The 238,036-nt window shown below is 38.7% G+C and overlaps 2 protein-coding genes, 3 long non-coding RNA genes and 3 pseudogenes across 17 annotated transcripts, besides 8 other annotated features; 7 read left to right on the top strand and 1 right to left on the bottom strand.

Moving 5' to 3' along the window:
- Positions 1 to 14,931: 14,931 nt before the first annotated feature.
- On the bottom strand, positions 14,932 to 187,521 carry CCDC146 (coiled-coil domain containing 146). 9 transcript variants are annotated; one of them, XM_047420662.1, is made up of 20 exons: positions 187,404 to 187,521; positions 145,156 to 145,284; positions 142,312 to 142,478; positions 73,107 to 73,189; positions 68,236 to 68,445; positions 55,573 to 55,630; positions 53,627 to 53,803; positions 51,068 to 51,141; positions 49,900 to 50,127; positions 47,829 to 48,015; positions 36,347 to 36,442; positions 35,484 to 35,654; positions 31,296 to 31,384; positions 31,035 to 31,199; positions 29,483 to 29,707; positions 27,351 to 27,579; positions 23,210 to 23,338; positions 22,559 to 22,696; positions 16,936 to 17,184; positions 14,932 to 15,473 (listed from the first exon to the last, which is right to left on the bottom strand). In XM_047420662.1, exons 3-20 carry the CDS (start codon positions 142,465 to 142,467, stop codon positions 15,270 to 15,272), a joined length of 2,868 nt encoding a protein of 955 aa, XP_047276618.1. In that variant the 5' UTR covers positions 142,468 to 142,478; positions 145,156 to 145,284; positions 187,404 to 187,521; the 3' UTR covers positions 14,932 to 15,269. The 9 variants fall into 9 exon arrangements, with proteins under 9 accessions (XP_047276618.1, NP_065930.2, XP_047276619.1 ...); NM_020879.3 differs by lacking the exon at positions 145,156 to 145,284; XM_047420663.1 differs by lacking the exons at positions 142,312 to 142,478; positions 145,156 to 145,284; positions 187,404 to 187,521 and adding exons at positions 111,819 to 111,901; positions 116,810 to 116,932.
- On the top strand, positions 31,784 to 57,333 carry LOC102723791 (uncharacterized). 4 transcript variants are annotated; one of them, XR_927688.3, is made up of 6 exons: positions 31,784 to 31,992; positions 32,561 to 32,622; positions 44,673 to 44,780; positions 52,881 to 52,935; positions 54,661 to 54,738; positions 57,259 to 57,333. It is a non-coding gene; the product is annotated as an uncharacterized LOC102723791 (long non-coding RNA). The 4 variants fall into 4 exon arrangements; XR_001744950.2 differs by lacking the exons at positions 44,673 to 44,780; positions 52,881 to 52,935; positions 54,661 to 54,738; positions 57,259 to 57,333 and adding an exon at positions 39,088 to 42,395; XR_428214.4 differs by lacking the exons at positions 44,673 to 44,780; positions 52,881 to 52,935; positions 54,661 to 54,738; positions 57,259 to 57,333 and adding an exon at positions 35,769 to 35,913 and having other exon boundaries at positions 31,784 to 31,938.
- Positions 38,360 to 38,542: a silencer, noted in NCBI's record as "fragment chr7:76900911-76901093 (GRCh37/hg19 assembly coordinates)". NCBI's record gives its function as "represses an EF-1alpha promoter that drives an FKBP-Casp9 reporter gene in an ReSE screen in phorbol 12-myristate 13-acetate-treated (for megakaryocytic differentiation) K562 erythroleukemia cells {active_cell/tissue: K562(+PMA)}" and the evidence as "EXISTENCE:reporter gene assay evidence [ECO:0000049][PMID:32094911]".
- CCDC146-AS1 (CCDC146 antisense RNA 1) lies at positions 61,428 to 88,826 on the top strand. Its single transcript, XR_007060387.1, has 2 exons — positions 61,428 to 64,810; positions 86,982 to 88,826. It is a non-coding gene; the product is annotated as a CCDC146 antisense RNA 1 (long non-coding RNA).
- Positions 62,781 to 62,830: a silencer, noted in NCBI's record as "silent region_18319". NCBI's record gives its function as "represses an Ori minimal core promoter by ATAC-STARR-seq in GM12878 lymphoblastoid cells {active_cell/tissue: GM12878}" and the evidence as "EXISTENCE:reporter gene assay evidence [ECO:0000049][PMID:35858748]".
- Positions 107,178 to 107,227: an enhancer, noted in NCBI's record as "active region_26204". NCBI's record gives its function as "activates an Ori minimal core promoter by ATAC-STARR-seq in GM12878 lymphoblastoid cells {active_cell/tissue: GM12878}" and the evidence as "EXISTENCE:reporter gene assay evidence [ECO:0000049][PMID:35858748]".
- FGL2 (fibrinogen like 2) lies at positions 110,317 to 116,767 on the top strand. The gene is made up of 2 exons (NM_006682.3): positions 110,317 to 110,955; positions 113,151 to 116,767. The coding sequence occupies exons 1-2, from the start codon at positions 110,343 to 110,345 to the stop codon at positions 113,855 to 113,857; spliced, it is 1,320 nt and encodes a 439-aa protein (NP_006673.1). The 5' UTR covers positions 110,317 to 110,342; the 3' UTR covers positions 113,858 to 116,767.
- Positions 110,617 to 110,726: a silencer, noted in NCBI's record as "silent region_18318". NCBI's record gives its function as "represses an Ori minimal core promoter by ATAC-STARR-seq in GM12878 lymphoblastoid cells {active_cell/tissue: GM12878}" and the evidence as "EXISTENCE:reporter gene assay evidence [ECO:0000049][PMID:35858748]".
- On the top strand, positions 143,590 to 183,630 carry LOC124901678 (uncharacterized). Its single transcript, XR_007060391.1, has 3 exons — positions 143,590 to 144,435; positions 181,410 to 181,630; positions 183,364 to 183,630. It is a non-coding gene; the product is annotated as an uncharacterized LOC124901678 (long non-coding RNA).
- Positions 181,326 to 181,445: an enhancer, noted in NCBI's record as "active region_26203". NCBI's record gives its function as "activates an Ori minimal core promoter by ATAC-STARR-seq in GM12878 lymphoblastoid cells {active_cell/tissue: GM12878}" and the evidence as "EXISTENCE:reporter gene assay evidence [ECO:0000049][PMID:35858748]".
- Positions 187,731 to 188,230: an enhancer, noted in NCBI's record as "H3K27ac hESC enhancer chr7:76751223-76751722 (GRCh37/hg19 assembly coordinates)". NCBI's record gives its function as "activates a minimal SCP1, AML or CMV promoter by ChIP-STARR-seq in naive H9 embryonic stem cells {active_cell/tissue: H9 hESC(naive)}" and the evidence as "EXISTENCE:reporter gene assay evidence [ECO:0000049][PMID:30033119]".
- Positions 187,736 to 187,835: a silencer, noted in NCBI's record as "silent region_18317". NCBI's record gives its function as "represses an Ori minimal core promoter by ATAC-STARR-seq in GM12878 lymphoblastoid cells {active_cell/tissue: GM12878}" and the evidence as "EXISTENCE:reporter gene assay evidence [ECO:0000049][PMID:35858748]".
- FAM185BP (family with sequence similarity 185 member B, pseudogene) lies at positions 187,847 to 228,481 on the top strand (annotated as a pseudogene). Its single transcript, NR_146190.1, has 7 exons — positions 187,847 to 188,470; positions 190,510 to 190,619; positions 196,653 to 196,745; positions 200,060 to 200,198; positions 211,185 to 211,226; positions 216,039 to 216,134; positions 226,115 to 228,481. The product of NR_146190.1 is annotated as a family with sequence similarity 185 member B, pseudogene (transcript).
- Positions 188,231 to 188,732: an enhancer, noted in NCBI's record as "H3K27ac hESC enhancer chr7:76750721-76751222 (GRCh37/hg19 assembly coordinates)". NCBI's record gives its function as "activates a minimal SCP1, AML or CMV promoter by ChIP-STARR-seq in naive H9 embryonic stem cells {active_cell/tissue: H9 hESC(naive)}" and the evidence as "EXISTENCE:reporter gene assay evidence [ECO:0000049][PMID:30033119]".
- On the top strand, positions 193,928 to 194,787 carry RPL7AP43 (ribosomal protein L7a pseudogene 43; annotated as a pseudogene).
- LOC100422695 (SNF2 related chromatin remodeling ATPase 5 pseudogene) overlaps positions 237,645 to 238,036 on the top strand; it is a 764-nt pseudogene continuing 372 nt past the window's right edge.

Below are 238,036 nucleotides of genomic sequence, written 5' to 3'. Positions count from 1 at the left end.
TTGTATAATAGGAACATTTTCTTCCAGCCAGGTCAGTTCACTGGGCCTTGAACACAATTCTTGTCTTAGTTCCAAGCCTTTCTTTAGGTTATTATTTCCCACACCTGGATTCCCTCGTCTGTTAAAATCTTATTCATGCTTAAGGGTCAGATAAACAGTTCTGTGATCCAGGTCATTCTAGCACCTGGTGGCATCTTCCTTCTGAGTCAGTACCATGCATTGTAATATTTAACTAAACTATCCTTCCCTTTGTGATGTTAGTTTTCCATTCTTAGGTTGCTCAAACTTCCTTTGTGGGTATTTTTGAATCCCTAATGAGGTTACTAATTCCTACAATACAGGAACTATGTTTAAATATGCAGTATTTCTTATTTTCAAAGGCACTCCCAAGTAATTGCTTTATGACTCACCAAGCAGGTAAGATTTAGGCTGGGAGACATTAAATTTCTTTTAAATCTGGCAGGATTAGGACCTTGTACAGATGAATTTAGTAAAATAAAGGGATGGAATATTTCTCACTCCCAGAGTTGCAAAATAAAATTCATAACAGCTACCAGTATGAAATAAAGATACTTTCACCCCCTTCCCTCCAGAAACACCACTGGGCCAGCTAAACAGTCATGCAGCCATATCATGGGCTTGAGAAACAGCCCTGGGCCCACCCCTGGCAGACATACCCCCAAGCCAGCTGAGCAGCTCTGTGCCCACGAACTGGACCTGAGAAATGGCCCCATGGGCTACCCCTAACAGACATGATCCCAGGCCAGCTGAGCAGCCTTGCACCCACATACTGGGCTTGAGAAGCAGCTCCATGGGCTGCTCCCAGGCTGGCTGAGCAGCTATATGCCTGTGTCCTGAGCCAGAGAAACAGTCCCGTGGACCACCCTCAGCAGACACATACCCAGGCCAGCTGAGATGCTGTATGACCATGTCCCAGGTCTGAGAAACAGCCCTGTGAGGTGTCCCTACCAAACATGCCTCCAGGCCAGCTGAGGAGCTGTGTGTCTGCATACCAGGCCTGAAAAACAGCCCCATGGGCCACTCCTCATAAGCACATGTCCTGGCCTGCCAAGCAGACTTGCACCTGTGCCCTAGGCCTGATGATAAACAGCCCCGTAGGCCACTCTAAGCAAATGTGCCCCTAGGCCAGCCATGCAGCATTGTGCCTGCATTCAGGGTGTGAGAAACAGCCTGAAACAGTTGGCTGCCCCTGGCAGAAACGTCCCTAGGCTGACTGAGCAACCACATGCCCGTGTTCCCTAGCCAAAGTAAAAGCTCCGTGGCTCCAACTTCAGCAAGCCAGACTCCAAGTTGGCTGATCCACCATGTGCATGCATCTGCCCTCAACTTGAAAAATAGCCTGGTGAGCCCACCGCAGTTGCCACAAACTCTCTCAACCTAGGCCACTGAGAAACATCACTAGTGTGGATTGCAGCTGAAGAAACTTTAAAGATAGCACACTACTCCTTCCAGCTAGAATGAAGGCCAATGCACTCCATTGAACCGACACTCCACAACTCATTTATACAAATAAGTCTTTCCCTATGAAACCTCCATAAAATTGGAAGAGCTGACTTTTCCACCAGATGCATAGAAATCAATGTAAGGACATATCAAACATGAAAAAGTAAGGAAACATGACACCTTCAAAGGAAAACAATTCTCCAGTAGCAGACCCCAATTATAACAAAATATAGGAAATGCCAAAAAAAATCAAAATAATAATCCTAAGGAAACTCAGATTCAAGACAATACAGATACATAATTCAACAAAATCAGGAAAACAATTCATGATTTGAATGAAAATCCAACAAAGAACCAAACAAATCCTACAGCTGAAGGATTCAATGAATGAAAAACACAATTGAAGACCGCAACAACAGACTAAACCAAGCAGAAGAAAGAATTTCTAAACTTCAAGTATTCTGAAATAATACAGGCAGACAAAGAAAAAAGAATAAAAAATAATGAAGAAAGCCTATAGGATTTATGGAAAACTATTAAGTGAACAAATAATCATATTATGGGCATTCCAAAAGGAGAAGAGAAGGGAAAAGGTGAGGGAAACATGTAATGAATAGAAGATTTCACAAGTCATGAGAGAGAGGTGGACATCCAGGTCCAGGAAGCGAAAAGAACCACAAATAGATTCAACCCAAACAGGTAATCTCCAAGGCACATTGTAGTCAAATTGTCAAAAGGCAACAATAAAGAGTGCTAAAAGCAGCAAGAGAAAACTGTCAAGTCACATGTAAGGGAAACCCCATTAGATTAATAGCAGATTTCTCAGCATAAAACTTACAGGCTAGGAGAGAATAGGTTGATATCTTCAAAGTACTGAAAGGAAAAAAAAAAGCCAACAATATTATATCCAGAAAAGCTATCCTTCAGAAATGAAGGAGAAATAAAATATTTCACAGACAAACTAAAACTAAGGACATCTATCACCACTAGACTGGCCTTACATGAAATCCCATAAGAAATATTCAAGGGAATCTTACATCCGGAAGTGAAAAGACAATCGCCATCGTCATGAAAATATGTGAAACTGGCTGGGCATGGTTGCTCACACGTGTAATCTTAGCACTTTGAAAGCCTGAGGTGGGGAGATCACTTGAAGCCACAAGTTCAAGGCCAGCCTGCACAACATAGTGAGACCCTGTCTCTACAGAAAAAAAAAAAAAATTTTTAAACTTGCAAAACTGGCAAACTCATCAGTAGAGCCAATACACAAAAAGAAAGGAATCAAACCTTATTACTACAGAAAACCATCTACCCACAAAAGTAAATAAGAGGAAGGGACAAAGAATAAATAACCAGAAAACAATCAATAAAATGACAGGAGTAAGTCCTCACCTGTCAATAATAACCTAAAACATAAATGGATTAAATCCCCCATTTAAAATATGTAGACTCGGTGGATCATGGCAGACAGGATACAGAACTAGATTGCAGCTCTGCAAGAGCAGCATGCAGAGGCTTGCATTATGAATTTTAGCTCCAGATCAACTACAAGAACAGACCAGCAATGCTGAGAGGACCCACAGACCCTCTGAAGGAAGCAGACTGCTCCTGCAGGACCTGGGAGACACCCCAAATACTGTGAGTGCCCCAACCGCGGAAGTGGGAAACGGAGACCCTCCTCTCCTGGACACACACCCCCACTGGAGAAGCTGAAGGTCTGTTTGTGGGAGAAGTTCCCGACCTTACCTGGAGCTGAGCCAAGTTAGAGACTCGAGCTGAGCGAAATACAGGGGTAGAGGAAGTAGCAGAAAGGCACTGGGAGCTCACTGGATCCCCAAGCAGCCCATTCCTGCCTGGCACCACAGGGATCCATCAGGACGGCGGCCAGAGGAGCAGGAGGTAAGACCCTACAGGGAGAAGGACTTCTCTAGCTGAACTTTGTAACAATTTGAACGGGGAAGAAGCCTCCTAGCCAGAACTCGGGGGAGGGCATGAAACCAGCTTGCAGACTTCACAGGCGGGGAAAGAACTAAAGCCCTTTTCTTTTGCAGCTGGGAGGTGGAAAGCCTTGGGCAGGTTTTCAAGCCCGACTTGCCCTCCGCCTGGAAACAAGACTTGGGGCTATAGTGGGTGGCACGGTGGGAGTGAGACTGGTCTTTCGGTTTGTATGGGAGCTGGATGAGGCCTGTGACTGCCAGCTTTCCCTCACTTCCCTGACAACCTGCATGACTCAGCAGAGGCAGCCATAATCCTCCTGGGTACACAAATCCAGTGACCTGGGAATCTCACCCCACTCCACCACAGCAGCTGCAGCCAGACCTGCCCAAGGAGAGTCTGAGCTCAGACACAACTAGCCCTGCCCCCATCTGATAGTCCTTCCCTACCCACCCTGGTAGCGGAAGACAAAGGACATATAGTCTTGGGAGTTCTAGGGCCACGGCCACCTCTGGTTCCTCTCCACACTACTATAGCTAATGCTTTCTGGTGGGAGGCCAACCAGCACAAAAATAGAGCATTAAACCACCAAAGCTAAGGACCCCCACCAGAGTCCACTGCACCCTCTGCCACCTCCACTGGAACAGGCACTGGTAACCAGGGCTGAGAGACCCATAGATGGTTCACATCACAGGACTCTGTGCAGACGACCCCCAGTACCAGACTGGAGCCAAGCAGATTCGCTGGGTGGCCCAAAAGAGAGACAACAATCACTGCAGTTTGGCTCACAGGAAGCCACATCCACAGGAAAAGGAGGACAGTACTACATCAAGGGAACACCTGGGACAAAAAAAATTTGAACGATAGCCTTCAGCCTTAGACCTTCCCTCTGACAGAGCCTACCCAAATGAGAAGGAACCAGAAAACCAATCCTGGTAATATGACAAAACAAGGCTGCTGAACACCCCCCAAAAATCACGTTAGTTCATCAGCAATGGATCCAAACCAAGAAGAAACCCCTGATTTCCCTGAAAAAGAATTCAGGAGGTTAGTTATTAAGCTAATCAGGGAGGGACCAGAGAAAGGTGAAGCCCAATGCAAGGAAATCCAAAAAATGATACAAGACGTGAAGGGAGAAATATTCAAAGAAATAGATAGCTTAAAGAAAAAACAAAAAATTCAGGAAACTTTGGACACACTTTTAGAAATGCAAAATGCTCTGGAAAGTCTCAGCAACAGAACTGAACAAGTAGAAGAAAGAAATTCAGAGCTCGAAGACAAGGTTTTCAAATTAACCCAATCCAATGAAGACAAAAAAATAAAATACAAACAAGGCCTCCAAGAAGTTTGGAATTATGATAAATGACCAAACTTAAGCATAATCAGTGTTCCTGAGAAAGAAGACAATTCTAAAAGCTTGGAAAACGTATTTAGGGGAACAATCGAGGAAAACTTCCCTGGCCTTGCTAGAGACCTAGACATGCAAATACAAGAAGCACAACGAACACCTGGGAAATTCGTCGCAAAAAGATCTTTGCCTAGGCACATTGTCATCAGGTTATCCAAAGTTAAGACAAAGGAAAGAATCTTAAGAGCTGTGATGAGGGAAGAGAGAGACCCTCTCATATTGTTTTATATTGTTTTATACTCAGTACCTGTTTTAAGAAAAAACAACAAGGGAGTAAAACCAAAGACAGGCAGTCCGGCGCCAGGCCCAAAACCAGGCCCGGGCCTGCCTGGCCTAAACCCAGTAGTTAAAAATCAACTCATAACTTAGAAACCGATGTTATTCATAGATTCCAGACATTGTATAGAAGAACACTGTGAAACTCCCTGCCCTGTTCTGTTTCTCTCTGACCACCGGTGCATGCAGCCCCTGTCACGTACCATCTGCTTGCTCAAATCAATCACGACCCTTTCATGTGAAATCTTTAGTGTTGTGAGCCCTTAAAAGGGACAGAAATTGTGCATTCAGGGAGCTCGGATTTTAAGGCAGTAGCTTGCCGATGCTCCCAGCTGAATAAAGCCCTTCTTTCTACAACTTGGTGTCTGAGAGGTTTTGTCTATGGCTCGTCATGCTACAGTGAGAGAGAAGCACCAGGTAACCTAGAAAGGAAAACCTATCAGATTTAACAGCAGACTTCTCAGCAGAAACCCCACAGGCTAGAAGGGATTGGGGGTCTTTATCTTCAACCTCCTCAAGCAAAACAAGTATCAGCCAAGAATTTGGTATCCAGCAAACCTAAGCATCATATATGAAGGAAAGACATTTTCTGACAAACAAATGCTGATCAAATTCGCCATTACCAAGCCACCACTACAAGAACTGCTAAAAGGAGCTCTAAATCTTGAAACAAATCCTGGAAACACATCAGAACAGAATCTCATTAAAGCATAAATCACACAAGACCTATAAAACAAAAATACGAGTTAAAAAACAAAACAAAAAAGTCCCAAAAGTACACAGGCAACAAAGAGCATGATGAATGCAATGGTACCTCACATTTCAATACTAACATTGAATGTAAATGGCCTAAATGCTCCACTTCCTAAACATATATGCACCTAATACTGGAGCTCCCAAATTTATAAAACAATTACTAATAGGCCTAAGAAATGAGATAGACAAAAACACTGTAATAGTGGGGGACTTTGAGTACTCCACTGACAGCACTTATGTCATCAAGACAGAAAGTCAACAAAGAAACAAAGGATTTTAACTATACCCTGGAACAAATGGACTTAACAGATATATACAGAACATTTCATCTAACAGCCACAGAATACACATTCTATTCAATAGTGCCTGGAACTTTCTCCAAGACAGACCATATGATAGGCCATAAAACGAGGCTCAATAAATGTAAGAAAATTGAAGTTATATCAAGCATTCTCTTAGACCACAGTGGAATAAAACTGGAAATCAATTCCAAAAGGATCCTTCAAAACCATGCAAATACATGGAAATTAAATAACCTGCTCCTGAATGAGCATTGGGTCAAAAACGAAATCAAGATGGAAAATAAAAAATTCTTCGAACTGAATGACAATAAATGACACAACCTATCAAAGCCTCTGGGATACACTTAACATGTAGTAAGAGGAAAGTTCATGGCCCTAAATGCCTACATCAAAAAGTCCGAAAGAGCACAGACAATCTAAGTTCACACCTCAAAGATCTAGAGAAACAAGAACAAGCCAAACCCAAACCCAGCAGAAGAAAGGAAATAACAAAGATCAGAGCAGAACTAAATAAAATTGAAACAAACAAAAATACAAAAGATAAATGAAACAAAAAGCTGTTTCTTTGAAAAGGTAAATAAAATTGATAGGCCATTAGCAAGATTAACCAAGAAAAGAAGAGAGAAAATCCAAATAACCTCACACAGAGAAACGAAACAGGAGATATTACAACTGACGCCACTGAAATACAAAAGATCATTCAAGGCTAATAAGAACACCTTTACGCACATAAACTAGAAAACATAGAAGAGATGGATAAACTCTTGGAAAAATACAACCTTCTTAGCTTAAATCAGGAAGAATTAGACACCCTGAACAGACCAATAACAACCAGCGAGATGGAAACGGTAATTAAAAAATTACCAACAAAAGGCCGGGCATGGTGGCTCATGCCTGTAAACCCAGCGCTTTGGGAGGCCGAGGCGGGTGGATCACTTGAGGTCAGGAGTTCGAGACCAGCCTGGCCAATGTGGCAAAACCCTGTCTCTACTAAATATACAAAAATTAACAGAGTGTGGTGGCACATGCCTGTAGTCCCAGCTACTCTGGAAGCTCAGGCAGGAGAGCTGCTTGAACCCAGGAGGCGGAAGTTGCAGTGAGCTGAGATCACGCCACTGCACTCCAGCCTGGGCAACAGAGTGAAACTCTGTCAAAAAAAAAATTACCCACACAAAAAAGTCCAGTACCAGATGGATTCACAGCAGAATTCTACCAGACATTCAGAGAAGAATTGGTACCAATCCTTTTGACACTATTCCATAGGATAGAGAAAGAAAGAACTCTCCCTAATTCATTCTATGAAGCCAGCATCACCCTAATACCAAAACCAGGAAAGGACACAACCAAAAAAAAAAAAAAAAAACTACAGACCGATATCCTTGATGAACGTAGATGCTAAAATCCTTAACAAAATACTGGCTAACCAAATCCACAAGATATCAAAAAGAAAATCCACCATAATCAAGTAGGTTTCATACGAGGGTTGCAGGGATGGTTTAACATATGCAAGCCAGGAAATGTGATATACCACATAAACAGAATTAAAAAAAATATTACACGATCATCTCAACAGGTGCAGAAAAGCATTTGACAAAATCCAGCATCGCTTTATGATTAAAATCCTTAGCAAAATCGGCATACAAGGGACGTACCTTAATGTAATAAAAGCCATCTATGACAAACCCACAGCCAACATAATACTGAATGGGGAAAAGTTGAAAGCATTCCCTCTGAGAACTGGAACAAGACAAGAATGCCCACTCTCACCACTCCTCTTCAACATAGTACTGGAAGTCCTAGCCAGAGCAATCAGACAAAAGAAATAAAGGGTATCCAAATTGGTAAAGAGGAAGTCATACTGTCAGTGTTTGCTAACAATATGATTGTTTACCTTGAAAACCCTAAAGACTCCTCCAGAAATCTCCTAGAACTGATAAAATAATTCAGCAAAGTTTCCAGATACAAGATTAATGTCCACAAATCAGTAGCTCTTCTATACACCAACAGCAACCAAGCTGAGAATCAAATTGAGAACTCAATCCCTTTTATAATAGCTGCAAAAAAAAAAAAAACTTAGGAATATACCTAACAAAGGAGTTGAAAGACCTCTACAAGGAAAACTACAAAGCACTGCTGAAAGAAATCATAGACAATACAAATGGAAACAAATCCCATGCTCATGGATGGGTAGAATCAATATTGTGAAAATGACCATACTGCCAAAAGCAATCCACAAATTCAATGCAATCCCCATCAAAAAACCACCATCATTCTTCACAGAGTTAGAAAAAACAATTCTAAAATTCACATGGAACCAAAAAAGAGCCCGCATAGCCAAAGCAAGACTAAGCAAAAAGTGCAAATCTGAAGGCATCATATAACCTGATTTCAAACTATACTCTAAGGCCATAGTCACCAAAACACCATGGTACTGGCATAAAAATAGGCACATAGACCAATAGAACAGAACAGAGAACACAGAAATAAACCCAAATACTTACAGCCAACTGATCTTTGACAAAGCAAACAAAAACATAAAGTGAGGAAAGGGCACCCTTTTCAACAAATGGTGCTGGGATAATTGGCTAGCCACATGTAGGAGAATAAAAGTGGATCCTCATTTCTCACCTTTTACAAAAATCAACTCAAGGTGGGTTAAGGACTTAAACCTAAGACCTGAAACTATAAAAATTCTAAAACATAACATTGGAAAAACCCTTCTAGACATTGGCTTAGGCAAGGATTTCATGACCAAAACCCCAAAAGAAAAATGCAATAAAAACAAAGATAAATAGCTGGGACCTAATTAAACTAAAGAGCTTTTGCATGCAAAAGGAACAGTCAGCAGAGTAAACAGACAACCCACAGAGTGGGAGAAAATCTTCACAATCTATACATCTGACAAAGGACTAATAACCAGAATCTACAACAAAATCAAAAAAATCAGTAAGAAAAAAACAATCCCATCAAAAAGCGGGCTAAGGCCACAAACAGACAATTCTCAAAAGAAGATATACAAATGGCCAACAAACATATGAAAAAATGCTCAGCATCACTAATGATCAGGGAAATCCAAATCAAAACCACAATGTGATACCACCTTACTCCTGAAAGAATGGCCATAATCAAAAAAATAAAAAAGCAGTAGATGCTGGCATGGATTTGGCGATCAGGGAATCCCACCTACACTGCTGGTGGGAATGTAAACTAGTACAACCACTATGGAAAACAGTGTGGAGATTCCTTAAAGAACTAAAAGTAGAACTACCATTTGATCCAACAATCCCACTTCTGGGTATCTACGTAGAGGAAACAAAGTCATTATTCGAAAAAGATACTTGCACATGCATGTTTATAGCAGCATAATTCACAATGGCAAAATAATGGAACTAACCCAAATGCCCATCAATCAATGAGTGGATAAAGAAACTGTGATCTATATCTATATATCTATCTATACACACACACACACACACATACACACACACACAAATGGAATACTACTCAGCCATAAAAGGGAATGAATTAATAGCATTTGCAATGACCTAGATGAGACTGGAGACTATTATTCTAAGTAAAGTAACTCAGGAATGGAAACCCAAACATCATATGTTCTCAATGATGTGTGGGAACTAAGCTATGAGGACGCAAAGGCATAAGAATGATACAATGGACTTAGGTGACTTGGGGGGAAGAGTGGGAGGGGGCGAGGGATAAAAGAAAACATATATGGTGCAGTGTATACTGCTTGGATGATGGGTGCACCAGGATCTCACAAATCACCACTAAAGAACTTATTCCTGTAACCAAATACCATTTGTACCCCAATAACTTACGGAAAAATTAAATAAACTTATAATTAAAAAAATAAAATATATCAAGTGGCTAATTGGATTAAAGCAAACCAACACCTAACTATATGCTGCCTACAAGAAACTCACCTCACTTGTAAAGACACACATAGACTGAAAGTGAAGGGATAGAAAAAGATATTTCAAGCACATGAAAACCAAAAGTGAGCAGGAGTAGCTATACTTATATGAGACAAGACAAACTTCAAGTCAAAAGCTGTAAAAAGAGACAGAGAAGACCATTATATACTAATAAAGGGATCAATTCAGCAATAGAACAATTATAAATATATATGCACCCACCACCAGAGCACTCAGATATATAAAGAAAATATTAAGAGCTAAAAGGAGTGATAGACCCCAATACAATAATAGTTGGAGATTTCAACACCTCATTCTCAGTGCTGAACAGATAATCTATATAGAAAATCAACAAAGAAAAACTGGATTTAAACCATATCATGGACCAAATGGACCTAACAGACATTTACAGAACATTTCACCCAACAGGTGAAATACAGGATACACATTCTTTTCATCAGCACATGAAACATTCTTCAGGACTGACCATAGGTTAGAAATAAAACAAGTCTCAAAAAGAGACTTTTTTTGAGATGAAGACACTTTTTTGAGATGGAGTCTCACTCTGTTGCCCAGGCTGAAGTGCAACGGTGCGATCTTGGCTCACTGCAACCTCTGTCACCTGGGTTCAAGCCATTCTCCTGCCTCAACCTCCCAAGTAGCTGAAACTACAGGCATGCGCCACCATGGCCAGCTAATTTTCATATTTTTAGTAGAGACCGGGTTTCACCATGTTGGCCAGGCTTGTCTCAAACTCCTGACCTCAAGTGATCCGCCTGCCTCGGCCTCCCAAAGTGCTGGGATTATAGGTGTGAGCCACCTTGCCTGGCATCCAAATTTATTTTTTAAATCAAAATCATATCAAATATCTGACCATAATGGAATAAAACTAGACATAAATAATGAGAACATTTGAAACTATACAAATACATGGAAATTAAACAACATGCTCCTGAATGACCAAAATGAAGAAGAAAGAAATTAAGGAAGAAATTTAAAAATTCTTTGGAACAAACGAAAATGGAAACACAACATGCCAAAACGTATGGGACACAGCAAAAGCAGTAGTGAGAAGCAAGTTTATAGCAACAAATACTTAACATGAAAAAACTAGAAAGATTTCAAATAACCTAATGATATACCTCAAGCAACTAGAAAATCAAGAACAAATCAAAGTCAAAATTGTAGGAAGAGAGAAATAATAAAGATTAGAGCAGAAATAAATGAAATTGAGAGTAAAAAAATACAAAAGATCAACAAAACAAAAAGTTGGTTTTCTGAAAGAATAAACACATTCAACAAACCATTAGCTAGACTAAGGAAAAAAGAGAGAAGACCCAAATAAATGAAATCAGAAGCAAAAAAGGGTATGTCACAACAGATACAAAAAATAATTCCAGGGTGCTTTGTACTATATGTCAAGTTAGAAAACCTAGAGGAAGTGAATAAACTCCTTGACATATACAATCTACCAAGGTTGAATTGGGAAGAAATAGAAAACCTGAACAGATCAATACCAAGCAATTAGATTAAATGAGTAATAAAACGTCTTCCACACCTGTAATCCCAGCACCTTGGGAGGCCAAGGCAGGTGGATCACTCAGGGCCAGGAGTTTGAGACCAGCCTGGCAAAACCCCATCTCTACTAAAAATTCCAAAAATTAGCCAGGCATGGTAGTGCATGCTTATAATCCCAGCTACTTGGGAGGCTGAGGCAGGAGAATCACTTGAACCTGGGAGGCAGAGGTTACAGTAAGCCAAGATTTGGCCACTGCACTACAGTCTGGGTGACAGAGCGAGACTCTGTCTCAAAACAATAAATTAATAAAATAAAATATATAAAATAAAATAGTCTTCCAACAAAGAAAAATCCAGATGGCATCATTGCTGAATTCTACTGAACCTTTAAAGAAGATTTTTTCTTACATGGGTAAATCATGTAATGCTGAAGTTTGAGGTACAAATGATCCCATCATCCAGGTAGTGGGCATAGTACCCAACAGATAGTTTTTCAACTCTCCCCCCACCTTCTCCCCAATAGTCTGTCGTTTCCATCTTTATATCCATGTGTACTCATTGTTTAGCTCCCCCATTTAAGTGAGAACATGTAGTATTTGGTTTTCTGCTTCAGACTTGCTTAGGTCAGTGGCCTCCAACTGCATCCATGTTGCTGCAAAGAATGTGATTTTGTTCCTTTTTATGGCTGTATTCCATGGTGTATATGTATCACATTTTCTTTATCCAGTCCAGTGTTAATGGGCATCTAGGTTGATTCCATGTCTTTGCTATTGTGAATAGTGCTTTGATGAATGTACAAGTGCACATGTCCTTTTGGTAGAACAATTTATTTTCCTTGGGTATATACCCAGTAATGGGATTGCTGGGTTAAATGGTAGTTCTGTTTTTAGTTCTTTCCAAAGTGGTTGAACTAATTTTACATTCCCACCAGCAGTGTTAAGCATTCCCTTTTTCCTGCAACCTTACCAACATCTTTATTGTGTGTGTGACTTTTTAATAATAGCCATTCTGGCTGGATGTGGTGGCTCATACTTATAATCCTAGCACTTTTTGGAGGCTGAGGCAGGAGGATTGCGTGAGGCCAGGAGTTTGAGAGCAGCCTAGGTCACCTAGTGAGACTCCATCTCTACAAAAAATAAAAATATTAGCTGGGTGTGGTGGTGTGTACCTGTAGTCCCAGCTACTCAGGAGGCTGAGGTGGGAGGATCACTTGAGCCCTGGAGGTGGAGGCTGCAGTGAGCTGAGATCATGTCACTGCACTCCAGCCTGGGTGATAGAGTGAGACTCTGTCTCCCAAAATAAATAAAATAAAATAAAATAAAATAGATAAAACAAAACAAAATGACAATACTACCCAAAGCAATCAACAGATTGATTGTAGTCACTATCAAAATACTAATGGCATTCTTCAGAAAAATAGGAAAAAACAATCTTAAAATTTGTATGTAACCACAAAAGACCCCAAATAGCCAAAGCAATCCTGAACAAAATGAACAAAGCTGGAGGTATCACACTACCACATCTTAAATATACTACAAAGCTCTAGTAACCAAAACAGCATGACACTGGGATAAAAACAGATACATAGACCAATGGAACAAAATAGAGAATCAAGAAATTCATCCATATATCTATAGACAACTGATTTTTGACAAAGGTTCCAAGAATACTTATTGGGAAAAGGACAGTCTCTACAATAAATGGTGTTGGGGAAACTGGAGGTCCATATGCAGAAGAATGAAACTAGTTCCCTACTACTCACCCTATTTAAAAATCAACTCAAAATGATCAAAGACCTAAATATAGCACCCCAAACCATAAAACTACTGGAAGAAAACATAGGAGAAATGCTTCAGGACATTGGCCTGAGAAAATATTTTATGAATAAGACCTCAAAACACAGGCAACAAAAGCAAAAATAAACAAATGAGATTACATCAAACTAAAAACCTTCTGCACAGCAAAGGAAACAACAGAGTGAAGACAACCTACAGAATCAAAGAAAATAGTTGCACACTACTCATCCAATAGGGGATTCATATTCAGAATAAATAAGGGACTCAAATATCTTAACATCAAAAAACACTACAAAAACAACAATCTGACTTAAAAATGGGCAAATGATCTGAACAGACATTTCTCAAAAGACATACAAATGGCCAACAGGTATATGAAGAAATGCTCAACATCACTAATCATCAGGGAAATAGCAATTAAAAAAACATGATGAGGTATCATCCCACCCCAATTACAATAGCTATTACCAAAAAGTTAAAAAATAACAAATGCTGGTAAGGATGCAGAGAAAAGGGAGCTCTTATATACACTGTTGGTGAGAATGTAAACTAGTGCAGTCACTATGAAGAATGATATGGAAGTTCCTCAGAAAACTACAAATAGAACGAACATATGATCCAACAATCTCCCTACTGGAAATTTATCCAGAGGAAAGGAAATCAGAATATTGAAGAGACATCTGCACCCCCATGTTTACTGCAGTGCTATTCACAATAGGCAAGACATGAAATCAGCCTAGGTGTCTGTCCAACAACAGATAAGTGGATAAAGAAAATGGGAGCTACACACACACACACACATATGCACATACATATGCACATACACAACGGAATATTATTTAGCCACAAAAAAGAACAAAATCCTGTCATTTGTGGCAACATGAAAGGAACTGGAGGATGTTATGTTCATTGAAATAAGCCAGGTACAGAAAGTTAAACACCACATGTTCTCACTCATGTGTGGAAGCTAAAAATTGTTCTCACTCATGTGGAAGCTAAAAGTAGAACAGCGGATATAAGAGGCTGGGAAGGTTAAGGGAAAGGATGAGGAAAGGAAGGAATGGGGTAGATTTGTTAATAGACACAAAATTACAGTGAAATAGGTGGAATAAGTCCTATGTCCTATACCACTGTAGGATGACTATAGGTAACAATATACAGTTTCAAATAGCTAGGAGGATATTGAATATTCCCAACACAATGAAATGATAAAGTTTGAATGTATATGCTAATTACCCTGATCTGATCACTATACATTATATGTATTGAAACTTCAGTATGTACCCCATGAGTAGGTACAATTATTATTTGTCAAAAAAATAAAATGAAAAAAATGCAAAAAGCCATGACAAGCTTCACTACTTTATGTAATTTAGATTTACCAAGATTAAGTGCTACTTCTTATTCAACAAAGTGAGTTATGCCTTTGCAATACTTGAGGTATTTTCCTTTTCAAATAGCCATTCTTTCTTTTTAAAGTGTGTATATTGAACAGTATTTGTTTTTTCTTTAATAAACAAAGACCACTGTGTCCATTTCCGTACTTCATTGAGAACAGATTTATTTTTAGTGCATTTTTATAGCACCTTGCCTACTACAAATTTCTGGAATGTACTCAATATAAAGAGTGAAAAAGAAAATATAAGCGATTCAAATATATACTTTGACATAAATGTAGGACAGTTCTATGTCCCATTCAACGTCATGAAAGGTATAGTAGTTGGTGGGTAAATAGAAACCCTGTTGTACTCTGTTGCTGACTAATTGTGGTTACCTTACTTATCAATAATATTAGAAGTATTATGCTCACATTTTTCACCTGTGGGTACAAGGAAGCCTGGTTGAAGTCTTTTCCTTGAGAGGCCTGGATTTGTTCACATATTCAGATTTCAACTGGCTTTATAACAGGTTTCCTTATGTGCCTCATATTGGCTCCAGGTTCACTGGGTTTAAAAGGAGCCAAAGCACCATAAGGTTTTGGCAAAGGAAGAGTGGCATCTGCTTCTGGGATGTAGGCATTCGGACGCTGCTCTGCAGTTGTGTAAACACCATTGGGCAGCTGGCGATTATCTGCTTCCAAGAACTCCTGCAAAGAATGATTTTTCCTTTTCAGTTCTCTGAAAACTCTGGTGAAGTCACTTTATCCTTAGGTCCCAAAAGACACAGCTGGTCTGGACAGTCTTTGACCGTGCTAGCTGATACTCCCCAAAGGGATGGGAGGGGTAGGAGGGTAGAATCACACCACACACACACACACACACACACACACACACACACACACACACCTACCTCTCATTGGCATGGGCTGTATTGCTTCAGCATCACATTATTCCTGGGGTTTAGGGTAGGAGGGTGGAATCACACCACACACACACACCCCCACACCTCATTGGAATGGGCTGTATTGCTTAAGCATCACATTAATCCTGGAGTTTAGTGTTTTTCAAAGACTGCTTTGTGGGTCTTAACTATGTTTCCACCTCAATATCTGTCATCAAGCACTAATTATTTCCCTGTTTTTGACAAAGGCAGAGCAACATATTTCCTTTGGTAAGTCATTGGTGAGCAAAAGTTACAATGGAAGAGGTAGAGGAGTAAAGTGGAACCAGAGGAGGAAAATGGTCACCAGCTTTGCCCTGAGCCTCAACGTTTTCAAGATTTTGTCTGTGCCTCTGGAAAATAGAGTAATCACTTACTGCACTGAAAAGCCCTCTAATAAATGGCAGTGGGACACCACAGGTAAAATCTGAATGCCCTGAAAGGAACAGTCCCAGGTGGTGTGGAAATTATAAATCACGTAATTTACACTTGTGCTCAGGTATTCCTAGTGTGTTCTGAATGCAGTTTTGTCTTGAGTTCAGGAGCAAATAGGGACCCTTTCGGTGATACCCACTTGGCAATCTGAGTGAGTTGTACATCTGGAGGATGTAGACTCCTTGGAAAGAGATGCCTAATTCCAGTCTAAGAATACTGACAGGTCATGGGGGTAGACAGAAGATCTGCTATCTAACTTGCAGGGGGAGTCAGCAATAGACCTAGTCTTAGGCCAGAGGCCTAAGGTGGGAAAAGAAAGGGGTGGCGCTGGGGCCTATGATGTACATCAAGCATCTGCAGAAGGCATGGCACCTAAAATGTGGGTGGAGGCCTCACTGTATGCTGTGGAGGCCACAGGAGATGAACATGGAACAGTCAGATGTGGTCTGAGCAGAGGTGCCAAGACAGAGATTGGAGACTTATGGACAAGGCCAGTGCCAGCCTGGTCATTGCTATGCTGGTGGAAGGCCATGATGTTCAGCCTCAGCAGCCCAGGATGTAAGGCTATGGGGTGGGCCCTGTGCTTGCTAAGTGTTCTTCAGTGAGTATTGTAGCACTCTGGATTACTGCACTTTGACTTATCATAGAATATCTTAAATACACTTCTAACGACTGTTGGGACTGTGTGTGGTAGAGTGGGGAAATTTTTCTTATACTGTGGGATAACTGTGGGTTGCCTGAATGCAACCCCTGCTGGCACCCTTTAGAAATGCAATACAGGAGCCAAAGCCTACCTGAGACTTTTCAGCGATGGCCAAGGCGTGCATTTCTTCATCTCGAAGGACTTTCAACCATTCTTTCTCAATTTCCTTATTGAGTGGCAGACCTTTTTCTATCCTGGAATTGCAAGTGAAGATGAAGTCTTCTTTCTCCCTGACTTCCTTTTGGAGTTCAATGGTTAGGGCTTGTTTCATGGACAGCTCAGCAACAAGAGCCATCATTTTCTCAGTTGCATTTTTGATCCTTCTTTGATAGCCATTCATCTAGAATTAAAGAGCCCAAAGCTTAGTCTATGTATACAGTCCACAAAGACTTAAAATGGCAGGCTGCTGGCTGTCTATAATGGCGGGGTGCATTTTTGTCTGAAGGAAGGAGGGTCTAACTTGGAATTCACAGAAATTAAGAACTGGAAGAGACTGCAGATATTGAGCCGAACACCCTGGCTGTGTAAGTAAGGACAAGGAGAGAACAAGAAAAGGATTTGTTTATCTAGTTACTGGATTTCAAGGTGAATAACATTGAGGAGAACAGTTTAGTGCCCATTTTTAAGAGGTAAGAAGGAGAGGTGAAGGGATGTTCTTTTTTTTTTTTTTTTTTTGAGACTGAGTCTCGCTCTGTCGCCCTGGCTGGAGTGCAGTAGCGCAATCTCAGCTCATTGCAAGCTCCGCCTCCCAGGTTCACGCCATTCTCCTGCCTCAGCCTCCCGAGTAGCTGGGACTACAAGTGCCCAACACCATACCCGGCTAATTTTTTTTGTATTTTTATTAGCGCTGGGGTTTCACCGTGTTAGCCAGGATGGTCTTGATCTCCTGACCTCGTGATCCGCCTGCCTCAGCCTCCCTAAGTGCTGGGATTACAGGCGTGAGCCACCGCGCCTGGCCAGGGATGTTCTTTAAAAAAAAAAAAAAAAAAATTAAAATAAAGACAAGGTCTTGTTCTGTTGCTCACACTGGTATATAGTAGTGTGATCATAGCTTACTGCAGCCTGGAACTCCGGGGCTCAAGCAATTCTCCTGCCTCAGCCTCCTAAGTAGATAGGACTATAGCCATGCACCACCATAGTTGGCTAATTTATTATTTTTGTAGCGATGGGGACTTGCTGTGTTGACAAGGCTAGTTTTGAACTCCTGGGCTCAAGCAGTCTTCCTGCCTCGGCCTCCCAAAGTGCTGGGATTACAGGCATGATCCACTGTGCCCAGCCAAGAGTGTTCTTGATGCCTAAATTCTAGTTTAATTTGACGTTATTAGTTTGTCACTTATCCAGGGGAAAAAATCTGGTAGAATTAACGTTACTCTTTGCTTATATAAGATAATCAGCAGAAGTTCTGCATCTGAAATGACTTTTTAAATGAAAACCATCACATTGACATGTTGGCATTATTGATCATAATTCCTGGTGTGCATCATTACTAGGTCAGAAACATGCATGAGCTGAGCTGGGGAATATTTAGTCAATAATTTAGAATGAGAGCTGTTCCTGGAGTGTTTTGTTTTGTTCGTTTGTTTTGAGACAGGGTCTCACTCTGTCACTCAGGCTGGAGCACAGTGGTGTGATCTCAGCTCACTGCAACCTCTGCCCCTGAGGCTCAAGTGATCCTCCCACCTCAGCCTCCCAAGTAGCTGGGACCACAGGTGTGCACCATCACACCCGGCTATTTGTTTTTGTATTTTTTGTAGAGATGGAGTCTCACCATGTTGCCTAGGCAGGTCTTGAACTCCTGAGCTCACGCAATCTACCCGCCATGGCCTCCCAAAGTGCTGGGATTACAGGCATGAGCCACTGCGACCAGACTTTTTTTTTTTTTAACCTATTAATATCAGCTATTTAGCATTAACACAGTTAAAAGATAAGACTAACTGGAAAAAAAAGATCTCAAGAGTCAGGAAAGAAGTAAAACTGGAATTAGGGGTTCCTGTAAGCTGTCTTATAAATGGTAGACTCTTTTAGTCTGATAGCCATAGTGGAGCAGTTCAGTGGTGATACCTTCTACCTGGCAACACTCATTAGTTCCTCTTACCTTGCCTTATTTTTTGTTCACATCATGTCTCACTGCTGATATTATATATGTATTTCACTATTTTTGTCATCCCATAAGAATGTACTCTTCATGAGGACAAGGACTTTTTGTTTTATTCATCATCATAGTCCCAGTGCTCAGGACAGTGCTTGGAATATAAGAGGCACCCCCCCAAATTAAAGTTCAATATTTTCTGAATGAAGGAATGAATGAACTCTTAGTTTGTTTCATTCTTTGTTCTTGGACCAGGATAAATTGGGACATGCAAATGAGCTTCCAAATACTACACTAATGCTGAATACCTTCCTCTCCTAACAGAGCATATCTGGTCACATCTGTACCTCTGTTTAGAAAAATGTTGCTGCTAGTGATTTACCTGCCTCTGAAAATGTAATAACTGATTATTATACACAAATTTTGCCTCCTTAATGGTAGGTAATATACATTTTTATGACTCTTCTATACTGAACTAATTTTTAAGCAGCATGTATCAAATAAAAATGACTACCACTAAAAACTTCAGTGAGTCATAAGTTTTGCCATTTTTATTTGACTTCTAGGCTTCTGCTTTGACAACTTCCACTAACAGACTGAACAGTCCAGCAGCATTGGTGCAATTCACAACTTTTAACTCATAAAATAAGAAATGCTAAGACTTAGATAAGCTAATGCACTTTGAGTAAATTAGCATGTCTTATGTTTCTTTAAATGTTGCTGCCTTTCCTTTTTTAAATGAATTTCCTTATCTTTGGGGGGAGTCATTTTCCACTCAACCACGGCACACTTTTTTTTTCTTCTTTTTTCTCATCTGTTTTTTAAAATTATACTTTAAGTTCTAGGGTACATGTGCACAACGTGCAGATTTGTTACATATGTATACATGTGCCATGTTGGTGTGCTGCACCCATTAACTCATCATTTACATTAGGTATATCTCCTAATGCTATCCCTCCCCCCACCCCATGACAGGCCCCGGTGTTCCCCTTCATGTGTCCATGTGTTCTCATTGTTCAGTTCCCATCTATGAGTGAGAACATGCAGTGTTTGGTTTTTTGTCCTTGTGATAGTTTGCTGAGAATGATGGTTTCCAGCTTCATCCATGTCCCTACAAAGGACATGAACTCATCCTTTTTTTGGCTGCATAGTATTCCATGGTGTATATGTACCACATTTGCTTAATCCAGTCTATCATTGATGGACATTTGGGTTGGTTCCAAGTCTTTGCTATTGTGAATAGTGTGGCAATAAACATACGTGTGCATGTGTCTTTATAGCAGCATGATTTATAATCCTTTGGGTATATACCCAGTAATGGGATGGCAACCACTACACACTCGAGTGTGTGTGTCCATCTGTGTAACTGGCCAACTTCCCTTCTCTTCCATAAATTAGAAAACAAAGTTTCATATTATCCTGGGTTGCTCCAAGTCTTAACTGAGATTTCCCACTTTCTGCTCCCATTTCTGTTGGGAAATTTGCAGGAGGCGCCATAAGCTATCTAGGAGAAGTGAGACACTTGAGGAGATGTGCAATCTTTTTGAATGTGGCTAGGTCACTTACGTGTTCGACTATGTAATACTTGCAACAACTTTGGCTATCACACCCATTACACAGATGAGCAAACTGAGTTTTAAGATCATTTATCCATCTTTCTCAAGGTCATTTTCTACTTTTGATAAATCATAGATCTGGAATCTGAATGTCTTTCTACTTTCCAGTTCTGCCTACTATGAGATTATCATTTTAAATGGAGTGGGGACAGTGAAAGCTGGGGAGGAGGAAGAAGCCAATGGAGAGCATGGAAGGTAGGGAAAGGAAAGGGGAGAATAATTGTTAGACTAGGACTCGGCTGTGCTGGAGCTTTCCTGGCTATGGGAAGCGGCCGCTATGTACATTTCTTTAGCATTACTGTTGCCTTCCAGGCGACTCTGCCATCAGCTTTGATAAGTCAGGCCTCAGTGAAAAATGACTTCCCCCAAAGAAAGGGAAATTCATTTTGCAAAAGGAAGGAAGGCAACGTTTATTTAAAGAAATATCAGACATGCTAATTCAGGCAAAGTGCATGAGCTTAACTGAGCCTTCGCATCAGTCCAGTGGCAGACGTGTGACTCACAACTTTGTACCTTAGTTTGGGAGGCCAAGTTGTGATTTGCACACCTGCCACTGGCCTGATCAGTCTAGTCATGGAAGTCATCAGAGCAGAAGCATAATAGTCAAATAAAAATGGCAAAGATAGTCTAATATTTACAATCATTTCTTGTTTAGTGTTCCACATGTGCTTCTAGAACAGAACTGATGATTACTCATCCTTGAAGTGTTTTTCTAGAGTCTGGCACATGCTAGGCATTGGAGAAATTAAGAACGAGGAACAGCTGCTGCCCTCAGGAGCCCACAGTCTCTGGTGTGGGTATTACCATTATCTGTTTTCATCTGTCTCCCCCTACTAGACCCTATGAGCTTCCTATGGTGTAAACAATGTGTCCCTTCCTCTTTGTTTCTGAACTCATGCCTAGCATGAGAGTAGCACATAGCAGGTGTTCAGTAATTACTGTTGACTGGCTGAACTCTCTGCATTGACGGGATGCTCCAGGGAACCCAGAGGCCAGGTGAGTGGCCAGTCCTCTGATGGCTCTATGGTATGCATGAAAGGCCTCGCATGAATGGTCTTGTGTAGGGGTAGACTGAGGAAGGAGTGAGTCCCGTGCCTGCACGGACATGACCCAGAAATGGGTGTACAGGCTGATGGGGCAATTCCCCAAATGAACCTTTGTTGGAAGCAGGAGTCAGAGCCACAGGAAGCCTGGCAAGACCTGCAGGCACCATGCTTCCTGCACAGCCTGCAGAACCATGAGCCAAAATAAACCTCTTTTCTTTATCAGTTACCCAGCCTCAGGTATTCCTTTACAGCAATGCAAACGAACTAATAGACAGCCTTCACCTCTTCATTGCAGGTTGTTACAGAGACCAGGGTAACTAGCATGCAACATGCTGGGAGTCCAGGGGGACTTCTAGGGGCTCTGCTGGCTGCTCCTTTCAGTGCAGCTTCTAGCAGTCCCACCCTGACCCTGAGGCTCTGGATCTGCTGTCCTGGTCTCTTACGCTTATTAAATTAGGGGGTTCTGTATTCCTGGCCTTTCCTCACTAGTGGTGCCTGGTGGGCACCTCCATGGTGCAGTTGGTCTGGGTGTTGTGTGACTGCATTTCTCTTTATCAGTCCCTTTCAATTTCTGGGTTCTGGCTGAGTTCTGGATTGGAGCAGTCCCTACTAAGATCACTGGATAAGTGAGGCGCTCCACTTAAAAGGAACTAAAAAGGATTTAACTTTGTGCATGAAATACAAAGATAATAACTGTCATATTTGGGTAGTTGCCTTGGTAAGTGAAACTTGTATAGTGTCATTTAAAAGCCTAGGTTTTGCCACCGTGAAGTGAATTAATTCAGGGAATAAGATTGAAACATTTTGGACAATTCTCTGAGTCATCCTTTCGTTTTTCTAAGTTCCCCTAGTCATAAAGCCTAATCTCTCCAGTGCTTCTCTCAATAAATCTGTCGGTCTGTGGAAAATAAAAGGTAATAAAGGAGCAGGGGCAGAAGGGAAAAGGCAGGGTCTCAGGCCTACCTTCTTGGCTAAGAGCAGTGTGTCCTGCTTGCAGCCCTGAGTTTTGCTGCAGAGCCTGTCTGTGAGCCTGGAGACCTGCTCATAGATGAAATCCTTCTCCAGCAGCTTCTCCTCCTTCTTGGCCAGTTGTAGTTCCAGCTATGTTTGAAAATTGGTTCAAGAGGAATAAAAAAAAAGTCATCTAAGACAAAATCTTATTTCCTAATTAGAGCAGTATCTCCCCCTACCCCCCACAAAATACCTCTGGAAAGTGTTTAGAGCTGGGTTAAGACTTTCCCTGCCCCAGCCCCTGCAGATACCTCTGGGAGTTCGAGTATGGCCCCCTCAGCTCTATCTAACATCCACATCACCATTCTTCTGATGTGCTCCCATCAGGAAGACAAATTAATCCATTTAAGATGCCAAAATTACTCCTTTGGGTCATGAGAGAAATGTGCCTTTGGAATCTCGAAACCACTGGATTGGAACTTCTTTTGGCAAGTGTCTAAATCAAGCTTAGAATGTATGACTAGATTACAACAAAAGGACTATATTAGTGACTAGAATAATGAAGGATAGGTCTGTCAGCATAACATGAAACAGTACCATAGGTATCTGTGAAACTACATCAACGAGGAGCTAACAGATGCAATTTTAAGCAATAATGTTTACCTTGTCTAATTTTTGGATCATTTCTTTTTCGGTCAGATCTTTCCCTGGAAGGAAGCGAGCTCTATTCTCACCATCAGGCTTTACGAACTGTTTCTCCAGGTCTTTAATTCTGTCTGTACACTGTGAAAACTATTAAGAAAAAAACATTAACTTTAAAATGAACGCTCTAGCTCAGTTAATCTGAAAATCACATTGCCTAGGGTCTTGAGAGTTTTTTAGTAGGACCAACCCAGACAAGGGTAGAAGAGAACTCTGTTTTCTTAACACCCCATCAGCTGGGACCTGGTTAAGTGACGTTTCTGCTCATTTATGGTACTGCGACGATGATGTCTATAATTCGATCATATGAGGTGAGGCAGTGCCTTCTGGGTCATAGAAAAAGCTGGTTTCACAAGCGGCCCTTGATTGCTTCCCATTTTGGGTCATGTTCATGGGATGCTGTGTGGTTGCAGGGCTCCAAGTATACAGCCTGATATGGTTTCGATGTGTCCCCCTCCAAATCTCATGTTGAATGAATATAATCCCCAACGTTGGTGGTGGGGCTGGGTGAGAGGTGTTTGGGTCATGGGGGCAGGATGGGGCCTTCATGAATGGCTTGGTACTGTCCTTGCAATAATGAGTGAGTTCTCAATCTATGAATTCAAGTGACATCTGGTTGTTTAAAAACAGCCTGGCTCCTCTGCTTCTTTCTCTTGCTTCCTCTCTCGCCATGCAATGTGCCTGCGCCCCCTTTGCTTTCCACCATGATTGGAAGCCTCCTGAGGCCCTCACCAGATGCAGATGCTGGCACATGCTTCCTACACAGCCTGCAGAACCATGAGCTAAAATAAACCTCTTTTCTTTATGTTATCCAGCCTCAGGTATTCCTTTACAGCAATGCAAATGAACTAACACACAGCCTTCACCTCTTCATTGCAGGTTGTTACAGAGACCAGGGTAACTCACATACAACACACTGGACTTCATTTCAAAACACTTGGCTGGCAATAGGTTTAATGGCTTCCCAAAGAAAGAGAAAAACATTCTTAATTATTGAATCTACCTAATGTACACTCTGTGAGGAACAGCTTGGGCTATTTGTATTTTTTCTGCTAAATCCCTAATATAGTGTCATATGTATCAACTCTATTTGTTGAATCAATGAGATTTTGGTGGTGAATGAAGAAACATGGCTACTCCTAAATAGGAATGGTAGCCACACTTAGTTTTTGTTTTATAGGGAGAGAGATACGGAGCATGGTGACAACCAACAAGCATTATTTTCAGTTTTCCTACTGAATACCTGTGTAATCTCAGGTAAATCATTTATCTTCTCTAAACCTTAGTTTCCTCACTTGTCAAATGGGAAGAAAAGGCTCAGTGCCATGGGGTTGATCCATCATATGAGATAATATATTGATGGTATTTTACAACATGTCTAAGACTGATACAGGTAGCATTTTTAAAATTTAATTTATGCTCCTCCTCCCTACAAAAATAATTACAAATGCTGACAAATAATTTAACATTTTTCTTTTTCCTGTATCTACATCCCTTAAATGTCCTTAATATAGAATTGAAGTGTACATACATATGTAATCAAGCATTTGTTGTATTTATTATTAACAATACTTAATGTTCCCTTTTCTTAATTAGGAAACTAAATAAGAAACAAAAATATAGTGCTTGCTTATAAAGGGATGTCTCAATTTTAGTTTTCCCTTGGCATTTGAGGAAAAACTGTTTACTCTGTCTATGTAAAATAGTGTCCTTGTGTCCCAAAATAGTTCATATAACTTCCTAAAATTGAGCTATCATTATAGGAACCAGGAGAACAGACTCATGATAATCCTTGGATTAGATTGTTGGACAATTAAAAACTGTTATGGACGACCGAAAAAAATGCAAACCTTAAGAGAATTCTGAAAATGATGCAAAAAAGGGAGAAGACTTAAAAAAAAAACAAACCCCAAGACACTGTGGCTGTAAAAAATGACAGGATATGACCGGGATCTGACACTGCAGAACAGGGCACAGAAATGGCTTGCCTGAAGCTAGAAATTTCACATCATATCCTTCAAGGGTACACATGATTGATGCTGAGCAGATAATCAGAATTCACTCCGGTAGAGCAGATAACTGATAACACAGTCTGCATGTCTCAGTTCATGTGCAATCAAAATGATCAAAATTCACCATCAGGCAGGGAGTGTAGTGTTATGAAATGCATAATATTTCCTTCTTGGGTAAAAGTGAATTTACATTTCATACTAGATAATAGGTTTTATATAATAAAATGACAATTTTTTTTCTAAGAACAATTTTATCCACTGAATGGAAGTATTGATTTGCAGTGAACACAAAGAATATGCTTATACAATAGAGAGGAAATTATTCTGTTGCAGATTTTATTGAATTTAAAGATCTTTTGTGTTGCTCTGCATCTTGATAGTTTAGGATGGGCAAAGATGGACCTAAATCTTCATTTTGGGAAAAAGCTGGAGAGAGACAAATTCTTCTGTAAAATGGAGTGGGGGCAAGCATGGAGTTCCTGGGGGCAATCTGGGATGAGGAGGCTGTGGAGGGAGAGGGGAGGTGAAAGAGAAGCCAGTGAAATCGAGCTAGGCAAGGGTGTGGTACAAGGTATTAGTGCTCAGGGAAGCGTCTCCAGTGCCCCCAAGAAGAGTATGGATATCTGATATCAAATTGAAGTGCTTTGCATTTCTGTAATGTAACCCCACATACCATTGCCCCACATCTTTAATAAAGTCTGTCCACAGAGGCCTCGCTTGAATGGTCTTGTGTAGGTGTAGCCTGAGGAAGGGGTGAGTTCCGTGCCTTTGCAGACATGGCACAGAAGTGGCACAGGCACTGTGTGTGCAGGCTGATGGGTGATCCCTCAAATGAACCTTGTTGGAAGCAGGAGTCAGAGCCACAGGAAGCCTGGGGAGGCCTGTGGGAGTTTAGGGGGACTTTCTAGCCAATCGATCTCAATCTGACTACACTTACTGAAGAAATGAGTGGAAGAACTCAAGGCTAAATTAAAAAAACAAACAAACTTGGAATCAGAACATTGGCATATTTGTGCAAACTGAAAGAGGCTATTATCTATACAGCATATACACATTCAAATGGCATAAAATATGAAAGCAGATCTATCATCTAGTCCCATGAAATCCTATGAATCCCCTTCACATGATTAAAAAAAAGGGGGATCTAAAACTGTCTAGGGCATGAGCTAATGAAAAACATTTACTTGTATACCTAGAAAATAAATGACAAGATGTCTCCCAGATTTTTGATAATTTTAATAGCAATTATATCTTGGGAGTAGAATTTTATTTTCTTCTTTATAATTTTTATACTTTTACAAAATTTCATTCACCAAATGTCTTAACTTTTTATCAGGAAAAAAAATCCAAACGCAAACCTGACATTTAAAAAAAAATATTATAGGTTAGAATTTGTTCCTGCTACATTGGTCAATGGGAACAAGTTTAGGCTACACAGTTTTTATTTTAATTTTTAAAAAAATTCTATGAAGAATAAACCCCAAGTAACACATGTGAAGAAAGTAACTTTATATTCACATTTTATTTATTTTGTTATTTCATGTTTTAGTTTTTTGGATCTATTCCACTTTAAAAAAGGCCATGTCAAAGGCCAGGTTACTAAGCTATCATAGAACTACAGTGGTTAATAAAGAATCAAGTTATATGTAACTGACAACTACTAATAAGCAACAATCTCCAGACAATCTCTTGCTCTGGGGGCCAGAGTATCAAAAGTAAGAGTGCTGGCTCATCCTCAAGATCTGTCCAGCAAGCAGCAACGACATAATTATGCTGAGGGTAGTGAGAGTCTAGATCACTAAATTTTGAGCTATGAGGAAGCTGAGCTAGAGATAAGTCCTGGGAGTCTTCAAATTCCAAGAAAAGCAGAAAATGCTTCATAAGAAAAAAAGACAATGTGTAGCCTGGATGCCTGAAGCACAGATTCCATCCTAGAGTAGCATTCAAATGTATTTTTAAACAAGATGGATGGATTCTTATAGGTCCCAGAAATAGTATGGCTTGGTTTACATGCAAGAACTCACCCACAAACTAATAAAGGCAGAAAAAAATAAATGGTCTGAGGAAGTGTCCCGTGATCACTCACCCACCTGAATTTGGAGCACAGCTAGGTCGGCATCCAGGGACCTCTTGGCTGGCAGTAATTTCTGGGTCACACAAATTTGTCTTTGCTTCTCAGCAATCTTCATTTTCAGGAATTGGATCTTTTCTTCCAGTAGATGTATTTCAATTTCTCCATTTAGTTTCATCTTCTCTTGGATATTTATTTTTTCATAAAAAATGCATATTTCTTCTTCCCGCTCTATCAGCTGAACGCCACTATGGTCAAATTCAGAGGCAGAGGCTAAGTGGGCATTGAGACCACCGTTTTACTAGTCATTGTGGTTCCCTCTGGCTTTGGATGCAAGATATACACAACATAGCATACTTCCAGAGGATCACAGATAGTCACCAATGGCTTTCTAGTTAAATTACATCCACACTTTGGAATTCTCTAGGGATAGGAGGGTTACTGAGCCTCTCAACTTTGAGGCTGACCATGTGGTTGGCTAGCCACAATGTCTCTGAAAGTCCCAAAGGTTTTCCTGGGGTGGGAAAGAATGTCATTCCCAATGCACAAACAAAGTGATCCCATAGTCTGATTTTCTGCAGATCCTTTTCTCGGGTCAGACTTGCCAACCAAGGCCTGGCCAGAAGCACACAGGCAGGGGGCCAGGGAATGTAGTTCTGGTGTGAGTCTGCTCTATATTAAGTTGCTAGGCCCATTAGTTTCTTCTCAAGTTGAATATTTCTGGTTGTGATTTCCCCATAAACAGGCAAAAATCTATCCTTTGTAATCATGCCAGGAGAAAGACCCCTCCTTGAATGGAGAATATGGGGAGGAAACAAAGTAAGAATGTTCTAACCCCAGCAGCTCTGGTCTGCATGACCGATCATGCACCACTGATCTGAGTGGCACCTGGGTGCACACTGTTTGTCCAAACGCTTTGGTTTGTGCCAGGAGCTGAATAGCATTTTTTTTCTCCCCTGGAGAAAAACCTACCAGCCCTTTGAAAATGTGCTGTTCTTCAAAGGACCCTAAAGGTCTTCCCACACATTATGCATATACATTATTTCAGAGTTCCTCCTTTAATTGCTTCTATCTATGACTCCCCTTCCTCAAAACATGCATGCATGTGGTTGTACTCAGCTAATCCCAGCTCTATATTTTGTCTGTTTTCCTTTCAAAGGCTCAAGATCAAGTTCTCTTGACAACAGAAGCCAGGAACAATGTTTTACCACTTTTTTGTACTCTCAAGGTCTAGCACTCTAATGCCTTATACAGAATAGCACACAATCAAAGTTTGCTTAAAAAAAATCTGATACCAGATGTCATTATCACAGGGCTCTGCAAATTTCACATTCCAATTTCTCAGAGCACAAGTAACTTGGGAGAAACTGCTGAAGTAAACATTGATTAATGATATAACTGCAACCTGGAAGAAATAATGCTACTCCTAAAGGTCTTACTAACTTGCTGAGCAAATGAACTAGGAGAATGGCTAAATATAATAAGACCAAACTTACCACAACATTGGGTACAAGTTCCACACTTATTTATGTCAATTATGCTGAAAGAATCTGATGTTATAAGAGGCAACCCGAATGACCACTTAGGAAAGGACATTGATCTTCAAAAGCAAGCAACTTTCCCAAACCCCTCCTCTTTGCCTGTTTATGACATAGGACGGTATTTCTTTCTTTCTCTCTTTTTTTTTTTTTGTTTGTTTTTGGAGACGGAGTCTTGCTCTGTTGCCCAGGCTATAGTGCAGTGGCACGATCTCAGCTCACTGCAACCTCTGCCTCCCGGGTTCAAGCGATTCTCGTGCTGCAGCTTCCCAAGTAGCTGGGATTACAGGCCCCCACCACCACACCTGGCTAATTTCTTGTATTTTTAGTAGGGATGGGGTTTCACCCTATTGCCCAGGCTGGTCTCGAACTCCTGAGCTCAAGTGATCCACCCACCTTGGCCTCCCAAAGTGCTGGGATCATGCCACTGTGCCCAGCGTGAGGACAGTGTTTCTTATTTTCCAGGGAAGCAACACACAGTCCCTTCTCTCCAAAGGCTAATGCAACCTGAATATCACATTTCCCTCACTATTCACTGTCAAGTCTAGATAGAAAAAGAGGTGACATTCCTCAGTTGGATCCCTGGTGCTCTGTTCTCACACCTGGTTTTTACCTTTCATTTCGATGCTGAACAGCTTTTTCGTATCTTTTGCGAAGCTGCACCATCTCCTCTTCGATCATTGTGATCGTGTTGGCAAGTCTGTCAATGTTATTTAACTGGGCTTCCTTCTTTTCTTTCATTTCCTGAAGTTTTGATACAATTTTGCGCACATCGTTTTGCATGCTCTCTCTGATGGTAACATTGTTGGCGTGTTTCAGCATGGAATTTTGTAGCTTTCTTTTAAAGTAATAAGACAATGGGTAAGATTATAATTTTCTTTAGTTTATTTAAAAGGAATGAAGGCTTCTGAAACACAAGCACTATCAAAGCAGACCTTGCTTTAGTGTAGCCCTTGAAATGATACTAGTAATAATGATATTCATCTTATGATACTCTTCAGGAATTTTCATAATCCTTCCAGGTCTCAGATTTTCTCTGCTCCAGATTAGAACATCTTTCCTTTTCCCCCCAATGTTCTGCTGACCCCCTTTATCAAAGCGAGAGACTGCAGTCATTCATTTATTGTCATTCTCAGGAGACTGCTGTCTTGAGGACAGAGATGGTTATATCCAATAATGTCCACTGGACATAAGGTGGTGCCTGACTCAGCCTGTGGCCACAATAAATGCTGAATGAATGCATGGCCTCTATAAATGTATTTTATTTTCAAGTTGGATGAGAACCTGATTAGGAAATCATATTTTTCTTTTCATCCACCCCCGACCCCTGAAATGAGGCCACTTTATAATTGCTTTGTTGAAGGAAACTGGGCAATAATGGCCATCAGAAAATTAGATTATACCCTGATCGTGTACTGTTTACTAACATAGGTGAAAGAGTCCAGAAGATCTTGGCACATGGTAAATAATAAATGAAGAAAACAACCATTTGCCAGACGCTTTTCTGAGTGTTTTTATATGAATTAGCTCATTTCACAGTAAAATGTCGCATGAAATATGGTATGGATAAGGAAAGTGAGCTCAGAGAGACAAAGCAGCTTGTCCAAGGTTACAGAGGTAATAAGTGGGAGGGGTGGTATTTGAGTCTGGACACCACCTCTTTCACCAATCTGCTATAACGTATTGCCTCCCACAACACATGAGATGCTTTACATCTACAATCAGGGGATGTTGGTTAACAAACGATTTGATTGTTTTCTAACTTCCCAATCCCAATTATTAGATTTGTGCTTTTCTTTCTAATTGGGCAGGTGAAAATCATCATAGTAAGCATAGTTATATGTTATGGTTTTTCATTCATTAAAAAAATGACTCCCAAAGAGTAGAAGCATGGTAGATTATCATCTATAAAACAAGATGTTTGAACAAGGGCTTTTTCTGGATTTCTAATTCTGGCTTTCTAAAATACTATTCTTTTTATTTTTTATTTTTATTATTTTTTTGAGACAGGGTCTCATTCTGTCACCCAGGCTGGAGGGCAGTGGCACCATCTTGGCTCATTGCAGCCTCTGCCTCTTTCCTATCTTCTTATCCCCAGGATTTTTAGAGTTCAAATGAATCAGAAAACAAGCCTTTGAAAGGCCAATAGTTATTATAACACTTACCTTTCTTGACTAACGGCACTATTTCTCAGAATTTCAAGTTCATTTAATGACATTTTATGCCTTTCTTTTATTTCATTTACTTTCTGATGAGCTTTGTGGAGTAAGTTAACAAATTTGTTTCTTTCATTTCGAATGGTGTCATACAGTTTAGCAAACTCTCTCAGTCTGTAAAAATACAAAGTGTTTACTGAAACTTATGAAATGAACATCAGGTTTTTTTCCCCTCACCTACGTAGATAAAACACCACATAATTACTTTACCTCCGATAAATTTCACATTTTTTCTTCTTGTGTATCCTGATTTCAAGATCCTTTGCTTTCATTTCTTTAACAATGTTGGTGTATTTTTGCTGAAATGTACAAAAAAATGTGAAATAAATAACAACATATGAACACTCCCAGATTTATCCCACATCATTCCCTTCCATTAAAGACAATTCTCCAGCCTAGGCAACATAGTGAGACCTCATCTCTACAAAAATAAAAAAATTATCTGGGTATGGTGGTGTGCACCTGTAGTCCCAGCTACTCAGGAGGCTGAGGTGGGAGGATCGCTCGAGCCCAAGAATTCGAGGCTGCAGTGAGCCATGATTGCATCACTCCGCTCCAGCCTGGGCGACAAAGTAAGATCCTGTCTCTCCAAAAAAAAAAAAAAAAAAAAAAAAATTATTTCTTGGCTTGCTGGGTTGTACAGATCAGGGTGAAGGGTAAAAGAGATCTGAAAATTCCCTGGCTAGCTGAACTGATTCACATTGGCTAAGACAAACTGTTAACTGTTACCTAAAGAAGAGAACAAACGAGAGAAGAGAAAACGCAAAGAGCCTGCATGGCTTGGGTTTGAGGAAAAGTTTGGACAACTTTTGAGAGAGAGGAAGAGTGATTTTGAACCACACAGCTGGACTGGGTGAGTGTAGTTTATGGAAAATAGATGAGAGAAGAGGATTCCTAGTAAGTTTTGGTGAGTGTTATAAACTGAACCCTCTGTGGTGTTTTGTCAGAGACTGAAGCAATGATTTTAAAGTGCTTTCCATTCTTTTGTATGTGGGGTGTTTTCCTACATAATAAGGCATCATATTGAGATCAGCTGTAAGGAGGTGTTACACATAAATATTTTAAAAGAAAGCAGTTATATTTCTAGAGTTCTAAAAAATATATCAAGTGCTAAATACACTAGTTATGTTCTTCAAATCAAAAGATACTGGTTCTTGCATCTGGGATAAGAAACATATTCAAAAATGAAGGATTTGCTGGTAGTAAACCAGAGGAAAGAGTTTGTCAGCCTTCTCTCAAGGACTGAGAGCAAAGCCCTTTTGGTATGAGTGATTTGAAAGAAACTAGCCATAGAGCCAAGATTGATGTGTAGCATTTTTCTAATGCTGTTCTCCATGAGAATAGGGGTCAGGAAGAAACGAATATTTAAGTAACTGTACACATGAATAATAAAACAGATGGGAAAATGTAGTGTCATCTATTCTGTCTTAGGGGTGATAGTGACATTGTTTTTTTTTCTTCACCTTTGTCTTTAGGGATGTGGATGCAATGTGAACATAAAAGATTGCCTTCTTATGGAAACTGCAGCTAAGTACAGGTAATGTTTAACACACTAATTCCTAATGCTAAAAATACTCAAGGGATAAACATTTGTCCTTTATCAATTTCTGTATCTCAAGAAGAATTGTCTATTTTGGTTTAATACAAATTAGCTCATTTAATAATGAGGTTTGCTTTACATAGATTAGTCACACATAGATATACATGTATATCAGTTTTTGAAATTAATTGAAAATTATCTAATTCATAAAACGGATCAGTGTTTCTTATAACAAATAAGTATACCTCTGGTGTTTCTGTAATTTCTAAAGAGAAAAGGGAGGAAGTTTCTAACTAGGAAAGACTCACTTGAGTGGGATCTTCCCAGCCAACACCAAGTTGTCCCAGACCCTGACTTGGTGAAGATGGCTTTCTTCTTCCTTCTTTTCCTTCCTTCCCTCCCTCCCTTCCTTCCTTCTTATTCTTTATTTTTCGTTTTTGAGACAGAGTCTCGCTCTGTCACCCAGGCTGGAGTGCAGTGGCGCAATCTCAGCTCACTGCAACCTCCGCCTCCTGGGTTCAAGCGATTCTCATGCCTCTGCCTCCTGAGTAGCCGGGATTACAGGTGCCCACCACCACGCCAGGCTAATTTTTTGTACTTTTAGTAGAGATGGGCTTTCACCATGTTGGGCAGGCTGGTCTTGAACTCCTGACCTCAGGTGATCCACCCGCCTTGGCCTCCCAACGTGTTGGGATTACAGGCGTGAGAGACCGCTCCTGGCCCAAGATGATCTTCCCACATCTCTCCTCTCTCCTCTCCTTGTCCTGCTCCTGCATCTTACCCGCTTAGCCACCCTGTGCTTTGAAGCTGCCTTTCTTTCATCCAGTCCTCCCTGACCACTTCTTTACCTAGTGAAACCCAACTACTCCATGAACTTCACTCTTGCTGCAGCCTTCATTATGGAGTCTAAATTGTTTAACATGGATTAAGTGACTTTCATCATCTGACTTGTCCCGCTCTCTGGTCTCACTATTTGACATCCTTTCTCCCCATCTTCCCATGTGCCAGCCATCCTGAACTTCTTTTAGTTTCTTAAATATTAAAGTAGAAAAATAAACAGTGAAAGGGGGATGTGAAGTGCCTGCAGTGGGTTGTGCAATGTAGATCTTCTCTTTTTTGCAAAAATCTACTTCATACCTCATTGCTCACTAATGCTTTGGCGTGAGTGAGCTCTTTCTGCAGAATGAGAAGAAATACCATTCTATGTAAATCCTTACTTAGACTGAGAACAAGGGATGTGCTTAGAAACAGACCAAACAGACCACATCTGGGTCATGAGATAAATTCTTTTTTTTTTTTATTTTTGAGAGGAAGTCTCGCTCTGTCACCCAGGCTGGAATGCAGTGGTGCGATTTTGGCTCACTACAACCTCCACCTCCTAGGTTCAAACGATTCTCCTGCCTCAGTCTCCCAAGTAGCTGGGATTACAGGCACCTGCCACCATGCCTGGCTAATTTTTGTATTTCAGTAGAGATGGGGTTTCACCATGTTGGTCAGGCTGGTCTCAAACTCCTGACCTCAAGTTATCCACCCGCCTCAGCCTCCCAAAGTGCTGAGATTACAGGCATGAGTCACCATGCCTGGCCTGATAAATTCTTCTATTTTAGTAATATGTAATATCCTGTTTATTTTTAACAGGGAGCTTCTGGGCATGATCTGGACATAATCCTTATATGGAATAAACAATTCTAATGGTAGAATTTTAGCTTGCATGACAGGAGTGCTGCCTTACCATTTGTTTTATTGTTGATTTTAGGGGGGAATGTTGCACTGGCACTTTGTAGGAGGCCCAGGAAAATCATGGTGTGATGAAGCAACTAAGGGTATCTGGCATTCGATTAAATGATGCTGTCTTGATGAAGTTGGGAGGGACAGTTACCTAATGCTACCACTCTTGAGTTGTTCCTGGACAAATCACAGTGGAGTCTGAGATGGGAGTGAAAACTAAATGATATCTGCAGCCTATGCAGCTGCCAGCCCTGTCCACTGGAGGCACCCACTTTATTCTTACTGAAATTGCCATCTGTTCAAATCCTCCGATCATTATCAATGATCTCCTTTCCCATCTAAATTGTTGATTACTGTTAATTGAATCTTGGGACTATCTTTCAGTGCATGATTGAATCTCATTTAGGGAAGATTTATAGTCACTGGTACTTGAAGGAGAGGCACAGTTATAGTGGTTCCTTGGTATACATAGGGAACTGGTTCCAGGACCCTTTGAGAATACAAAAATCCAAGCATATTCAAGCAGTCCCAAAGTTGGCCCTGTGGAACTCACCTGTAAGAAAAGTGGGCCTTCCATATTTGCAGGTTTTGTATTCTGTGAGTACTCTACTTTTGATCTGCATTTGGTTGAAAAAAATCTGTGTATAAATGGACCCATGCAGTTCAAATCCATGTTGTTCAAGGGTCAATTGTATAGCTTTTCTTTTTTTTTTTGAGTTTCCTTCCAGTTCTTTTTTTAATATTTATATATTTTTATTATACTTTAAGTTCTAGGATACATGTGCACAATGTGCAAGTTAGTTACGTATGTATACATGTGCCATGTTGGTGTGCTGCACCCATTAACTCATCATTTACATTAGGTATATCTCCTAATGCTATCCCTCCCCGCTCCCCTCACCCCACAACAGGCCCCGGTGTGTGATGTTCCCCTTCCTGTGTCCAAGTGTTCTCATTGTTCAATTCCCATCTATGAGTGAGAACATGCAATGTTTGGTTTTTTGTCCTTGCGATAGTTTGCTGACAATGATGGTTTCTAGCTTCATCCATGTCCTAATGCACGTGGCATTATAATGAGGCTACCCTGAACTCTTGTAGTTATCAATGAATGGTTAAAAAAATGCAGTTACCTGAGCTTTCAGGAAATCCTTGGACTTTTGTTCCTTTTCATCAATTTTGATTTGAGTCATGCGGAGAAGGTTGACTACTAGCTCTTTCATGTTTTCTTGCTCCTTTAAAAGCTTGTTTTCTTCTGCAAGTTGTTGTTCTACTAACTTAGACTCCATTTCTGATATAATTTTCTTTTGAAAAAAAACACAGATAATATTATAAGTTATTTGTTTGAAGTAATACAGTAAAGCTAGTATCTTAGACTACCTTTTTACTTCCTATACAAAATGTATTTTTTTAAACAGGCCAGGTGTGGTGGCTCACGCCTGTAATTCAAGCCTTTGGGAGGCTGAGGCAGGATGATGACTTGAGGCCAGCAGTTCAAGACCAGCCTGAGCAACATAGCAAGATCCCTCTCTATAAAAAAAATAAAAATTAAAAATAAAGTAATGGTGTTTTAGCTTCATTGTTTTCATTTTGTAAAATAATGTGAAAATCGATGGGTTAACATGATAGAACCTCTTTGTATTTAGACTGTATTTTCAAGTGACTAAGAAAAAGAAGACACATAAAAACAAACGAAAATTTGAAATTAGACATTGGTGAAATAAAACATCTGTGGTTTACTTTTAATGTAATCAACAGCCCATAATTTAAAAATCTCATTCCTTTGAATACTTTTTGCGGTTCAAACATATTCTTTTTTCTCAAATTTAGTGTAGGATTGGAGTGGACTTTGAGATGAAGAAATATGCCCACATGAAGCAGGATCATACTCTCTTTGATGACTCTCTTATTGATAAGGTTTTGTGGAGCACAGTTAAAAGCACAACTTTGTATGAACGCTTCTTAGATAGAAGCTTAAATGAGCATTGATATTAACCTGTTGGGCCAAATTCCTCTTAGCTACTTCAACTTCCTTGTGAAGCTCTCGCCTTCTCTCAGATAATGTAGAATCATCTTTGGGGATAGCTTCCATCTGGAAATCAAAATTTAAAAACATGCATTTATGTAAGAAATAAATCTTTGGGAGGCTGAGGCAGAGAATTGCTTGAACCCGGGAGGCAGAAGTTGCAGTGAGCTGAGATCGTGCCACTGCACTCCAGCCTGGGTGACAGAGTGAGACTCTGTCTGAAAATAAATAAATAAATAAATAAATAAATAAAATTCACTGCTGTGTAGTCAACCTCATCACACACTTTTTGAAAATGCTGAGCAAATCACGAATCTCAATCTTATAAGAACTTCCCTTTATGCCAAATATTCTTTATAAGCCATGGCAAATTAAAATATGAAGACCTGCCAAAAATCTATAATTTGCCAGCTGCAAATGTTTATTATTTAGAAATAAATCTTACTAATAGCTAACATTTATTGAACATAAACCAAGTGTCCAGCAAGGTTCTAAATGCCTGTGTATACGATCTTATTTCATCATTACAATACCCCTCATGAGGTGGGGAATATTTTCTCCAATTGTACAGATGAAGAGAATGAGGCACAAACACATTTAAGCAACTTGCCTCAATGGTGCAGGTGTAAACCCAGGGAGGTAGACTTGGAACCCATGATCTGCCTAACTCATCTAACTCATGACCCAGCACTTTGGAGACATGAATATACTATGACTATTCAAATTATAGTTATTATAAAATGTGAGTACATTTATGAAATTGTATAGGATAAAGAAAAATATGTAATTTATTAATAATAGTGGGGATAGTTTGCTACTTATATATAGTCATTTGATTAGTAGCTGGAAATTTCTTACACAAAAGAAAAGCCTCAACTTTTTGGTTGATACCTAAAATTTCACCATTACATTTCTGTTGTAACGGCTTGCACTTTTCTCCTGTGTTGACGTACTTTAGGGAAAAGGCAAATCTCACTCTTTAAGTCTTTGTTGCCCTATTAGGAATGAGCTTGTCAGATTCTTTGTGATGAAGACGAGAGTAGAGAGGAGGACATGTGGCAGCTGATGGGGAAAGGGTACCATTCAAGGCTACAGGGAGGGTCATCTTGGGGTGCTTCCAGCCTACTTGACTTAGAGCAAGTTTAGAGTTGGCTATTTACACCAAAAGCTCATGACTCCAATCTGATGTGGTTCAGTTCCTACTGTGACAGCACACACTTGTAGGCCCTAAGGTTGAATAATGGCCAAAATTTAGACCCAAGAAAGGAATATCACACTGTCTAGTGATTTGAAGGTTACTTAACAGGATCTTTTTGAGGATCATGCTGCTATGTTAAAGTCACTAAAGTGTGTCTTTGGATGCCCCATCATCCATGAATCAGGGTATCTTCAGTAGCACCTTCTGTACCCTCAGGTGTCCATGTCCTGCTTTTCCATTGGGTCTCCTACCCTGGAGCACTAGCTCTTGAGATGCACACACTGGACTTAGGAAAACGAGATGTGGTCTTGTGAAACATGTCTGACAATATACAGAATGTTGTGGGCTTAACAAACATAAAATTGCTATAGCAGATCAGAAAAGGGAGAACTCAGTATAGAATTGAATAATTGGGAAAGCCTTCCTGGAAGATGTGAATATTCATCAAGGAAGTGTTGATTTCTCCTTTAGGAAAGTCAAGTTAAGACCTCCTGGATAGAGGAACTCCAGCAAACATCCTGGGTCCCTGTCTGATTCTCTGCTACAGGTGTGCCTGGAGTGGGCTGTCCTCATGCTCAGCTCCCGGGTGTCGGCAGATGTAAACGTGAATAACAGGGCCCAGGAACCCTTATGAGGTTTCGACAGAAAATATGATGAGAACACACTCACTAGCTACTATGTCAACTAAAGGCTCTCGACAGATTTTTCTGGCTTGAGGTCTAGACACTTTGGTTATTTCCAATATTTTGAAACACAAACAATACTTCAATAAATTGTATTCATTTTTGAACTCTGGCTACTGCTTCTCTGATACCATTTTAAATTCTCTGTAAAGCCCAGCTCTCTAGTTTCAGGCAGGAATTAGGTAGGCTTGGCTTGTGGAAGAGGTGACATGATAAGCCATTGGTAGCAGAGCCTCCTGGTTGCCTAGCCAATAGCTACCCTCCACCTTGATCTTAGCAACTCTATTAGTCAGGGTTCTTTGTATCTCCATATATATATATATATATATATATATATATATATATATATATATATATATATATATCTCCTATTAGTGTGTGTGTATATATATATATATAAAATAAAAAGGGGAGTTTATTAAGTATTAACTCACAGGATCACAGGGTCCCACAATAGGCCATCTGCAAGCTGAGGAGGAAGGAAAGCCAGTCTGAGTCCCAAAACTGAAGAAACTTGGAGTCCGATGTTCGAGGGCAGGAAGGGTCCAGCACGGGAGAAAGATGTAGGCTGGGAGGCTAGGCCGGTCTCTCATTCACATTTTTCTGCCTGTTTATAGTCTAGCCACACCGGCAGCTGATTAGATTGTGCCCACCCAGATTAAGGGTGGGTCTGCTTTCCCCAGCCCACTGACTCAAAGGTTCATCTCCTTTGGCAACACCTTCACAGACACACCCAGGATCAATACTTTGTATCCTTCAAGCCAATCAAATTGACATTTAGTATTAACCACGACAGCAACAGAATGCTGTTTTTTTTTTTTTTTTTCCAGAGCTGCAATGTATCCAGGAGTCCTCACACTTCTTTGCAGCTGGGGGTGCCCATATGAGCTAAGACAAGCCAATGAAATGTAAGTGGAAGTCTGTGAGGAGGGGTCCTGGGAAAGTGGCTGTTTTCCTGTTAAAAGGAGCTGGCCAAGCCAGCAATCATTTATGTCTTTTGCTCGTTGCCCTTCCTCCTCCTTTTGCCAGTTTATGCTTAAGGTGGAATAGCCATTTTCTGACCATGGAGAAACAATGTACACACTAAGGTTGACTGAAAGGGGAGCTAAAAGGATCCTAGACTTTTCATTATGTGAAATAACCGGTTGTGCCTACCTGTGCTCTTTTTATTAAGTGAGTAAAACAACTCCCTATTTAGCAAAATCATTATAGTTGAGTTTCTATTACTCATTGAGGCCAAATTGCAAACCTAACCTAATAGGTGTTTCTCTTGAAAGGAAACCTTCCCAAGGTAATCTGGAAAATAGGCTGGAGTTAGACTGAAGTCTCCATTAATGTGGGAGGAAAATAACTATCAAGTATCAAAGTTCTAACTACATGGTCTGGAGTTACTTGAGATATTTTCCATTTCTTTTGAGCCCCAAACTGCATATATCAGGTTTTGTAAGCTTATGATAGTTCTTTTAGTTTTTATAGTGTAGCATTTCACATTTAAAAATGTATTTATTGTGATTGTGACCAAACAACAGAAATGTGTAAAGTAAAAAAAAAAAAAAAATCTGCTTCCTACCTCTGCTGCTTCAAGTACTACTCCCCAGGAGTCACTATTAATAGTTTTGGTGTCTGTTCTTCCAGGCATTTTCAATGCATGAATAATCATCGGTAACTTTCATAAAAGTTAAGAAATTAGACATTACTTGTTGCTGTAAATATCCCAATTATTTGATATCAGTGAACCTCAGCTTAACACTTTGATATTTTTCTAAAGCATTCCAACCTTTCATGAGGCTTGTACCTTGAGTTTCTGGGAGAGTCTCTATGTACAAGTCAAACGCCATAGGAGAATCAAACAACTGTCTCTGGGGGGAAATACATTCTGAAGAATAGCTAGAGCTCTTCATGTTTACCTTTTATCTCTTTTAGTTTTGGATTGCATGCAAGTCTGAAAAAATGTTCACTTGGGCTGGGAGTGCCTGGCCTGACCCACTCCTGTTTTCAAGTACTGCCAGCTGTGGGCAGTGGCTGGGCTAATTATAAATCACAGGGTCAAAGAGGAAGTTAGTCTCTCACTGAAACTGTACTAGAACAAAACCAGATTTTTCTTAAAATCAACAAAGGAAAAGGATTCTAATACACTTTAATTTCTGTTAGTTTTATATTCTATGGGTGCTTAGTTTTATATTCAATGGGTGCTATTTTGTGGACTTAATAGCTAGTAGTGTCATAATATAAATAGCTTTTATAATATTTGTTAAAATCTGAACAACTTGTGCGCATTCCACTGCAAACTCCTCTTCGGTCAAAGGCCATGCCTCACATATTTTGTGTCCAGTCAGATCAAACTACAGTGACAAGCCTCACCATCACAGACAGCTTCCAATTAGATTTATAGCAGCCCATGCTTAAATATAAGCAGATAGCCAAGAATTACCATATATTGGAGGAAAGTTTCTAAAAAGAAAGAGACAAAAACAAAAAAAGAAAAATACAGAAAAAACACGGAGAAAAAGTCTTATTTAGGAAAAGAAGAAGAAAAAGAAACCATCATTAATAGCCTCAATGAGATAAGAGATTAAAGATACTATGAAAAAGAAACATCCAGAGAACAAAGAGAGCACAAGGAAATATAAAGTATGATAGCATAATGAAAGAGTAGAAGGGTTGAAAGGAAAACTTGAGGAAATTTCTCTTTTAGCAAGTCAAATGACAAAAAAGAAAGGAAAATAAAAGAAAAAAGAAAATTAGAGGACTGTTTTAGAAGGTCCAACATCTGCGTAAAAGGAATCCAAGACAGAATAGAGAAAATCAAATGGACAAAATTAAATAATCCAAGACAAAGTATCAGAACTTTGGAAGGACATATACTTCCATAGACAGAGAACCCATTCAGTGCCCCACACGATGGATACAATGGGAACATCATTGTAAAATGTAAAAATTCTGGAGGCAAGTAAGAGATCCTACAAATTTCCCAGCATGGAAAAAAAAATGGCTTCAAATAAAGGATCAATATTTAGAATGACATCAAATCTTCTTCATAGTGAAGCTAGAAGGCAGTTAATCTAATGCCTTTTTCCTGAGGGAAAATGATTTCCAACCTAAAATTCCATATCCAATTAAAGCACTAATTGTCTGTATGGCTAGTGTGAGGGTAAAATATTTTTTAGCATGCAAGGTCTTCTGACATACAATTTCCAACACACAAAGTCTTAAACAATTACTTTTTCACTAACATTTTTCTCATGAAGCTACTGGAAGGCATGTCCCCTCCTCCAAAAGGGGGTAAGCTAAGAGAATAAAATAGATGAGACCCATGAAATAGAGTCGGAAGAGAGGTGAAGGGCATCAGCAAGATGATGGAGTAAGGCTCCTAGAATGAGAGCAGTGCAGTAAGCACATACAGAAATGGACTACTTTGGAACAAGTCAGAAGGCTGAGAAAGAAAAAGGCAGCCCCTGGTATCCAGGAGCAGAACTGGTACTCATAGGTAGGCCTTGGTATTCCCCTGTTGAACATAAACAATTGCCCAGAACATCAACTTCAGACAAAGCCCCTCTGTAATCATGATGGATCAGGACAAAAACAAGGCCACTCCATAACTGTATTTGAACATAGACAAAAACATGAACATTGTCCAAGCCACAAAATACCATAAATTCCCCTTGTATAGCTTTGTTTAACAATCACAGTTTTGGTCTCCATCTAATCTTTTCTTTTTCTAGGTAAAATTTAAGATACTCTACCACAGAATTACTCTCATTTCCTGAGAACATCCTAATTCAGGGCAAAGTCCCATTTCTTTAAACCGTTCCTCAAGTCACATGACACATATCCTGTAAGTCCTTTCTAATACCCTCTATTGAGACTCCCTACAATTCTCCATGGCGTGTGTTCTCCCTTGCTGCAATATGTAATAAACTCAGCGCATTCAACTGCTGATGTATTCCTGTTAGTCTTTGGCTAGAGGTCATTGATGAGGCTTAGAAGAGATTTCTTCAAGAAGAGTAAATGAATAGGCCATCAAATGTGTTTTAATATACTGAGAGGAGATTTATATAATTGGAGAAGAATTTGGGATTGAACTGATAAGCACACCGAAAACTATAAAAGTGTAAAAACAGGATGTTTATAAATTCCTGGGAACACAAAATTTTGTAAGGGTAATTATATAATATCACATGGCTCAGGCACGAATAGCCTTTATATGTTCATAATAATAACAAATTCTGAACTAATCAAAATTATGACATGAGAATACCGTGTATACAGAGGGACAAGAAATGTATTTGTGATGAACAGGGGTCTAAAGAGGGCTGAATCCTCATCTTTTATAGTGATTAAAAAAAAAAAAAAGATCAAGTCTACAACTGAAAACTCAAGTAGCAGCATCATAAGCATGTTACTTGGGGTATGAAGATATACCAAAAGAACTGGCTGAAGAAACAGCGCTTGATTAGGAAGATGACTTGATTAGGAATGGGAAATACATGGACAAACTTTCTATGCCTGGGGCAGACATCACCAATCAACTACAGAGCTTCTATCTGACAAGTCAGCACTGGGCCTCAGAATCCTTTGCAATATTGGGCCAGGCGCGATGGCTCACACCTGTAATCCCAGCACTTTGGGAGGCCGAGGCAGGTGGATCACCTGAGGTCAGGAGTTTGAGACTAGCCTGGGCAACATGGTGAAACCCCATCTCTACTAAAAATATAAAAACTAGCTGGGCTTGGTGGTGGGTGCATGTAATCCCAGCTACTCAGGAGGCTGAGGGCAAGAGAATTGCTTGAACCGAGGAGACAGAGGTTGCAGTGAACCGACACGGTGCCACTGTACTCCAGCCTCAGCAACAGACTGAGACTCTGTCTCAAAAAAAAAAAAAAAAAATTCCTTTGCATTATCATCACTACAGGGAGCTACCCCCAAATGGAGGGAGCTGGCATTTGAGATGAAACCTGTTTGCTTTTAGAGTATGATCTTTAAGATTCCTCTTGGTTCCTTCATTCTGTGATTATGTGAATTAAGGATCCATTGAATGTCTTGAGCAGGTGAGTGACACATGAATGTGTCACTTAAGAATATAAATTTGTGCTTTGGGCTAAGATGGAGGAAAAATTGGACATGAAAGGAGCTGGACCTATGGAGAACAGCTGGTGTAGAGCTGCAGTCATTTAGGTAATGCAGAGTGGGTACTGAGAGGCATTTCCGGGGTTTATCAGTAGGGCCTGATGATGTCATCTTCTCCATATGAATAAAATAGCCATATTCACAGTGTCATTCTGACTATACCATTTACTTTATAGCCTTTCAAAGAGTTCATATGTATAAAGGAAGGAAGGCAATATTTACTGAGTATCTTCTCGGTACCACACACTTTCCCATTTGCAGTCACTCATTTTTTGCAATAATCCCAATTCAAAGGTTTGGAAACAAGTAACATAGGTAGGAATTCAATGGATCTAGAATCTGAACCTGACTGTGCCTGACTCAAAGGTGAAGCTCTTCTCAGTATAGTATGTTGTTATCATTGCCTTCAACACTGAAATGAGTCATGAAGAGAGAAAAATGCAGAACCACTTTTAAATCAGAGCAAAGGGAGATGAAATTGCTAGAAAACTATAATTAAAGAAAAATTACAGTATATAGAAAGTGTCATATTCACTTGGTAAGAGGATTTTGTCATTGTCACAATCTTGGACATGATCTTATGTTTAGAAAGCGAATAACTTCACAGACTCATGATATTCTAACCCCTACAACATGATGGTGTCAGAGCAAAATCCTAGGAATCATGGTTTTCTTTCTTTTCAGTGCCACGTGGAAGTCAATAAGAGCCATGTTTAAATGCAGAGGTATACCGTCATGTGTGATATTACATGACAGTATGATGTCTTTGGTTAAGTAATTCATTCCACTTTGTCATGCCAACACACATGGTCATTAAAAGCTCTGATGGTTTTGACTAACCCCAGCAAAGTCTTTCTGCCTATGGCAGGCAAATCTTCCACCTGCCCAAGTCTCGACTTGGCAAATGTCTCAGGGAGGCAAAAGGCCACCTGTTTCTGCTCACCAGGAAGTGATGATGCCTTTGTGGAATTTACTTCCTACTTGCATATGTCTCTTAAAAATATGTGATTTTTAGTTTATTGATTTCTTTCTGGCTGGTATAGCAGAAACGATGGTCCATCACAATGTTTTCTATTTTAACTAGAAGTGGAAGTAGTAGGATTACATTGTGTATTAGGTTTATGTGTCCCTTCTATGGTACTTAATCTAGATTTTCTGGTAGAAGTGAACCTAAGTCTGTTTTTTTGTGTGTAGTCTTTTAGAACCAATCTTGTGATTTTTACCAATGTATAACCCTTCTTGAGCTAAGAAGTATTAATTTATGAGACAAATTATTGCTTCTATTTAGGTTACCTTACTCTTCAATATTAAGAATGCTTTGATGATTCAGCATTAGAAGCATATTGAATGGATTAACTTTACTTACTACCATAACTACCAAAATTGGTTATTAAAGGTAATTATACATTTTATCCCATTGTTTAAAGAAATCTTACTGAACAGTTATTTGATCAATAAACAGGAATTGTTTTATTAGTACAAGCAACACTTGCTGGTTTTAAGAGTCTTACTCATTACACTGAGGTTTCCGTCAGTACTTTGAATGGACATTATAACTGCGGTCTACTATAAATCTTACTATGACTGAGGAGGGGTGGCCACAGGGTCTGTGTTTGCCCAAAGTTCCAATTTAACATCCTAACGTGCTGTGCTTCGGGCTAAGATGGAGTAGCTTATAGTAAACCAATGCTTCCAACAAGAATAACTTGGAAAGTTGGAGTGAAAATATGTTTGAGGGCATAAGAGTTGCAAAGGTTAGTAAAGTTAAAATCATCAAAGGTATTAGCACTGTCTTGGAAGTAGTAAAAATACAAATAACTTATATTTGACTCTAGTAAGTCAAAGATGACTGTTGTAATCTTCAGGGTAACCACCCAAAGAATAGAAATAGAATGTAAAACTAACTGATGCATATCTAAAACAAGGATAGCAGAACTATATGAAACGTTGATTAATCCCAAGGAAGGAAATGTGGGAGAGAAAATGGAACATGAAGCGGATGGGATACAGAGAAAGCAAAAGTAATATCACAGAATAAGGACAAATATATCCACAATTACATTAAGTATTAATTTTTAGACTAAATACAAGAATTTAAAAAGGCAGAACTTATCAGACTAGATTTTGAAAAGTATGTGCTGTGTATATGAGACACACCAAAATGAGGACACAGAAAGAGTGACGGTAAATAGGGCTGGGTGCGGTGGCTCGCACCTGTAATCCCAGCACTTTGGGGAGGCCGAGGCAGATGGATCACTTGAGGTCAGGAGTTTGAGACCAGCCTGGCGAACATAGTGAAAGCCTGTCTCTACTAAAAATACAAAAATTAGCTGTGTATTGGTGGCACATGCCTGTAATCCCAGCTTCTTGGGAGGCTGAAGTACGAGAATTGCTTAAACCCGGGAGGTGGAGATTGCAGTGAGCTGAGATGGTGCCTGCACTTCAGCCTGGGCAGCAAAGCAAGACTGTCTCCAAAAAGAAAAAGAAAAAAAAATCAAAGTAAATAATACCATGCAGAATCTAACACGCCAAAAGATAGTGTAACTGATGTTATTATTCTAAAATCAGACAAAATAATATTTTAAGGCAAAAAGTACTACTAGAGTTAAAGAGATTTCAGAGTGATACAAATAAATCTACCTGTTGGAATTGCAATAAAATGATTAAATAAGAAGTATATATATCATAAATATACTATATATAACAGTTATATAAAAGTTATTTGTGAAAACACATATATAGTAGAACATACATGTTTTATTGGTTTTGCAAAAGACTATAAAAGTACATTTTGCCTCACTGAGATAGAAAACTTCCTTTTTTTGTTTGAGATGGAGTCTGGCTCTGTTGCCCAGGCTGGAGTGCAGTGGCACAACCTCAGCTCACTGCAACCTCCGCCTCCCGGGTTCAAGCGATTCTCCTGCCTCAGCCTCCCAAGTAGCTGGGATCATGGGTGTGCACCAGCACACCCGACCAATTTTTGTATTTTTAGTAGAGACAGGGTTTCACCATGTTGGCCAGGCTGGTCTTGAACTTCTGACCTCAGGTGATCTGCCGACCTCGGCCTCCCAAAGTGCTGGGATTACAGGCAGCAGCCACTGTGCCCAACCAGAGAACTTCTTGAAAAGATTATAAGTGCCATCTGACAGCAAGACGAAGTCCAAGTCCTAGTTGTTCGTAACACTCATAACCCTAACCGATTTTTTCACACATGTTGCTTAAGGTTGGTCTTTCAGTCAGGACAGGCTAAGTTATGCTACAGAAATAAACGACCTCCAAATATCATGGCTTCGAACTACCAAAGCTGTTTCCTACAAAGCCGGTGGGCAATCAAGAGGACTCTGAGACCACTGTTGGCTCAGCATTCCCGGCTGCTCCCATTTTACAGCACCTCCATGGTGTCATGCACTTCCACAATTACCACAGGAGAGGGAAAAACAGCTAGAGGGTCTCACATTGGCAATTAGATGTTATAGGCTGGAAGTGACACGTGTCACTTTTGTCTACAATCCTCTGGCCAGAATGAGTTATATGACTCTGCTCAACTGCAAAGGGTGCAAGGAAGTATAAACTTTCTATGTGCCCAGGAGGAGAGGAGAACTAGGCATAGGTTAGGATCAGAGGTGTCTACCACAGCTGGAAACTCCTGTTCAAATTTCTTAGGTCATGACCCTCCATAAGGTTCTGGAGCATGACAGTCCTGAAGAGAACGGGGAAGGTTTCTATACACCTAGCTGCTTCATCTCAGAGGCTGACCCCTTTTTCGCTCAAGGAAGGCTCTAGCACAAGGCTGAAGCCCTCTCAAGGATCCTCTGCCCTTTCAGTGGCGCTTGGTCATTTACCACAGGGAGTGCCCTCTGAGAGAAAAGAGAGCCAGGGGCAACCAGACCCCTCACTTGGGAACACAGAGGCAGGTAACAGTTGTCTTGAGCATCTTCTGACTGGAGTACACCTCTGACCCTGCACAGAATTAGCCAGGCAGCCTGATATTGGGTTCTGGATTGCCCTTGGCTAGTCGGAAGTGCAGGCTGCTGATCATTTATGTCTATGTAATTTGATCTAGTCCTTCACTGTTATAGTCTGCCATGACACCATGCCGGATCTGACTCCTTCAACTGGTGAAAATAATGATCCACTTGGCCCCATTCTGCAGTGAACCCTCTAGCTCTTCTAGAACTGGATAGTCCAGTCATTTCCCCAGGTCAGGCTGAAGGATGACTGATCCAAACAAGACATTTCTCTAATCTTGGGTTAGAAAAATGAGATTACGAAACATTATAGGACTATAGATTTCATAATAGGCTTGACGCATTTGAAAATTACCTTTTCTCTGTTACTTGTATTTTCTTCTTCTCTACTGGCAGCAAAAACAACTTCCTAAAATATTTTTACTTCAAAAGTTAGCACCGAGCTTAAAAATCAGATGGTAGTTTACAGCCCTCACCTCTAATAGAAGCCTTTGATGCAGTGCTTGAGTTTGCCTAAGTGCATCCCAGGACACTTTCAAGAGCAGTTCCATCTTTCTTAAATTTCGAAAATCTCGTTCTTTCTCTCTTTGCTTACGAGAAAGTTCATCATGGTAGTTCTGCTTGTCAATGAGACTGTTGCGTAAATTGAGATCCAAGATCCCTCTGTTCCAGGTAAAGGAAGAAGAAGAAAATGATTTTGTTATCAGCTGTCCTAAATGTTTTTCAAAACTTATCAAGACAGCATGCTGAATATTGGCTCCCAATCTCTTCTGGCAAAGACCTAAAAACAGAACTACCGTTTGACCCAGCAATCCTATTACTGGGTATATACTCAAAGGAATATAAACTGTTATATCCTAAAGACACATGCACACATTTGCTCATCACAGTGCTATTCACAATAGCAAAGACATAGAACCAACCTAAATGCCCATCAATGGTAGACCAGATAAAGAAAATGTGGTACATATGCCACAGACTATTATGCAGCCATAAAAAAGAATGAGGGCTGGGCGCGGTGGCTCACGCCTGTAATCCCAGCACTTTGGGAGGCCGAGGTGGGTGGATCATGAGGTCAGGAGATCGAGACCATCCTGGCTAACACGGTGAAACCCCGTCTCTACTAAAAATACAAAAAATTAGCCGGGCGCGGTGGCGGGCGCCTGTAGTCCCAGCTACTCGGGAGGCTGAGGCAGGAGAATGGCGTGAACCCGGGAAGCGGAGCTTGCAGTGAGCCGAGATTGCGCCACTGCAGTCCGCAGTCCGGCCTGGGCGACAGAGCGAGACTCCGTCTCAAAAAATAAAAAATAAAAAATAAAATAAAAAGAATGAGATCATATCCTTTGCAGGAACGTGGGTGGAGCTGGAGGTCATTATCCTTAGCAAACCAATGCAGGGACAGAAAACCAAATATCACATGTTCTCACTTATAAGTGGGAGCAAAATGATGAGGATACATGGACACATAGAGAAGAACAACACACACTGGAGCCTTTTGGAGGGTAGAGGATGGGAGGAGGGAGAGAATCAGGAAAAATAATAGGTACTAGGCTTAATACTTGGATAACAAAATAATCTGTACAACAACCCCCCATGACACAAGTTTACCTATAACAAACCTGTATGTGTAACCTTGAACTTAAAAGTTTAATAAAAGACAGCATGCTCAGTATATACACACATGACTATTCTCATGTTGGAATCATAAATTGTAAATAATGCCAAAGGCAACTAGGTTTGTGAGTTGGTATCATTTAGAACTGCAGTCTTATAACCCCCACCCCCCAAAAAAATAACAGACTGGCAGAGATAGAAGCCTCCAGTTTCCTTGAAATTTTACTTAAAAGCAGGACATAGGCTGGGCGCGGTGGCTCATGCCTGTAATCCCAGCACTTTGGGAGGCCAAAGCGGGTGGATCACGAGGTCAAGAGATCGAGACCACCTGGCCAACATGGTGATACCCTGTCTCTAATGAGAAGAAAAAAAAAAATTAGCCGGGCGTGGTGGTGCGCACATGTAGTCCCAACTACTCGGGAGGCTGAGGCAGGAGAATCACTTGAACCCGGGAGGCAGAGGTTGCAGTGAGCCAAGATCGTGCCACTGCACTCCAGCCTGGCGACAGAGCAAGACTCCATCTCAAAAAACAAACAAAAAAGCAGGACATAAAACTCTCCTAGGGAATTACACCACGAAATTGCTTCTGTTAGAAAAAAGTCAAGATGGCCTAAGAAGTATCATTCATTTGTTGGCAAAATCCCTGAACATAACATACTCCAGTGATAAATTTTCCAAAGGCACATTCAGAAACTTACAACATACAACAGATTATATCCTGAAAATCTGGTAACAGAAAATTGAGAAAATTTGAGTAAAGTATCAAAAAATACTTCAAAGTGCTTTATTTGATAATATATTAAGGGTAAAAGTTGATTTAAAATTATTTTTAAATATTTATTAACTCAACACCAAAGTGAGATTTTGAATTCTCAAATATAAATTGAAGAAAAATTTAGATGACAGAACATAACATACATAAATATAACTAACCTTTCAGTTAATGAAGTTGCTTCATTCTCTCTGGCTAATTCCAATAGCTTGACCAATTGGTTATGTTCTCGTTCTTTGATTTCAAGTAAGGCTCGTTTGCCTTCAACTTCCTTTATTACATTTTCCTTCTCATCCACTATAGCACTAACCTTGTTTTCAACTTTCTTTAGGGAGTCATTTAGCGTTTTGACTTCTTGTTCCAAGACAATTTTTTTCTTTTCCATTTCTCTGTAGGGGATACACACACACACACACACACACACACACACACACACACACACACACACACACACACACTTGCCTTATTTTGAGGCCATGCTGGCTTTACCTATTCTTGCTTTCTAACCATGCAGCAGAAGAGATAGTCATAAATTCAATGATCTCAGCAGTGGGTAAAGACCACAGATGGGTGGGACTTGGAGGGTATCTCCACTGAGTGCCACGGAAGGCAGGAATTTGCCCAGCCTCCCTACTTTCTGTGCAGATCCCAATTTGCTACCATCTCCTGTGATTCAACCCTCGTCCTGACCAGCCTCCTGAAACTGACCTGAGTTTCTCAACTTTGATGTTGGTGAGCTTAGTTTTTAGAACAGTTACTAGTGCCTGCCTAATTTTTCCCCTTAAGATTAGTCACCAGAGTAATTATATTATTTTTCCAGAATTTTTGTATCTTCACTTAAAATCTTTATCTTTTTTGGTTCCTTAAACACTGAGAATTTCCTCAATGACCTCTGCCTCCCAATCTACTCTGAATATCTGAGGAGTGTTATACACATGAATGGGTGGCAAAGTGGGGAGTTACTATTATTTGGGCTTTGGGCTGCTGCCTGGCTGATATACTTCTAGACTATGAAATTCTAACCAGTTCGCATAATTTATCCCATGCACCGCTCTGTTAAAGTCAATTGAACTTCTCCATAAAAATATGATTTATAAATTGGCAACAGAATCTTGACCCATAATTAAGCCATAAATACTATGAATGATAGAAATTTGGTGCATTACTTTCTTTTAAAGAACTTGATATAAACAACCTAGACAGGGCCCAAAGCAGAAATTTCTAAAATTATCATAGTAATTTAATGTGTCCAATGGTTAGTACTCTTGTTCTAGTGTGCACACATAACTTGGACTGGCAGGGATTCAAAGTAAAAATATTAAATCATACACTTTTTTGCGTGTTATTTTTTCTATCTCTTTTCCAATTTGTACTGGAATGGTTTGATGGTGGGCCACTTCATCCTAGTAAAGAAACGAAATCATGTTAAATTATGCGGTCTTCGGCTAGAAGCAATTAAGACAAGAAAATTAAATATGAGAGAGAAAGGAACTACAATATGTAGATACTTACCATCTGCCCTGTGTGCTTTAATTATCCCATTTAATACTCACGGTGACCTTGTAAGAGAGCTATATTTGTTATCATTTTGAAGAGGAGGTAACTGAGTGTAGCAAATACTGTTGGTCCTCTGCCCAGATTCCCTTTATGGAGGTACAGATGCTCCTCCACATACAATGGAGTGACGTCCCAATAAACCCGTTGTAAGTTGAAACTACCTTAAGTTGAAAATGCATTTAATACACCTAACCTACTGAAATCATAGCTTAGCCTAGCCTACATTCTCAGGACACTTTTATTAGTCTACAGTTCACCTAATACAAAGCTTATTATATAATAAAGTGTTGAGTGCCACACAGTAAATAAACATAACATATTGAATACTGTACAATAAATGTAATTTATTCAATACTGAAAATGAAAAACGGAATGGTTGCATGGGTACTTGAAGCGTGGTGTCTACTAAATGCATACTGCTTTCACACCACTGTAAAGTAGAAAAATCATAAGCTGAACCATCATAAGCCAGGGCCCGTCTGCCCACCCATCCCTCAAATGCTGCAGGGGTGACTGCTAATGGATCATGCTTAATCTCCTCTCCATCAGATTGTCACTGGCTGAGCAGAGCTGCCTTGTCAGGGAATGGGAGCCAGGGGGTGGAGGGAGGAGGGGAGCAAGCTGAGACCAATGACTAACTGATGTGGTGATCTAACAGACACCCCCCACCCCCACCTCTGGGTGCAACAGCCTCTGTGATGCAACTCATGACTTCTTGAGTTCTCCATGGGATCAGGCTGAGACTAGAGTTCTGAAGCAGCTGTATTCTGGCCCAGCTTCTTCCCCAGCTCTATCCTGCTTCCCTCCATCTCCTATAGGATTCTCCTTAGAGTTCTCCCTCCATTAGTAGTTGTCTTAGGGTCTGTTTCTGGGGAGCCCTGCCTAAGACTCATGCTACAAGAAGTTAAATAAGTTTCCCGAAGTCACACAGCTAGTAAGTGGCAAGGCCAAGCTCGGAAGCTAAGTTTGTCTAACACCGCACCTCCCACTATGCTCTGTGGATTCATGGGAGGTTCAGCTGAAGTCTCAAGAGTCTTACGTACTCAGCAAGGGTTATAGAAAAGCCCCTTCCTGCCCGAGGTTGTCATTGGACTTTGGAGCCAGGGGTAACACACATGCAGGGAGGTTGAATCCGTCACTGCAGTGTGGTGGGCGAGACATTTCTCTGTGGGATCTTGCTCAGTCCTGGGGCAGATCAAATTTTGTGGGGCTGAAACTTGTACAATCTTGGGGGCCCTCGTTAACAGAAAGAGTAAACAATTACAAATGCTAACTTAGGTGCAGCATCTTGGAAGAGGTTCATGCAAGTGAGGGGCCTGAAGCTTAAGCTTCACTGGGTTCCTGTTAAATCCATCTCTGCTAGGGTCCTATGTTCTGGACAGTAGCTGGGCACATCTTGGCTGTCTGCTCTAGGACTGTTATAGAAAAACAGGTCAAAGTGTATCACCATTATCCCCTAAGCCAATGAGTTTCAGATGTTGTTTTTAAAACAACTCTAGGTTATTAAAACTGTTTTGAGAGTCATTTATACATTTTTCAAAGTAAAATGAATTTTAATTCATTATCTCCTAAAACATAAATACAGGCCTCTCATCCCTTTTCTACTGAGAGGAAGTGGAATGCACTCCGACAAGGATAAGGTAATACAAATATATGTGAGAGGTTAGGACATTTGGTTGTTTTGGTATGTGTGTAGGTGTGTGTGTGTGTGCGTTTTGTTGTTGTTGTTGTTTTTGAGAGGGAGTCTCACTCTGTCACCCAGGCTAGAGTGCAGTGGCGCGATCTCAGCTCACTGCAATCTCCACCTCCCGGGTTCAAGCAATTCTCCTGCCTCAGCCTCCCAAGTAGCTGGGATTAGAGGCATCCACCATCACACACCCGGCTAATTTTTGTATTTTTAGTAGAGACAGGGTTTCACCATGTTGGCCAGGCTGGTCTCGAACTCCTAACCTCAGGTGATCCACCGCCTTGGCCTCACAAAGTGCTGGGATTACAGGTGTGAGCCACTGTGCCTGGCCATGGTTGTTCTTCAAGGAAACAATTGTGTTTGTGACACTTGTTTCTAATGTCCAGAAATGTTTGGTGAGGTCAGGAGAGACCTTTTCCGCAGGGTGAGGGCTCCGAATTATCGAGTGATACTCCCAAACACCCTAAGGTCTTTTGTGCATTCCCAGAGCCTAGATTTAGTTTGATAGGATCAATCGCAATGCAGATATTTCAGTTTGTGAGACAATACCCCTCTTTATCCAACCTGCTGGTTACTCTTGATACCCACACACTTTTATATCCATGCAAGGCACAATGTTTAAATATCAACGGTAAGTAGCACACCTTTAGGACGACCTGATGTCCCAACAATTCTTCTAGTTCCTTCTGCTCTTTTAATAATTGCTTTTGTTTAGATGCCAAATCTTCTCGTAAATTTTTAATTTCTAATTTCTTCTGCATTATTTCTTTACGTAATTCTTCAGTGCTTTCTCTCAATATTTTCATCTTCTTCTCCATTTCCTTTAAAAGTCGTGAAGATGATTAGGTTATATAGTCTGAGCAAACATTTATCTACCTAAAAACTGAACTAAAACTAATTTCACCCACCATTTTGATTATATTTGTTTTGAAGTTCATGAATGATTTCTCACAAGGTTAAATGATTTCTCATAAAGCTAAATGCAACTTATGATTTCTGACATCTTTAACAAAGGCATGATAATGATACTGCATGTATAATTAAACACAACATTATATTTGAATTATTTTATTAGTGCTCTTTTCTATCCTCCTACATTTAAAAACGTTTCATTTTATGTGTCAATTTTTATTTCATACCAAGAAGCATGAAAAAAAATGTACAGTCTGTTTTCTAGTAGCTTTGTGATCTGACAAAATCAGATGCCAATAATCTTTGAATATCTGACTTATGGTTAACCTGAGTCACATGGGAACTAAAGACAAAGGTGTTCATATTTGGATACCCAACACTTTGCACTCCTTAATCCCCCACTTTCTTATTGATATTACTTCTCTAGCTCATGCACATCCTCCCCAAATACCATCTACCCCAGAATCATCAAAGATCTTTGTCTCATGTCTGATTACCTGGGGAGGGTTTGACTTATGGGAGAGAAGGCTTCTTACACTCAGAAGGTCTACACGTTACTCTTACTAATGACGAAGTGCTGGGTCTATTTAGCCTGCCCTGGGCTTTCTGCATAGCTCCCTCCTCCCACCACTGCTGGGTGAGAGCATCATTGGTGATCCTAGGATCTGAATGAAAATTCAAAATGTTTCTCCCATAAAATCTGTATTGTAAATGATGGTTTGGCATACTTATTTGAATTAATAGTATTTTACTCTATGCTAAACAGGTTTTATTGTGAGCTGGCCTTGGAATTAAACCACCACCAACACACTTTTGGATTATCAGAAGGTGGAAGGAGTGCAAAGTATGGTGACCATTCTATTTACGTTCTATAATAGATTGTAAAAAGTGGCCACGAATTCCTCCTATCTGCAGGGTATGCATGTCCCTTTGCATTGTCTTGATCCTTCTTCCCATTAAGAGGTAGGGCCAACTTGATTCTAGACTTGCCCATGTTATAATACTTGCATTGGCCAATGGGGTATTACCAAAAATGATTTTAGCAGAGGCCCAAAAAGGTCTTACATATTGGAGTTTGCTCTTTATTGAGTCTGGAAACCCTTCCACCATCATGTGACCAACTAGTGACATGTGACCTTAGACCAAGTAGCCTACCAAATGGCTGGTATATGAATGGAGCTATCCTAGATTACCCAGCCCCAATTCGGCCAGCTCAGACCAGAATATTCGGAACTGTGAAAAAATGAAATGGTTGTTGTTTTAAGCCACTAAGTTCTGGGATGATTTGTTAGGCAGGAATAGATAAGTGATACATTTTCTTTGTAAAAATTTGTTGTAATAACTTGAGATGTTCAGAGAGCTATGAGGGTGATAGCTATAGCAAAATAATATTTTTAGTGTCAACCACAGAATCTTTTTTTTCTTCTGAAAACAAAGCAGATATTGTCCAACTAAATACAGCCTAAATTAGATGCCAAGTTGCTAAAGTCTATAATAGGCATCACTTATATTTACTCCAGAAGTTATGTAGCTAGTCTTTTCAGCATCATTCACAGTTAAGACTTTAGAGTCTTTAAAATGTTTCAGGCTATGGTGGTTGTGATAAACATTAATATTTATAAAAAGGGATGATTGAATCCAGCTGTATTTAAGAAACTCTATATCATCTAAGACTTACTCCTGGCTTTGTTATCTTCTCAAATTCTTTTACTATGATGATTTTTTCTTCCTTTAAGCTGCAAAAAAAAAAAATCAAGTTTGAAAAAGTACAAAGAAATAAGCTCTTTCTGTAATAACAACTTTCTATCTTCTCATCCCAGAATGTCATTCCCATGCTTGTCGGCCAGGCAACCTGGTGTCCATTCTTTATGACACCTTTCCTGAATCACAGGTGCATTGGGGTGCTTCCTCCTCCCCAGGACTCCCACCCAACTTTGTGAACACAACCCACTTAGAGGAGTTATCTCAGCACATTATAAATGTTGGGGACCACGGGCCTCGGGACACAGGGTCCTTCCCAGCAGGCTCTGGGCTTTTTCTCCTTTATGTTACTTGGAATGGGCGGGTGCCTGCCTGGATTCCTGCTACAGCCTCCCAATCGATCTCCTACTTTGCCTGCATCCACCTTTGCCCATTAAAGTCAATTCTCCACCCATACCACAGTGATTTTTTAACATGTAAATAAGATCACTTCACTTCCCTGCTTGATAAATTCCCATCACACCTGGACCAAAATTTGAACTCCTTTCCCAAACCTACATGGCCCTGCCTCATCAGCCTCTCTAGTCTCACAGCCTGCCACTCTCTGTCACCAGTCACACTGGCTTTCTTGCCAAGCTTGATTCTACCTCAGGGCCTTTGCCCTATCTGATCCCTCCAGCTGGTATGCTCTCGCCACAGATCTTTGCATAGCTCACTTCTTGCTTCATGCAGACCTGTACCGATATCATCTTCTCATAGAGGTGCCTGGCCATCTATCTAAAACAGTACCAATAGTCCTCAAAACTCTTTCCTTGTTTTGCTTTACTTTTCTATACAGTATTCATCATGACCTGACATTATATTACACATCTCCCCACTAGAAAACCTAGCTCCCAGTTTACCACTGCATCATCATTGTCTTAAAAAGTACCTGCGTATAGTTGCCATCCAGTAAAAATTAATATGAATAAATGGAACTAGAATTAGTTTTGTCCCCATCTTCATTATTTAAAATAATGTATGTGCTGAATGAGATACGGGCATGCATATGGAAATAGATCGTCACTCAGAATGACCTATTGCACCACATTCTTCTACATCCAGATTGCAGAAAACCCTCACAGAAATCACAGAAGAGTCCACAGTTGTTCAAAGGTGTGAAGAAGGGTTATTTGAAGAGCTCAGTTTCAGTTTTGTGTGACAATTGCATTCCTGAGGTATAACGAATGCTAGAGCCAGAGGAAACTTGACAGAGATCCAGATGTGATAGGGACATGGATACATAAGAGACTGAATGGATATTTCAGGTGAAGGGCAGATTTAGACCAGGAGCCAAGTCTAAGTGGTTATTAGGTATGGGTATTTGAGGACAATTATTTTCACTTTTGTTTCCACTACAAGCTATTAAAATTGTGGCATGAACTCATAAGCAGTCCAGGTGGGCACACCTTGTCTACACTTCTATCCTGTCATTGGCTAAGTTTATAAGGATCTGCCTTTGGCCCTTGTGACAGACACATTGGCATTGTTTGCTGCACCATTTTCCCTTCCTGGACACACAGGGGGACTATATTTCACAGTCTCCCTTGCATTTGGATTGGAGCCATTGGACTAATTTGCCCAAGGAAGGTGAGTGGAAGTAAGTAACAAATGTCTTCCCCAGCCATGTTGAACTTGGAAGGCACGTGCTCCCGCTGGCAAAGCTAAGGACAGACGTGGCTGCATGACTTGCACTGGACTGTGCTATGAGTGAGAAACAAAATTCCATTGAGTTCTTCTGCTGAGATTTTAAGATTTGTTCTTATTGCATAGTCTAGCTGAAGCCTAACTTCTCCTTTTCTTATTCTGTATACCGTTTCCACAGTGCCAGTTACAGTGATGCGTTAAACATCCTTATTTCCAGTTCAGAATTTCCCTGGAGCTCCAAATTTTTATGTTTAATTTCTTACTGGGCAATTCCAGTTGTGTATATCAAAGGCCCATCAAATTAAAACTCATTATCTTCCCATCTGAAACCTACTGTTTTTCTATTCCTTCTTTTGGTAATGGCATTTCAATTCACTTAATTTTCAAAATTATAAACATGAGCGTCATTCTTGAAGCCCGTTTCTTGCTTCTTTCAAGATTTTTTCTTCATTTTTAATTTTCAAGTTTTACTGTGATGCATTTGGAACATATTTCTTTGAGTTTACCCTGTTTGGGGCTCATTGAGCTTTTTGAATCTGTGGACTTTTCTTTCACCAAACATGGGGAGTTTTCAGCCATTACTTCTTCCAATTTTTTTCATAATCATATACCTTCTCTTCTCTTACTGCAACTCCAGTGACATAAATTAGATATTTTGTTATTGTCTCATGGATGCCTATAGATCTGTTTTTGTTTGTTTGTTTTTGAGATGGAGTCTCGCTCTGTTCCCTAGGCTGGAGTGCAGTGGCATGATCTCGGCTCACTGCAACCTCTACCTTGTGGGTTCCAGCAATTCTCCTGCCTCAGCCTCCTGGATAGCTGGGACCATAGGCACGTGCCACCACGTCCAGCTAATATTTGTATTTTCAGTAAAGACGGGGTTTCACCATGTTAGCCAGCCTCGTTTTGAACTCCTGACCTCAGGTGATCTGCCTGCCTCGGCCTCCCAAAGTGCTGGGATTACAGGCGTGAGCCACTGCGCCCGGCCATGGATCTGTTCATTTTTATTCAAAATTTTTTTCTCTCTGTTCAGATTGGACAATTTTTATCTTCAAATTTACTGACATCTGTGTGAGAGAAAGAGCACAAGAGCGAGCGAGCAAAAGAGACTTTTTAATTCTCTTGAGAATCACAGCTCCAAAGGTTCCCTTCCCCCAGAATTTTGGCTCCTGTGGGCTCCCATTACATATGACCTCTGCTACTGAGACCTAATCACAACACTGTAGAATGCTCCCCTCCCTCCACACCTTACCACCATGTTCCTGAAGTCCTATTTAAAGCAATTCCTTTTACCCAGTACATCGTGTCTGGCTATCAAGAAAAAAACTGCAAGGCACACTGAAAGGCAAAAAACACAATCTGAAGAGACAGAGCAACCATCAGAACCAGATATGGCAGGGATGTGTGAATTATCAGGAATTTAAAACAACTATGACTAATAGGCTAAGAACGCTAACAGATAAACTCAATCCCGAAATGGGCAGTTTAAGTAGAGAGAAGGAAATTCTAAGAAATAATAAAAAAGAAATACTCAGCCAGGCATGGTGGTTCATGCCTGTAATCCCAGCACTTTGGGAGGCTGAGGCGGGCAGATAACTTGAGGTCAGGAGTTCAAGACCAGCCTGGCCAATATGGTGAAATCCCATCTCTACAAAAAATACAAAAATTAGCTGGGCGTATTGGCGGCCACTTGTAATCCCAGCTACTCAGGAAGCTGAGGCAGGAGATTATCTTGAACCTGGGAGGCAGAGGTTGCAGTGAGCCGAGATTGTGCCACTGTACTCCAGCCTGGACAGAGTGAGACTATGTCTCAAAAACAAACAACCAAACACACACACACACACACACACACACACACACACACACACACACACACACACAAATACCAGAGATCAAAATCACTGTATCAGAAATGAAGAATGCCTCTAATAGGCTTACTAACAGAACGAACTTGGCTGAGGAAGGAATCTCTGAGCTTGAGGATATCTTACTAGACACTACCCAAACTGGAAAAAAAAAAAAAAAAGACTAGGAAAATACCAGAATATCCAAGAACTCTGGGACAACTACAAAAGGCATAAATACTCATAAGAGGAATACCAGGAGAAGAAAGAAAGGAACACGAGAAATTCCTGAAGCAATAATGTCTGAGAATTTCCTTCAAATTAATGCAGGAAAATAAACTACAGATCGAGGAAGCTCAAAGAACACTTAGACATATCATATGTAAATTACAGAAAGTCAAAGATAATGAAAATTCCTGAGAGAAGTTACAGGAAAAACACACTTACCTATGGAGGAACAAAGAATTACATCCGATTTCTCCTCAGAAGCCATACATGCAAGAAGAGAGTAGAGTGAAATATTTAAAGTGTTGAGAGAAAAAACCACCAAACTAAAGCTCTGTACCTTGTGAAATTATTCTCCAAAGTAAAGGAGAAATAAAGCCTTTCTCAGATAAAAATTGAGGACATTTGTTTGTCAATAGACCTGCTTTGCAAGAAATGTTAAAGGAAGCTCTTTAGAGGGAAGGAAAATTATATAGGTCAGAAACTCAGTTCTACACAAATGAAGAGCATTAGCTATGGAATCAGTGAAGGTAAAAGAAAAGCTTTTGTCTTATTCTTGAGATACTCGATAACACTGTTCAAATTTATAACAGCAGCAATGTATTCAATTACATATGCATATATATTTATGTATGCCCATGTGTAAGTGAAATGAATGACAGCAATGATACAAGGGATAGGAAGGAGGAATAGGACTATTTTGTTACTTAAAAAGTACTTGAAGTGGTATAGTGTTATTTGAAAATGGTCTTAAATTAGTTGTAAATGTATATTGCAAACTCCATGGCAACCACTTAAAGTAAAAAAAGATGTACAACTGATATACTAAGAAAGGAGAGAAAATGGAATTATATTAAATGCTTAGTTAAAACCACAAAAGGCATAAAAAGAGAGAACAAAAACAGGAATGAAGAACAAGCACAACAAATAGAGAACAGTGAAAATATGGCAGAAGATATTAACCCAACTACAACAGTAATCATTTTAAATGTCAGTTAAAAGATTGTCACAATGGATCCAAAAAGAAAAACAAACAAACAAAAACAAGACTCAAATTATATGCTGTGTTTGCCAATAATCCAGTTTAAATATAAAGACACATATATATTAAAAGTAAATGGATAGAGAAAGATATGCCATGCTAACATTAAAAAAAGATGAGTCACTAAATTAATTTCAGACAGAACGAACTTCAGAGCAAGAAAAAGTTATCAGAGACAAAGAGGGGCATTATATAATGATAAAAGAGTCAATCCTCTGAGAAGACCTAATGAATTCTTTTTTTTTTTTTTTTTTTTTGAGACAGAGTCTCAATCTGTCGCCAGGCTGGAGTGCAGTGGTGCGATCTCGGCTCACTGCAACCTCCGCCTCCTGGGTTCAAGAGAATCTCCTGCCTCAGCCTCCCGAGTAGCTGGGACTACAGGTGTGCACCACCACGCCCAGCTAATTTTTGTATTTTTAGTAGAGACAGGGTTTCACCATGTTGGCCAGGATGGTCTTGATCTCGACTTCGTGATCTGACTGCCTCAGCCTTTCAAAGTGCTGGGATTACAGGTGACAGCCACAGCGCCCGGCCAGTGGATTCTTAATATATTTGCACCTAACAACAGAACATCAAAATACATGAGGCAAAACTGATAGAAGTGCAAGGAGAAGTAGATGAATCCACTCTCACAGCTGGAGACTTCAACATCCCTCTATCAAAAGTGCACAGATCCAGAAGTCAGAAGATCAGTTAAGGACATAGTCAAACTCAATAATCCCATCAATCAATTGGATATACTTGGCATCTATAGAAAGAAATGTCAGTTTTTCTAAAAGCCAGTCATCATTGTAAATTGAGATTAACAAACAAAAGAAATAAAAACATTAGAAAGTACAGACAGTGAATGGGAACATATGGTTTTGTTCACTTATTCATGAGAAAATACAAAAAAAGTTTATATTTTTATTTTAACTAATAAGATGAGAGGACACGATGCTAGAATGACATTTTGGAAATTGCTTCAAATAGCTTGAATGTTCTAAACAAAATGAGTTCGATATAATTGCGTGTTTCTTCCAATAACCGTATTTTGAACTGTTTTATTGACCAGATTTCCTGAAGAAATCTAGAGAAATATTTTTCATTTTTCTTGCTATTCTTTATTTAATGACTAACTATTAAGTGCCAAAGAAGTCATATGATTTCCCGATATGGAAAGATTTTAAAGTTTGTATTGATCACACTTGGAAAATCATATGAAATAAATGAATACACAGACAATTATGTCCACTGGTTATAACAAATAACCAGATCCCACTAGTCCATAGATCTAGGAACATGAGCTAAAAGCACATGCACACCAGGTTTTCTCATTTGTATACATTTAAGGGATACAAGTGCAGTTTTGTTACATGGATATATTGCAGTGTGGTGACGTCAGGGCTTTTGGTACAACCATCACTCAAATTATATACATGTATACCCATTAAGTCATTTCTCATCCTTCACCCTCCTTCTGTCCTCCCACCCTTCTAAGTCTCCAGTATCTACTAGTCCACACTCTACGTCCACGTGTACACATTACTTAGCTCCCACTTATGAGAACATGTGGTATTTGGCTTTCTGTTTGTGAGTTTTTTTCACTTAAGATAACGGCCTTCAGTTCCATCCATATTACTGCAAAATACATGATTTCATTTTATGACTGAATAGTATTCCATTGTATATATATGTCACATTTTCTTTATCCAATCTCTTGACAGACACTTAGGTTGATGCCTTATCTTTGCTATTGTGAATAGTGTTGCAATAAACATATGAGCGCAGGTATCTTTTGGATATGATTTCTTTTTCTTGGGTATATAGCCAATAGTAGGATTGCCAGATGGATTAGTAGTTCTATTTTTAGTTCTTTGAGAAATATCCATGCTGTTTTCCATAGAGCTTGTACCAATCACATTCCTAGCAACAATGTATAAGTGTTCCCTTTACTCAGCACTCCGCCAACATCTTATTTTTTATCTTTTTAATAATAGCTATTCTGACTGGTATAAAATGATATATCATTGTGGTTTTAATTTGCATTTCTCTGATTAGTGATGAACTTTTTTCATTTGATTCTTAGCCATTTGTCTGCTTTTGAAAAATGTCTATTTATGTCCTTTGCCTACTTTTTAATGGGATTATGTTATTTTTGACATTTTATTTGCAATAATGTAGATGAATTTTGTAATACATGTGTCACATTGAATTTAATATAGATTAGTTGTCTAGACCACAAATTGAAGCTGAGTTTAGATCTTTAAATAGTTATGCCTTTGCTTTTAGAGCTTGCATATACATTAGTGGTATTTTACTTCCCAGGTATTGATCCTACACCTCGGGCATGCTGCCACCAGGGGGTAGTAGTGTGCTACTATCTTTCGGTTGTAAAGGCAACCTGAGTATTTCTGAGTTTCAAAATGGTGACAGCAAGCTCTTTCACAAGATGTGACTTATGGTCTTTCCTTTAAGTATATTTTTATGTTTAAACAAACATAAAATGACTAATTCTTTAGGACATTTAAAACTTACATTTCTATGATACATTTTTCTTTTTTTATTAGGAAATACTGACTTATTTCCTCTAAAAGGAATGTATTTTTCTATTTTTAAAGATTATAATCCTACTCCATCACACATGGTTGATCATTTTTATTTTCCCTGTTATCTTTTAATAAACTTATTTTAAATGTATATGTGTGGTTGAATCCATTTTTACCTAACATTTAATTAAAATATTTTCCTAAGTTGCTAAACAGACTTTATAATAATAGCTATTTACAAGGTTTTCTACTGGGTAGATATACCATAATAAAATAATCTTAAGTATTATTTATCATATACTGAACATACTGTGTGCCAGGTGCTTTAAATTTATCATATCTAAAATTCACAACCTTGCTAAGTAGGAATTGTGATTTTTGTTGTACAAATGAAGAAACTGAGGAGTTAAGCAACTTTTCCAAAGTCACACAGTCAAAGCTAAACTGACACACAAATACCGCTCTGACTACAGAGGTTCAGTAACAAGGTATTTCTGGAATGCATTATTTAAATATTCCACATTTTTTGAGAATTCAGATTGCTTCCAATTTTTCACTTTCATAAATATCAATATCTTTATGCATTATATCTTTTTCTCTCCTTTTGGGTTATCACTTTTGCATGGGATTACTGGGGCAAAAACATGTTTCTGTTTCTATGCCTCCTGGTATGTATTAACTCCTAACCTTTCAAACTTGCATTAAAACTTAAATCTGACATTTTTCAGCTTTCCTGACTAAGGGGTGCTTCAACATCAAAGCTCCTTAGGATTTACTTCCTTTCTAAAGCAACGTCAAAAGGCTTTTGGTTTTAAGGATCTATGGGTGAAGAGATAATGCAGGAAGCCCGATATGCTGACATGTGTGAGAGGCATCATTCACCACAGAAGTAGAAACAGCATGGATGGGTGAAAGTTGCAAGAAGGTAGGTTTATAAACAAATCCAACAACCATTTAAGTGTAGGAGCATTTCCAAAGTTGGCGTGAGCCTCTGTGGGAGGCTGAGAGCTTCCTGTCACTGGAAGTGTTTATGCATAGACTGAATGATCACTGAGAGGAGACTCTGGTGACTGACCAGTCAGGGCTGAGAACCACCTTTGGAACCCACGGTCCTCTAACTATAATGTGAGTCAGAGTCACATAAGCAAATGTCACTTTGGGTGGGGGCGGTGGGCTGGGGCAAAAATCATAATCATTACTTTTTGGATGGGATCTTCCTTTCAAACAAGTGTCTCAGGTGCTTCTTTTTGAGTAATGAGAAACACATTCAGAGAAACCTGTTCTAACTAAGTTAGTTCTTTTAAGATATTTGTTGCCACAGAAGAGCAAACTTTTTTTTTTTTTTAAGTTAAGGTAAAATCTGTTCTAGCTATGAGTTTTTCCTTGTGACTACTCCTGAGTACCTACATGCCTCTTCTGTCACATTCTAATTTTCTGGAATTCCAGATGTGTTGCTAAGATCATTCCTCCTTTCCTTTGTTACCAGATCTGTTGTTTCTTGGTTCCAACTTTGCTATCAGCACTGGACCAAGAATGGAAAACAACTAATAAACCCTGAATGTGCAACAAGGACCACAGGAACCAGCCACGGGAGAGTAGACAGTCACCAAGGTCAGGGTCACGTCAGGACAGCCCTGCACGTGTGCGGCCTGAGTGTTCCCACTCTCCGGGTTCACAGTGCAACAGACAGTGCCAGCTCACCACAGCCTTGTTTCCCCCAACTGACCAAGACTGGTCAGAATGTGTCAGATTTTGCATGAAAGACGCAACGTATTTGCTGTAAAATTTTAGGAATTACTAGAAAACAGGGAAGCCCCAAAAGGTAACACAATCAAGGCAAGGCAAAGGTTGAAGAGAGTACTGAAAAATCTTTTCAAACTGTTTAGAGAGGTAAGTACTCCTGTTTTGTTTCAAAAAGTAAGCTCAACTGTATTTAATTACTTTATTATGGATTTACAATGTATTAATTTAACTTTAAATAGATTACATATTATTTCCTGAACTGCATACTTATCAAGTCATAAATATTAATCCAGAAACAGAAACTACTGCAACATAGATTTAATTACTAACCAACCAACCAACCAGATAATTAGATTTATTAACATTAAAAGATTTATGTTATGTGAACATACACAAAAAAATTGACAAAATTACACAGTAAAATCCTTTCTCTAGAGTATTTGAAAAATAAGTTGTTCTTAGTAGTTGCCAATGATTCAGAAGTTCCTGAAGATATTGGGGTGGAGGAGTGCTAGTTATTTGGGCTTCTATTATCTAGAAACTCAATAAGAGTTTGTTGTGCTGGTCTGACAAATATCATCTGTATATGTGGATGAATAGTTTTCTCTCATTAGCTTCATCTCTTTATTTTTATGTGGGGATGGAAATATCTACTTTTTCCAGGGGAAGGAGGTCAGTGGGAGGGTGTGGAGGGAATTGGTTTCTGTGTCATGTGCAGTCATGTGCTGCTTAACAATGGGAATATATTCTGAGAGACGCGTCGTTAGGCAACTTCATCATTGTGTGAACATCACGGAGTGCACTTACACAAACCTATGTGGTGTAGCCTACTACACATCTAGGCTATGTGGTAAAGCCTACTGCACCTAGGCTATAGACCTGCATAGCAGGTTACCGGACTGAGTACTGTAGGCAATTGTAACACAATAAGTGTTTGTGTATCTAAACAAAGAATACACACAGTAAAAATATGGCATAAAAGATAAAAAATGGTACACCTGTCTAGGGCACTTACCATGAACGGAGGTTGCAGGACTGGAAGTTGCTCAGGGTGAGTCAGTGGGTGAGTGAGTGAGTGGTGAGTGAATGTGAAGACCTAGGACATTACTTACACTACTGTAGACCTTATAAACACTGTACACTTAGGCTACATTTATAAAAAATATTTTTCTTTGATAATAAATTTACTGTAACTTTTTTACTTTACAAAATTTACTTTTTTCAGCTTTTGACTCATAACACAGCTTAAAATACAAACACATTGTAGAGCTGTGTAAAAATATTTTCTTCCTTTGTATTCTTATTATGTAAGGTTTTTAATTAAATTTCTTTTTACTTTTACATTTTTGTTAAAAACAAAGACATACAGGAGTTCAAGACCACCCTGGCCAAGATGGTGAAATCCCGTCTCTACTAAAAATACAAAAATTAGCTGGGCATGGTGGTGGGCATCTGTAATCCCAGCTACTCAGGAGGCTGAGGCAGAGAATTGCTTGAACCCAGCAAGTGGAGGTTGCAGTGAGCCAAAATTGCACTACTGCACTCCAGCCTGGGCGACAGAGCACGACTCTGTCTCAAAACAAACAACAACAATAAAAATAACAAAAACAGACATAAACACACACATTAGCCTAGGCCTACACAGGGTCAGCATCAAAGTCATTATTTTCTGCCTCCACATCTTGTCCCACTGGCAGGTATTTAGGAGCTGTTATCTCCTATAACAATGCCTTTTTCTGGAATACCTCCTGAAGGACCTGCCTGAGGCTGTTTTACAGTTAATATTTTTTTCATAAGTAGAAAGAGTACACTCCAAAATAAAAATAAAATGTATCGAATAGTAAATACTAGGCAAAAGTAAATTTTCAGCTTCATTATAATGTTACGGGACCACCACCATATAGACAGTCCATTGTTGACTGAAACACCATTATGTGGTGCATGACTGTGATACTAAATATGTTAAGCCAATGAAATGCATAGCCCTTCATTCTTTACTGGTATTTCTTTTGGCATCACCATTACTTTTATGAAAATAAGCTTGTTCTTGAGCTGTTAATATTTGAGAATGCAAGGGAATCTTCTCAAGCTTAAGAATGATACATTATAAATTCAAAAAGAATACACACTAAACATTTCTGCAAATGTGCATTTTGAATGTTCTTATTCACCGCAGGTCAGTATGCATTGTCTCCTTCCCATCTCAGTGAATAATGTGCCTGTCTATACCTAAAGGGCAACCGTTCTGGTTTTTGTTTTTGTTTTTTTCTCTTGGCAGGAACAGTTGGAAATTTTAAACAATTTAAATATCAACTGACTTATGTTCTTCTTACTCTTTCATGGAAATGTCAAGCATTCATATTTTCAATGCTAATGAACAACCACCAATTGTTTTAATTTCATTATTTTCTCAACTGAAAGAGCACTTACAGAGCACAGAAATAACTGGGCTTTCTTTTTATATAGATCTCACTGGTAAGCCTGAAACAAGTTTAGATTGAAAGACAAAAAAACCTCCAATTTTCCCCCCTGAATAGGATCTCTTGATTAAACTGACCTTCTTTATTCACACCCCACCCCCACCCACCGCCAGTGAAAAAATAGGCCCCAAAGAGAGGATTTTAAACCCAGGGCTTACAAGGTCTTTGAGAGGTTGCTCAAGTCACTTGCTTATCTCTAGGAAGGACTGAATTATATTTGCACTGTCAGAAGTCCACCTACTCTTAAAAATAGCCAGAGAAAGTTCTGCCACCTTAAATGGTAACAAACTCTAGGAGAAACGGTTTTGCTTTCTCTCCTGTACCCAGGCACAGCACACAGCACACCACAGCAGAAAACTTGAATTGCAATCATTTTCAAATTCAATCTAAATAGTATGACTTGCTGAACAAACTCCTCCAGTGACTTGCTACTCCATGGGGGGAATGTTAGAAGAGATTTTGAAGATAACATTTCCCCTTTTAGCACTTAATGTCTGCTTTAGTTCACTAAATGACGTCCTCTAAATTTGGATAAGTAAATGTGTCTTCCAAAAGGATATACCTTTTCTCCTTGATCCTGAGGAACAATCTAGTAGTAGGAGATGAAGTTTGCATATGTGGTCCTGTTGCTGCTCTCTTAGAAGAATAGAGTGAGCCAGATGACATGTGACCCTCAGCTCATGGAGGCTTGTTTGGAAAATGCATGTGGGGAGAAGTGCTCACCATGCAGATGCGTGCTCTGGTACTGCTATAGTCATGGGATGAGGGGGCCACTGCCAGGGCAGGGGAAGGGCAAGGGAATGCTAATAACTGGTTTGGTGGAGTGTGTTCTCTGACTGCAGCTCTCAATGAGATGGCTTTCCTGACATGAAAAACACAGCAGGCATCTCTGTCACCTGAGCTTTTATTCGAGAAGTGTAACTTTCTTGTTCAGGGAATTCCCATTCCATTCTAAGGAATCAAGAGAACTAGGTTTGCAATCATCATCGTACTGCTATCTCCTACTCCTTCAATTACCTCCAACTTAATCTGATTTTTTTCTATTTATGAGGAAAAGACTTTTCAGTGTGCCGGAGAGAACTGTGCACTTACCTATTTAATCTGTACTGATTATGGAACTCTCTTTCCTTCACTGCATTATATTCATTTTGATACTTGAGAAGTTGTTCTCTCATTTTGGAGACCTCCGTGGAGAATGCTTCTGGAAAATTATCAGCTTGCTGCAGGTGAAACTGCTGCTGTTGTATTTGCTCAGTGAAACGTTTGGCATTCTGTAGCAGTTGGACCTCTGACTCTTGTGTGCTGGGTTACATGAAAAACAGAGACTCACATAATGAGACATGTACATCCTCGGTGGCTCCTGTGGGGGTCTAGTGAGGATAGCTGCTCCCCACTCCTCAGATCAACTCAACTCTGGGACATTTTTGTGCCAAGTCAGTTGACCCTTCATGTCCGTGAGTCCACATCTGTGGATTCAACCAACCACGAGGGAAAATTTTTGTTAAAAAATTGAGTCTGCTTCACCTTTGTGGTATTCTCCTCCAAAACACCTAACTCTGGCCTAAATATGAGAAAAATTCCAAACTGAGAAATGCTCTATAGAATACCTGACTGGCACTCTTAAAACTGTCAACGTGGCCGGGCGCGATGGCTCATGCCTGTAATCCCAGCACTTTGGGAGGCCGAGGCAGGCGGATCACAAGGTCAGGAGATCGAAACCGTTCTGGCTAACACAGTGAAACCCCGTCTCTACTAAAAATACAAAAAATTAGCTGGGCATGGTGGCGGGCGCCTGTAGTCCCAGCTACTCGGGAGGCTGAGGCAGGAGAATGGCGTGAACCCAGGAGGCGGAGCTTGCAGTGAGCCGAGATTGAGCCACTGCACTCCCGCCTGGGCGACAGAGTGAGACTCCATCTCAGCCGAGATTGAGCCACTGCACTCCCGCCTGGGCGACAGAGTGAGACTCCATCTCAAAAAAAAAAAACCCAAAAAAACAAACAAACAAACAAACAAAAAAAAACAAAAAATGTCAACGTGATTTAAAAAAAACAAGGAAAGACTGAGAAATTGTCACAGAGATCAAGGAGAGATGAGGGCTAAATATAGTGGGGTATACTGCATTGGGTCCTGGAACAAAAAAAAGAGCATTAGTGGAAAAACTGTTGAAAATCTGAAGTTTAATTAATAGTAATATACGAATGTTAACTTCCTAGTTTTGATGGACCATGGTTATGTAAGATGCTCCCATTAGAGGAAAATGGGTGAAGGATAGACGGGAACTTCGTATATTATTTTTGCAACTTTTCTATGAATCTAAAATTATTCCAAAATAAAATGTTTACTTAAAAATTGTTTATTTACTGAACATGTACAGACTTTTCTTGTCATGATTGCCTAAACAATACAGCATAACAACCATTTACATAGCATTTATATTGTATTAGGTATCACAAGTAATCTAGAAATGATTTAAAGTATACAGGAGGATGTGATTAAGTTACATGCAAATACTATACCATTTTATATCAGGGACTGGAGTATCCATGGATTTTGGTATCTGCAGGAGGTCCTGGAATCAATCCCCCAAGGATACCAAGAGATGACTGTACTATGCTAGGTGCAAGAGGTGAATAAGGCTTAGCTCCTAGCTTCAAGAATCTTACAATCTGGCAGATGCGGAGGAATACCAGATGACAAGTACTACCGCTGGTGTCCAGATCAAGACAGCAGGAGACAACAGAGAAAGGATCACTCAATGGGAATGTGACATTTGAACTTGACTTTGAAGAATGATTATGACTTACTAGAAGGGGATAAATGATACGGAAAGAGGAGGTTTTCCCTTGAACTCCCCAAACAACCCTAGCTCTCTTGAATTCTTGTAACATAATTGTAGGAAAATCTCTCCCCACTTAGTGAACTATGAAAAAACAGAAACTTTTCTAATGGCACTTTATTAGGAAACTAGGAAGAGAAATTCCCATACGCAATTATGAATATAAATAAATTTACAGATTTCTGATTCTAAATTGGACACTGGTTAGAGCTGGATGGACTTGAAGGTCACGGTAGAGGGAGATTCCTACAACCCCAGTTATATTCTATGACCTTGGCCCTATGTAGGGAAAAGGACTAAACATCTGTCAGAGGATGTAGAAAAAGGACATGGCGGAATCTCCAGTATCTTATAGAACTCCTCTATGCTGCAAGCTAGCATCAGCAAGCATCGGCTCCAACCTTACCAGTAGATATGATTCCTCTTTCCCAGAAACCCTTATATTAGCTACCTCTCCTATTTGAAGTAAGCCCTCACCACTTCCTGTTTTAGAGCCAGAGCTCTCTTTTGATGTATGCTCCCCACCAACTGTCCTCACCAAGATAAATCTTCAAGTTCCAGCTCATTTGCAGAGACGCCCAATGACTTGATCAAGCCAATCTCAACTGAAGTTACCTTGTGTCTGCCTCACCTTTGTGATATTCTCAATTCAGTACAGATACATCCATTTTCCCAGGTTTTATAATGTCATTTGCTCAATAGCATCTAGCAAAACATTTACTGGGACATAACACGTTCCAGGCATGATGTTAGGTACCAAATAGCAACAACAATAGCTACAGTGATACCTCAAATAATTTTCATTAATGAAAGCTGGAATTATTCTCCTATAATTCAATTTTCATGTATGCTAATAAACTTTGTAAATCTAAAGTTATCTGGTCTCCTTAATAGGTCAGGCTTCAGCTATTGAAATTGTAAGCTGTTGGACCAGGCTACAGTGCCTGTTTTTGCATAGAAAGGACAGGGTGGTAGGGTTCCAGCCAGAACACAAATCGCAACTTACCCACATGTATTTAAAACATGATACCAGTAGAAGAGACTTTAACAACTCTTATAACATGGTTTCTATGGAAGACTCATTCAGTTTCAGTTCAATATTTCCAGGCTATATCTGCCCAGCTGTAGTCCTAGCAGCACGAATGAAGAGTCTACTTCATGTTTTTCCCACCCATCAGGCATTGGGAGTAGGAGAGAATGGTGAGTATTTGCAATGGCATTAGAGGGAACTAAGTGGTCAAGATGTAAAATGTGGGTAGCAGAAGGGAAGTTAACTGTTTTGCAACACAACCTGGAAGAGGAAGAAATAGTGCCATAGCTGAGGTCCTGCATTGCTACTTGTCATTAGGGGCCAGGGAACTGAGTTGTGGGCCAGGGGAGGAGGAAGTTAAGTCAAAGCACCCTGCAAATCTCCACTGGGCTCTAGATAAGAGCTATCCAGGCTGGGCACGGTGGCTCACGCCTGTAATCCCAGCACTTTGGGAGGCCGAGGCGTGAGGATCACAAGGTCAGGAGATTGAGACCATCCTGGCTAACCCAGTGAAACCCCATCTCTACTAAAAATACAAAAAAATTAGCTGGGTGTGGTGGCGGGCTCCTGTAGTCCTAGCTACTCAAGAGTCTGAGGCAGGAGAATGGCGTGAACCTGGGAGGCGGAGCTTGCAGTGAGCCAAGACCAGGCCACTGCACTCCAGCCTGGGTGACAGAGGGAGACTCTGTCTAAAAAAAAAGAAGAGCTATCCAGAGGGCAGGAAACACTGATATTCCTTGTATCTGCAAAGAGGATTGGAGGGATGCCCAGAGAACTGCATGGCATTTCCTCTCAGTTAAGCAGTGTGAAGTATGTTGTAAAAGATTACTCCAGACTTTCCACTTAAAGTCTCAAAATTCCTGAGCCTTGAGAACTCTGAGAACACACTGGCAGGCGTGACCAGCTACGGGGGAATGGAACCTCCATTAGGTGTGGGGGTGAGGACTTGGCTTGGGCTTGAGGATGAGGAACCAAGGCTGGGGGCTTTGGAGGGGTGTGAGGAACCTGGGTGCACTTGAAGTTTGCATAGGAATGCAGCTCTGCTCTTTTCCAAGTTGTTCACTCTTCCCTCATGCTTTTACCCTCAAAGTAGCCAAATATCTCTGGGCAAGATAAGAAGGAGGGGAAGTGATTGGGAATTGCGGGGAGAGGATGGCTGGGGAGTGGCAGCATGGAGTTTCTATCTGTTGCTGTTGCTCCTTGGCTTTTGATGAAGATACAATGCAAGGCCCTGAGACAAGAGGTGGGGGAAGGAAAGAAAGAGGCTTGGGAGTGGTAAAGAATCACAGCACATTAGGGTTTTCCCTCTTTCTTCACTCCCCTGCCCTCTTAATTCCCAGTGGCTAATAGCCAGTGCTCAGGCAGGCTTGCTGGACTCTTCTATGATAGCCTGTTCTTCTGACCTGTTGGTGATTGGGACTTGCAAGGTGTAAGTAGCTTGTGATATGGGGAGGAGGTGAGAAGTACAGACAGGGTCTCAGCAGACTCAAGCTGGGGTTGTTGGAGAATCTACACCTCTGAGTGATGAACAGACACGGGAGAAGAGTCCTGCAGGTGTGTCCTATGCAGAGACTGTCAGTGTCCCACCAGAATCCTTTTGCCCACCTGCAGCTTTAGTGGACAGTTACCATATGTATCAGCAGCACCTGTGTCCCTCCGCCTGAGAGCTGTCTCTGGCCATCAAAGTTTGCTTGGTTTGTCAAAGCGCAAGCTGGAAGTGCCAAGAGCTAATCTCCCTGGAAGTAATTTGTAATAAATGAGTGGTGGAAACTGGTGGGCAAATATTCCAGTTTCCTCACTCTTCAGTGGGAGAGTGCTGAGGTGAGCCACTCAGAGGCTCCTCTGTGAGGCTGAGCCCCAGTAGCCCATCATATAAACTCGCAGATGTACACGGCCTGATCAAGGCTAGATTCCTTCCTTCCCAGTCGCACTTCCCCACTCTCTCACGATGCTTTCTCGTACCACTTCTCAAACTCCCTGAACGCAAATCCTTGCCTCAGGGTCTGCTTATGGGGGAATGCAAATGAAGACAGGTCTCATCACCAGTAAGAAATTTAAAGGTGATTAATCATGTCTCCATATTGGTAAATTGCATACCTCATCACGGCGTCATGCAGCAAGGTATACTTGGCTTTTAACGCTGCCATTCTGGTTCCAGGAAGTTTTCCCATAGCATGTAACTAGCAAAGAGAACATAAGGTCACTGTTAATCACCATTCTCTTTAGGCTTAAGCAGGGGATGGAATGGATATATGGTTATCTTATAAAATCCTCCATTAAACATTAGAGGATACACGAGGCAATGTAGTGTACTGGAAACATGCCAGGTGTTTGGAGAAAATAGTGCTAGTTCTATTCTGCCCCCAGTACATTCTGTGTCCTCAGGCAAGTCTTTTCAACTCCCTAGGCTGTTATTTCTTTGTCTGGAAATTGAGAGGATTGAGTTAAATTCTTCTAACTCTAAAAAAAATTTCAAGGTTTAACAAACAATCTGAATAGTGTAGATTATAGGTTGGCTATTTGTAAGTTGAGAAAATGAATGGTTATTGAACAGCTATTAGAGTATGTGTTGCCCATCAGTTATTTCATTCTTAAAAATGTTGTGAAATAAAGATTATCATCTCCATTTGAAACTAAAGTTTAGAAAAATGATTTGTTCAAGGTTATAGAGCTAGTTAAAGGCAGGGTGAGAATTTAAACCCAAGTGGTTCAGCTCCAAAAACCCACGATCACTCCCCTGTACCGTGATGCCTTTGCCTCTGCTGTCAAAGAAGCATGGAAAGTTTTCCAATGCATAAAGAGGTACTATTTATTCCCATTTTATTTCTAGTTAAAATGACTTTTGATCTGTTTTCTGAGTTAGGTGATAATTAGTTAACAGACATCATAAAACATCGTCAAACACTAAAGTTTTACCATCCTAAAATCATAATGCAATGAGCATTTGTATTAGGTTTGACTTCAACTGCTAGTGACAGTATCAAAATAGAACTAAAGAGAATATTTGTGTTTTTCAGCCCTGTTGTTCTTACATTTATTTATTTATTTATTTATTTATGACGGAGTCTCACTCTGTCGTCCAGGCTGGAATGCAGTGGTGCAATCTCGGCTCACTGCAACCTCTGCCTCCCGGGTTTAAGTGATTCTCGTACCTCAGCCTCCCAAGTAGCTGGGACCACAGGGGCACACCACCACGCCCAGCTAATTTTTTGTATTTTTAGTAGGGATGGGGGTTCACCATGTTAGCCAGGCTGGTCTTGAACTCCTGACCTCAGGTGATCCACCCACCTTGGCCTCGCAAAGTGCTGAAATTACAGGCGTGAAAGCCTGGCCCTTACCTCTAAAGTGCTTATTGAATTCATCCACTTTCCTCTTCCTTCCCTGATCCCACTGGCCCAAGTCTCATCATCTCTCAATTGGACCACTACTAAACCTCCTAACTGCCCTTCTGCCAGGGAGATCTTTTTAAAAATCAGACAAGGTTATGTTATGCTGGGTGATCAAAACACTTCAAGTGGAATAAAATTCAAGACCCTTGGTATTCAAGACCTTGAGGTCCTGCCTGACCCCAACACCCCCACAGCCTCCTTTCACAACACACTCTTTAAGCTCCCAGTGCTTCATTGCTTCTGCCACACTGGCTGCCTTTGATTTCCACAGATGTATGAGTCTCTCTTTTTCTCCAGGGCCTCTGATTAGTCATTCCTTACTCCCCCTACTTCACTCCAAGTCTTTCTTCATGTCTCAGCTTAAATATGAATTCATAAGAAGGCCTTTTCTGACTTCCAAATCTAAAGAAGATAACCACGTGTACTTGCTCCTACCTCTAAAGAACGCTGAGCTTCATAACATTACAATCTGCAAGAATAAATTTACTTACATTATTAAAAACATTTTTATACTTCCCCAGCTAGTATATAAGACCTATGAGGAAAGGGCCCAGATTACCTTGTCCTTCACTGTATCCTCAGCCAAAGTATTACTAGAATCCCAGGCACAGTATAATCCCAGGCACAGTATACCCAGGTGCTAGGTAAATTGCTTATATTTGTTAGCAAATGAATGAATGCAGCTATCAAAATGCAAAAGTCTGAGTCTATACAGTGGGGTTTCGTGGTCTTTCTACCCGCATCAGGGTAGAAAAATGTTAAATGCATTATGAAACCATTTCTTCTTTGTGAAAGTGTTGGGGATCTTTCATGAGGGCCATACTATCTGGTGCCAGGCCTGGCTTCCAATCCCTACAACCCTCATTATTTTTTTAATCTATGGGTGAAATATGGTGAACAAGATCTTTAAGACCTTTGAGGATACTCTACCTGTATCAAATATCTTAAAATCTATTCATATGCCACCTTAAATATAATTTATTTATAACTTTTTTTTTCCCCAGAGATGGATTGTCGCTCTGTTGCCCAGGCTGGAGTACAGTGGCGCTATCTTGGCTCACTGCAACCTCTACCTCCCGGGTTCTAGCAATTCTCCTGCCTCAGCCTCCCAATTAGGTGGGACTACAGGCGCATGCCACCACACCTGGCTAATTTTTTGTATTTTAGTAGAGATGGGGTTTCACCATGTTGCCCAGGCTGGTCTTGAACTCCTGAGCTCAGGCAACCCACCCGCCTTGGCCTCCCAAAGTGTTAGGATTACAGGCGTGAGCCACTGCGCCCGGTCTATTTGTAACTTTTTAACTGTTGAGTTGCTGTTGGTAAGTCGACTTAATGTTACATTTTACAGATATTTATTTTGGTTCTGCAGTATTTTTTAGCCAATATATAATTTATTTCATGTTTCAAACATTTTCATTGGTTTCCCAAAGTATACAGACCATAGTTACTATGGCTTTAAAATCTAATAAGTTAAAAAAAAAAAAAGCCTTTACAAATGGACACACTTAAAGGAGAAAAGTTGCTGGGAAAAGATTATGAAAAGGTAAATATGTGAGTGTGTGTTTGTATGTATATGGGTACAATGAAGACCAACTAGGGGCTAGCCCAGTAACTAGCTAACCAGCCATTTTCTGAAGGTAAACTACTGGGTAAGGTAATTGTGGACTCAAATATTCAAAAAAACAGATAGTATTTAGTTTTGTTCTTAAGCTAAAAAGACCATTACTTCCTACTTAATGCTCCCTGCATAAAAAAAACAGAAATGAATATAACATAGGCTCTGCCTTAAGGTAGGCCAAAGTTTGAAGAGATAGATACAAAAAAAAAAAATGATAGAATACTGAAACTACATTCTGCAGTTTTATTTTAAGTAAATGATTGTATTTGGCATTTTGCAATGTTTTAATATTGCAAGTTAAAGCAGGAGTTCCCAGCCCCTGGGCTTTAGGAACTGGGCTGCACAGCAGGAGATGAGCAGCGGGCAAGTGAGCATTACCACCTGAGCTCTGCCTCCTGACAGATCAGCAGTGGCATTAGATTCTCATAGGAGCATAAACCCCATTGTGAAATGCGCATGTGAGGGATCTAGGTTGTGCACTCCTTAGGAGAATGTAATGCCTGATGATCTACGGTGGAACAGTTTCATCCCAAAAGCATTCCTTCTGCCCCACGGAAAAATTGTCTTCCACGAAACTGGTCCCTGGTGTCAAAAAGGTTGGGGGGCTGCTGATTTAAAGCAAATAAGTAAAATTATAAATTACAGACCAATCCAGGGGGTGGGTGGGACTTCCAAAATGGTGGGATGAAGAGTTTGATGAATTCTCTCCTTCAAAGAAACATTGATTTGGCCGGGCACTGTGGCTCACGTCTGTAATCCCAGCACTTTAGGAGGCTGAGGCGGGCAGATCACCTGAGGTCGGGAGTTTGAGACCAGCCTGGCCAACATGATGAAACCCCATCTCTACTAAAAATACAAAAAAAATTAGCTGGGCATGGTGGCGCATGCCTGTAGTCCCAGCTACTTGGGAGGCTGAGGCAGGAGAATCGCTTGAACCCCAGAGGCAGAGGTTGCAGTGAGCTGAGATCACGCCACTGCACTCCAGCCTGGGTGACAGAGTGAGATTCCGTCTAAAAAAAAAAAAACAAACAAAAGAAACAAAAGAAGCATTGATTTAACTGGTCAAAATAATCTGAGACAACCATTTAAAGTCTCTGGAAATTGACCTAAGGTTATATAATAAATTGAGAAACACTTATTCAATAAAATCTACTGAAGCTCAGCAAGAAACTGTGGCATTTGAACCATGGGCTGCATCCATCCCTCTAGCTTCAGGTTTCAGAACTATTCTGGGCAGGCTTGCAGCCAGTGAGGTGCCCATGTCCCCCACTTTCCTATTGCTGAGGATCAAGATCTATCCCAGGTGAAGATCTAAGAAACGGTAGCACTCAGCACTCATCCTCCCCTTCTTCCCCATGGGCAGCTGTAGCTGTTCGGTAGTGCCAGTACTCACTCCCTAATGTCCTGCTCTACAGGGAGACCCTGGGCAGGGCAAACAAAACAGATCAGAGTTCCCCATATCCCCAGCTCCTGCTCAGTAACACAGAGGCTCTAACCAGGTTGGGGGCTGAGCAAGCTGTGAGGACTTGCAGCTCTGCAGCCCTGCCTTTGACTTTATTTGGAACAGAGTGTAGGATATTCATGTCCCAGAGCAATGTAAAAAATAACAGACATAGAAAAACAGATATCATAAGGGCTAACAGAGTAGGCTAATAGTTTTGTGATGCTAATAGATGCAGACCAGCAGAAGTTTAACAGAGAAATTGGGACGAGGGACAGTAAAAAAATTCACACTTGATACTGGTGGTCCAGGAGACTGTGGAAAAGCCCACGGCTGTGACCACCCAAGATCAACCAGACAGGGTACTTCCAAGTCAGTCCCTGAGTTAAAAGTGGCAGATATATAAACTCCTCGAACTCCAAAAGTTGTTCCCAAGCCACACACAGACCCAGTGGAAAAGGATGAAAACCTTACTGGCTCAGTGAGCTTAAGCGTGACCTCTGACCAATCAGTGACTGACCGAGGGCAACACCCAGGAATTCAAGTTTAAAAACAAAAAAACAAGGAACAACTATCTAAGCAGAGACATTAGAGGCTGCCTACTGCGGGGGAAAAATATACTTCACAGTATTAGTCCAGCCAAGTCACTAAACAAATAAATAGATGAACAACAATAACAAGAACAAAACAGCATCAATAAGCCTGGGAAGGATCAGAATCCAGAGTTGTTACAATATATGACCTAAAATGTCCAATTTACAATGAAAAATTATGAGACTTGCAAGGAAACAAGAAAATATGACCCCCATCCCATATAGTGAGATCCCCAGTTCCTTTCTGCAGAGGAAAAAAAAAAAAAACAACAACAACAGGCAGAAACTTTCTTAGGGAGGATGCAGACGTTAGATTTAACAAAGACTTCAAAGAAAATATTATAAATATGTTTGAAGAATGAAAGAAACCATGTTTTAAAAATTAAAGGAGAGTATGATGACAATGCATCAAATAGAGATTGTCAGTAAGAAGAAATTTTTAAGGAGCTACACTGAAATTCCTAAGTAGAAAATCATAATTGAAAAATTCACTGGAGGAGTTCAACAGTAGATTTGAGCAAGCAGAAGAATCAATCGGTAAACTTGTAGATCAGTAGAGAAGGCAGTAGTGCCCACTTATTCATGGGGGATGTGCTCCAAGACCCCAGGAGGATCCCTGAATGGATAGTACCAAACCCATTTATGCTAGGCACAAATTTATTTTCCCTTCTTCACAATTCACAGATAAGATTTGTTCTTACTGTAGATCTTAGCAATCTCAGCAAACTTTTTTTTCTTTCCTTATTAAATTGAGAACTTTCACTTTTTCACTTAAAGAAAGCACTTTATGGCTTCTCTTTGGCGTATCCAAATTGCCACTATCACTGATCTTGTGCTTTGGGGCCATTATTAAGTAAAATAAGGGTAACTTGAAGACAAGCACAGCAATCCTGCAACAGTGGACCTGGTAACTAAGACAGCCACTAAGTGATTAATGGGTGGGTAGCATACACAGTGTGTACATGCTGGACAAAGGGATGATTCACATTTCAGGTGGGATGGTGTGGGAACATGAGAGATTTTATCACACTACTCAGAATAGCATGCAATTTAAACTTATGGATTGTTTACTTCTGGAATTTTCCACTTAATATTTTTGGACCATAGTTGACCACGGATACCTGAAATCGCAGAACATAAAATTGCAGATGGTGGGGGGGACTACTGTATATAATTTGAATAACAGAGAGAAAAAGCATGAAGACACACAAACAGATTGTCACAGAAATGGAGGACATTAATCCCACTAAATTACAAGTAATGGGAGAACTAGAGAAAAAGAGAACAGAAAACAAACTTAAAGAAATAAAAAACTTTGCAAATGGGATGAAAACATATTCAGGAGCTCAAAGAATCCCAAGTAGAATCAACAAAAAGATATTCACATTCAGATACATCACAAACTGCTGAAAGCCAAAGATAAAGATAAATCTCCAAAGCAGCAAAAAGCAAAACAAAAAACCCCAGCTTATTATGTACAAGGGAATCACATAAGAGTAACTTCTCATCTAAAATAATGGAAGGGAGAAGGCAGTGGCTGACACATTTAAAGTGAAGAAAAAACAGACACACACACACACACACACACACATACCTGTCAACCAAGAATCCTATATCCATCAAAAATATCTTTCAAATAGGAAGAGGAAATAAAGACATTCCAATATAAACCAAAATAGAGAAAATCATTGCTGGCACACCTGCCTTATAAGAAATAATAAAGTAAGCTCTTCATGCTGGAAAGAAGGAACAATAACTCAAATCCACGTGAAAAAGCAAAGAGTGTACTCAATTAAATTGAAGATATATGCTCATATAAAAGCTTGGACACAAATATGGCAGCGTCATTCATAATAGTAAAAAAAAAGAGAAACAACCTACAAGTCCATCAATTGACAAATGGACAAACAAAAAATATATATCCATAGGATGGAATATTCAGCCATAAAAAGGAATGGAGTCTTGATACCTGCTGTAACATGGATGAACTTTGAAATCTATACACTAAGTGAAAGAGGCAAGACACCAAAGGCCACATATTATGTTATTCATTTATATGAAATATCCAGAGTGGGCAGATCTTTGGAGACAGAAAGTTGATTTAGTGGTTTCCTACACATAAGACAACTAGTGTGAGGGGAATGACTTTTAATGGGCACAAGGTTTCTTTGGTGTCACGGAAATATTCTACAATTATGCCATGATTATACAACTCTGTATATATACTAAAAGCCATTAAAAACACTTTAAAAGAGTGATTTTTATGGTAAACTCAAGAAAACTTTAATGTCAATTACATTAGAAATCAATTTTCTGTGTAAAAGAGATACAATTGTAAAATCAAATTAGTGAAAACACTACAAAGTTAAAATTGAATTGCAAATACAAGTATGAACTAACTCATGCTTAAAATTTTTTTCCCTAGCTTTGTCCATTAAATAGCCTAGACCGCACACCTACAACTATCTGATCTTTGACAAACCTGACAAAAACAAGCAATGGGGAAAAGACTCCCTATTCAGTAAATGGTGCTGGAGTAACCGGATAGCCATATGCAGAAGATTGAAACTGGACCCTTTCCTTACACCGTACATAAAAATTAACTCAAGATGGATTAAAGACTTAAATGTAAAACCTAAAATTATAATAACCCTGGAAGACAGCCTAGGCAATACCATTCAGGACATAGACACAGGCAAAGATTTACTGATGAGGACACCAAAAGCAACTGCAACAAAAACAAAAATTGGCAAACGGGATCTAATTAAACTAAAGAGTTTCTGCACAGCAAAAGAAACTATCAACAGATTAAATGACCTACAGGATGGGAAAAATTTTTGCAAACTATGCATCCGACAAAGGTCTAATATCCAGCATCTATAAGGAATGTAAATTTACAAGAAAAAGCCAAATAACCCTACTAAAAAGTGAGCAAAGGAAATGAACACTTTTCAAAAGAAGACATACATGTGGCCAATGCCAACAATTTTATGGAAAAAAGCTCAACATCACTGACCATTAGAGAAATGCAAATCAAAACCACAATGAGACACCATCTCACACCAGTCAGAATGGCTACTGTTAGTTGGGGGAGGGAGAGCATTAGGAAAAATAGCTAATGCATGCTGGGCTTAATACCTAGGTGATGGGCTGATTGACAGGTGCAGCAAACCACCATGGCACACATTTACCTATGTAATAAACCTGCACATCCTGCATATGTACCCCAGAACTAAAGATAACAATTTTTAAAAAGTCAAAAAATAACAGATGTTGCTGAGGTTGTGGAGAAAAAGGAATGCTTATACACTGTTGGTGGGAGTGTAAGTATTTCAGCCATTGTAGAAGACAGTGGTGATTCCTCAAAGATCTAAAGACAGAAATACCATTTGATCCAGCAATCCCATTAATGGGTATATACCCAAAGGAATATAAATTATTCTATTATAAAGACACATCCATGTGTATGTTCATTGCAGCACTATTCACAATAGCAAAGACATGGAATCAACCTAAATGTCCATCAGTGATAGACTGGATGAAGAAAATGGGGTACACATACACCATGGAACACTATGCAGCCATAAAAAAGAATGAGATCATGTCCTTTGCAGGGTCATGGATGGAGCTGGAGGCCATTATCCTTAGCAAACTAACACAGGGGCAGAGAACCAAATACCACATGTTCTCACTTATAAGTGGGAGCTAAATGATGAAAACACATGGACACATAGAGGGAAACAACACACACTGGGGCCTGTCAGAGGGTGGAAGGGAGGAGAAGGGAGAGGATCAGGAAAAACTACTAATAGGTACTAGGCTTAATACCTGGGTGATGAAATAATCTGTACAACAAACCTCCATGATACAAGTTTACCTACGTAACAAACCTGCACTTGTATCACTAAACTTAAAGGTTAAAAAATATATAATGGTCTAGAAATAATGCCACATTAACAACAATGAGCACTCCTAATACATTTTGGTCTTTAATCTTATTTCCCACTAAAAGGAAGCAGCAAGTGTTAGAAATGGTTGATTTCAGGTCTGGTACAGGGAAGACACAAAGTGAAGCTGAGACATCTTGTTAAGCCAGAAAGCAAGAACTGTCCGTAGAAGATGATCTTATTTTACATATGAGTATGTGAATATATAGAGATCCAGAAGGATAAGAACTAAGATGTTAAAATGATGTGCTCTGGGTAGTAAGAATGTGCTGCTTTTATGTTTTTATTTTTGCTTGCCTGTGTTTTCTAATTTTTCCAATATGTATTACTTTTAATAACAAAAGGCTATTAAAAATGTGCTTGCAGACTATCACTGTAAACAAGAGGGAATTAGAGCAGAATTTAGAGAGAATTAGAATTTAGAGAGTACTGTGATCAGGTCCTAGTGGCAGATATAGGCAGATTCTAGCTCTGACTTACTGAATGCTCAACTGTATTTCCCCTAAGTTGAGTCCCATCTTTAACAGCAATGGTGGCCAGGCGCCGTGGCTCACGCCTGTAATGCCAGCACTTTGGGAGGCTGAGGCAGGCGGATCACGAGGTCAGGAGATCGAGACCATGCTGGCTAACACGGTGAAACCCCGTCTCTATTAAAAATACAAAAAATTAGCCGGGCGTGGTGGCAGGCACCTGTAGTCCCAGCTACTCGGGAGGCTGAGGCAGGAGAATGGCATGAACCCAGGAAGTGGAGCTTGCAGTGAGCCGAGATTGCACCACTGCACTCCAGCCTAGGCGACAGAGCAAGACTCCGTCTCAGAAAACAAACAAAAAAACAGCAATGGTTTGAAGCCTAATTGTAGGTGGGCCAAGGATACATGTTGGCTAGTTTTATGGCCACAGAAAAGCAGGAAAACTACAGAGGTTTCCTTTCCTGTTTTCTGTCTCTATCATTCTGCTGGCCTTTGGTGCCTTACAAACCTGCAAAGAAAGCTGACAGGGTAAAACACCTGAATATGTTCTTGCAGTTTCTACATAAATTGGAAAAGGTAAAGTCATAGATGTTCAGAATGTTAGTTGATAAACTTTGTTATTTCAGTCTCCTCTAAAAAAACAAATCTCTCTTAAAAAAACTAAACTGTGGAGAATAGATTTTAGCTGCCTTAAACATAAAAAATCATAATCTAGACGTCAACATTCATCAAAAAGTGACTTTTCTGTGAAATTATAAACTGTCTCTTTAAGCAGGTCGATCCCTGGTTAGAAACTTCACACTAAGTTCTAGCAGATAAAAATGCTTCACTCATAAACAATATCATACATGGAAAATGGTTGCATTTTCACATTGCATGATACAAGTGGGTGCAGAACTCAAGTTTGTCATGTTTCAAAAATGCAGAATCTAAGAAATATAGCACAAAGTTCAATCTTAAATTGTCAAAGAGCATACACAATGAAAGGTTAGATATAATGTCATAAGTTCATAAATATGATTTCACAATAGATTCTGTGTTATTGAATTGCCCTGCTGGCAATTATGTGACTGGAAGGAAACATTTACTCTAGAGATAAAGTTTAAAAAGAGTTCATGATTCATGGATGACATGTAACAATATGGAAAAAATTTCAAAAATGGAAATTCTAGGACATTTCAAGGAAGTAATAGCTCAGTAAGAGCTTTCACCAAGTGAGTTTATCTGGAAGGGGGTCAGCATGAGGAAAGAATTAGGTGTTTGCGTGGGTGTGTGCAGGGAACCTGGATTTGTCCAAGGTGGTCACAGCTATTTGCCTACCCTGTTCTTGTGACTTCTTTGACATTACCTAGTGGGTTGGCTTCATTCTGGGGAATGGCTGGCATGCTTTGGAAGGTAATATAAATGTGAAAGCATAAGTGGTTACCACTCTCATCTCCCTTTCGCCTGCTCCCCTCTCACTGCTGGAAATAAACAATACGGCCATTTCAAGTAGTTTCCAAATGCATTGAGCTCTCAAAACTGCTTCCTTTGACTTTTCCCATAGGTTATCTCAAGCTTTAGCTTTCTCACACACCTAACTCATTCACAGAAAATATTAGGCCACATATTCCTTTCCTCCTCCACCTGTGCTTTCAAATATATGCTCTCCTACCTTTTCCTAGGCATTGAGTCATCAGTAATAGCTTCTCTCCTTTTAATCTCTACTCCTTCCTTTTTTTTTTTGAGATGAAGTTTCGCTCTTGTTGCCTAGGCTGGAGTGCAATGGCGCAATCTCAGCTCACTGCAACCTCCGCCTCCAGGGTTCAAGCGATTCTCCTGCCTCAGCCTCCTGAGTAGCTGGGATTACAGGTGCCCGCCACCATGCCAAGCTAATTTTTGTATATTTAGTAGAGACGGGGTTTCACCATGCTGACCAGGCTGGTCTTGAACTTCTGACATCAGGTGATCCACCCACCTCGGCCTCCCAAAGTGTTGGGATTACAGGTGTGAGCCACCACGCACGGCCCTACTTCTTCTTTTTTACTGGCTAGCATAGTCTAGTAGTCAAGTATATCACAAGTCAAGTGGATTTTGTTTTGAATTATAGCTCTGCTAGTTTTTGTTTTTTTTTTTAAGGCAAAGTCTTGCTCTGTTGCCCAGGCTGGGGTACAGTGGTGTAATCATAACTCACTGCAGCCTCGAACTCCTGTGGCTCAAGCGATACTCCTGCCTCAGCCTCCCAAGTAGTTAGGACTACAGGTGTGCATCACCATGCCCCGCTAGGTTTTCTTAAAATGTTTTGTAGAGATGGAATCTCACTACGTTGCCCAGGCTGGTCTCGAACTTCTGGTCTCAGGCAATCCTTCTGCTTTGGTCTCCCCAAAAGTGATGGGATTACAGGTGTGAGCCACCATGCCTGGCCAGCTTTGCTATTTTTTAAAACTATGTAACTTGAAGTGATATTTAACTAGTCCTTGCCTCAGTCTCTTCAGTTGTAAGAGAGAAAAAATGAATCAATGTACATATGTAGTATAATATCTTAGTGTACAAATAAAGTCTTAATCAGTGTTAGCTATTTTATTATAATCATTATCATTATCTTCAACCTATAAATTTGCTCATCTCTCTCATTTCAAAAACAAACAAGACAAAATCCATCTTGGGCATAGTGCTCCCATTTAATTACCTTCTTTCTCTCCTTGACTTTTCATTTCAATTCTTCTCAAAAGAGTAGTCTCTGCTCTGTCCCTTCATTCCCTCCCCTTTCATCACTCAGCAACCTGTAGTAACCAGACTGCCAGTACACTATAAATTAGTAAACTGACTGAGGACTTCCTTACTTGTCTTCCTTGAGTCTGTCCTGCATGCTGCCAGCAGAATGCTCCATCGAAACACAATTCTCACCTTGCTTTAGACCCTTCAAAGGACCTCATCACCTTCAGAATTAAGTCTAGGCTCCTCAACATGGTGTACAAGGGTCTTCATTATCTGGTAGCTGCCGCCTTCTCCAAACCTGTCTCCTCCCTCTATCTCCCATGATGCTTTTGGTTCTGTAATAGCAACTACAATTCCTGTGGTAGGTAGAATAATCTCCCGCATCCCCCAGGATGTGCATGTCCTAATCCCTGGAACCTGTGGATGGCTTTCTTCACATGACAAAAGAGACTTTGCAAATGTGATTAAGAATGGCCCCTTGAGATGGGGAGATTATTGTGGATTAACCAGGTGAGCCCAATCCAATCATGTGAGTACTTCAAAGCAGAGAATTGTTCCTGGCTAGATTTGAGACATGAAATGAAAGGAGAAGGAGGAAAGATCTGAAATATGAGAAGGACTTGACCTACTGTTGCTGACTATGGAGGAAGGCGGTCATGAGTCAAGGAACGTAGGTGGCTTCCAGAAGCTGGAAAAGGCAAGCAACTAAATGCTCCCCTGGAGCCTCCAGAAAGGAATGTAGCCATGATTACACCTTGATTTTAGCCAACTGAGGCTCAGGTTGGACTTCTGACCTACAGAATTATTAGATGATAAATTTGTGTTTAAGCCACTAAGTTTGTGGTAATTTGTTATGGCAGCAACAGAAAACTAATACAGTTCCTAAACCATACCATGTTTTTACATGTTATTTCTACCTATCTGCAATTTCTTTTCTCTCTTCTTATCTACTTGGAACACTCCTATTACTCCTATTCTTCCTTTAAAGCATCTCAGTGGCCACCACCTGTGGCTCCTTCAAGTGACACCTCCAGGTAGAATCAATTAGTTCTCCCTACTGCTGCTGTATTTTCAGATGCCTCTATTATTTCACACGTTGTACACTGTGGTCAACATGTTTAAACATTTACCCCCCCATTAGACTGTGCATTCCTTGATGACAGGAACCCTGCTCTATTCATCTTTGAGTCCTCACACATAATTTGACATCCTATAAGTGTTTAATAATTTCCATTAACTGTTGTTGATCTAAGCTTATCTTAAAACCAATGATGCAGTTAAAAGAATTCATGTTTATTCACTCACTTCCACTGCAATTTATCTGTCACACAAGGCAAATGTAAGAGATGGAGCAGAGCAAGGTAATTTGGCCTGTCCATAGGCCTGGAAGAGCAAAGTGTGCCTTACAAAACTAGCTGCCTTGCTCACAGCTCTTCTGCCTTCTGTGTGGTTGGCAAGGTTCACAGGATGAGCAGAGAACTCTGGGACTGTTCTCTCACAGCTGTTTGTTCCTTCTTTGGTGGCCACAACAGGAATGTGAGGGGGAGGTCAAAGGGGGCAAACGGGGCCTCCCAAGAGTTAAGAGAGCAAATGCGATGGGCAAGGTGGGTGAGTAATGCAGGTGCTTAGCCACATGTATGACTTCAAAGTTGCAATAATTTTAAGATAAATAAATAAAAATCATGCCTAAACACATCCATGCCAATAAGTGTCATTCCCTTTAAGTCACCCACATTTGTCCTAGTGAAACTGCAGTTGCTTAGACCTTTAACAATCATTTAACCCATGTTTAAAATTATTTCCTCTCTACCTCCAAGGATCCTGGGGGGAGATGGTAGCAGGTTGGAGTGGCTGTGAGCCCGAGAGGCAGGAAATAAGCCAGACTGAAACCCATATGCCTCTGTCAGAACTTCAAAGACTGAACCAATGGTAAGAGCAAAGAACCTAACAGGGCCAAAGCTGTGAAGCGTATTCACATAAGGATCAGAACACAGTCGGAGTCAGGAAACAGAGCCAGGATAAAACCACTAGAATAAAGTCACAAAACATTAACCAGAAGAGGCAGGGAGTGGCCTGGGTACCAGAAGGAATTCTGTTGCAGGATGTGACGGACTAATCAGTGTTTAATCCTTCCTAGGCAGAGGCTCCACCACCGGTGCATCTGTAAAGGCCTGGAGTGGGCTCAGGCAGTGAGAAACTGGAAATGGAGCCTGGGCCCTTAGAGACCAGAGCATCTCTCATACAAGGGCTACACATGTATGAAGAAGATGTACATAGCTGGTCATTTGTTACCTCACTTTGTTGATCACAGACAAAAGCCACTTCCCTGACCTTGTCCTAAGGGATTGTCATTGTAAATGTGGGTGAGCCCAGAGAACAGTGGGCTGGATCCCTGGGTTTGGCTGCTTTCTATGCTGCCAAGTAGTGGACACCCACCTTTCAGGCCCCCTTTTATGTGCTGAGATCACCTCCCTTCTTAGCTGTCTGTCAGTATACCCCAGCTCTAGGCTGCAAGACTTCAGTGTGGGGACAGAGGTGCTCCCCACAACAAAGTCTGGGACCTCTGGTGCCCCACCTTCATGTTTTGAAGATGCTGTTTCACCCAGCGTTCTTTCCAGTATTCATCAGTAATAGTGCATTTAGCATGGAGGCATCCCCGAGTGCCCTTCACTTCCCCTTCTGCCAGGCAGATTGTGATGAACAGTGAAGCCTTTCACGGCTACTCACAGAAGTAGTCTTTAAAAAAGAACAAGAACTCAAAATTGCAACTTGAACTTCCCCACTGATACCATAAAATGGAACTTGGGAGCAGAATATAAGGATGTTTGAGTTCCACTCTTGCTAATTCACTGGTAAGGGGGCTTGAAATCCTGGCCGCATGTTTAGACAAGTCTACTCTGTTAAATTATTTCCCAAGTACTTTATTCTTTTTGATTCTGTTGCAAATGAAATCTTCCCCTCAATTTCATTTTTTGGCTCATTTTATTGCTAGTGTATAGAAGCCATTCAGTTTTGTTCGCTGAAATTCTCATTTGTCATGTAAATACAGGGCAAACCTCAGAACTCAGGTATGAGCCCTTTTATGTTTTCTGCAAGTGTTTCGTTTTGGGTGAATATCTTTGGCTCTTTTGTTCACTTGATAGATCCTGAGCATCTAGAACACTGCCTGACACTCAGGTTCTCAAAAATGTTGAATGAATCAGGCCACCATCTCTCATGCATTTCTCCATGAGAGCACTTATTTTTATGTGTTGAAATCATGCTCATATGTCTGTCCATCAGATGGGAAGTGCGCTGAAGCCAGGGATCATTCTAGTGTCCTAAGAACCCTGCACGGTACATGTCACACACCAGGTGCTCAGCACATGCCTGAAGACTCTATGGCTATGTATCAGGGTGGGGGTGCAGCATGAAGGGTTGAGCATATCACCAAAGGAAATCTCAATGTGTGGTGTTCCCTTTCCACATCCACATGTGATTTGGGCCACTCATAGAACTAACACCAGCAGATTAAACAGTGTGTATATGTGCATGCCTGTGTATGAAGGAAAAAGAACATAAATTTGATATTTATCATGGGTCATATGGACTGGTTGACTGTATGTAGAATACACACTTGCTATACAGTTTGGAATGGATATTAAAAGCCTTTGAATTGAAAACTTGTCAAACATTTCCTCCTGACACTGCTATCCAGGCAAAGTCAATGATGTGGTCTGGATCTGTGTCCCTGTCAAAAATCTCATGTTGAATTGTAATACCCAGTGTTGGAGGTGGAGTCTGATGGGAGGTGACTGGATCATGGGGGTGGATCCTTTATGAATGGTATAGCACTATCCCCTTGGTGCTGTCTCGTGATAGAGTTCTCATGAGATCTGGTTGGTTTAAACTGTGTAGCACCTCCCTCTCCTCTCTCTTGCTTGTGTTCCTGCCTGGTAAGATGCCTGCTCCTGCTTTGCCTTCCGCCATGAGTAAAAGCTCCCTGAGGTCTTCCCAGAAGCAGATGCCTCCATGCTTCCTGTACAGCCTGTGGAACCATGAGCCAATTAAACCTCTTTTCTTTGTAAGTTACCCAGTCTCAGGTATTTCCTTACAGCAATGGAAACTGGACTAATACATTCTGCAACTCAATGTGATCCGCCTCCAACAACACACAACTCAGCCTATAGTTACTCAACAGAAATCACTTCAGTAGATTGGTGGGCCAAATTTAAGTATCAAAGAGATTCAAATCCCTGAGTAAAGCAGAAAATTCAACACCTGAGTATTTGAATCCTAACAAACACTTTTTGGTGAGCAAAAGAATAGAAGTTTAAAAATAACTAAATGGGTATTATAAAGTGTTGCAGGAAGTCAGGGACCCCTAACAGAGGGACTGGCTGAAGCCACAGCAGAAGAATATAAATTGTGAAGATGTCATGGACATTTATCAATTCCCCAATCAATACTCTTATAATTTCCTATGCCTGTCTTTACTTTAATCTCTTAATCCCGTCATCTTCGTAAGCTGAGGATGTATGTCACCTCAGGACCCTGTGATGATTGCATTATCTGTACAAATTGTTTGTAAAACATGTGTGTTTGAACAATACGAAATCTGGGCATCCTAAAAGAATAGGATAACAGTGATTTTCAGGGAACAAGGAAGACAACCATAAGGCCTGACTGCCTGCGGGGCCAGGCAGAAGAGTCATATTTCTCTTCTTGCAAAAGCGAATAGGAGAATTATCACTGAATTCTTTTTCTCAGCGAGGAACAGCCCTGGGAAAATAAATGCATTCCCGGGGGAAGCCTCTAAAATGGCTGCTCTGGGAGTGTCTGTCTTATGCAGTTGTAGATACGGGATGAAATAGGCCCTGGTCTCCTGCAGCGCCCCAGGCTTGCTAGGGTTAGGAAATTCCAGCCTGGTGAATTCTAGTCAGACCAGTTGTCTGCTCTTGAACCCTGTTTCCTGTTAAGATGTTTATCAATGACAATGTGTGCCCAGCAGGACATGGACCTTCATCAGTAATTCTAGTTTCGCCCTGGACTTGTGATCTCTCTCTGCCTCTCTGCCCTTGTGATCTCAATCTGCCTCTCTGCCCTTTGATATTTTATTACCTTTGAAGCATGTGATCTCTGTGACCCACACCCTATTCATACACTCCCTCCTCTTTTTGCTGGTTTTGCGGCTCAGGGGGCATCACAGAACTTGCCGACATGTGATGTCACCCCCGGAGACCCAACTGTAAAATTTCTTTCTTTTGTACTCTTTCTGTTTATTTCTCAGACCAGCTGACACTTAGGGAAAATAGAAAAGAACCTACATTGAAATACTGGGGGCTGGTTCCCCCGATAATAAAGTGTTACATTTAAAAGTTCTAAAGTTAGAGCCTCAGAATCTTTTAGTTTATGTACTAATGTGAACCAGTTAGCAACCTTATAAATCTCTGTAAATGCTATAATTGACTTGTAACAGAAATAGCTATTACCCATCATAATTTCATAACAGATTATCCCGGAATTTCCTTGGAAAAGGGTGGGAATATTCAGAAATTAACAGTTTTCCAAGAAAACTGTTTTGTATGATATTTAGAGACACAGTTCTTCAGCTTATCTTGGTTTTTTAAAAAGCAGATAGAACCATACATAACAAAGTATAATTTTAAATTTTTCATTTGATACCAAACTTTGATACCTAAGCAAAGTAGAAGGAAAACTTTTTTAAGTTTAAAAAATAGATTCTAACAAACAGTTCACCAAACACAGCTGTTTCTAGTTCACAAAATTGACCATTACAAAATATTTTAATGTGTTTTCTGGCAAACATAAATTGCCTCATTTCATGGAAATGTCACATTTCCAGTTGTTACTGATAGTTTATAACAGTTTAAGGATATATAAACAATTTCTATAGATTTCTACATCAGAAAAAGAAGGTAAGATAGTACTTAAATCTCTTAAAATATGTAAGATAGACCTTATTCATGTTGTAGTAGTATATTTCATGCCACAGATTGCAAATTAACAATCAACAGTATAAATACACTCTGCAGGTGCTTTTAGTGTGCACAAGTTTTTTTAAAAAATAGAGAATTCATTGGCAACACTCAAAAATTGGGGCCAGGCATGGTGGCTCATGTCTATAATCCCAGCTCATTGGGAGGCTGAGGAGGCAGGATCACTTGAGCCCAGGAGTTAGGGACCAGCCTAGGCAACATAGTGAGACCCCCATCTCTACAAAAAATAAAAAAAAATGGCAGTTATTTAGAAGGCTGACATAGGAGGATCACTTGAGCCTGGGAGATGGAGGCTGCAGTGAGTTGTGATTGTGCCACCTGGGTGACAGAGTGAGACCCTGCCAAAAAAAAAAAAAAGAGAATTGGTAGATTTTACCATAAAAATCTGAGTTTTCCACTTTTCTTCAAAAATTATTATGCTTGATGACACTGGATTCATATTCCACTGGATTCACTGTTGCAAATGCAGCATGACTTTCAGAGCTACCATAAGAGTACCCTTTTAAAAAGGGGCACAGTCTGCCCCATTCGTTCAATGTGTGCACACATACCAAGACAACTATTTGACTCACTCATGATATATTTATGGGCCTTGTGGGCATTTGAGATTGGGACCTTGCTTTATAATTTATATATACATACATATGTATCTATTGCATATAATATTTAATATATAAAATTTATATATAAATTATAACCTTATAAATTACAAAGGTTATAATTCATATATAGGTATATAAATATACACACATACCTACATACAGTCATGTGCTGCAAAATGACATTTCAGTCAATGATGGACCACATATGCAATGATGGTTCCATAAGATTATAATGGAGCTGAAAAATTCCTATTGCTTACTGACAGTGTAGTTGTCCTGACATTGTAGCACAACACATTGGTCATGTGGTTGTAGCGATGTTGGTGTAAACAAACTTATTATACTGACAGTTGCATAAAACTATAGCACAGTACAGTAATGTCCTAGGCCTTCACATTCACTCACCACTCACTGACTCACTCTGAGCAACTTCCAGTCCTGCAAGCTCCATTCACAGTAAGTGCCCTATATAGGTATGTCTTTTTCTTTTCTATTATATTTTTACTGTACCTTTTCTATGTTTAGATACATTTAGATACTTAAATACTTGCCATTGTATCACAATTGCATATAATATCAGCACAGTAACATGCTGTACAGACTTGTAGCCTAGGAGCTATAGGCTACACCATATAGCCTAAGTGTATAGTAGGCTATACCATCTAGGTTTGTGTAAGTACACTCTATGATGTTTGCGCAATGATTAAATAGTCTAACAATGTTTTTCTCAGAACATATCCTTCTTAAGTGACACATGACTACACCCATATAGAACTATATATTTATATAACTCTCTCTCTCTCTCTCTATATATATATATGTATATATAGTTAACAGGGATATATATGTAGAAAATATTTTGAAGTTGTAGTTGACTGACATTTTCCACATATATGTATATATTTTCACATATATTTATAATGTCATGGCTCTATTTCTAAAACATAAATATGTAGCTGAATTTCTATTTTATATATATGTATACATATGTGCATATACATACACACATATATATACATATGTGTGTGTGTGTGTGTGTGTAGAAAATGTCATTCACCTGGTTGAAAGAATGGCTCCCTGGTTCTAAAACTGTTGCACAAGCTTTTTGGAATGTCTTATTCCTTGGGATTGTGTCTGTCTCTCTTGCCCATCTCTGTACCTACCTGAGCATAACGTTATATGACTGTATCATTTGAGGTTTAGAACTTAATACTTTAAAATTCTAGAGATTTTCTTACTCTGTTTCCATATTAACCTTTGATAATTTAATGAAAAGATCATATAAACATGAATCTGATCCTTTGTTCACTAATCAAAATATTTTAAAATTATAGTAAAATATTTTGCTACTTGGATATTAATATGTACTTTCAATACAATAAAACACACACTGTAGAACAAAAAAAAGTTAAAAAGATTATGAAGACACTGTGAGAAAATGTGTTGGTCAGCTAAATGTTGTTAGGGCTGCAAAACAGGAAACATTCAGTTAACATGAAAACCTTTCTCTTATCTGCATATGTTATCCTTGGAGTTAATGATCCCTTTGGCACTGTACTTTATGAGCTTTGACAAAAAAGCAAATTATAATTTGTAAGGGAAATGCAGACAAATTCTGAACAACTTTTCCCAGCAATTATTTTAGCAAAGGTTTGAGCCAAATAGGAAGTAAACATCCAGTAATGTAGACAAATGAGAAAATTATTTCCAGGCAAGTTAAGCACCAGCAGACTAGGGATTCTAAGAGAGGAGTTATCCAGACAAAAATAAACTTGAGAAATTGCATAATTCTTCCTTCTGGTGAGATGGAAGACTGACAATTCCATTAAGAGGGGTCCATTTCCATCTTTTTTTCACCACTATATTCCCAAACTCAAGATGGTTGAGAAACTTGAGCAAGGTCACAAAGCTGGCCTGAGGCTTTGTAGGGACTTGATTCTGTTAGTGAATCAGTAACTATTTTTTATAAATGAATAACATAATCTTGCTGATGGCATAGAGGCAGTGTGAAGCGCATTTAGAAAACTTTAGGTAGTCCAGGTTGGCAGGAATAAAACACCATCTGGGGGCGGACAGTATCCAAAGAAGAATACTATGTCGAATTAATGCTGTGAGGAATGGAGGGGGAAGAAGCTAATTTCACTATAACTTACTGTATAAAACTAAGAGATAATGGTCAAAATTACAAAAAAGAGGGGACAAAGGCATTATATAATGGTATGAATATAAAAATCACCATTATAACAAAAGCACAAATCTTCCTAAATTACAGAAGCTATACTATGAATTGAAAAAAGACTATTTATAAATATAAAGAAAGGATAAACCTTAAAATGAGTTGTTACAGGAAAAGGGAGGAAACAAGGTGGGGGGGTTAGGGATACAAGCTAGAATTCTTTAAATATACTTTAACAATGTAGTACTTTATTAAATTAAGAAGCAATTATTAGAATTTGAAAAAAATAAACCAATTGAATATAACTATGTATCAAAATATAATTTCATGGGAAGGAACCATTCCAATTTGAATAGGAATCCTAAGTAGATTTTGCCCTAAGGACAAAAAGACCTGCAACTATTTTTTTTATAATCACATTGTTGGTAGTAGTGTTATTCTGAAACAGTTATGTGTAAACTGTGGGATAAAGTCAATGAATAATTACATAATGTCATTGAAAATCAGGATTTTGATGTGGAGAAAAGAGACATCTATAAGACTGAAGAGGTTAAATAAATTCCCTGTGTAATTATTGACTTTGAATTGGCAATATTATGATGTATTTTATATATACATAATCTATCTTTCCTAGTTCTGTCCATTAAAAAGGCATAGAAACAAAGATTAACCTAGCAGCAATGAGTACCTCTTACTCCAAGATTCTAGTCTCTAAATACCATTTCCCACTTAAAGAAAAAGGGGAGGCTCCTTTGGAGAAATGACTGATTCCAAGTTTTGAGCATGGAAACAAATGAGCCTCCAATGCTTCTGTCATATCAGAAAAGCAAAAAATCTACCCAAGACTACTAGAATCATGTCAAAGGGATTTGGAGTCATGTCAAAAGGCTCCCACTACCCAAAAAATGGGCCAGGAGGACTGGCAATGAGCTAACAACTATAAAGGATGGGAATAACTATGTTTAAGTAAATGAGTTCACAGTAATACTTCAAAAAAAAAAAAACACCAAAAAAATAAAAACACCCCACAACACCTCTCACCTTTGAAGGATACTGGGGAATCAATTAATCATTTTGAAAACCTGAAAATCAAGTATTTATCATGCCTCTACAGCAGGGTAACCAAATAACTGAGTGGAAGCTTCTCTTTTTAGAAGGATTCTAATAAATAAGTGAAGAGAAAATAATAGTATTATAATATTGTCATTTAAAATTCCTAATGAATTAATAGACCCAGGCAAGTATTATTAATAGCAGGTAACATCACTAAAAGGGAGACAACCAATATCATGTGCCTCCTGATGAAAGTTCATGCAACCAAGAGGCATCCCATTTTGTGAATTCAAACTATACTACAAGGCTGTAGTAACCAAAATAGCACGGTACTGGTGCAAAAATAGACACACAGATCGATGGAACAGAACAGAGAACTCAGAAATAAAGCCATATACTACAACCAACTGATCTCCAACAAAGCTGACAAAAAGAAACAATTGGGAAAGGACGTCCTACTCAAAAAAATGGTACTGGAAAAAGTGGCTAGCTATATTCAGAAGAATGAAACGGTACCCCTGGCTCTCACCACATATAAAAATTAACTCAAGAGGGATTAAAGACTTGAATGTAAGACCTCAAACTATATAAATCCTAAAAGAAAACTTTTAAACATTAGACTAGAAAAAGAATTTATGACTAAGACCTCAAAAGCAAATGCAACAACAACAAAAATTGACAAATGAAATTTAATTAAAGAGATTCAGCACAGCAAAGAAACAATCAATGGAGCAAACAGACAATCTACAGAATGGGAGAAAATATTTGCTAACTATCAGGCTGACAAAGGACAAATATCCAGAATCTATAAGGAACTTAAATCAACAAGCAAAAAACAAATAACCTCATTAAAAGGTGGGCAAAGGACATGAACAGACACTTCCCAAAAGAAGACATATGAGTAAACAATCATATGAAAAAATGCTTGTCATCATCAGATAAATGCAAATGAAAACCACAATGGGATACCATCTCACACCAATCAGAATGGCTATTATTAAAAAGTCAAAATATAATATGTTGGCAAGGATGTGGAAAAAAAGGAATCCTTATACGCTGCTGGTTGGAATGTAAATTAGTTCAGCCCCTGTGGAAAACAGCATGGAAATTTTTCAAAGAACTAAAAATAGAACCACCATTTGACCCAGCACTCCCACTGCTGGGATTCTCAAAGGAAAAGAAATCATTCTATCAAAAAGACACCTGCACTCTTATATTTATTGCAGCACTATTCACCATAGCAGTCATGGAATCAACCTAAGTGTCCATCCATTAGGATTAGATAAAGAAAATGTGATACATATACACCATGGAATACTATGCAGTCATAAAAAAGAATGAAATCATGTCCTTTGCAGCAACATGAATACAGCTGGAGGCCATTATCCTAGGTGAATGAATGCAGAAACAAAATCAAAGTATTCATTTTCTAACTTATAAGTGGGAGCTAAACAATAGGTACACATGGACATAAAGATGGAAACAATAGACACTGGGGACTTCAGAATGGGAGGGAGGGCAGTGAGGGTTTAAAAACTGCCTACTGGGTACTATATTCACTATTTATGTGATGGGTTCAAGAGAAAGCCAAACCCAACATTATGCAGTATACCTGTGTAGCAAACCTGTACATATAACCTCTGAATTTAAAATAATAATTAAAAAGAAATGATAAATGTTTGAAATGACAGCTATGCTAATTAACCCGATCTGATTACTATACATTATAAGTATCAAAACATCACTATGGGTAGAGCAAGGTGGCTCATGTCTGTAATCCCAGTATTTTGGGAGGCTGAGGTGGGAGAATTGATTGAAATCAGGAATTTAAGACCAGCCTGGGAAATGTGGTGAGACCTTGATTCTACTAAAAGTTAAAAAAAAATTAGTCAAGCATAGTGGTGCACACCTGTGGACTCAGCTACTCGGGAGGCTGAGGTGGGAGGATGCTTGAGCCCAGGAAGTCAAGGCTGCAGTGAGCTGTAATTGCGCCACTGCACTCCAGCCTGGGTGACCAAGTGAGATCTTGCCTCAAACCACCACCACCACCACACAAAAAGCCATCACTATGTAAACCATAAATATGTACATGTGACAATAAAAAATTTAATAAAAACTTGAACAACAACAAAAAACAAAGTTGATGGCACCACCTAGAAAGTAGCCTTGGCAAAAAAAAAAAAAAAAAAAATTAATGTGACCTGGATAAAACATTTATGCACTAAGGCTCTATGATTATAATGGAAATACAGGCTTACTATTAAGCAAAATCCAGATTATGGAAAAATTTATGGGACAAATGGCCCAGCTTCTTAAAAAAAATTTTCTATTACATTACCACATTACCTTACCTCTTGCCATGTAGGCTAGAATCTGCTAATGACACTTACAGGCTTAGCCAATAACCATGAATAATTTACTCTTTTCTTTTTTGTTTATTTATTTATTATTTGTTTATTTATTTGAGACATATCACTGTGAATGGGATTTTTTTCTTCAATTTTTTTTTTTTTTTTTTTTTGAGACGGAGTCTTGCTCTGTCACCCAGGCTGGAGTGCAGTGGCGTGATCTCGGCTCACTGCATGCTCCGCCTCCTGGGTTCATGCCATTCTCTTGCCTCAGCCTCTGAAGTAGCTGGGACTACAGGTGCACGCCACCACACTCGGCTGTTTTTTTGTATTTTTAGTAGAGACAGGGTTTCACCATGTTAGCCGGGATGGTCTCGATCTCCTGACCTCGTGATCCGCCCACCTCGGCCTCCTAAAGTGCTGGGATTACAGGCATGAGCCACCATGCCCAGCCTTCAATATGTTTTTGAACTTGTTATTCTTATTAAATAGGAAAGCTTATTCTTATTATAATAGGAAAGCTATATATTTTTCTTCAATATGTATTGAACTTATTATTAAATAGGAAACCTATGTATTTGTATATTTATTTTGAAAATAGTCACCTTACTGTACTATAATATTATTTTGTATTTTTTATGTAGGCATTTATGTCAGCTACAGATAATGGTCATTTGTTCTTTCCCATATGTATGCATCATTTTCTGTCTAAGTGCATTGCATATAATTCATTTTTTGAAAGTGAATTATATGCAATGATCATGCTCATATCAGGCACCCTTTCCTTATTTCTGATTTTAATGGGAACACTCCTGGAGTTTCACAATTAAGCATGACATTGGCTATTTGTTTGAAGTTAGTGTTTAAAAGAGTAAATAGGCTGGATGCGGCAGCTTACACCTGTAATCTCAGCACTTTGAGAGGCTGGGGTGGGCCGATCACTTGAGGTCAGGAGTTCAAGACCAGACTGGCCAACATGGTGAAACCCCATCTCTACTAAAGATAAAAAAATTAGCCAGGCATGGAAAAGCACGCCTGTAATCCCAGCTACTCAGGAGGCTGAGGCAGGAGAATCATTTGAATCCAGGAGGTGGAGGTTACAGTGAGCTGAGATCACGCCACTGCACTCCAGCCTGGGTGACAGAGTGAGACTCTGTCTCAAAATAAATAAATAAATAAATAAAAATAAAAAAAATAAAATAGAAGCAGCACAAACCCTGTAACAAAGCAATTCCATTTCTTGGTGAATAACCCTTCAAGGTGCATGTACAAGTATATGGAGAGACATGTACAAGAATGCTCAAGTAGCATTATATCTAATAGTTGAAAACTGGAAACAATCCTAATGTCAATTGGAAATACAACAGATAGAGGACTAAACATACAATAGAAAAATACATGCAATAATATCAATGGTTCTTACAAATATAACATTGAGTTAAATAATCCAGACACAAAAAATACATTTTGTATGATTCTATTTACATCAAGTTTAAAAAACAGGCACAGCAAAAGGAAGGTGTTTAGAGATTCATGCTTAGGTGGTAAAACTATGAAGAACCACAAGAAAAAAATGATAATAAAAGTTAGGATAGTCGCTATGTTAGAGGGGGTGAAGGGGGATAAGAGGAATTACTGAGAGCTAATGTTTTATTTTTTGACCTGGGTGGTGGTTACTTGGGTATTTGGTCTGAATTATACATTTATAGATACCCTAATGTATATCTAATATACTTCACAATTTTAAAAGATTAAAAACTATTACAAGATTGATATAGTTTGGCATTGTGTCCCTGACCAAATCTCATGCTGAATTGTAATCCCCACTGTTGGGAGAGGGACCTGGTGGGAGCTGGTTGCATTAGGGGTCAGATATCCCCCTTGCTGTTCTCATGATAGTGAGTTCTCATGAGATCTGGTTGTTTGGAAGTGTGTAGCACCTCCCCTTTCACACTCTCTCCCTCCTGCCCCAGCCATATAGGACATGCTGGCTTCCCCTTTGCCTTCTGTCATAATTGTAAGCTTCCTGAGGCCTCCCTACCCATGTTTCCTGTACAGCCTGTGGAACTATGAGCCAATTAAATCTCTTTTCTTTATAAATTACCCAGTCTCAGGTAGTTCTTCATAGCAATGTGAGAATGGACTAATACAGAAAATTGGTACCAGAGAAGTGGGGCATTTCTATAAAGTTAAGTAAAAATGTGGAAGCAGCTTTGGAACTGGGTAATGGGCAGAGGTTGGAACAGTTTGGAGGGTTTAGAAGAAGATAGGAAGATGAGGAAAAGTTTGGAACTTCCTATAGACTTGTTGAATGGTTGTGATCAAAATGCTGATAGTGATATGGACAGTGAAATCCAGGCTGCAGAGATCTCAGATAGAGATGAAGAACTTATTGGGAACTGAAATAAAGGTCACTCTTGCTATGGTTTAGCAAAGAGACTGGTGGCATTGTGCCCCTGCTCTAGGGATCTGTGGAATTTTGAACTTGAGAGAGATGATTTAGGGTATCTGGTGGAAGAAACTTCTAAGCAGCAAAACATGTAAGATGTTCCCTGGCTGCTTCTAACAGCATACACTCATATGTGTACACAAAGAGATTATCTGAAATTGGAACTTATATTTAAAAGGGAAGAAGAGCATAAAGGTTTAGAAAATTTGCAGGCTGACTATGTGGTAGAAAAGAAAAATCCAGTTTGTGGGGAGAAATTAAAGCCAGCTGTGAGAATTTGCATAAGAGGAGCTGAATGTTAACAGTCAGGACAATGAAGAAAATGTCTCCAAGGGCATTTTACAGATCTTCACGGCAGCCCCTCTCATCACAGGCCTGGAGGCCTAGGAGGGAAAAATGGTTTTGTGGGCCAGGCCTAGGGCCCCACTGCTCTGTGCAGCCTTGAGACATGGCACCCTGTGTCCCAGCTGCTCCAGCTCCAGCCATGGCTAAAAGGGGTCAAGGTACAGAATGGGCTGTTGTTTCAGAGGGTACAAGCCCCAAGCCTTGATGGCTTCCATGTGGTGTTGAGCCTGTGGGTGTGCAGAGGGCAAGAGTTGAGGTTTTGGAGCCTCTGCCTAGCTTTCAAGGGATGTACGGAAATGCCCGGATGTCCAGGCAGAAGTCTGATGCCAGGGTGGAGCCCTCATGGAGAACCTCTACTATGGCAGTTCAGGGCAAAAATGTAGGGTTGGAACCTCCACACAGAGTCCCCACTGGAGCACTGCCTAGTGGAGCTGTGAGAAGAGGGCCATCGTCCTCCAGGCCCCAGAATGATAGATCCACCAACAGCTTGCACCGTGCACCTGGAAACGCCACAGGCAATCAATGCCAGCCCATGAAAGCAGGTGCAGGGGCTGTACTCTGCAGAGCCACAGGGGTGGAGCTGCCCAAGGCCTTGAGAGCCCACCCCTGTGTCAGCGTAGCTTGGATGTGAGACATGAAGTCAAAGGAGATTCTTTTGGAGCTTTAAAATGTAATGACTGCCCTGCTGGGTTTTGGATTTGCATGGGGCCTGTACCTACTTTGTTTTGGCTGATTTCTGCTTCTTGGAATGGGTGTATTTACTCAACGCCTGTGCTCCCATGTATCTTGGAAGTAACTAGCTTGTTCTTTATTTCACAGGCTCATAGGTGGAAGGAACTTGCCTTGTCTCAGATGGGTCTTTGAATTTGGACTTTTGAGTTAATGTTGGAATGAGTTAAGGACTTTGGGGAACTGTTGGGATGGCAGAATTGTGTTTTGAAATGTGAGAAAGACATGAGATTTGGGAGGGGCCGGAGGTGAAATGATGTGGTTTGGCTTTGTGTCCCTGCCCAGATATCATGCCTGTAATCCCAGCACTTTGGGAGGTAAGGCAGGAGGATTCCTTCAGCCCAAGAGTTCTAGACTAGCCTGGGCAACATAATGAGACCCCATCTCTTAAAAAGATTAGCTGGGCATGGTAGCATATGCCTGCAGTGCCAGCTACTTGGGAAGCTGAGGTGGGAGGATTGTTGGAGCCCAGGAGGTTAAGGCAACAGGGAGCTGCTGTGATCATGCTACTGCATTCCAGCCTGGGTGACAGAGTGAGACCCTTCATTTTTCTGATTTGTATATGGGAGATTTTGGAGTGGCAGTAGTTAGGGAAGTAGGTTAAAAGACAAAGAGAAACAGAATGAAGGACAGAAACAGGAAGCTCTCTTCTCTGCCCAGGCAGCATATATCTAACATAGCAGTAGTTATAGTCATGTGCTGCAGAAAGATGTTTTGGTCAACAGTGAACCACATATAGGATGGTGGTGCCATAAGATTATAATATCATATTTTTACTGTGCCTTTTTTTAGATACACAAATACCATTGTGTTACAGTTGTATACAGTATTCAGTACAGTAACATGCTAGCACACTGTACAGATTTGTAGCCTAGGAGCAATAGGCTATACCACATAGCCTACATGTGTAGTAGGCTATACCATCTAGGTTTAAGTGTACTCTATGATATTAGCACAACAGAGAAATTGCCTAATATTGCATCTCTCAGAACGTATTCCTGTCATTAATAGACTCATGACTGTAGATACTGTGCCACCTTTGTGGTCTAATTTGGAATTAATGACTCTAAAAGTGTCCATTTTGGAGTTATCAAGAGGAGAACCTAATGATGTGGCAAAGTGAAAGGGAATTGAGGGGTTCAGAAAAGGTGTCCTTACTGAACCCTGCATAAGGCCAAACATGTTGCCTGTGCCCAAGGCTGGGTCTGGCTTGAAATGCATTCATCTACAACTTAAAGCACCACAAAGTCAAGGATGTGTCCGTTTTTCACCCTTGTTATTCCCAGGGCTAGTATACAGCCTAGTCCAATAAATGCAAAGTAAGTGTTTGTTGAATCAATGAATACCTAAAAAGAGGTAGATCTGTACATTTTCTAGTAGAATGATTTAAAGTACAGTCTGAATTTATGTTTATATCTTGATGATCTGCTTTGCTATTATATTGCTTCTAATTAATAACATTTAGAATCATAAAATGTTACACCTGAAAAGGACCTTACAGATCTCTAATCTGACCATCTCATATTAGAGATAAGAAACTTAAGGCCTAGCTTGTTAAGGCTTAGTTCAGTGGCAAGAAAGTTACTGGAAGGCTCTTCACTAAGAACATATATTCAATGACTACCACCCTAAGGCTCTTTTCATTCTATTATATCTTTCTATTTTTTGAGATGATCATAGTAATAAATGATTTATTTTAAATCTATATTTATATATGACTGACACAATTTGTGTCTATTTTGCTGTTTTCTTGTGCAATAGCAATTGTTGCAGCTGAAATTTGTATCAATTGTCAAAATACTGCCTACAAATAAACACTATCAAAATAATTTTGTGTTAAATACACAAGCAGAAAAAGCTGTGTCAAATAATGGTGGGTAGTTTAAAATAAACTAAGGGCCAAGCAATTTTACATCTGTTGATAATAATCATGAAGTCGTTTTTTCCACCCTGAAAAGTTTTCACTGCAAATAACAGAAAATGTCTTTAATCATACAAAATATCAAACTAGAAGTAGAACAAGAAAAAATAAATAAGATAATGCTATACCTCAGAATGCTATACTTTCAATCATGTTTTAAAAGACTTCCTTAGAAGAACTTAGATGAGGAGATACCCATGTATTTCAATGTTAACTGTTAAAACTACAACATTTACTCCATTTAATAAATTTTTAGTTACCAGCACAGTGGAAATGGCCTTTCAATTAACATTTATTGCGAGTTCACATGACGACATCTATATCTCATAAGATAAAGTTAAGAATCTTTAAAAAAAAGAATTTCAAAGAATGCAATGGCCAGCATTTAAAAGACATGCATTTGGCATGAAATTATTTAGTTAGTGGGGAATTAGTAGTTTAATATTTTCACTTTACCATAATAGTTTAATTGTTTAAGCAACACTATTATTATGAATAAATTGAAATATTAAAACAAATTTCTAAGCTATACATTATTATTAAATTTATATTTAATGGATTACATATTTCACAATGTTCTATATGGCATGACATATAACATACAATATATAAATATGTAATAGGTTATATATTATATAAATTCATGTGTGTATATGTATGTGTGTGTGTGTGTGTGTATATATATATATATATATATATATGTATGTTTCTTTTTTGGAGACAGAGTTTCGCTTTGTCACCCAAGCTGGAGTGCAGTGGTGCAATCTCAGCTCACTGCAACCCCCACCTCTTGGGTTCAAGCGATTTTCCTGCCTCAGCCTCCCATGTAGCTGAGGCACACACCATTATATGCATTACAGACACACACCACCACACCTGGCTAATTTTTGTATTTTTAGTAGAGATGGGATTTCACCACATTGGCCGGGCTGGTTGAACTCCTGACCTCAAGTGATCTGCCTGCCTTGGCCTCCCAAAGTGTTGGAATTACAGGTGTGAGCTACTGTGCCTGCCTATATATTATTTTAAAATGCCAAAGAAAGACAGATAAACAAAACCCCCCAAAAACACAAGTGATAAGCAGGTAAAATCAAATTATACATATTAGAATAAATACATAGGCAGTTTCAAGAATTTAAAGCCCTGGATTTTGTAACAATATATGGGCAATCCTCATTATTCATAGATCTTGTCTTTGTGATTTGCCTACTCTCTAAAATTTATTTGTAACCCCAAAATTAATACTTGTGGGACCTGTGGATCATCTATGGACATGCGTAGCGTGGTAAATATGTTGATTTGCCAAATACATATATACCCAGCTGAAGTCAAAGAAGGCAACTTTCTGCCTTCTTTTAGATCTCATACTGTAAACTGGTATCCACTTTGCAGTCTATTTAATTAGTGCCATGTTTTTCACATTCTTGTGCTTTTTCTTGGTGATTTCGCTGTTTAAAATGGCCTCTGACTCATCTGGAGAATGTGACTGAAAGAAAAGACATTTTAAGAAATAATAAAATAAAATGGCCCCTGAGCATAGTGTTGAAGTGCTACCTAGAGGGTTTTTGTTGTTGTTGTGTTTGTCTGTTTTTGGGACAGGGTCTGACTGTATTGCCCAGGCTGGAGTGCAGTGGCATGATCTTAGCTCACGCAACCTCTGCCTCCTGGGCTCAAGTGATCTTCCTGCTTCAGCCTGCCGAGTAGCTGGGACCACAGGTGTGCACCATCATGCTTGGCTAATTTTTTGTATTTTTGGTAGAGATGGGGTTTCACCATGTTGCTCAGACAGGTCTCAAACTCCTGAGCTCAAGTGATTCACCCACCTCAGCCTTCCAAAATGTTGGGATTACAGGCCTGAGCCAGCATGCCCAAGTTCTTAAGCTCCAGATGGCTGTGATGTGTCTTACGGAGAAAACACATATATTAGATAAACTTCTTTCAGGTTTGAATTATAGTTCTGCTGGCCATGAGTTCTGCATTAATGAATAAATAATATATATTAAATAGGGTGTCTTTAAACAGAAACACACTTAAAATAAGGTTATATATTGATTGGTTAACAAAAATGATGTGACCAGAGGCTCTTAGAAACCTAATCTTAGGAGCAATGGTTCAGTATTTGCTGATTCAGTATTCGCAATGACTTTATAGGAAACAACTACCATGAATATGAGAAATGAAGGCAAGATATAGAAAGCCACAATTTGATTCTCCTAATTTCTTTACTTTGATTTTATTATTTGTTTTGTTTTGGGATTATAAGAAGAAGCTTAAGATCAATCTCAAATACAAGAAGTAAAAATTCCTGGGCTCAAGCGATCTTTCTCCTTAGCCTCCTGAGCAGCTGGGACTGTAGGCGCATGCCAGCATGCCCATCTAATTTTTAAATTTTTTGTAGAGACAGGGTCTCACTATGTTGCCCAAGCTGGTCTTGAATTTCTGGCCTCAAGTGGTCCTCCCACTTCAGTTTCCCAAAGTGCTAGGATTACAGGTGTGAGCTACCGCACCTGGCTGGCTATATGAAACTTCCTAAGTCTCTGGAAATTTAGGGAAATGACAGTAAATTAGATGTCATATCCATTAACCTTTTGGATCCTTCATGATCCCTGGCTTGGTGTGGAGTACATAAGAATTGATTTTGTTGATAGGTATTGACTGATGAACTTTCCGAGACTCTTGTGGAATATTCCAGTTCCATAAAGTTTCAATCTGAGAAGCCCTGGATACTCCCACTTAAGACCTGTGCCATTAGCATATTGGATAACTATGTTCTGTAGTTTCATTAATAGTGAATATCTGTATATTTCTGCCCTATACTTCAGTTGATCCAGAAATCTTAAGGATTCCCATAATAGATCTTTCATTGTAGGTCCATATTGGAAGACTTCTAGTCTGAATCTCTCATCTATGCCAGAATGAAGTACCTGCAAGTCATACCACAGAACCTACCAACTATTATTCTAGCTTTAACCAAAAGTCAGGCAATTCTTGTTCTGTGGGTTGTGGAAATCATTTTTTTTAAGTTCTTTTCATGAAATTTATAATGAACAAGGACTAAGACCTCTAAGGAATATTAAAATAAATATTTACTGTCGATATTTCAAATTAAGTAGTTTAAAAAGTGAATGTTTTAATTTTCTTATCAGAAAAGCACATATTCTTTAAAGAACAATTAAAGGTTCCTGAGTTTAATAAATCAGAAACTACAAATGTTAATAAGCTTAATATCAGTGAAAGGCTCTCAATACTATAAATACGACTATCATTAAATTTACTTTCTTCTTTTAGTACAAATAGAAACACAAAGGGTTTCCTTGAAAAAAAAAACTGTATTAGGGGAAACAAAAATTTACTTTAGGAATCTGATCCAGTTATAGAAAATGCAGATCTTCTCTTAAATATACTTTGTGTAAGCAAAAAGGAAGTCTGAACATGTGAATATAGACTAATGAAAGTAAAATTTCATATGCGGCTTATAGAAATAAATTTTGCTACTTTAAAATCCCACCATGTATTGGTGTTAAATAATTTGCTTAAATCTAAAAACAAGTCTGTAAGTGAGTGTAATGTGTCAGTGCTGGGTCAAGGACAGATTCAGGGTAGTAAGGAAGATTCTGACACCGCCATGAGGAATAAGCAGCCGATACTAGGAGTCAGGGTAGACTCAGCATGAGAGAATCCAGAAGGGCTTTCAGCAAGAGAGAAGAGGCAGAAGGTCAAGTCATGAGGTGGGAACTCCTAGTAGTGAAGGACAAGTCAGCTCTTCAGGTTTCGATTTTCTGATGGCCTAGTCCTGCTTGAAACCCTCCCTTTTCCTGGTATTCATGACGCTCCTGTACTCTCCTGGTTCTCATCCTATTTCTTTGACCATCTTTTTGATTCCCGTGATTTCAAATTAACATCCACATCTATTCTGTGTCAATATTCATACCTAGATGTGCCACCACTCTTTGCTTGATATTTGCATTTGGTGGCTTGTCAATGCTTAAAACCCAGTGTACTGAAAACAGAAATACTACTACACTCTCCCCAACCTACTGCTACCTCTGTCATTAGCATGCTATCATTTAACTGCAATCAGAGGCAAATTTCAGAGTTGTCCCTCTCTTTCCAGTTCTCACCACTTATCAGATCCCATGGCTTCTATCATGCCTTGGTAATAATGCCTCCATCTCCTTTCCTACCCCTCCTGCCTCCACACTGGTTCACCTCTTATCTAGTGCCTGCTACCACACTACTAGCTCTCACCTAAAATGCCATTTCCCACTGATTTGCAGCAGAAGATTCATTCCTAAAATAGTCCTGGGGGGGGGGGGGGCAAGTATTTTATTTTCCTTGCTCAAAAACCTTTAGTGGCTCTCCATTGATCTAAGCATTGCTTTAAGCACAGGCTCTCCACATAGTTCTCACATACCCTCCCCATGTTATCTTTCCTCCTACGTGGCAATGTGGCAAAGAGAAAAGATATGAACTTTGAATCAGATACAGGTTCAAATTCCAGCTGTCTCTTAAAAACTCTAAAACAGAAACTGAAAACTGTAAAATGACCAGACAAGTCATTTATTGCTTTGAGCCCTTTCTTTGCTCATCTGCAAGTGCAGGGAGGAACCGTAGAGGCGGTACAACACTCTCTGCCCTCCATGAGTTATACACTCATTAGGGGAGTTGAGCCTCTTTTCATGCAGTAGTCACTTAGCATCTGCCTTCCAGTCAGTGGCCAAATGACTTTCTAAACCGAGAACCTAGCAGGTCACCTGTCAGTGTCAATGAAACTGGTCAACAGAGGAGTTCTCTACCCTTATGTCAGGGAATTTTTTATGCATTCTGAAGGGACAGAAGCCAGTTCTCAAAGCACATCCAAGCTTTTTAGGGGAAACTGTGCCATTGGCCCTTGGTTAACTGGGGTGTGACCAGCCAAAAATTAGCAGCAGTGCTTGACACGCACATTTCTGATTCAAACAGATGAACCAAAAGCCCACTGCAAGAGTCCAAAAGCTGTACTTCTGTTAGGTTTAGAAACTTTAAAAAGTACTTAAGATTTCATTTCAAAGTCCAACGTGAAGAAAATACCAGGTCTTTAATGCCCCTTTCTAAGAAGGAAAAAGGGATTTTTGTCTGATTTGTTCACCAGTGTGGCCCAAGTGCCTAGAATAGCGGTTTTGCATGCAGAGGGTGCAGAGTCAATTTATGATGAATAAATATATAGTATATCAATATATGTATGAGGAATAAATGAATGAAAGTGCCTGTGGCACGCATCTTATATATGCTCTAGCATAGTGCTGAGTATACAGAAGATCCTTAATAAATACTTTACTAACTAAATGCAGGGATTTATACTCTAGTCAGTCAAGGACATTTCACAATATCCTTAAGGACTAGGAACTAAATATCATTCCTATATATTTCTACTTTACAAAATGGTTTTTTTTTTTATCTATGTTGTCATCATGTCTCCTTTTTAAAATTATCTATTGTTTCATTTATTTCTTACCTCCCAACAGGGAAGTGTCACAGCTTGAAAATAGGTGAGAAGAAATGAGGTTAGGAGTTAGGGGATTAAATAGATATTTTTAGCTAAAAAGTTTTTGTCTAAAATTGGATATATTGAATGGAATGAAGAGAAAAACAATTTTTGAAAGAGCTATATGAAGATGGAAGAAAAAAAGTCATAAGGTGTGTAGAACATGTTTGACAAATTTATTTGGGAAGAATGTTACATTTATACACTGCATTTTTTTTTTTCTTAAGTGCTCTAAGTTTTTTTTTTCTTTTTTTGTGAGGGGTGGGGCTGGGGGATGGAGTTTCACTCTTATTGCCCAGGCTGGAGTGCAGTGGTACGATCTAGGCTCACTGCAACCTCCACCTCCTGGGTTCAAGTGATTCTCCTGCCTCAGCCTCCCGAGTAGCTGGGATTACAGGCACACGCCACCATACCTGGCTAATTTTTTTTTTTTTTTTTGTATTTTTAGTAGAGATGGGGTTTCACCATGTTGGCCAGGTTGGTCTCAAACTCCTGATCTCAGGTGATCCACATGCCTCGGCCTCCCAATGTGTTGGGATTACAGGCGTGAGCCACCACGCCCAGCCAAGTGCTCCAAGTTTGCATGACTATCATTCCTGTATGAGGGAAGAAATAGCTAAATTCCTCCGCTACAGCTACAGGAACAAAGGCTCATTAAAGCTGATGATCTGTTTACATGATCAGAGGTAGATCTAGGGTTGGAAGCCAGGTCTCCTGAGTATGCGAGAATAAATACAGTCATGGAAGAGTAAAGAGTCTGCCAACATTTTGAGAATGTGAATAGGATTTGGCTAAAATTAAGGGGATATACAGAAAAGTCATAGGAAATCAGGTTAAAGACATAAATATGAGATAGGCTACAGAGTGTTTTAAGTAATACAATAAAACATTTAGATTTTTGCCCATGTCAGTCATTTTGAAATTATTTTTAAAGCAAAAAAACCCTTTTTAAACAAGAAATCTTATGAGATGTCAATATGCAAAACAAATTAAAAGGAGGTGGTTTCTCTAACTGAAGCTGTTCCTCTTTCCTGCCTTCAGCCTCTGAAGAGAAAGTTAGAAAACTATTATCATTAATGCTACATGTTTTGAACAAGCTGATATACCAAGTGGCCCAGAGAGCAGGTAGAAGAACCAGCGTGGAGACAGAAAGCAAGAGGCCCGCCTGCCAGGGCTACCTGCAGAAAGAAAGGGCAAAGATGCTGTAGGCAAGAGAAGTTCAGGACAGACACTGGCATAGCTCAAAGATTCACATTTGAGCAGCTGTGGAAGATGACAGTACAATTACCAAAATGTCGAAGGGCAAAGGAGGCAGCTACTGGTTTTGATGAAAGACAATTATGTCCTTTTAAATGGGTCTTAGACATTTAGACATTAATATACACTATGCTACGGACAAAGGAATAGAAAGTAGCACTTTTTTCTCCACTAGTTTTCTTCTCTTTTTCAAGTAGATGAAGCAAAAGTCAACTGCAATAGTCAGAAAGCTGTACTTTGTTACACTTAGAAACTTCTAAAAGTGCTTAAGATTTCACCTGAAAGTCCAACATGAAGAAAATACAGGCTCCCCAATGCCCCATTCTAAGAAGGAAAAAGGACCATTTTCATTTTAGTAACGTTTCTGTTCTATAGACAGTTTGGATAACTAGCTCTTACTTTTTATCTTTAAAAACTGTTTTTCCAGTGAAGTTACGTATAATTATTTACTTCAAGCGTAAGTATACCAAATTACTTTAGAAATGCAAGACTTTTCTTATACTTCATAAAATACATTATGAAAGTGAATCTTGTTGGCTGTGTACATTTGACTATAATAATTTCAATGCATATTATTTCTATTGAGAGTAAGTTACAGTTTTTGGCAAACTGCGTTTGATGAGGGCTATCTCCTCTTCCTGTGCGTTTCTAAAACTTGTGATGCAAACGCTCCCACCCTTTCCTGGGAACACAGAAAGCCTGACTCAGGCAGCTGCCGCTATTAAAGCAGCTCCAGCCCTGCGCACTCCCTGCTGGGGTGAGCAGCACTGTAAAGATGAAGCTGGCTAACTGGTACTGGCTGAGCTCAGCTGTTCTTGCCACTTACGGTTTTTTGGTTGTGGCAAACAATGAAACAGAGGAAATTAAAGATGAAAGAGCAAAGGATGTCTGCCCAGTGAGACTAGAAAGCAGAGGGAAATGCGAAGAGGCAGGGGAGTGCCCCTACCAGGTAAGCCTGCCCCCCTTGACTATTCAGCTCCCGAAGCAATTCAGCAGGATCGAGGAGGTGTTCAAAGAAGTCCAAAACCTCAAGGAAATCGTAAATAGTCTAAAGAAATCTTGCCAAGACTGCAAGCTGCAGGCTGATGACAACGGAGACCCAGGCAGAAACGGACTGTTGTTACCCAGTACAGGAGCCCCGGGAGAGGTTGGTGATAACAGAGTTAGAGAATTAGAGAGTGAGGTTAACAAGCTGTCCTCTGAGCTAAAGAATGCCAAAGAGGAGATCAATGTACTTCATGGTCGCCTGGAGAAGCTGAATCTTGTAAATATGAACAACATAGAAAATTATGTTGACAGCAAAGTGGCAAATCTAACATTTGTTGTCAATAGTTTGGATGGCAAATGTTCAAAGTGTCCCAGCCAAGAACAAATACAGTCACGTCCAGGTATGTATAATAATGTTTTCTTATCATATGTTCATAAATGTTATACAGCTAGAGAGTATCTATAAACATTAACCTGAGTCAGTAAGTTAAATAGATGACAGATTAAGTCTTTTATTTATCAAGGTGCACAGGAAAAAATAAATATCTTCTCAAATATGACCACATAAATATGACCTAATTACAAAAATCATAGTTAGTTCTGTATCCACTGGAAGTCACTTTCAATTTTAAGATCTTATTTGTTAATGCCAGACCTACTTGCAAGCAGAAGTAGAGAGAATTTCTTGATGTTTTAGTGCATTTAACTTGTCTCTTCAATGAGGTGTTTGAAAACAATAAAGATAAGGCGATGTTCACAATTGTGCCTTGTTTGTTGGAAATCAGTTTTTCTTGTGATTGACTGACTGCCGCTTCTCATGGCTAAAGAGGTCTTTGAAAGATTTTAGCAAGTAATCTAGTTCTTAATCCCAAATATCTGGAGAAAATGGGAGAGTTTACAGATGGAATAAAAGCAGTTTCATATGTGTGCACAAATTTTTGCTTTGAGACCTAGTGGCACAAAAAATATTTTAAGGGGAGAGTTTTAGCATGCCACTAAGGGAAGGTATTCATATTTCTTTCTCTTTTACCTGAAGTTAGAATTCAAGCAGATAGAAGTAGAACCCATCCTCACCATCCAAATTACTTGAATTAACTTTAATAAATACATGTGAAATTCCACAGACTTAATCGCCTACTCCACCCACGAACTAACAGTGGTATTGACTCTCCAAACCTTGGCTTTTCACCTGAGTCACTGGGACCACTGTTGCTGACTGTCTCATACTTTGGAAAGCCATCTCCGCATTTGGACCTCTACTTACCATGAACGTGAGGTTGAAAGGACAGGGCGGAGATCACTTTCATTTAGAGACAGTATCTCAGGCATGCTCCATCCCCAGGGCATCTGCCAGTGAAGGAGGGAAGGGTCATATTTTCAAGGACCTCTATTGGTAATACTCCTGGCAGCCTGCATCTGAATGTACCTGGCACACTGCGAATCCAAGGTTCACCGCTTAGGTGACATCAGTGGGTATACATTAGATTAGATGCTGCATGGCAACTTGTCATGATATGAAGACTATTGTCTATTTTTCTCCTAAACATTTTGGGTGAAATAACTGAATATTCTGAGCTCTAAATATACAGGAATAGATTTTTATGCCTTAGGGTATCTCATATTAAACTTACCTTATTTGTCACACATTTTAATAAAAACTATCTGGGAGTAAATATCTGTCTGATTCATACAGAACTTTGTTAACTGATTATTATGCTTATCCTCAATATAGTCACCTGTTGTTTCTTTCTAGAAACCCAACATGTGAAATAGTGGCTAAATACTTTCCTAGATAATAAATACAGAATAAGAATATTGGTGTGTCATTGAAAAAGATACTTCTTTTTCACTTGAGCTTCTTTATATAGTTGTCAAGTGAAATGAATATGAATTTATGATCAATCCTATGCATTAGGATTTTAACACATCATTTGGAATATATGCTATAAAACCTTCTGACAGTAGAGGCTATCAGCCCCTTTAGGTGAAAGAAAATAGAAGCCTGTGCTTCCTCTGTATGCAAGGAATACAGTTCTAGGAGAGTTAGAATCATCTGATTTTTAGGACCAAGGGATGCAATGATTACGAGAACAAAGCTTTGCTGCCAGCCAGATCTGAGTTAGTGTCCTGGCTCTGCCACTTAAAGCTCAGGTGAAGGTGGGCAAGCCACTGATCTTTATGCCTAAATATCCTCACATGCAGACTGGCAGTAACGCCTACATCATAAGGTCAATGTTCAGATTCAGTGTGAAAATGTTACCCAGTCTGGCAGCATGCCTAGAACGTATAGGTAGGCCTCACTACATAATACTAAATTATTAAAACTGTACTTTTATTATTTTCTTATTGTCGTTTGCTGTTGATGCTGTCATTATTACTACCAACCAAGAGTATATTAGAGGTCCTTTCTGCTTTATAACATTAGGTTCTTCTTGTGAGGCCTTAAGCATTTGCTAAACAGGTTCAAGTAAGTTTAGTAAAGTTTCATTACTGCCATTGATTCAATTATCAAACTGCTTTTGTACATATAAAGAATTCTTCAGATGCATGGTTTCTATTAACAAGATCCAATGCCTTCCTTTTATTTCCCCTTCAGTTCAACATCTAATATATAAAGATTGCTCTGACTACTACGCAATAGGCAAAAGAAGCAGTGAGACCTACAGAGTTACACCTGATCCCAAAAATAGTAGCTTTGAAGTTTACTGTGACATGGAGACCATGGGGGGAGGCTGGACAGTGCTGCAGGCACGTCTCGATGGGAGCACCAACTTCACCAGAACATGGCAAGACTACAAAGCAGGCTTTGGAAACCTCAGAAGGGAATTTTGGCTGGGGAACGATAAAATTCATCTTCTGACCAAGAGTAAGGAAATGATTCTGAGAATAGATCTTGAAGACTTTAATGGTGTCGAACTATATGCCTTGTATGATCAGTTTTATGTGGCTAATGAGTTTCTCAAATATCGTTTACACGTTGGTAACTATAATGGCACAGCTGGAGATGCATTACGTTTCAACAAACATTACAACCACGATCTGAAGTTTTTCACCACTCCAGATAAAGACAATGATCGATATCCTTCTGGGAACTGTGGGCTGTACTACAGTTCAGGCTGGTGGTTTGATGCATGTCTTTCTGCAAACTTAAATGGCAAATATTATCACCAAAAATACAGAGGTGTCCGTAATGGGATTTTCTGGGGTACCTGGCCTGGTGTAAGTGAGGCACACCCTGGTGGCTACAAGTCCTCCTTCAAAGAGGCTAAGATGATGATCAGACCCAAGCACTTTAAGCCATAAATCACTCTGTTCATTCCTCCAGGTATTCGTTATCTAATAGGGCAATTAATTCCTTCAGCACTTTAGAATATGCCTTGTTTCATATTTTTCATAGCTAAAAAATGATGTCTGACGGCTAGGTTCTTATGCTACACAGCATTTGAAATAAAGCTGAAAAACAATGCATTTTAAAGGAGTCCTTTGTTGTTATGCTGTTATCCAATGAACACTTGCAAGCAATTAGCAATATTGAGAATTATACATTAGATTTACAATTCTTTTAATTTCTATTGAAACTTTTTCTATTGCTTGTATTACTTGCTGTATTTAAAAAATAATTGTTGGCTGGGTGTGGTAGCTCACGCCTGTAATCCCAGCACTTTGGAATGTCAAGGCAGGCAGATCACTTGAGGTCAGGAGTTTGAGACCAGCCTGGCCAAACATGTGAAACGCTGTCTCTATTAAAAATACAAAAATTAGCCGGGCATGGTGGTACATGCCTGTAATCCTAGCTACTTGGGAGGCTGAGGCAGGAGAATCGCTTGAACCTGAGAGGAAGAGGTTGCAGTGAGCCAAGACTGAGCCACTGCACTCCAGCATGGGTGACAGAGAAAACTCTGTCTCAAACAAAAAAATAATAAAATTTATTCAGTAGGCTGGATTCTACACAAAGTAATCTGTATTTGGGCCATGATTTAAGCACATCTGAAGGTATATCACTCTTTTCAGGCTATAATTATTTGGGTAATCTTCATTCTGAGACAAACTTAATCTATATCATTTACTTTGCAACAGAACAACCCTACAGCATTTTGGTTCCCAGACTAAGGGAACTAATATCTATATAATTAAACTTGTTCATTTATCATTCATGAAATATAAAATACTTGTCATTTAAACCGTTTAAAAATGTGGTAGCATAATGTCACCCCAAAAAGCATTCAGAAAGCAATGTAACTGTGAAGACCAGGGTTTAAAGGTAATTCATTTATAGTTTATAACTCCTTAGATGTTTGATGTTGAAAACTGCTTTAACATGAAAATTATCTTCCTCTGCTCTGTGTGAACAATAGCTTTTAATTTAAGATTGCTCACTACTGTACTAGACTACTGGTAGGTTTTTTTGGGGGGGGTGGGTAGGGATATGTGGGTAATGAAGCATTTACTTACAGGCTATCATACTCTGAGGCCAATTTTATCTCCAAAGCAATAATATCATTAAGTGATTCACTTCATAGAAGGCTAAGTTTCTCTAGGACAGATAGAAAACATGAATTTTGAAATATATAGAACAGTAGTTAAAATACTATATATTTCAACCCTGGCTGGTAGATTGCTTATTTTACTATCAGAAACTAAAAGATAGATTTTTACCCAAACAGAAGTATCTGTAATTTTTATAATTCATCAATTCTGGAATGCTATATATAATATTTAAAAGACTTTTTAAATGTGTTTAATTTCATCATCGTAAAAAGGGATCATCTCAGAGAGAACAGCAGTATTCTGCGTATTTTTAAAAATGCTCTAGAGTAACATTTGAAGTAATTCACTGTAGTGTATGCCAGTCCTAGAAATAATTTTTTTAATTTCTGGTGTCTGTTTCTAATACACTAACCAAGTTTTCAAAATATATTTACAAAGATGCATCTTTACCCATTATTTTAAAATGATTAAGGAGGATAGTTGCTTCAGGTAACAAGCTAATTTTTCAAATATTAGGCCCTTACAGAACTATTTAGTCAAAAAGTAAGATATTCCTTTAAAATATATAACCCAAAGCTTTCAGTTAAACATGATATATCACAAATACTATTAAAATGTTAAAGAGAAATGCAAATAGCATTAAATGATGACCAAAATGTAAAATATTGTAGATTTCAAAAGCTGTGTCTCTATTAGGTGGGATACCAAATGTAAATGATGTAACTGACGTTGTTTTTTACTTTTTACTTTTTAAAAAAGACTAAAAACGTTTTGATATTATACAATGTATTTGTTTCAGATAAGGTCATTGTCATTTAGTATATATAATTAATATATGTACAAGTTTAAGTAAATTCCTGTGAGTAAAAATGGACTTATCACAAAACATAGTTCTAAAGAAAGGTATATGCTCATATACACGGTGTCCATTAATTTAATGGGAACTAGGTATAACTTCAGGAGAATTTGGCAAATAATTCATTAATCCATGTAAATATTCAAAAGCTTGTTCTATCCACATTATTTCAAGGGATCACTTTATTTTTCATTATACTTTCACAGCACTTTTCTAGTAAATTCTGTAACACAGAAATTCCATTTTGGAATCATTTCATGTTACCAATAATTCTAGACTTTTATAACATTTAACATGTTGATGGAAATAGATTACATCTGCTAGAACCTTTTGCCTTAACTATTCACCAATATATGCTAATATTCATAAATATGGATTGACTGTTTACAAACATTAGAATCTTGTCTTGGTTCCATTTTGATGGCTAATATTTGTTATCTTAATTAAGACTATTTCTGAGGTCATGATTACTTGAAAATATTGACTAAAACTGGGTCCTTAGAAATTCCAGGTGGAGCTGATTTACCTATGACTGAGGGGAAAAAAAAATCAAATTTTACTGATAATAGTAATGCTCCAAATGAATTAATGACACATCTGTTCAATAAATAAAGAGCTTAAATATACAAAACATAAGAAATCTGGGCAACAAAACTTGTGGTCTTTACTTTTGAATAGCTACCCAAGAAAAGGTTTTAAAGGTAAAAGTTATGAGTAATGTCATCACAATAAGCTCTTGTTTAAAATTCTTTTCTTTTATGTATAATTAGGTTTATGTTTCATGTCTTTTTAAAACCTTATAAAAGATTTAATTATCACATCTATTCTTCAATGTGGAAATATTAAATATTGTTGGTTGTAAAATAATATTTATGTACTTACTTGTGTCTGAAAAGTTGTAAAATGCTTACCTCAGCTATACAATATCTGTGACTCTGAAGACTTTAATGAGTACTATTTCATTAACAAGAAGTCAGAGGCAAATAGAGGAACACCATTATCTTACTTCCCTCTAGAATACTGTTGAAACATTTGAAATACAAAAGTTTCAGTTTCATTTTGTGGCATTCAACTTCCTCTCCTCTTTTTCCGTTATTAGTGTTGCTGCTCTGGTTAGCCCTCTTCATCTCCTTAGGACAACACAAACGCATCTGAATAGTCTGTACCTCTGGTTTCAGTCTATTCCAGTCCAACTTTCATCCCTACCAGGGGGATTGTTCAAAAGTACAATTCTGATCATGTTATTGTCCTGCTTAAAAAACTTTCAACAACGCCTTCTTTTCTTTTTTTTTATTATTTTATTTTATTTTTTTTAGAGACGGAGTCTCACTCTGTCGCCCAGGCTGGAGTGCAATGGCGAGATCTCGGCTCACTGCAACCTCTGCCTCCTGGGTTCACGCCATTCTCCTCTCTCAGCCTCCTGAGTAGCTGGGACTACAGACGCCTGCCACCTCGCCCAGCTAATTTTTGTATTTTTAGTAGAGACGGGGTTTCACCATGTTAGCCAGGATGGTCTCGATCTCCTGACCTCGTGATCCACCCGCCTAGGCCTCGCAAAGTGCTGGGATTACAGGCATTAGCCACCGTGCCCGGCCAACAATGCCTTATTTTCTACAAGATAAAATCTGGCAAATAAGTCCCTTCATGAAATGATTTTTACCACTACTTATACTTCTGCCATACTAAACGCCTTGTTGTACACAAACAAACTACGCTTTCTAATGTTTTCATTGCCTTTAGTATACTGTTTCCTTGGTCTAGATAGAATGCCATCCTCTTTCCTCACTGGGTTTTGTCTTATCACCCATGATTAACAGCAGGAACTCAGGAGCTGGCCTTCCTGGTTTGAATTTCAGCTCCACTATTTGCAAGCTGTATGATCCTGGGCAAGTCACTTAATGTTCTTTGGTTCCTTCAATTATAAAATAGGAATAGTAATAGAATCTGCCTGATAGAGTTATTGAGAGGATTAAATCACATATATAAAGCACCTAGAACATATATATTTAAAAATCATCATTCCCAGCTGGGTGTTGGTGGCACATGCCTGTAATCCCAGCACTTTGGGAGGCCGAGGTGGGCGGATCACGTGAGACCAGCCTGGCCAACATGGTGAAACCCCATCTCTACTAAAAATACAAAAATTAGCCAGGTGTGGTGGCTCACACCTGTAGTCCCAGCTACTCAGGAAGCTGAGGCAGGAGAATTGCTTGAACCTGGCAGACAGAGGTTGCAGTGAGCAGAGATGGCGCCACTGCACTCCAGCCTGGGTGACAGAGAAAAAAAATCATCATCATCCTAAGTAGTTATTATTATTTTTTATTTTTTGAGATGGAGTCTTGCTCTGTCGCCCAGGCTGGAGTGCAGTAGCACCATCTCGGCTCACTGCACGCTCCGCCTCCTGGGTTCACACCATTCTCCTGCCTCAGCCTCCCAAGTAGCTAGGACTACAGGTGCCCGCCACCACACCCAGCTAATTTGTTTTGTATTTTTAGTAGAGACTGGGTTTCACCGTGTTAGCCAGGATGGTCTCGATCTCCTGACCTCGTGATCCGCCCACCTTGGCCTCCCAAAGTGCTGGGATTACAGGCGTGAGCCACTGCGCCAGGCCCTAAATAGTTATCTCTTATAGGCAGAGTTCTCTGATGACAGTAGGTGGGGTCCTGGCACCTCTCCTAGATCTTATGCCATCCTACATATTCCTTATTATATATTATTCAATATTGTCTAAGTTCTATCCTGAAATCAATCTGTGTGAATAGGAGTAAAGGAAATTTGAGACATGAGTATTGTTATTCAAAGTGATTAATAATATGTTGCCACAGAGAAAGAGTTGTACTCTAAAGAGGCCACAGTTATGATTGGGAAAGTAGTGGGTAGGGTCAAATCTGCGGATATGAGAGACTGTGAACATAGGTGAGAAGCAATTACAGCCAGGGAGAATATGGCAAGACAGGATCAAATACAGTAAGTCCTCACTTAACGCTGTTGATAGGTTCTCAGAAACAGCGACGTTAAAACAACATACCATGTAACAAAACCAATTTTACCATAAGCTAATTGACATAAACAAGAATGAAGTTCCTATGGCATACAATATGCTGTTTTTGCTTAAAGTTGCTGTTTCCAAGAACCTATCCATGATGTTAAGTGAGGACTTACTGTATACTATAGGACTGGGAATGTAACAGTGGCAAACTTTTAGAAGGGGTCCTAGGAACATGCCTGTGGGGACATGTCACACAGAGGCATATTGCTGTACCTGCCCAATAGTGATTGTTCCACCCTACTGAATTCCTGAAGAAAAAAGCAGGAATAATTTTGAAATTAATTTTAATATAAAATCCATGAATCCTTTAATTTTTTAAAAAGTTACAGATTAAAATAAAGACTCCTTCACAAATCACCTTCAATTTCAATCCTGTCCCTCTCCCCAGAGGTAACAAGCCGAGGTGGCCAATTCCCAACTTTAATTTCATTCTGTGCATTGCCAGATCACAATGTCTACTAAGTCATAAGCTTGCCAGGTCTCCTTTGTTGATTGACTGGAAAGAGGTGGAAATGAGAGGAAATGGGTATACTTTGAAAACATGGAGTGTCCCGAATTCCCAAACATGAGTGGGCCCCCCCTTGCTTTTTGAAGTAGTCCCTCCCCTGACATTGATGAGGATGTCCTCTTGCTGGAGGGCACTGTTGCTTTCTTTCCTGGGGGAACACTCCAAATTCTTCCTTAGGCTCCTTCATCCCACTCATCAGCATCTCCAGATTCATCATCAGGGCATGCCCCAGTATCAGTTCTAAAGTCTAATGGAAAGAGAAGGCTTTGCACAACTTTGCTAACTTATATCAGCAGAAGGCTGGAGAAGACATGTAGAGAGAGACTGAGGTTGCCTGATTAAGGAAGAAACAATTTTAGATGTGACTGAATTTACTGGTATAGGTATATTTACCAGAAATTATAGATTCAACAGGCTATCTTGAGAAGACATGTTTGAGTCTAATAGTTTGCTTGCTTAGTTAATACAAACTTACATTCAATAGCAGCTCATGGTAACTAAAGTTGAGAAGCCAGAAATGTCTTCGAACTCAGACTTATGGAGATAGAAATGCTGGGGTAAAGTTAGCCTTAATTCATTCATCGAGTATTCACTGAGTGCACACCATGTGTCAGTCTTCTAGGAGGCTGGAGATTTATCAGTGACCAACACGGATAAAAATCTTACACTCATGCAGCGGGTAGTAGAGACAAATATATGGTAAATATTTATCAGAGGAGACAAATACATGATAAATACCATTAAAAATTAAGGAGAGTAAGGGAGTAGTAGAAAAGGGGGTGCTGTTTCATATAGAGCAGTCAGAAGAGGCCTGTCTGTGGAGGTGAAATTTGAACAGAGACCTAAAGATATGAGAGCTCAAACCAGGCAGATGTCTGGGATAAGTGTGTTTCAAACAAAGGGAACATTAGGTGCAAAAGCCCCAAGCCTGGAAGAGTGGATAGCATGTTTGAAGGTCAGCAAAGATGTCTGTGTGAAACAGCAGAGGGTCTGGGGTGGTGAGAAGATGAGATCAGAGACAGCTTGGGTGGTTGGGGATGAACAAGGGATAGGAGTGGTATACCGGATTACCTAGGCCTTTAAGCCATGGTAAGGACTGTGCCTTTTACACTGAGTAGATAAGAGCCGTAAGGGTTTTGAGCAGAGGAAAGACATGATCTCAACCAGTTTTAAAGGGGTCGCTTTTGTAGCTAAGTGGAAAACAGACTGTAGGGAACCAAGGATTGAAGCAAGGACATCAGTTTGATGTTTGCAATATTCTTGCTAAGTGATGAGGAAAGCATGATGAAAAGTTGCAGTGAGATACATCTATTTTGAAGGTAGAGGTGACAAAATTTGCTGATCAAAGGTCAGCCAGTGGTAGATAATAACAATTAGAGGCATTATAGAAAACCGCAAGATTTTAGTCTGAGCAACTGTGAAGGATGGAGCTGCCAGGAACAGAAATGCGGAAGTCTGCAGGGGAAGCCTGTCTGCAAAGTGTGTGAGGAGTGGAATGGAGTGGGGTGGGAGGCTGGAATCAGAAGTTTTGAACATTATAAGTTCAAAGATATCCAAGTGGATATAGGCATTTGAATATTAGTCTGAAGTTCAGGAAAGACATCTAGGGCTCAGAAATACAGTTGAGAAATGTGGAATCCCATGGCAATGAATCCATGGGATTAGATAACCTGGTAAGTAAGTTTATGTGCAGCAGACTTTTACAGAAACAGCCCTGGCACAAGCTGGCCTTGCAGAAGTTGGAGATGAGGAGGAGCCAGCACAGTTGCATCCCACCCATCCACCCTGTAATGATGTCATTCAAGAGGTGCCAGTGACACTTTATGGTGAGGGCAGAGATTCATTCCCATTGCAATAGATACTTATTTTAGATTACGTTAGATATAGATTTGCTTTTCCTTGCTTCTGTCAACAACGGTATTTTTGTTGAGTTACTGGATATCTTAAAAAATCATCATGGTGTTACACAATGGTATTCTACAAAACTTTTAACTTAGGAAGACACCTGACAGCAAAATGAGGGGGTAATGACTGATTGAAGCCTCAAATACTGCATCTTCTTGGAGATACCACCTTAGGAGAGTGGGGTGTTGTGATGTAATTACAGTGCGTGTGTGTGTACCTGTGCATAAGTAGATACACATATGCATATAGCAAAATAAAATGAACTAGGGCACAGATCGAAAAACCTTTTCATTTGTTAGCAGTGTGCTGCTCAAGTTTGAGGAATCATTTGTGGTCATTTAAATTCATTAGAGTACTAGTTTGCTATGATTATAAACCTTTAGTTGGGCAGAGACTAGTTTTACTCCCCTTTTCCTTAGAGACACTAATGATCTTTTTAAAAAATTGTGGGTACATAGTAGGTATACATATTTATGCGCTACATGAGATATTTTGATAGAGGATACAATGCATAATAATCACACCAGGATAACTGGGGTGATAAAGGAAAAACTTCACCCGAATTAAATTTAAAGCAGTTTAAGTAAGCAACAAACAATTTGTGAATCAGGCAGCCCCCATAATCACAGCAGATTCACAGAGACTCCAGGGGTGCCTCGTGGTCAGAACAAATTTATAGACAAAAAAGGTAAAGTGACGTACAGGAATCGGAAGCGAGGTACAGAAACTAGTACTAAAAGACTGGTTACAGCTCGGCATTTGCCTTATTTTGAACGCAGTTTGAACACTCAGCATCTGTGAGTGGTTGAAGTACGGCCGCTGGGATTGGCCAACACTCAGCTATTGTTACGGGTCTATGCTATTAAGTTAGGTATACATCAAATGTAGATTATAAAAATTCAGTTGTAGAGGATTAATGAAAAAACCACTTAAGCAGTAGATTCTTCTTCTAGCTCATTTTTTAATCTATTTAATTTTAGGTGGTTTGGTTTATGGGGACCTTGGGTAAGGAGCATACTCTAAACTCTTGGTATTATCCTCCCAATAGTCATAGTGATAGTCTCCCTGGTGCACTGTATTCTCTCAAAGGTTTTAAATGCTTGCATGCAGCCATCTCTAGAATATCAAATGCTCTCTCTTCGACTGGAATGACAGAAGCTGAAAGAAATGTGTGACCATGAGGACACCATAACCTATGAATGACATGCTGAGACCAGAAACCCAAAATGATGGTAACTGAGAGTGGCGCTGAGGCCCTAAGTTTTGGTCACACTCTCACCTAAGTGAGAACCTGGCCAAAAAGGGGAAATTTTTTAAACAAAATTATGGAAGGCCATTATTTTGGACTGAGCTTATGTACTAGGCCCCAACAAACCAAACCAAACTAAAATGGAGTCACTTGTGCTAAATGTGACATAATCAAACTAAGGCTTTAAGAAAACACACAGCTCCTAGAACAGACCAGGTTTTGGTTTTTTTTCTCCTGTAAACAGGATGTTCCAGCATAAGGAAGTAACCTCTACTCAGTCCTTATTCCCTCCTTGCAAAACCCACTGTTCTACTGCTTCCCAGTGGGTTTCAAAACTATATAAGTTCATTTATATAGTGATGGTAACATCAATGAATAAGGTTTTAGTCAATCTCTCAAAATTGAGAAAATTACCAAAAGTGGAGAATTGTTAAAGCAAACTAAATATGGCCTGAGAAGGACTCCATACTTCTACATTTGAGTCCTTGTGGATGAACAGTAACCTAGCTTAATAGTCAGACAAATCTGAAAACCTAACTTAATTGTATGCACCTATAACAATGGCTGAGTGTTGGCCAATCCCAGCAGCATACTTCAACCACTCAGACTGCTGAGTGTTCAAATTGCATTCAAACAAGACAAACACCGAGCTATAACCAATCTCACTGTTTCTGTTACCTCACTTCCAATTCCTATACGTCACTTTATCTTTTTTGTCTATAAATTTGTTCTGACCACAAGGCACCCCTGGAGTCTCTGTGAGTCTGCTATGATTTTGGGGGCTGCCTGATTCGTGAATTGTTCATTGCTCAATTAAACTCCTTTAAATGTAATTCAGATGAAGTGTTTATAGGGGCATTCATCCCCTCAAGCATTTATCCTTTGTGTTACAAACAATCCAATTATACTTAGTTATTTTAAGGTGTACAATTAAATTATTTTTGACTGTAGTCCCCCATTGTAGGTCTCGTTCATTATTTTTATTTTGTACTCATTAACCATCCTCACTTACCCCCTGCCCTCCCCACTACCCTTTCCAGCCTCTTGTAACCATCCTTCTACTTGCTATTTCCATGATTTCAATTATTTTAATTTTTATCTCCCATAAATAAGTGAGAACATGCAGTTTGTCTTTCTGTGCCTGGCTTATTTCACTTAACATAATGACTTCCAGTTCCATCCATGTTGTTGCAAATGATGGGATCTCATTATTTTTTATGGCTGTATAGTACTCTATAGTGTGTATGTACTACATTTTCTTTATTCATTCATCTGTTGGACACTTAGATTGTATCCAAACCTGGGCTATTATGAATAGTGCTACAATAAACATGGGAGTGCAGATGTATCTTTGATACACTGATTTCCTTTCTTTCGGGTATATACCCAGCAGTGGGATTGCTTGGTCATATGGTAGCTCTATTTTTAGTTTCTTGAGGAACCTGGAAACTGTTCTCCATAGTGGTTGTGCTAATTTACATTCCCACCAACAGTGTATGAGGCTTCCCTTTTCTTCATATCCTCACAGCATTTGTTATTGCCTGCCCTTTGGATAAAAGCCATTTAAACTGGGGTGAGATGATATCTCGTTGGAGTTTTGATTTGCACTTCTCTCATGATCAATAGATTCTTAATTATTTCAATCTCTTTGTTAATCTGATAGAATTCCAAGTTCCATCTCTGTGTCATCTTGAATTTCCTTAAAACAACTATTTTGAATTGTCTGTCTGAAAGGTTACATATCTCTGTTTCTTTAGGATTGGTCCCTGGTACTTTATTTAGCTCATTTGGTGACGTCATGTTTTCCTGGATGGTCTTGACGCTTGTGCATGTTTGTCTGTAACTAGACATTGAAGAGTTAGGTATTTATTGTAGTCTTCGCAGTCTGGGCTTGTTTGTACCTATCCTTCTTGGGAAGGTTTTCCAGATATTTGAAAGAGAACTTGGGTATTGTCATCTAAGCCATATCTGCTTTAGGGGGCACCCCAACAACAGAAACACTGTGGTTCTTGCAGACTCACTGAGATACTACCTTGATAGTCTTGGATAAGATCTGGAAGTTCTTATCTACAGTTCAAGATGAGATTTGGGTGGGGTCACAGCCAAACCATATCACTTTCCCATTTTCTGCAAGAGGCAAGCAACTTGTGTTTATGTTTAAACGTTTATCAAACGGTCCACAAAATTATTTGCTTATATTTCTGTCCCATTCAGTAATGTAATATATTTTTTTCAGTGACTCTAACCTGTTTTAATTTTTGTTCAGAGATTCTTGTTTCTGCATACTGATAATGATAAACAGCTGTTACTTGCTGAGTGCCAACCATGGGCTGGACACTTCCCTAGGAGCATTTCCAATGTCATCTCTGTTTGCTATGATTAATGCTGGAATAAGGAGGCAATACTTTATACTCAGTAACAATCTTCCCTGGAAAAAAAAAAGCCTCTGTTATCTACAAACTGTTTTTCACTTGTAGATAATTATCCATTTTCAGCGGTCCTGACATTCTTGGTCAGGAAGTGGACTAATTTTCCATGGGTAACAGATACACATAGTAAACCTCAGTCTCATCCCCCCATGACTTTCTGTGTGAATCCAGGAAGTGGAAAATGATTCCAGTTGTATCTCAGCTTAAGGTAAAACATCTCTTTCTGTATTTTATCAAAACAATTATATGATATTTTGCTAACAGGAGATATTTCAAAAATTAATATATTTTCAAGTGTGTTAATGTCCCTATTTAACCTAGTGGTTAAAAATTATTTTCTTCCTGCAGCTAAGTCAAAATTTACAACAACCATGACAGAAAGGGCAAACAAGTTCCTATGCTCTCCAAACACTATTTTACTCCCATGGTTACATGGCAGAATTTGCTGATGAACAAATTCTGCTTAAGCACAAAGACTTTGTAAGTTCTCTGGAAGCCAAAGACTTTTTGTGTAAACAGCAAAGTCCTTATTTTCATTTGTTAGATAAAATAATTCTTTCAGAATGTGTCATTTACAAGTAAATTGTGTTGGTGATGGTGACTTTTAAATTTCTATCCTATATGGAATAAATTTATTCAACCTGATGAAGCCAACTATTAGAAACCTAGAAAGGCCGTGATATCATGGATAACTATGAAAGTTGGGTAGGAAAGACCAACACTTTCATGATGAAAGCAGGGTTGGTATTTAACATGCTGCGCTGCTAGAGTCGAGACCCTACTGTGTTTCCAGAGACCCTAAGCTCCTGCAGACATATTTTCAAAACACTGAAGGAAGCGGGGTTGGAAAAGAAGCCAGGAGAATATATAATGTGTGAAACACTATTTAGCTGGAATAGTTCTGCTTTTTTTTCTGTATCATGAGGTTTCATTTCTAATTTCACTTGAAGCAAAGGATTTTTTATCTTTCAAAAAATATTTGAAAATCATTGCCTGCCTATCACATATCCCTTTGGGGGCTCAGCTGGCAAAATAAAACTGGAAGAGATGCACGACAGGTCTAAACTTCAAATCACTGAGAACTTAGGTTGGCTTGATATAGGAAATACATTCAGTAATCCAGAAGAAATTTCTTAAGTTTCCTTTAAAATAGTGATGCAGTAATGTGATTATTTTAGCGAGAGACTTTACTAATTACTAGGTATATTTGCTCTTTTGAAAATCTTAGCATAACTATATGCAAAACAGTGAGCTAAGAGTTTACAAGGACCAAAAAGAATACTATGTGCTTCCTGTTCTCAACGTTCCCAAAGCTACTGTAAATTAGCTGGAAAAACAGGAAAGAAAATAAGTGACATGAGGTAAGTGCAAGCACTATGCGGAGAGCATGCAGAAGCAGAAGTGATCACATTTTATCAGGAAGGGAGATGCTTCAGGAGAAAAGACGAGATCTCAGCTATCCTTGAAAGATGGGTAGAATTCTGAAGCACAGAAACAGGGAAGAAAGCACTCCTGGCCTGGGTGCAGGATGGGCAAAGACATCAGCAGGGTGGAAAACCAGGCACTAGTTAGGAAAACAATAATATGTCTAATTTGGCTGGAGCATGGGAGAAAGAAATGATGGATCAGATTGTAGAGGGATTTGACTGTGAGGTCAAGATGGTGACACTTAATCCTTGTAATAAGGCAAAGAAAAAGTCAAAGTTAAGTATCTACAATCTCCCTCTGCCACCTATTAATTGCTCAGTTCTGTGTCTGCACCTATGAGGTGATGATGGGATACTGGGTGGGAAGGAAAAGTGGAAAAAACTCTGCAGACTGCTTTACAAAATAATGAAATGGCCAAAGAGATCAAGGAGAAGATGGAAAAAGATACAGAGAAGAAATATATAGCCTGAGGGTGGGAAGCCCTGTTTCTGAGGAGATTTTAAAAGAGGGAAGAAAGAGGTGTGGGAGAGGCGTCTGTTGTGATGAGGAATTTGGGGAAGTTTTGCCGCTTGATATGCTGTGAAAGTCATGCCTCCATTTCATGAAGGAGATTTCAGCACAGCCATATTGCTTTCCAAGGCTTTCTGTTTCCTTTAGGCTGTGTTGAGATGGGTTTTTAGGTTGGAGGGAGAAGGCTCGGTTTTATTCAGTTCACAAATTATCTGTACAGAGCAGGGGTTTCTCTGGTGGTTCCTTGAGGTGGGAGGCCTGGGAGTGGTGGGGTTGGTGGTGATGATAGGGTGAAGGGGAGAACAAGGAGCCTTCACTTTGCATCCCTCATCTCTATATCCACCACATCCAAATTTTTTCTTCTTTGAGACAGGGTCTGGCCTTTTCACCCAGGCTAGAGTACAGAGGTCTGATCTTGGCTCATGCAACCTCTGTCTCCCAGGCTCAAGTCATCCCACCTCAGCCTCCCTAGTATCTGGGACTACAGGCGTGCACCATCGTGCCACCTGTAGTCTTTTCTTTGTAGTTTTTTGTTTGTTTATTTGTTTTTTAGTAGAGATGGAGTCTCACTGTGCTGCCAGGCTGGTCTCAAACTCCTGAGCTCAAGCCATCTACCTGCCTGGGCCTTCCAAAGTGCTGGGATTACAAGCCTGAGCCACCACGCCTGGCCTCAAATCTATTTTATATACAGTAAGACTGCCACTGGGAAAAAGTGATAAAAGCAATTTTATAAGATGGTAAAACAATCATGGTAGGCAGTGAAGTATCCCTGAAGTATTATGAGCTGAAAAATGTTTTATTAGTATAAAGTGAGGTTCAGAGAACTTAAATGACTTGAAGTTTGCACAGCTAGAACATACAAAGCTAGACCTAAGACCCATTTTTACTCAATCACTCTCCCACCCAATGATCAGGGTTTTTTCTTTCCAAATCATTAAGATTTAAGATATTTTGAGCCTGTCCATTCTTAGTTGTAGCCTTTATAGACAGCAAAATTCCTATCTTCCTAATCTGAGGTTTAATGTCAGGTAATTCTTGTGCCTCTTTATTTTGTATTTTGCTACTCAGATGTATCTGTTTGCCTCCACCTGGATTGCATAGGCTGAAAAGGGGTAAAGAAATTTTGCCTCAGAAGGTAATAACTTGGCATTAGGTTCTAACCTTGTTGCTTATATCTCCTTTTTGTTTCCCCTACATCAACGTACATACCAGATGGAACAAAGGTTAAAATATGATTACGCAAACCATCAAAGTACTAGGAAAAAACACAGGAGACGTATTTATAACCTCAGAAAAACAAGTCTTTAAGGTATGACACAAAATCCTGAAGCTGCAAAGGAAAAGGTCAATACATTCAAGCATATAAAAAAATTAATTTCCACATGGGGAAAAAAACTATCATAAGCAAACTCAAACAAAATACAATAAACTCACAAGAAGATTTTTGCAGTGTATGTTGTACACAAAGGCCTACTTTCTAAATGTATCAAGAGTTCCTATGAATGTACAAGAAAAAACTAAACTTCCCAGTGGAAAAAATGGGAAAAAAATGTGAGCAGAATTCACACAAAAAGTAGTTACAAGTGGGTCTTTGTACTAAGACCGTACATGTACTAAGGCTCTACATTTCTAGCTTCTGCATAGTTACCGCTTTAACATTTGCCCTATATACGCGGCCTGCATACACCTTGTTTGGGAAAACCTGATAATATATTATGTCTGAGTCACCTGCCTTCTTCATCTCCTCCTCCCTCCTGAGGGCACACTTTTCAAATGCCAACTAACTATTCCAGAGTCTACACCCCCACTGACCTTTATCACCCCACTGCCAGGTTCCAGACAACTAGGGACAGACCTTATGAATGGGCCCAGAGCCCAGTGAAATTATTCAAACTAGCCAATCCTAAGCCTGCTTACCCCTACCTCATCTATTCCTTATCTTGAAAACCACAATAAAGGCTCTTGCCCACAGTTCAGCCCTCTCCCTCTGTCTTCTGATCAACCCCACTACTTTGCCATGTGACACCCTATTCACCACTATAACATGATGTGTCCCTTCCTTCAGGAACTGTGAGTAATAAACTATCATTTCAATGACAATTATCCCCTGATCTGTGTATCTTCCTATATCTCAAATTTCCTATTCATATAAACTTTAAATGGTAAACATATGAAAAAGTCCATTTCACTTATTTTAAGAAAAATATTTTAAAAGACTATCATGAAATAACATTCTTTTTCCTTATCAGAGTGACAATGGTCAAAAAGTTAGATGGCACACAGTGTTGGTATGAGTACAGAGACAGTCATTTATTACTGGTAGGAACACAAATTGCTACAACGTCTATAAAGAGTGCCTTGGCAATAAAAACAATTTTTAAATACACAAACCCATAACCCATCATTCAGCCATTCCACTTCCGGGTATATATCCAAAAATTTTTAAAGGAGGGATCTTTTTTTTGAGACGAGGTCTCACTCTCACCTAGACTGGAATGCAGTAGAGTGATCTCGGCTCACTGCAACCTCTGCCTCCTAGAATCAAGCCATCTTCTGACCTCAGCCTCCCAAGTAGCTGAGACCACAGGCACACGCCACTACATCCAGCTAATTTTTGTATTTTTGTAAAGGTGGGGTCTCACTTTGTTTCCCAGACTGGTCTTGAACTCCTGAGCTCAAGCAATCTGCCTGCCTTACCCTCCCAAAGTGTTGGATTACAGGTGTGAGCCACCATACCTGGTCTTAAAGCAAGATCTTGAAGACATATTTGCATGCCTATCATAATAGCAGATTATTCACAACAGCCAAGAGGTAGAAGCAACCCAAGTGTCCATCAGTGGATGAATGGATAAACAAAATATGGGGTGTGTGTGTGTGTGTGTGTCTGTGTATGGTGGTGCATATATATGGTACATACATATGGGTGCATATATATGGTACATACATATGGGTGCATATATATGGTACATACATATGGGTGCATATATATGGTACATACATATGGGTGCATATATATGGTACATACATATGGGTGCATATATATGGTACATACATATGGGTGCATATATATGGTATATTGTATCTATATGGTGTGTATATATATGTATACACACACAATGAATTATTATTCCATCTTAGGAGAGGAATTCTGACACATGCTACAACATGAACCAACCTTGATGACATTATGCTAAGTGAAATAAGCCATTCATAAAAAGAGAAATACTGTATGATTCTCCTTACAGGAGGTATATCTAAAGTAGACACATTCATGGAAACAAAGTAGGAGAAAAGGGGAATTGGGGAGTTGTTTAATGGGTGTAGAATTTCAGTTTTGTATATGAAAAAGTTCTAGAGATTAGTTGAACAATAATGTGAATATACTTAACACAAATGGTACACTTAAAAACAGTTAAAATAGTATAATTTTATCACAAAGGTTTTTTTTGAACGAGCAAATCCACTGACCCAGCAATCCCACTATTAGGAATTTGACCTTTTAAGATGACTACTCCAGTATTAAATGATGCATGTATAAAGTTAGTCACTCTATCATTATCTGCAAGAGCAGATGATTGGAAATGACCTAAATGTCTCATAATAAGGAACTAGTTTTAAAAAGCATGTTCCATTCATGCCTTGAAATACTATACAATGAAAAAATAAAAATTGTATAAATATGTGAAAAAAACAGTGTGTATATTATACTAAGACTTACTTCTTTGTGCATAGATGTTCTACAAGGCTATATAAAAGATTGTTAATTATGGTTGTCTCTTGGGAGGGGGAGTTTAGATTGTATAATGGGGTAGAAGGCTGACTTTTCATTGTTTACTATTCTGCACCTTCTGGATTTTGTACTATGTATATATTTTATATATTAAAATAGCTTTATATAAATAAAACTAGCCCCATGGCTGAATAAATTTTATTACAATTTTATTATGATTCCCTGATACTCTGTTCCTTAACTTCCCAGTCTGGCTTGCATCTCACTGCTTGACCATTGAGAACCTAATCTTGCTTGCCTAATGAAAACTTTAGTAATTGTCTTGTCTTAGCTAACTTTTCTGGGTTGACTCCTGCTAACTCATTTAACTGATTTACCTGTAAGTCTGGTTACTAGATGGACAAATTCCCAATCCTGCTCCCTTCTGTTTATTTGCCAAGGAATCTACCCAACAGACAACAGTACCCTCTCTCTACCTATATATTAATACATTTTTTGTTGAAAAAGGTATTTTATTTTAATCCTTAAGCTTCCATGTTTAGTCCCCAATGTATTAAAATAGTGATTGCATTACTAAAGACACTGTTTTACAAGATGCACATTCACCTAAGAGCCACGAGCTTTCCAAAGCCAACCTTCTCTCAAAGGAGAAAATACTATTCTTTCTCCTAGTACTTATTTTGAAGAGCAACATCCGTTCAGCGACTATTTAGAAAGCCAGTATCAAAGTTTAGATCATTATTTTTAATATTTAATCAAGTTGCTACAACAGTAGTAAACAATCAATGAAAAATAAAGAGGTGATTAAAACTGTATTAACTACGTAATTAAACACACATGCACATACACATACAAACTAGGATCTCATTATGTCAGTAAAGAACTAGAAAAGGATAAAGGAGAAGAGAGGCAAATAAACCACACAAACAGAGGGACAGATGGGCCACTGAGGGTAGGGCCACTGCTGCGTTTTCCTCCCATTCCTAGCCTTGGGTTTGGCATATTGTAGATGCTCAGGAAAGAGTTTTCAGAATGAACAAAGGAAGATAATCTCACAGATTGTATGTGAGGAGGTAAAGGACCAATTTTTCTTTATCTTTCTTCTTCTCTGTCCCCTTTTCAACATCCTTCTGACTCCCTCTTACCACTAAGCATAGCTTGTTCAAATAGAGTTGTTCTGACAATACCCCAGATTCCTGGCCAAAATCAATCTCCATGTTTGTCATTTTAAAGGTGCCAAGAGGAGGACATCCTAACACAGTGCCTTCTTTCCTCTTACCCTGACCTCTTCTGCAGTGTACAATTTAACTGAATTGAGGGGTATTAATCTACTTTGCAAAGTGGAATTTGGCCTGTATTCTTATAATCTTAGTGTCAATATTCAATCTTTGTAAATGGATTTAGGTATGTTGATATCTCAAATATTTAAGTGCATTACAAGGTCTTCTTCCATACTGGAAAAGTTTTTAAATTTCCACCCCACTGTCAGAGTAAAAACAATAATAACAAAAATATGGGAACAATAGAACCTATCTGTACTGTTCAATAAACTATCCGTCTCTTTAAAGATTCTTGACAGCCAAGGAAAATCTTGAAAAATTATTCTTGCAAGGGTGCCTGGATGTCTGAAGGAAAAGCGAAAACATGCCAATAATAGCAAGATTTGCAGGAAGGTTTATAAAAGAAACTTAGTCATTTTTTAAAGCACAGCCTATAAGTACAGCTGTTAGTGAGGGGTGATAACTAAGGAGAGGATGGGGAAACATACTAGAAATATTTAAACAGAGTGTACATATTTATCTTTGTTTTAATACACAGTCTACTTTAAAAGTCAAATTGTAAAACCTAAAATAGCAGTGTTTAAATGTGTGAATGTCAAGTGAACAATGTCAAGTGAAATGCGCGCTGAAGCAGGAAACGGAAGATTGGGTTCCAAATTCCACCCCGATGTGTAACCCAGGGCGAGTCTCAATCTTCCAGAATCTTTAAGATGGAAATAGCAATATCTCAAAACTCCTATTACAGAATCGTTCTGAAAAGTAAGTTTACATACTTGAAACTACTTCGTAAGCTCCTTGAGGGTGGGGTTCTTATCTTTTCCCCTTTATAACCAGTTACTTAAGGTATAAAAAAATAGAAAATATTTAATTCCTCGAAAAAAATTGAAATGTCATTAGGGATTATCTCAAGAAGCTCATTAGTAACTCTATAGAAGGTCCAACCTACAAAATAAATGAAGCTTTAGTAGCGTCAGCAAATCACCGATACTTTCAGTAATTAAAACTTTAATTTTAGGCCAGGTGCAGGGGTTTACACCTGTAATCCCAGCATTTTGAGAGGCCGAGGTGGGTAGATCACTTGAGCCCAGGAGTTTGAGACCAGCCTGGACAACATGGTGAAACTCTATCTCTACATAAAATACAAAAATCAGCCAGGCCTGGTGTTATGTGTCGGTGGTCCCAGCTACTCCAGGGGCTGAGGTGGGAGGATTGCTTGAGCCCAGAAGGTAGAAGTTGCAGTGAGCTGAGATTGTGTCACTGCACTTCAGTCTGGGCAACAGAGACAGACCTTATATCAAAAAAATTTATTTAAAAAACCAACATTTATTTATCTGGTACCAGCCTTAAGAGAACAAAATATATAGAAAATAAAGCATCTTTTGAATATGTGAATATCCTCATAAAAAAAGATAACTTTACAAGTATGAAATTAGGTAAATAATGGCAGCATCTTTCTTTAAATCCACAGTGGTAGACTGTGTTGTTAAATATACATAGGTATCAAGTTGCAATTCTTTCAGAAAGCATTCTGAATACTATATCAACAACCTACCGTGTCTACTACACCTCTAGCCAGAGACTTCCCCCATAGGCTCAGATCCACATACCGGACATTCCCTTCAGACCTGTTGCTTCTTCTGAACTCTCATGTATGGTGCCATAATTTGGCTGATTTCCTAAATCAGAATGCCAAGCATCAATTTAGAATCTTTTCCTCACCCACTCCATCCACTCAGACACTAAGTCTATAGAATTTTATACTTCCTTAACATCTCTCCTAAATGTATTCACTCCTTTTTTCCTCATTGCCAATGCCACTGTGCAGTCTCTCTTCACATCTTCATCACTGAAATGGCATTCTAACTGGTGAGATGGTAGGAATGGAAAACACAAATTCAAGAGATATTAACAAGAGAGAACCAACTGACAGAACCCAGGAGCAGAGTTGGGTTCCGGAGAAGGATAATGGATTTAGTTGTGAGTATGTTTAGTTTGAGGTACTTTGGGGTCATCTACATGAAGATATTCCAAGTATGTGCATACATGGGTATGGACGAAGAAACCAGATTCATAGTGGACCCTGTGTATATGGATGCAATATACCCTTTCATGTCTTACTGCCTTAAAAGCCTTTCTAGACCATCTCATCCCACAGCAGTCAAGCCTCCCTTTCCCTTCTGATAACACTGCTTGTATCCTCATATGCCTTTTGTTGACATTTAATATTTCAATCTTCTTGTTCACAAATAATGCTTCTAAAGAATAGGAACCTTTTTATGCTTTATGTCCATAAATTCTCATGGTATCTAGCATAATCCAGCACAGGAGGTGCTCAAAACCAAGGAGGAGTTGAAGGCATGAATTTCAGTAGCTTTAGCAATAATAATTATAAACATCTAGCACAGTGCCTGGCACATAGTAAATGCTGTATCTTTTATCTTTTAAATAGATTAAGACTTAATGTCCAAAATTATTGTTCACAAGGTTCTTGACATCTTAATACTCATCAAATCTGACATGCAACTGAAACTTGGACACAAATGCTGCTATTACATATTTTGTAAGAAGTACAACCACTCATAGTTTTATATATAACTTGTTTTCGTGAAAAGGTCATATATTAACAAACTTAATCCATCTTCATCATTGCCCATGATGATTGGTACACATCCACACTCTACTTTTAGTTTCATATTCTATTTTGATTCGTAGTTTTACTTCCTCGGTGTTTCCCTACAATGTTTGTTCTCCCTTTTATGCCTCCCAAATGCAATGCTCCTATGCCTCCTTTTTTCCACCCCTTGGCTAAGTCAGGTCAAAGACTTACTTAACAATGATTGGAACAATAATTATTTTCAGGAAATAAAGAGAAGGGAGGAGATGCCTGGCTCTTGGTAAAAAGCAAAGAGCCAATTATTTCGCTTAGGCGAAATAATTTAATGTTTTGATTTTGGCTCACAGCATTAAGACAAAAATGATTTTACAGCCTCCAAGTCTTGGAAAAGTTCAGCATCTGACACACTGGCCCTTGACAAGTGAGGCCACATTTATAAATCAGTGCTGCTTTACATAAGCACATACAGATAGAAGTAGAAATCCTAACTAGGGAATACCGTGAAAGCTATCACTTGTATTAACCCTGGACATGTGACAGCATCTAACATAATACCCATTGGAGTGTATGCTGGTTCAACGTCTTTGGAAAACTGATTGAAGGTCTTTACTAAAGCTGAATATAAACCTAGACTATGACAGATTAACCCCACTCCTGTGTATATACCCAAGATAAGTTCATTCTTAAGTACAAGGCATGCATAATGATCACAGAACTTTATTCATTATCTTCAAAACAGGAAATAATCCATTTTTATAAACAAAATAGAATGGATCAACAAATTATGGTATATTTACACAGTAGTGAGGTAGGAGGCAGAACTCGACTTCGGAGGTGGGGCTTGGACATCACACCAAATTGAGGACTAGCTAAAAGAGGTCTGAGGCAGAAGCACCTCCCCCATTAGACACCAGTGTGCCATGTTAGTTTACTGTTGCCATGGTAACATCAGGAAGTTACTGCCCCTTTCCATGGCATCAACCCGACAACCTGCAAGTTACCAACCTCATTCTAGAAATTTCTGCATAAACCAGTCCTTAATTTGCATCTAATTAAAAGTGGATATAAATTTGAGTGCAGAACTGCCTCTGAGCTCCTATTCCGTGTACACTGCCTATGGGGTAGCCCTGCTCCACAAGGATCAGAACCTCTGCTGCTGCAGTTCACTGCCACTTCAATAAAAGTTGCTGTTTAACATCACAACCCTCTCAAGGGCAAGCCTCAATTTGGGGGCTTGACTGTCCTGTATCATCAGGATACTAAGAAGCAACAAAAAAAGAAATCAAACTACCGCCATGCATAATGCTGTTAATGAACCTCACAACTATAAAAGTGAGCAAAAGCAGCCAGACACAAAGAAAAACATACTGTATGACTCCATTTAAATGATGTTCAGGAAGAGACAAACTAATATATGATAAGCCAGTAGAGTGTTTATCTTGGGTGGGAGCAATGACTGGGAAGGTCTCAAGGGAGACCTCAGGTTCCTGGAAGTAGATCCTGATCAGACTGAGAATATGGTGGGAGAAGAGATAAATCAATGAGATACATATTTAAAGGAGATATTTAACTCTCAAACTGACAAAGAGAATAAAGACGATTGGGAGAAGAATGACAAATTCAGTTATGGACATGTTGGTTATAGGCATACATAAAAAACCTGATCTGTACACTTAATATTTGTGAGGTTTACTCTATATGTTATACCTTAAATAAAAATTAACAATATAAAGAAAATGGGACAGGATTAAATATCCAATAGGACAAAAAAAAGTCTGGAGTACCAGGCCTCATAGTTACGCAGCAATGGCCAATTTGGGGAGCAGGTGTCCTACATTAACCCACACAGCCCATTGATGGGAGTTGTGTGGCTTGGTTTCCAAACATCACTTAATCACTTTTGTTTTTGAGACGCAGTTTCACTTGTTGCCCAGACTGGAGCACAATGGTGTGATCTGGGCTCACTGCAACCTCTGCCTCCCAGGTTCAAGCAATTCTCCTGCCTCAGCCTCCTGAGTAGCTGGGATTACAGGCATGCACCACCACACCTGGCTAATTTTTGTATTTTTAGTAGAGACGGGGTTTCGCCATGTTGGCCAGGCTGGTCTGGAACCCCTGACCTCAGGTGATCCGCTCACCTCAGTCTCCCAAAATGCTGCAATTACAGGCATGAGCCACTGCGCCCAGCCCCAAGCATCACTTTGAACATTCATTCCAAGGAGTGAATTAACAGTGTAGTTCCTGCCCTGTTAGGTCTTATTGCGATCATAGGTCTTAATGTGATCATAATGTCAGTGGGGAACTCTAAATTTTCTTTTTCTTCTTAAAAAAAATAAAGGGATAAGTGTGCAGAATGTGCAGGTTTGTTCCATAGGTCTACGTGTGCCATGGTGGTTTGCTGCACCTATTGACCTGTCCTCTAATTTCCCTCCCCTCGGCCCCCAACCCCCAAACAGGCCCTGGTGTGTGTTGTTCCCCTCTCTGTGTCCATGTGTTCTCAATGGAACTCTACATTTTCTATGCAAAATATTTTATGCTGATTAGTCAAGTGATGTGGGAAGAGTTGAGAGGTTGGAGAAACCCCTGTGAGCTGGCTACTCAGGCAGTTCCCTGAAGGACAAGAGATTTGAGCCAGGATCTCAAAGGTTAGGAACAGACCCAGGGGTTGCAAAGTGCAGTCTATGCAAGCATTTTGTTAGGTTTTTTAGTATGAATGGCATAGCTTAAAAGCAATGGAGGCAATACGACTAGGCAGATTGGTGGATAGCCATGATCTTACATCATGTATTTTGAATTTATGCCAGTTTCCTTAGACATCTGACGTTATTCCTTCTAAATATGGGAGAGTCCCTGCTGAGCGGAACAACATAAAGAGTAGCTCCTGAGAATCTAAGTGAATGACTAGATTGTAAAAGTAGTTTGGGTATAAATTGCAGAGGCCTGTGAATGTCATACTGAACACACTCTTCAGGCAATATGAGACGAGAGCATGACACCCATGCATTGCAACTTGGCAGTGCTGGGACAACTGTGCAACTAGCATTAATAACAATGAATGATATAAGCAGTTTCTGTGTTTTCCAATGCTATGCCAAGCAACTGGACCCTTGGAAGTGGATTTCTGACTGCTTTCCTTCAGTTGTCATCTGCACTTTTGCCATTTTTGCAGATACAGTTTCTGTTTAAACAACTGAAGGAAGACAAAGTAGGTTAAAAGACAAAGACAACTGAAGGAATATAAAGTAGGTTATACACAGTATGTTAAAAACTTGTGAGACCCATAAATTTTAGAGTAATCCTAAAAGAATTAGAAAATAAATTTACAGATGCCAATTAGGAACAATATCTTAGTGGTGTTGTTACGGAAATAAAGTTTTCTGAATCCAATAATTCTGAATATTCCGAAAGTTTGCAATTTATCACTGTTTTGAGGAGGAGTTCTCAGGCAGTAAAATTGCTGATATTGATACTACTCAAAAGTGTATGTAGCACAGTTCTTTGAAACGATTATTGAAAGCTCTTGGATATAATTATCAGAGGCCTGTTATACCCAGCAATTAATAACTATAAATTATGCATCCATGTATATTGAGAGATTCTTGAAATATTTATTAAATTGTTAGATTGAGGATCAACATGCATGAGAAGTTGTCCTAAGTTCTTTAATTTTGCAAAACAAACCTTAATCTTTGGCTTAGAAAACCTTGAAGATAATCTTTACTATTAGCATAACTTTTGCTACAAATAAACTCAAGTTGTTGTGATTTTTACTGTTTTGGCTTCTTTATAAACTGGTCTTAAGGTCACTCTGTGAAGAGTGGCTACAAGCCAAGATGGCTGCTTTTTAGAAGAGCCCTGATGGGCAGGCCGTCAGGTTCCTGTGTGTCAGTCAGGTGAGATACAATGACAAAAATGAGAAGGTGAAACCAAACGCATGAAACAGAAGAAATTTATTACTTACAGATCTGACAGCTTAGGGGTACTGATGGGGAGCGCAGATAAGTCTGGAGGTGGCAGGGAGCTCAGCAGTGGGTAGGGAGTGAGAGAGCAGCTATGGGAGCTCACCTTTATTAAGGTATATGGGTATTATCCCTCCGGTCTTCTCACAGGAGTTGTGGATTGGCTGGTTTAAGGAAAACATGCCAGAAGGGGGAAACTTATTTATATGACTCTGGTGTTGATCATTAAGTTTTATCACAGTTAGCAGCTGTCGGGTGTTTTGGGTTTGGGATTAGCAGGATGAGAAACAAGTGGGCTATATCTCAACCACATGGAGAGGAGTTATTTTAACTAGTACAAAGATCGGGTATGATTGGGTTTCAAACAACTTATGTCAGACCTAAAAATGCATGAGCTTACATCATAAGTGTGTGTTGAGTCAACGTCTTTGGTAGCTACTATATCAAACAAATGTATGACACAAGTTTAGCCTTATTTTTGATTTGATTATTAAGGGTAGTGGTGGAGAAGTAGAAATTTTATTGCAAAGTTCGACATATGATGGATTTTGACAGAAATGTGAACTCTTCACTTAAAATATTAAGATTAGAGGAAGGAAATCATGGTTTTAAAAATACAAAGATAAGCATTTCTTTTTCTCCACACCTTTGCCAGCATCCATTGTTTTTGACTTTTTAATAATAGTTATTCTGACTGGTGGGAGATAATATCTCATTGTGGTTTTGACTTGTATTTCTCTGATAATTAGTGATGCTGAGCACTTTTTCCTACTTTTGTTGGCCACATGTATGTCTTCTTTTGAGAAACGTCTGTTAGTGTCCTTTGCCTATTTTTAAAATGGGGTTATTTGTTTTTTGCTTGTTGATTTGTCTAAGTTCCTTATAGATTCCAGATATCAGACCTTTCTCAGATGCATAGTTTGCAATATTTTCTCCCATTCTGTAGATTGTCTTTTTACTCTGTTGATAGTTTCTTTTGCTGTGAAGAGGCTCTTTAGTTTAGTTCAGCCACTGTGGAAAGCAGTTTGGAGATTTCTCAAATAACTTAAAACAGAGCTACCATTCAGCCCAGCAATCCCATTACTGGGTATAAAACCAAAGGAAAATAGATCATTCTACCAAAAAGACACATGCACTCATACATTCATCACCACACTATTAATAACAAAGATGTGGAATCAATCTAGTGGCCCATCAGTGGGGGATTGGATAAAGAAAGTGTGTTATATATATACACCACAGAATACTATGCAACCATATAGGAGGATGAAATCATGTCCTTCACAGAGACATAGAAGAGCTGGAGACCACAATCCTGAGTGAATTAATGCAGGAAAAGAAAGCCAGACACTGCATATTCTCATTTATAAGTGGGAGCTATACACTGAGCACACATGGACAAAAACATGAGAATAACAGACACTGCAGACTACTAGAGAGTGGAGGGAGGAAGGGGAGTGTGGGTTGAAAAACTACCTACCGGGTACTAGGCTTACCACCTGGATGCAATATGCCCATGTACAAAACCTGTACATGTATGCCCTGTATCTAAAATAAAAGTTAGATTAAAAAATATATAAAGATAGATGTAGAAATAGATTTAAATTTGTGTGGATATAAATATTCATGAATCTGTTTCCCAGCTCTGTCCACTGAGAGGGGCTAGAAGCTATGACATTCTAGGATCAATGACCATGCTCAGCATTAATATCTTAGTTTCCAAATATCATTCTCCAGTAACAGGAACTAGGGATCCTCCAAGAAATGGCTGATTCTAGGGCTGGAGCAAAAAAAATACAAGATGAGCCCAGAACACTTTCTTGTGCCAGAAAGTAAGGAAGTGCAGAAGGAATCACAGGAGCATGTCAGAAGGACAAGTGAGCCTACCTGAAGGGTGTACACTGGCCAAATGTGGGACAATGATAGCATGAGAAGGAATGACAGTGAGAAACCTAAGTCCACACTGATAAAAAGATGAATAAATAAGGAAAGAAGAGAAAGTTCTTCCTTATAGTAGAAAGCCACCTAATAAATATAGAAGAAATGATGGAATTAGAAAATCACCATTTGACAACCATCATAACAAGAGTTGATCTGGGTAAGTATCACCAATAAATCCCAAACTTGTAGGTGAAAATTTTAAGAGGAGTAAGACAACCACATAGTCTCAGAGTATCTCTTCTTGAGGTGCTTATTAATTTCAAACAGAAAAATAAATAAAAGGTAAATCTGGAAGTCATCACCTTAACCAAGTGATCAAGATGAACAAGTCTAGCAAATGGGACAAGGCAACATCATGTGTTCCTAGTAGAAGACACTTGAGAAGGATACGAGATTGTGTCTTTATATCTTTACCAAAAATACATAGCATGAATCTAATAATAAGAAAATCGGAAAAATCCAAATTGAAAGAAAATCACAAAATAACCGGCCTCTTCTCTTCAAAGTGTCAATATCATGAAAACTAAAGAAATCCTGAATTTCCTTTAGATTAAAGGAGACTAAAGAGATGACTACTGAATGCAATACATAATCTAGAATTTTCTTTTGCTATAAAGAACATTATTGGGACAACTGGCAAGACCCGAATAAGGTATGCAGATTAGAAAATGGTATTATATCAATGTTAATTTCCTGATATAATTGTACTATGATTAAGAGAATGAATATATTTTTAGGAAATATAGTGATGCATTTAGGTATAAAGGGGCATCGTGTCTTCAGAGAGAGAGAAAGAGAGAGGTTGAGAGAACAAGAAGATAGAAAAAAAAGGATAAAGCAAATGTGGTAAGATGTTAGCGTCTGAGAAATCTGGGTTAAAGATACACGCAAATTCTTTGCACTAATCTTGCAACTGTCCTGAATATCTGAAATTATGTCAAAATAAAAGAAAAAGCCAAAACTGTAGAAAAAGTGAACAATTTAGCAATTTAGATCCTGTATACACATATATAGCACTATTATTTTTAAAATTACTTTTTTATTGCATTCTGTTCCAATTTGGTTTTGCTTCTTGGTTTTTAATAAACTGTTTTTGCCTTAAGACTTTTTAAACTTATTTTTTACTATGACTATCAAATTTCTTAGAATGTTTTATTCAGTTATATAAAGTTTATCATCTGAAATTCAAATGTCCTCTAAATCATTTTCTAAAGTATAGCTCTCAGGCATGACAAGGTAACAGCTGAATACATAGTCAGCCATTACTTAAAAAAAAAAAAACTCTCCTCATATATGGGTATTTCCTAAATGTTCATCTTGCTTTTTAAAGTTCACATAATGAGAATATATAATTCATCATATTCCCCTTTTTGCTTATTTGCTGATAGAAAACAGCAGATTTCAGTGCTCCACTGCAGTAACTATAGTTAGCTAGGTAAATATATATTCTTTCTATCATTATATGACAAGATATTTTAATTTTATGGAAGTAAATGTAGTATATGCAATAATAAAAGAAATCTTCTTTATTTCATGTACCAACCCACGAAATGTATGTAACTGACCGAATATATGTGCAAATACTTATGCTACGAAAGTATCAGAACCTACACTACTGCATTGGTTCAGAATTACATGATAAATTTTTGGAAGAAAAGGCAGGGACCATTTTGTTTTAGTGTATCAAGTTGTAAATATCACCTACAGGATATATGTAATAAAGAATTTTGATAATGATATTGGCTTCATTTGAATTTTTAAGTACATGTTGAGTTGGGTTTTACTGTAGTAACATATAAAGAAAAATATACCTCATGCAGAAAAATGAAAGCTGGAGTTTCAGATAAATCAACAAACCGCTCATCTTGAATGTTAATTGTGGGCACTATGGCATAAATGGGCTCTTGATCCTTTTCATCTTTCTCCTCTTCCTCTTCTTTTTCTGTGTCTGTGCTACTGTCTTCCATTTTTCACGATTCTAAAATAAAATTAATACATATGTGGCTATTTAGGAGTGTCTTCACTTATAAAGTAAAATTAATGGAAAATAATAAAAATAAACAAAAAACTGGAATAAGCTATTGTTCAATGAAACTACAAATCAGGAAAGTTAGCTACAATCTCATTATAAAAGACTGTTTTTTGCAAAGACACTCTCTATTGTTGCATTCAAATCAATCATTCTTATTTTTAAAAGTATGCTACTGTTGCATTAATTGGAAAATAAAAAATATATATGAATTATATATGTAAAATATACATGAATTATAATGAGAATGCAAGTCAGTATCAGCCTAGACATTTATGAAACAAGAAGCCAGAAACCTCTCCAGCTATCCTATTATAAGCAAAGTGTGCTTTCTGATACCTCTATAATCTATACATTGTACATATTTCTGTAGAAAAGTGCTTAAAACAGTGTATTGTAATTTACTATTTTTCATATTGTCTACCTTATTGGACTTCTTAGAACAGAAACTATATTCTTATTTACCCATATACCTTCAACACCTAGCAAATAACATACTTAGAATGTGTGCTAAAAATAATTGCCAACGGGACAAACAAGTTCTGCTGTTCTTTTAATGTCCAAAGAATATTACAATTGCAAATAGTTTACTTGAATTTTCAGAAACAAAATGCTTAACACTAAATCAATGCAGTAACAATAATTCATTCACTCCTTATTGGAAAGTTTGTTCAAAACCAAATTCCCACAGGAGCAAAACTGAGGTTCTTCTGTAATTGCTGTGGGCAACTGCTAACACCAGCTTCGAAAATTTTTTTCCTCAAATCATATTGGCAGGGTGACCCACATAATTTGCAGGACCCAGTACAAAAAAACAAATCTGGGATTCCTTGTCAAAATGTCAGAAAAATGTTCTCTGAAGGTTACCAATATATAAAAAGTTTTCCCTTTAAAAAAATTTATTACTTATAAAATATAATAGGGGTAATAGTAATACGTGAATAGCAACAAAAACTAAGTGAATAGTAATGAATCCTAAGAAAATATTTTTGATGTCACAATTTTATATAATAAAATAACAATAATGTAATATCTTGATTGATCATAAGATTTTTCTGGCTCACTTTTCTGCAAATTAATTTACTAGATCATCAAAATTTATACTCATTGTAATTTCATTTTTAATTGATCAAACTGAAAGTGATGTGAGCTGCTCTTGGGAAATGCAAGATCATAAATAATTTTTGGCAATTTTTAATTTGAGAAGAATCTTCCTGCTCATGCATCTTTCACTGAAGTTTATAAGAATATTTATAGGCTGTGATAACATTTAGATAAATTTCTGATAAATCATTTCAAAATAAAACCTTTTGAGCTAATGATTCTCATAGAACAATTTTCTAAAAAGATTTAACTCTTCATAAAAATCAGCTTCCTCTGTGAATTTAATTTTAAATGTACATTTATTCAATATTCATTTTAATGTTTCCTCTGACAATTCCTGTAACTTCTGGAGGTTGTGCAATAATCCAAAAGTGGCTTTATATTTTGTATATACACCAGAACACTTGCTTATATGCATTCTATTGTTGTATGTTCAATTACAAAAATAAAATAAAATTTAAAATGGTCTTTCTTGTTCATACTTCATTTATTCAAAGCTTCATAAGCTTTATTCAAGCTTGGAAAACTATTATTTTCTGTCACATGCAATCATCTTTAATTTCTATTCCTAAACTTATGGATATTTTATTTGCAATATTATAGCAATTTTCAAAACTGGAGATTTTAAACTCTTTGAAGAATTCTAATAACTCCTTGACATGTTTTATTGCAATGTCTGTGTGTTTGCTTTTATTTTGTAATATTTTACTAAAAAAGTTTTCTGCATTGAGTGCCAATAGTTTCTTTCCTTATTATATGTGCAGATACCACAGAGACAGATGCTGGGGACCAGCCTCCCATGGTAGGTTCCAGAACTGTCCCCATGCAGGCCTCTTCTTTCTCCTGAGGCCATCACTGATGTAGCTGTCCCTATTACTTTTGCTGTCATGTTGCCTCTGCTGCTATTGCTGCCATTGCTTTTGCCAATCTGCACTCAAGTGCTGGCCTGGCTGCCTTGGGACTCTGTGATACCCCAAACTGCCCTGATGCATGCATTTGAGCACCAGGCCACAGGCCTATTTGCTTGGCACCCACACCCTCTGCCACAGCCATCGATTCAGGCCTGTGCATGTGCACACTGCTGCCTGGCCTATCTGTGCTGCTCATGTGAATGTTCAATTGTTCCAACAGACTTTATTTACAAAACTCAAGCTCAAAAATAAAATTTTAAGTATTTAAAAATGGTGACAGCAGGGCATTAAACCAAGTGCAGGGCCCCTCTGAGAGCAGATCCTTGTGTGACTGCGTAGGTCATACATCTATGAGGCTGAAGCTGGCCTTGTATATTAGCCATCGATTTGGTCATGTATTCAAGCAGATCCACAACACTTTCTAAAAGGACTCTGTCTTAGTCAGCAAGGGCTCCATTGGTCCACTTTGGTGACATTGGGATGACTGCCCTTCTGGAGAGAGAGCAGGTAAAATGCCTCCACTGCATAAGAGAATGCCAATATCATCATCAGCTCTTTTTGATCTCTGAAATACATGAATCTTCACTGAATCAACAGAATATTATACTTACACTCTTCTCTTGCCAGAGAAGATAACTGCAATTGTCATGCTTTTAAGGTCTGATCTTCTGCTGAATATGTATCATTTCTCATGTCAATCTCATTGGATTGGCTGTTCCTTGATGACACTGAGCCTCACTCTATAACATGGAAAGCACGTTCCATCATAAGAAGCCAGAAGGCTTGGTAGGTCCTGGTTCTTGAATGTATTAGTCAGGTGGTCACAGACATATCATTTATTCATTAAATTTACTCCTCTCTAAAATGGGGTAAAATTAGTAAAACAAAACAACAACTAATTTTTATGTTTCAAAAAGATGTGCAGATTAAATGTGATAATGCCTCTGGGACTTGAGCTTCACTCTATCTCTAATTTTCTGCCAGCCGGAAATTATACATGTACTTGTTTTCCTCTTCCTGCTGCTACAACAATACTTCAGAGGCGGTAACATATACTTCCATCAGGAGGCTCCAAATATCTGATTGTCTGTTGTTATGTGATGTTAATAGCCAGTGGTATCATTTGACTTCCCTTTCTTTAACACATGTTTGCTTTTTTCAATGCCCTAAAGTGTTTTTTTTAAATAACCATTATTATTATGGCATTACAATACTTTATATTTGCTAGGTAATCACAGTTTATTGCTTAAATCTTCAAGCAGCTAAAAATGGTTTGGCTATATATTTAAATTTGTTTTGTGAATAAACTAAAATATGTACACTCAATCCTTTCATGGATATTAAATGTGAATGAATATCCCAGAAAAATATTTCCTTCAGAACATTAGGCTATATCTTATTTAACTTTTTTATTAAGAAGTTTTTCAAAGGCCAGGCATGGTGACTCACGCCTGTAATCTCAGCACTTTGGGAGACGGAGGCAGGTGGATTACCTGAGATCAGGAGTTCAAGACTAGCCTGGCAAACATGGTGAAACCCCATCTCTACTAAAAATACAAAAAAAATTAGCCAGGCATGGTGGCATGTGCCTGTAATTCCAGCTACTTGGGAGGCTGAGGCAGGAGAATCACTTGAACCCCGCAGGTGGAGGTTGCAGTGAGCCGAGATTGTGCCATTGTACTCCAGCCTGGGAGAAAGAGCGAGACTCTGTCTCAAAAAAAAAAAAAAAAAGAAAAAAAAGAAAGAAAGAAAGAAAAACTGTTTCAAATATAAACAATAGTAGCAGATTAGTACAATTATTCCTCAAGTACACATTAACGAGCTTCAACAAATATCAATTCATGAGCAATTTTATCTATAACCCTTCCACTTCCCCTCTGAACTCTCTAGGTTATTTTGAAGCAAAACCTAGACAATTAGACTTAATAATATATCCTAAAGAACTTTATAGGAATATACAGAGATAGATCTCATCCCTTTTCATACCTGCATAGCACTCCTTTGCATAGATGCACCATAGGTTACTCAATTTCCTATTTATAAACGTATTGAATATTTCCAGTTTTCTGCTATTACAAAAGGGTTGCAAAGTATAGTGCATCTATTTATTTTAAAAATACGTATATATGTGTATTTTTTTTTTTGAGACAGAGTCTTGCTCTGTCTCCCAGGCTGGAGTGCAGTGGTGCATTCTCTGCTCACTATAACCTCTGCCTCCCAGGTTCAAGTGATCCTCCTGCCTCAGCCTCCAGAGTAGCTGGGATTACAAGCGTGTGCCACCACACCCAGCTAATTTTTGTATTTTTAGTAGAGACAGGGTTTCACCATGTTGGCCATGCTGGTCTTGAACTCCTGACCTCAGGTGATCCACCTGTCTTGGCCTCCCAAAGTGCTGGGATTACAGGCATGAGCCACCACGCCTGGCCTTGAAATCTTTATAATCAAGATGGTATTAACTTTGAAAACTTAGGTTCAGACAATTTCTCAGAGCACTGCACCTTTAAATATGATGCAGCTTACCTAGGCAACAAATGATAAGTACCATGCTGAATCTGTACAAATTCTTCAGTTTGCTAAAGTTTTCAATCTCTATTATTCTGAAAACATTCTAAATATTTTAGAGCAAGTAAAGTATTTGCACAGGGAAGCAACTAAAAGACACTACAACAGAGTTCTGATAGAGATCATCAGAAAAACTTTAACCTTTAGAATAAAAATACTTAGGCATACATTTAACCAAGGACATGAAAGATCTGTACACTGGAAACTATAAAACTATGGTGAAAGAAATTAGACATAAATAAATGGAAAGGTATCCCATGTTATGGATTAGAAGAATTAATATTGTTAAAATGGTTTACTATACAAAGCAATCTACAGGTTCAATGCAATCCCTATAAAATTCCAATGGCACTTTTTTCACAGGAATAGAAAAAAAAATCCTAAAATTTATATGGAACAATAAAAGACCCCAAATAGCCAAACCCACCTTAGGCAGGAACAACAATGCTAGAAAAAATCACATGTTCTGATTTCAAATTGTAGCACAAAGTTATAGTAATCAAAACAGTATGGTGCTGGCATTAAATAAAAATAAAAGACCAATGGAACAAAATAGAGAGCCCAGAAATGAACCAATGCATATACAGTCAAGTAATTTTTGGCATGGATGTCAAGAATGCACAACATAGATTCTTCAATACAGGGTGTTAGGGAAATTGGATAGCCACATGCCAAAGAATGAAATCAGGCCCTTGTTTTACATCACACACAAAAGTTAACTCAAACTAGATTAAAGAATTAAACATGAGATCTGAAAGCATAAAACTCCTAGAAGAAAACATAGGAAAAAAGTCCTTGACATTGGTTTTAGTGATTATATTTTGGATATGACACCAAAAGCATGGGCAACAAAAGGAAAAATAAAGTGAGATGACATCCAACTAAAAAACTTCTGCACAGCAAAAGAAACAATCAACAAAATGAAAAGGCAACCTATGGAATAGGAGGAAATATTTGCAAACTATATATGTGACAAGGGGTTAACATCCAAAACATACAAGGAACTTATACAACTGAATAGCAACAACTCAAATAATCCCATTAAAAAATGGGTAATGGAGCTGAATAGACATTTTTCCGAAGAAAACATACAAATGGCCAACAAGTACATAAAAAGGTCATCAACATTACCAACCACTGGGGAAATGCAAATCAAAACCACAATAAGATGTCGCCTCACACCTGTTAGGATGGCTATGATTGAAAAAACAAAAGATAGTAATTTTTTTTTCTTTTATTATTATTATACTTTAAGTTTTAGGGTACATGTGCACAATGTGCAGGTTACTTACATGTGTATACATGTGCCATGCTGGTGTGCTGCACCCATTAACTCGTCATTTAGCATTAGGTATATCTCCTAAAGCTATCCCTCCCCCCTCCCCCCACCCCACAACAGTCCCCAGAGTGTGACGTTCCCCTTCCTGGGTCCATGTGTTCTCATTGTTCAATTCCAACCTATGAGTGAGAATATGCGGTGTTTGGTTTTTTGTTCTTGTGATAGTTTACTGAGAATGATGATTTCCAATTTCATCCATGTCCCCACAAAGGACATGAACTCACCATTTTTTATGGCTGCATAGTATTCCATGGTGTATATGTGCCACATTTTCTTAATCCAGTCTATCATTGTTGGACATTTGGGTTGGTTCCAAGTCTTTGTTATTGTGAATAATGCCACAATAAACATACGTGTGCGTGTGTCTTTATAGCAGCATGATTTATAGTCCTTTGGGTATATACCCAGTAATGGGATGGCTGGGTCAAATGGTATTTCTAGTTCTAGATCCTTGAGGAATCACCACACTGACTTCCACAATGGTTGAACTAGTTTACAGTCCCACCAACAGTGTAAAAGTGTTCCTATTTCTACACATCCTCTCCAGCACCTGTTGTTTCCTGACTTTTTAATGATTGCCATTCTAACTGGTGTGAGATGGTATCTCATTGTGGTTTTGATTTGCACTTCTCTGATAGCCAGTGATGGAGAGCATTTTTTCATGTGTTTTTTGGCTGCATAAATGTCTTCTTTTGTGAAGTGTCTGTTCATGTCCTTCGCCCACTTTTTGATGGGGTTGTTTGTTTTTTTCTTGTAAATTTGTTTGAGTTCATTGTAGATTCTGGATATTAGCCCTTTGTCAGATGAGTAGGTTGCAAAAATTTTCTCCCATTTTGTAGGTTTCCTGTTCACTCTGATGGTAGTTTCTTTTGCTGTGCAGAAGCTCTTTAGTTTAATTAGATCCCATTGGCAATTAGGCAGGAGAAGGAAATAAAGGGTATTCAATTAGGAAAAGAGGAAGTCAAATTGTCCCTGTTTGCAGATGACATGATTGTATATCTAGAAAACCCCATGGTCTCAGCCCAAAATCTCCTTAAACTGATAAGCAACTTCAGCAAAGTCTCAGGATACAAAATCAATGTGCAAAAATCACAAGCATTCCTATACACCAATAATAGACAAACAGAGAGCCAAATCATGAGTGAACTCCCATTCACAATTGCTTCAAAGAGAATAAAATACCTAGGAATCCAACTTACAAGGGACGTGAAGGACCTCTTCAAGGAGAACTACAAACCACTGCTCAAGGAAATAAAAGAGGATACAAACAAATGGAAGAACATTCCATGCTCATGGGTAGAAAGAATCAATATCATGAAAATGGCCATACTGCCCAAGGTAATTTATAGATTCAATGCCATCCCCATCAAGCTACCAATTACTTTCTTCACAGAATTGGAAAAAACTACTTTAAAGTTCATATGGAACCAAAAAAGAGCCCACATCGCCAAGTCAATCCTAAGCCCAAAGAACAAAGCTGGAGGCATCACGCTACCTGACTTCAAACTATACTACAAGGCTACAGTAACCAAAACAGCATGGTACTTGTACCAAAACAGAGATATAGATCAATGGAACAGAATAGAGCCCTCAGAAATAGCGTCGCATATCTACAACTATCTGATCTTTGACAAACCTGAGAAAAACAAGCAATGGGGAAAGGATTCCCTATTTAAAAAATGGTGCTGTGAAAACTGGCTAGCCATATGTAGAAAGCTGAAACTGGATCCCTTCCTTACACCTTATACAAAAATTAATTCAAGATGGATTAAAGACTTAAACGTTAGACCTAAGACCATAAAAACCCTAGAAGAAAACCTAGGCATTACCATTCAGGACATAGGCATGGGCAAGGACTTCATGTCTAAAACACCAAAAGCAATGGCAACAAAAGATAGTAATTGTTGATAAGAATGTGAAGAAAAAGGAACCCTTGTACACTGTTAGTGGGAAGGTAAGTTGGTAAACCATTATAGAAAACAGTATGAAGTTTCCTCAAAAAGTAAAAAATAAACCTTCCTTATTATCCAGCAATTCTTCTGGTTATATATCCAAATGAATCGAAATCAGGATCTCGAAGCGATATTGGCACTCCCACGTTCATTTCATCACTATTTACAAAAGCCAAGATATGGAAACAACATAAATTTCCATGGACATATGAATGGACAAAGAAATTGCGATATATGTATACAATGGAACATTTTACAGCCACAGGAAAGGAAATTCTGCCATTTGCAACATCATGGATAGAAAATGAAATATTTAGGCAGACAGAGAAATACAAATACTATATGATCTCACTTATATATGGAACTTAAAGCAGTCAAACTCATAGAAGCAGAGTGGGATGGTGGTTGCCAGGGACTTGGGGTAGGAGAAACTGGGGAGTAATAGTTAAAGAGTACAAAATTTCAGCTATGCAAGATAAATAAGTTTTGAAGATCTACTAGACAGCATAGTGCCTGTAGCTAACAATACCCTATTGTATACTTAAAATTACTAAGAGATTAGATCTTATGATAAAGCAGCAACAAAAATAATAATACAGGGGGTGGATAAAACTTTGGATGGTGATAGATATGTTTATGAGATTGATGATGGTTGGTGGTTTCATGGATGTATACTTATCCCCAAACTCATTGAGATGTATACATTAAATATGTACAGTATTTTATACATCAACCATACCTCAATAACGTGTTTTTTTAAAAAAGGAAAGACAGGGAGAATGAGTAGTGAAAGAAAACCCAACAGAGGCAAATATAAAAAAGTCTGTGTGAATTAAAACAAAAAAACACTAATTAATCTAATTAAATAGGCAGGAAAGGACTTAACCAGATAACAAAGTTTAATGGATAAAACAAATATCTGGCTGGGCGCAGTGGTTTACGCCTGTAATCCCAGTACTTTGTGGTGTGGAGGTGGGCGGATCACGAGGTCAGAAGTTAGAGACCAGCCTGGCCAACATGGTGAAACCCCGTCTCTACTAAAAATACAAAAATTAGCCGGGCATGGTGGTGGGCGCCTGTAATCCCAGCTACTCAGGAGGCTGAGGCAGGAGAATCGTTTGAACCTGGAAGGCAGAGGTTGCAGTGAGCCGAGATAGCGCCACTGCACTCCAGCCTGGGCAACAGAGTGAAACTCTGTCTCAAAACAAAAAACAAAAAAAAACAATAAATATCCAAAGACAGTTAATATATAGGATTGCAAAGCCCATTGTATTAATAGTTCCATATTGCAGGCAATATGATTGACAGCTGTAAATAAAATAATAGAATAAAGTATATTCTCAGGCTACGGTGATATGAACAGAGAATGTTTAATATAACACCTTAAATTCCTGGCATAGGAAGAACTACATAGCCATCAGGTATGGTAATTCTAGAGACTTATATCTCCAGAATGCCTAAATCAATTAAATAAATATTTATTGAGTTTTCCTATAAAGAATTTACAAATATGCAAACAATGTATAATCTGAAGAGAAAGTAAGGCAGGGAAAGAACTAGTTCTCTGTCACATAAGCTGAGGTAAAATAAGCCCAAATAAAAAGCAACGTTCTTAGGAGAGTAGATAGGGCTGAAAAAGTAACTGGTAGCCTGGAATTTGGGACTTGAACTCTAGGCATTGGGAGCCATGGCAGAGTTGTAAAGATATTGCTGACAATATTGCTGAGAAGAATGGCTTGGAAAATGTGTGAATTTAGAGGCAAGGAAACAATCTGGAGGCTGGGACCCAGCCACTGTGCTATGGGTAGGAGATAGGTACCATGGTGAGCAAGACCAGACAAGGTTCCTGACCTTAGGGGACGCAGAGACTGGCAGCAAGACAAGTTAATCAAAAAATCACAGACATAAAATTCTAAACGTTTTAACTGAAATTGGTGCTATGATAACTTGGACCACAGAAACAGGGTGGCCACACACTGCACACTTACAGGGAGCACCACTGGCATAGCAAGTTCTGCAGAGAAGCAGCCCCCACTGGAAGGAGGCAAGGCAGTACCATGAGATGCTGTAGGAGTCTGAAGAGAAGAGGATGTGGCCTTAAGGGGATTTTAAGAAAGCAGAAGACATGAATAAGCCAAAATAGGAAGCTTCACAAAGAATAATTAAGCAATAAACATTGCAGGGTACCCCTTGTTTTGTAATACACATCAGTAATTCCTCTTCTTCAAATGAAACATAGGTGATCATCATTTTGTTTTGATTTTGAATTATTAAGGAAACATTTCTAGATAGTTACAAGGAGCATGTGTAAAAACCAAATACTGCATGCTCCAGAGAATGGGGCAGGATACACAAACAATGTGACTTTTGGACAATAAAATGGCAATGCTTCAAGAAAGCTGTAGCAGAAAACCACACGGTCTTTCAATATTACTCATCATTGAACAAGCACAGGTTTTGCTCATTTTAGAAACAGCAGGGTGTAATGTAAAGTTGAACATGATTTATTTCTCTCCTAGTCCCACACAGAACCTGAGTGTTCTTTTTTGTGACTTGGCTCTTCTGACTGCCCTGAAGATAAGATTGGGTGCTCCTTCCCCCAGCAGCCCATTGCTCTACAAGGTTAATTACAACATGTTTCTACAGGAACTCAGAGCTGACCCCTTGGAGGAAGGGAGAACTCTGGGACACTTCCATTTTTTTGTTTTGTTTTGTTTTAGTTTCCTAACATGTTAAAAAACATAGAAACTTCAAAACAGGGTTACAAAAATTGTGGTATAAAGTTGTATGACAAGTGCCTTCAATTCTGTCAGTGTATCTCTGGTAATTATATGTATATTATCTTTTGGAGATAACATAAAAAGTCTATAAAATTTAAGGCTCATCCTATGGGGCCTCCGGTCCACTATATGACAGGCTCAGAATATTGGGCAGCCAATCTGACATGAGGCATACCTCAGATCCATTTAATGGACAACAACAACAACAAAATCAGATGGAACTAACTTAATAGTCCTAAAAGCCACAGATAAAATGATTGCAGTTATTCCTGCCTAGATTTTATATTCTAAGTACAATTATACAATGCTCATTTTTACCATACAAAGACAATGTTAGACTTGAAACATTTTTTAAGATATAGATACATATTTTATTTTATTTATTTTTATTTTTGTGGGTACATAGTAGGTATATATATTTATGGAGATGCTTTTTTTAAAAAAGAAAGTAAAAATGTTATTCAAAGACCCAACAAATCAAATCACAACATTTTTTTTTTTCCTAAAAGGAATGATAAAGAGGACTTTCGAAAAAAGAATCCTGAAAAGAAAAGAGTCCTACAGGAAAAACAAAAAGAATCTTAAAGGAAAAATGAAAACTCTTGCAGTAAATATGTACAGATAAAAATTGCCTCATAATTGAAGTGTTAAAGTAACAATGGGGTTTGAACTACCTTCAATTAAAACCACACAAACGCACAAATAGCAAAACTCTGAAAGAAAGCTTCAAGTGCATATCTGGCCTTTAAAGTTAATGTTCAGACATGTTAAACAGTTACCTCTTAGATTATACGCATGTGTAATCCATGAGGAATCTGTTAATTGCAACATGATGGTGGAGAACCCAAGTCTCTATTACAGAATCAGCACCCCTCCCGAGGATGGAAGGGTGCTGAGAGAGCTCTAGGCCTTCTCCTTCATTTCACCATCCCCTTGCTTTCCTTTGCCCATTCCTACCATACCCCAAGCACAGACCCAAGAAAAGATCCTCACTCTCTCTTTAAAGCATCTTATATATTTTTTCCCTTTTTTCTCGGAAACCTACATAATCAAAACAAGCTCTGTATTACTCATTTCTGAGTAGGTATAACATGTGGGCTCATGATGGGGCAGCACCTTACATGAGGCAGAACTGCCATAGAAACAGACATGATGTGTTTCCAACACACCCTCCAGGTTGCCCTTGTCAGCATGCAAGCACTCTTGTTCAGGGCGCCTAATAATAATATTTATATAACCCTTCACAATTTAAACAAAACTTTCCCTTGTATAACTTCACTTTGTCCTAACAACCACATACCATAAGAATTATCTCCATTTTGTACAGGAGGAAATTGACAATCAGAGAGTATAAATGATGTGCCCAAGATCACACAGCAAGGATTGGCAGTATTTATTTAAACCCATGTCACCTGGCTCCAAATCCCTCACTCTTTCCTATTATACCATACAAGACTCTCTGTGGTCTTAGCAAAGCCCTTTCCTCTTGGTCTTCAATAGCCAAAAGCAGGATCAACAATACAGGCAGGCTGACACAATTTGACTTCTGTCACTGCAACAGTGTTAAGGCTAGGACTCTTTTAGAAAAAGCAAGCCAACACAGTGTAAATCAGTTAGAGACAAATTATTGTTGAGCAGCAATTATTAGGCAGTCCATGAGGTGGCAAGGCTGAGCTGAGCAAAACAGCGGGCTATAGAACTTGTTGCTATAGTTACAAACAAAAGGACAACCTTCACATATACACAGTGTGGCGAGAAACACTGTTCTTATATCCACAATAATTTACAGTCATTCTGCAAGTTTAGGCAGGCTTCAGAAATTCAAAAGATGCCTGAAAGGCGCTATCAGTTCCCTTAATTAGTTTCCAAATAATTTAGCAGTCAGCAGAGCCTAAGAGTTCCAAATCCTGTAAGAGATTTGGAATGCCTGGGTAGGTCTAAAGCTGACAGTCTTCCAGAAGGTCTGTAAAGTAGAAATTCTGCCTGTTTGGGTGCAATCTAGAATCCTCACACTGGAGGCCACTCCTCTTGCTTGCTATGAAAATGTGCACGTTAGAAAAGTCCCACTGTGGAAGACAGTGTGGCGATTCCTCAAGGATCTAGAACTAGAAATACCATTTGACCCAGCCATCCCATTACTGGGTATATACTGAAAGGATTATAAATCATGCTGCTATAAAGACACATGCACGCACATGTTTATTGCGGCACTATTCACAATAGCAAAGACTTGCACCAACCCAAATGTCCATCAATGATAGACTGGATTAAGAAAATGTGGCACATATACACCATGGAATACTATGCAGCCATAAAAAGGATGAGTTCATGTCCTTTGTAGGGACATGGATGAAACTGGAAACCATCACTCTCAGCAAACTATCACAAGGACAAAAAGCCAAACACCGCATGTTCTCACTCATAGGTGGGAATTGAACAATGAGAACACATGGACACAGGAAGGGGAACATCACACACCGGGGCCTGTCATGGGGTGGGGGAGGGGGGAGGGATAACATTAGGAGATATACCTAATGTAAATGATGAGTTAATGGGTGCAGCACACCAACATGGAACATGTATACATATGAAACAAACCTGCACGTTGTGCACATGTACCCTAGAACTTAAAGTATAATTAAAAAAAAAAACTTGAATGCAATAAAATTCAGTTTTGTTAGTTTAAAATTCAGTTTTGTGAGTTTTGACAAATGTAAAAAGTCAGATATCCTCTTCCATAGTACCACATAGAACAATTCCATCACCCTAAAAATTATCTCGTACAGCACATTATAGTCAACCCCTCGGACCTCCCCCAACCCCTGGCAACTACTGACCTGTTCTCTGTTCCTATAATTTTGCCTTTTCCAGGATGTCATATAAATGGAATTATATCACATGTCACCTTTTGGATATGGCTTCTTTCTCTTAGCATAATGCATTTAAGATTCATCCTAGCTGTATGAATATCAACAGTTATCTTAATTGCCGAATGGTATTCTAGTTTATGATTGTACCACAATTTGTTTATCCATTCACCAACTGAAAAGCATCTTGGTTGTTTCCAGTTTTTAGTGATTTTTAGTAAGGCTCCATAAATATTCTCATACACATTTTTGTGTAAACTTGATTTTTCAATTCCCTTCCAAAGGTATCTATGAGTGAAAATGCTGGGTCATATGTCAAGTGTATGTTAAATTTTAAAAGTAACTGCCAAACTGTTTTCCAAAATGCCTGAACCATTTTGCATTTCCACTAGCAATGAGTGAGGGTTCCTTTTGTAATACATCCTTGCCAGCATTTCATATTGTCATGTAAATGTATATGTGTATTTAATTCTAGCCATTTCAATAGCTATATCTTGAAGTGTTTCTCATTACACATTTAATTTTCATTTTCTTAATGATTGATATTATCTTCTAATACACTTCTTTGCCATCTGTACATTTGGGTTGGTGAAATGTTTGTTCAGATGCTTTGCTAATTTTTAAAATTAAATGTTATCTTTTATTGTTAAAAAAAAAAAAAAAAAGAAAAGTCCCACTGTCCTCCTTGCTGGAATTTTTAAAGGCGATACCAAAAAGCATGTGTATAACATTACAATACTAGTGTATATATCTTACCTAATTAGGTAATTGCCTTGCAAACCTGCTTTTTCATTTAACCCCTTCCTCTTTCTCACACCCTGGATAGTAGGAACTGTGGACCTAGATGGATCTGTTTGCTTAGGAAAGAACTCCATGAAATATGGACTATCACTGCTTCCCACCACTGATTTCTGTTAGCCAGGTTCCTCCCTTCTTCCACCTCCTCCTCCTCCTTGCTCCTTCTTTTATCTAAGACTGAGACTAGTGGTTTTGACTTAGTCTACCAGGATGGCAGCATGGGGTAATGGAAAGAACTACTTTGAAGTTCATCAATTTAGGCTTGAATCTCATTCCTCTCCTTCCTGGGTGACGTTGGGCAAAGTATGCAACCTCTTAGTAGCTGTTTCCTAAACTGCAAGATGATTTCAGTGTTATTGTGAGGATTAAATTGGACAATGCATGTCTCCCCAGATCTCAGCATATTGGCCTCAATAAATGTCAGCTTCCTCCCACCAGTGCCTTGTTCTTTTTATTTCATACATAATGTACCTTACGTTATTTTCACAAGGAACAAATAAAGAGAGGTCATCCTGGAGCCGGACCAAATATTTCAGTTATCTATAGGCTGGAAAAGATGATCTGGGTCCTTTTAGGCATGAATTTGTCCCAGAGCACTCCTTTAGGCTTTGGTGTGAGAGCCTTAAAAGACCTTATCTTCAGTTCTCACCGTGAGACATTTAAATCTGGGATAAGAAATGCTGTATAGGACATTGGCTATTGGATCAGGGGAAAGGGAGGAACACCATTAAAGAAAAGACTTAAAAAGAATACAAGTCAACTCTAAGTCAGGGGAAGAACCACTTTAGATAATAAGTGAAGTAGGCAAAGTTCCCTCTCCCATGTCTACAAATTTCATAGCCTCCTTTTTTTGTTGCATAAGTATTTCCTGTTCTCAGGCTTTCACTGGCCCTTGGCAGATCTCCACTTTAGTCTTTCTCTCTCCTGGGGCAGCATCCCTTACTCAATTTATTTTCTTCCTTTGAAGGTAATGGCTCTGACATTAATTATAGAGTTAGAATAATACTTACCAAGCCAATTTTCCTACCTTTTCATTGGAAGAAGAAATTAAAAGTAAAAATAAATAAATAAATATCTCTGATTTGGAGAACAAAGAGAGTTGGTGAGAAAAACAAATCAGTGTAAGCCTCTGAGGTACCTCATCTACCTAGGACAAGTCTTAGGAGAGGAAATGGTGGAACCTGAACATTCAAGAATATCAAGGGGGTAATGTGCCTCCTTTCCCAGGTGGTACTTGGAAAAAGAGGCAAGGTTCCAGAACCATCACCACCTTCATTACTTTATGTGATGAAGCACAGATGACTAGGCAGAGAGGGCCCAAGAGAGGTCACAGAGAGGCACGGGAGAGGTGCAGAGGCTGGCTGGGAGCACTACACTACAAAAGTCCTTGAAACTGGGATGAAAGGACACTGCTCCAGAAAGCTTTGTGGACCAGACAACTGAGAGCCAGCGGGGAATGCAGAACTCTCAGAAGATGCCACCATTGAGACCTATGTCTAAGACCCAGGTGGATGCACATCTCAGGAGGAACCTGCATGGTCAGACACCAACCGTCGGCCAGACAACCAGCCTGAAACCACGGTGCTACCTAATGACCCTGAATGCAGGTCTTATGTCCAGGAGGAGGAGAGGAAAGGGAATCATGAATTAAGAGTTTTTTTTTAATTTAAATCAGCTTTATTGAGGTATAATTCATATGCAATAAAACTCACAAGTTTAAGTGTACAATTCAATGAGATTTTACAAACGTTGACAGTTGTGTGATCACTACCATAAACGTTTCCCTCACTCTTAAAAAGTTCTTTCTACCTGAGGCACTTTCTAAACACATAAATAAATAAATAAAGTTAAAAATTTCTTTGTGCCCCTTTACAATCAGTACCTCACCCTATCCCCTCCCATTCCCATCCCCTCGCTCACTGGCACATGATAACCACCAGTAGTTTTGCCTTTTCTAGAATTTCATGTAAAGAGAATCTGTTGTGAACAGAATTTTTATGTCCCCTGCCCCAATATTCATATGCTAAAATTTAATCCCAATGTGAAGGTAGTTGGAGATGAGACCTGTGGAAGGCCATGTGGGTGGGACCCTCTTGAATGGGGTTAATGCCTTTGTAACAAGAGGCCACAGAGCTAGCTTGCTTTCTGCCATGTGAGGCTACAATGAGAAGTTGGCAGTCTGCGACCTGGAAGAGGGCCTGCACCTGAAGGTGACTATGTTGGCACCCTGATCTCTGACTTCCAGTCTCCAGAACTGTGAGAAATAACATTTATGTTGTTTATAAGCCACAGAGTCTACAGTACTTTTTCATAGAAAATCAAACTAAAACAATTATAGATGTGTCTGGCTTGTATCACCTAGTGTAAGGTTTTTGAGATTCATCTACATTGTTGTGGGTATCAGTATTTCACTCCTTTTATTGCTGAGTTCAATTGCATTGCATAAATAAACCACATTTTATTTGCCATTCACCAATTGATAGACATTTCATTTGTTTCCAGTTTGTTAGCTACTATGAATCAAGTAGCTATGAACATTTGAGTACAAGTCTTCATGTGACTACAAGTTTTCATTTCTCTTGGGTAATACCAAGAGTGGAATTTCTGGGTCATAATCTAAACATATATTTAATTTTATAGGAAACAGCCAAATTGGTTCCCAAAGTGGCTGTACTTTTTATATTCCTACCAATAACGTACCAGGGTTCCCGCTGCTCCACATCCTTGTTAACACATGGCATTGTCAGTATCTCAAATTTTTGACATCCTAGTGAAATTGTACTAGTATCTCAAGGTTTTAATTTGCATTTCCAAAATGGCATTACTATGTTGAATATCTTTTCATACACTTCTTTTTGCCATTTATATATATTCTTAGGTAGAGTATCTGTTCAGATATTTTTCTCCATTAAACATAATTAGGTTGCCTTCCCATTATTAAGTTGTGAGAGTTCCTTGTATATGCTGGATATAAATCCTTTACCAGATATGTTTGGCAAATATTTTCTCTCAATGTCTCCTAGCCTTTTCATTTTCTTAGCAGTGTCTTTTGAATTTTGGTGAAATCCAATTTATTGTTTTTTTCTTTTGTGGTTCACACTTTTTATATTTTATAAAAGAATTCTTACAGATTATCCTGAATTAAAAAAAAATCTTTGTCAAACCCAAGGTCATAAGATTTTCTCCTATATTTCCTTTTAGAAATTTTATAGTTTTAACTCTTATAGTTAGATCTTTAATCTATTCCAAATTAATTTTTTGTGTATGGTAAGGGTTGATGTTCATTTTTTTGCATATATATACAATTATTCCCGCCATTTGTTGAAAAAAAAGATCTTCTTCCCATTGAATTCTCAAGACACCTTTAAAAATTACCAATTGACCAAATATATGTAGGTCTATTTTGGTACTCTATTCTGTTCCATATGTATCTATTCTTATACTAGTAAAATATAGTATTTATTATTGTAGCTTTATACTAAGTCTCTCTCTCTCTCTCTCTCTCTCGCTTTTTTTTTTCTTTTTCTTTGAGACAGAGTCTTGCTCTGTCACAGGCTGGAGTGCAGTGACACAATCTCGGGGCTCACTGCAACCTCTGCTTCCCAGGTGCAAGTGATCCTTGTCCTCAGTATCCAGAGTAGCTGGGATTACAGGTGCCCACCACCATGCCCAGCTAATTTTTGTATTTTTAGTAGAGATGGGGTTTCATGATGTTGAATAGGCTGATCTGGAACTTCTGACCTCAAGTTATCCACCCACCTCAGCTTCCCAAAGTGCTGGGATTACAGACATGAGCCACTGCACCCAGCCTATAATAAGTCTTAAAATTAGGTATTATAAGTCCTCAAACTTAATTCTTTTTCAAAATTGTTTTGTCTGTACTAGATACTTTGCATTTCCAAATTGAGAAGCTAGCAGCTTGTCAATTTCTATTTTTAAAAAGCTGACGGTCTTTAATCCATCTTAAGTTAATTTTTGTATAAGGTGTAAGGAAGGGATCCAGTTTCAGTTTTCTGCATATGGCTAGCCAGTTTTCCCAGCACCATTTATTAAATAGGGAATCCTTTCCCCATTGCTTATTTTTGTCAGGTTGCTCAAAGATCAGATGGTTGTAGATGTGTGGTGTTATTTCTGGGGCCTCTGTTCTCTTCCATTGGTCTATATATCTGTTTTGGTGCCAGTACCATGCTGTTTTGGTTCCTGTAGCTTTGTAGTATAGTTTGAAGTCAGGTAGCATGATGCCTCCAGCTTTGTTCTTTTTGTTTAGGGTTGTCTTGGCTATATGGGCTCTTTTTTGGTTCCATATAAATTAAAGTAGTTTTTTCTAATTCTGTGAAGAAAGTCAATGGTAGCTTGATGGGGATAGCATTGAATCTATAAATTACTTTGAGCAGTGTGGCCATTTTCACAGTATTGATTCTTCTTATCCATGAGCATGGAATGTTTTTCCATTTGTTTGTGTCCTTTCTTATTTACTTGAGCAGTGGTTTGTAGTTCTCTATGAAGAGGTTCTTCACATCCCTTGTAAGTTGGATTCCTAGGTATTTTATTCTCTTTGAAGCAATTGTGAATGGGAGTTTACTCATGATTTGGTGCTCTGTTTGTCTATTATTGGTGTACAGAAATGCTTGTGATTTTTGCACATTGATTTTGTATCCTGAGGCGTTGACAAAGTTGCTCATCAGCTTAAGGAGATTTGGGGCTGAGATGATGGGGTTTTCTAAATGTACAATCAGGGGACGGTTCCAAGATGGCTGAATAGGAACAGCTGCAGTCTACAGCTCCTAGCATGAGCGACGCAGAAGACGGGTGATTTCTGCATTTCCAACTGAGGTACTGGGTTCATCTCACTGGGGCTCGTTGAACAGTGGGGGCAGGAGAGTGGGTGAAGCCCACCAAGTGTGAGCTGAAGCAGGGTGAGGCATCGCCTCACCCAGGAAGCACAAGGGGTCAGGGTATTCCCTTTCCTAGCCAAGGGAAGGGGTGACAGACGGCACCTGGAAAATCAGGTCACTCCCACCCTAATACTGCGCTTTTCCAATGGTCTTAGCAAACGGCACACCAGGAGATTATATCCCACGCATGGCTCAGAGGGTCCCACACCCACGGAGCCTCGCTCATTGCTAGCACAGCAGTCTGAGATCAAACTGCAAGGTGGCAGTGAGGCTGGGTGAGGGGCGCCTGCCATTGCTGAGGCTTGAGTAGGTAATCAAAGTGGCCTGGAAGCTCGAACTGGGTACAGCCCACCACAGCTCAAGGAGGCCTGCCTGCCTCTGTAGGCTCCACCTCTAGGGGCAGGGCATAGCCGAACAAAAGGCAGCAGAAACCTCTGCAGACTTAAATGTCCCTGTCTGACAGCTTTGAAGAGAGTAGTGGTTCTCCCAGCATGGAGTTTGAGATCTGAGAACAGACAGACTGCCTCGTCAAGTGGGTCCCTGACCTCCGAGTAGCCTAATTGGGAGGCATCTCCCAGTAGAGGCAGACTGACACTTCACACGGCTGGGTACCCCTCTGAGACGAAGCTTCCAGAGGAACGATCAGGCAGAAACATTTGCTGTTCAGCAATATTCGCTGTTCTGCAGCCTCTGCTGGTGATACCCAGGCAAACAGTGTCTGGAGTGGACCTCCAGCAAACTCCAACAGACCTGCAGCTGAGGGTCCTGACTGTTAGAAGGAAAACTAACAAACAGAAAGGACATCCACACAAAAACCCCATCTGTACGTCACCATCATCAAAGACCAAAGGTAGATAAAACCACAAAGACAGGGAAAAAACAGAGCAGAAAAGCTGAAAATTCTAAAAATCAGAGCACCTCTCCCCCTCCAAAGGAACACAGCTCCTCGCCAGGAACGGAACAAAGCTGGAAGGAGAATGACTTTGACGAGTTGAGAGAAGAAGGCTTCAGATGATCAAACTTCTCCGAGCTAAAGGAGGAAGTTCGAACCCAGTGCAAAGAAGTTAAAAACCTTGAAAAAAGATTAGACGAATGGCTAAGTAGAATAACCAATGAAGAGAAGTCCTTAAAGGACCTGATGGAGCTGAAAACCATGGCATGAGAACTACATGATGAATGCACAAGCTTCAGTAGCTGATTTGATCAACTGGAAGAAAGGGTATCAGTGATTGAAGATCAAATGAATGAAATGAAGTAAGAACAGAAGTTTAGAGAAAAAAGAGTAAAAAGAAACGAACAAAGTACCCGAGAAATACGGGACTATGTGACAAGACCAAATCTACATCTGATTGGTGTAGCTTAAAGTGACGGGGAGAATGGAACCAAGTTGGAAAACACTCTGCAGGATATTTTCCAGGAGAACTTCCCCAACCTAGCAAGGCAGGCCAACATTCAAATTCAGGAAATACAGAGAATGCCACAAAGATACTCCTCGAGAGGAGCAACTCCAAGATACATAATTGTCAGATTCACCAAAGTTGAAATGAAGGAAAAAATGTTAAGGGCAGCCAGAGAGAAAGGTCGGGTTACCCACAAAGGGAAACCCATCAGACTAACAGTGGATCTCTTGGCAGAAACTCTACAAGCCAGAAGTTAGTGGGGGCCAATATTCAACATTCTTAAAGAAAATTATTTTCAACCCAGAATTTCATATCCAGCCAAACTAAGCTTCATAAGTGAAGGAGAAATAAAATACTTTACAGACAAGCAAATGCTGAGAGATTTTGTCACCACCAGGCTTTCCCTAAAAGAGCTCCTGAAGGAAGCACTAAACATGGAAAGGAACAACTGGTATGAGCCACTGCAAAAACATGCCAAATTGTAAAGACCATCAAGGCTAGGAAGAAACTGCATCAACTAACGAGCAAAGTAACCAGCCAACATCATAATGACAGGATCAAACTCACACATAACAATATTAAGCTTGTTATGGGCTAAGTGCTCCAATTAAAAGACATAGACTGGCAAATTGGATAAAGAGTCAAGACTCATCGGTGTGCTGTATTCAGGAGACCCATCTCATGTGCAGAGACACACATAGGCTCAAAATAAAGAGATGGAGGAAGATCTACCAAGCAATTGGAAAACAAAAAAAGGCAGGGGTTGCAATCCTAGTCTCTGATAAAACAGACTTTAAACCAACAAAGATCAAAAGAGACAAAGAAGGCCATTACATAATGGTAAAGGGATCAATTCAACAAGAAGAGCTAACTTAAATATGTATGCACCCAATACAAGAGCACCCAGATTCATAAAGCAAGTCCTGAGTGACCTACAAAGAGACCTAGACTCCCCCACAATGATAATGGGAGACTTTAACACCCCACTGTCAATATTAGACAGATCAATGAGACAGAAAGTTAACAAGGATATCCAGGAATTGAACTCAGCTCTGCACCAAGTGGACCTAATAGACATCTACAGAACTCTCCACCCAGAATCAACAGAATATACATTCTTCTCAGCACCACATCACACTTATTCCAAAATTGACCACTTAGTTGGAAGTAAAGCACTCCTCAGCAAATGTAAAAGAACAGAAATTATAACAAATTGTCTCTCAGACCACAGTGCAATCAAACTAGAACTCAGGATTAAGAAACTCACTCAAAACCGCTCAACTACATGGAAACTGAACAACCTGCTCCTGAATGACTACTGGGTACATAACGAAGTGAAGGCAGAAATAAAGATGTTCTTTGAAACCAATGAGAACAAAGACACAACATATCAGAATCTCTGGGACACATTTAAAGCAGTGTGTAGAGGGAAATTTATAGCACTAAATGCCCACAAGAGAAAGCAGGAAAGATCTAAAACTGACACCCTAACATCACAATTAAAAGAACTAGAGAAGCAAGAGCAAACACATTCAAAAGCTAGCAGAAGGCAAGAAATAACTAAGATCAGAGAAGAACTGAAGGAGATAGAGACACAAAAAACCCTTCAAAAAATCAATGAATCCAGGAGCTGGTTTTTTGAAAAGATCAACAAAATTGATAGACCACTAGCAAGACTAATAAAGAAGAAAAGAGAGAAGAATCAAATAGATGCAATAAAAAATGATAAAGGGGATATCACCACTGATCCCACAGAAATACAAACTATCATCAGAGAATACTATAAACACCCTATGCAAATAAACTAGAAAATCTAGAAGAAATGGATAAATTCCTGGACACATACACCCTCCCAAGACTAAACCAGGAAGAAGTTGAATCCCTGAATAGACCAATAATAGGCTCTGAAATTGAGGCAATAATTAATAGCCTACTAACCAAAAAAAGTCCAGGACCAGACGGATTCACAGCCGAATTCTACCAGAGGTACTAGGAGGAGCTGGTACCATTCCTTCTGAAACTATTCCAGTCAATAGAAAAAGAGGGAATCCTCCCTAATTCACTTTATGAGGCCAGCATCATCCTGATACCAAAGGCTGGCAGAGACACAGAAAAAAAAAGAGAATTTTAGACCAATATCCCTGATGAACATCGATGAAAAAATCCTCAATAAAATACGGGCAAACAGAATCCAGCAGCCCATCAAAAAGCTTATCCACCATGATCAAGTGGACTTCATCCCTGGAATGCAAGGCTGGTTCAACATATGCAAATCAATAAATGTAATCCAACATATAAACAGAACCAATGACAAAAACCACATGATTATCTCAATAGATGCAGAAAAAGCCTTTGACAAAATTCAACAGCTCTTCATGCTAAAAACTCTCAATAAATTAGGTATTGATGGGATGTATCTCAAAATAATAAGAGGTATTTATGACAAACCCACAACCAATATCATACTGAACAGGCAAAAACTGGAAGCATTTCCTTTGAAAACAGGTACAAGACAGGGATGCCCTCTCTCACCACTCCTCTTCAACATAGTATTGGAAGTTCTGGCCAGGGCAATCAGGCAGGAGAAAGAAATAAAGAGTATCCAATTAGGAAAAGAGGAAGTCAAATTGTCTCTGTTTGCAGATGACATGATTGTATATTTAGAAAACCCCATCATCTCAGCCCAAAATCTCCTTAAGCTGATAAGCAACTTCAGCAAAATCTCAGGATACAAAATCAATGTGCAAAAATCACAAGCATTCTTATACACCAATAACAGACAAACAGAGAGCCAAATCATGAGTGAACTCCCATTCACAATTGCTTCAAAGAGAATAAAATACCTAGGAATCCAACTTACAAGGGATGTGAAGGACCTCTTCAAGGAGAACTACAAACCACTGCTCAATGAAATAAAAGAAGATACAAACAAATGGAATAACATTCCATGCTCATGGATAGGAAGAATTAATATCGTGAAAATGGCCATACTGCCCAAAGTAATTTATAGATTCAATGCCATCCCCATCAAGCTACCAATTACTTTCTTCACGGAACTGGAAAAAACTACTTTAAAGTTCATGTGGAACCAAAAAAGAGCCCACATTGCCAAGTCAATCCTAAGCCAAAAGAACAAAGATGGAGGCATCACGCTACCTTACTTCAAACTATACTACAAGGCCACAGTAACCAAAACAGCATGGTACTGGTACCAAATCAGAGATATAGACCAATGGAACAGAACAGAGCCCTCAGAAATAATACCACACATCTACAACTATCCAGTCTTTGACAAAACTGACAAAACAAGCAATGGAGAAAGGATTCCCTATTTAAAAAATGGTGCTGTGAAAACTGGCTAGCCATATGTAGAAACCTGAAACTGGATCCCTTCCTTACACCTTATACCAAAATTAATTCAAGATTGATTAAAGTCTTAAATGTTAGACCTAAAACCATAAAAACCCTAGAAGAAAACCTAGGCAATACCATTCAGGACATAGGCATGGGCAAGGACTTCATGTCTAAAACACCAAAAGCAATGGCAACAAAAGCCAAAATTGATAAATGGGATCTAATTAAGCTAAGGAGCTTCTGCACAGCAAAAGAAACTACCATCAGAGTGAAGAGGCAACCTACAGAATGGGAGAAAATTTTTGTAATCTACTCATCTGACAAAGGGCTAATATCCAGAATCTACAAAGAACTCAAACAAATTTATAAGAAAAAAATCAAACAACCCCATCAACAAGTGGGCGAAGGATATGAACAGACACTTCTCAAAAGAAGACATTTATGCAGCCAACAGACACATGAAAAAATGCTCTTCATCACTGGCCATCAGAGAAATGCAAATTAAAACCACAGTGAGATACCATCTCACACCAGTTAGAATGGCAATCATTAAAAAGTCAGGAAACAACAGGTGCTGGAGAGGATGTGTAGAAATAGGAACACTTTTACACTGTTGGTGGGACTGTAAACTAGTTCAACCATTGTGGAAAACAGTGTGGTGATTCTTCAAGGATCTAGAACTAGAAATACCATTTGACCCAGCCATCCCATTACTGGGTATATACCCAAAGGATTATAAATCATGCTGCTATAAAGACACATGCACACATATGTTTATTGCAGCCCTATTCACAATAGCAAAGACTTGGAACCAACCCAAATGTCCAACAATGATAGACTGGATTGAGAAAATGTGGCACATATACACCATGGAATACTATGCAGCCATAAAAAAGGATGAGTTCATGTCCTTCATAGGGACATGGATGAAGCTGGAAACCATCATCCTCAGCAAACTATCGCAAGAACAAAAAACCAAACACTGCATGTTCTCACTCATAGGTGGGAACTGAACAATGAGAACACTTGGACACAGGAAGGGGAACATCACACACCGGGGCCTGTTGTAAGGTGGGGGAAGGGGGGAGGGAAAGCATTAGGAGATATACCTAATGTAAATGATGAGTTAATGGGTGCAGCACATGTATACATGGCACATGTATACAGATGTAACAAACCTGCACATTGTACACATGTATACATGTACACATGGCACATGTATACATGTACACATGGCACATGTATACATATGTAACAAACCTGCACGTTGTGCACATGTACCCTAGAACTTAAAGTATAATATAAATAAATAAATAAATAAATAAATAAATAAATAAATGTACAATCATGTCATCTGCAAACAGAGACAATTTGACTCCCTGTCTCCCTATTTGAATACCCTTTCTTTCTTTCTCTTGCCTGATTGCCCTGGCCAGAACTTCCAATACTATGCTGAATAAGAGTGGTGAGAGAGGGCATCCTTGTCTTGTGCCAGTTTTCAAAAGGAATCCTTCCAGCTTTTGCCCATTCAGTATGATATTGGCTGTGGGTTTGTCATAAATAGCTCTTATTATTTTGAGATACATTCCATCAATACCTAAAACCACAAAAACCCTAGAAGAAAACCCAGGCAATACCATTCAGGACATAGGCATGGGCAAAGACTTCATGACTAAGACACCAAAAGCAATGGCAACAAAAGCCAAAATTGACAAATGAGATCTAATTAAACTAAGGAGCTTCTGCACAGCAAAAGAAACTATCATCACAGTGAACAGGCAACCTACAGAATGGGAGAAAATTTCCGCAATCTATCTATCTGACAAAGGGCTAATATCCAGAATCTACAAGGAACTTAAACAAATTTACAAGAAAAAAACAACCCCATCAAAAAGAGGCAAAGGATACAAACATAGACTTCTCAAAAGAAGACATTTATGCAGCCAACAAACATATGAAAAAAAGCTCATCATCACTGGTCATTAGAGAAATGCAAATCAAAACCACAACGAGATGCCATCTCACGTCAGTTAGAATAGCAATCATTAAAAAGTCAGGAAACAACAGATGCTGGAGAGGATATGGAGAAATAGGAACGCTTTTACTGTGTTGGTGGGAGTGTAAATGAGTTCAACCATTGTGGAAGACAGTGTGGCGATTCCTCAAGGATCAAGAACCAGAAATACCATTTGACCCAGCAATCCCATTACTGGGTATATACCCAAAGGATTATAAGTCATTCTACTATGAAGACACAGGCACATGTATATTTATTGCAGCACTGTTAATAATAGCAAAGATTTGGAACCAACCCAAATGCCCATCAGTGATAGACTGGATCAAGAAAATGTGCACATACACAACATGGAATACTATGCAGCCATAAAAAAGGATGAGTTCTTGTCCTTTGCAGGGACATGGATGAAGCTGGAAACCATCATTCTCAGGAAACTAACACAGTAACAGAAAACTAAACATCACATGTCCTCACTCATAAGTGGGAGTTGAACAATGAGAACACAGGGACACAGGGAGGGGAACATCACACACCGAGGCCTGTCAGGGGGTGTGGGGCTAGGGGAGGGATAGCATTAGGAGAAATACCTAATGTAGATGACAGGTTGATGGGTTCAGCAAACCACCATGGCAAGTGTATAGTTATGTAACAAACCTGCACATTCTGCACATGTATCCCAGAACTGAAAGTATAAAAAAAAATAAAGGCTAATGGAATTTTGACTGGGATGGTGATGAATCAATATATCAATATATATCAATCAATATATCAATGTGATATCGATATATCAATATTGATATCAATATATCAACGTGTCTACTAAAAATAATGTGAGATTTGACATCTTGTATTGAATTAGATTTTCCTTAAATATGGTATTTTCCCCTACTTATTTAACTCTGCTTTAATTTCTCTCAGTAATGTTTTATACTTTTCAGAGGACGGGTGCTATTGACTGAATGCGTCCTTCAAAAGTTCATAATCCCCAATGTGATGATATTTCCAGATGGGGCCTGTGGGAGGTAATTAGGTCATGAGTATGGAGCCTCACGATGGGATTAGTGGCCTTAAAAGAAGTTACAGAAGACAGTTTCCTTCCTCTCTAACTCCACCATGTGAGGAACAACAAGGAGACTGTTGTCTGCAAACCAGCAAGAAAGCCTCATCAGAACTGACCATGCCAGCATGATCAGTATCACCAGCAATACTGTGATCTCAGAATGCCCAGCTTCCAGAACTGTAAGAAATAAATTTCTGTTACTTAAGTCACCTGGTCTATAGTACTTTCGTTATAGCTACTTGAACTAAGACAACAGAACCTGAATATATTTGTTGTTTATCTCTAATTATTACATATTCTGTACATTATTGTAAGTGACTTTAAGATTTCAGTTTCCAAATGCTATTATTAGTTCTTAGAAATACAACTGATTGGCCGGGAACGGTGGCTCATGCCTTTAATCCCAGCACTTTGGGAGGCCGAGGCAGGCGGATCATCTGAGGTCAGGAGTTCCAGACCAGCCTGGCCAACATGGTGAAACCTCGTCTCTGCTAAAAATACAAAAATTAGCTGGGTGTGATGGTGCACGCCTGTAATCCCAGCTACTGGGGAGGCTGAGGCAGGAGAATGGCTTGAACCCAGGAGGCGGAGGTTGCAGTGAGCTGAGATTGTGCCACTTGCAGCCTGGGTGACAAGCAAGACTCTGTCTCAAAAAAAAAAAAGAAAAAGAAATAAAGAAAGAAAGGAAGGAAGGAAGGAAGGAAGGGGAGAGAATTGATTTTTGTTTTTGACCTTGTATCCTATAACTTTGTAAAATTTCATTTTAGTTCTAGTAGCTTTTTAATAGATTTCTTACAATTTTCTACTTAATCATGTTGTCTGTGAATAAAGACAATTTTACTTCTTTTCTAAAGTGAATTTTTTAAGACTTATTTTTTGGGAGGTGGGGGTAGTTTTAGATTCATAGCAACATTGAGAGAAATGTACAGAGATTTCCAGCATACTCCTTGTTCCCATATGTGCATAACTTCCCCTATCATCAACATCCTCCACCAGAGTGGCACATTTGTTACAACTGATGAAACTACATTGACACATCATAATCACCTAGAGTCCATCGTTTACGTTAGAGTTCACTCTTAGCGTTGTACATTCTAGGTATCTGAACAAATGTATAATGACAGGTATCCATCGTTATAGTATCATACAGAACATTTTCACTGCCCTAAAAATCCTTTGTGCTCTGCCTATGCATCTCTCTCCACCCACTCCAAACTCCCTAGTGATCACTATCTTTTTTTAACTGTCTCCACAGTTTTGCCTTTTCCAGAATGTCATATAGCTGAAGTCATGCAGTATGTAGACTTTTCAGATGGGTTTCTTTCACTTAGTAATATGCACTTAAGTTTCCTCCATGTCTTTTTATGGCTTGACAGCTCATTTCTTTTTATTGCTGAATAATATTCCATCATCTGGATGTGTCAAAGTTTATTTATTCATTCATTTACTGAAGGACATCTGGGTTGCTTCCTAGTTTTGGCAATCATAAATAAAACTGCTTAAACATCTATGTGCAGATTTTTATATGGACATAAGTTTTCACCTCCTTTGGGTAAATATTAAGGAGCATGATTGCTGGATATATGTTAAGAGTATATTTAGTTTTGTAAGACGCTGCCTATCTTCCAAAGTGACTATAGCATTTTGCACTTTCACAGCAATACATGAGAGTTCCTGTTGCACCACATTCTTGTCAGCTTTTAGTGTTGTCAGTATTCTGGAGTTTGACCATTCTAATAGGTGTGTGATAGTATCTTACTATTGTTTTAACTTGCATTTGCCTGCAATGTGAAGCATGTATTCATGTGCTTATTTGCCATTTGTATATCTTCTTTGGTGAGATTTTTGTTAAGGTCTTTGGCCCGTTTTTAAATCTTTTTGTTGTTGTTTTTGAATTTTAAGAGTTCTTTGTATTTTTAGATAATAGTCCTTTATCGATGTGCCTTTTGCAAATATTTTCTCCCAGCCTGTGGGTTTTCTCATTTTTTTGACATTGTCTTTCGTAGTGCAGAACTTTTAAATTTCAGTGAAGTTCAGCTTATCAATGATTTCTTTAATGGATCATGCTTTTGGAGTTGTATCTAAAAAGTATTCACCAAACCCAAGGTCATCTAGGTTTTCTATGTTATCTTCTAGAAGTTTCATAGTTTTGCATTTTACATTTAGGTCAAAATCCATTTGAGTTCATTTTTGTTAAGAGTGGAAGAACTGTGTTTAGATTCATTTTTTTTTGCATGTACATGTCCAGTTCTTCCAATACCTCTTTTTTTTTTTTTTGCAACTGCCCCCTCCAGCACCATTTGTTGAAAATACTGTCTTTTACTCCATTGTATTGCCTTTATTCCTTTGTCAAAATTCAGCAGACTATATTTATGTGGGTCTATTTCTGGACCCTTTATTCTGTTCTATTAACCTATTTGTCCACTCTTTTGCCAGTACCATACTGTCTTGATTACTATAGCTTTATAGCTTCCTTCCTCTCTATCTCCACCATACGAGGAATAACAGGAAGACTGTTGTCTGCAAACCAGGAAGAAGGCCTCATCAGAACTGACCATGCCAGCATGGTCAGTATCACCAGCAATACTGTGATCTGAGAATGCCCAGCCTCAGAACTGTGAGAAATAAATTTCTGTTATTTAAGCCCCCTAGTCTATTGCACTTTTGTTACAGCTGCCTGAACTAAGACAACAGAACCTACATATATTTGAGTTATATGTAAGTATTGAAGTCGGGTAGTGTCAGTCCTCCAATTTCGTTCTTCTCCTTCAATATTGGGTTGGCTATCCTGGGTGTTTTGCCTCTTCAAATAAACTTTAGGATAAGTTTGTTGATATCCACAAATGAGTTGCTGAGATTTTGATTGGGATTGCATTGAATCTACAGATCAATTTGGGAAGAACTGCTAACATCTTGAAAATATTGTCTTTCTCTCCATGAACATGAAATATCTCTCCATTTCTTAGGTTCTTTGATTTCTTTCATCAGAATTTTGTAGTTTTCCTTATATATCTTTATTTTGTTAGATTTATACCTAAGTATTTCACTTTAAGGGGTTCTAATGGAAATGATGTTTTGTTTTTGATTTCACATTCCACTTGTCCATTGCTGCTGCGTAGGAAAGTGACTGACGTTTGCAAAATAAACTTACATCCTACAACTCTGCTATAAACACTTATTAGTCTCAGGAGTTTTTTGTTGTTGTTGATTCTTTTTCTACATGACAATCATGTTATATGAGAATAAAGCCAGTTTTATTTTTTTTCTTCCCAATCTATGTCTTTTACTTACTTTTCTTGTCTTACTGCATCAGCTATAACTTCCAGCACAGGGTTGAAAAGGAGTGGTGAGAGGGGACATCTTTGCCTTGTTCTTGATCTTAGTGGAAAAGCTTCTAGTTTCTCACCTTTAAGTATGATGTTAGCTACAGGTTTTATATAGATATTCTTTAGCAAGTTGAGGAAGCTCCTTTCTAGTCCTAGTTTACTCAGAGTTTTTGTTTTTTATCATGAATGGGCTTTGCATTTTGTCAAATAATTTTTCTGCATCTATTGATATGGTCACATGATTTTTCTTTTTTAGCCTGTTGATGTGATGGATTACATCTATTGATTTTTGAGTGTTGAACCAGCCTTGCATATTTGAAACAAATCCCATTTGGTAGTGGTATATAATTATTTTTATACATTGTTGATTCAATTTTGTTGAGGATTTTTGCACTTAGTGTTTATGGGAGACATTGGTCCATAATTTTGTTTTCTTTAAGGTCTTTGTCTAGATTTGGCATTAGAATAATGCTGGCCTCAGAGTGATTCAGAAGTATTCTTCTATCTACCAAAAGAAATTGTAGTGAATTAGTATAATTTTTTCCTTAAAGGCTTTGATAGAATTCACCAGTAAACCCATCTGAACTTTGTGCTTCCTATTTTGGAAGGTTATTATTTATTCAATTTATTTAATAGATATAGGCCTATTCAGAGAGTCTATTTCTTCTTATATGGATTTTGGCATGTTATATCTTTCAAATAATTGGTCCATTTTTTCTAAGTTATCAAATTTGTAGATACAGAGTTGTTCATAGTATTCCTTTTTAAAATATTTCTAATGTCCATGAGATCTGTAGTGATCAGTTTCATTCTGATGTCAGTAATTTGTGTCTTCTGTCTTTTTTCTTAATCAGCCTCACTAGAGGCTTATCAATTTTATTAATCTTTTCAAAGAACCAGCTTTTCATTTCATTTATTTTCTTTACTGATTCCCTGTTTTCAATTTCATTGATATCTGCTCTAATTCTTATTTATTTTCTTCAGCTTACTTTGGATTTAACTTGCTCTTCTTTTTCTAGTATTCTAAGGTGGAAACAATTCTAGATCTTTCTTCTTTTCTAAAATATGCATTCAATACTACATAATTTCTTTCTACACACTGCTTTCACTGCATTCCACAAACGTTGATACGTTGTTTTCACCTTCATTGAATTGAAAGGGTTTTAGTTGTTGTTGTTGTTTTTGAGACATGTTGTTTTAAATATGTCTTCTTGCAGCTCTATCAGTTTTGTCTCACCTAGTTTGATGCTCTTGTTAGGTGCACATGTGTTAAGGATTATTACACCTTCTTGGACAATTAACTCCTTTATCATTATGTAATGCCTTTATCACTGATAACTTTCCTTTTTGAAGTCAATTGTGTTTGAAATTAATATAGCTACTTCTGCTTTCTTTTGATTAGTGTTAACAGGGTATATTTTTCTCCACCCATTTACTTTTAATTTATATGTCTTATATTTAAAGTAGATTTCTTGTAGACATCCTATGGTTGGGTCTTGTTTTTTTCATCCACTCTGACAATCTCTGTCTTTTAATTGGTGCATTTATCGTTGCTGTTCAAAGCGATTACTGATATATAGTAAGTTCTTAATGTTGTTGACAGGCTCTTAGAAACTGAGACTTTAAGCAAGACAATGCATAACAAAACCAGTATTACTATAGGCTAACTGATATAAACAAGTTCCTATGGAAAAACACTACCAACTTTCTTTTTTCTCTTTTCTCTTCCTCTTCCTCTCTCTTTCTTTCGCTCTCTCTCTCGCTCTTTCTTTCTTTCTCTCTCTTTTTTTTTTCAGTGTCTCACTCTGTTGCTGCAGCCTGAATCTTCTGGCCTCAAACAGTCTTCCCATCTTAGCCTCCTGAATAGCTGGAACTACAGATGCACACCACCACATCTGGCTAATTTTTGTATTTTTTGTAGAGATGGGGTTTTGCCATGTTGCCCAGGCTGGTCTCAAACTCCTGGGCTTAAATGATCCACCCACGATGGCCTCCCAAAGTGCTGGGATTAAAGGTGTGAGCCACTGCACCTGGTCCAAACTTCTAAATAAAGACTCAAAACACTTCTAACATTACAAACTGAAATAAATGCGGGCTATACATATATTTAAGAAAGATTAAGAAAAACAAGATAATTATTTACTCAATTTTTGGTGAACCAGTGAGCAATGGTGGTTGTAGTTGTGATGAGTTAAATCAAGGAATAAATATTTGCAAAGGGAACATTGTAAGAAGCACCTTCTACCACTATGCAGTTCAAAAACAAACAATAACAAATATGGTGGGCTTGCTGAGTGCTTTCATACTGCATTTATTGTTGTACATTTGTATAATTATCACATACTTTATGAATTTTTATTTTGCAATAATTTGTATCTGTTTATGTCTTCATTTTCCAATCCACTTACTGTAGTTCAGGGTCTCAGCTAGCTGGAACCTATCCCAGCAGCTCAGGTACCAACCCTGGACAGGATGCCATTCCATTGCAGGACACACATACACACCCCCAACTCACACTCACTCAGACAGGGACAATTTGGACTCTCCAATTAACCTAACATGCACGTCTTTGGGATGTGGTAGGAAACCAGAGTACCCAGAGAAAACCCAGGCAGACATAGGGAGAACATGCATACCCCATAGACACACACACACACACACACACACACACACACACAGACACACACACACACACACACAGAGTGGCCTTAGCCAGAAATTTATTTTTTTCATCAATATTACTATAAAACAATGTTGAACAAAACAACATTATTTGAGGATCTGCTGTAGTTGGATTAATATCCATCATATTTGTTACTATTTTTTATTGATTGCCCTTGCTGTTCTTATTTTTATCTTCCACTCTTTTTCTGTTTTGTGGTTCTAACTGAGCATTTTATATGATTCAATTTTCTCTCCTTTTTAGCATTTGATTTATAATTATTTCTTTTAGTGGTAGCCCTAAATTTGCAGTGTTGATTTCCAACTAATCCTAGTCCACTTTCAAATGACACTACATTTGGCTCTAGCAATATATGTGTTTGAACAGCATGGGTCCACTTTTACAAGGATTTTTTTTTTCAATAAATCCAGTCAACCCTCCCTCTTGTAGAGTTCTGCATCCACAACCAAATGCAGATTGCAGGATGCAAAATCCCCCAGTAAAGAGCGCCAACTTTTCTCTTATGCAGGGTATGCAGAGGGACTTGAGTATGTGTGGATTTTGGTATCCACAGGGGTCTTAGAATGAATGCTCCACAGATACCAAGGGACGATTGTGTACTGCTTCACCTTATAATAACAAAATAATCATAATTACTCCTTCCTGCCAATTATATCATTGCTGTCATTAATTTTACTCATATAGAAGCATATATGTGTGTGTGAGTGTGTGTGTGTGTGTGTGTGTGTGTACCTAAGCATATGTAATTGATTTTTCAGTCTGTTCAGCTTTTTATTTGTTAGGATGGAGTAGCACCAAGTGCCTTACATGAAGAACCCCAAACCAGAAGCTATTTTATTGTCCAATTGCATTGTATGGGACCTCCAGTACGATGCTGAATAAAAGTGGTAAAAAAAAAAAAAAAAAGGTGTTCCAGGCTGGGCGTGGTGGCTCACACCTGTAATCCCAGAACTTTGGGAGGCCGAGGCAAGTGGATCACCTGAGTTCGAGACCAGCCTGGCCAACATGGTGAAACCACGTCTCTACTAAAAATACAAATATTAGCTAGGTGTGGTGGTGCTCACCTGTAGTCCCAGCTACTAAGTGGGGATGAGGCAGGAGAATTGCTTGAACCCAGGAGGCAGAGGTTGCAGTGAGCCAAGATCACACCACTGCACCCCAGCCTGGGCAACAAAGTGAGACTCCGTCTCAAAACAACAACAACAACAACAAAAGTTGTTCCAAATCTTAAAGGGAAAGCATTCAGTCTTTCATTATTAAAGTGTAGCACTAAGTGTAAATTTTTCACAGATGCCTGTTGTTGGAGGAGGTTCTCTTCTCTTTCAAGTTAGTGGAGAGTTTTTATCAGGAATCGCACTGAGTTTTGCCAAAAAAAATTTTTTTTTTTTGAGATGGAGTCTTGCTCTGTCACTCAGGCTGGAGTGCAGTGGCGTGATCTCGGTTCACCGCAACCTCTGCCTCCTGGGGTGAAGCAATTCTCCTGCCTCAGCCTCCCGAGTAGCAGGGATTGCAGGCGTGTACCACCATGCCCGGCTAATTTTATATTTTTAGTAGAGATGGGGTTTCACCATGTTAGCCAGACTGGTCTTGAACTCCTGACCTCAGGTGATCGACCCACCTTGGGCTCCCAAAGTGCTGGGATTACAGGCATAAGCCACCGTGCCCGGCCTACCAAACACTTTTTAAAAAAATCTATTGAGATAAGAAAAAAAATCTATAGAGACAATCACATTTTCCCTTTTTTTAGTTTGTGAGTGGTGAATTACACTGCTTAATTTTATTTGTTTATTTATTTATTTATTTGTTTATTTACTTATTTTTTAAGACAGAGACTCACTTTGTCACCCAGGTTGGAGTGTGATGGTACAATCATAGCTCACTGCAGCCTTGACATCCTGGACTCAACTGATTCTCCTGCCTCATTGTCCTGGGTAGTTGGGACTACAGGTGTGTGCCACCATGACTGGCTGATTTTTTTCTTTCTTTCTTTTTTTTTTTTTTTTTTGTAGAGATCGAGACTCACTATGTTGCCCAGGCTGATCTTGAACTCCTGGATTCAAGTGATCCTCCCATCTCGGCTTCCCAAATTGCTGGGATTATAGGCATAAGCCACCACACCTGGTCCACTGCTTGATTTTTAGTCATAAAATTAATCTTGCATTCGAGAGATAAACCCCACTTGGTCATGATGCATTATCCTTTTCCCATATTATTGATTTTGATTTGCTCATGTAATGTTAAGGATTTTGCTTTTGTGTTCATGAGGGATTGTTTTCTAGTTCTTTTTTGGCAATATTTTTGTCTAATTTTTTTATCAAGACAATACTGTCCTCATAAAGTGAGTTGGGAAGAGTTCTCTCCTTTCTAATTTTTGAGACAGTTTATGTAAAACTGCTATTATTATTTCTCTGAAAATGTCTGGTAGAATTCACCTGTAAGGTCATCTGCTTCACAGATGGTGTTTTCTTTTTATGCATGATTTTTTGAAATTCACTTTTAAATTTACATAGAGTAAAAATTACTCTTTTTGTTTACAGTTCTATGCATTCTATCAAATGCTTGTACGCAAGTTACCATGACTACAATCAAGATGCAGAACAGTTCTTTCCCTTCCCTTGGCCCAAAGTAAATTCTTTCATGCAGTACCCCTTTGTAGTCAAACTTTATCTCCACATGTAACTCCTGGCAACAAGTGATCTGCTCCCTATCGTTTTTATTTAGCCTTTTCCAGAATATCATATAAGTGGAATCACAGAGTATGTAATCTTTCGAGTATAGCTTCTTTCACTTTGTAAAATGTTCTTGAGTTTTTTGTTTTTTGTTTATGTTTTTGTTTTCTTTTAGACGGAGTCTCACTCTGTTGCCCAGGCTTAAGTGCAGTGGCACGATCTTGGTTCACTGCAACCTCTACCTCCCAGGTTCAAGGGATCCTCCTGCCTCAGCCATTCAAATAGCTGGGACTACAGGCACCCACCACCATGCCTGGGTAATCTTTGTATTTTTAGTAGAGACGTGGTTTCGCCACGTTGGCCAAGCTGGTCTCAAAATTCTGACCTCAAGTAATCAGCCCACCTCGGCCTCCCAAAGTGCTGAGATTACAGGTGTGAGCCACTGCACCCGGCCTGTTCTTGAGATTTTTATCTATTTTGTTGTGTGTACCAATTGTCACTTTTTATTACTGAGCAGCATTCCATTATGTGGATGTACTACAGTTTGCTTTTCCACTCACATTTGAGAGACCTTTGGGTTGTTTCAAGGTTTTTGGCGATTGTAAATAGTCTTTGATAATTTGGGGGTGGTAACTTTTCCTTTGAAAATTTTGGCCAGATTTTCCTGTTTCTGATATGTTGAGTAATTTGGGATTTTAAGATGGACAATTTGACTATTATGCTGTTCATGCCTGTAATCCCAGCCTTGGGAAGCCAAGGTGGGAGAATCACTTGAGGTCAGGAGTTTGAGACCAGCCTGGCCGACATGGTGAAACCCCGTCTTTATAAAAATTGGCCAGGTGTGGTGGCATGCGCCAGTATTCCCAGCTACTTGGGAACCTGAGGCGGGAGAATCGCTTGAACCTGGGAGGCAGAGGTTGCAGTGAGCCGAGATTGCGCCATTGCACTCCAGCCTGGATGACAGAGTGAGACTCCGTTTAAAAAAAAAAAAAGGGCCGGGCGCGGTGGCTCACGCCTGTAATCCCAGCACTTTGGGAGGCCCAGACGGGCGGATCACGAGGTCAGGAGATCGAGACCATCCTGGCTAACACGGTGAAACCCCGTCTCTACTAAAAATACAAAAATTAGCCGGGCATGGTGGCGCGCGCCTGTAGTCCCAGCTACACGGGAGGCTGAGGCAGGAGAATGGCGTGAACCTGGGAGGCGGAGCTTGCAGTGAGTCGAGATCGCGCCACTGCACTCCAGCCTGGGCGACAGAGCGAAACTCCGTCTCAAAAAAAAAAAAAAAAAAAGAAAGAAAGGATATTATGCTGGCTATGAAGCTCTGGGTCCTGTTAAAATCTTCTAAAGATACTGATTTTTGTTTGTTTTAGTAAGTAATCAATCTGGTTAGGCTCAGATCACAAGTTCTGTCATGCCTTCAGGGACAGTAATTCCAATATTTAGTTTTCAAAGCCTTTGCTATGCTCTTTGGGTCTGTACATTACATGCAACGCTTGCGAGTTGTTCTGAGACCTTTGTGGTATTTTTATCATAGTTCATTTCTCAAAGCCTTAACTATGCTTTCTTGAGTAGTCCTCCCCTTATCTGCATGGGATGCGTTTATAAGACCTCCAGTGGATGCCTCAAACTGTGGATAGTACCCTATATATCCTATACAGGCACTGTGGCTATAACTTTTGCAGTTTGAGATGTGACAGCAAAACTAGTACAAAATTGTCTTCTCCACAATTTCACAAATAGAAGATTTGTTCTTATCATAGATTTTAGCAACCTCAGCATATGATTTTTTTATTTCCTTATTAAGTCAAAAACTTTCACCTTTTCACTTAAAGGAAGCACTTTATGGCTCCTCTTTGGTATATCCAAGTAGTCAGCATCACTACTCTTGTACTTTGGGGCCCTTATGAAGTAAAATAGGGTTAGTTGAATGCAAGCACTGAGATACATCAACAGTTGATCTGATAACTGAGATGCCTATGAAATGACTAGTGGGCAGGTGTCTGATTTAACAGTGACTTCAAAGCAGATATTATAAATATGTTTGAAGAATGAAAGGAAACCATATTTAAAGAATTAAAGAAGAGTATGATGTAATTCATCAGAGAATATCAATAAGTAGAAATTTTTAGGAAACCAAATTGAAATTCCTAAGTAGAAAATTATAATAATTGAAAAATTCGCTGGGGGGGTTCAATGGTAGATTTGAACAAGGAGAAAATCAGTGAACTTGAAGACAGATCAGTAGAGATTACAGTAGTATCTCCTTATTCATGGGGGATATGTTCCAAGATCCCCAGTGGATGACTGAAACCAGGATTGGTACCAAACTCTATATACACTATGAATTAATTTATTTTTCATTCTTCACAATTTCACAGGCAGAAGATTCATTCTAACCTTAGATCTTAGCAATCTCAGCATATAGTTTTTTTCTTTCCTTATTAAATTGAGAATGTTTCACTTTTTCACTCACAGGAAATACTTTATGGCTTCTCTTTGGTATGTCCTAATTGCTGGCATTACTACTCTTGTGCTTTGGAGCCATTATTAAGTAAAATAAGGGTTACTTGAATACGAGCACTGAGATATCACAACAGCAAATCTGATAACCAAAACAGCTAAGCTACTGAGTGACAATTGGGTGGGTAGGGTAGACAGTGTGGATATGCTGCACAAAGGATGGAGTGAGACAGTGCAAGATTTCATCATGTTCTCAGAACTGTGTGCAATTTAAAATTTACAAGTTATTTCCAGAATTTTCCATTTAATATTTTCAGACTGCAGTTCATCATGGGAAACTGAAACCTCAGAAAGCAAAGCCAAAGATAAGAGGGGCCTACTGTACTCCATGTTTGTGCAGGAGTAGGGCTGACCCTGTTACTTACGTAGTTTCAAACATAGAATTAGGATCACCTTCTCTAGTTCTCTTCTACATGGGATTTCGGCTACACTTTACAGTTTTTGTGGGCCCCTTTTGTTATGGCCAAAAGGATCAGGCTGTCTTAAAGATTTTGCCTTATGCTGCCATTCACTTCTAAGTACTTGGGGCTGCCCTCGAGGTAAAATATCAAGAAAAAGAGAGAAAGAGTATCGGGATTCCCCCACACACTCTCTTTCCAGTTCCTCTATTCAGAGAGACAGTGTTCTCTTTTATTCTTAGGAAACCTCACAGCCTGGCAGTGGCAGTGCAAATCTATGTTTGGAGCTGGCTTTGTGGCAGGGCCAGCAGACCAAAACGGAAAGAAAAAAATCGGGATTTCCCTACAATTTCTGTGTGGCAGGAGCCCCTTTTCTTCTACACAGTTCTCAATTCAGCCTGCTTTTAAGTGAAAGCCAGAAGATAAAGGAGGAAAAAAGAAACAAGGAAACTGAAACTTATTGGTATGTCTTATTTCTTAAACTGGGTGTTAGGCATAAAGATGTTCTTTTTACTATTATTCTTTAGACTTTATTCATACTTTATTCTTTTGTATGAATGAATTACTTTGCACAGAAGGAAATGAAGCAAAAATAAAAGGAAATAAAAATCGAAAACCTGGCCCATGACCATGGAAATTGGTCGAGTTCTGACTGAAGCAAATCCAAAATTGTTCTACAGGGAACAAGAAAAATTTTATTGTAATCTAGAATGTAAAGGATTTTCAGAAAAGAGAACTCCCGCTGAAGATGAGCTATAAATAAAAATTTATAAGCCATGACAAGAAATAAACCACCATGAAACAGAGTTTGTTTATGTAGCAAAAGAGAAACAGCAACCTCATAACAGAACAGACTAGAATAATTTTGCATCAGTATGTTTAAAATAATTAAAAAGGCAAGAGAAGGTAAAGAAACCACAGTAAAATAAACGGAGCAGTTTAAAATAAGAGAAAATAGATTTTTTAAAGAACCAAATAAATATTCTAGAAATGATAATATAGTCATTGGGATGAAAAATTCAATGCAGATATTAAACAATGGATTAGCAAAGATTGGGAAGGAATTAATGAATTAGAACATAGATTTGAGGAAATCATCCAGAATGAAATACGAAAAGATGAAGAGGCATAAATCATATAAACACAGTTAAGGGATATGGATGACAGAATGAGAAATTAAAATACATGTCTAAATGAGAGCTCCAAAAGTAAAGAATAGAAAGAGCAAGGAAACGCTGAAGGTTTATAAATTGGAGACTTTAGACAAAGAAAGCGTATTGACTTCTGAGCAGGACAAATAAAACTAAACCATATTAACAATATTCTAACAATCTTCCATAAAATAAAAGAGGCAACATTTGCCCTTCTAATTTTACCCTAATATCAAAACCAGAAAAAGACATGAAAGAATACTTTGGACCAATATCCTTCATGAAAATAAAATGTAAAAATCCTCACAAATTTAGCAAGTTGAATCTAGCAATTTATAGAAAAGATAATGATGGCAGTGGCTGGTGCCATCACGCTGGCTGCAGTAGGGAGGAAAGGCTGAGACTGCAGACCCAGGCCTCCCACTCCATGGGGCAGTCAGGAGCCCCACCCTCCTGGACGGTGCTACAGCCGCCCAAACTGCAGCTGTAGATCTGAGCCTCCCTGCGCTCTTGAAGTGGGGCTGGGAACAGGCAGGATCTGCCCTCTTGGGTGCAGCTGCAGCCGCCTGACCAGCAGCTGCTGACCTGGGCCTCCCACAACATGGAGCAGGCAGGAGCTGGGGAATCCCGCCCCTGCTGAGTTGGCCTGCGGGAGCTCCCTGGGTGCAGCTGCCACTGCCCTCTCACCCACGGGACCCAGGCATCTCTGCAGCCTGTACCCTCTGGTGCCCCGGAAGGCCCCCCATCCCTGCAGGCTTGGGGTGTCTGCTCCCGCTGCCTGACCTCTCTCCTCTCCTGGAGCTGGCTCAGATCTTGGAGTGGGGTTGGGGTTGAGCCCTGGGGCCATGAATGGCAGCGGGAGGCAGACAGATTCTTGGGTGGAAGGGGGCAGGTCCCCAGTAAGGCTCTACCTTCAGTCCAGGGAGGGCCTGAAGGCTGGGGGCCAACTGCTGGTCCTGCATACCAGTTTGGGGACTCATGGGGCCTCTTCCAGCAGCCCATGGCTGCCCATGGACCAATCAGCATGCACTTCCTCCCCTCTGAGGTCCATAAAAGCCCTGGGCTCAGCCAGAGCAGGGCAGACGATGGCCAAAGGACGAAGAGGATAGACAGACTACACAAGGACCAGCTGCAGAAAGGAGCTACCGTCTCTGCCGAGAGCTTCAGAGACAACCTGCCAGCAGACAGGAGGCACCCTCTCCAGGGCCTCCTCTCCACTGAGAGCTGCAGACATTGGGACAACCAGTAGTAGAGAGGAGCTACCCTCTCCAGGGCCACCTCTCTAATGAGAACTGAATGCTGGACAGATGATCTTCCTACAGAGAGGAGCTACCCACTGTGGGTCTCCTCTGAGCTCTTGTAACACTTAATAAAGCTCATCTTCGTCTCGTTCACCCTTCACTTGTCTGCGTACCTCATTCTTCCTGGATGCAGGACAAGAATTCGGGCAAAGGTGCTGTGGCCACAGAGGTTTCTGGCCAGGAAATTGACAACCCAAAACTCCCTGACAATAACATGATGAAATGTAGCTTATTGAGGGAATGAAACACTTGAAAATCAATCACTGTAATACACATATCAATAAATCAGAAGAAAAACAATATGATCATCTTCATAGATACAGAAAAAGCATTTGACAAAATGCAACATTCACTTATGATAAAAAGTCTAAGCAAATTAGAAAGTAAACTTCCTTAACTTGCTAAAGGGCATCTTTAAAAATCTACTGCTAACTTCCTAATTGTTGTTGAAATTTCCCTCATAAATAGGAAATAAATCAAGGATTTTTGCTTTTGCCACTCCAACTCAATATTGTAGTGGCGGTCTTAGCCAGTGCAATAACACTAGGAAAGAAAAGCCATACAGATGAGAAAGGAAGAAATAAAACTGTCTATTTGCAGTTTCACATAGAGATTTCAAATAGAATTAGTACCTATATATATTCATTAAATACTTCTCAATGTTGATAGTTATTAGTTAAGATTGTTGAGTTTATTAATATTTCATAAGAATAATAGAAGTCATAAGATATATCTCTTTTTAAATAGTTTATAATTCAGAAAGTTAAATTCTTATGGCTTTTCTCTTAAGCTAAATTGCTGAATTCTTTGTTTTGGTTACCTTTTCTTCTGAAAACTCTCTTATGACCTCTGCTGTCCATTTATTGAACATAAATCATTAAATAAAATATTCGTTGACATTTATATCTAGATGGTAAGAAATCTTCTGCCCATCTGATTATTTGAGTCAGTTTTAGGAAACAATATATGCTAAGAAATGCTTTAAAATTGTTTTCTTATAAATGTAATATATTTTCACTATTGATAACACACAAAAAATTGCAGTAACCACTCATCATATCACTGCTTAAAGATAACAACTGTTATCAAGTGGTATATATCCCTCTGGAATTGTTTCTGTAAAGTATAATTTTATGTTAAATTTATTATTATTATTACACAATTGAGATCATACTATACGTGCAATTTTGTATATATTCTTTTCACTTTATATATGGACTATTTCCCATATCAAGATATGTTTAAATTGTTGCATAATATATCAGCTATATACTAATTTATGTAATACTGTCTTATTTGGGAGCATTTAACATTTTTTTATTGAGACAGAGTTTCACTCTTGCCGCCCAGGCTGGAGTGCAGTGGTGTGATCTCGGCTCACTGCAACCTCTACCTCCTGTGTTTAAGTGATTCTCCTGTCTCAGCCTCCTGAGTAGCTGGGATTACAGGTGTCCATCACTACGCCAAGCTAATTTTTTTAATTTTTAGTAGAGATGGAGTTTCACCATGTTGGCCAGGCTGGTCCTGAACTCCTGACCTCAGGTGATCCACCTGTCTCAGCCTCCCAAAGTGCTGAAATTACAGGCATGAGCCACTGCACCTGGCCAGGGAGCATTTAAATTGATGCAATTATTTTCTCTTACAAGTAACCCTATAAAACATAATTCCTTGAGCATCCCTAATTTTATGCTTACATCCCCAAAAGCACAATTTCTGAGTCATAGAAAAAGCTTTTCATTCTTATTGCTGAATTGAACTCTAAAAATTTTGTGCTAACTTAACACTCCTACCAGAAGTATATGTTCATGACCACAGAAATAGCTTTTTTAAACTAAGATGTGAAAATATCTTAGAAACAAACTCTAAATAAGGAGAAAAAAGTTGTATATAATTTTCTACTTATGAGGTGAATAATTTCATTTTTTCTTCAAAGGTGTCAGGAAAATGGACGTTTTGGTAGAGTGATAAAAGGGCCAGACCTTCTAATTGCTTAATCTTAATGTTTCTGAATCTGTTTCCCCATCTATAGTGTGAGGAGAATAATTTCCCTCCTAATTAGTGAGGATACAGTGAGATGACGCATGTGAACATGGTTTGACAATTATAATGTCATATGGATGGAAGATACAACTTTTATTAATCATTGTTGATATGTGGACAGATTTGATACTCATTATACTGTTTTTAAGTGTCTATAACTTTAACTATTTTATACCAATCTTAATATTAATAATTTTCTCCATTTTCAACCTTGTATGATCAGCAAAGTAAATTTTCAGTCAATTCTATTTGGTTTTTGTTTGAAAAAGTAAAATAATGATTATGCAACATAGAAAATTATAGTTCAGTTGCCAATTCCATTAACTTAGTTTGTCTCAGAAACGGAAAAATTACCATAGACACAGAATTAACTATTAAGAATTAATATTTAATCTAAAAATGTCTAGTGTTTCTACAGAAAATTTGAGTACATTCTCAACTTCCTTAAACCAGTGCCTTTTTCAAATTTCTTTTCAAAGTTACACCTGTCAATTTTCATAAAAAATAGTTTGAAGATTATTCTGAATAATTATAACCAATGAAACACAAAGACAAGAAAAGAACTATTGCAGTGGGCCCTTGCTGAACCTGAGCTAGCACCTATAATGAGTGAGTCTTCACCGAAAGAAGAATAAGGAGGGAGCAAGGACTAGAAGGACAGAAAAGAGGCAATGATAACTTAAGAGAACACTGAATTTTTAAAAATTTTAAAAAGGTAGTGGCTAGCAGAGAACCTGAGACTTGTACCCATGAGAACTTTAGCCCAGTCTATCTATCACGATAGCCCCAAGAATTCTGGTCATTGTACTTGGGTAAGGGCTTCAATTTTTTAAGGCACTTGCATTTTATGAAATGTTAGTGTTTGCAGGTGTCTTGGCTAAATAATTTAGGGAATACATTTTAGGAGGAAGTAGGGGCACAGAGGGGGAGAGAGAAACCAGGCAGGAAAGAAGAAAAAAAGAAGAAAATAAATCTTTCTGTTCCCATTATTTTACTGCCCATAGAATTATAAAAGGTAAACACACACACACACACACACACACACACACACACACACACACACACACACACACCTTATAGGGTCATTTAGAACCATCTTTCTTCATTTTAAAACTAAAGAAACAGGTCTAGGTGACACAGATGAAGCAGTGGCAGAGCCAGGAAAATAATCTGACCCTTGTCCCTGCTCTTTCCACCGCACCATGGTGACTCTCTTTTTTGTGTCTTTTTTTTTTTCACTCTAAAACTGATGATCATTTGTAGTCAAAGAGATCAATGCTATTCTCAAAACAAGTTCTGATCTCTCATAATTTTCTTGGTAACTCAGAATCAATGTTAAGTACGTTGAAATAAAAATACAGTACTTTACACGGTAATTTGGTAGACTGTGCACCACGGTCCCATCCATTTTCTTACTTGATCCTCACAAAAACCCTTTGAGGCAAGGCAAGGAAGGTATTATCATCTACATTTTTAAAGTGAGCAAATTAAAACCCAAAGTAAGGTCACTTAGGGTCAGGACGGAGCAAGTACTCTATTCCTATATTTGGAATATAGGAGGGAATACACTTCCAAAGAGGCAATTCCCTCAAAAAGCACCAATCTTGCTCTTTACTCTCTTACCAAGGCATTCTCCATGCCCTGGAGATGCCCGCACTAGGTTAGTGAAGCTTGGATCTTGACATCCACATAGGTTACTCCTAGTTTGCACCTAGTTGTCAACTTAAAAAGCGCAGTTTCTTACCCCTTCCCTTGGTCCTGATCCTTATTTAGGCTCCTATTTTTCTCTTTGGGATTTGGCCTCCTGGGTCTCACTCCAAAGCTCCACCCTCTCCAAACAAGAAGTCGCGTCCTTGGTATCCAAGGTGACCATGCAGCTTTACCCTCGTTGCCCCCTTCCGTGCTTCCCATTGGCCAGTGGCCTCCCATGTACCGCCCCTCCAATAGCCAATGGTCTTGAAACAAAGGGCGCCCGCCTTTCCAGCGATTCTAACACCTGCCCTCTTACCCGTGCTCCCCTGCGCATTGCCTCCTGGGATATGTGGTTTCTAAGAGGCGGAGCTCTGCGACTTTCCACCGCTTTAGAACTACGTATCCCGTCGGCCTTAGCGAAAGGGGGTGGACTTAGGCAAGGGGTCCAGGTCAGAGTTCAGAGCTTTCAAATCCCAACTTGCCCCTGGGGATTACGCAGCTGATGTTTACATCGCCTAGTCAAGCCAACCGGCTCGCTCTTGTTTCAGCAAACCCTGACTTACGTCTCCTATTTGACTTGAGGCGGCACAGTGGCCAAGTCGATTGGCCGTGGCAAGTGACCCTCCCTGTGGCTGAAGTGTTCTGAGGACTGGCGAGAGAGGCGCGCCATGCTTGCCCCCTGTTCAGGTTGGGAGCTTGGCTGCTTCCGTCTCTGTCTCCGTCAGGTCCGACTGTGGGCTGGCGCTGGGCGCTGGTCTTGCTGGGCTTGCCAAGCCAGGCCGTACAGCTCAGGTAGGGGCGAGCGCTGGCCCGGATCGGAGACTGAGGTCCCTCCGCCTGGCCCGGCGCGCCGAACTCTGAAGGAGTGGACACTGCAGGTGAGCCCGTTCGGTCGGCTGCGGGCGCGGCTCCCGTGCCACCTGGCCGTGAGGCCCCTGGACCCCCTCACCTACCCGGATGGCGACCGCGTGCTGGTCGCGGTGTGCGGCGTGGAGGGCGGCGTGCGGGGCCTGGACGGCCTGCAGGTGAAGTACGACGAGGATCTGGAGGAGATGGCCATTGTGTCTGATACTATCCACCCCCAGGCGTCCGTGGAGGTGAACGCGCCCCTGAAGTTTGGCAAGTGAAGTGAAGTGAAAACGGGTTTGGGTCCCAGGGAACGCACAGTGAACTTAATAAATTTGGTCGACGTGCACTTTTAATTGGTCCTGGCTTTCTAAACCTAATTTACAGTTGGCCCCTTCGGAAATGCAACTTTTCCTCTGTTCTATTCTTGAGTATCCGAGTAGTATTTAAAAAATTAGGTTCCCAATTATAGAAATTTTATACATCGAATGGAAACACGATTTGGTATAATCCAGGTCAAATTCTATTTCTGGAGCCGCTTGTGTTCTTCTTTATCCCGTTGTCATTAGCAAACTGGCTTATTTTTCAAGGTTGAAGTTTCTTGACAATTCATTCAATGGTATGGCAGTCCATCTACATTTCCCCTTGCTCACAGCCTGGGGGTGTGTCCCAAAACAGCCCTGTCAATAGGATGTTCCAGGTACCACCTGGTTTGAGTATTTGGTTTTAGACGGGCGCCCAGCTTCTTACTGTTATGTTTCCATTCTTTTTGGCCTAAGTTTTCCATGAGTAGCAAGCTTTGAAGAAAAACACATGGTAAGCCTGCCTAGGAAGCTTCAATAATAATGCCTGCAAGATACCTTTCTTAGGTTTTCCTAAATGGCAAGCCACTGTGTACACACACTTTTCTAGGAAGGGCTCCCCAGACTGTCATTCTTCCTGGGACTGAAGGAAGATATTGATGATGATGATGATGGTAATAATAATAGCATTTAGCATTTTTAAGATCATCTTTTATAATGCTTACAGTTGCCCAAATAGTAGATGCCGTAGTCCTCCCTTATCCACCGTTTGGCTGTCTGAGTTTGTTACCTGCCTCAACTGTTGTAGGAAAATATTAAGATATTTTGACAGATCACAGTAATATAACTTTTATTACAGTATATTGTTATAATTGCTGTATTTATTATTATTGTTGTTCATCTCTTACTATGCCTAGTTTATAAATTAAACTTGATCATTGATATGTATACAGGAAAAAACATAGAATATATAGGATTTGGTACTATTTGTGGTTTCAGGAATCAAGTCGGGGGGGCGGGTCTTGCCTACTTTAAGAGAAATCATCAATATTTATGTTAATTCCAAATTAAATATCAGCGTTTTTAATTTTTAAAATTTGTATACAGCGATGCCTGCAGTTACATCTTAAATAGACAGCCAAGGATGGCATTTGTAATTCCTTATTTTCCAAACTTGCTTCATGTACCACTGCCATTTGTCCACAATCTTGTGGGGTTTTTTGTTTGTTTGTTTTGGTTTTTTTTGAGACTGCATCTCACTCACTCTGCCATGCAGGCTGGAGTACAGGTGCACAATCATGGCCCACTGCAGTCTTGACTTCACGGTTTTAAGCAATCTTCTCGCCTCCGCCTCCTGAGTAGCTGGGACTACAGGTGCATGCTACCATGCCTGGCTAATGTTTTTGTTTTTTTGTAGAAAGGGAGTTTTGCCACATTGTCCAGGCTGGTCTTGAACTCCTGGGCTTCAAGCAATCCTCCTTCCTCGGCCTCCCAAAGTGCTGGTATTACAGGCATGAGCCACGGCTCATGGCCTAATCTTGTAGTTTTAATAGTATATATTAGGTTTTTCAAAGTTGTTCCCATTTTTAAAAAATTACTTCAAATACCTTGTGATATAGTTGCATGGTAATATTTTCATTTTTTAAGTATGAAAGGTTAGACATAGGATTTGAAAACCTAAGTCATGATCATATATACTGGGGAAGAGGCTTCTACAGTCTTTCACAGGAGTACTTAACAGAATCGTAGTCTCCTTTACTTCCCATCTATGTTAGTTCTCTTTAGGTGATTTAGGCCAGTAGAAATAACTGCTCTGTTTCTAAAAACGGGCAGAAAGGCTATTGTATTTGGTCCCGTTGCCGTGGTAGAAGACCCCTTACCTTTACAGTATGCACTTTCCAGGATTCAGCAATATTATGGACATAACTGAGGAGTTGGGTTTCTAGGTTAAAATGCTTTGGAGCTTATAAACTGCAGTACTAACTTGCTTTTTTCTTTTTTTACTTCTAGGTTTAGATATCAAGTCATCAGGGTCTGGCTGTGTAGAAGTTCAAAGTATTGAGGGTGATAATTGCAAAATTGAAACAGAGCATGGGACTAGCATCTTGCAGTCTGTTAAGGTATAGCATTTTTCTAATTTTATTTCACTATTATTTTTTTAAAAGCCTTAAGCTATGAATCGTACTATCAAACTCAAGAGATTCTTCTGTTTTTCAGAACATTGTCATTTATTCATCTCTCAGAAAGTCCTTGGCAAACATTTTGCCTTGAAATCAGTTCTAGTAAAGTACAGAGGTTATAGCAGTTTTGAGGTTTTGCCTCAAATTTCTTTTTGATTTAATTTCAAAGTGTACAGTGAAACTAATAGTATTTTCCTAGTATTCTGAAATCTTACTAAAGAAATTTTAGTTTCCACAAATGATTTTCTTCCATTTTATTAAAGAGTAAGGAAGAATCTTTGTGCACTATAAATGTGCTTAAATATTAGATGACTTTAATCACATTTTTAATGTACCAGGTAGCTAGCTCATTACTTAAGGATTAAGTAGTTATTTGTGCAAAGTAACATATGATTCATCTTGTTTTGTAATTAAATTTTTTTTTTTTTTTGAGACGGAGTCTTACTCTGTCACCAGGCTGGAGTGCAGTGGTGCAATCTCAGCTCACTGCAACCTCTGACTCCCTGGTACAAGCAATTCTCCTGCCTCAGCCTCCCAAGTAGCTGGGATTACAGGCATGCACCACCACACTCAGTTAATGTTTGTATATTTAGTAGAGACAGGGTTTCACCATGTTGGCCAGGCTGGTCTCGATCTCCTGACCTCGTGATCCGCCTGCCTTGGCCTCCCAAAGTGCTAGGATTACAGGCATGAGCCACTGCGCCCGGCTGTAATTAATTTTTTTTTTTTTTAGTGTTTTCTTTGTAGAGACAGGGTCTCACTGTATTGCGCCAGGCTGGTCTTGAACTCATGGGCTCAAGTGATCCTCCTGCCTTGGGCTCATGAAGTGCTGGGATTACAGGTGTGAGTCACCATGACTGACCTATATTTAATTTTTTAAAGATTAGACTGGTGTTAGCTGTAAATAGTTTGAAATACCTCTCTGATAGGTGCTAGCTTATCGTTACTCTTAGTGCTTCTTGCATTTGCATAGTCAAAACTTGATACTTTTGTGAACTTTGAAAGCATGCAATTTTGTTGAAGTCAGTCATCTTTGCTTCATAATTGCAAAATATTTTCATTTTTAGATTTCTAAACACTAGTTAGAATAATTTGATGCATTTTTAATTTTTACATATTTTTTCTTTCATCCACCTTTATTTGCGTATCTGCCATCAGCATGTGTCCACATATGAATCATTTCAAATAAATTTTTGGCACAAATATCATAAAAGATTAACATTACCATCACAAGTCCTTCTAGCAAAATAAGTTGGTTCAGATTCTTGTTGTAAAAGATTGTATAATAAGGTCTTCATGTTGAATGACTAGGTGAGGATATCATAATTCTTTTTTGTCCTTAGAAATATTTTGTTCAGTCATTGATACTTAAGTTTCAGAAAACTAATCTAGACTTGTCCTCTGAAGACTCAAGAGTTTGAGATTTCCAATTTCACAATCAAAATTAGAATCTAGTATACTGCTGTCTCTGCATTTATGTTTTGATTAATCTGATAGTTCTGAAAGATCTTTCTCTGTTGATTTTCTTCTTTTATGCCATTGTAGGCATAAAATTAAAAATGGTTTCTTAGCCTTGGCAATACAAACCTTTTCAGTCAGGTGATTTGTTGTGGGGGCCTGTCTTGTGCAGTATAGGATATTTAGCACCATCTTTGCCCTCTACCTTTTAGATGCCAGTAGCATGCTCCTCAGTTGTGACAAGGGAAAATGTCTCCAGACATTGCCAAATATCTTCTAGAGACAAAATCATCTCCAGTTGAGAATGATTGCTTTATGCAAGTCCATCATTCTTCTGTTTTCTTATTTAGTTTTTTTAAAAAACATAGTTGGGAATAATTTATGAATAATGATGAAATAACTCCTAGGATGATGAATTAGCAAAAAAAAATTAAAAATAAGAACACTATTATCCCATAATGTATTTCAGGTTTATAAAAGTCCAGTGGACCAATTAATGGTAATTACAGGATAGAATGAGTTTTGTTCTATTTTTTTAAAAGTAAGTACATTTTCTATTTATTCCTTGAAAGACCTCCCAAGAAATAACAGAAATCATGAAATATCAGTTCTTACAAATAAAATAGCTCAAAACAAGAAATTCATGAAAAATTATGCCTGTGGATACTAATGGTATACCAAGGGTTAAGAGAATTATCCTTGAGATCATAGGATTTAACTAACTTCAATTCACAAATGAGAACACTTTGGTAAAATATCTGGTTTAAGTTTTAAGTATCGTACAATAATATCATTACCTTGAATTAGTGGTCACCTGTTGATATGTTTCTCTTTCATTAACTTAAGGACTTGAAATATAGTTGACCTGCATATTAAAAAAAAAATTTTTTTTTTTGAGGCGGAGTCTCACTCTGTTGCCCAGGCTGGAGTGCAATGACACGATCTTGGCTCACTGCAACCTCCGCCTCCTGGGTTCAAGTGATTCTCCCACCTCAGCCTCCCGAGTAGCTGGGATTACAGGCACCCACCATCATGCTCGGCTAATTTTGGCCAAGCATGTTGGCCAGGCTTGTCTTGAACTCCTTTCCTCACATGATCCGCCCCACCTTGGCCTCCCAAAGTTCTGGGATTACAGGCATGAGCCACCATGCTCGGCCCTACATAGCAATAATAATAACTACTGTTAATAAGTCCTTATTGTGTACCAGGAATCTTAGCTAAACCTTCATTTAATCCTTGAATTTTCTCCATTTTATACAAGGAAGAAACTAGAAGGCACCAAGAGATTGAGGAACTCACTTGCGTTCACATAGCTAAAAAAAATTGAGCTGGGATTTGACCTTGGGTCTTTCTGATTTCCAAGCTCATGCTTTTTCCACCTTTATTTATTGTCCTGACAAAACATATGGTAAGACCACATTTGTACAGCATCCTTAGGGAATAAGATAAGTGAATTTTTCAGGCAACAGACCCTTAACTAATTGAATGTCACACATTTGCATTTTTTAAATGCAGTATAATTTATTTTCTAAATAATTTCTGATTTATTTAAACATTTAACTATTTGGTTTTATGTTTTTAAAAATTCTATAATCAACTTCACATTTTTTGGGGAATTAGATGAGCTTTAAATTATAACAGTAGCTCTTACTATTTTTGAACCTTAGACCTCTTAGAAAATCTAATTGTCTCCTTAAGAAAAAAATGCATGTCTATGAAATTTTACTTATAATTTTGTAAGTTCATGTGAGCTTGGTTAAGAGTTCTTGACTTAAAACAACAAGTGTGCGCCTCCCGTCGCCCAAGATGCCGAAAGGAAAGGAGGCCAAGGGGAAGAAGTTGGCTCTGGCCCCTGCTTTTGTGAAGAAGCAGGAGGCCAAGAAAGTGGTGAATCCCCTGTTTGAGAAAAGGCCTAAGAATTTTGGCATTGGACAGGACATCCAGCCCAAAAGAGACCTCACCTGCTTTGTGAAATGGCCCCGCTATATCAGGTTGCAATGGCAGAGATCCATACTCTATAAGCAGCTGAAAGTGCCTCCTGCGATTAACCAGTTCACCCAGGCCCTGGAAGGCCAAACAGCTACTCAGCTGCTTAAGCTGGCCCACAAATACAGACCAGAGACAAAGCAAGAGAAGAAGTGGAGGCTGTTGGCCCAGGCAGAGTTGTGGGCAAAGGGGACCTCCCCATGAAGAGACTACCTGTCTTTCGAGCAGGAGTTAACACCGTCACCACCTTTGTGGATAACAAGAAAGCTCCGCTGGTGGTGACTACACACGACATGGATCCCATTGAGCTGACTGTTTTCCTGCCTGTCCTGTGTCATAAAATGGGGGCCACTTGCTGCATTATCAAGGGGAAGGCAAGACTGGGATGTCTAGTTCACAGGAAGACCTACACCACTGTCGACTTCACACAGGTTAACTCAGAAGACAAAGGAGCTTTGGCTAAGCTGGTGGAAGCTATCGGGACCAATTACAATGCCAGATACGATGAGACCCACTGTCACTGGGACGGCAATGTCCTGGGTCCCAAGTCTGTGGCTCACATTGCCAAGCTCGAAAAGGCAAAGGCTAAAGAACTTGCCACTAAACTGGGTTAAATGTACACTGTTGTGTTTTCTGTACATAAAAATAATTAAAATAATTAAAAAATAAAAAAAACAAGTGCTTTGTGGATAGTCTTTTCAAAGGTTTATCACATATTTGATAAGGAGTATATTAAATATAATTTGACTTCAGACTCACGTCTCTGGGCATAACGTAGTTAACCATGCTATAGTACAGATTTTTTTTTCTTTAAGAGACAGGGTCTTGATGTGTTGCCCACGCCGGAGTGCAGTAGCACGATCCTAGCTCACTGAATCCTCAAACATCTGGGCTCAAGTGAACCATATCTCTTTATGTAACAAAACTAAAGACATATATAATGATTAAGGGAAAACATCTGGGCTCAAGTGATCCATATCTCTTTCTGTAATAAAACTAAAGACATATATAATGATTAAGGGAAAATAAATTACTCTAAAAAAAATCAGACTAGGCCGGGTGCAGTGGCTCATGCCTGTAATCCCAGCACTTTGGAAGGCTGAGGCGGGTGGATCACGAGGTCAAGAGATCGAGACTATCCTGGCCAACACGGTGAAACCCCATCTCTACTAAAAATACAAAAAATTAGCCTGGCGTGATGGCATACGCTTGTAGTCCCAGCTACGTGGGAGGCTGAGGCAGGAGAATCGTTTGAACCCAGGAGGCGGAGCTTGCAGTGAGCCGAGATCTCACCACTGCACTTCAGCCTGGGCGACAGAGCGAGACTCTGTCTAAAAACAAAAACAAAAAACAATAGACCAAACATCTAATGGCTCATATATAATATGAGTTTATTTCTTACTTGTGTCCAGGTGTATGGGTGGGTCTTTTTCATTCAGTGATTCTAGGTTCCTTCCGTCTTCCGGCTCTGCCATCTTTTAGAGCCTTGTTATATTCTGGACCCACTTGGTGGAATGAGAAGAGCACAGAGAAGGCACACTTGTTCTAAAAGCACCAACCTGGAAATGGCATATAGCATTTCCACTTACGTTATGTTGGTAACAACTTAACAACACCTAAGAGGTAAAGGAAGCTGGAAAATGTGGTCTTGCCATGGGTCAAGCTATACTGCTTTTACTTTGGAAAAAAATGGATTTTGATGAGCCAATAGTAGTGTTTGCCATAGTTCCCAAGTCCAAAATCAAGTCACTCACACACACACACATACACATACTTTTGTTTTCTGTCTTGCAGAATAGGCTAACTGGCTTGTGACTGCTGTTTTGTGCTCGGAGGCATTTTTACTTAGTTTCTGGGATGTGTTGTGCTAGAAGGTTTAAGTGGGCTGTTAACCTAATGTGTATTCTGTCCTTCAGACCGGTCCAGCGTTAAGAGTGTGGGCTTTGGAATCATACAGAACTTGATTCTAATTGTTACTTTAGATTTTGGGTTTTTTTCTGTCACCCTGATAAAGTGATTTACCTTTCTGAATCTTGGCAGTCTTCCTCTGTAAAATGGGAAAAATGTAATACTTACCTCTCTGGTTTGTTGTGAGGATTAAATGATAGTTCATGTGAAGTAGCTAACATGGTATCTGGTGCAGAGAAAATGCCAAATAAGTGATAACTATTATTGTTATTAATGATGAATAGTAACTGATTATTATTGTCATCTTCATCACTGTGGATATTTAGTTAGCTGATCACAGTGATTTTTGATTCCCAAGTCCTTCATCAGTGAAGCTACCAGAATACCCAAGTATCTCTTGTTTTTCCCTTTGAGTCCAAGTGGCTTATTTAATCCCTTTAACAGCAGTTGACATTTTTTTCCAGTTGATGTCATTATTCGAAGCAGTGAGTTTCTGTTTCATTCCTTATTGTTCTTTTGTTGCTTTGTCAGTATTAATACAGAAATATTGAAAATGTTTCACTAGTATAAGTCACACTTACTCTCTTTTTCACTATATGTATTTTTAAATTTGTCTTTCAGGGTCAAAAATTGCATGTTCAAACAAAAGGAGGCAAAGTGATCTGTCTGGGAACAGTTTATGGAAATATAGATATTCATGCATCAGATAAAAGTGTAAGATTGAAACTTTCTTTTTTTTTAGTAATTGCAACTTTGCTTCCATTTGGCTCACTAAGTTGGTAGGTTCTACAAAGTTCGTAGCATAACATTCCCTTTTTAATGCATTTTAGTTCATAAGTAAATTCAAATTTGAAATTGAAGTGATGAAATAATATACAACTTAAGTTTTAGTTTGTGGTTTAATACTTTTGACAGTTACTTAGTTCCTAGTCTGGAATCAATAAAAACTTAAATGCTTACTATTTAACTCAAGTTCTGAAAAGATTTTTATTTTTATGATCATAGATTAAAATAGATGATTAAGTAATATCACCAGTAACTGGATTGGATTTTTCTTGTGTTAGGTTTATTTGAGTATTTTCTAAGACCTTTTTACTTCGCCCTTAGGCAAATTGAAGGATGTTTCAAAACTCAGCTTTCTTCAGTATTTTCCACAAGGTGGCACCATTAGATAGCTTTACTGCTCTCTCACAGCTTTTTTTTTTTTTTTTTTTTTAGTAGCTATTGAGATTTTCGTTGTTATAGGAAGATAGTTTGTATTTTTTAATCAACTCCTTTTGTAGCTTTTGGTTATTTAGCATAGTATTAAGAGTAAAGGTATAATTTTGGAATTATAAATTGTCATTTAAAAAATGTGATTGATAATGTATCTTTGAGAAAAAGTTTCCTTTTATTTTACACTGATACAATTTGCAAGAGCTTTTTTGTTTCTTATAAATTTGCTAAATTCCATAGTCAGCTTTATTTTCAGATAATTGGTGGGGAGGAGTTGCAAGCATATTTTGTATGTAGATTATTGTTGGCATAATTAAACAAGATAGACTATAACAGTCATTGTTTCTGTTGTTTTATCTTCCATCACCTTCCTACAAATTTGCTATACTCCATGGTCAGCTTTATTTTCAGAGAGTTGGTGGGGAGGAGTTGTGAGCATATTTTATATGTAGATTATTGTTGGCATAATTAAACAAGGTAGGTTATAACAGTAATTGTTTCTGTTGTTTTATCTTCCATCACCTTTCTCTTAGACCCCGTGGGAGGTTGTTTAAACCTAAACATTTAAAAATACTCTGTAAATTAAACTAGGAAAGTGTTGAAAGACACTGTGTGGCCTTATGCTGCAGCTTTTTTGAGATGGCATTTAGTTTTACTTTTTAGATTGCTGTGGTCTTGGAGGTGCAAGAGGGAAATTAGACAAATTTACAGCCCCTTCAAACTCAGTAAATGATGGCTAATGTTATTGAAATAAGTTACTAGAATATTGTAACATTTGCAATCAAATATAAGTATCAAAGAATTTAATATCTTAATCATTTGCTACCTTGAATATCTTGGCCACTGTTTCCTCTCAGTTATTTATTTGTTCCAATGTTTATGGTTTACTGAATATTCATGTGTTTTACTTGCTATTATACAATTTTATTTCTTGATTGAGTTTTGTTATGTACTCAAGAATCAGTCTAGGTTTTTTTTCCTATTTTTATTACATATAGTATTGATTTTTAATGTATATTTCTAAGTTTGTAGTTTTTATAAAACATAAAATAAATACTTGTGAAATCTATTAACTTTTAATACACAACTTTCATAGAAATGTGATTTGGATATTTGAGAGACAAATATAGTGAATTAGTTAAGAGCACTATATTGAGAGCCAAACTACCTGTGTTTGAATTCTGGCTCCACCATTCACTAAGCTCTATAACTGGACAAATTACTTAACCTCTGTGTGTCTCAGTTTTTTGGAAAATTGGGTAATAGTAATAGAACAAACTCAAAAAATCCTCTATTAAGAGGATTAAATGAGTTAATACAGGTAAAATACTTAAAACAACGTCTGGCACATAGCTAAGTCTAATGTAATGCTTACCACGATGATGATGATAAAGGTAAAGGAATCACAGGAAAGATAACTGGACGGGTTCTAGACCTACCAGTTAGCTTCCCAGAGACTCAGTTTCATTATTCAGCAAACAGGATGGTGATATTTGCTTTGTCCACTTAACAAGATTGTGAGAATCAAATGAGCATTATAAATAATAGCATCATTATTCTACATGACTGTTTTTAAATTGTGTTAATTTCAGTATCTAAGTTTAGTTTTATAACTTAACAGAGAACACAGAAACCCATTTCGTCTATTTGGTGAATTGATGACATAGTTGTCAGTTTTCCTCTCAGTCTGGGCTACAAAGCCACAGTACTTCCTTAAAACTTGGCTTTCATTATTTGTAAGAACTATATATATATGTATTTATATATATATTCATAATAACTAAGTGAAAAATTTTTCTTTTCATCTAGAAAAGAAAATTTATAGCAATACCTCTGTCAGGAAGATACTGATTTTTAAATCTACTTTTTGTTCTGTCATTAAATAGGTAAATTTAAATTCCTTCCATTTAGTTTGGTGGAAAGCTACTGCCTTATTAGATGTCAAGTGGAAAAGTTCTAGAAATAATAGTATATTCACTACATTAATGTACTAACAGAGAAAAATCATGATAAATCAATAGAATCAGATAAAGTATGTGCTAAAATTCAAAACCTATTCATGATTTAAATAGCAAAAGCAATAAAACAAAGTTGAAATAGAAGGGAATGTCCTTAATCTGATAAAAATTATTTTAAAAATATCTATAGCAAACATCATGCTTAATGGTGAAATGTTGTAAACTTTTCTTTTGAGAACAGGAATAAGACAAGGATGCCTGCTGTCCCATTGCTTCTGCTAGCTGCTATTCACTGTGGAATTGGGGGCCTGAGACAGATGTTAAGGCAAGAAAAAGAAAGAAAAAGCAGGAAAAAAAGTATTAATATAAGGATTGGAAGGGAGGAAATGAAGCCATCACTTGTAGACAGTATAATAACACATACATAATTTTTAAAAGTACAGATAAATTATTAGGATTAGTGAGTTTAGTGAAGTTGCTGGATTAAGATTAAATACAAAGTCAATTAGGATAAAATGAAATTTCAAAAGATACCTTGTACAATAGCACTTAAAAATATCTAAAAGGAATAAATCTAATAAAAGATTAAGAATTTTATATAGGGCATATAAAACATTAAGAGAAATTAAAGGAGACCTAAGTCAATGGGGGAATGTATTGGATCTGTTCCATATTCTGCAGAGAATGCACTATTGCTCAGAATCTCGTAATTAGAGGTAGGGAATCAGAGTCAATAAAGTGATTGTGTACTAGGTAGTAACATTTTATGTAGTTATCCACTGATTCCACAGGTAGCATTTTGGCTTTTTACCAGTCTTTGTTTTATAATGAACTGATTAGTCTTTCTCTTACTAGGCTGTGACCATAGATAAACTGCAGGGAAGTTCTGTTACTGTATCTACCGAAGATGGGTTGCTGAAAGCCAAGTATCTTTATACAGAATCATCATTTCTGTCTTCTGCTGCTGGGGATATTACATTAGGAAGTGTTCATGGTAAGCTGACAAAGGCGTAATACATCTGAGACTTTCCACGTAGCATAAATTTTAAGAGATGACTCTGTAGTTGAAAAAAGGATCAGGAAACTGGCCTTTTAAATAATGAAATGCAGACTAACCATCTTTTTAAAAAAAAAACCATAAAAATAAAATGACTCATAAAGCTAATTTTATTTTATTTGTGCAAGAGATTAAAGATTATGCTGTTATATATGGAACTAATAGTAAGTCTAATTTTTAATGCATTTCTTTTTTCTTTTTTTTTGAGACAGAGTCTTGCTCTGCTGCCTAGGCTGGAGTGCAGTGGCGTGATACTGGCTCACTGCACCCTCCACCTTTCACGTTCAGGTGATTCTCCCACCCCAACCTCCCGAGAAGCTGGGACTACAGGTGTGCGCTACCACGCTAGGCTAATTTTTGTATTTTTAGTGGAGATGGGGTTTCACCATGTTGCCCAGGCTGATCTCAAACTCCTGGGCCCAAGCGACCCACCCCCTTGGCCTCCCAAAGTGCTGGGATTACAGGTGTGAGCCACACTGCATCCAGCCTGTGTTTTCTTATAATAGGAAACAAATAGCAAGGAAATACATGCAGGAGATGAAGTAAAAGCAGTGTTAGGTAAAGATGGGTACTGAGTGATTGCTTTTATGTTAACATAAGGAAGCTGAGGGTTAAATTAATGAAACATTTGGTGGAAGGTAATTATAGCAACTCTGATACTAATTTTATTTTAAATGTTTTGTGTGCATTTGTACTAGCACCAGGTTTTCTCAGCACCCTGTTGTTTCCATTTTCTTTGATAAATATCCTCTTGTGGTTTCTAAATCCTGTCTCTGCAAGAAATATTACATAGTTAATGTTTGCATTATTGAAAGAAAATAAGAGTATAATGATGAGGTAATATGGCAAAGGGCATGCTGGTGTTCAGTGTCACTCAGCCTGCTTCTTGAATTTCCACAGAGCAGATGATTCAAATCCAGGTGTGTTTTCTGAAATATATACAGATAGAATTAATAATCACTAATCCAGTATAAAACATCTGCTAAATGCCTTTTGAGCCATATTCCAGGAAGTACAGATTCGGACTTTTTCCATATATAGTCCACTCATTTCACCTCTATAGTAAAGCTGGATATTGGTATCTGTACACTCTGGCAAAACCCTCAGATTTTAGTTGTGAGCAAGAGTTATAGAGTGGCATTAGAAAGCATGGTTAGTGCTAATCATGCTATGTAGCAATTTGGCAAGTAGTCTTCTAAAAAAAAAATTTTTAAAAAGCATACTTATATGCTTGAAATAGTTCTGGAGCCTCAATTTAATGGTTAAACCTCAAGCATTCTTGCAAGGTTAAAGTATTATTTGAGCCCAAAATAGCGTAAGTACATATGGAGCTGTATCCAGATGAAGCAAATGGTTTTGTTACTTATTCATTTATTTATTTTTTATTCAGTTGTACCTTAAGTAGATCTGGTAGTTTGTAACTCTTCATAATTTAAAAGTGACTTTTATATAAGCATTGCATTTCTAACTATCTTAATCATAATGAAAAATACTGTGCTTAATGTATTTAGTAGCTTTTAGTGGAGAAACAATTCCTTATCAAGTCAGATGTGGATTAACATCCACAGGAAAAGCAGTCTGTTCTCTGCAATGCTTTATACCATGTTTACACTAAATTCATAATGTTTCTTTTTTGCATTCTTTTAAGTTAGATAAATTGAATTTGGTACAGTTTATCATTAATTGCCTAGATGGTAGTAAAACAGGTGGTCTTTTTTGAAGCAGTCCTCAAAGTACTCTAGGTCTGTTGATTACTTAAAGTAGCTAAAATGGAAATACATTGCTGGAAAAGAAAGTTAATTCCTTAGCCTTAATAAAACCTTTTTATATTTACTGACCTTTAATATGAAATCAGATACCTTTCCTTAGCTGGTTTAAATCTAGGTCCTCTTTTGGACTATTGTTTCAGGTTGAATTTCCCTGAAAGCAGACACTCTGAAATGGAAATCTGAGCACAGCAAATTTACTAGGGAGGCCTCTTGGGACCAATGCCATGTAAAGGAAGAAAGCCAGATTTCCATGGGAGAAGTTGGACTGTGATACAGTTTCAGTAACCCACACGGAGAGCTCTGAAGCTGGGATGGTCCCTCAGAGTTGTCTCAAGTTGGGGTGAGAGGAGCTGGACGTTTATATCCCCAATCATTAGATGCAAGCTGCCCCAGGAAGGAGTATGATCTTGGGCCGAAGTGACTCCTTTTTGCTAGGTAATTCCCAAAGAGGGCTGACAGCTGAGGGCTGTCTGCCAGCAGTACTCCAATAGCTAGGAAAATAAGCCCTTCAGTTATGATGTGGGATCTGGATAAGGAATATAGCATCTACTACAGTTATATTTATTCATTCATTTGACATATTTATTGACCACCTACTGTGTGCCAGATTTCCAGGCACCAAAGGTGCAAAGTTGGGCAGGAGGTGAAACCTGTCGTTAAAGAACTCAGAGTAGAGTAGAAGGATTAAATATACTTTCTTATTTTCTCAGTTATTACCATCCCCTTTGGGATGTTACTTCCCACCTCATTTCCAGTGGTCCATTATCACCCTGCCTCAATGCAAAGAACTCTTTTAGATGTTTCTCACAGCTTCTTTTTGTAATACTAGTACAGCAATGAGAAGGAGAAGGGGAAGGGAAAATTTAATCCAGTTTCAAATTATAGTTACTTTCACAGAAGTAACTGTAGAAAAGCTTCCATGTTCAGCCTTGCTTTCTCCACCTAGTCCTTGTTCCTCACTCTGCTTTGGTTTTTCAGCATATACAAGAGAGAACTAAGACAGGAAACCCCTCTTAATTCCATGGACACACCCCAGTGCCTCGACTTTTAAAAAATCACCCTTCAGACACTTCTAAGTTTCTTGCCTTCCTCTCCCCTGTCACCTCTATTTCCATCCTTGTCCTAAGGGATTGTATGAACATGCTTTTGGAGTTTGTAGTCTGGGGTTTGGGATGGGAGGGGTACAGGAGAGCGGGCAGTGTTTAGTCTCACATCCTGGTGGGTGAGAAGATTAGAGTCATGGCTGGTGAAAGTAAGTCCCAGTTTTCTAGTTCCTGGAATTTTGGTGGGAATTATTTCTCCCAAGATCTTCCCAACCTAGAACTCTGGATATATATTTCAATGAATTCTTTGTGCTAAATGCTGATGGTTATATAACACAAATTAGGTATATATTTTGGCTATATTTAAATAAACTGGCTTGAGAATCTTAAAACTTGTTTTTATGGGAAAATACATTGCTATTTCTAAACATTTGACTTACAGAAAACAAACTGAGAATATATGCGTTCTTGGTCAGGATTTATTTACTTTAGCTTCTTTTTTCTTAAGCAAGGCTTAAACTAATTTTTTTCCAGAGAGAGCAGAAAAAAAAAAATCCAACATATAGATGTTGTAAAAACCATTTATACACAAATATAATGCAGTAACTTTCTTTTTGGTAGATTTTACAAGTAGAGTTTGGAGCCTTTGTGCCAGTAGGTGGGTGGGTGGGTGGTTGAAAGCAAACATGTATTGAATACCTAAATTGGCCAGCCCCTTTTACTTAATGAACAATTGGCTGTTCACAGATGAGGAAAACTAGACTTAGAAATGTCTAATTGTTTACTCTCAACTCCACAAGTTAATTAGTGGAATAGCAAGGATTTGATCCTAGTTTCTTGGCTTTCTAGGAGAGGTTTTTAAACAGTGAACTTGATTGCAACCGCAAATTCCATCATCACTTTGAGGGCTTCCTGACTCACTCTAAAGATGTTTCCTCCAAGAAGACAGTACTATAACACAGATGCACTGCTTCAGCTATGTTCTACATTATAAGTTCCTTGAGTTTCAGGACATTTATCGTGCTTTATGACCGAAAATGTAGATGTTCCATACAGTGTTTGGGCTTAGCTCCATGGTAGCATTCAGGAACTGGACTCCTTCCATAAAAGTGATGGTGCTGTCTTAAGTGTGTGGCTTCTAAGTCTTCCATGAAAGGAAACAAGAGCATGAAATTTATTTTTTGTCTGCATTTTCAATTTTTTTATATACCCTGATGGCAAAGCAACATCTAACATACTAGTGCCGAGTACTTAGAGCATGCCCATTAATGAGGAAAAGAGTAATGAAAGGAGCAATATATCTTTCCTGGCCTTGCAAGTTGATTCCTATGTATAGAGAAGAAAATAATTTATCCTAAGTGTTTTTTCAAGTGAACATTTTAAGTATAGCTAACTATATCTTATATGTAAGAAACTGAGTAAGCTAATTGACTAGTCATATTTCCTATTTGTATAGTTGGTTGAATCACATCTGTTAAGTGTGTATGCCTTCTACTACAAAAGAAACCAGTTTATTCATTGACTTATTAAATATTCACTTTCTGACGATGGGAATCTAGTGGGAGAATAGGTACTTGAATAGGTTGTGTTTAGATGTAAAATTTTATGAGTTTACTATCTTGATTTCCTTCTAAATAATCAAAAATTAAATTTGGTTTTATATGAATAATATTTTATTAAATTCTGATATTTGAATATTGATACTTTTTAAAGAATGCTGTGCATGTATAATACATGCATATATTTATATGTATTCTACAAAATACAGTTTTAAATATAAATATGGTTTTTCTGACTCTATTGGAGACAATGAAAAACTTCCTTGAAATGGTTTGCTAGGATTGGTTTTATTTGTAACCCATGATTTAAACAAACTGATTCGATTAAGATGTAAGAGTGTTCATGTTGTTTTTGTGTATTTTAAAAATTTATGTTATGATCCAGAACAGTGACTAATGAATAAAACTCTATTTTAAATATTTAGATTTCCTATGTAAATTAGGCTCTATTTTAAGTTCTTTGGAAACATATCTTGATAGATAAATTGCTGAGTATTAGTTCTCTCATTTTCTCTGCACTTCAAAAGTCCTTTGTTCTTCAAATATTTGGCATACATGCATAAACTTTTCCTTTAGTAACTACTTTTTTATTTTTGAAATTTTCAAGAAGTACAATTTACATGAACTGTACAAAACACAGGTGATAACTTTGATAGCACTCAAAATTTCAGAAGAAATGTCCCAATCTGCTTTAAGAAGGACTTGTAGTCACCGATAAATTTATAAATCTGGTTTGTAAACTTAGAAAGTCACAAATAATATACAATTTTAAAACACAGAATCTTTTATTGGATTAAATAGATCTTTTCATGACATTCATGAAAATGTTTTATTGAAATTCTAGTATTTATTCCTAGCCTAGGTCATTATGAAGTTTTAATTTGATTATCATTTTGATGCTTAATTTCGAATCTGGACACATATAACTTTGTTTTGTTTGTTTTGTTTTGTTTTGTTTTTGAGAGAAGTCTCACTCTTGTCCCCCAGGCTTGAGTGCGATGGCTTGATCTCGGCTCACTACAACCTCCACCACCCAGGTTCAAACAATTCTCCTGCCTCTGCCTCCCAAGTAGCTGGGATTAAGGCGCCTGCTACCACGCCCGGCTAATTTTTATATTTTTTAGTACAGACAGGGTTTCACCATGTTGGCCAGGTTGGTCTCAAACTCCTGACCTCAGGTGATCCGCACGGCTCAGCCTCCCAAAGTGCTGGAATTACAGGCATAAGCCACCGCACCTGGCCACAACTTTTTTATATGAAATACTAGAAAGGAATTACAGCTTTTTTTTTTTTTGTGGTGCAAACCATGTAGGTTTTTCAGGGTTTAGACCTCTGACACAAAATATTGATATTTACTACAGTGTCTGTCCTAAGTGCAGCTCCTTAGAGACATTCAGAGACTTGGCTTCCTCAGTTTGTGGCTTCCAAGTCTTCCATGAAAAATGAGACAGCACAGAGGATCATGGAAGAAGTTTCAGAAACCAGGCCTAGAAGTGCATATATTACTTCTGCCCATAGATCTTTGGACAAAATATTTTCAAATGGCTTTACCTAACTGCAAAGGCTGAGATATGTAGTTTAGCAGTACTTTTATGGAAGAAGAGAGGCACACCAATATTAATGGACACTGGCAGTCTCTATCATATATTTATAATTGCTCTTTCACAAATGTCTCTATATTCCTTCTCTTTCCACCTCTGTGATAATTGGTATTCTCCAGGATTTCATCCTTGTCCTATTGTTCTTTCTCTACATATTTTCCTAGGGCATCTTATATACTTTTGAGTCTGAACTACCCTTACAAGGGTGTTTCAAATCTGATTATTCAAATCTATGTCTCTAGCCCTGACTAATTTATACATCCCATCTGGCAGGTAGACATAGCCATTTGGATCTTCACAGACATCTTGAACTCAACATTTCTTGCTTTTTTCCCTTCTTCCCCAGTCCCTGAACGTCATCTGTAATGTGTCCTCTTTCCTTGTTTTTATTTGCTGTTTCTGATATTGCCATGTTCCCAATTCCCATGCTATAAATCTGGCAGTGGTCTTAACTTCCTGTTTCTCTCTCATCTCCTGCATCTAATCAACTACCAAGTTTAGGCAGGTTTTATCTCCTAAATATTTTTTCAATCTATCTCACCTTTTTCCTGCTAATTTCTACACCTCTGTTTTAGACCCTCTTGACCTCTTGCCTTGATACTAGCAATAACTTTGCCTCCAGCCTTGCCTTCTTCAGATCCATTTCTCCTCACTGCAGCTAAAGCAGTTTATTAGTAATGCACATTGAACATGTCATTCTCTTATTCGGACCGTTTTCTACTGCCTTAGTGACGTGCCCAACTTCCCTCTTCCCTCTTCTGACTGTATGCTTTGTCTTCCAGAATTAGTCTTTTTTCCTATATACATTTTTACCTGTTTTATACCTCTGAGTTCTTGATCAGAGCCTTTGATCATACTGATCATACTGTTTATATTCTGCCTGAAATGCTTTTCCTAGCTTTTTAAAAATCTTGGTGACTTTTTTAATCTTTCAGTACTCAGCTAAAGCATCTTGCCTCATCTCTGGTTTTCTATAAATCCTTGCCTAATTATAAACTCCTCAAGAACAAAGATTATGTTTTATTCATCTCTATATTCTTAGCATTTAGCACTGTGGCTTGCAAATACAAGTGTCTCCCTTTCCACCTCCCCACCCCTACCCACCAAAAACCACAAAATGACTTAATCTTTAAGGATACTTGATTACTCTGTTTGGATTTTAAGAGTTCTATGTGCTTGAACCATAATCACATTTCTTTTGGTGAAGAAAAATAAACCAATGTTTATCTTTAAATTGATTACATTTTTTTTTCCTCTGACCATGCTAGAATGAAAGGTTATAAGCTAAGAAAAACTATTTTCTCAAATACTGGGATTTGTGGAAAACTTATATAACTTGAGAGTAGGGTAAGCACACATAGTTATTACAGACCATCTGGTGTCTGCTTTATTGGAAAGAAGCTTTTACTAAGATTTACTCCTCTCAAATAATTAATTTATTATTTTCAGTGATTGGAGATCAAGTAGGTGAAATCAAAATATAGAAAATTTTGCTAATAATGCCCATTTTGTTGCTTGGTATACTTTTAAATATACTACTTTATTCCAGTATGCATTTGAAGCAAGAAATCCATTTTGTGTTTTCTAATGACTTTAGAATATTTCTGTTTAAGGTAGAGATTTTCTAAATATTTTGATATGAGTTGAAAATAAGTTTTTGTTTACTGTTTTATTTAGAGTTGACAAAAATATTTTGAAGTGTTACTTACAACTAGACAGTATTTGAAACGATTCCTTAATTCCATGGGTTTTTGTTGTTGTTGCTCCATTATGCTTTTAGTATACAGTAGAACTCAAACATTCAAGAAGAATGTTATCTGAGACTCTATAGGTCCCACTATAATTAACTAATCCTCATTTTGTATAGATCTAAAACTTCTATTTTTCTGGTTCAAAGAATCATTGTTTTCTCAAGACCTCCTCACTTTCATGACAAGCACTAATGATTGGCTTTTTGAGAAAGACCATATTTTTATTTTAAAAAAATTGTAAATTTTTACTGCATTATTAAAGACTAGTGTAAAACTATAAAGCTCCATTGCCTTGATGAGTGGGTGACTGGATTCACTAGCTAAATGACTGTAAAACTTTATCATAGTTCTTTATTAATAAAGTTACGAATATCAGGGACCTGTCTATCTTTTATTGTTCAGGAGGTAGAGCAGTGTCTTAGTCTGTTTTCTGTTGCTACAACAGAATACCTGAGATTGAGTGATTTATAAAGCTTATATATTACAGTTCTGGAGGCTGAGAAGTCTGAGGTCTAGGAGCCGCATCTGGTGAGAGCCTTCTTGCGGATAGGGGCTCTGCAGAGTCATGAAGTGGCACAGGCCTCACATGGAGAGAGGCTGCATGAGAGACACCCACACTGGCTCTTATAACAGACTCACTCTTGTAATAGCTAACCCACTCCCTCTATGACCCATTAATCCATTGATTCATGAATGGGTTAATCCATTCATGAGGGTAGAGCCCTCATGACCCAATTACCTCCCAAAGGTCCCACCTCACAGTATTGCTGCACTGGGGACTAAGTTTCCAACACATGAACTTTTGTGGGAACGTTCAAACCACAACAAGCAGTAAAGAGAATGCTGAGAATGGAAACACCCACTGTCTCACACTAGGTGAATCTCCTTAAAGCATGGTTTTCTTGTATTTTTATCCATCTTGAAATTCTTCACTAACTTTTTTGGTGTAGGATAGTCAGTAGACTTAGCACTCTGTGGTTCTACCACAGGTTGCTCTTTACCTACTTTTCCAAACTTTTTATTTGTTCACAAAATAATTGTGTTTACTATGTACTATGCACTGTGCAAAGTTCCCAGGTATGAAGCTAAATAAGAAAGATGTGATTCCTGTCCTCCTAGACTTGCCTCATTGGGATCTAATTAAATGAAAGAGCTTCTGCACTGCAAAAGAAATTATGAACAGAGTAAATAGACAACCTACAGAATGGGAGAAAATATTTGCAAACTCTGTATCTGACAAAGGTTTAATATCCTTTGTTCCTTTGAATCTTCAAGGAAGTTAAACAAATCAATAAGCAAAAAACTAATAACCCTATTAAAAATGAGCAAAAGACAGGACATTTTGCTCATTTCTCAAGAGAAGACGTACAAGAAACCAACAAACATGAAAAACTGCTCCAAATCACTAGTCATCAGAGAAATGCAAATCAAAACCACAATGAGATATCATCTCACACCAGTCAGAATGGCTATTATTAAAAATAAGTAAAAAAACAGCAGACGCTGGCGAGGCTGTGGAGAAAGGGGAACACTCATACACTGTTGGTGGGAATGTAAATTAGTTCAGCCACTGTGGAAAGCAGTTTGAAGATTTCTCAAAGAACTTAAAACAGAACCACCATTCAACCCAGCAATTCCATTACTGGATATATACACAAAAGAAAATAAATCATTCTTCCAAAAAGACACATGCACTCAACATATTCACTGAAGCTCTATTCACAATAGCAAAGACATGGAATCAACCTATGTGCCCATCAGTGGTGGACTGGATAAAGAGAATGTGGTACATATACACCATGGAATACTATGCGGCCATAAAGAAGAATGAAATTATATCCTTTGCAGCAGCATGGATGCGGTTGGAAGCCATTATCCTAAGCGAATTAACACAGGAATAGAAAATCAAATACCACATGTTCTTACCTATAAGTGGGGGGTAAACATTGGATAATTATGGACATAAAGATGGCAACAATAGAAACTGGAGTCTACTAGATGGGGGATGGAGGGACGGGGCAAGGGTTGAAAAACTATTGGGTACTATGCTTAGTACCTGGGTGATGGGATCATTTGTACCCCAGACTTCAACATCACACAATATACCCAGGTAACAAACCTGCACATGTATCCCCTGAATCTAAAATATGAAAAAAAAAATTAGTAATCTTATAAGCTTCAGTACACAAACCAAGTTTTTATTCATACACAAATATACTCCTTGTTCATATACTCACAGGAAATATGATGGTATATTAGACCTTCAGATGGATTTTTGCAATTAGGCGCATCTGGCTATTGAGTAAATGAATCCAGTGCCTTTTTTTGGTTTTTCCCAGATACTGATACAAGTCAGTATTCATAAGGTATATGAAATGAGATAAAATGAGTTTACTGAAGATTAATTCTGAGGCCAAAGTTATTCCTTTACTTTTTAGTGTAGTTTTGGAATTATTTTAGAAGAGATAACATTATTGCTTATATTTTCAGTAGAATAAATATGAGTTCCTGATTCTAGGAATACTTACACGTACAAACACACATATGAAGAATAATCCTACTACTTTTGGTATTAGGGGAAAGGGGCTGGGAAGAATGGTTGCAATATTCCATACTTATCATGGAAAACATATTTTCACTAAGACGGAAATCTTTGAAGCTTCTTTGTTCTGTTTTGCTAGTCATACCTCCATGTATTCATTATTCCTATCTCAAACCACTTTAATTCTTGGCCCAGAAACTACTTTTAATTTAATAGACATGGCAAGTGGCCTGAAAAATAAAAGTAATTCTTTTTTTCCATACCATATTTTAGTGTTACTTGGTTGAAAACTTCGCTTTGTGTGGTCTGATAAATACATTGATATTTAGGTTGAAAATGTACAGTGACTACATTTCAGTAATTTTTTTCACTTACAGGTTTTAGAAGTATTGTTTTTCCTCTGTGCCAGCAGTTATGGTGATTTGTAGTTATGCTATAAAAGCTTAAGGTTTGGTAGTAGAGAAAGAAGGTTTGCAGAGATACCTAAGCCAGTTATTTCAGAACTACAGCTCAATCTTTGACTGGACTTGTGATATTGGGAAAAATTGCCAACAAAAATAACATTGTAGATATTCATCCATGTTTTAGCATTGCTATGTATCACAGTTCCTTTCTAGATTGTCTCTAGTACATAAAAGTATCTTTTTCTTTTTGGCAGGTAATATAACATTACAAAGCGAGATGGGTAACATCACAGTAGGTACGTACTAAGCTACTAGTTCGTGTATTTTGTCCACTTTTAAAAATGGGTATATTTGTGATGACTTTATTAGAATAAATGAATTCTACAGTTTAACTGATGAACTTGACAGGATCACAAGTCAAATATAGGCAGAACCAATGTACTAATTATGTCCACTCGAAGAAAATTGCCTGAGCTGGTATTAAGAAATGTCTTATATTTCTTGCTAAACTTCTCTGAAGAAAAAAAAAAGAAAGAAAAAAAGATCTTACAAATTTCTTGAATTCTTCAAATATCTAAATTAAGTCCTTGAAAGAAAGATATAAATAATGTCACTGTTTATTGGGCTCCAAATGTGTTAACATTTGAAGACAACCTTGTGAATACCAATAACTAGTTAGTCAACATGTATTTATTGAGTACCTGCCATGTATTAAGAATTCTTTTAGGTACTAGGGAACATATTGGTCAACAGGACATAGTTTCTGTGCTCAGAGACTTCACCTTCTCTGAGCCCTGGGAAGAAAGACAACAAGCATATAAATAACAAAAGGTAATTTTAGTTTGTGGTAAGTACAATGAAGAAATAAGAAAGGGTAACTGAATAGAGATTGGGGAAAAAGAAAGCTACTTCAGTTAGGCAATTGGGGGTGGTCTGGAGAGGGTACATTTAAACCAAAGCCAGAAAAATGAGAAAGAGTTATATAAAATTCTGGATACAGGCTCCCTAGATAGAGGAACAGCAAGTGCAGGCCTTGAAAATGGAAGTTTACTATTTTCAAGGGAAAGAAGGCTGGCTTATGAGGAAAGTGGTAGGATATGAGGTAAGTAAGGCTAGATCTTAGGACCTTGTAGACAGGGTAAGAGTTCAGACTTTATTCCAACTACAACAGGATGTTAGGGAAGTGATATATAATTTATATTTTAAAAGAACAATCTAGCTGTTATTTCATAATGTACCAGAAGGGTTCAGAAGTGAAAGCAGGCTATTAGAAGGCTTAATTTGTTCATTCTACTGTTGATGGACACCTGGGCTATTTCTAATTTTTTGGCAACTGTAAATAAAGCTGCTATGAATATATTAATGTAAGTCATTTTATGGATGTATATATATTTTTCCTCTTGGGTAAATACTTAGGTATGGCATTGCTGAGTTGACTAGGTAGGTTCTATGTTTAACTTTATGATAAACTACCAGACCTTTTCCCAGAGTTCCACTTTATACTCTCATCAACAATGTATGAGAATTTCAGTTGCTCCACATCCTCATCAACATTTATTATTGTCAGTTTTAAAATTTTTTTATATCATCATTTGTTGAAAAAACTTCCTTTCTCTGATGGATTACTTTAGCATCCTTGTCTAAAATCAAATGACTATATAAGTGTGGCTCAATGTCTGATCTCTTGTTCCTAATTCATTGATTTATTTGGTGAGCCTTATGCCAGTGCCACAATATCATGATTACTGTAACTTTGGTAAGTCTGTAAATCAGGTAGTTGAAGTCTTCCAAATTTGTTCCTTTTAAGGATTACTTTGGATATAATAGGTCCTTTGATTTTCCAGTCAGTTTCTACCAAAAAATACAGTTTTGATTATGTTTGGGATTGCACTGAATCACATTGTATCTTCCAATTAATGAACATGGTAGGTAGCTCTCTCCATTTATTTAGGTCTTCTTTAATTTTTCTCAGCATTGCTTTGTAAGTTTCAATGTAGAGGTCTGGCACATTTTTTTGTTAAATTCATTTGTGTTTTTAACACTGTTATAAATGAGACAGTTTTTAAGACTTTGCTTCTAATTGTCTACTGCTGATATATGTAAATACAAATGATTTTTATAAATGGACCTTGTATCTTGTGACCTTGCTAAATTTATTCTAATAGCGGTTTTCTCAAATCTAGAATCCTTTTCTAGCTGAGCAGACATTTTCAACTGCAAATAGAGTTTTACCTCTTTCCCTCCTATCTTTATTACTTTTCTTTTTCTTGCCTTATCAGACTAGCTATGAACTTCAGTATAATGTTGAATGTAGTGATGAGAGTGTGATTCCTTGCACTTGATCCCTATCCTTGTCCCCAATATTAGGGGGAATGCATTAAGTGTGATGTTAGCTATAGATTTTTAACAGATGCCTTTTATCAGATTGGGAGAGTAATCTTTTATTCCTTGTTTGCTTAAAAGTTTCTCCTTTTTTACTTTCTTTGATCGTGAATGAGTGTTGAATTTTGTCAAACACATTTCCTGAATTTATTGAAATGATCATTTTTCTTTTATTAATATGACCAACTATACTGACTGATTTTTCTTTTAACATTATTTACTTGTTTATTATTTTAAAAAATAGAGACAAGGTCTCACTTTGTTACCCATACTGGTCTCAAATGCCTGGCTTCAAGCAGTTCTCCTACCTCAGCCTCCTAAAGTGCTGGAATTACAGGCATAAGCCACCACACCTGGCCCTTTCTTTAAAATATCTATCATTTACTCAGTGCCCATGTGCCAAGCACTGAGCTAATCACGTTACAATGTAGATTTATTTTGGTTTCTTTTGTGGTGTGGTTTTTTTTTTGGCTTTTGCTGACTTTATTGAGACATAATTGACAAAACCGTATATATTTAAGGCATACATGCAATATAATGATTTGATATACATATATACTGTGGAATGATTTCCACAGTCCGTTTAGTTAACATATCTGTCACTTCACCTCATTACCATTTTATGTGTATGATGAAAATGTTTAAGATTTACTCTCTTAGCAAATATCAAGTTTACAATACAGTATTGTTAATTACAGTCACTGTGCTATATATTAGATCTACAGGACTTTCTCCCAGATCCATAGAATTTCTCCATTATGTAAACTCCAAAAGAATGAAATTCTGTGGATGAAGCCTTAATTTTACTCTTGATAATTAATTTTAGTTCTGATAATTTGTGTTAAACAAAAAAAATAGGAGGGCTTGTTTTGCTGCATAGTTTTAAAATATCACCTTTGCCTTCTTTCTTGAAAACATCTTGCGTTTTCATTTTTTTATTTTTTAACAGCCTCCAAGGGATGAGCCATCATTAGAGATCAATACAGATAACACGAGGATATAATTACTTTGTGGCCTAGGATATAATTATTTAGCTGTCATTTATTTCTCATTTGGAGGGAAAAATAAATGAAAGTATTATTTATGAGCCACATAAAAATTCTGTGTTTTTTTTCCCTCCTTGAGAAAGCGAGAAATCACACTAATGTTTCAGCTATTTTACTTTGTTCAAACTGGAATAATACACACCTTGTGTATTACGCTTTTCTTTTTTTTAGCATAATGTAATTTTTACTTGGCTTCTTTTAGGATGCGGTAAGAGGTTTAAAAAGGAGTTTCTGTTGGTACGTAAGCAGTGAAATGTTCATTTTGTCCAGTTATTCTGTGTCATTTATCTCTAGTGTTTTCATTTCCCAATGTCAGTGTTAACTTTTGACACTTGAAAACTAAATAAATTGAGTCTGATAAAGGGCATTTTCCAGTATAGATTGGAAATAAATTATTATAAATGATCTTGGAGCCAGATTTTAAAGTTTATTCCAAATTTACTGTCTTTGTTTGAAGTCAGTTAACATTTTTTTAAAAGAAAAATGTTGGCTCCTATATACACACACACACACACACACACACACACACACACACACACACAAATGTTTTCTCTCTCTGTTTTGTAAACAGTATAATTTTTGGCATAGTTTTCACCACACTCCCTACTTTGTTTCCACTTTGAAGTAATAAAACCTCCTGATAAAATATGCTTTTTAAGAGGCCTCTCTAAAAAGAATATGCTTTGGCTTTCTCCAGGCAGTCAGATAGAATATTAAATTAAAGATTCAATTGCCATGGGAGAAAGAGAAGAAGGAAAAACCACTTAGCACTAACTCTTCAAGTTCATTTCCTTACTTCCTTATTTTGACTGTTTTCCCTTGAACTTGAGATACTGGTTGATTCAAAAGTGGGGTCATCGACCACATAGGGAAATTTGAATGACAAATCAGGGTTATCTTAATTATTATTTTCTTATCCTCACTTAAAGATACCTGTTCAATTCCAGAAACTTGAAAAGAACTATTAGATATAAACAAGCTATTCTTCAAATTATTCCACCCTGCCCTTCTGCCCCTTAAAGAAATGCAGCAAGCCAGGAACAGTGGGTTTGTGCCTGTAATCCCAGGAGTATCGCTTGATCCCAGGAGTCAGAGACCAGCCTGGACAACATAGCAAGACCCTGTCTCTAAAAAAAAAAAAAAAAAAAAAAAAAGAAATGCGACAACTTTATGTAGAGTAATCTTTTACTATTAGGAGCACTTCTTAGTATCAGCAAATTTGCTACAAGGAGAAATTATGAGAGGTTTTGATTTTTGTCAGCCTTGCTACTGCTTGTATGTGACTATACATGAGGTAGAATTCTTTGGTAATTATTGAAAGTTTACTAAATGTATCAACATGATAAAAAACTAAATATATCAATGATGCTTAGTGGTCAAAGGAACCATTACTTGCAGACTCTCCTTCCTACTCATAAAGTTTTAGAGTAAATGTTTAGAGATAAGTTATTCAGGTTAATATAGATAAAGATTTTTAAATTAGTTGTTTAATAGATTTCTAGGTTTCTGATAACTGTTTACGTTTAAGTGCAAACAATGGCATTGTTATGAGGAAAATACTAAACCTTGCAAGATTCTTAGCCCCTTATCCTAATGCTAAAGCAGAGCCTTTTATTTCAAGTTTGTAATTCCATTTATCAAGTAAGAGTTATTTTACTTATGGTTTTTTCTTCTTCCTAGATTCGTCTTCTGGATGTCTAAAAGCCTCAACTAATCAGGGTGCCATAGATGTTTATGTCAGCCAACTGGGGAAAGTGGAATTGAAATCCCATAAAGGTTAGTGAACTGGAATGTTTTATTTTGACATATGATGTAAGGAAGGTTTATGTAACACTCAGGAAACAGATGGTCAAATTATCTATACTGACATAGTGATTTCAAGAAAATATCTTCTGATAGAACCTAATTTAAAGGCACTGGTCTGCTAGCTTTCTAGACCAGTGATCTTTACAACTTTTGGGATAGATGGCCATGCAGACTATCTTTCCCTTTGTAGTACAAACAAAAATGTAATATTTTGACTGTTATTATGGAATTTTTAAATGTTACTCTGTGGATTTTTCAGTTTATTCTATTCTGAAATAGAATAATCTTTGAAGGAAAAACACTGCCATACACTCTTTTGGAAGCTTCTCTGCCAGCCTGTAAAAGGAACTTCTCAGGCAATCAGTGTAGAGTAACAGTTTTCAAAGTGTGATCCTTAAATAAAGGTATCACACAGAAAGGTCCTCTAAAGTGATTACTTAGTCTCTTGAAGTATCAAGACTTATGATATGTCTCTATCATTTAACTTCTGACACAACTTATTCTGAGTCCAACTCTTTCATTTAAAATGGTATACTTTTCATCTGAAAGATAAATATGAATTTGTCTGTTCTTCTGCACACATGGATGTACACATATGTGTTGACAAGTGGCTTGGGTGAAGTAGGTTGGCCATAGGGGCTGAAGTGGCTTGGCTGCAGAAAGTTAAGAACTGTAGCTCTGTATAAAAAAATTTTTTAAATAGTCTAGCAGCTCTTGCATGTTGGCCAGATGTTTAACAAGGAAAATATTTCCTCACAGAGACTGATTGTTCCTGCTATTAGTAGTTGCTTTACCATATTGATGTAATAGTTTTTTTTAATCCATCTCTAGAATTTGTCAGTGTCAAAACTGCAAAACACAGAGGTCTGAAACCTCAGTTATTGCTGATGCACCGGTGTGACTTCTCAATATCATATTTTCTCCCTTTAAAATAGGATAAACTTATGTCCTCACTAAATCTAAGAGCTTCAGGTAATACGCTTCAGGGAAAATTATAAATGGCATGTAAGTCATATAACTGTACTCCATTATCACAAAGATCCAAAGAGAAGAAGGATATATTGTTAATATAACTAGTAACAGAGTAAGAACAAAGTTTTGAATAAGCAGCTGTTACATACAAATAATTTAATGTTTTGCACAGTAGGCAAAATAAAACAAACAGAAAACTGTAAAACTTTTGAAGATTGTTAGTCTTTATTCATTTAAAATATTTCTTAGTATTATTTGGAATATTGCTGGAACAATATTGGAATAGTATTTGAAACTATTGAAATAGTATTTGATGTTGCAAAATTTGATTAGGATTACAGTTTTATGTTTTCTTCTACTGGGACCATGTTACTGGCAAAAGCTTAAAGACAACTGAAAACAAAGATTTCTGTCTTACTTCAGATCTCCGAATTCTCAATACACTTGGGAACAGTAACTTTTTAAGAGTAATGGAAAGTTATTCAGTAACTCTTTCTTAATGGTTAGCAAAGACATCCAGAATCCATTCCAACTCTGCCACTGTCTTGCTGTAGGGTTCAGAGCCAGCCACTGGAGTCTCTTAGGTCTTCAACATTTTCTGATGTGGAAAAATATATAATGCTTGTTTTCTTTCACCTTATGAAAATTAATATGGTGACCTTCTTAATTCGTTCCAGGCTATGCTTGGGCCTGGGAGTCACACCTGAATCTGAGTACTGACTTTTCCACTTAACATTTTGTCCTTGGGAAAATCACTAATTTTAACATAATATGCCTTCAATAAATGATGCTGTTAGTTCACATTTGAATTTTTAAGAGGATAGTACTGATGTCAACCATGAAGAAGTTAATGATGTGAAAAGAGGTTAAAGAACACAACAAGAGCCCTCCTTTCTAAAAAAGTGTTAAAGATGGGACATTAGGAAGGTTTTCAAGTCATGAAAATTCTTCATTCACAAACAGTAATGGAGTTTTGGTAGGTGGTTTTTGGCTTTTAAAGATGTGGAGGGAGATGGGGTAGAAATCTTTGCATTGCTTAACATTTCTAAAGATCTGAAAAATTTAAGATCATGTTATGCATTTAAGAACAGAGACAAGTGTTCATAAAGTTAGCACACTTGAAACTTGATACATTTAGACATATCAAGCCCTACAAAAAAGTTTTTTAAATCCATGATTTTCTACTTTTGAAAGTATGTTTGGTAGAAAAACGTGTCCTCTATTTATCCTGAAATCTTCCAGGGTTGTTTTTGTTTTGTTTTTTCCTAAAGCCCTCATATGTTGTTATGGGAATCTCCTGTCTGTAGTTTACATTTGAACCCTGGAAAGAAATTTGGTTTTTTGTTTTTGTTTTTGAGACAGGGTATCACTCTGTCACCCAGGCTGGAGTGCAGCAGCAAGGTCATGGCTCAGTGCAGCCTCATCAGGATCGCCTAAGCTTGGGAGGTCAGCCTTCCAGGTAGATGAGACTACAGTTGTGCACCACCACACCCAGCTTTTTTTTTTTTTTTTTTTTTTTGAGCTGGGGGAGGTAGAAACAGGGTTTCACCATGTTGTCCAGGCTGGTCTCGAACCCTTGAGCTCAAGCAATCCACCTACCTTGGCCTCCCAAAGTGCTGGGATTACAGCCACAAGCCACTGTGCCTGGCTGCAATTTATTTCTTAATAAAATAAACTAGTTCTAGTAATATGCATTGTTCCCTAATTTTTTTTAGAATAGAACAGTTCATCATGTTTATCTCAAACTTCTAGCTCCAGTTAGGAAGACCAAGAAATTACTTAAGGAAGCTTAAGCTGATGTTAGCCAGATTGGAAGGAAAACCACGACCCATAAGTAAATGCATTCTAAACCCCATCCTAACTATCTTTGTCCACAGAGGTGGGGTTAATGCTTTATGGCAGGGGCCTTTTACCTACTTTATTTAATGAAAAACAGGAAGAAAAACTTCTGAAATAGGAGTGTGTTGGTGAATTTACGCTGCAACCCACATAATTCGAAAAATGATTCCATACCTAACAGAGTACTTTTCCTGATTTACTCCTTTAGAAGCTTGAATTACAGCCAGGTTGTATGGAAATACAGGTTGAGTGTCTTACCTTAGGTATCCAAAAGCCTGTAATCTACTCAAAAGAAACATTAGTGAGTTGGAATTCAAATAATCCTTTTCTATTGTTATTTTTTGTTACACACAAGGCACATCTGAAAGCACAAGAGCTCAGTGTTCTAGTTGTGTTATAATAATGAGGTCACAAGTCCTGTACTACGATGAGGTAGGAGTGTGTGAAATACCATGGTGGTTAAAAGCATGGGCTTTGGGGTGGAGCCAAGATGGCCGAATACGAACAGCTCCAGTCTACAGCTGCCAGTGTGAGCGACGCAGAAGACGGGTGATTTCTGCATTTCCCACTGAGGTACCGGGTTCATCTCACTGGGGAGTGTCAGAAAGTGGGTGCAGGACAGTGGGCGCAGCACACCGAGCGTGAGCCGAAGAAGGGCGAGGCATCGCCTCACCCGGGAAGCGCAAGGGGTCAGGGAGTACCCTTTCCTAGTCAAAGAAAGGGGGTGACAGACAGCACTTGGAAAATCGGGTCACTCCCACCCTAATACTGCTCATTTCCAATGGTCTTAGCAAACGGCACACCAGGAGATTATATCCCACGCCTGGCTCTGAGGGTCCTATGCCCACGGAGCCTCGCTCATTGCTAGCACAGCAGTCTGAGATCAAACTGCAAGGCAGCAGCGAGGCTAGGGGAGGGGCGCCAACCATTGCCGAGGCTTGAGTAGGTAAACAAAGTGGCCATGAAGCTCGAACTGGGTGGAGCCCACCGCAGCTCAAGGAGGCCTGCTTGCCTCTGTAGACTCCACATCTGGGGGCAGGGCACAGCCAAACAAAAGGCAGCAGAAAGCTCTGCAAACTTAAATGTCCCTGTCTGACAGGCTTGAAGAGAGTAATGGTTCTCCCAGCACACAGCTGGACATCTGAGAATGGACAGACTGCCTCAAGTGGGTCCCTGACCCCCGAGTAGCCTAACTGGGAGGTATCCCCCAGTACAGGCAGATGGACACCTCACACAGCCAGGTACTCCTCTGAGACAAAACTTCCAGACTAATGATCAGGCAGCAACATCTGCTGTTCACCAATATCCGCTGTTCTGCAGCCTCCGCTGCTGATACCCAGGCAAACGGTCTGGAGTAGACCTCCAGCAAACTCCAACAGACCTGCAGCTGAGGGTCCTGACTGTTAGAAGGAAGACTAACAAACAGAAAGGACATCCACACAAAAACCCCATCTGTACGTCACCATCATCAAAGACCAAAGGTAGATAAAACCACAAAGATGGGGAAAAAAACAGAGCAGAAAAACTGGAAACTCTCAAAATCAGAGCGCCTCTCCTCCTCTAGAGGAACGCGGCTCCTCACCAGTAACGGAACAAAGCTGGATGGAGAATGACTTTGACGAGTTGAGAGAAGAAGGCTTCAGACAATCAAACTACTCTGAGCTAAAGGAGGAAGTTTGAACCCATGGCAAAGAAGTTAAAAACCTTGAAAAAAAATTAGATGAATGGCTAACTAGAATAATCAATGCAGAGAAGTCCTTAAAGGACCTGATGGAGCTGAAAACCAAGGCATGAGAACTATGTGACGAATGCACAAGCCTCAGTAGCTGATTCGATCAACTGGAAGAAAGGGTATCAGTGATGGAAGATGAAATGAATGAAATGAAGCAAGAAGTTTAGAGAAAAAAGAATAAAAAGAAATGAACAAAACCTCTAAGAAATATGGGACTATGTGAAAAGACCAAATCTACATCTGATTGGTGTACCCGAAAGTGATGGGGAGAATGGAACCAAGTTGGAAAACACTCTGCAGGATATTATCCAGGAGAACTTCCCCAGTCTAGCAAGGCAGGCCAACATTCAGATTCAGGAAATACAGAGAATGCCACAAAGATACTCCTCGAGAAGAGCAACTCCAAGACACATAATTGTCAGATTCACCGAAGTTGAAATGAAGGAAAAAATGTTAAGGGCAGCCAGAGAGAAAGGTCGGGTTACCCACAAAGGGAAGCCCATCAGACTAACAGCTGATCTATTGGCAGAAACTCTACAAGCCAGAAGTGAGTGGGGGCCAATATTCAACATTCTTAAAGAAAAGAATTTTCAACCCAGAATTTCATATCCAGCCAAACTAAGCTTCATAAGAGAAGGAGAAATAAAATACTTTACAGACAAGCAAATGCTGAGAGATTTTGTCACCAACAGGCCGCCCCTAAAACAGCTCCTGAAGGAAGCACTAAACATGGAAAGGAACAACCGGTACCAGCCACTGCAAAAACATGCCAAATTGTGAAGACCATCGAGGCTAGGAAGAAACTGCATCAACTAATGAGCAAAATAACCAGCTAACATCATAATGACAGGATCAAATTCACACATAACAATATTAACCTTAAATGTAAATGGGCTAAATGCTCCAATTAAAAGAGACAGACTGGCAAATTGGATAAAGACTCAAGACCCATCAGTGTGCTGTATTCAGGAAACCCATCTCATGTGCAGAGACACACATAGGCTCAAAATAAAGGATGGAGGAAGATCTACCAAGCAAATAGAAAACAAAAAAAGGCAGGGGTTGCAATCCTAGTCTCTGATAAAACAGACTTTAAACCAGCAAAGATCAAAAGAGACAAAGAAGGCCATTACATAATATGGTAAAGGGATCAATTCAACAAGAAGAGATAACTATCGTAAATATATATGCACCCAATACAGGAGCACCCAGATTCATAAAGCAAGTCCTTAGAGACCTACAAAGAGACTTAGACTCCCACACAATAATAATGGGAGACTTTAACACCCTACTGTCAGCATTAGACAGATCAACGAGACAGAAAGTTAACAAGGATATCCAGGAATTGAACTCAGCTCTGCACCAAGCAGACCTAAGAGACATCTACAGAACTCTCCACCCCAAATCAACAGAATATACATTCTTCTCAGCACCACACCGCACTTATTCCAAAATTGACCACTTAGTTGGAAGTAAAGCACTCCTCAGGAAATGTAAAAGAACAGAAATTATAACAAACTGTCTCTCAGACCACAGTGCAATCAAACTAGAACTCAGGATTAAGAAACTCACTCAAAACCACTCAACTACATGGAAACTGAACAACCTGCTCCTGAATGACTACTGGGTACATAACGAAATGAAGGCAGAAATAAAGATGTTCTTTGAAACCAATGAAAACAAAGACACAATATACCAGAATCTCTGGTATGTCAAAGATACCAGAATCTCTGGTATGCTCTGGTATGTCAAAGCAGTGTGTAGAGGGAAATTTATAGCACTAAATGCCCACAAGAGGAAGCAGGAAAGATCTAAAATTGACACCCTAACATCACAATTAAAAGAACTAGAGAAGCAAGAGCAAACACATTCAAAAGCTAGCAGAAGGCAAGAAATAACTAAGATCAGAGCAGAACTGAAGGAAATAGAGACACAAAAAAACCTTCAAAAAATCAATGAATGCAGGAGCTGGTTTTTTGAAAAGATCAACAAAATTGATAGACCACTAGCAAGATTAATTAAGAAGAAAAGAGAGAAGAATCAAATAGACGCAATAAAAAATGACAAAGGGGATATCATCACCGATCCCACAGAAATACAAACTACCATCAGAGAATACTATAAACACCTCTACGGAAATAAACTCGAAAATCTAGAAGAAATGGATAAATTTCTGGACACATACACCCTCCCAAGACTAAACCAGGAAGAAGTTGAATCTCTGAATAGACCAATAACAGGCTCTGAAATTGAGGCAATAATTAATAGCTTACCAACCAAAAAAAGTCCAGGACCAGATGGATTCACAGCCGAATTCTACCAGAGGTACAAGGAGGAGCTGGTACCATTCCTTCTGAAACTATTCCAATCAATAGAAAAAGAGGGAATCCTTCCTAACTCATTTTATGAGGCCAGCATCATCCTGATACCAAAGCCTGGCAGAGACACACAAAAAAAGAGAATTTTAGACCAATATTCCTGATGAACATCGATGCAAAAATCCTCAATAAAATACTGGCAAACCAAATCCAGCAGCACATCAAGAAGCTTATCCACCATGATCAAGTGGGCTTCATCCCTGGGATGCAAGGCTGGTTCAACATATGCAAATCAATAAACATAATCCAGCATATAAACAGAACCAACGACAAAAACCATATGATTATCTCAATAGATGCAGAAAAGGCCTTGACAAAATTCAACAACGCTTCATGCTAAAAACTCTCAATAAATTAGGTATTGATGGGACGTATCTCAAAATAATAAGAGCTATCTACGACAAACCCACAGCCAATATCATACTGAACAGGCAAAAACTGGAAGCATTCCCCTTGAAAACTGGCACAAGACAGGGATGCCCTCTCTCACCACACCTCTTCAACATAGTATTGAAAGTTCTGGCCAGGGCAATCAGGCAGCAGAAGGAAATAAAGGGTATTCAATTAGGAATAGAGGAAGTCAAATTGTCCCTGTTTGCAGATGACATGATTGTATATCTAGAAAACCCCATTGTCTCAGCCCAAAATCTCCTTAAGCTGATAGGCAACTTCAGCAAAGTCTCAGGATACAAAATCAATGTGCAAAAATCACAAGCATTCTTATACACCAATAACAGACAGAGAGCTAAATCATGAGTGAACTCCCATTTACAATTGCTTCAAAGAGAATAAAATACCTAGGAATTCAACTTACAAGGGACGTGAAGGACCTTTTCAAGGAGAACTACAAACCACTGCTCAATGAAATAAAAGAGGATACAAACAAATGGAAGAACATTCCATGCTCATGGGTAGGAAGAATCAATATCGTGAAAATGGCCATACTGCCCAAGGTAATTTATAGATTCAATGCCATCCCCATCAAGCTACCAATTACTTTCTTCACAGAATTGGAAAAAACTACTTTAAAGTTCATATGGAACCAAAAAAGAGCCCGCATCGCCAAGTCAATCCTAAGCCAAAAGAACAAAGCTGGAGGCATCACGCTACCTGACTTCAAACTGTACTACAAGGCTACAGTAACCAAAACAGCATGGTACTGGTACCAAAACAGAGATATAGACCAATGGAACAGAACAGAGCCCTCAGAAATAACGCCGCATATCTACAACCATCTGATCTTTGACAAACCTGACAAAAACAAGCAATGGGGAAAGGATTCCCTATTTAATAAATGGTGCTGGGAAAACTGGCTAGCCATATGTAGAAACCTGAAACTGGATCCCTTCCTTACACCTTATACAAAAATTAATTCAAGATGGATTAAAGACTTAAATGTTAGACCTAAAACCATAAAATCCCTAGAAGAAGACCTAGGCAATACCATTCAGGACATAGGCATGGGCAAGGACTTCATGTCTAAAACACCAAAAGCAATGGCAACAAAAGCCAAAATTGACAAATGGGATCTAATTAAACTAAAGAGCTTCTGCACAGCAAAAGAAACTACCATCAGAGTGAACAGGCAACCTACTGAATGGGAGAAATTTTTTGCAATCTACTCATCTGACAAAGGGCTCATATCCAGAATCTACAATGAACTCAAACAAATTTACAAGAAAAAAACAAACAGCCCCATCAAAAAGTGGACAAAGGATATGAACAGACACTTCTCAAAAGAAGACATTTATGCAGCCAAAAAACACATGAAAAAATGCTCATGATCACTGGCCATCAGAGAAATGCAAATCAAAACCACAATGAGATACCATCTCACACCAGTTAGAATGGCAATCATTAAAAAGTCAGGAAACAACAGGTGCTGGAGAGGATGTGGAGAAATAGGAACACTTTTACACTGTTGGGTGGACTGTAAGCTAATTCAAACATTGTGGAAGTCAGTGTAGCGATTCCTCAGGGATCTTGAACTAGAAATACCATTTGACCCAGCCATCCCATTACTGGGTATATACCCAAAGGATTATAAATCATGCTGCTATAAAGACATGCACACGTATGTTTATCGTGGCACTATTCACAATAGCAAAGACTTGGAACCAACCCAAATGTCCAACAATGATAGACTGGATTAAGAAAATGTGGCACATATACACCATGGAATACTATGCAGCCATAAAAAATGATGAGTTCATGTCCTTCGTAGGGACATGGATGAAGCTGGAAACCATCATTCTCAGCAAACTACTGCAAGGACAAAAAACCAAACACCGCATGTTCTCACTCATAGGTGGGAATTGAACAATGAGAACACATGGACACAGGAAGGGGAACATCACACACCGGGGCCTGTTGTGGGGTCAGGGCAGTGGGGAGTGATAGCATTAGGAGATATACCTAATGTTAAATGACAAGTTAATGGGTGCAGCACACCAACATGGCACATGTATACATATGTAACTAACCTGCACGTTGTGCACATGTACCCTAAAACTTAAAGTATAATAATAAAAAAAAAAGCATGGGCTTTGTAATTATTGAGCTGAGTCTAGGTTCCAGCACGAGCACTAGTGGGAACTTGAGCAAGTTCTTATCTATAAAATCGGGGCGATAATAATACCTCATAAAGTTAATATGGGGATTAAAACATAATGTAATTAGGGGTCTGGCTCATATTAAATGCTCAATGGCAAATCCTATCTATAAGCTACATGTGTAGTAAATTACTCACTTTCTGGTGTTGGATGAGCTGTGTAGGACTATTGGCAAAAGCAGATCTAGTAGTTAATAATGTGCTAATAACCCATATTCTTGACAGAAGTTACTGTGAATGCCGAGAGTAAGGAAACTTTGGGCACCTGGGAATAAGGAAAAGGTTTAAATAAATACTGTATGCTGAGGAGTAAAAACAGTGTCTCAGGAGCAATGCTACCCTGTCAGTCAAATTTATAATAGACTCTGGTACTTTTGATTTCTTTATATTACTAAGCTCTCCATTATATTTATTACAGGTTCTATTATTGTCAAGGTCCCATCTTCACTTCAAGCTCATTTACAGTTATCAGGGAAAGAGGTTGATGTGAACTCAGAAGTCCATGTTCAGGAAATGGCTGAAGCTCGTAAAGATGATGTTGTAACAGTGACTGGTAAGGAGGCTGCATTTTGCTCTGTCAGATGAATAGCCATTCTCCATACATAAGTAGAAATGTGGTACACTTAACGGAAATTTTAGCTTTTTTATATTTTTCCATTATTATGTCCTCATGTTTGACATCTTTTTTTCTTCTAGTTGCTTATCATTAATATGATGCAGACATTTTGTTTAAAAAGACCTCATTAAATCATTTAGGAAGACTCATTAGTCCTGTCATTGGGTAAAATTGATTTTTAAATTTTCTAGAAGAGCTGTTTTCTAATTCTCGAACTTAAACTGAATACATATATTATAGTGCAAAATTTAAAACTAACTTCGTGTGACTGGAGTAAATCGGAATTTTGTTTGGTATGTACATTTTAAACTTGCTCTTTCAGAACAACAAATTCTCAGTAGCACAAATGTGAATCGTTTTTGTACATTTTTCATTATATCTGGCTACAGTGGTGGCTGATACTATTTTTTTAAGGTTTGTCATTGGTTGGTTTTTTTGTTGTTTGAGACAGAGTCTTACTCTATTGCCCATACTGGAGTGCAGTGGCGTGACCTTGGCTCACTGCAACCTCCGCCTCCCGGGTTCAAACGATTCTGTTGCCTCACCCTCCTGAGTAGCTGGGACTACAGGCATGCACCACCATGCCTGGCTAATTTTTTTTGTATTTTTAATAGAGACAGGGTTTTACCATGTTGGCCAGGCTACTCTCAAATTCCTGACCTCAGGTGATCAGCCCACCTCAGCCTCCCAAAGTGCTGGGATTATAGGCATGAGCCACTGCACCTGGCCAAGGTTTGTTGTTTTAATGAATAAAAAAATTAATGCTGGTGAAGTTTTCCTTTAAATTTTACCAGAATGGCATCAAGGAGGACATTGCAATTAGACCGTGTATAGGGATGAATGCTACAAGCTAAATCCATGAGATGCCAACTAGAAAAAGGAAGAATTGGGGAGTAGGGGAGGGTGGTCTTCATAAGATCAAATTTCAGTTTTAGGTATTCATTTTATATGTCGTGAAAATTAAGAAAGTTGTCTGTTAAAATTCATAGAATATTAACAAAAAACATAACAGGAATAAAAATAATACCTATACACTCCCAGATATAACTGCATGCCACTTAATGGGCAAACCCATAGTTAAGTGGCAAAAATTTGATGAAAATCTAAGTACAGTCATGCATCACTTAATGACAGAGATACATTCTGAGAAATGTGTTATTAGGCAATTTTGTTGTCATGTGAACATTATAGAGTGAACTTATACAAACCTAGATGGTACAGCCTACTATACACTGAGGCTGTGTAGTAGCCTATTATTCCTAGGCTACACCCTGTACAGCAGGCTACTGTACTGAAAACTGTAGGGAATTGTAACACAATGGTATTTGTATATCTATATATAGAAAAGGTACAGTAAAAATCTGGTATAAAAGATAAAACATGGTACGCCTGTATAGGGCACTTACCATAAGTGGAGCTTGTAGGACTGGAAGTTGCTCTGAGTGAGTCAGTATGATGAGTGGTGAGTGCATGTGAAGGCCTAGGACATTACTACTATAGACTTTATAAACACTGTACAGTTAGGCTACACTAAATTTATTTTTAAGTTTCTTCAATAATAAATTAGCCTTAGTTTACTGTAACTTTTTTACTTTATTTATTCTAGAGATAGCTGCTTTCTCTGTTGCATAGACTGGAGTGCAATTATAGCTCACTATAAACTCAAACTCTGGGCTCAAGTGATCCTTCTGCCTCAGCCTCCCTAGTAGCTAGGTTGCAGGTGTGCACTACCATGCCCAGCTAATTTTTAAAAAGTTTTTAGCAGAGACAAGGCCTTGCTATGTTTCCCAGGCTTGTCTTCAGCTCCTGGCCTTAAGTGATCCTCCCACCTCAACTTCCCAAAGAACATTTTTACTTTATAAACTTACATTTTAAAAAATTTTTTGAGGCTGGGCACGGTGGCTTACGCCTGTAATCCCAGCACTTTGGGAGGCCGAGGTGGGCAGATCGTTTGAGGTCAGGAGTTCCAGACCAGCGTGACCAACATGGTGAAACCCCCATTTCTACTAAAATACAAAAATTAGCCGGGCGTGGTGGCGGGCGCCTGTAATCTCAGCTACTCAGGAGGCTGAGGAAAAAGAATCCCTTGAAACCAGGAGGCAGAGGGTGCAATGAGCCAATATCGCGCCACTGCCCTCCAGTCTGAGCAAGAGCGAGACTCCCTCTCAGAAAAAAATAAAATAAAATAAAAAACTTTTTGACTCTTTTGTAATAATACTTAGCTTGAAACACAAACACACTTTACAGCTGTAGAGATATACTTGTCTATCTTTATTCTGTAAGCTTTTTTCTGTTTTTAAAATTGTTAATTTTTTTAAATTTTACTTTTTAAACTTTGTTAAAAACGAAGACACAAACACACACATTAGTCTAGGCTTTTACTGGGTAAAGAATGTCAGTATCACTTTCACCTCCACATCTTGTCCCACTGAAAGGCCTTCAGGGGCAATAACACACGTGGAGCTGTCATCTCCTGTGATGATAATGCCTTCTTCTGGAATACTTCCTGAAGGACTTGCCTGAGGCTGTTGTATCGTAACTTTTTTTTTTTTTTTTAATAAGCAGAAGATATACACTCTAACGATAAAAAGTATAGTAAATACATAAATCAGTAACACGGTCATTTATTCTCATTATCAAGTATTATGAACTACACATAACATATGTGCTATACTTTTTTATGACAGTGGAGTGGGTTTGTTTACACCAGCATCACCACAAATGCAGGTAGTGCATTGCATTTAAACAACCATTAGGATGGCTACGAAGTCACTAGGTGATAGGAGTTTTTTACCTCTATTATAATCTTATGGGACAACCATCATTTCTGTAGTTCATCGTTGACTGAAACATAATTATGCAGTGTGTGACTGGGTATCAAATATAGTGAGAATCAACTTGTGATCTAATGCTTGAATTTGATAAGGAGCCAAGAGAGTTACCTATTTTTGGTCCCAATAATCTAAAACAATAATACAAGTTTGTTTAACTGTGCTCTGAATCATAGCATAACCAAAATTATTGGCATATGTAAGCATGTTTGAATTATAAGCTAAAGCTATTTTGTCATATTTTTATTCATTTATTCATGGAATCATATGCCTTTCTAAAATTTAGATTGTTTTAAAACTATTCTCACAACTTCAGTCATTATTTCTATGTACATAACTTCCAAGTCAATACATGCAGACCTGATCTCTATTGTTCTTGTGCATTTCTATTCCACTAAACCAGTGCCACCTAAAACTTAATGTTTAAAAACAAAATTATCTTCCCCTAGCCTACCTCTTCCTTCTCCTGTCTTTTCTATTTTTCTTTATTTGCTCAGTTACTCAACAAATGTTTGAGTCAACACTGCCGGAAACTAGGAGTGCAAGGGTAATATAAAGCATGGTCTCACTGCCTTCTGAGGAGCTTACATTCTAGTGAGGAAAGGCAAACCAGAGAATACAGTACAGTGGGATCAATGTTATAAACGTATGTACATTGTACTGTGAGAACACAGGGGTGAGGAAGTGAGAGGAGTCAAATATGGCCAAACTATAGAGAGTAAAGGGGAAAGTGGCATAAAAGTAGGCTGGAGAGTTTGGGAGAGGTCAGATCATATGGGACAGTTTGGATTTTATATTAAGAGCATTGGGAAGCCCTTGGAAGGTTTTAACTTGGGGTTCACATAATCAGATTTTTGTGTTAGAAAGATCACTCTGAATGTTGAGTGGGGATAGATGAGAAAGAACAATGGTGGATGAAGGAGAAAAAAACAACTTTTGCTTTTTAGGAGGTTACTGCAGTAATTCAGCAGAAGGAGTACAGGGGCCTGGACTCCATAGTGAGCTATCTTAAACTCAGCAAATAAATAGGCCTTCAGTAACTTTTGCTTGAATATAAAGATGAATGAATGCTATGAGGAAGATGCATGCTTACCTCATTGGTTATTATGAAGCGCCTTAGCCTACTGAGTTCTTTTTGTGTGTTACTTGTTATTATGGCTTATACTCCGGCCCCACCTCCTGAAGCAGGAAGGGCCAAATCGCAGAATGATGAGTTTATTTCCTGTTCACGGTGGAAGAATCTAGGTACTGATCAAGCATCGTTTTGCAGAGTAGCACAGACTACCCTATGAGGTTGGTCCCCAGATGGATCTGTATGTTGTCTCTGATAGCAAATTAAATCCATTAAAGTAATAATGGACCTCAGGTGAAGAGAGCAGCAGTCTCTGGAGGGAGCTGTGAGTATGAACAGGTGATTGGGTTTAAGAGAAACTTCCATATTTCATTTTGGTTTTAAAACTGTTTGGTACCCAGTCAGCCACAGGCCTTATGTATCAACTGGATGAAATAATTTAAGAGGCCTAGAAAATCAGGGCAGATTGCTTTTTTCTATGGAGATTTCCAATCTGAAACCAAATTTTGGAAATAATAAGCAGCTTTATATGTGAGCTATTATTATAGGCAGCTGAGCTCAGCTCATCTTGGCCTTCCTCATAGAGCCCATGAGGGATAAAAATAGAAATACTCTTATTGCTAAGAGCCTGGATTTTATCTGCAGCATGACTTCTGGATAATCTCTGCAAGAAGCCATGCCAGTAAAATTATTCCCTTAGGTTCCAGCTTCCCACAGGGTTTTGATGTGTCAGCTCTATAATTTTATTTGATTTCCTGCTCCATGGTTTCCTTTGCTATTGCTGTCACTGATAAATAAACTCAGGTGTATAATTCCTACCATGATTTACACGTATTATGTGCTATTCTGAGGTCAAAAGGAAACCTGAGACTCTCAGGCTGAAACATTTACCTACTAAAAAGCTATGCACAAGTGTGTATTGGGGCTGCATTCTATAATCTTCATGAGAGTCTTGATTCTAAGTTTTGTCCTCTACCCATGTGTGGCAAATTTAACATGTTGTGAGTGGCTTAGGTAAGATGCTTCTAATAAGTTGGCTTCTCTATTAGGTTTTAGACTTGGTTCATCAACTTAGATATGAAACTTGACTGTGGTAAACATCAAGTCTCCAAGCCCAGGTATGCATGTTGTACAAAGTCCTTTGGTCTTTACAACTCCACAATTTAGATGTTTAAATGTTCAAAGAATATTAGAGGTAAAGTGCGTTGCCAGTGAACGGATTGGTGTTTGTCATTGTCTGGATAGTAGGGAAGCTAGCACTACTGGGTTTACCTCATTTTAGTAAAACTGGAAATATAAAGCATATACAACATAAATTCATTTGGGATAAAAATAAACCACCAAGTCAGAAAAGAGTTCTTAGCTTGTCTAAAGGACAGAGGGTAATAACATACAATGGAATTGTTATTTATAGTGGAATACTCGTTCATGGGTTGGAAAAGAGGTTGAAATGGGACTAAGCTCATAAGATGCCACTTTAAAAATCTAGAGACACTGTTTTCTCTCCAAATTGGGAAAAATCCAGTCTTTTGATGTGACTGACTCTTGGAAATAGCTCTGATTTTAGAACCCACTAAAGTTTTTGGTTTTTCAAAGCTTATAGCACATGAATTTGTCAGCAATGTATATATATTTCAGGACCAGATGGAAGAAATTCAATAACAGAATGAAGAATGCTCTAAGGCTTATAGCTATCTGCTTAAAAGTACTTTGACAGGGAGTTAATGTAGGAACTGTTTTCACGTCATAGTGCTTTTATGGTTTTTTTTTTTTTTTTTGAGACGGAGTCTCTCTCTATCACCCAGGCTGGAGTGCAGTGGCGCCATCTCGGCTCACTGCAACCTCTGCCTCCCGGGTTCCAGGGGTTCTTCTGCCTCAGCCTCCTGAGTAGCTGGGACTACAGGCGCCCGCCACCACGCCCGGCTAATTTTTGTATTTTTAGTAGAGACAGGGTTTCACCATATTGGCCAGGCTGGTCTCACCTCCTGACCTCATGATCCGCCCACCTCGGCCTCCCAAAGTGCTGGGATTACAGGCGTGAGCCACTGCACCCGGCCGCTTTTATGGTGTTTTTATTTCCCCACCTTTTTGTTAAAGAATAAGATCTTGAGAGTATCATGGGTAATCAGATGTCAATGTTGTTAATGTTTGCCCCAAAAAAGAAGATCAGGTTTTCTTTCCATTCATCTGCAAACTTTATCTGTAAACACCATATAGTAAATATGTTAGACTTAGCAGATTACATATGGACTCTGTTGCATATATTTTTTTGTTTTTAAATAACCCTTTAAAAATGTAAAAGCCCGGCCGGGCACGGTCGCTCACGCCTGTAATCCCAGCACTTTGGGAGGCCGAGGTGCATGGATCACCTAAGGTCAGGAGTTAGAGACCAGCCTGGCCAACATGGCGAAACCCTGTCTCTACTAAACATACAAAAATTAGCTGGGTGTGGTGGCGGGTGCCTGAAATCCCAGCTACTCGGGAGGCTAAGGCAGGGAGAATTGCTTGAACCCAGGAGGCAGAGATTGCAGTGAGCCGAGATCATGCCACTGGACTCCAGCCTGGGTGACAGAGACTCCGTCTCAAAAAAAAAAAAAGTAAAAGCCCTTCTTAGCTTTCAGGGCATACAAAAACAGGCCCCTGGCCAGATTTGGCCCGTGAGCTATAGTTTGCTGATCCCTAGACTAGAGTTCAAAGTGCAGGCCCCAATCTCAGAGCATTATGAGTTCTGTTTGTGATGCCTGTGGGGTTTTGTTTTATTATTGTCTTTGTATTTATTTTGGTCATTCAAGAAATATTAAACCATAGCCAAATCCTTATCCTAAGTGAACTATCCCCAGTAGTGAAGAAAACATGATTCGTGCACACAGAAGTTTAATCTTGTAACTTTTAAGAAACAGTGCAACCATAGAAGATATATGATGGCAAATAAATACACAAAAAGATATTAACATCACTAGCCATTAGGGAAATGCACATTAAAACCAGAATAAAATACTACATACTTACTAGAATGGCAAAAATTAAAAATACTGATTATTCAAATGCTGGCAAGTGTGCAGAGAAACTGGATCTCTTCTACATTACTGGTGGGAATGTAAAATGATACAGCTACTCTATAACTCAGTCTGGCAGTTTCTTAAAAAAATAGAAAAAAAAAGAAACTACCATTAATCACCTAGCATTTATATTCCTGGGCATTTATCCTGGGGAAATGTAACTTATGTTCACACAAAAACCTGTACACAAATGTTCACAGCTTTATTTGTAATAGCCAAAAAACTGGAAATGACTTAAATATCCTTCCATTACTGAATGTTCATATGACTCATGGTATGTCCACATAAGGTAATTCACCGACAAAGGGAACAATCTGTTGATGTAAACAACTTGAAGGGAATTTAAGGGCATTATTCTGAGTGAAAAAAGCCAATCTCAAAATGGTCCATACTCTATGATTCCATTTATATAACATTGTTGAAACGACAAAATTAAAGATGTAGAGAATAGACAAGTGGTTGCCATAGGTTAGGGAAGGAGAAGGAGAGTATGACTTTAAAGGGACATGACAAGGGACTTCCTTTGTAGTGACAGAACAGTTCCATATCTTGATTAAAATGATGGTTATATATGAAGCTATATATGTGATAGATAAAATGTCATGAGTATATACAAAGACATACCCGAAAAATGAATGCATGTAAAAACTGGTGAAATCTGAGTAAGGTCTATAGTCCAGTTAATTTGCCAGCTAATTTCCTGGTTTTGATAGTGCAGTATACTTATAGAAGCTGTCACCATTAGGGGAACTGAGTGATGGGTATACAGAACCTCTCTCTACTGTTTTTGTAACTTGTCAGTATGAAATTATTTCAAAATAAGTTAAAAAAGAGGGTGAAAAGAAGGCAGGGAGAGGGAGAAAGAAAAATAATGAAGTCTTCTGGGCAGGATGGAGTTAAAGGGTCTGACTTACCTTCCCACCTGAAACAATGACAAAAAAATTTAAAAATTAAGCAGATACAGGAAACAAACAAGATGAGTCTTGCTTACTGCCTTGAGAGAGTCTCCAGGCTCCAGTACGGGAAAAGGGAACTGCTCTGGAGTCTAGAACACTCCCTGAGTTAGGGAGATCAAGATGGAGTCGATAAAGATCAAGACAGGGTTCACAGGACAAAGTACCAGAGGGAATAGAACCTGGTGCTCACACAGGTCCAGGAATAATGCCTGTTCTTCCCACCAGACTGGAAAGAAAATCATAACTCATGGGGCATTGGGTAGAGCATTTAGTAGTGGGAAACAATCAGTCTTAGGCTGAGCACCACTCTATAATTGCCTAACAAATTATAAAAGCAAGAGATGAAAGGCTTAAACTATTTCCAAGTAACTTAACTGCATCCTTGAGCAAAGCTCAAGATTTACAGGAATACAAAAATATCCAGCACCCAACAAAGTAAAATTCACAATGTTGTAACCCATCCAACAGGTTCACCTTGCCCACTGCCTAGAAAGAGCCAACTTATCAAGACGGGAATTGCAGTAGAGAAAGAGAAATTCACGCAGAGCTGGCTATGCAGGAGACCAGTTTTATTATTACTTAAATCAGTCTCCCTGAGAATCTGACGATCTGAGTTTTTAAGGATAATTTGATAGGGGGCCAGTGAGTTAGGAGTTTTGATTAGTCAGTCTGAGATGAAATCATAGGGAGTCAGAGCTGTCCTTTTGTGTTGAGTCAGTTCCTGACTGGGGGCCACAAGACCAGATGAGCCAGCTTATCAATCTGGGTTATGCCAGCCGATCGACTGAGTTTAGGGTCTGCAAAATATTTCAAGCACTGATCTTAGGTTTTACAATAGTGATGTTATCCGCAGGAGCAATTTGGGGAGGTTTAGCAATTTGGGCAGCTTCCAGCTACATGACTCCTAAACCACAATTTCTAATCTTTTGGCTAATTTGTTGTCCTGAAAAGGGAGTCTAGTCCCCAGGCAGGAATGGAGTTTGTTTGGGAAATGGCTGTTATTGTCTTGGTTTCAAAGCTAAACTATAAACTAAATTCCTCCCAAAAGTTAGTTCAGCCTGTACCTAGAAATGAACAAGGACAGCTTGGTGATTAGAAGCAAGATGGAGCTGGTTATGTCAGATCTCTTTCACTGTAATAATTTTCTCAGTTATGATTTTTGCAGAGGTGGTTTCACTGTCTAGCATTGAATCAAAGATTATCAGACATGCAAAGGGCAAAAAAACCCATGAGTTATAATGAAGAGAATAATTGAAACTAACCCAAAACTGATATAGATGACCGAATTAGCAGAGAAGGAAAATAAAAGTTATTATAACTGTATTGCACTTGTTCAAACACTTAAGACATGGAAGATATAAAAAGAAGACCAAAATTGAATTTCTATAAATGAAAACTACAGTGTCTGAGATGAAAAATACAATGGATGAGATTAGACATTGCAGAAGAAAAGATTTGAGGAAGAAACTATTACGATTATTTTTTGGGAAGAACTGATTAATTGTGTACTTCCTCAGTATACTCTTGCCTAGAGTACTGTTGACTTTATTATTATTGCAAGTATTTGAGAGAAAATTTAGTGGATAGGCATCATTGAAACTAGCTCAAAAATATTTATCTGGAAGATTTCTTGTCAAGGTATCTTGGGTTACACTTTTGTTGAGAGAAGATTGTAAAAAGTTAAAGAACGTTGAGGCTGGGCACGGTGGCTCACGCCTGTAATCCCAGCACTTTGGGAGGCTGAGGCGGGCAGATCATGAGGTCAGGAGATAGAGACCATACTGGCTAACATGGTGAAACCCCATTTCTACTAAAAATACAAAAAAATTAGCTGGGTGTGGTGGCACGCGGCTGTAGTCCCAGCTACTCGGGAGGCTGAGGCAGGAGGCTGAGGGAGGAGAATCATTTGAACTTGGGAGGCGGAGGTTGCAGTAAGCCGAGATCGCACCACTGCACTCCAGCCTGAGTGACACAGCGAGACTCCATCTCAAAAAACAAACAAAAAAGAACGTTGACAAAATTAAAATATTTTGTTATGGAATTGTATGTGGTGTTAAAGGTATTGTTTGTGAAATGTATGTGTTAAAAATAATAAAATTTCAGAGTAATTACTTTCATGTTGTTTCATAGTGTATGATTTATTTTCCTAGTGAGTTGGTAAGCTTTGTGAGAGCACTGGTGTGTCTTTTCACATCTTTTGAACCTCCCTAATATACTTAGCATGGCACTTCCTATAGTGGGCGGCCCAAAGTGTTTGTAGTATAAAAGAGAATCCTCCAACCCTGAGGCACTGAAGTTTAATCTGCTATTATTAATAATAAGGCAGCAGCAGAAGTATCCCTCTGAACCAAATGTACATAAACAAAGAATGTTACAGGGTTAGAAGTGGGAGTGGGGAGGGAGGCAGGAAAAAGCTCACCTTACCAAGAAGCTTGTTAATCCTATTTTTAAACAAGACAATTCTGCAAGTTACTTCCTGGAGCCCTGTCTTTGTTGTTGATATTTAGTGCAGAATAGATCAGGTATATTTTGGGTTAAATAAAAAGAACATAGAGATTCATATATTTGGGTACATTGGGGCAGCAGTTTCGAGAGCAAATTACAGAGTTAAACACATGTCCTAGGAAGCCTTTCCTCCCACTTAGTGGAAGCCACAGTGTATAGGGATAGAGTAGTCATTTTCCCATTTCTTGGTCAAAGAAACAGTGTGTGATTTTAATTGGCAAAGAGAAGTAAATAAGGAGGAAGGCTTTTGAAACCCCAGATTCCAATATATGTTGAAAAACTTTTGTAGGAAGGAATTTATAAACTTTACAAATTATTAATAGAATAGAGTCTCCACAGATTCAGGTCAAAGTACAAAGAAGTTTCAGTAAATTACTTATTGGCAAGATAGAGAAAGCTATTTTCAAGCAACCTAGATGGAATTTTATAAACTGTCCTCCCTTTTAAGTATTGTTTCTAAGCTGAAATTGCTTGTGTGTTCTTTTTCTTGAGAGCAGTAACACTGTGCTTGGCCTCTATTGCTGCAAAAGGAAATAGGTTGAAGGCTTTTCACTCCATAAGTAACAAATATATTATTGGGGAGGTGATAAATAATATATTAAGGAAGAGATCTCAGATATGTAGAAAAGCCTTACTATTATTGATGCTTTATTATTGGTGCTAAATTGTATTAAAAAAGAAGAAAAAGTTGAAAAAACAAAAATTTCAGGATTTCCAGTTCTTTCCTCCACATTTATTTTATTTTATTTTTAAATTTTATTTATTTATTTTATTTTGAGACAGAGTTTCACTATTGTTGCCCAGGCTGGAGTGCAATGGCACAATCTCGGCTCACTGCAACCTCTGCCTCCCAGGTTCAAGCAATTCTCCTGCCTCAGCCTCCCAAGTAGCTGGGATTACAGGCACCTGCCACCACGCCCAGCTAATTTTTGTATTTTTGGCAGAGATGGGGTTTCACCATGTTGGCCAGGCTGGTCTCAAACTCCTGACATCAGGTGATCTGCCCACCCTGACCTCCCAAAGTGCTGGGATTACAGACGTGAGCCACCGCATCTGGCCCAACATTTATTTTAATTACTAGAAAAAGAAACTCTGTATTACAGAAAAGCAACTGGGTACAAGGTACCTCAAAATCACGACCTACCAAATGCAGCATAGGCACAGAAAAAGAACAGTTTAAATAAGCTGAACCCCTTATTGATGAAGAGATAGAGTTAACACAGGGATTTACCAATTGAACTCAGAGATTTTAACCAGCTTATCAAAGCTAATTAAAATGGGGTTGTGATATTGAAAATATA

Source organism: Homo sapiens, chromosome 7 (genome assembly GCF_000001405.40).
Source record: "Homo sapiens chromosome 7, GRCh38.p14 Primary Assembly".
Lineage (NCBI taxonomy): Eukaryota > Metazoa > Chordata > Mammalia > Primates > Hominidae > Homo > Homo sapiens.
Note: the sequence above shows the minus strand (reverse complement) of the source record. Positions and strands in the feature narration are given on the sequence as shown.

Bases quoted from the DNA above. Each gene is read 5' to 3' on its own strand.
- FGL2 (NM_006682.3), top strand. From the start codon at position 110,343: ATGAAGCTGGCTAACTGGTACTGGCTGAGCTCAGCTGTTCTTGCCACT. The intron at 110,956-113,150 runs GTATGTATAATA...TTTCCCCTTCAG, and splicing joins ACAAATACAGTCACGTCCAG to TTCAACATCTAATATATAAA.
- CCDC146 (XM_047420662.1), bottom strand. From the start codon at position 142,467: ATGGAAGACAGTAGCACAGACACAGAAAAAGAAGAGGAAGAGGAGAAA. The intron at 55,631-68,235 runs GTAAGTGCACAG...TTTTTTTTGCAG, and splicing joins AATCAGTACAGATTAAATAG to CTTAAAGGAAGAAAAAATCA. The intron at 35,655-36,346 runs GTTAATATCAAT...TTTTTTCAAAAG, and splicing joins AGAGGAATTTGGCCCAACAG to AAAATTATATCAGAAATGGA.